Here is a 285,806-nt window from a genome sequence, read left to right as displayed (position 1 = left end):
CCATTCAAGGCCCCTGATAAATGTGAAGCAACGTTCATGAGAATGAATATAAGTACAGTATCTCATTTTCTGATATTCATATGCAAAGTATAGCGTCTAATTTAGTCCAACAGCCGATCTATGTTAGTGCGCGATTGGCTGGACTTTTTTTAATGTTACATCGATTGGATTCAGTTAGAACAAAAAATAGCACAATAAAATACATTAAACTGAACAGTAAACTTAAATAAAAGATGATCGGATAACATTCAATTACAAAATGCAATGGCATTAGCGATAAAAATTTAAAAATTATGGTTCATGAATTCCTAAAAATTTTAAAAAAATATAGTTTATCAATTCATAAAAATTTAAAAAATATATATAGTTTATCAATTCATTAAAATTATAGATTACATATTCAGTATATATGATAATAATTCAGTATATACCAGGTGGTTATAAAATAAGTTTCCCCATTCAGGAGACCCTAGTGTCAAAACGGTTAGAGATAGCGCTGCGAAAATCGGTAGGTATGTCATTTAGGGAATGGGGAAGCGAGTAGAATAAAAAAAATAATCCAATTTTCCGCCACCAGAGGAGAAATTGGCACTGTAAACATGAGATGGAATACTTCACTTAGGATTAGATTTTAATATCAGAACTTAAAAATCTACAGATATTGTTTTATGTGCTTTCCTTCACTTGAGATGACATTCTAAAAACGGAGGACTGCGTGCGACACAGTTTCGCGTAGCATCTCATTGAGGACATTGGCTACGTGCTGTTTAATGCTTGCTTTCAAATCGACAAGCGTCTGTATGGCAAACTCTGTCTTTCAGGTATCCCCATAGCCAGAAATCACAGGGACTGAGGGGTGGCCAGAACTGCGGAAAGTCTGTAGAAATGATGCAATCATTTCCGAATGTTGAAAGAGCAGTTCCTTCACTTGTCAGCCAACGTGGGGAGGGGCACCATCTTGCATGAACACTACGGTCTCCAAGCATTTCCTTTCTTGCAGAGGGGGAATAATGTGATCTCTTAGAGGAGCGAAGTACCGTGTACTAGTCACCGTATACCTTAAGGGGCCATGAGGTGTAGACTCTTCAAAGAAAAATGGTCCGATTATAAACTCTGCTGTGAATCCACACCATACTGTAACGTATGGAATTTGTAGTAGTCTTTCATGCACAGCAGATGGACGAGAAGATCCCCATATTCGGCAGTTTTGTGCATTTACAGCTCCATGAAGAGCGAAATGTACCTCATCAGACCACGAGATCATTCAAGCCCATGTATGTTCAAGTTCCATACGAGCCACAAATCGTAGAGCAAAGTCTATTCGTCGTTGCTGATCAGAAGGCTTTAGTTCTTGCACTACGTGAATCTTGTACGGGAACCAGCGTAAAATTATTCGAAGCACTTTATGTACAGTAGACCAAGGAAGGTTAAAGTCTCTTGACACACCTCTGGCAGTCACTACTGACTGGTAATGTTTCGTATTCTGACCATTGCAACCTCCAATTCATCCACTACCTCCGTTCCGATTCCTGATCGTCCCCTGCCTGGAATTACACCTAACCACCCAGTCGGTAGCTTCAAATTTCTTTATTAGTTTTCGAAGCCCCACTGACAATGTCAAAGGTCCTTTACGCAAACCTTTAAGTGTTGGATATTCATGTAGTGCTGCATTAGCGTTACTATTATTTTGGAAGAACAGTTTCTTCCTTTTACAAAAAAGGAACACGTTCCTTTTTTGTAAGAGCCACAATGGTTATTGACGGTAGCATTGGCCTTTCTGCTTTCATCTAACAGGATGTCATTTGTGTAAGCAGCGTATCTTGAAGTAAATGCCAACTTTTACATATCTGCAGCGCCATTTTTCCTCTGGTGGCGAAATTTTCAACTAATTTTTTTTCTTCTGCAAATCGCTTCTCCATACCCTAAATGACATACCGACCGATTTTCACAGCGTTAACTCTAACCGTTTTGACACTAGGATCTCCTGAATAGGGAAACTTATTTTATAACCACCCGGTATACACAAACACACACATGACATACATATTGATTTAAGCTGGAAGGGAAAAATAAATTATTTCAGGTGAAAAACAGAACGGCTATGTACCATGACACAAAAACAAATACAAATACTCTAAGGATAAAATTATTAATATATCTAAACGAAAATTGGCAAAGCTGATTGGGTTTTACCAGGTATAACTAGTCCAGAAGATAGGCTATTAGTTAACCATAATTTAAATTAACTATAATGATTGTAATGACTATAATGATTATTCTATTAAGGTAAGTTTATGCATTTTACGTAACTTTTCGTCATTTCCTAAGAGATTGGCATTTCCACAGCTTCATTCTGTTCAAGCTGTTCTCAGAAGGTGACGCTACAGTAGTGTTTTGTAGCCAAATCGCAAACTTACTCATCTATCATGGGATATGTTCCTTAGTAAAGTATTTACGCAGGAGAGTAGAGAAAACTACTCTGTATCAATCTTCCATTACGTTTTTTTTCTTTACTTGAAAACAGCAGTTCGCAGTATTTAATTACACACTGACAACTGCACCTGAGTCTCGTGACATCATTATGTAATTACTACTTGATGGAATAAGAAAGAACCCGCACGCCATCAGTTAGTGCTTCCTTTCACTATCTGGACAACATTACGTTTTTATTTGGCTGGTTTGCGATTTAATTTGGAACTGCTGAAAAAAAAATATCTAAAAAAAAGTAGGTTGAAGGCGGTATATCCGTTAGGTTTAGCATTGTACACATATCTCGGCAAGGTAATTAAAGAATGTAGGCTGTTAATTAGCTGGGATTAATTTAAACTATGAGGCATGGCTGGATTAATCGAGTTTGACTTTTGATGTAGCTTCCTCTAGTATAATGTCACATATGGCTGCTCCGTATTTTTTTTAATAAGATAGAATGTTGTAGGACGGTGCTTTAAGAATTCAGTTATCAGATTTTCATCGCTATAATAATAATTTTACAAGTTAAAAATATTTTCTAAAATTGTTTCGAGGAGATTGGTTGTTAAATTGAAAATAGCGTTTAATACATAAATAAATGTAATTGATTTCGCTGTCTTTACTGTCCACAGATGCAAAACTGGTTGAAGAATAAACCAATTCGCACAATAACATGGCCTGGGAATAGCCTAGACCTCAATACAATTGAAAATTGTTGGAACAAAATGAGTGTTTCAGTAATGCAAAAGAAACTAAAAACACTTAGGGAGCTGTTGTTGTTGGTATTAGGTTTTACGACACAAGAGCTACTAAGGCCAAATTTTCACAGTTTCATTACATGCAGTATATCGTTAGAGATGTTAAATTATATGCTCCTGTACAGGCCAATATGTTTTAAATAGATTAAAAGTTCTTCTATATTTGAGTCATTTCTTAAGAAGTGAGACAAATCATGTGAGATGTTCAATGTGCAGAATGACTGAAAAGTGCTTGACCGGATGGTCGAATGTAAAGGACAATCAAATAGGAAATGATGGACAGTGAGTTGAGTGTGACAGGATGTGCACTGGTGTGGATTTTCTCTCAATAATAAAAACAGATGTGTTAGATGAGTGTTGAATGAGAGATTAGTGGAAGTATGCATCATGAGAAGCAGGAGCATGAAACTAGAGTGGAACAGGTAGAGTGGTGTCCGTCTGAACCCCGAGAGCCACAACTTTAGATATTGTTTTATCTGGTAAAGTTTGTTGGTGGTATTAATTTTCCAGATCTGTGACTAGTTATGGCAACATGTCTTGTGAATTATAGACTTATAATCCATATAAGGAACCTGAAGTTGTTGTGAGAGTGTGGGAATAGGTTGTTTATCAGCAAGAGCGGCACTCTCATTTCCTGGAATTCCAGAATGTCCGGGATCCAACAAAATGTTACTGACTGTTTGGATTCGCTGCAGGAAAGTAACTGGTAGTGAACAGTTTTCAGTATTGGATGAAAGGAAGAGAAATTTTCCTTTATGGCAAAGACCGCACCGAAATTATAGATTATGGCACGTGAAATGAAAAATTCGACAATCCGGTCAAGCTTTACGGCATATAGTTCGGCAGTCAAGATACTGGATTCAGCTGGTAATGAAGCGGTAACAGTGAATGAAGGAAAGACTGCCGCAGCACCTATGGAATTGTCAGTTTTCGATCCATCTTTGTATATTCTACAGGCATTGGAGTTCAGAATAATGTGAACTGCGTGAAACTGTCTGATATTGGAGGAAGATAAAACATTCTTACCCAATTGGTGAAAGTAGGCATCATGAGAAGCAGGAGCATGAAACCAGGGTGGAACAGGAAGAGTGGTGTCCTGAGAAATTTTACCAAAATCAATATTCCAAGTTCGAAGAATTTCTCTTATTCTGAGTGCTGCAGGTCTGTTTTCATTTAGCTTATTATCATAAAATGATTCCCAACAGGTATTATACAAATACTCAAAAGAAGAATGTGATGGGAGACTCCAGAACTTGGCTGCATAGTGAGATAGCAATATTGTTTTTGAAGGTGTAATGGGAGATCATACGCTTCAACATAAAGGCTTTATACTGGGCGTTGTCCTTAGAGCTCCCAAGGCTGTTCTCAGGGCACCGTGCTGGATGGCATTTAGCCGTTCTAATATGCTTCTCCTAGTCGAATCGCATACCGGAGAACCATAATCTAAGCTTGAACGGATCATATAGGTGAAGTAAGGAGTATCGATCAGCACCCCATGACATGACCGAGATTGACTGAAGTATGTTCACCTTGTTCAACTATTTTAGACAGGTTGTTCGTAGGTATGTGATATGTGCTTGGAAAGTAAGCATATTATCTGTTATCAGTCCCAGAAATCTGATGCTGTTTACTAGAGTCATCGGACTATTATTTAGATGTAGTTCAGGATGCGGGTGAAGAGCATGTCGCTTACAAAAGTGAGTTGTGGTAGATTTCTCAGCTAGTCGATATCCGTTGCGTAAGATCCAGGATTCAATTCTGTTTATCGAAAGTTGGAGTTAACGTTCAATAATATTCATGCTTTGTGACTGATAGGAGATGGCTAGGTCATCCGCATACATGTAAGCCTCAACAGTTTTGGAGATGTCTCGTATCATGTTGTTGGCTCGAATTGCGAATAACGTTGCGCTGAGCATAGATCTCTGTGGTACTCTTCGAATATAGACAATATGTTTGATAGTGAATCTTAAAAGAGCGTAGGCGAAGAAAATTCTGAATTATCTGACGGAGATGACCCCTTAGCCCTAGATGATAAAGGTCCATAATAATACCATGTCACCAGATAGTATCAAATGCCTTTTCGATATCTAAGTCGACCATGACAAAATGTGTTTCATGACAAAGGCATTGCTAATATTCGATTCAGCTTTGATGTGTACGTCGAGAGTGGATCTGTTCTTACGAAAGCTGTACTGATGATCTGATAAAAGATTTCCTGATTCTAAGATCCATGTAAGTCTCGTATGTGCCATTCTCTCAAAAATTTTTCCCATGCAACTTGTAAGAGATATTGGTCTATAATTGTGAACCAAGGAGTTCTAAAATGGGCTTCTCCTTATTTAAAGGCTCATCTGCATCCATACTTTTGATGGAAGATTTCACTTTTTTTGAGATTGGGTCAGATTTTAATTGTTCTTTTTCAACTGGGACTGATGGAGTATCAATAGGGATGCTGACTGAAGTATTTGTGGCTCGCTAGTTTTTTTTTTTTTTTTGGGGGATTATCTTTTTTAGAGGTTGAAAGTATAGATTTAAGCCAGTTCACTAGAGAGGTGTTAAGCGGAACTAATACATCCGTTTGTGCTGCAGTAGAAAAAAATGCGTGTTATGAACATACTTTACAGAAGCTTCTTTATTAAAAGGACAGATCATGGTTTTCAAGTAACAGGGCGTTCATGCCCCTCTGACTGCATTACAGTTTCTGGTAAAGAACTAGTGTCTGTAGTTTCCTGTATCCTTACCTTTTGGGCAATAGCTTGGAGATTCAGTGAAAATCACAATGATAAAGCACTTTTTGTGCCTGGAGGGAAATCTCACCATGGAAATTTTCGTAACGAATATTTGACTAAATTTAAGTTAGTAGCTTTATTTCCTCGTAAGCAGTTCTAATGTCTTAAATTCATAATTAAGATATTGAACAGCAAACATCTCAGTCCATCTTTAGTAATATAAACCTTCGTAGTAATATAAATAATATAGTAGCAATATAGTAGTAATTTAGTAACGTAAATTTTAAATTCCAGTTTTTATACGTGATCTTTACGTCATATGTTAAAGGATGAATTATGCAAAATAAAGTCAATTTTTTGCAAAAGGTCAAGATCATTTTTCTTCATTTTATGACTGTAAAGTAGATTTAAAACATGACAGCAAAATGTATTTTTTTTATGGCACATAGATTTTGCAATGCACCATAAAAAGCACATGAAATCATCTTAATATCATCATCGCTCTTAATTTTGAGCACTTCTGTTTTCTTTAATTAATATTTGAAACTCAAGGTCATTTAACTGTTTGCCCTTCTGTATTTGCCCTCGTGGTAGCACAGTTGGTAGAATCGCCACAGTTGGTAGACTCAAATCTTGAGCCCTACAATATGCTCGTCATGACTTGTTTTCCATCCAGTCTGGAAAAGGTCTCGGATTCGAATCCTGGGCCTTTTCAACACCGGATGGAAAGAGCTCGGAGGAATCATGCGAGGAACTTTTATGGGCTTTTTTGTTCTTCCTCTGGTAGGGTTGTCAAAAAAACAGGCAAACCGATCAGAGAACGCACGCAATGTTAAGTACATAATACACACGGGTGGATGAGGTTGTTCTTGGGTAACTCTAATATGATAATCTGTCTTTCGCTGGCGAAAGCTGTGGCAAACAGACAGGTGTTTATGAGGGGATTGTGAAGATTGACTTCACCTGCTTTATTCATATACTGCATAGGAGGATCTCAAAAATCAACTGTTTATTGTTTCAGGAGTAATTACTTATGGGCAAGGATGTGATTTCCTTGCCAATTCTACCATTTTTCAACGATTACAAGACTTTTCAAGAGCTGTTTCTGAAAGAATAAGAAAGAATCCATCTAGTAGCGAATAATGCTGTTTAATTGCCGTGCCAACCGGTTAATTTCAGCTACATATTTGTGACTGAGGATTGGATGACTGTTTCCAGAGGCTTAAGAATTTTTCTCTGGACTTCTATGACTGCTTTAAGTTCTTACATTACTTTTTCTTGGAGTTAGACTTGTCCACGGTAGTGAAATAAATTTCATCATATGGAGTAATTTTAGTGAAGTTAAAACTTAACAAAAAATATACATCCATAAGGTCTTCAATGTAAGACCTTATGAATGTTATTTGTTTACATATTTGCTGTTGTACTTTTTTTTTTTTTTGTGCTGGTCCTTCATGGCAGGATTTGTCATAGTGTCAGGTTTGGCTCCTGATAGTATGGGAACTGCTGTCACTGCAGATCCTATATTGTCATTTCTGGCCATTTTACAGAGTTAGGTATCTACAAAGTGTACCATGACGGAATCGGACTCTTGTGTTGTATCTTATGTCTTAGGCTGATGAAACTGACGTTTTAGGAGCATCCCTACATAAGACACAAAACACATGGCCACAAGTTCGTGTAAAACTGTGGCAAAGAAAATTTAGATTAAGCAATGACCTTTGATCGTTGAAGCGGGAGTGCTATGAACATTGTTCTTTGGACGGGAGCAGTAACTATTATCGATATTCCAGTAGGAAAAGTTTCATATTTTTGTAATGTAAACTACAGAAATGATTCAAAAATAGAAAGAAACGATTCACATGAGTCAATAGCCTCCTGATGGTGCTTTATCCATATTTATTGTATCATGATTTATATATTAGATATAAATAATGATAAATCATATATACATATTTGAATTTTTAAGAGACATTTTGTATTAAACATTTTAATTATATATTTATAGTATATTCAATATACAAATTTTTTACTGTTTTTTTATTTTACATTCAATTAAAAAGGTTTTTACCATAAATTATTTAAAGATTATTTTGCCAATATTAAGCACATTGTAAATTAGCTGTGCTCGTTATGTGCATCAATACCTGATCAGAAGTTACCCCAGGGGCTCACATCTGGTGAGTATGGGCTTGGCAAATCCAGGGTCTTGAGCTGGATATCATCATTCTTCTCTTTCTTGCTTTCTTGGTGATTCCCTTCTATTTCTAATTGCTTGTTTGCCTGAATGAAAGCAGCGACCCTTAAGGACATTCAGGGGCTGATAACATTGTAGTTTCAGCCCAACAGATCTGATGTAGGTTGGGTGTGGCAACACTCCCTATTTATTCCAAAAGATTATTTCGTCTGAAGGACTTCATATTTTTGAAACTATGATTCTTATTTTAATAAACTGTTTTTGATGAAAGAGGAGAGGAGAGGAATCGAGTCTTATGCAAATATATTCATTTTTGTTATACCAAATGAATTCCATCTTATGGAGTCACTTTAGCGAAGTTAACTTCACCAAAGGAAAAACGAAAAGAAAAACATTTTAAAAAGACGAAATAATTCTTTCTCCTTTTAAACTACTACAGTGGTTGGTTTTTGTGTTGGTTAAATGTGTACAATAGTTGGCAGTTAATAGAATTTTGGACGTAACATCAGAAAACTTTTCGCTCTTTAATCTGCAAAATACATAATAGAATACAATGGGAAACAAAAGCTGCCACAGCAGCTGTTTACATTCAAGTTTGAATAGCTGGAGAACGGACAACAAACGTTTATTTGCTCTCAGCTTTGGAAAGGCAGTATTGATATTGGGTAACACTCGTAAACGTGTGTAGGATATTTGCTGACAGTATCTCGTCCCTCACGTTCTTAGGCAGAAAGTACATACTGCGCTCGAATAGCTTTACTGTCACAGAAAGATGGTAAAGGAGGGACACACTTAGTGGAAGATGTACAAGGATAGCAAAGCATAGTTTTCGCTTTGTTGGACTACAAGGAAATGGAAATTAAAGTAAAGGGACACCTTAGAGCCTGGCATTTTAAGTAAACCGAAAGAGACGCAGTATTTGCTAAAAATCTGTGTGAATTCAGATACTAGTATACACGTAATTACTTGATTACAGAAGAAAGAAATGCACTTAAGTGAATGTATTCACTTAAACATTGGAACACATTACTAAAGCGAATGTATTCACTTAGTATAACATTAGCCATATAGTGAAAGGAAGCCACAGGCTTCTGCTGCACCCGCCAGATAGATAAGAAAATGCAAATTATGCACTTCCTCCTCATGTAGATAACCACCCAGTTGACCTTTGAATTTCTTCAAACTGTCAGCCTCAACCACCTGCGTAGGCAACTTGTTCCAGTAGTCAACTCACTCGTTGAAGGAAAACTTCCTACAATCTAGTCTAAATTGATTTAATCTAGTCTTCCCCTGTAATTTGAATTTATGGCCTCTCTTTATAGCAGTGAAAATTCCACCTTGAATCATTTTACTGTCCCTCTCAGAGTCTTATAAACCTCAATCAGGTCCCCTCTGGTTGCCAAGCTCTGTAACCCACATAATCGAAGTCTTTCTTTGTATGGTCGCCCAAGTAGATGTGGTTTGATGTAGCAAGGGATGACAAGGGTCTTGAAAAGTTACCTTTGTGTCAAATTTAAGTAAAATTAAATCACATGCACTTTAACATTAGCATTAGCATTAGTAAAGGCACATGATGCAAGAAAGCAAGCTTATACAGCAGCAGCCAAAAAAAAAAAAAAAAAAATCTTCTCATTTCACTCATCCGCTCGCTCCAAATGTTTGTCTAGTTCTGCCTTGAATCTGTTTATCAACTTCTACAACGACAGTTGGAAATTTGTTCCGGCAATCAACCACCCGCTGGCTAAAGGCAAACTTCCGCACATCTATCCCACAACTGTCTTTCCTTTTTTTTTTTCGCTTCTGCACATCTTGTTTGCCCACTCATTGCTCCGATCACCTTATGGTCTGTCTTTCCTCAATTTGAATTTATGCCCTCTCAAGCGATTATTCTGAGCAAGAGGACGAATATTTAAGAATAAACCCTTATAATTTAACTTTTAAATATTATTTCAAGTTTACGAGAGCATTTCATTACATTACCTAGGAATAATATCTATGGATAATAGCCACGTATGGTATTCCAACTACACTATTCAATACAGTACTATTAAATGCCGAATAGTATTAAAATATAATATTAAATAGTATTATATATTTATGTACATTTTCAAAGTAATTCACGATACAGTGTACTTCAAATATTAAAAAAAAAAAATAGCTACACAATATACATGACGGACGGTCAGTTTATTGTGATTAAAGTCGAGAGAGGTCTCTATAAAATAGCCTCTGAGCCTTATGCTGACTAAGGCCAGAATGAGGATACAATGAGGATACGAGTCAACCCTCTCTCCCTTTCATCTTGCCTTCGAACAGATTCTATAGCGACCCAACATCACCGATTAAAGATCAGCGCGTTTCAATAGGTGTGTCTTTTACGTAGAAAAGATTTGACTTACTCCATCATACCTCTACATACTACGTAGAAAAACGTGCGCGGGGGTTTGCGAGCAAACCGAGCAGGGGGCGAAGCCCCTAGTTATTATTATTTCAATGGTCTCTGGACGTTAGCCAAATCCGTACATGTGTAATAGAGCGTAGAAGTGTGTGTTCACGGACCGATTTCCACGTGGTGTGGGCTGAAAAATCCTGAATTACTCACGGGTCTGCGCGGTAACACAGTGGTATCGTCACCGTCCTCCTCACACCGGGGGAAAAGGCCTGTGTTCGAATCCCGTTGGTGACGCGAAGAACTTTGGCGGGCTTTTTTCACTCCGTGGCTGAGTTAATCGGTCTCAGGCGTAGATAGAAAGGTCCCCATTCCCCCGACAACTCGGGTTTTTTGTCCGGCAAAACAGGCAAATCGACCAGAGAACACACGCAATTTACAGACATAATATGCAATGCACTGCAGATGAATTTAACTATTCGGGTGGCCAGAGATCGGCTAACTAATTCCACCAGTCGTTGTAGCATTCCTATGCAGACCTCTCCAAACGAGTGAGACCACTAAACTGTCACTGAGAACCCCCTTCCTCTGAAATACATATTCAGTGTAACTTACAACACGTTCTAAACAATCGATTTTATAAATCATTTCACTCTTGAAATGCTCCCAACTTTGTGTGAATCGTGACCCAGTAATTTTTTATTTCAATATGCGCAACTTTTTTTATAAGATTTTCTGTTTCCAGTTCATTCATAAATTTAAAATATTGCATAAAAAGTAGATAAAATAAAGTAGATTACTTTTTTTTTTTTTGACAAACAAGAATAAACAAATCAATTGCCTTTAGTTTGATGTTTAGCATCCAACATTTGTAACTAACTTGCGTTAGGTTGCAACTTGAACATCTTATATGTAAGCTCCTATCACCTCAAATGACTAGAGCAATCCCAGGAAAAGCTCAGAGCTGTGGCAATGCATGTCCTCCTCTTTATATTACAAGTAATTATACTTATCAGTCTTTGCTTTCGATACTTGTATTTATTGCCATAATGTCAACGTTAAATAAGATGAAAAACCGTTCTACACGTTTCCATTGTATTAATAAATTTGCCATGAATTTAATTAAGCAGTAATACAATTTTGTATAAGTTTTTTTAGTGTCAATATTCTAACATTCTATGGAAATGTCACCAACAACAACAAAAAGAAACCTAATCATATTTAGCATCTATAGCAAGAACTAAATATCGAGGGTAGCGCACATTTAATAGAATGATATTGAAGTTTCACGAGAAATAACTATTTCTAAAATAAATAATTCAGCAAACAATACGGTTCAACGGCGTACACAAATGAAATATTAATGCGTTATTGGGCCATTCGATGCTAGAATTAGGGCTCACTATTGAAGTAGTTTTATGTTTTGAAGGAAGAAAAATAACAGGACTCCACTTTCTTTGTCAGCGGAGATATCTGAAACGTGTTTTGTATTAGCTATAATACAAAATATTAAAGTTTATTTCTTTACATCAAGCTATAATTCTAAGGTTTAAATCCCAAGTTATAGTCCACGTGTTTATTTCCTAAGTTGTTATATGTTCCCAGGAAAAATTCATTTTCTTTTTGTACTCCGGGATGGCCACAATATGATAGCCTACTATACTGACGCGCCGTATAAACAACAACAGAACTAGCATAAATGTTTGGTAGATGGAGTAGTAGTAGTAGAGGAATGTGATGCAAGGAAGCAAGCTTATGTGTTTGTCTAGTTCCTCCTTGATTTTATTTAAGCTATCAACTTCCACAACGACAGATGGAAGTTTGTTCCAGCAATCAACTACCCGCTGGCTTAAGGCAAATTCCCGCACATCTAGTCTACAACTGTCTTTCCTCAATTTGAATTTATGCTCCCTCAGGTTCGTAATCTGAGCAAGAGGAAGAATTCCATCAGAATTGAGCCTGCTCAACCCATTCAAGGCCTTATACACCTCAATCAGATCACCTCGCAGGTGGCTAGACCCCATACGCTGCAATTTGCAGAACTTAAGCCTTTCTTCATAAGAGCAACCCTTTGTTCCATTCACTAATCTTGTTGCCTTTCTCTGTACTCGTTCCAGCAGCTCTACATCCTTCTTAAAATGGGGCCTCCAGACCTGTATACAGTATTCAAGGTTTGGCCTGACCATTGCCTTATACAAAGGGATAATCACCTCCTTTTCCCTACTAGCAAAATTCATGTATATCATTGACAATATCCGATGACCTGCTCTAGCAGCCTGTCTGCACTGCACAGAAAACTTCATATCTGACTGCACAATTACTCCCAAGTATTTTTCATTTTCTAACACCCTAAGTGTAATGCCACACAGTTGGTACGTTTCTCTGGGATTACTTCTACCCATATGCAGTACACTGCATTTGTCAATGTTAAATTTCAGTTGACACCCCTCGGCACACCTGCTCAACTTTTCTAGATCCTGTTGCAGTAGCACACTGCCATTACTATCATTAACAACTCTGCCAACTTTTGTATCATCTGCAAACTTGGACATTAAACCTGATATATCTTCATCAGTAGTATGCCATGTAATTTTTCATTTTTGTTAATTGCAGTGAAATTATTAAAGATGTCTCAAAAGAGTTTGCATGTGTATATATATATATACTGTGCTGCCACTTTATTAGGTACACCCCTGCTGTGCACACAAATGGTTTGTCGCACAACATTGCAAGTCACATGACCACAGTTGTGAATATAAATGCAGCAGAACAACCTTTTTAGTATCAGTTAAGCGTACAAACCGTAGCAAGAATTGGGAAAAGGAGTGATCTAACGAATCTCGAACGTGGCATGGTTGTAGGTGCATGACATACTGGACAAAGCATCTTTGAAACAGAAGTTCTCCTGAACTTTTTACGCACCACAGTTTCAAGGGTGTATCGAGAATGGTGCAACGAACAGAAAACATCCTCTCAACGGCACTCCTGTGGAAGAAAATCGCTTGTTGATGAGAGAGGTCAGAGGAGGGTGGCTAGAATTGTGCAAGCAAACAGGCGGGCCACAATGTCGCACATCACGTCAGAATACAATCTTGATGTGCAGAACAAAATATCGCAACGGACCACTAGTCGCACTTTGTCGCGAATGAGCTACAACAGCCGACGACCACATCGTATACCTTTGTTATCAATGAAGAACAAGAAAGCACGCCTCCTGTGGGCACAGCAACACCAGCACTGGACTATCGAGGATTGGAAAACAGTTACTTGGTCTGACGAGTCCAAGTTCCTGGTGCATCATATTGATGGAAGACTCAAAATTTGGCGAAAACAACATGAATCCATGGATCCGTCATGTCTGACGACTACTGTGCAAGGTGGTGGGGGCAGTGTTATGGTGTGGGGAATGTTCTTGGCACACGTTGGGTCCATTGATACCCACAGATTCATGTCTGAATGCCACATCATACCTAAACATCGTTGCTGACCAAGTGCATCCGTTCATGTTGACAGTTTATCCTCAGCCCGCTCAGTCCGTTCGGATCTCAATCCTATTGATCATCTTTGGGATGAGCTGGAAAAGGCTGTTCGCTGCAGGACTACATCTCCTTCGAATCTCAAGGAATTGCGTGACACACTCATGTCTGCATGGTACTCCATTCCTGCACAACATTTTTAGCATCTTGTTCAATCCATGCCTAGACGAATTCAGACTGTTTTGAAGGCTAAAGGAGGCTGAACACGCTACTAGGTAGGTATACCCAATAAAGTGGCAGCACAGTGTATATATTCTTCTTCAAGCGGAGCGTTTCCATTTTCTATTTACAGTGGGTTTCCTCAGCCTACAAGTTATTTTTGGTAGAATTTTTTTCCCGCCATAAAGTGCGGTTTAAGGTGCCTTTGTCAGTTAAACCTCGGGCTGTCATGCATTCCTGTACTCCATCCATCCATGTCCTCCTGGGTCGTCCTCTTCTCCTTCTTCCTGGAGGTATCATTTCAGGATAGCCTTTGGATATCTGGTTTCTTGCATCCTTTTTACATGACCATACCATGTTAAACGCTTTTCTTTAATAGTATCAATAATATTCTTTTTCACTTCCATTTTCTCTCTTATGTCTTCATTCCGTTTTCTGTCTCTTCTAGAAGTTCTTGCCGAGCGTCTCCAAAAATCCATTTATGTGGAGAGCAATATGCTTTCCTATCGCCAGGTTTCCACTCCATACAGTAAAAGACTGTACAATCGTTTGAAATATAAGTTTCTTTATTTTATTTAGAATATTTCTGCTCCATAGAAGAACTTATCATGCCGATAGCCTTTCTGCCGTCTGAAATTCTCTTATTGATCTCTGCTTGGGATGATCCGTCACTTTGTAGGATCCAAATATTTGAATTTATCGACTTGTTTGATATTAAAAACTTCAATATTTAGAATCCTCAAACAATTTACGACATGCATAGTCTGCATCTTCCAAGTCTTGTACTATCACCACCTGTTCGTGTGCAACAAGTAAATTGTGAATATAGATGTTCTAATTGATCGGCAATCCCATTTTATTGCATTTTTTTTTTTTTTTTTTTTACCAGGATCTCAGGCAGATATCGATATAAATTTTAAAAAGTGTTGGTGACATGCAACAGCCTTGTAATAAGCCTTTTGAAGTGTGGAATTCAGGTGAACAAGAGCTGGTCCCACTTTAATTCTGCATCTATTATTCCCGTAAATTGTCTTAATAATGTTAATCAATTGTCTACCAATATTTGCCTCTTTCAGTGCTTCCCATAACAGTTTTCTTGGAACATTGTCATATGCCTTTTCAAGGTCAATGAAAATCATAAAGATTCTTTTCCTTTCGATTAACATTTTTCAAGGATCTGCCGTATTGTTGAGATATGGTCTATACATGACCTCCAGGCTGAAAAACCACTTTGTTCTAGTATTAGTATTAGTATTAGTATTAGTAACGGCCGCATGGTGCAAGAAAGCCTATGGCTTATGCTGCACCAGCCAAAAAAAAAAAAAAAAAAAAAAAAAAATCCGAACAAAACAATAATAAAAACAAAAAAAAAATAAATAAATAGATAAATAAAATAAATAACTAATTAATAATAATTAATAAATAAAAAATAAAATAAAAAGGAAATTAAACCTATCATCCTATGCGCTTCCCTTACCCGAACGTACTATCCAGATGACCTTTGAATTTCCTCAAACTGTCGGCCTCTACCACCCATGAAGGCAACTTATTCCAGTAATTTATAACTCGCTGGCTAAAATAAAACTTCCTGCAGTCCAATCTAAACATTTCCCCCCGTAACTTGAATTTATGTTCCCTAGTTCTAGCATCATTTATAATCTTGAAAATTTTGTCCTCATTCATTTTACTGATGCCTCTCAGAGCCTTAAACACCTCAATCAAATCTCCTCTAAGGTGTCTAGTTTCCAAACTCTGCAACCCACATATTCGAAGTCTTTCTTCATAAGGACGCCCTTTTGCCGATCTCACCAGGCGAGTTACCCTTCTTTGCACCCTTTCAAGAAGCTCGATGTCTTTCTTTAGGTGCGGTCTCCATACTTGCACACAGTATTCCAAGTGTGGTCTAACATAAGCCTTATATAATGGGATTATCACGTCCCTATCTCTACTTGCAAAAGTTCGATAGATCATCGATAGGACACCATGGGCCTTCCTTGCAACCTGTTTACAATGATCAGAGAATTTCATGTCTGACCGTATCTTAACACCCAAGTCCCTTTCCTCCAGTACTGGGTTTAGTTGAACTCTACCAAGTGAATAAGTTATTTTGGGATTACTGTTTCCCAGGTGTAATACCTTACACTTTGTTGGATTAAAGCACAGCTGCCATTTTTCTGACCATTCCTGAAGTCTATCTAGGTCTCTCTGAAGAAGCTCAGCTTGACAGTGATCATTAACTACTCTATCAATTTTAACATCATCTGCAAATTTAGACATCACGCCCTCTATCCCTTCATCGATGTCGTTTATGAAAATTAAAAACAACAGTGGTCCTAATACTGATCCTTGGGGAACACCACTTCTTACATCAACCCAATCTGAGGAATAGCCATTTATCACAACCCTCTGCCTCCTGCCCTGAAGCCATCCTTCTATCCATCTAAGGATTTTCCCAGTGATTCCAACCTGTTCCAGCTTATAAAGCAACCGCTCATGTGGGACTGAGTCAAAAGCTTTGCTGAAATCTAAATAAACAATGTCAAAATTATTCCCTAAATCCAGCTCGTGAGTGACCCTTTCGAAATAGCGAACCAGATTTGTTAAACATGATTTTCCCTTTACAAAACCATGCTGAGTATCCTTCAGAATTTCAATTCGATCCAAATGATCCTGAATTCCACCCTTGATTATTACCTCCATGATTTTCCCTACTACTGAAGTCAGACTGACATGTCGATAATTTCCAACTTCACTTTTAGAGCCACCCTTATGTATGGGAGATACATTTGCACTTTTCCAATCCAAGGGAATCTCCCCAGAGTCTAGTGATGCTCGCATAATTAGCCTCAATGGTTCAATGCACTCGCTTGCCGCCTCTCTTAAGATTATAGGGTATATTCCATCAACTCCAGGAGCCTTACTGGTCTGTAGGCTCGAAAGTTTTTTCATTAAATAATCTTGCGAAATTTCAATATCATTAATTACATATTTTTTAACTTCGCTCCCACAATTTCCCATTTCCACAAAAGGCTTTTCATTTGTAAATATCGATGCAAAATAACTGTTGAGTTCATCTGCAACGGCAGCTGGTGTATTTATTACTGTCCCATTTCCCTTACGTAAAGGTCCGATCTGGTTTGTCCTGCTCTTCTTGGCATTTATATATGTGAAGAATTCTTTATCCCCCCTAGGGGGGGAGGGGGTTAGGGCTTCGATTAGGGCTTCTAAATGGTTCCTCATCCATTTTCCAAGAATCTTTAACAGTGGGGTTCAGGACGCATATTCCTCTGTAATTAGAACAGCTTTTCTGATCGCTCTTTTTATAAATTGATGTAATATGTTCTGTTGTCATTTCTTTCGGTATTTCTTCTCCTCTCAGTATACCATTTAACAGTTTTTGTATTAAAACAGCCTCTCCTCTTCCTCCATATTTCCGAAGTTCTATATAAACTCCTCCAGGTCCAGGTGATTTGCTATTCCTTCCCTCCTTTAGTAACAGTTCCATTTCCCTAACAGAAACTTTTAAGCCAGAGTCTTCCACACCGAAACCCTCCACCGTTTTACTCTTCCCGGTCTTCTTTTAAAAGTCCTTTATAGTACTTCATCCAATCTTTCAAAGGGATTAATTGCATACACATATATATATATATATATATATACAGTATATGCTATATGCTAAACGCATGTTTTCTTCACCATGTCAGTCTCATGTAACAGAGGGACTTCCAGTGGACTGATTTTCATGAAATTTTGTATTTGGACTTGTTAAAAATATTTGGCGAGCCAACCAAATTTCATTAAAATCGGACAAATAGAAATCCGAAAAGTATTGTTTCTTCTTGTAGATACAATTTGTATGGAAAAAAGAAATTCATAGATTAAATGTAATTAATAGATTAAATGCAAATATTTGTGAACGTGATGTCGCTTCTGTAAAGTTATCTTATTAATTAATTGATAAGGAGATGATTATATTTACTTTTCATTTGCATTAATCAGAGTAAATGAAAAAATCATTTAATTTAAGGGAAAAAAAAAAAAACGAACTATCCTGAAATGTAATGCACTGCGTACATTAACTAACTTGTTTTGTCTTTGTTGTGATACTACCAGCTGTTGGAAGACAGGAGCCATGCAGATTTGCAATTACGCTATGCAGTGTCCTGTTTACTTCTATAAAACTGTATTTTTCATATGATTTCTAGAAAAATATACATCTATATATACAGAATGAAACGAGTATTAATTAAATATCTGAACTGGCACGATGTTTCCAAGGTTAGAACAATATTTTATGGTCAAAATTTATAGCTCCAAACTACTGTTCTGTTAAGCGAATAACTTAGTTCTAATATATAGAAAAAATAATCGATATCTTGGAGATAGAATGTTAATTAAACACATTAAAAATAATTTACCCCACATCTTTTCGTATTCGTTTAAAAATCGAACTATTTAAGCATTTTGCCTTATAGGAAATCCCAATTTGTGGATATGCTTTCAGTTACGTTTGACGTCACGAAATTGGTGATATAAACTCTCCATCCCTATTACAACTGATTGTAATTCGTGTATAATTTAGTATTAGTAATGTAAGATAATGCGAGGAAGCAAGTTTTTACAGCGTCATCAAAAAAAACAAACAAACTCTCTAACCTCATCTGTTTGTCCCCTCTAATAATTTGTCTAATTCTTCCATAAATTTATTCCAACTACCTACTGCCACAACACCAAATGGAACTTTTTTCCAACAATCAATTACTCTCTGGCTGAACACAAATTTTCGCACATCTATCCTGCAGCCATTTTTTATCAACTTATGTCCTCTCACGTATGTTGTTAGAGGAGTAAGAATGCCATCTGCATTTAGTTTACCCAATCTGTTTAAACCCATAAACACTATCAAGTCTCCTCACAGGTGCCTAGTTTCCAAGGGCTGCAATTTGCCGAACTGGTAATTCGTAGTAAGAGTATACCCTTTTGTGTATTTGACTAATCTATTGTTCTCCTCTGCAGCCGTTTCAACAAACCCACATCTTTAATAAAAGGAGACTTCCAGACATGTATACATTACTCAGGATGCGCCCTAACCATTACCTCATGCAATTAGATAATCACCTCCTTATCCCTGCTGGAAAAAAATCTGTATATCATTGACAGAACCCTCATGAACTGTCGTAGCAGTCTGCTTCATGGCTCAGAGAACTTCCTGTCGAATTGTACAATTATCCCTCAGAACAGAAGACATTTCCACTGTTGTCATTAAGTGCCCTCGAGGGTTGAACAGGTGTGATTTTCACTGTCACACCATATTTTTCCACTTACTCTTCTTAATTTTAATCTCATATTGTCATTTCGTACGATAGATTTCTTTAGAAATTATTTTATTATATTCAGTTTTTCACCCCTGGAAGGGAAAAGGAATGAAAACAGCCTCTGCAATAGCCTTTGAGATAGGATTACAGATTCGATGTACATTTGATTGTAGGTGGCTAAGTGAGTTACATCTCTACAATATGCATAACTTTACTAATAAAACATAACACATGAATAAGTATAAATAAGAATATAATGACAATATACTTAATAATTTAGGATTAATATCCTAAATTATTAAGTATATTGTCCTTAAAAGCCTGTATATAAATTGCAAAATTTAAATCTTGAAGTCAGTTATATGCCTTTATACTGGCATACATTATTATTACATTAAAATAAATTGTTCAAACTGCTTTTCGTAAATTTACATCTCGGTAAATTGAGGCCGATTCTGTATATTTAAAAGACTGCCACTTATAGGGTAAAAATAAGGTTTCCAGTTAAAGGCATGCATTGAGAAAAGTCAATGATATATAGGAATTTTGCTAGCAGAGACAAGGAGGTGATTATACCTTTGTATAAGGCAATGGTCAGCCTTGAGTACTGCATACAGGTCTGGAGGCTTCATTTTAGGAAGGATGTAGAGTTGCTAGAACGAGTACAGAGAAGGGCAACAAGATTGGTTAGAGGAACACAAAGGAGTTCTCTTACCAGGAGAGGCTTAAATTCTGTAAGTTGCAGCATCTTGAGACTAGGCACCTGCGATGTGATCTGATTGAGGTGTACAAGGCCTTGAATGGTTTGAGCAGGCTCATTGCTGATGCGATACTTCCGCTTGCTCAGATTAAGAACCTGAGGGGGCATAGATTCAAATTGAGGAAAGACAGTTGTAGAATAGATATGCGGAAATTTGCCTTTAGCCAGCGGGTAGTTGTTGTGGAGTTAATAGCTTAAATAAATTTAAGGCTGAACTATACAAACATTTGGAGTGACCGGATGGGTGAAATGAGAAGGCTTTTTTTTTTTTTTTTTTTTTTTTTGGCTGATGCTGGTTTTAGCTGGCTTTCTTGCATCATATGCTCAACTAATGCTAAATGCAATGGCAAAGATAGACCAGTGGTAATGAAATTATAATACCGCCATATCTTGTTTTATTTATTTATTTCTTGTATGAAGGCAGCTGGAGCCAAACTATAGCAATTTCGCCATGTGTATGTCAAGGTATTGTACCCATGTACTGTACCCAATGTGGTATTGTTTGTGTTAAATGATCGGCCTCTTAGCTCACTGTAGCAAGAATATACACTCACTGGTTTTTGGGGACACACGGTTGAAGTGATATCGTTTTTAGAAACCACAGGGGCATCGAGATGGGCATAGCAGTTGTCACAGCATTAAAGTTATTATTAAAACCAGCTAGAAATTTTTTATGTTGCTGGAGCATGCCCATTTAGATTATGCATTATGGACTGCATGGGTCCAATATATGCAGTTAGTACAAGGCAGTAAATGATTTCTCAAAGCATCAACAGAGTCAAGATAGGCTTATCTCCCACCCTTTTTATAGCTGTACTGAAACCTTTCCTGGGGTATACTCAAACTTCCTCATATGTGCCATGAGTTGAAATTTTTGTGGTATCCGAAAAGGAGTGAACAAAGAGAAACTACTAATGAAAAGGTCGCATTACAGATGACTCTACCTGAGAACTAACTAGCAATGACAGAACCACAGCTGAAAAATTCCAAATCATCTCAACCGACCTCACCAAGAATTCTTGTTGTTGTTGTTAAGGACTTTGCGACACAAGGGCATCAAAGGCCATAGTGTGTTTTTTCTCGGAGTTTATGTAACTTGTTTTATGAAAGGAAATAGTTCCTCTACATTTGCCCTCTTGGCTGGCACAGTTAGTAGGATCGCCGTCCTCCCAGAACTGCGTGGAAAAGATCTACCTGAGAACTAACTAGCAATGACAGAACTACAGCTGAAAAACTCCAATCCATCTCAACCGACCTCACTAAGAATTCTTGTTGTTGTTGTTGTTGTTGTTAAGGAATTTGCGACACAAGGGCATCAAATGCCATAGTGTATTTTTTCTAGGAGTTAATGTAACTTGTTTTATGAAAGGAAATAGTTCCTCTACATTTGCCCTCTTGGCTGGCACAGTTAGTAGGATCGCCGTCCTCCCAGCACTGGGTGGAAAAGATCCGACTTTGAATCCTGTCGATGACGGGAGGAATTTTTATGGGTCTCTTTTACAACTTGGCTGAGTTAGTCGGTCCTGTCGATGACGGGAGGAATTTTTATGGGTCTTTTTTACAACGTGGTTGAGTTAGTCGGTCACAAGAGAGGATGGTATGGTTTTTTTCCTCCTGGAAACTCCGGTTTTTCTCCAGCAAACAGAAAATTTACCTCAGATCACGCACGATTTACATGGAACAACTTGGCCCTATTGGTCAATGCTCCTAAAATCCAGTAACAATAAAATCCTCTAGATTTTCCAAGTTTTCTTGTCTATACTGAACAGTACGTGTTCTGATTATCACATAAACTCTGGAAGCAAAGTTGTTGTTGTTGTTATTTGGTTTTTAGGAGCATTAGCAACTAAGGCCATATTGCTCCGGGACCTTTATGCATCCTTCGTATTTGGTGGTGACGGGCTCGAACCCCGGTCTAATAGATAGATAGATAAATAGAGAGAGAGAGAGAGAGAGAGAGAGAGAGAGAGAGAGAGAGAGATCACGAAACAGGTCACACCACACACGAACTTCTGGGCTGTCTCTAATGTGCTCTGTCATGACGTATGGGTTTTCTGATTCCCAGATTCATACGTTTTATTTGTTAACTAGCCCTGAAACGTGGCTTCATCTGTAAACATGATTTTTTCAAGAAATTCATTATCTCTGTCAACTCTATCAAGCATGGTGATTGCAAATTCCTTATGGGCAACGCTATTATTTTCGTACATCTCTATCTTACAACCATATTCCAAAAATGAAGGTTCTAAACGTGTATACAATATCAAGATGTGGCCTAACCATTGCATTACACAATAGAATATCTTTATCCCTGCTGACAATACCCCAGGGACACATCCTAGCAGCCAAGTTGCACTGTTCTGGCACCGTCCTTCCCACACCAGGTGGAAAAGACTTGATTCGAATCCCGTCAATAATGCGAGCAGTAGCATTGCTACCCTTTTTCGAGCCCGGAGGCAAAGAACATGTTCGGGCCCCTACTTAATTAATGAATATTCCCAAAAGAGGAGACAGCCAAAGACGCCGGGCCCGGAGGAAATTGTCTTGCCTGTCTACATGGTAGCTACCCCACTGAACGCGAATTTTTATGGGCCTTTTTCACAATGTGGCTGAATTAGTCGGTCTCAGGAGAGGAGAGGGTAGAATAGCATGATTTTTTCTCCCTGAAACTCGGGTTTTTCGTCTAGCAAACAGCAAATCGACCACTGAACATACTCAATTTAGACATATTATATACTTTGCAATATGGCCTAAGTTGATACACTTAAAAATCCTACAACAATGGTACTATTTAGAGAACTTACATCTTTTGAATCTTTATGCCTTAGCAATTTGAATCTTTGAATAAAAATTTGAATAAAATTTTATTTTTAAAACTATTTTAAAACTTTCGAATAAAAATTTGAATCGTTATGCCTTAGCAATTTGCTTGAATTTCACCAAACTTTTCTATCGAACTTGTACTGGTTGGTTGTTGGATTTTTTTTTTTTTATTCTTTGGCGCAAAAGCAACTTTGGCTATATTGTGCCTACCTATTAGTGCAGTATTACGTGCCATTGACGTTTATTAATTATGATTTTTATCTGACTGAATTGTCATTTTGTCTGGTGACAAAGTGAAAAAAGTGATAAATCCTGCGTTCGACTCAGTATGGTGGAAGGCAGCTCTTGCTCAAATTTGTCGTTGAGTGTTCTGAACAGTTATACAGTCTGTTTAGGAGTTATTTTTCTGAGAGATATGTGACTGTAAGGTCTAAACATTTTCACCTTCAAATACAGATTACGGGAAGTTGCCCTCAGGGCTCTGTACTGGGTCCTTCCATTTGGAATCTAGTGCTACAGAATTGGCTGGATAGACCACAAATAAATTGTCATGTGATAGCTTTTGCTGACGATGTTACATTAATTGTGGCAGGTATATCATGACAGAATTTGGAGAAAAATGCTAATGAATGATATAAATACCTGGGCACAACAAGGATTTAAGCTTACCATTAGCCCTCAAAAGACTAAAATGATGCCTTTTAAAACAAACTTGATTTGGGTAGACCGCCGCAAATAAAATTAAAATGGGAGACAGTTTATTATGGTTTCTGAAATTAAACACTTGGGGCTCATTACTGACCAGAAGTTGTTTTATTATGCGCATATACCACACCCACATAGCAAGATCACGAAATTTTCCGGTCGTATTATAAGAGTATCAAGAGCAGATTGGGCCAAATTTCTTGTAAGATTTCTCAGGCTAAATTAAACTGCAAAGAACTATGCTTTTCAGTATATAAAGGGTATGTAGAACTATAGCTATAACTGCACTTCAGGTGATAGACAATCCCCTTGGATTTATTCGTGGCTTATAGAGGGTGTGCTATGGGACTAAGAAAAAAATATCTACTATACTTGTTGGTGTAGAAGTTGATATACGCCAATGAGGCAAAACATTATGACCAGCGAGTCGTTATGCAAATCGAAGCAACATCAGGTGAACTACAGTGCATGCAGGGGTCGAGACATAGTATAAAAAACACCTGATACTGAGCTCCATTAATCGGTATTAGCCTTGCTCTTTAGATGGAAAAGGCAGCGGACTTAAGCGAGTTTGACAAAGGCCAAATTGTAATGGCCAGACGATTGGGTCAGAGCATATCCGAAACGGGATGGCTGGTAGGTACTAACCACTGCTCAACAGCAGTGGTTAGTACCTACCGAAAGTGGTTTGAGGGTAAACCTACAAACCGCCAGCAAGGGTTTTTTCATTTTTTTTTCATTTATTTGTACACACCGTTATTTACAAATTATATACAAAAACTTACAAAGAAGATATATATACAGTTTTATATTCATTAGCATTCTCAATATACATATATAAAATACTATATTATATATGAACACGTGTGTGTGTGTTTTACCTGTATCAAGGGTGGCTTCTAGGCCTAAGCCCATCTCCACCTTGCACGTCTGTGTTGGTGCAGAAACTCTGCAAAGCTTTTTATCGCTTGTGTACGTCCACCTTGCCACCAGGGAGCAGCCAACACCTAGGCAGCCGCTGCCCGCCCCCAGGCACAAGCAGCCAAGCCTGGTCTACTGTCACCTTTAGTGCCTTGTGCACAAATCCCGCACCCACCGGAGATAGTGCAATACCGGTGGGTGCCAGCAATCCCATCCCCAGGTTGCCCAAACCTGGAAACCAGCAACAAAAAAAAAAAGAAGGAAGAATATCCAAGCCTCAGCAGCAGCAGATACAAGTCAATTTGGAAAACTCCAATAAACTTAGCGAATAAACTTATTTACATTTGTACAAGATAATAGAATTTTAACTCCAAATCCTAGCAATACAATTAAATTTACATATCTTACAACAAGTCATTCTATTTATATATAATGGGATACAAACATATATATTAACTTCTCAGCTGTCAGATTTATATTCGATTTTGGATTTGAGTTCTTAGTTCAAGTCTTTTCTTAAAGACCGATTCTGCAAAGGTCTAGAAAGTCTCAAAGTTTGTTTCGTTCTCAACTAGTATTTTTACATTGTCCTCAGCTAGATCTGGAACCTGATTAAGTAGCAATACTCGATGGTCTGTATATTGCAGACAAAACAGTAAAACATGGATCGTCTTCCATTTGACCACAGGTGCAAAAAGGATCCGGCTCCAAACCTCTTCGAAAAGTTTGGCCCTCAAAGATCCATGGCCTGTTAATAAATACGTCGTAAACATGCTTGGTGCAAACCATGAAACAGAAGGTTGAGTAGAAGCAAACTCAACATTTTCAATATACTTCTTTGTGACTTCACCATGCACAGACTCATTCCATCTACTTTGCCAAATACTAACCACTTCACTCCATAATCTTTTCCGTTCTGTCTTCAAGTTATTAACTGGGTCTGTTGTAATTCCCATAATAGATACCTGCCGTCCTTTCTTATGTTTATAAATCATGCCACGGTATAAGATAAATAAATCTAAAGGCAGTTCTCCTCCAAGGATTTGGAGGGCATTGTTTGATACTGTACGGGGGGCATTATTTAGTGCCAGAAGCACTGTTCTTTGAACTGATAGTAGCTTATTTTTGATTTTCACCTTAACGACGTTCTGGTGACAAATACCCGCTCCGTACGAAACTATAGGCAGAAATATTGTTTTATAATATAGTTTCATGGTATTTTTATTCAAACCCCAGTCTCTTTTGGAGATTCTTATAACCGAAGTAGTAAAATTTCTAATTTTTTCCTTCAGTTTGGTGACATGAGGGAGAAAGGTTAATTTATCATCGAAGATTATGCCAAGATATTTGTTTTAAGGAACATAAGGTATCTGTGAACCATTCAGTTGAATTTTTGGTGGTCTTCCATAATTAAAGTGGTTTTTAAATGTCATGAAATTTGTTTTACTCGAGATATCTTGAGCTTGTTGATTTCAGCCCATGCCACCAAATCAGCAAGGGGTTTGACGACCACGGCTCATCGATATTCGGTGAGTGAAGGCTCTCCCGGATGATATGTGGCAACAGAAGGGTGACTGTGACATAACTCGCCAGTAATTGAAATGCTGGTGATGGGAGTAATGTAGCACAACACAGTACATCGAATGCAGCTGAAAATGGGGCTGTGTAGCCGCAGGCCCTCCGAGTGCCCATGCTAACCACGGTTTACCGGCGACAGTGCCTACAATGGGCACACAGGCATCAAAGCTGGACCTTGAGTGATTGGAAGAATGTCGTTGGTCTGATGAATCATGTTTCCTGTTGCACCATGTGGCCGGCTGGGTATGTGTGCGTCGTTTACCTGGTGAAGTGATGGCGCCTGGATGCACTGTGGGATGAAAACAAGCCGGTGGTGACGGTGTCATGCTTTGGGCGTTCTGCTGGGATACCCTGGGTCCAGCCATCCATGTGCCGGGCACTCTGACATCTACCACCTACCTAAACATCACTGCTGACCAGGTACACCCTTTCATGGCAACGGTCTTTTCCTCTGGCGGTGCCGTCTTTCAGCAGGATAATGTGACATGCCACACTGCCCGGATTGTTCGAGACTGGTTCACAGAACATGAGCAAGACTTCCAGGTATTGCCCTGACCTCTTAAATTCCACAGACATCAAACCCATCGGGCATTTGTTTGTGCTTGAACAGCAACCCCGATCTGCAGTGTCTCAACCATGAACCTTACAGGTGTTAAAAGGACCTGCTGGTTATGTGATGGTACTAGATACCACAACACATTTAGAAATCTTGTAGCATCCATGCCTCGCCAGGTATGAGCTGTTTTAGCTGCACGTAGAGAGCCAACATCATATTAGGTAGGTGGTCATGTTTTGGCTCATCAGTGTAAATTCTGATAATAAAAGGGAGAACAGATGTTTAAATGAGATTGTTAAGTTGTGGCAAACAAGACAGGACACTATCTTCTGGCAAGCCCCCCCCCCCCTAGAAACTGGGTTTTTTTTTTGTTCAGCAAGACAGGCAAATCAACCAGAGAACACACAATTTACATACATAATACATATATAAGAAATTATGGGTGCCCTAATATAATAATTTGAATTTGTATCTTCTGGCCGAGTGACCAAGAAATTTATTCCTGTGCTACCTTTTTAAGTGATAGATCGGTTCAAAGCTGGTTTACATTAAGTTTACAGATATCGTTTTTAATAACAGTTCATGGCTCAATGAAAGCAAAGTTATATTTGGGATCTTTCGGATACAGATCTGCTTTTGTGGCGAGGCTGAAAGTTGGCAGCATATATTACATGAGTGTACAATTTACGAGTGTCACGGAAATAATCAGAGAAATCATTGCTGACAATGAATTAGGTCAGTAAAGACTTTTTTTTTTTTTTTTATCTAATAGAAGTCTGTTTCAATTATTCCAGGATTTTGCAAAGGGAGCTTTTGAAATGAGGAAACTCCTATTAAACAGTTGAACCTGAATAGTGTGTTGAAAAGATTACTGTATCCAGAATGCTCTAGACTAAATGGTGGTGGTGAGTTTTTTTAATTTTTTATTTTTCACTCTGGATTGGGCCTGCAGAGTTTTTTTTCCCCCTTGTTTCATCTACTGGAACTGGTGCACCTTCCCATGGTGTGGACGAGTATTTAGAAGAAGCATTCCTGGAAATAGCTGTTTCTAGGTAGCCAAGAGGCCAGCACAACACAAGATGCATTAACTACACTACTACAGGCCTGACCTGTTTTGAAGTCTGTTCGACTTACAAAGAAACAATGCAGATTTGAATGGATGTTCTAGTGTAGTTAATGCATCTTGTGTTGTGCTCACAACACAACACTAGAAGCAGCATTCCTCACATCACCGTCCTCCTTACACCCGGTGGAAAAGGCCTGTGTTCGAATCCCGTCGATGATGTGAGGTTTTTTTCACTTCGTGGCTGTTAGTCGGTCTCGGGCGTAGTTGGCAAGATTTTTTCCCCAGAAACTGCGATTTTTCTTCCAGCAAAACAGTTACATCAAAGCACATCATCAACTAGTCTTATCATTAATTCAGCAGTGATAAATATACAGTTTATATTATTGAAATATCAATAAGCAATAAAGGACGATATTATCAAAATAATAATGCAAAGTCTTTGAAAGACTTAATAAATCTCAGGAGCAGTGAAAAGAGCAAAATGTTTTATGACTGCTGATTAACATATGAGGGATGTTTGAAGAGTTTGTGGCTGAGTATGAAAGGGTAGTGTTAAAAATTTATGTATTTAATGAATAACACTTCAATAACATTTTTTTTAAATTACAGGTGCTGAAGTCAATTAAGTTGTGCGAATGAGGAAAGATGGAGAAAATCAGTCAATGTGCAGTCATCCAATATTTGGATGAAAAGGGACTGATGTCAAAGGCAATTCGTGAGGATTTGGTAGTAACATTGCAGGAAGGATACCCCTTCTTATTTCATTGTTGAGGAGTGGTCAGCCAAATTTAAAGGAGGGAGGGAGAGCCTGGAAGATGACCCACACTGTAGAAGACCAGCAACATTTGTCACTCAAATTGTTAGCAGTGGGCATGATCTGGTGATGAGTGACAGAATGATACAATTCCAGCATTCTGGGTATCTCAATTGAATGTGTGTACCACATTATAACAGAGGTTCTTGTTTGAAAAAGGTGTCAGCACAATGGATCCCAAAGTTGTTTGACAGCAGATCAAAAATGCACAATAGTTGTCAAGTGAACATTTGCTTTGTTTTCAAGCAGTTCCAGTAATTTCCCTGGAAGGGTTCTGAGGTTTCTATAAAGAAAGTGAAGTCAAGAGGCAAAGGAGTTGTATTCCACCAGGACAATGTGCCTGCTCACAAGTCTGTCACTGCTTTGGCTGCACTGCATGAATGCAGCTTTGAAATCTTGGACCATCCCCCATATTTACCACATCTAGCACCATTGGACTTGCACCTATTTCATTTGAAAAAATACCTGGCCAGCATATATTTTCCAACCAATTGTGATGCCACTGCTGCAATGGATGCACTCCTGAAGGCTCAAGAGAAAACTTTCCTTTTCAGCTGGAATCAACACATTGCAACATTGGTAGCAAAAGTAAATTGACTCCAAAGGGGGACTATGATGAATAGTAACATATTACCAGACTCCTCAAATAAACCCTTCATACTCAAGTCATGAATTTTCAAATGCCCTTGTACATATTTGAAAAAAATATCTTAATATGTATTCAAATCTCAGGGTATTTACAGATAAAATCTAACTATACAATATCGGTGTAGATACACCAAAGTTTCTCCATAAATTAAACTACGTACGTAGTGTGAAGGCAATGAAGGCATTCACATTATATACGTAGTTTATTTATGGGGAAACTGTGGTGTATCTACACCGATATTATATAGTTAATTTAAACCCTTATCATTTTGCCTCGCGCATTGAGTCTTCAAAGGTAAAATCTAAAGAACACAACCAAATAAAACCTTCAGATATAATTTTATTTACATTTTTTCTATAACATAACACTGCAATATGCAAGTTTTGACTCATGCAAAATGTAACAATACAAGGCAACAGAAATGAAGGGTGAAAACACAATCACAACAGCAGGAAGATAAATTATCAATATATATACAAATTTAAAAATTATGCAGTAATTCAAGTGTAGGGAACATAAGTTTTAATATAGCAAAGAAAAAGTAATCAGCAATGTCACAATTTGTTCAAGACAGTGAATTTATATTTTTTATAATTTATAATCATTCACACCATATCAATACTTATCTGAACATTATTATTAAAATATATATTTTCAATATCAAAACTGACACAATTTTAAAATGTAGTGGTTAATGACTAGGTTGTATTCTGACAAACTAAAAAATTAAGCATATTTCTGGTTTAACTGGAGCACCAAATTATATTTTCTGATGTTATAGTGGGGATGATAATCCATAAATTTGTTGCTTGCTGCTTCAGGCAATTTATATGTGAATGGAATCCTTAGAGATCACTTATCCAAATTTCACTGCACCCAATTTCTGATTCAATGGTTTTCATTTTAACACTGAGTACTTAGGAGTTGGTTAGCTTGTTTGGATTAAAGCCAAGGCAACTGAGGTCACTAGGAATCATGTATAGTGTCTGTAAATTGTGTATTAGGATAGATTATCTTTTTGTGGGGTGAAAGACAAAAAAATGGAAACCCATGCCTGAGAATGGCTAAACCAAAAAAAGTGGATGCAAAAGTGTGTAGCAGTGGTGCAATGGAAAACTGGAAAGCCCTCACACAAAAGTTATAGTAGAGCTGTTGATATTCACAAAACTATTTGGGGTTTCTCATTCTAGATATCCCCCCACCAAGAGGTCCCTACAGCAATACACCGAAGGGCAGAAAAGTTTAACGAAGAAAGAATAATTCTGAAATGCTGCATAACACGAGTTGCAGATACTTTCTCCCTGCATGATGAGGCAGCATAACAACAGCAGAGTGTGAAATGCAGGCGAAACCCTGAATATTTCTATTCATGCCAAAACTAGCAAATTTGTTATAGGGAATGCAGAATATTAACAAGAGCCTTATTCAAAAATATGCAATTTTTAGTGCAATTAAATGTAAGCATGCAATTTTAAGTTTAAAGAATGTGTAGATATATTACATACCAATTTTACTAAGCCTAACTAGTGCAGTCTTCTTAAATTTAGGAACCACTTGACCCACAAAATAAATATAAAAAAATTAATTAATGCTTTAATAGGGTTATAAGTAAGGCAAGGCACTATTTTGCTTCTATGAACCTAATCACCCTATATCAAAATGAAAATAAATAAAATAAGCTGCTTTGTTGATTGTAGGAGTCAATGTCTAAAAAATTGCATTCTGTTTGCTATGTTTCCTTATTTATTCCATCGTGAATAGTGTTCACAGCATATTTTATGTTTAGTTGGTTTATTTCTTTTAATGTCCAGAGCATATTGGGACATTCGCTGATATTTGGCTGGGATAGCAATCAGTGACTGAAATATGATCCTTTTTGTAGTGCTTGTTGTCTCTGTTTCTTTTTGTGGTATTTTATTATTTTAACAACTACTGTCCTTTGGGGTTTGAGCATGTTTGCTTTGGGCGAGGAGGCATGTGTTTGCTCCTCCTCCGAGGGTGAATGTTTCTTTGGTCCTTCTCTTTTCTATTCTTATGTTTATTTTATTTATTATTTTTGTTTTGATGTAGGGGTGTTTAGGTTCATAGGAGCAGAATAGCAGCTTACCTTACCTATAACCCTACTAACAGCATTAATTAATTTTGTAGTTCAAGTGTTTCCTAAGTTTAATTTAATAACACTATAACCATGTTTTAATTCCATAAAATATACTGATACTGCAGTCTATAGCAGCATCCAAGTATCACAGAAACCCTTTCCGGATGTCATGAGAAACTTGCTTTGTATAGATGGATAAATCTTTTTTTATACATAAATCCAGAAATCTTTTCTTCTCTCCACCCACACCTCCTTGAAATTCTGCTCTAGTATAGAAAAGAAAAACTGCTACTTTAAAAGAAAAACTTTTGGTTCAGTCCAAACATTTTAAACACACCAATGAAATAACCTATGGTGAAATGTAGCATTAGAAGCAATGCGAAACAAGAATGTGATATACAACTGAAATGAGGGGGGGCGGAGGGGAACCCTGCCTACCATGCAATTTGTACAATGAACTGTCACAAAGTTACTTTCTTTTTTGTTTTTATAATGCATTTTTTTTTTTTTTTTTTTTTTAATATTCTGGTAAACAACAGTCAAACATGATATAAAACAGTTAAATTGCATCAAAATTTCCAAGATGAAGGTGCATTGCTATATACTAATGACACACATATACTTACATAATTTGGTTGATAGTGATTAATAATGCAATAACACAAAACCACGACTGAGAAACAATTAAACTCAGTCAAAATAATTTAAAAAAGCAGCAGCAGCATCATTTATTAAAATTAAAGCTCAATTTCAAATATATGTTCAAGCAGTAGATATGAACACTCCTTTTATTTCAACAAAGGAAGTTAAACCATATTAGCACCAAAAATACTAGAATAGGTAACTAAAGTGATTATCTCTAAAAAATATTTTTATATCACATTCCTAAAGGAAGTTGGTGTATCAAAATTAAACTGCAGACATAACAACCTAACACACTTCTATCACAATTTTAAATTGTAATTTATTCATATTAAAAACTTGTTAAATTCCAAAGTTACATTGGCGATTTCCAAAGATAAAAACTTTACAGCTTTGTATTAGTAAAGGCCAAAATATGCAATGAAGATAGACTTTTTCTTAACAGCCAAAAAATAAATATATAAATAAAATAACAAACATAAGGAAATAAAATGAACTTTTCTATACAACCTTTATCCCCCCCCATCATACTCTTCACAGTATCAGAAGGTATTGATCCCACTGCCCTTTAAATTTAACCACACTATCAACCTGAACTACCCAGGAAAGCAATTTATTCCAGTAGCCCACAATATGTTGACGGTCTGAATGCTGCATGACTAAATTTCCTTATATCTGATCTATTAGTCCCCCAGTTATTTATACCCTGTGGTTTTTGTGTTGCATTTCTATATGAAAATTCCCCCATAAATTTGCTAAAATCCAGATCCTCATGCAGCATAATCAGGGTTCCCTACATCCCAATATGTCCAGTTTCTAAGCTCTGCAACCTCTATGTTTGTAGCCTCCCTCACATAGATGTCCTTTTGTTATTCTCACTAGACCAGTTGCCCATCTTTTGCTCATCAAGAAGCTCAGCAGTTGTCTGATTATATCATGACACCCGAGTCTCTTTCCTCATTTGACTCTTCAGCCCTATCCCACCTAGTATACAAGTCATTCTTCAGTTATTATTTTGCAAATGCAGAATCTTACATTAGGTAGCTAGCATAAACACTTAACTGCTATTTCTATAACAATCCATGAAAGTTAGTCAAAATCATTCTGAAGAAACCCAGCTTGACTTGCACTTTAACCACCCATCACAACCTTAATATTATAATTTCAACATTGTACCCTTTATTCCCTTGTCAATGACATTCAAGATCAGAAAAAAATAGTAGGCCTAGCATGGAACCTCACTTATACTCCTGGCCCACTCTAAAGAATGGCCATATGTAACAACCCTCTTGCTCTGTGCCTTTCCACCATTACTCTCAATCTAATTCATGATCTTACCCACAATACAGCCATCCTCCCATTTGGAATCACGTCAAATGCATTGCTAAAGTCTAAGTATATAATGTATAAGATTACATACAATATAAACATATAATACAAGGGAAAATCTTGTATACTTGTACAAAATTATCTTGTACAATTACAAGACTTTGCTTCAACAAATTCGTATTGTAATCCATTGAATATATTACACTTCTTAAGATGATCTTGTAAAGCACCTTTGAGCACAGACTGGCTAATCTATAGTTAGCCATTTCCTCTTTAGTCCCTCCGTCCTCACGTGTATTGGTGAGAAACTGACACCAGTCCAATTCAAGGGAATTATTCTTTATAGCCTACTGCTCTGAATATTATCAGTAAAACTGGATAAATACCACTGGTTCCTAAGGTCTTTATTCACTTTTGAGCTTAACCATTTTTCTAGCACTCATCTGTAATATCACATAACCTACTATCTTTCATCCCAAAAGGGTCTTTCTACTTAAAGATGGATACAAAATATCCATTCAACTCACAAGTAGCATCTGATGGATTATCTATGACTGTGCTATTTCCACAGAGGAAAGATTCTGTGTGAGTTACTCTTCTTTTTCATATTTATATAAATAAATATGAAAAAAAAAAAGTCTTGGCTCTCACAGGTAATTTCAAATAGATTTCACTTGCCTATATCCTCCCCACCCCTCTACAGTCTTATTACAAATCAACTTATAATTATTATATGAATCTCAGTTACCCATTACTCTATAATTGCCCCACAATGTCTTCTTTCTGTTCTATGAAGCTTCCCAAATCTTTTTATACATCTTGGCTTTCTTCTTGTGTAGTGCCTCCTTAAACGGAATGAATGAATCATAGAAGCTACAATGATCAATGTCTTTAAAGTACTCCATAGCTTAATGGTACTTTCCCACTTATATATTTCATCCAAATTCACTGAGCTCAAGTAGCTTCTTGGTCCACGGCAATCCCCCTTATGGAAATTAAAACATTAGTCCTTACCCTTGACTATTGAAATTTCATTTGTCAATTGTCCACTTTAGGACAATATAGTCACTTGCCTAATGGTTCTTGTACCATCATAATATTTGTGATATTACTCAGATCACTAGTGATAACTAAATCAAGAATATTTGTACTCTCTGGCATGTTGGTGTAAATAGTAGTCATGAAGTTGATTTTAAAAAAATTAACCTTACAGGAAAAGTTGCCAGTCCACAATTTCCAATCAATGAGCAGTAAATTGAAATCTCTCATAAGACTACATTTAGACTTACCTGCCCATTCAAGTTACATAGACTGATAACACTCATCACTATCATGCAATATGTAGCACAGCCGCCATTCAATATGATTAAATCATAAGTCTGGAGTTACCCTCATGACATTTCAAAGAATTACACCAGAGATTACAGATAAGCACATTTAACCTTTGCTGGAGTCAATTTTTTGCTAGAGGTGGGAACTATGTGGAGCAAGTTTCTTCATGAAATTTTGAAAATTTGTAAAAATGAAAAACTTTGTACATAAAGGCTTTTAAATATTAATTTGTTCTTATTTTTACTTGGTTCCCCAACAGTAGCATGAAACTGTCAAAAATAAAGTCAGGATTTTTTAAAAAATTACCCAAAAGATCTTAAATAATTCAAAGAAAAATTTTTAAAAAATTCTCTGGATCTGAATTTAGAGAACTTTAGCTTTTTCTAAGCCAAAATGAGGGAAAGCAATGGCTGACAGGTACAATTTTCTCCTCTGCCACCAATTTTAAAATCTAATTGTGCTGCTATTTATTATAAATTGTGTCTACAATTACTTAGAAACACAGATAAGAGATGGTAGCACCTATTGGAAGATTTGTAATGCACTCTGGAGTATTAAAAGTACATATGTGTTTTTTTAATACTTCAAAGAACACCCTGAACACCCACACACAAAAAATGTGTGAGTACTCTGGAAAAAGTTAATACGTTAAAAGTTAATATAGAAGATAACTGGTATTTTTAAATTCTGTGTAGGCCCTTGATTTAATGGTCCTCGATTTAACAGACTTCAGATTTAACGGACAAAAAATTTCTGTCCTAAAGGAAAAATTTAGAACCTATTTATATTTGAGTGTCACACATCAGACAGCACATCTGTCTAATGTGTGACACTATCAGATCGATGTGCTGAAAATTCCTTCTAATGAAATAAAGGCTGTTTTACTGCTAGATAATGCACCTGCTCAACCTAATGCTGAGAGGTTAGTTAGCAGAGATGGGAGAATTAAATGTGTTTTTCTGCCTCCTAACACTACTTCACTGATACAGCCAATAGATCAGTAATCATTGCATGTAAGAGGTTGTATAAGAAAAAGTTTTTTGAAAGTGGCGATGGTTGTTTTGGAAGAAACAAGAAGAAGATATAAGAGGCACCAGGACACTGCAAAATTTACAAGCATACAACATCACATCTGCTATCTTCAACTTAGCAGCTGCATGGAAAGATATGAAAGATCTTCTACCTTGGCCAATGCTTGGAAGAAGTTGTTGTATGACATAGAACATGAAATGGACGTTGAGGAGTCTAATTTTTGGGACACTCTTCTGAGGGCTGGAAACAAAAATGCAACTGAAAACAATGTGGAACAGTGGCTCGAAAATGATGAAGGTGATCCGGGCTATCAAATTTTTTCTCAGGTAGAGATTGCGGAAAATGTTCTTCATGGAGAACAAGAGGATGATGACGATAACAAGGAATCAGTTGCACCTCATCCTAAATTGTCTGTTATAAGACAACATATGGATGACATCACACATTATATTGAATCATCATCAGACCCTGATGTGCTCCCTTATTATGAACATTTTAGAGAATTTCGTCTACAGTAATAAGGAAGCAGCACCAAGGTGTAAGGCAACTTAAGCTTGATGATTTCTTCAAGACCACTTCATCAACTGGACCTGTTTCACCAGAACTCTACCAGTAAGGAATTAACACCTCTCCCTCCATATGACAGTTGTTTCTGACTCTGAAAACTGTGATTCTTTCAATTAAGTTAATATTAATACTGAATATTATGTATTTTTTTTAAACGTTTTTTGTATGTTTTTTATTCAATGGAGTTTAAGAATTTTAAAGTATTTATTTCTCTCTAAAGTGGATTCAAATGAAAAAAACTAATGTTCACATTTAAAACAGCTTTGTGTGAGCTTTAAGAAAAAATTAAATTAAAAAAAAGTGGTGGAAACACTCCATTAGTTACATTGTATAATTTTTGACGTGCTTAATTAAAATAAAGTTTGGTTCCTGTCGTAAATTTTTTTTTATATTTTTAACAGATGTTTTAGTGGCGTGCATAAATTACTCAATGTACATTATAATAATATTTTATTCACACTGAAACATTATAATACATCCTGTACATTGTAAGTTCGTTATTAATATATGTTTTTAAAATACATTCAATTTAATGGACTTTCGGCAATAGCGGACATCCCTTCCCCCAATTAGTCTGTTAAATCGAGGGCCTACTGTATTTGGATTTGCCTTCTTCAGCCAAGAAAACTACTTTCATTGCCGGAAAAGCTTGTACTAAGCTTCTTTATTCATTATGCTTCTATATTTATTTCAGTTTGAGAGAGAAATGAGAGAAAATTTCAGGCCCCACACACACTTTACAGCCATGACACATTGAGATCTAAGACTACTGTTTGAATAATAATAATAATAATAAAAAAAAAAGAAAAAAAAAAGAATATTAGAAGAAACTTGGGAGAGCCTTGCGCTCCAAGTGATACTGACTAATTCAGTGTCATGTGCAGTTACTACTTGCTGTTAAGACTTTGAAAGCGAGATTAAAAAACAGGTTAATGACTGGCTACTAATGGGGAGGTATCAAAGGTATACATGACCAAAAGTTCACTTCAAGAGTACAAAATCAGTATATATGCAACTTGAGAAAACAGATCATTCAAAATACAGCAATATTTGAGATTACGGAGAAAGTAACAATTTTAAACATTTTTTAAACACCAGCTTAATGCAGAATAGGCTGTAACTTTACCACGTAATATGAATAAATTATAATTAAGATAGCAATTGTGCAAATTTCAGATTCTTATTTCTACAATAATAATTTATTTTTCAAAAATGAAGAGCTTAGAGAGCTTCAATCCTTCCAAAAGTGATAGTCAGTAAAAATAGTATGATCTATATCTATTTACTAAATGTGAACAGGGCACACTGCAAATAAACTTTTACAGGAAAGAATCCTTAAACAGATACTCATTCTCAAACTGCAATGCTGTCAATAAACTAACAGCTGTTTACAGTTATTTTTGTCTAAGAATAGGGTAACTTTTAGACAACTTTCAGTGGCAGCATCACAGTTTGAGAGATTAATACTTCCCCAAGCAACTTCATTTGCAAAGTGTACTATTTTTCAGAAAATAAATGAATATCTTGCTAATGAAATTAAATAATTATAATTTTCTCTAAGCTTAACATAATTGAAATATACCTCTGAATTAGTTTGCAGATTAAAATTTCATTTTTTAATATATATACATTTTGATTATTTTTCTTTGATTACTATTCTAAAGATCTGCAAGTAAAAATGCAAAGTTCTCACATATAAAAACAAAATTTATAACAGATATACATATATACACAGAATTCTTGATTACAAAAACTAACCAAGCAGAGAACAATAAAAATGAAGCATGTCATACTAATTATATTATTTCATTTAAACTGCATTGCATTTCTGTTGGTAAAAAAAATTACAATAAAATGCCAGCATTTTGCTGTAATATTTCATTTACTCTCAGACATTAGTCTGCGAGTGAATAAAATATATATTTTTAAACTTGATGTCCTTACTATTGTTTATCACACTTCCAGACTTCATTTGAGTAAAGAAAAATTTTCCAATTCTTAATACATATGCACAAAAACTGGCTGTGCTCACAAAATATACATATAAAATTACAAGAAAAATGTATAAAACAGCTTGAAATCTAATTACAAATAGTTGTTAACTCATGATGACAAAAAGTACAATAGTAAAAAGATCACAAAAGCAAAAACCATATCTAATTATTAAAACATATAAAAATTACAATTGTTTATATAAACAATATTATAAAACAATATAAAATTTTAGCAATATTTTACATATACATATATACATGACTATTTTCATATAATAAATAAATATATACCGGTAAAATGACTGCAGAGATCAATAATAATTCTATGATATGAAAAGGTAAAAGTTGATCATGCAAGGATACAAAAACAGTTCCTATCTATAAACAGATAGCTTTTATATTCTACCAATGAAAAAATGTTTAACTATTTCAAACAGTCTTCATATAAGAATCCATAACATATTTTAATTACTATGTGGCAGCCACATGTTGTGATAAAGAGTAAACACATCAAAAGTTTAAAGCTTCTTTTTTTCTTTCTTTTTCAAATGACGAGGGTACAGAGATAATAAATCTGCAGAAATTAAGACTTACTGCTTAAACTTATTTTCAGATTTAAGCAGAACTAATTTTCTTAATTTTCACCCCAGAACAATAATAGTAAAAATTGCAAATACTGTTTGGAACATATGTATGAGGGCACATATTTATTTAGCAGTGTTTCTGCAAGATCCTCATTCAAAAACAATTGTGCAGAAAGTTGTCTATAATTTAAAATGTGAAATTCTATTAACTTATCTGTAATGAAATTCATAAACTTACGTCAGCACGTCTTTCATCAATATTTCTAAAGTTTGAAATAACAGCTATGAAAGGAAGGACTTGAGGAAACTTTATGTCAGGGATTTACTAGTCTTGCATATCACAACCATGTGTTTTATATACAGTATGTTCCTCTTTCTTGCAGTCAACTTCCAACTTCCCTGAGGTCTGCCAACATTGACTGAATTGAGTTTCATCATCAGACATTTTTCCCTTATATTAAAAATCTTTCCCCTAATAACTGCCCTTAGATAATCTGTAGATATAATTGTAATCTGCAGATTACAGTTAAACAATTTCAGAATCCTTTGTGAAATGCATTAAAAGATAATGGACTGAGATCAACCAGGAAATGGAAAAAATATGCCTAGAAAAAAAAAAAAAAGAAAAAGAAAAGAAAAAAAAGAAAAGTAGTTCCAAACAGGAAACTGAACATGAAAATCCACTACTTGCTCTGTCTGTAATAAAATATACTAACCACTACTTTGATAACTTTAATCTTCAGTTTTAAATTAAGAAATTAAGACTTTGGACTGTTTCAGCAAACTATTATTAATAAAAATTGAACGAATATGTGATATTAATATTAATAGTATCTTAGAAACTAAACAATAGGTTAAAACATGATATCTCTAAATAAATTCTTTATTCTCTAAATTTAATAGATGAAATTTTCATTCTCCTCTCCCTGTTTTGAATTTACAGCTTCACAGAAAATTTGTTGGTAGTCTTAAGAGGAAAAAAAGTTTATAATTTATGTTGCTTATAATTTACATTTACTCTTATACAGCTTTTTCAATTACAGTAATAAGTTAATGAAATGAATACTAATACCAAAATGAAATAATTCAAAGTAATGTAAGGATTACTTGTCAGTTCCTAGTTCATACATCGCTATATGAACTAGGAACTGATATCTAGTTGTCAGTTCCTAGATTCCCATAACTAGCATTTTCTGGTTCATTACAAACTTGTAAAATCATCATACACTGCACATTTTAAAAGTATTAGTAGATCGTATTAAAGTTTATTTTAAGGTTTCTATTATTTAATAATTATTTTGAACACAATTTATCAAGATAAAAACAATTAATTTTCTATATTGTGCACTTAACTTAATATAATATAAAGACTTAATATAAAGACTTCAATCTACCAAAATCAGTAATCTTGAGAATTATGTTGTCATTTTAGGAATTTTTCTGGTTGCCAGACAAGTCATTCAGTCTAACCAAGTATGTAATATCATCATATGTCATGTACGATAAAAATTATGCATTCATTTAGTGGAACATTTATTCTATATTTTAATCATATATTTAGGACACTCTTTTGTGCCTATCCATTTTCAATGCTGGCTTCCACACTATTGTGCTACAGAATTTACTGACAACTCCAGTACTTAAGCCTAATCATACTTTACTTTGAGTACTTCTTAAGACTAATTTTTGTGCTCACTTATAGCTAAACATAGTTTACTAAGGCTTACTTTACCAAACATCTCACTTACAGCTTACTATAAATGGAGGCATTGCTACCAGAGATTTTCAAATACAGTAAACTCTTTAAAAATCCAGCACTCATGGGATTGATAACTTTTGGATTTTAGAGAGACAGACCTGGTGGTGAAGCAGCTTTGGAGAAGTACATTTCAATGAACGTTAACATTTACAACCGAACATATTTACATCTATAAATACTTAGACTGACTAAAAGACAGCATCAGTGGTTAGGATGTAAACAGCACTTTAATCTGCTAAATGTAAACAAATGAAATTAACACAGTCAATTCCTTGTATGTAATAACAAAGATTGCTAAGTTTTGTTTTTGCTGCCATTCTAACTATAACAGAGAGAAAGGGGAAAAAAAAACAACAACAGGTCGTCACTCATTCAGCCTTCTCTTCCATGGTGTATGGAATGGGAAGCCAAGTGAAGTAACCCTGAGTTGCTTGTTGTTTTTCTTCCTACTTGAATCATACACACCTGGTGATCTGTATAATAAGTTATAATGGTATAACAAAAAAGCCTTGGTTCTGTGAAATAAAATGTGTTCTTTATGCACTCAGTAAGTTGCTGTTTATGGAAGAAATAATGAAGAAAATAGTTTTCCAGCTGTACTGACATATGCATTTTTAATTTCTCTTTGCTCTCAGCTGTCTAAAGTATAACCAGCTATATAACTGTAATTTGTAAAGGCAGTTCAAGCTAAGTTACAAAGTTTACTGAATAAATGAGAGCATTAAAAGAGAGAAATTCAAAAGTATAACAACTAAAACTATATGGCCTCAGAAATTATATGACATTTGCAGACCTTGTTCCTTCATCTGTTTTTGTACCAACAGGATTTAAACTTCACTAAAAATGCAACAGCCCTTTTAACAAGTTGCCCTCATATTGTACTACTTTCAAACAGATGACCTTGCCAAAAAGTTAACTGGCCATTTGTTTAAAAGATGAGTCTGCCGTGACAGTCTTTTTCAGAAGTAACTGGTCCTTCATCAGATGACAGGTGGCCTCCAGTAACAACCCTCAAACAAAACAGATAGCTATATTACAACTTTGAAAACTGATTTTGTGTGTGTGTGTGGATGTTGTCACTAGAGACCACCTGCTTTCTGATGACGGACCAGTTAGCCCTGAAACAGGCTGTCAACAGCAGTTTCGTCTTTTGAATGAATGGTCAATTAACCTTTTGACAAGGTCATTTGTTTAAAAGTAGTGTAATACCAGGTCAACACATTGCAAAGGAAAGTTTGTTCTATTGGAGGATTAAGACTGGTGCATTATCTAAGCAATTTAAATCTTTGATAGCCACAAAAAAAAGGGCCAAAGTAGTCCTGATCTTATATAAGAGAGCAATATCTTTTTTTGCATGCATTCTTAAAGATAAATGTGATCATTGATACAAGTGCTGGATTGCTTTCTTAATATTTCTGAATTTTAAAGTGTTTACTGTATTGGGCCTGCAAAAGTTAATATGGGCTTGTGCATAGAAACTTGTATTACTATTAGTTTTCTCTATTTCTGCACTGGCCTTTTCCAATATATGAAATAAATAATTCACACAAATTTTTTTAACAGAATTAATCAACTGAATACTGGGTCGCATATCATGAAAGTCTGAAATTTGGTGTACTATGCCTAGTGTCAAATAGTGCAAAAGAACTATGGAAAAATTTCAGTACCAAACTGAAATGAACTGATTTTGGAATTCTACTCTTGTTTGAAATTCTTTAGTTGGATATTCTTAACTTTTTAAATTTTTTTTTAATGGAGACAGATTTTCTTAATTTCTACAGCATATCAACTTATCAACCATTGTTCAGTACATAAAAAAATGCCAAATATTTACATTTTTTTTTTAAATCGTGTTTGTACATTATACTTCTTTATTAAAATTGCAGTTACACAAATTATCCCCCCGCTGGATTTTTTCATAAGTTGGAAACACCAGTCTAGCCCCAGAGTTGCTGGATTTTAGGTGCTTACTATATTATGAAATAAAGTATTTTAGGTATAATGGCACATATAAAATTTGTGACCAATCACAAAAATGAGGTGACTCCAAATGATTCATTCATTTCTCAAAACTGAGTCTTTAAAATTACAGCTTCTTAAAAAAAGCTTTTGCATAATAATTCAACAAGAGTACAAAACAAAATAATCTTAAATATTCCTATTTAAATCATTCATATTTAAAAGTAAGCAAATTTTTAGATGCATGCTACATAACTATACCTAGTTAAGTATATGCAGCTGCACAGTTCATATGCATACACATACTTATGGATAGTACATAATTATTTTCAATTTAAGAGCTTGAAATCCATAAACAACATAATCTTCATCTATATCTAATAAAGCAAAATAAATTAGAATTAAAACATAGTCAACACAATTTCTTTCAATGGAAACCAGACAAGGTTACACCATAATTTCTTAACCTCTCATCAGTAGTTTTTCTTACATTATACTGTCAAAGGCTTGTAACCAGTGTAAATTATGAACGGCTTGAAAGTTATATGCAATTCAATTATATTTACTATCAACAGCATAGCTAAAAAGCTATATATCTGAGAATCACATTCCACTCACATCAATCACCTTTTTTTGAATCAGGTTGTAGTTTCATTACTACACCTTTTTTGTTGTGTACATTTTGTTGACAAATGTAGTCATTATGGTACACACACACATTGGATACAATGATGCATTACCCAGTAGTAACAATACACTACTGAATACAAGTAAGATTTGGATACCATTATTATTCTTCGATCAGTGATGGTTTGGATTCAGGTGACTTTCAGGTCCATGATCTGTCTTGCAATTCTTTGATCTGCTCTTTTATTTCTGTGAAGGATGGTCTCTCATGCGAGTAAAATTGCCAACATAAGCCCATTAGCCTATAAACATCTACTGGACATTGTGCTGGGCATCCAAGTCTTCTTCCTCGTTGCAGTGCTTCTGCCAAATTAGAATCCAGAACACCAGGAATTACAGGATTCTCACCATAAGAAAACATTTCCCATAATGTCACACCATAACTCCACACATCTGATTTATGAGAAAATTTACCCTGCATAATACTCTCAGGAGCATACCTGTACATGAGAGAATTTTTTTTTAGATATATATATATATATATTATCCATAAAATAAAGAGTTACTTATTGAGGAGGGGGGGAGAGAGAGAGAGAGAGAGAGAGAGAGAGAGAGAGAGAAAATGAGTGAGTGAGTATAAAAAATAAGTTAATATAATTACAGTTGATTTTTCAATTATAATGAGTACAGGTCATGGCTACAGTTAGCAAAAAAGTATTTTAAATTCATCAAAAAAAATATTTTAATGTAACCATTCATGTTTGTAATGAATATAGTAACTGTGAGACTCATGGAAATAAACAAAATGGAAGAAATAAATTATATTTGCAAGTATAATCATTTCACTTTGTTCCAAGAAAGTCAGGCTGGTGAAGAAAAGTATTCAAAGACAGGTAAAATCAGAATGTGTAAGGCTGTCAATAACTTTACAATTTTGTTTCCTGCTATCACTTATTGGATTAGTTGCCTTGGTTGCTAAAACATTTGTCCATCAAATGCTTTGCTTGTAATTTTATTACATGACAATCTTATCTAATAAATAGTGTTTCATTTTATTTTCTTCTGCTCTCAATACTAAATGTGCAAATTGCCAAAATGAACCAAATTTTATCAATCGTCAGTGGCAGGATATGTGTAGTAATTGCTGACACTGGAGTTGATAAGTGAAGTTGATGTTTGCATGATTAGTTATCACAAAATGAGAATTAGTTTGATCAACAAGAGGAAACGATCTTGTTCTTCTTGCCTGATTGCCTGGAAAATTTTGATTCAACGGTTTAATGGAATACCCTGAATACAGAAATTAAAGTTAATCACATAAATGTTGTTGTTGTTATTTGGTTTTTAGGAGCATTAGCAACTAAGGCCATATTGCTCCGGGGATATGCAGTAGCCATTCCCTGACTTTTCCGCATCCTCCGTATTTGGTGGTCGTGGGCTCGAACCCCGGTCAAATCAAGAAGCGTGTGCTACGCACTACTGCTCCTGCTCACCTGGCTACAGAGGCGCCTCAATCACATAAAGATAAGAAATTTAAAAGTCTTTAATTTTTGTTTCTAATTGCTTGGCATCTATCCTCTTTTGACTTTTGGCAAAAATTTTGCTCTAATAAATGTCAGCTTTATGAGGTAATAATGAATTACCTCATTACTAGGAGTTGCAGGGAGATATTTCAGTGCAGTAGCTGAAATCCAACAAATTCACATGCTTTACTGCATTTGATTTTCAATCATGGGGATCATTCTATTCCCACTGAAGATCAAGGTTGAGTACTCAGCATTTAAGGCTTGGGTTTATGTTCAACTTAGAGACAAATTATGTTATTTACAGTTCTGTCTAAGTAGCTAATATCTTTCCGAGTTGTTCTGCATCACCTGAAAAGGTGAATTCACTATATCTGAGACACTGCCAGGACACCTGTTCTCAAGCATACTGGCTTCTCATTAGCCAGCAGGTGGTCTCTATTAGTCTCTAAATGTATGCTGAACTGTGAATGATGTATTTTGTCAAGTACAGAAGTGAAACTTCCATTTCAACAATAACTGTTATATGTACCTTTAACCCCTAGAATTGGGCTACGTTTGCCCTACACTATAAACACAACTCAGTTCTCGGGTTTAAAGGCACACATTAACAGTTACGTTTAAATGGAAGTTTTATTTCTATACCACCTGGCTGTTATGTATTCCAAATGCAGTCTTACATTTGTCTTATACAGTGGGATTACGACCTTCCTATCTCTGCAGGATATCATTCAATAAATCATTGATAGGACACCATGGACTTTCCTGGCTGGCTGTTTACACTGTTCAGAGAACCTCATATCTGCCTATATCATGACTCACAGACCCTTTATTTCTATTGTTTTTAATTTAATCCCCCGCACGTACAATTTATTTTTGGGTTACTACAAGTGTAAAATCTTCCATTCTGCTGCACTAAAACACAGCTCCCACTTATCTGACCATGCTTGAAGCCTGTTTGAGTCATCCTGAAGGAGTGCTGCTTTGCACTGATCATTGAGTTAAGGCACAGAACTTTTTTTGAAAAATGAAATGCACTGATCATACTTTAAGCTAATAAAATTTACTTGTTTTCTCTGTGAGTGGATAGCAGAGCTAAATAGCACTGAAAAGTAAGAAAAAGAAAAAAAAAAAAAAAATGGAAGGAAAGGAAATTTGTTGTTTTTTGGTTTTTAGGAGCATTAGCAATTAAGGCCATATTGCTCCGGTGATATGCGGTGGTCAATCCCTGACCTTTCTGCATCCTCCATATTTGGTGGTCATGGGCCCGAACCCCGGTCTAATCAAGAAGCGTGTACTACGCACAGCTGCTCCTACCCACCTGGCTATGGAGGCGCCTAGGAAAGGAAAGAAAAGAAAAGAAAAGAAAAGCAAGTAGCCAAAAAGAACAATCCCCACATACATGCTTGGAAATAAAAGATAAAAAATGTCTGTTATTTGATAACAAATACTTTTGGTATCAGATACTTTTTCTTTTGGTGTGAAAAAGTATTTCACATCAAAGTTTTCACTTGAGACAGTTTCTTCATTTGTTAAAGTGGAAGGCTGCCAAGATTGTAGGTCACTTTTGACAGATTGTTTTCAAGTAAAAAATTTGTGCATGGTTCAGTGCAGAGTCCCCATATGCTATTTTAAGATCAAATGTTTCACTTGCAATTTTTATAAATTTAAAGTAAAATTAAAACACATACACAGTTCAGTGCATTTTACATTTCTTCATTATCAGTCAGCAATAACAATTGTAAACAAGTAAACAGCTTACTCATAGAGTAAGGAATGTTTGTTTGTTATTTGGCTTTTAGGAGCATTAGCAACTAAGGCCATATTGCTCCGGGAATATGCGGTGGTCATTCCCTGACCTTTCCGCATCCTACGTATTTGGTGATCATGGGCTCAAACCCCGGTCTAATCAAGAAGAGTGTGTTACGCACTGCTGCTCCTTCCCACCTGGCTACGGAGGCGCCCATAGAGTAAGGATGAAACTTGTCTAAATGCATTATGCTTGTTACAGTGCACTCTGCTAGTATTAGTGGAATCAGGTCAGTAATATTAGTAATTAGTAAAAAAAAAAAAAAAAAAACTAAATAAACAAAACACCACATCTGTACATCCCTAATAATTTGTCTAATCCTTCCTAAAATTCATTCAAACTACCCATTTCCATAACAGCAGATGAAAGTTCATTCCAAAAATCATTCTCTGGCTGAAAGCAAATTTTCACACTTTTATCCTGCAACCATCCATTTTCAATTTAAATTGATGTCCCTTCATATGTGTTTTCCATAAAGAGAGCAAGGATGGCATCAGCATAAATTTAGCTTGCTCAATCCACTTAAAGCCTTAAACTTCCAATCAGGCCTCCTTACAGGTGCCTATCTTCTAAGCCGACCGGGCTAGCCGAGTGGGTAAAGTACCTGCCCGGCAACCCAAAGGTCGCGGGTTCGATTCCCGCCTCGGGCTTGGATCAAAGTACTGCAAAAACCTTGGGAGGTGCAATATGGCCACAGAAGCCGATGCGCCAACAACTACCAAATCAATCAATCAATCAATCAACCTATCTTCTAAGTAGTACTGCAATTTGCAGAAATGAGGTCTTTCATGTACCCTTTTGTGTCCCTGACCAATGTGGATGCACTTTTCCTCACTCATTCCAACACATCCGCATCCTTCCTAAAATGAATATATGCAATACTCAAGATGTGGCCTAACATTGTCTTATACAGCAAGATAATCATATAATTGGATTCATTGGTTGGACGTTAACCAGTACACACAAAGAGCACATTGCTATACTTGATTATATATGGTGGCTATGTATTTCAGAACTTCATAGCAGGCAACTTTTTGGAATAATTTTGAGGATTTTTAAATTTTATATAATGAACTGTAGTTAATATACAGGGTGTTTCAAAAGTGATGGTCAATAATTTAAATGTGAACAGCAATACAGACTACCCTCCCAGAGTGAACTTTCTGCCAGTGGATGCAACAATAGTGTCCCGAACCCCCAATTTTTAAACAGCATTTTGTTCAGTGATGAAGCTAGGTTTACTTGTGATGGTATTTTTAATTTCCATAACTGTCATGTTTGGTCTGACAAAAATCCTAATGCAATTCATGCGTCACAACATCAGCAACGTTTCCCATTGAATGTCTGGGCAGGACTACTAGGAGACCATCTAATTGGACCACACTTTCTGCCAAACAGTTTAACAGGAGAGCTGTACCTTCAGTTCCTGCAGAATGCTCTTCCAGACCTCCTTGATGATGATAATGTTCCACTTCAGCAATGCCAGAACATGTGGTTTATGCATGATGGTGCACAGCACATTTTGCTCGAGTTGTGACTCTGTTTCTAACTAGAAGGTATGGTCAGCAGTGGACAGGTAGAGATGGGCCTGTAATGTGGCCTCCCAGATCACCAGACTTAAATCCTACGGATTTTTGTATCTGGGGTCACGTAAAAAGCTTGGTGTACACTTCTAACATTAATACAGTTGAGGAATTTTAGCGTCGGGTTGAAGGAGCCTTTCAGCAAATCAGAAATGACCCAGGAATGCCTGAGAGGATTTGCAACTCAATGCAGAGAAGACTACAAAGCTGTGTACGGATGCAAGGAGAGCATTTTGAACACCTTTTGTAACATCCTGTAACACATAACATCTGTAAAATCCTGTGGTGTTAAAACAAAAAATTAAAAATGTATTATCTTAAGTTTAATAAAACCACCCTTAGCAAAGGATTCACAGCTTTTTTAATAAACTAGTGCTCCCATATAGTCAGTGGCAGATCTTAACAGAAAATGTGCATTATCTCGAAAACAGTTCATTTGTGGCCCGATGTTCATTGGGACTTTTTTGCTTATTTTAGTTTGTACTTCACCTTTAAATTATTGACCATCATTTTTGAAACACCCATATAGTTATATAGTTTGAATCCATACAGTCATGTAGGTTAGATTATATGTGTATTTAGTTAAGTATTCGAAAAGCTACAGCTTAATATTCAGATAGCCCTTGTTATCAATATTTTGGCAGGAACTCTTAACTTTCATTCGGTAGCTTAAATTTAGCTTCTCTAGTGGTTAAAGCTTTGTCAACAGTTTCATTTCTGCAATATTTTAGTAATTTAAATTCTGTAATATACTGCAAATTTTAATTTCGTATTTAGCATTAGTAGAGGCATACGATGCAAGAACACAAGCTTATGCAGCATTAGCCGAAAAAAAAAAAAAAAAAAAAAAAGCCTCCCATTTCACCACTCCATTCATTCCAAATGCCTGTCCAGCTCAGCCTTAAATTTATTTAGGCTATCAACTTCCACAAGAGATGGAAGTCTCTTCCACTACTCACTTGTTAAAGGCAAATTTTCACACATCAGTTCCACAACTGTCTTTCCTCAATTTGAATCTATGCCCCCCTCAGATTCTTAATCTGAGCAAGAGGAAGAATCCCACAAGCATACAAGCTTGCTCAACCCATTCAAGGCCTTATTCACCTCAATCAAATCACCTCACATGTGACTACTCTCCAGGCAAACTTAAGCCTTTTTTGGTAAAAGCACCCCTTTGTTCCCCTAACCAATCTTGTTGTCCTTCTTTGTACTCGTTCTAGCAACTCTACATCCTTCCTAAAAAGAGGCCTCCAGACCTGTAATCTTTCTACAGTTCAAATATTACCTTAATAATGGTTGCTACAAGGTCCACTTACAATACAAAGCCCAAGGATATCGTGAACCAGATGAAATGCCTGCGGGCATTTCCAGTGTTAGTCACGAGTTCGTGATTTGTATAGCCTGTAGCATGTATTCTGAGGAGGGTCTAGTGGACAAACCTAGCTCAAATGATGATTCTTTAATTTGCACCCGACATAAGGATTCAAGTCACTGAAGAAACAAGTGCTTGCCCTAGAAACAAATGTAAACTGGAAGCTTGTCAGGTACTCAAGTAACTAGTGACCTTACAAAGTGATAACCCCCAATTTGGGAATTCCCAAACAAGAATAGTCAAGTGCATACTGCTCTGGTTGAAGGAGATTTAATTTTATTGGAAGATTATTGTCAGGAAAATGTGCAACATTTTTTGTAATAAAGATAGGTAGACCAGAATCAGGGTGTGTTTGCTGGGAGAAACACCTGATGACATAACCAACAGGTTGTCAGATTTTAAGGGGGGGGGAGAGAGCATTATTATCCATATGGGGACTAACAATATTAAAAAAAATGTAACCTGACCATTTGTTGGATAAATATAGGACCATGCTGAAAAAATGTTGGAAGTTAGGACAGAATGTGTATGTGTCTGCAATTCTGCCCAGACACAATAGGAGGGATTGTATGCTGAAAGCTGGATTAACTCAAGATTTGAGGGAATGTGAAAGACTCTAGGTGGGGATTTTTATCAATATGGCACACTTGTTGATAGAAGGAATTTATTTTGTAGAGATGGTATTCATTTGAACAAAGGTAGTTCTTAAATATAGCTGAAGGACTACAATATCAACAAATGGGCAATGTTGTTGGCAAATGTCTTAATGCAGACTGCATTCTTACTAATATATTAATTTTGAATCAAAAGATAACTGCAACTAATTGGACTTACCAGCGAATAGGAAGGTTTCTTTCTGTTTGTATCTTATAGTAATTATTTTCTGTAAATCGGGCCAAACCAAAGTCACTAATTTTTACATGGTCTTCTGCAGCTACAAGAATATTTCTTGCAGCTAAATCTCTATGTACAATGTGTTTTTGTTCCAGATATTCCATTCCCTGAAATGAGAAAAAAGTAAAATCATGCAATGCAATGCTTATAGAAGAAATAACAATTTCTCAACAGTGCAATATAAGGCTTTACAGCAAAGAAATTTTCACCAAAATGAACTGTAGTGTTTGCACAAAGTTGCATTTTATTTACATATGCATATAAAATATCAACAAGAAAACTAGCAATAGAGAACTAAACATATTTAACTTTCTTAGTTATAATTCTGCCTGATCTATTGATATTTTTGAATTTTATAAAATATTACATAATATTATATATTCAGTGTTACCAATGGTTATGAAATCTTAGCCATTCTATTCAGATATTCAGAGTTTGTCTGTAAATATATGTATTTGATAATGTTCGTTATGTCAGTTGTCTGAGAAAGGTAACTTTACTCTTAGGCATATGGGATTATAGTGGTAGGTGTACTGATGTGCAAACTATGTACATTGCTAAAATATGGTCTCAGGTCAACATGATGATTAGGGTGTACTGTCTAATTCTACCGAAGAGCTCTGGTTTGGGAGGACATAGTAGGCATACTGGTAACCCCCACTTAATGCTGATAATACATTCTGGAAAAACAGAGTGCTAAGTGAATCTGCACTAAGCGAGCGCCGCATTCCCATGAGATAACATATGTATTTGTGAGTTGCAGTCAGTGACATAGGATATTTCCTAATCAATAATAAATGGTAGTGAAAAGATGAACAAATGTCGGCCAAAATATTTAATATTCAAATATTTGGACATATAAAATATTCTGCATTACATACGTATATAATTATGTGGTAACTACTTATGTATCAAAATAAAACTTAAAATTCCAATTAAAATCATGAATTTAATTGATCTAAATTGATTTTAATTAATTTAATATAACTGATGAATTTAATCATGAAAAATGTGTATTTTGGGTTGTACTTTGGCCCTCTTCCTGGTAAACTAAAAGGGGTTTTAATTTTAAATCCCCTGCAGCGTTATCACCCAACAATAAAGTCAAGCGATCCTTCGCCGCTTTGAAACCTAGCATGTTTTTTTCTTCTTTCAATATGAAACTTCTTTTAGGCATTCGTTTCCAAAAAAGTCCTGCTTCATCTATATTAAAAACTTGTTGAGAAGTATAACACATAATACTCCTATTCAATAATTTTAACAAGTTCTGTTTTGAAAGTTTCGCGCTCCTTGATCTGCACTTGTGGCTTCTCCCTGGATTTTAAATCTATTCAACCAGCCCTTACTAGTTTTAAATGGTTCCACTTTTTTTTTTTTAGGCAAGTTTTCTTCAGATCATCATATAGGCTAATCTCTCTCTCTCTCTTTTTTTTATAATATTTAACTTAACTGAATTCTGCATTGGATACTATCTTCAATAAAATTAGTTAAAGTCTCTCCATTTCAATCCTAATAGCCGGCCTAGTCCTAGTTGCTTGCAGTGGAACAGCTGTCTTTCCCACTGCTAAAATTAATTCTTTATTTCTATAATTGTTCTTACAGTTAAACCTGCCAGTCCTAAATTATGGCACACATCCACTTGTTATTGACCGGAATCAATTCGCTTCAAAATGTCTAATTTAATTTTCAAATTCAGTCTTTTTCTTACATTTGTAGTCTTCACACTGCGTCCAGACATTATTGCTTTTTCATTCTTACTCGCCATTATTAACTCTTCGAAAATGTAACTGCATTGGTTGCATTAATTATGATACAATGTTTGAGTAAACTGTTTGTTTCGCAATGTCTAATACTGTACTGAGTGATGACTAGACTTTGGATAAATGCATATAACGCAAATATTGCAAGCAAATAACTTGATCATTTTTAAAAATGTTGATCTCGGAACTATGTAACAAGCCACTGTACTGCAATTAAATTAGCATGCGAGAAAATTTCACTGAGCATGGGAAAATTTCTCAAGTCGGCGTGGGAAACATTTTCAAGCTATCGACTCCATTTTGCTATTGATTTTCAAGCTATCGACTACATTAAATGAAACGATTTCGTTAATTATGCCAAAAATGCAATCTGTAAAAGAGTGTTATAGTGATTTGTAACAGCATTATAGTCAGATACAGGTTATAATATAAGAACAGAGTTATAGCAAATCCGCATAAAGTGAACCGCATTATGAGGGGGGTGCTGTATTCGTGTAGGATTCCATCAAAGAATGGAGTGGTTCAAAATGAACAATGCCACAGGTAGAAATTACAGTGATAAGTGTATCATTAATCACAAAATCAATAATAAAATGCCCTATTGGAGCCTATATGTTTCCTACTTAAACTAAGCAGCAAAGAAATTAACACAGCCCTAAATGACATACTGTTCAAGGCACAAAATTCACAGTTCTTGACTTCAATCTAACTGTTGCAAGAATAGTACTGGTTTTATTGAATCATTATTATTTTCTCAAATTCTGTTTTTTGGAGCAACCTTCATTTGAATGAACTGAAAATTATAACATGAAGATTTTCAAGTATAATGTATCAAGTTTCATCTGCATTCTCAATCTTTAACCCTTTCAGAGTACTGCAGATTAAAAAAAATAATAATAATAAATAAATCTTGCAAACCAGAATGAATGTGCAGTTGGATAAGAATACACATTGAAGTCTATATGAATAAAGGGTTTATCTTAGTGAGACTATCTTATTAATCTATGGAGTACACAAAAGTGAGTTACTACACACAAAGCATATTGTTGTATATCATTCATTTTAATGACTGAAGGGGTCAGCCACTAAAATTGAGAGGAAAGACATCAATATGAGCCCTCTGTTTCTGTAGCAAACCATATTCAAGCAGTAATTATAAAAAATATAGATTAAAATTTTGAATTTTGGTTATAACATTTAGGCTAAATGGATGCAAAATAAGCTTATCGTTATTGCAAGCATATAGTTTACCATGGACCCTAACCTTTTTGCTTGAAATGGTTTGCTACAGAAATGGTTAGTTAGTCAGTTATGTTGGTTTTTAGGAGCATTAGCAACTAAGGCCATATTGCTCCGGGAATATGCGGTGGTCATTCCCTGACCTTTCTGCATCCTCCGTATTTGGTGGTGACAGGCTCAAACGCCGGTCTAATCAAGAAGCGTATGCTACGCACTGCTGCTGCTCCTTCCTACCTGGCTATGGAGGCACCTACAGAAACAGAAACCCACATACTGATATCTTTCCTCCCAATATGAGTGCTTAACCCTTGAAAAAGTTATTAAAATTGGGCAACACAATATGCTTTGTGTATAGTTAGTTCACTTTTATTTTGGACTCTGCAGATTCACTAAGATATTCTCATTAAATATAAACCTTTTATTCACATAGCCAGTGCTTTTCTGGGATGGTACACAATGGTACGGCACACTGGCACCTTTATTAACAGTGATGTGTGATATTTGGATGCAGTACATTTCGAAATTTGTAATATTCAGTAAATTTTATTCACATGTTTACCTACTATTGAAATAAGCTTAAGTTATTTAACTAAATTTGCATTTTTCACTGTCTATTGTTAAGGTATTTTCTATATAAAACTTTATAACCATTTTTAGAATTTTAAATCAATCAGTGGGTCCTCTGTTTAATGAACTCCTTTATAATGAAGTTTTTTGAATTCCCTTTGGAAACTGCATTTAAAATATGTAGTTTCAGTTGAGCGAAGAAAATTTTCATATAACGAACGGATTAGGAGAGACTTAACACAGTACGCGCTGTTTACAGCTCTGGCCTTCAGGCAATTACTACTGCATGAATTAAGAGAGCTAAAGGGATTACCATTCTACAACTTAGTGTACTCGTAAAATCTATCTGACCACCTATCCCACATATCGAGAAGTCGCAGTGGTCAACAGTGAGCAGATCAAGGGGTATTCCCAATGCAGACAATGGACTGTGGTCAACCTTCCACTGTAAGCGCCCTATTCCAGAATTTGAGATCGATTTTCTTTTATCCTGACAAATAACCATCTGTTTCAGGGAAGTGCGTTATCCACATTTTTCCTATCTCTGTTACATCGTCACAGTACCTGAATATCCGAATGACTCAGACATTTTGGACAGTTTTAAAAAACAAAAAAACAAAAAAAAACAAAAAAAAAACAAACTTGTCCCATATTACCGAAATGCTGCCAAAACTACGATTTCAAGGAGTTTCACTTCATGGGATAGATTACAGAAATTATTCTCCAATCGATCTAGAAGCTTTCTGCAGAACTTTGAAACAATCAAGAAAGCAAACTGCTTGATAGCAAAAATGCTGATTTGGCAGTGTTGGCCCAAGTACTTGATAGGAAAAATTGGCCTGAAGATAGAAAATTGTAAATTAGGTTTCAGTGAAATGAAAGAGATACAATTCGTGGATTTCGGGAATATCTAATTGAAAAGACTGTTTCAGAAGAATTGAAGCATTTTATGAACACTCTGAGTATGATACCAATTTCATCAAGTGAATGTGAATTTTCAGAAACGAATCTGATCATCAGCCCAACCAGATTTTCTTTGATGACAAAAACAATTTCTTCACTACTAATTGCTGACCTACTTCGATCCAGCAAAATAGATTGATTCGTGGCTGCTTTGGAAACATCATTCAGCAACAGACACAAACCGTAAGAAAAGAAATCAGTATAGTGTGTTGGATGAGAACTTAATAAAATTTTGAAATATTTTACAAAAACTTTATTATGAAATTATTTTTACTTATTTTTTATACATTTTACTTGTATAATAAATTTAAGCTTAATAAAATGTGTGTTAATACACTTAATTTGTTGTTCTTATTCCAAAAACATTACTACTGAAGTAACAATATCAGGAGATAATTTTTTAGTTTACTTTTCATATCCTTTTAATTTTCAATTTTTCCTGATAGCAAAGAATGAGTACCGGCACCTATTTTTTTTACAAAAAAAAAAAAAAAAAAAAGCACTGCATATAGCTATCCAATCTATATACTTACTCAACAATATATACATACATAAAATACTTTCGTATTAAATGAATAGATCAGAAGACAAGAAAAACTAGCAATCTACTTCAGAGAGAACACTATTATCTTCATTTAAACGATTATATGATTAACAAAACTTTTTAACAATTTTAAGCATTTATAAATATCTAATTCCCTACAAAAGTAAATATATGAATAGTTTTATAAAGTGCATTTTAGGAAGGGAAAGGCTAACTGTATCTTCAAGTATATATACAATGTATAAAGAAGTAGAGCAATGCTGTCATGATCTGCTTTGGTCTTTTCTTGCTGCCCACATCAGAAATCAGTTTCCTACACCAAGTTAATTTACAATGTTAAACATTCTGCTTGGCTGAAGGAAGACCACCAGCATTGTTACTCATGACACTTCATTACACTTGAAAACAATCTGCAGAGGCCATATCAAAAACAAGTACATGTAATTCAGAAAACAAAAACAAATTAATGTAATTCAGAGTTCATATTTACTTGCCAATTAAATATGAACTCTGAATTATACGAACACTGTGGGCAACAAATTATGAAACAAAATTTCTTTTTAATGAGAAATCAGTAACTCAGTTGAATACATACATTAAGTATGATAATACGATTTAAAACATTATTTAAAATTTTATAATGTTAATTTTTTTTATAAAAAATTTATAATACAGTGAGTATGATTAATGTCCAAAATGATGGCCATTAGCGTGACCATACATAACACAAGTCTTTTTGCTATATTTTGGATAACTTCAGTACACAGGGCTGAAGTGATTTTTGAAAATTCCTCAATGTTATTGTTTTCAGAAGGCCTATGGTGCTGGGTGGAAATATATTAATCTGGTGGCTCTGGCAGCCATATGATAGGTCCATAATGACTTATCCACTTTCCAGAACAATTTCATATTTGGAGGCCTCATTTCAGCAATAGAATAATAAGGAGTGATGCTATTTTCATGTATTAAACACTCATATATATTTATATTTGTTTAACTGTTAAACATAGAGTAAATTTACTATAAACCAACTCCAAGAGAGTTAAGTTTTCCCACGATGCTTTTAACTGTTTCTCTAATCACTAATCTGGATGTACAGTGCTTGAATCCAGTGTGCTTTAAGATCCATTTTATGGAGATTCTTTACATTTTTAGTTCACATTTGATTTAACCATTCTTATTTCACACATTTTCATCTTTTGAATTTAATTTCACTATTTGTATGCATACTGGATCTTTATCACTTTTTTTTCAGAGAAAGTTTGAAGTGTCCTAAAAATTAAAAATCAGACATTATTTCTAGGAATTTGTAGAGAAATTATGATAAAGTGTCCCATGACTTGTGGCTTATTCTGTATAACAAAATTTTAACTCTCAAGTCTGAAAAACAATTTTTAACTTCAAATCACACTGATCAACAAGGTTTTGCTAATATGGGTGAAAGTAAACATTTTTTGCTTAATTTGTATGTGCTGATTACGAATATGACAGTAAACAGTTTCTATCATGTCACATTTTTCAAAAAAAATGCAAAAACAGTTTAAAAAATACATAAAATAGCTTCAAAATCAATGAAATCATCCAACATCGCACTCCGTACCTTACTTGGTCGAATTTATTGTAACAAAAGAGACATATCTGTGTTGTTTAATGGTATACTAATACCTCTCTTTAGTTTTATGGCCCTGAGGAGTGGCCGCTCTGAGTTATATTACTATAATCCTTATGCGGTAGCACGTTTGGACCCTACTATATTTTCAGCGGCCAGGTGCCTCTGTCAAAGACAACATGTTTACAAGCTGTCTTTAGTCCTTAAATGTACATTTTTGGGGTCAGTTTCGATTGGTATGATCCAGTGGTAAGTTGTGTGTGTTGTTCCATTTTGATCTTGTGAAAACTCGTGAAATGGAGCAAAAATGCTGTGCATGCATTAATGTGCCAAACAGTTTTTGCTATGTTTGTGGACAATTTACAGTGAAGTCGCAATGTCGATCAATCAAAGACAAGGTGAAACAAGCTTATTATTTTTATTTTGGTTGTCATGCGGGTGATCAGGATAAAAGGTGGGCACTGCATATGCACTGTATAATGTACTATATAAATCTGACTGAATGGATGAAGGGGAACAATTCTAAAATGCCTTTTGCTGTTCCGATGATCTGGTGAGAACCAACAAGTCACCTTGAAGGTTGTTATTTCTGTCTCATGAATACTAAGGGGTTTTCAAGGAAAAATAGAGTTAAAAAAAAAAACCCAACCTTCCGTCTGCAATAAGACCAGTACCACACACATGGAACTCCCTATTACTATTCCTCCACCTAGTTGTGGAGAAATTACTATTCTGGGAAAAAAAGAGCAAAAGTCACTAGAGCCCATACCTGCCCCCCTTAACATCTGCCGATCCTAGTTACAATCCTGAAAATGACAAAACCCCACACTTAATTGAGCAAAGTGAACTTAATGATTTGGTTAGGGATTTAAATCTTTCAAAGCAACAGGCTGAGTTATTAGGATCTAGGTTGCAACGGTAGAATTAGCAGGCAAAAACCATGAAAATTTGTGTGTTTAGAAACCGAAATAAAAAGTTTGCGAGCATATTAGCATTAGTTGAGGCATATGATGCATGAAAGCAAGCTTATACAACATCAGCCAAAAAAAAAAAACAAAAAAATCCTTCCCATTTCACCCATGCAGTCACACTGGGTTATTATCAAATGGAAGGTTCTCTTTGTGTTTGCAAAGATGTAAACGGATTGACTGATGAACTAGGGTCTAAACACAATCCTGAAGAATGGAGATTATTCATTGATTCTTCTAAACTCAGTTTAAGAGCAGTTTTGCTACACAATAGTAATATCAAATCGTCAGTTCCAGTGGCTATGAAAGAAACTTATGATAGCATGTCATTGTCATTAAATGCCTTAAACTATAAGAAATATTGTTGGAAAATCTGTGGTGATTTAAAAGTAATCACTCTGTTGCTTGGACTACAGGGTGGTTTTACTTAGTATTGTTGTTTCCTGTGTTTATGGGATAGCCAAGCAGTAGAACATCATTATACTATGAAGGAATGGCCCATAAGAGAAGAATACTTTCTCGGGATCAAATGCATGGCTTTAGTGAAACCTGAAATTGTGCTTCTCCCACCTTTGCACACTGGGTCTCATGAAAAATTTTGTAAAAGCTCTGGACAAAAATAATGAAGGTTTCAAGTACTTAAAAAGCCAGTTTCCAAAAATTAGTGATGCAAAGTTGAAGGAGGATATATTTGTAGGCCCACAAATTAGACAGCTTTTAAAGAATGAAATCTTTGAAACTAAACTTAAGGTCACTGAATTAGCTGTGCAGAAATCCTTCAGAGCTGTTTTTAGCAGGTTTTCAGGGAATAAAAAAATTAGAGGACTATAAAGAGTTGATAGAAAAATTGTCGCATAACTATCAAGTTAGGATGTCGAATGTTGTGGAAGATACACTTCCTACATTTGCACCTGGACTTCTTTTCAGACAAATTGGGATCTATCAGTGATGAGCAGGGGAAACAATTCTACCAAGATATCCACACTATGGAACAGAGGTATCAAAGATGATGGGATCCAACGATGGGTGACTATTGCTGGTTTCTGATAAAGGAGGCCCATTCTGCTCGTAGGATGAAAGAATAACTGTAAGTGGTACGATTTCCTATTTTTGCCTCCACATTTTGTGGGTTAATTGCTTACTTAAATCCAAATAGGTGTTTACAAAGTTTAAATGTTATTTTTTATCCATTTGGAATGTTTATTGGTTGTCATTTCTATTTAAAGCAATTAATTTACAAGAAAAGTAATCAAGTACATTTATAATTTATTAATAAGTAAAAATTCACAATTTTTGGAAAAAAGGAGCACGAAGCTATAACATGAAAACGTGATGTGCTACGAACTTTCTACTGTCATTTTCATTTTCAGCACATGCGATCTAGTTAAAATCAGTTGATTTCATTCATGTTATCGAAAAAAAATTTTAAATTGTCGACTAGTGTTATTTATACTAAAGTATGCTTAATTGTTACTTACAGCTGAGAATGTTAATCATTTTGAAATAATGTGTTATTGATTACTTACTGAATTAACCATGTTTAATAACACAGTACATGTTATAAATTTATTATATAAATATATTAAAAACACTTTTATGAAAGTGGAATTTGCACTTACCTCAGCAATGTCACAGGCAAATTTAAGCAGTTGAGGACAAGTTAATCTTTCATTGTGAGTCTGAAGATGTACAAGTAAACTGCCAAGCTCTATATACTCCATTACAAGCATTGCCACGGGTTCTATGAGAGAGTACACAGAACAACACTTATACAATGCTCAAAAGCTAAGAACTTAAAGCTTATTAGTATTACTTGGAATTAAACTTATTTCTTAAAATTTTATTATTTGGGATGCAACAAACAAGTCAACTAACAATGAAATAAGATTAAGGAGTTAACTGTGCAATCCAACATGAAGCTGTTTCAACAGTGGAGACAGGCATTCTGCTAGCAGAAACAAAGAGATAATTATTACATTATATACAAAGGTTTGGTTATACCGCAAATTGAGTACTGTACATGTTTGTAGCCCTTATTTCAAGAGTGTGGATTTACTGAAAGAGGTGTAATGAAGAGTAACAAGATTTGCTGCCTACATGAAAAAGGATGCTATAAAGGAAGACTTTTCGTTTCTGATTATTTATTCGAAGGTATATGCAGGATAGCATAGAAAGTCTTAATTTGTCATTACAGGAGATAAAAATCAAATGCTGGCTTCAGCTACTGTTTCGACCCAGGACGGTCTCCCTTGTGAGTATGAGAGTATGGTGGGGGCTAGCTTTCACTCAGTCTACTGTGAGCCGCTGCAGTGTGAGGTTATTGCAGGCATTTTGTTTCTAATCACTCAACGTTCAAGTTTTTGTTCATGGCTATTTCAAAGTGAAATACTGTGTCATTTTGCTTTTTATTTTTAATACTGCTGTCCCTTTGTGTTAATAATGGCAGTAAAAAAAGAAACTGCAATATGTTGTCAACAGAAGACAAGATAACAATTATTAATAGACTGGAAAAGGGCGAAACCGGTGTAACTCTTGCTAAGATTTTTAACGTTGGAAAAGCACTCATATCTGACATAGAGAGTAGAAAAAATGAAATTTTGAAGTTTACTTCAAAGTTAGACAATGAACATGGCTCTAAAAAAAGGAAAACTATGAAAAGAGCTAGTGAAGAGAAATCAAAATATGCTGTTTATTTATGATTTCTACAAAAGAGAAGTCAAGGCAAACCTATTTCTGAACCTCTGTTACGCGAAAAAGTATTACAATTGAATCAAAAGTTTAAAAGGCCATCTGAATTTAAAGACAGTACAGAATGGCTGAAAATTTTCAAATCTCACCATGGTAAAAGGAAGCTTGAAATTCAAGGAGAAGCTTCATCAGGTGATATCCCAGGAGCAGAAGCTTCTAAAGAGTCTTTCTTGAAAATGGCAGAGGAAGGTTCCCCAAGGATGACATTTACAATGCAGATGAAACTGGTCTTAATTGGAAGTCACTCTCTCATAAATCATTGCATCATGTTGCGAAATGGCTGCTCCTGGTTTCAAAGCTAACAAACAGCGTGTTACAATTATGGACTGTGCAAATACAAGTGGATAGCATGTTTTTCCACTGTTTTACTAAGTTTCAATCTTGGGGAGAGAGTCCCCAAGATTGAAACTTAATAAAGAAGGAAGCAAAAGCACGTGGAAGGAAGCAAAAGCACCACGTGCTATCAAATTGGGGAAGATGATGGAAATTTTCCAGTAAGCCATCTTAATTTTTCTGCAGATTAGTTCTGCATCTGTGTCTTTGGTGACAGAAAAAGCAAATCAGATCCACATCTTCCTTAGTTTTCTATTTGATACAACAGGCATGTGCTCTAAGTTTCTCAACTGTATGAGATTGGTAGTGTTTGAATCTTTCTGAAACTGATTCCAGGCCTTGAAGTTTTCTCCCTTTGAGGCATTACATGCAGAGTTTCACTAGTAGTTGGATGGGTTTGTGTATTTTACTTGGTTTGATTGCCTGAAAACAGTTAAGATTAGTATATAAATGCCTACCTTTTCTACTGTAAACCATATCACTTAAGTATGCTATTTTTGTGAGAGTTATACACATGTAGTACACTTGCTCTCTACGACTGCTAGAGAGTGAGTGCTTCACTGTGTTACCACTATTAGTTGCTAGTGCTGGAGTCATGACAAAGAGAAATATGACAGTAAAATCATGTCGCCATGGAACTAGTGGGTAGCAAATTTGGTAGATTCGCCATTTTCCCAACACCAGGTGAAAAGAGTTAGAGTCCTGTCAGCGACACGAGGAACAGAAATTGAAAGAATTAAGTTTATTTTTTTTTTTTGTTAAAATGAGAAAGATTTGATGTTAAAGAATATATGTAGAATAAAGAATTAATAATATAATAAAGAATATAATACTATAATAAAGAATAAAGAGAATAAAGAATTAATAATATAATAAAGAATATGATAATATAATAAAGAATAAAGAATATAAATAGAATATATGCTTAATTTAACTTTGAATATTTTGCCAGGATATTGAGGAAATTCTTTTTCTGAAACACATTGCCAATAGCCAAAGTGAAATTCATAAGTTTTATCAAATATTTTGAATGCCAATGGAAAACAGTGTGAAAGGTTCTTTGTGGATCACACTTATTAATAAAATAAGTTCCAGCAAATTCTTGAGAAAGATATTTGACAACCAGTAGAAATTAAGGTAGGAACTTCCCTTATTTAAGAACACTGCTTTATATCAAACATCAGGCCAACTGTAATGAATTTTAAAAGGCATTTACAGTCTAATGCTAACTAAAGATTTAAAGAACAAAACGATTAGGTCACCACTTAAGTTTTTAATATTAAGAGACTTCTGTATGAAGAAAAGGTTAAATGAATAACAAATACTAAGGTGGAACTTTAACATAAAATAATAGTGCATATCCACTGGAACTAATTTCGAGGTTAAAGAAAGTGTTTCCCATGCTTCTAAATATTATATTAAATATGTTATTATTTCTCAAGTCTGAACTGGCTCTGTACCAAGGTTCATCAGTGCGCAAACGGCATTTTACTGGAAAGTCGTGTTTAAGTTGGTACAGTAAAATCACGGCGTCATGGAACTTGTGGGTACCACAGTTGGTAGATTCGCTATCCTCCCAACACCAGGTGAAGAAACCGGAGTTCAAGTCCTGTTGGTAATGTGAGGAATTTTTATGGGCCTTTCACAATGTGGCTGAGTTAGTCTCAGGTGAGGGTACCATGGATTTTTTCCCTCCCAGAAACTCGGGTTTTTCATCCAGCAAAAACGAAACATCAACCACAGCACACACGTAATTTACAGACAGCATATACGGAGCAATATGGCCCTAGTTTCCAATGCTCCTAAAATCCTATTACAATAATAACAATAACAACAACACGTCATGGATTCAAGAACCAAGAAACAGTTGCAATGGTGAGTGCAGCTTATGGACATGAAACACTATCACAACATTTTTCAATGACATAGGCAGTTCTGAAAGGGAAGGAAGACGTTCAGGACGATGTGCAGAGTATTCATCCATCCCAGTATTGTACGGACTTGACTACTGGAACAGTTCAGCAGCTGCTAATGGAAGATCATTGACTGTCCCTCTGAATGATAAGCAGATCAGCTTCACATCATCGAGGGTACCGTGAATTTGACCATTGTTGAAGATTAGAAAAAAAAAAAAGAAAAGAAAAAGGAAAGTGTGCTCACACTTTGTACCACATGCACTGACAGGGGAACACAAGGAGGAACGAGTTGCTGCATGTCACTGCATGCGGTACAAAGTGTGAGCACACTTTCCTTTTTTTTTTTTTTTTTTTTCTAATCTTCAACAATGGTCAAACACACGGTACCCCTCGATGATGTGAAGCTGATCTGCTTATCATTCAGAGGGACAGTCAATGATCTTCCGTTAGCAGCTGCCGAACTGTTCCAGTAGTCAAGTCCGTACAATACTGGGATGGATGACCACTCTGCTGAGACAATCAGCTGCATGGCTTGGAGAAAATTTGCCGAGGATGAATAAACTCTGGTTCCAAAAGTCTCGAATCAGAACGATGCTGGCAATTATTTTTTTTTTCATTGGCAAGGAGTTGTGTACCAAGAATTTGTACTGAAAAGACAGACAGTTGAAAAGAATTCGGCATATTAGGCTAAATGTGGCCAAGTGAAGTGAGTGGTTCTTGCTTCACGACAATGCACCTTCCCACAACGTGATTATTGTCAAGCAGTTTCTCACACAGAAGGGTGTTATAGTGCTTCACCATCCCATGATTCACTGGATTTGGGCTACTACTGATTAATTTCTGTTCTTCAAAGTGAAATCCCAACTGAAGAAGCACCATTTTGACAGTGTTTCAGAGATCCAAATCAGCAGGATGAAGGAGTTAGAGGGTTCCATGTGATTGGTTCCACAGAGCCATCCAGAAGGCATGCGACTGTGCAAAGAGGTGTATCGAGTTATGAAGATATACTCTGAAGATTAAATGGTAATAATTTTTTTCCCTGAGATTTCAATTTTTTATGAATGTAGTCCTAAAATTTTTCAGACACACCTTGTACTCTCTATTGTAAAAGGAAGGGGGTGCAGTCCTTGAATCTGTCTTATCGATCTTTGGCAGAACTGTTCCTTAGAGAATAGTCCACACATTTTTTATTTGTTCTTTCTTTGGAATATGAGAATTTCTTTTCATGGCCTATCTACTTCATAAGATTCTGTATATTGTTTACAGTTGTAATTCCTTTGTCCAAACCAAGAGTGAGTAAAAGTCAGGACAGGTTCATAATATGGTAATAGATGTGATCTTTATTATGACCCGATTAAGTGCATGTTCATGGACTAATTTGCATATTACCGTACGACTGAAAAACTTGGAATACGTGGAGCGTAGCCCTATTCTTTCTGCCTGAGATCACTTAATGTAGTGGTTCTCGAAATATGGACCATCAAGCCATTCCATGTGAGGAGCAGTATGTAAATACATATTTTTAATTTGCATGAGAAAGTGACATGCAATCCTTCTGCAAAAACCTTAAGTTTTGGTTCTGAACACAAACATTTCAGTTGTTGCTTTTGACTTAAAAACAGGTTCAACGATATTTCATTATAAGAACACTTAAGTACTCAAATATTTTAAAATTTCAACCAATATTCAGTTTGCTATGTTGGGATGGGACTTAATGGCACAAGGGCTACTATGGCCAAATTTTGCCTGTTACTTTGCAGTGTTGATTAATATGTGAAAGGAAATAGGTCTAGGAGTGAGTGTATATATTGGACATTTTTAGGTAAGTAAAAAGTTTTGATAAATTGACATCTCCAAGTACATGGGTTAGTTGCAGACGTTTTTGTAAGTTAAGCAGTGATCTACAACATGCAATTGTAGCTGAACGGTAATGAGCACACTCAATGAGAATATGCCTTAATGATAAGTATGGAACTGCAGGGCAAGCAAAGTGGGCGAATCTTCTCCTAGCATGGCCAATTCTTGCTCTTGCAAGCACGACCTCTTCATGCCTGTTTAAACAGAAACTAAATCTCCATAGCTGTGGATTCTGTTTCATTTCAAAAAGCTTGTTACCTGTTTCGATATGCCACATTTCAGACCAAATATCAGTATATATCTGTTGTATGATAGGCTTGTAATCAGAATAAGGGACTGGGAGGGAATGAAAGCAAGCAGGGTGCTTTGCTGCTTCATCTGCACACTCATTTTCAGGAATTCCAACATAGTTGGGTATCCAGCAAAACTTGACAGTCGGCTTATTTTCAATGAGGTAACATAACAGAGATCTGATTTGTGCGAGAACTGGATAGGAATTTTGAAATTTATTCTTTAGATCTGCACTTAAAGCGTCTGTATATATCATGACCTAGGTATTTAAAAGATCATTAAGGAGATTCAAAGCAATTTTGACTGCACAGAGTTTAGCTGTAAAAACACTGCATTCAAGTGGTAAACAGAGTAGTGGATGTAGGAAGGATTACTGAAGCTCCCGTGGATATGTCAGTTTTTGAGCCATCTGTATATGGCTCAAAACCTTCTGCCAATGCAGAAGACTGAGCATTGGCCAAGGCGTGAACCGCATGTAACTGTCTAAGAGTGTGGTTCTATAGGGAATGTTCCTCCCCCCCAACTGAAGAAAGTAGTTATCGCAAAGAGGTATATACATGGACCATGGTGCTTATACTGCATCTATGGCTTGAGAGATATTTCCAAGATAAATGTTCCAATATTGTATTAGCTCTTGTAATCGGATACCAGCAGGTTTTCATTGGGTTTATTTCTATATAAATTTACCCACTGAGGTTCAAAGAGATATGTCCAGAAAGGGTGTTGTTGTTTTTGTTTGTTTGGTGGGGTTTTACGGCACAAGGGCAATATGACCATAATGCGCCAACTATGGCGAAGTTCAGTGATCTGTTTTTTTTTATCAATATGGATTTCGGTTGAAATTTAGAGTGCGTTTTAGAGTTGTACTGTTTGAGGAAGGTAAAAATTTTGTCCACATGTGCTGTATCTGCTAGGGGATGAGCTATACTCAGAGCGTTTGTTGCTCAAAATGAGGCAAAGAGAGTTTGTTGCTCACTGTTGTAAATGGAGCAATCGATGAGTATACACTGGACTGTATGATGGGTGTTGCAATTTGTGCACTGTGGTGGTTCAGTGGCTGCAAGCAGATAAAGATGTGTCAAGTGTGTGTGGCCTATCCGTAATAGGGCTAATACAACTTCTTCACGTCGGTTCTCGCATATCTCTATGGTTTGAGATCTTTTTTTATACCAAGTAGGTTGTTGTTGTTGCCTTGAGTCTGCCAGCTGTGTTGCTATTGTTCAAGACATTTCTTTATAATGCACTTGTAGTCAGATGAATGTAGTAAAGGGCTAGTCTATAGGGTCAGTAGCAGTTTTGGCAGCTAGGGTGACCTGCTTGTTTTCAGAAATTCCAGAGTGACCAGAGATCTAACAAAAGAGAACTTGTTTCTTCTGGTTTAACTTAGTCAAAGTACTCCAGATCTGTATAAGTAAGGGATTATCATTCTCTGTATTCTGTTGTATAGCTTGGATAGCACACTTATGGAGTCTTTATATATAACATTGTGCAATATGATTGTTGAGAGTGTGTAATTTAAGGCTATGTGGATAGCACGGAGTTCTGCAGTATAGCTGCTACATTCATTATTCCCAACATTATCATATCCTTCTTGGATATGATAATGTTGGGAAATGGTGCTATTTCACCAACATGATTGTCAGGTTTAGATCCATCTGTGGAGACTGGTGTGTAATGGTCATGGTGGGTTCTCAGTGTGGCATGTATTTGCAGTATGTTCTGTTGGAACAAGATCTGTTTTCTCCAGGCTGTGAATGAAAGGTCACACAGCAGTATATGATATCTCCAAAGTAGGATTGTATGAGAGGCAATAGGCTGTATCCCGTTTGGTGGATTTATAGGTTTTCCCCATTTAGGAGAGAAGAGTCCATTCCAAGTGGGGTGATTTGGATACCCTTTGAGTGTTACTGAATAGTTTAATAAAAGCATTTGTCTGCATAGCTTCAAGGAGGTTTCATGTGCTTCAGCATATAGGCTCTGAACCAGCGATGTATGGTATACTCCCAGTGCAAAATTAAGATTACTGTGGTGTACAGGATCAAGCCAACATAAACTGCTTGGTCTAGCAGAGCTATTGACAACAGAACTGTAGTTCAGACATGACTGTATTAATGCACTGTACAGATGTAGTAGTGTGTAACGGTTGTCTCTACATGTGCCTGATAGAACTTTTAAGACAAGTAATCTGGAGTGTTTTTATACGTTCAAGGAAGGTGAGTTTTTGGTCGAATATCACACCAAGAAAGCAAACACTAGGGACCACTGATATTACTTTGTTTTCTAGTGGAAGTTCTGGGACTGGATGTAGGATATTCGGGCAGACAGTGTCCCCTCAACGTACTGTTTGTGAATGTCCAAATTTTCGACACTTAAACCATCCAATTGGGTTGGGAATATAGGGACATATGCAGTAATTAAGGTATCCTGCTTTCACATATGATGGTAAGGTTAGTGTACCAAATGTTAGAATGATGTTTCTAGTGGGAACAATTTCACCATCTTTTTTAATCATTATTCATTTTGCTTGAATGACTTTTTGACCTTTTAGTTCTTTAACTAACTCATCTTCAGTAACATTGATCAGATTCCACTCTGCAATTACTCCTTTGGAACTATTTAATGTAGCATGAGGGATGACCTGTATAAGTATTCCACCAAAAGTTGGATAATTTCAGTAGAGCCTGAGAATGCTGATGCTTAGCTGTTTCAATTTTTAACCAGATTAGTCTTTTTGCCATTTTCAGTGAACTAGCCACACATTCTAAACATTCCTGAATTAGAAATGGTGAAAGGGCACTCATAGGTTTGGATGAAAGAGAATGTAATATAAGGAATGGTGGATATTCCTGCTGATTCTCATTTTTACGTAGTTTCTTAGATTGTGATGCATCATGTCCAGTTTCATTTAGATCATAAGTTGAGCATCTAGGTTCAGGTTCTGGGTAGTTGTCACAATCCCTGGTTGTTCCTTTTAGCACTGGATAACTTCACTATATATTGCATTTATATTGCATGAACAGAAGGTGAATTCTTGCAGTGTACACTGCAAGAATTCACCTTCTGTTAAAATTTACCAATTGCTTTTACTGTTTTTAGGTTAATGCATTATTAAAATGGAGAAGAAAAAGCACAGAACTTGCGTCAATCACCCAGACAACCTCTGCTATGTTTGTGGACACAACCCCAAAAACTCAGAGGAAGAAAATATACATCACAAAAGTTGCATATTCATTGTACTTCAGCTGCAAGATCGGTGACCAAGAAAATAAAATTGGGCTCCACATATCTGTTGTATTACTTGTACAACGAACTTAAGGCTGTGGTTATACGGCAAGCTGAGAGCATTACCTTTTGCCGTCTCTATGGTGTGGCGCAAGCCCAAGAATCATTTCGACGACTGCTATTTCTGCATGAGAAAAATAAAAGGTATTTCCAAAAAGAGCAAGCACTGCATCAAATATCCAAATATCTCATCAGCAATTAGGCCAGTGCCACATTGTAAAGAACTGCCAGTACCTGTGCCACCAAAATCTTGGCGTATTGGAAGTAGTGAAGGTACAGAAGAAATCGTTTAACCAGATGTCACGGAACCATGTACTTCACATGATTTGGACTACGAGCCAGAAAAAGAAAAGGCCCCACACTACATTGAACAAGAAGAATTAAGTGACTTGATCAGAGACTTGGGTTACTCAAAGAGAAGGCTGAATTACTCAGATACAGACTACAACAGTGGAACTTACTCGCCAAAGGTACAAACATTACAATATACCGTAAGTGAAATGAAGAGTTTAAGACATTTTGCAATGGAAAATAATGTGTGTCTGCAAAGACGTTGTTGGTCTTATGCACAAACTGAATATTGATCACAATACCTCTGAATGGCATTTGTTCATTGATGCATCAAAGCTAAGATTGAAAGCAATATTGCTTCATAATGGAAATACTTTACCATCAATTCCTCTTGTTCATGCTGTTGGCCTGAAAGAAACTTACGATAGCATGTCCCAGATTCTTGCTGCTATACGTTACAATGACTATGGTTGGAATATTTGTGATCTCAAAGTGACTGGACTGCTTGTTGGGTTGCAAGGTGGTTTCACTAAATACCATTGTTTCCTGTGTTTGTGGGATAGTGCAACAGCCAAACACTATGTCATACAACACTGGTTGACCCACAAAAGGTTTTTCTTCCCCCCTTTACACATCAAGCTTGGACTGATTAAAAATTTCACTAAGGCACTGGATAAAGAAAGCAGAGGATTTGCATATTTACTGAAAATGTTTTCAAATTTATCTCATGCAAAGATGAAAGAAGGAATTTTCATAGGTCCTCAAATAAGAAAGCTCCTAAAAGATGAAGAATTTCAAAGAAACCTGAATGATGTTGAACTGGCTGCATGGAGATCTTTCAAGGCTGTGGTACACGGATTCCTCAGAAAGAGAAAAGAAGAGAACTATGAGCAACTGGTGACAAACTTGCTGAAATATTACAAGGACATGGGGTGGCGAATGTCATTGAAAATGCATTTCCTTCATTCCCATCTGGATTTCTTTCCTGAAAACTTAGCAGATGTCAGTGATGAACAAGGAGAGCGCTTCCGCCAGGATGTATCTGCAATGGAAAAACGATACCAAGATTGCTGGGACTCTGCCATGATGGGAGATTACTGTTGGTTCCTTAAACTGGAAAGCAATCTGGAGTATAAAAGGAAATCATTGAGTGGGAAACATGTCCAAGTAACATATATTGTGTGTAATAATTACAACCATGTGTGCCGATATTGTATAAAAATAAGGAATTTAAAAAATGTGTATATCTTTTGATGTAGACGTGACAGAAGTAAAAGATTGATATTTTCATAATCAGGACATTAATTTTGTTCAGAATTACCAACTTTCATTCCAGAGGTATGACGAAAAAAAAAAAAAAATTTTGTTGGGATAATTGTCATCCTCTAGCATGCAATTCAGAAATGTGATTCCATAAACTTTTTCATTAGGTTGTGCAGTCTATTTCCTGAAAGAAGTCCACTTCAAAATTGCTGGTGTGAAGAGTGTTCAAATGGCAATATTTACAGAAGCACAGACAAAAGACTGTTTTGATAAGTTCACCAATAATGCATGGTTTCTCATTCTAAGTATCATGTTACTATTTTGTGCCTGCTTTCAAGATCACCTTCCTGTCTTTCTGCAGTTTGGATGTATCTGTGCCTGCAGTTAAGTGTTTTCTTGTTTACAGGACTAAAACTGACACAATTTAGTTATAACTGCTCTGTATATTTATATATGCTTATGGAATACACTTTGCTGCTCCCCCAAAGGCACTGTTTACAAGGATGGATAAAACAGGACTATTTCTCAGATGGTTACTGTTAACTCTATTTTATTCTATAATTTTATTTCTGTTATAAAAATTTACCTTCTACTAATGCTTTTATCTCAACTATATTTTCATGGCGCAAATTTGTCATCATAGTGATTTCTCTCTGAAGATCTTTAAGACCTCCTTCTGAAAGATCCATTTTTTTTATTCGCTTTACGGCTACTACTTCCTCTTTCAAACCAGCAAAAAGAGTGAGAGTGGCTTTTCTTACCTCACCATAAAATCCCTAACAATGAAAAATAAGAATTTTAGATAAAAAAAAAAAAAAAAAAACTAATGAAAAATACATCATATAGCTAACATTCAAATCATAATGTTGAATTATACAGTAATGAGGAGACTAGACAAACAAACAAAAAAAAAAAAAAAAAAAAGGGATAAATTTATGTTTATATTTGTTTAACCAGAATAGAACACAAGTAGCTGACTTACCTGTCCAAGTGTTTCACCAAAAGTGAGCTGGCTTAAATCTATAACCCAGTGAGACTGTCCTGCTGGATCACTCATAGAGGTGTTGGCATCAGGAGTAGGTTCAGTATCACTTTATGGGAAGATGTAAGAAAATAAAAACTGCAATCAGCCTAATTTTTCCAGTATATATAAAGTGTGTGAAGTAAATGAGTGTACATATAGTTTCTCAAACATATCAGAACATGTATGTGTTGCTAATTAAATTATATTGATTTTTTTAAAATTAATTTACTTTAACAATTGTGGTTGCTAACCATCTATATAAATATAGCTTAATAATTAATCAACCTATGTCTTACTGTGTGAAGCTGGTAGTAGTGTGTGACAGCAGGTACACATTAGCATTTATTATTTTTTGATTTTTTAAATTTTATTTTACTTTTTGGCTGTTTAATAACATTTGACCTATCAATATTAATCAATTAAATATTAAAATTTGTCTCTTAATTAACCATGGACCTGTTAATAGATAAAATGAGATTAACAGTAAGTAAGGAAACATATATAAGTAAACTAAAATTTAATTAAAGAAAGAACTCCATGGTTTAATTACCAACCTTTACCATTAACTGAAGAAGTACAGGAAGTACCATGATATATCTGAGAACCATCTGTATTCGTTTAAGAAATTAGATGGGTTACACGCTGCTTGAAGTGCTCAGTTTTTACTATTCTCCATAATTACTGTTACAAACATTAAATGATAATAACTAAATAAAATTAAACCCCTGACTGCAGCAGCAGTATTTAGTATATCTGTTGTGTGATGCATACTATGCTTGTTTTCTCTTTTCACAGGTTAGCATAGGGTAGAGTGACAGAAAAAAGAATAGGTGATATGCCAATAAACTAAGTGCAACAATTTCCATATAGCATTTCAAAGTGCTCAAGTAATCAGGAATTAACAACTTGTCTATCATGCAATTAAGATACAGATATTGTCTATCATGCAATTAAAAGATACAAGTGGTCATTATTCTCTGAGTATACAGGTATAGTCAGAGAACAGATGACCACTTGTCTGGTTTCTTGTGCACAGTTACAATTCCAGAGGTGATCAATGCTGTTCACAAGTGAACTCACTGACTCAAATTCTTTCTCAAAAAAATGGTGATTAACTATTAAACAGGAACATCACCTAGAAGAATGTAAATAAATCATACCCAAAAATTTACATTTTCTATAGGAGGAGGTAGTGAGGACTGGTGTTTATTCCCACCCTCAAAAGTGAGGGGAATTTTCAATAGCATCTTGAACCGTAGTTAGTAAAAGGAATTTATTTTGCAGGGATGGAAAGAACTGGTGCAAGAGTCCTTACTGATGTCATTGAGGGAGCTTTAAAAAGTTGAGAGAAATTGCTAGAGGGGTTTGGTCACAGGAGAGAAAAGACATGCAAGTAGAGAAAATGGTATTTTTCTTGAGGATTCAAATGAAAGTTCATGAAAATATGTAATGGAAGCTATGCACAACAGGATAGTGATAATGCAACATGCTTCAATAATTATTAGGTTTGTACCAGGGAAGTAAGTAACAAAAAATACAAGGCTTAACCTAGTTATATAATAATGTTAGGGGTCCTGTCAATAAAACAGATAAATATGAGCTACTAGTTAATAAATGCTGATATAACAGAAAAAAATTACACAACAATATATTAATTTGGGATTTACTAAAAGATGTAATTACCAACAAGGGTAAAGGGAGGGCTTTTTGCTTTTGCAAAGGCAACTACAGTGGTCTCAGACAGCATTTTGAATTCTACACAGTAGTATCAACTAATGATGTTACTATCAGCAAATTCTAAATGGGAAGCATTCAAGGAATTAATCATAGAAGCTACAAAACTTTTCATACCAACTAAGAAATACTCTTCAAAGAATAGGCCTAAATGGAAGTCAGATGAACTGATGAAACTTGTAGCAGAGAAGAAAACTGCATGGGATGAAAATAAATTATAGGGCAACAACACAGAAGTCTATGGTAGATATAAACTAGTCTGTAATCAAGTCACCAGATTATGAGAAATCTTTGGTAAAGGATGCAAAGAAACACAGCAAAGTATGTAAACACTAGAAAGAAGGAAATGAATCAAATTGGACCACTCAATAAGGATGGTTTAACTGTTGATGATCCTGCTCAGTTTGTCATCAGTATTTTGCACCATATTCACATGATGAATTCTTTAGGATAGGGGATGCCAGAGGTTTATCAAGCTCTAACAGGAATCTAAATAATTTGGTAATAAATGCATTTAGCATTAGCAAGGGCACATGATGCAAGAAAGCAAGCTTATATAGCATCAGACAAAAAAAAAAAAAAAAAAAAAAACCCTTATTTCACCCATCCACTTGCTCCAAATATTTGTCAAGTTCTGCCTTGAATCTATTTAAGCTATCAACTTCTACAATGACAGATGGAAGTTTGTTCCACCAATCAACCACCCGCTGGCTAAAGGCAAACTTCCACACATTTATCCTACAACGGTCTTTCCTCAATTTGAATTTATGCCCTCTCAGGTGATTTATTCTGAGCAAGAGGAAGAATCCCATCTGCATTGAGCATGTTAAAACCATTCAAGGCTTTATACACCTCAATCAGATCACCTCACAGGTGCCTAGTCTCCAGACACTGTAATTTGCAAAACTTAAGCCTTTCTTCGTAAGAGCAACCTTTTGTTCCATTCACTAATCTTGTTGCCCTTCTCTACACTCATTCCAGCAGCTCTACATCCTTCTTAAAATGAGGCTTCCAGACCTGTATACAGTACTCAAGGTGTGGCCTGACCATTGCCTTATACAAGGGGATAATCACCTCCTTATCCCTGCTGGAAAAATTCCTGTATATAATTGACAAGACACCATGAGCTACTCTTACAGCCCATCTCTACTGCTCAGAAAACTTCATATCTGCCTGCACAATTACCCCAGGTCCTTTTCATTCTCTACCACTGTCAGTGTTGTACCACAGAGTTGATACGTTACTCTGGGATTACTGTTTCTCATATGTAGTACTTTACATTTGTCAATGTTAAACTTCATTTGCCACCTCTCAGCCCATCTGCTCAACTTTTCTAGATCGTGTTGCAGCAGTGTACTGTCATTAGTGTCATTAACAACCCTGCCAACATTCGTATCGTCTGCAAACTTGGATATTAAACCTGATATACCATCATCAATATCATTTATAAATACAGAAAACAACAATGGACCCAACACTGAACCCTGAGGGACTCCACTAATACATTAGTCCATGAAGAGCAGTGTCCATTGATTACCACTCTGTCTTCTCCCACTCAACCATCCCTTTATCCATAGCAGCAATTTGCCTCCAATGCCACAGTGCTCCAATTTGTGCAGCAGTCTTCCATGTGCAACAGTATCAAAGACTTTTCTAAGATCCAAATATATGATATCAAAGTTATTCTTTCCATCCAGTTCCTTTGTCACTACATCATAGTATACAATCAAATTAGTTAGACAAGACTTCCCCTTAACAAACCCGTGCTGTGTCCGAGCTATAACTGAAGTCTTGTCTAGATGATCCTGCAATGCTTCTTTAACCAGTGCCTCAATTAATTTCCCTGGAACAGAAGTTAAACTAACTGGTCTGTAATTACCTGTGTTGCCCTTTGATCCTCCTTTGTGGAATGGGGTCACATTTGCACATATCCAGTCCATGGGTACTTCCCATGAATCCAGGGAAGCTCTCATAATTATGGCTAAGGGTTTGCTTACTTCCTTTGCTGCCTCCTTTAATATAACTGGATAGATTCCATCCACCCCAGGTGCCTTTCTTGTGTTTATCTTCAACAATTTCTCCTCCACTTTACTCTCAGTTATTACAAGATTATCTAGCTTATTGCCAGAGTTGAATACACCTCTGGCATTCCCCTCCCTGAATAACACCTCATGTGTGAATGTCGATGCAAAATATTCATTTAGTTTGTTAGCTACCTGAGCAGGATCATCAACAGTTGAACCATTGATATCAAGTGGACCAATCTGATTTATCCCCTTCCTTCTAGAGTTTACATAAGTAAAGAACTCTTTGCTGTTTGAACTGAGAGGAAAGTGGAAAAGAAATTAAACATAAGAAAGGCACCTGGAATGGATGGGATTTATCCGGTTGTTAGCATTAGTAGAGGCATACGATGCAAGAAAGCAAGCTTATGCAGCACCAGCCAAAAAAAAAAAAAAAACCCGTTCAGATTTTACCCTTCCATTCGTTCCAAATACCTGTCCAGCTCAGACTTAATACAACTGTTTTTCCTCAATTTCAATTCATGCCCTCTCAGGTGATTATTCTGAGCAAGAGGAAGAATCCCATTAGCACTGAGCATACTCAAACCATTCAAGGCTTTATACACCTCAATCAGATCACCTCACAGGTGCCTAATCTCCAAACACTGTAATCTGCAAATCTTTAGCTTTTCTTCGTAAGAGCAACCCTTTGTCCCATTCACTAATCTTGTTGCCCTTCTCTGTACTCATTCCAACAGCTCTACATCATTCTTAAAATGAGGCTTCCAGACCTGAATACAGTACTCAAGGTGTGGCCTGACCATTGCATTATAAAGGGGATAATCATCTCCTTATCCCTGCTAGAAAAATTCCTGTATATTATTGACAAGACACCATGAGCTACTCTTGCAGGCCGTCTACACTGCTCAGAAAAATTCATATCTGCCTGCACAATTATCCCCAGGTCCTTTTCATTCTCTACAACTCTACAACTAACATAGAGTTGATACATTACTCTGGGGTTACTGCTTCCCATATGTAGTACTTTACATTTGTCAATGTTAAACTTCATTTGCTACCCCTCAGCCCATCTGCTCAACTTTTCTAGATCCTGCTGCAGCAGCGTACTGTCATTAACAACCCTGCCAAACTTCGTACCATTTGCAAACTTGGACATTAAGCCTGATATATCATCATCAATATCATTGATAAATACAGAAAACAACAATGGACCCAACACTGAACCTTGACGGACTCCACTAATAACATTAGTCCACAAAGAGCAGTGTCCATTGATTACTATTCTCTGTCTTCTCCCACTCAGCCATCCCTTTATCCATAGCAGCAATTTGTCTCCAATGCTGCGCTGCTCCAATTTGTGCAGCAGTCTTCCATGTGCAACAGTATCAAAAGCCTTTCTAAGATCCAAACATGATATCAAAGTTATTCCCTGCATCCAGTTGCTTTGTGACCACATCATTGTATACAATCAAATTGGTCAGACAAGACTTTCCCTTAACAAAACCATGCTGTGTCCGAGCTATAACTGAAGTCTTGTCTAGATGATCTTGCAGTGCTTCTTTAACCAACGCCTCCATTAATTTCCCTGGAACAGAAGTTAAATTAACTGGTGTATAATTATTTGTGTCGTCCTTTGATCCTCCTTTGTAAATTGGGGTCACATTTACAGATGGGTACCTCCCCTGAGTTCAGGGAAGCTGTCATGATTATGGCTAATGGTTTGCTTACTTCTTTTACTACTTCATTTAAGATAACTGGACAGATCCCATCCACCCCAGGTACCTTTCTTATGTTCATCTTCAACAATTTCTTCTCCACTTTCCTCTCAGTTAATATACAAAATCTAGTTCACTGACAGAGTTTAGTTCACCTCTGGCATTCCCCTCCCTGAATAATTCCACTCCTCATGTGTGAACGTAGATGCAAAATACTCATTTAGTTTGTTAGCCACCTGAGCAGGATCATCAACAGTTGAACCATCGATATCCAGTGGACCAATCTGATTCATCCCCTTTCTTCTAGGTTTACATATGCAATGATTTATATGTATCCGCTGCATTTTTATTCTCTACCACGTCTCATTGGTTCATCTGGCATCCATTTAGGCCTAAAGCTTGAACAATATTTCTTAGTTGGTATGTAAAGCCTAGTAGCTTGCAAGATTAATTCTTTGAATGCTTCCCATTTTTAATTTGCTGTTGGTAACATCATCAGTTGGTCCCACCATATAGAATTTAAATAGTCTCAGACCTCAGTAGTTGCCTTTATGAAAACAGGAAGCCTTCCCTTTATCCTTGATGGTAGTTACCTCTGAGTAAATCCCACTTCAACACACTGTGATTACTGCCACCTAGTGGTTTCTTTATCTGCAGATTCTTAATGCATGAAGAATCACTACTGATAATCAGATAAAGAGTATTACTCCCTCTAGTTGCCTCCTGAACATGCTGATGTAGAAAACAATCATCGAATAAATCCTCAAAAGTCTTGCTAGTGTGCGAGTGACCAACCCACAAATTCCAGTCAATATCTGGGAAATTAAAATCCCCCATTATAAGACTCTAATTTACTGGCCCACTATTTCCCTGTACAGTCTTTTATTATACTCATCAGAGTCATTAGGCCTATAACACACTCCTCTCAATTTTGATTTCCCAGTGCTTATGTCACACCAAACTGACTTGATACTGCACTGTTCAGCAATGTCGACTGGCTGTATACCTCCTTGGATTTAGTGTTTCTTAACTAATAGCATAATACCCCTTCTCCCTTCCTATCCTGTCTATCCTTCCTGTACACATTTTACTGCCCAAATTCCAGTTCTGCATTCCTTATATTTGTGTGACACCATGTCTCTGATATCCCAACAATATCTGCCTTTGATGTTTTAACCAACACCTCAAATTTATTTACCAAACTCCTAGCATTGGTATACATGCAAGTATACATGCACCTGTTCCTATTTTTAGCTACCCTAACACAACCCATGTGTTTACTTGTACTACAATGACTCCCAGCAGTCTCCGAAATCCCCTGCATCTTGTTTTCCAGGCTGCTGCTCATTCCAATAGAAGCAGTGCAAGAATCACTTTCACCTCTGCCAGCGGCTACTATTAATCTATTAGTCCTTGTATCCCCCCAAGTTAGCAGTTTTCCGACCCACCTAACACTGCCTCGATAGCATCAGCAAATATTCTTGCACCCTTTCTATTTAAGTGTATCCCATCCCTGTCGAAGAAGTCTCTCCTGTTAACAAGCCACATACCAGGTTGAGAAAAATTCTACCCCTTGAGCCTTGCACAATCACTCCAGGGCCGAATTGGTCAATAAGGCTCTCTCATCATATACTCCTATCGTGTCTGGGCAGAATTGCAGACACTTTCAAATTCAACCCTAATTCAAGGATTTTTTTCAACAGTGACCTGTACTTGTTAAGTAATTCCACGGGTCTCCTACTCTTAATTTTATTAAGGAGGCAGCAAAGGAAGTAAGTAAAACACCCTTAGCCATAATTATGAGGGCATCCTTGGATTCAGGGGAGGTCCCAGAAGACTGGAGATGTGCAAATGTATCTTCAATTCACAAAGGGGAGGGGGGAATCAAAGGACAACCCGAGTAATTACGAATTGTTAGTTAAACTTCTGTTTCAGGGAAAATAATGGAGTCACTGATAAAAAAAGTAATGCACGACCATCCAGACAAGGCTGTAATTATATTTCAAACACATGGGTTTGTTGAGGGGAAATCTTGTTTGAACAATTTGATTAGTTACTACAATGTGGTCACAAAGAAACCGGATGCAAAAAATAATTTTGATATCACATACTTGGATTTCAGGAAAGCTTTTGATACACAAAACACTACTGTATAAATTGGAGCAGTCTGGCATTAAGGGAAAGTTGCTGTTATGAATAAAGGGATGGTTGAGTGAGAGAAGGCAGAGTGGTAATCAATGGACACTGTTATTCAAGGAAATAATGTTATTAGTGGAGTCCACCAGGGTTTGGTGTTGGCCCATTGTTGCTTTCTATATTTACAATGATATTGATGAAGGCATATCAGGTTTAATGTCAAAGTTTGCAGATGATATAAAGATTGGCAGGGTGGTTAATGAGAGTATGCTGCTGTAATGGGATCTAGAAAAGTTAGTCAGATGGGCTGAGAAATGGGCTGAATTTGAAAGTGTCTGCAATTCTGCCCAAACACGATAGGAGTGAGTATATGATGAGAGCCCTGTCGATCAATTCGGCACTGGAAAGATTGTGCAGGGCTCAAGGGGTAGAATTTTTTTCAGCCTGGTCTGTACTTGTTAACAGGAGAGACTGCTTCTACAGGGATGGGATACACTTAAATAGAAAGGGTGCAAGAATGTTTGCTGATGCTATCGAGGCAGTGTTAGGTGGGTCGGAAAACTGCTAGATTGGGGGGATACAAGGACTAATAGATTAACAGTAGCCACTGGCAGAGGAGAAAGTGATTCTTGCACTGCTTCTATTGGAATGAGCCGCAGCCTGGAAAATAAGATGCAGGATATTTCAGAGACTGCTGGGAATCATTGGGGTACAAGTAAACACATCGGTTGTGTTAGGGTGACTAAGAGGAAGAGCAGGTGCATGTATACTTGCGTGTACACCAATGCTAGGAGTCTAGTAAATAAATTTGATGAATTTGAGGTATTGCTCAAACCATCAAAGGCAGATATTGTTGGGATTTCAGAGATGTGGTGTCACACAGATATAAGGAATGCAGAACTGGAATTTGGGGAGTACAATGTCTACAGAAAGGATAGACAGGATAGGAAGGGAGGAGGGGTTATGCTATTAGTTAAGAAACACATAAAATCCAAGGAAGTGAAGCCAGTCGACATCGCTGGACAGTGTAGTGTCGAGTCAGTTTGGTGTGACATAAGCATTGGAAGATCAAAATTGAGAGTAGGAATGTGCTATAGGCCTAATGACTCTGATGAGTATAATAAGAAACTGTACAGAGAAATAGAGTGGGCCAGTAAATCAGAGAGTCTTATTATGGGGGATTTTAATTTCCCAGATATTGACTGGAATTTGGGGGCTGGTCACTCACACACTAGCAAGGCTTTTGTGGATTTATTGGATGATTGTTTTCTACATCAGCATGTTCAGGAGGCAACTAGAGGGAGTAATACTCTTGATTTGATTATCAGTAGTGATTCTTCATGCATTAAGAATCTGCTGATAAATGAACCACTAGGTGGCAGTGATCACAGTGTTCTGAAGTGGGATTTACTCAAAGAGGTAAATCTCTACCATTAGGGGTAAAGGGAAGGGGTATTGCTTTCGTAAAGGCGACTATGATGGACTGAGACAGTATTTAAATTCTATACAGTGGGATCAACTGATGATGTTACCAACAGCAAATTCAAAATGGGAAGCATTCAAAGAACTTATCTTGGAAGCTACTAGGCTACCAACTAAGAAATATTGTTCAAGGTTTAGGCCTAAATGGATGTCAGATGAACTAATGAGGCATATGGCAGAGAAGAAAAATGCATGGGATACATACAAATTAACACGTGACACAGAAGCCTATGATAGATACAAGTTGATCTGTAACCAAGTTACAAAGGAGGTTAGGCAGGCGAAGGCAGATTACGAGAAATCCTTGGCAAAGTTTGTTTTGTTTGTTTGTCATTTGGTTTTTAGGAGCATTAGCAACTAAGGCCATATTGCTCCGGGATATGCGGTGGTCATTCCCTGACCTTTCCGCATCCTCCGTATTTGGTGGTGACGGGCTCGAACCCCGGTCTAATCAAGAAGCGTGTGCTACGCACTGCTGCTCCTTCCCACCTGGCTACGGAGGCGCCCCTTGGCAAAGGATGCGAAGAAAAACAGCAAAGAGTTCTTTACTTATGTAAACTCTAGAAGGAAGGGGATGAATCAGATTGGTCCACTTGATATCGATGGGTCAACTGTTGATGATCCTGCTCAGGTAGCTAACAAGCTAAATGAATATTTTGCATCGACATTCACACATGAGGAGTTATTCAGCGAGGGGAATGCCAGAGGTGTATTCAACTCTGGCAGTAAGCTAGAGAATCTTGTAATAACTGAGAGTAAAGTGGAGGAGAAATTGTTGAAGATAAACACATGAAAGGCACCTGGGGTGGATGGAATCTATCCAGTTATATTAAAGGAGGCAGCAATGGAAGTAAGCAAACCCTTAGCCATAATTATGAGAGCTTCCTTGGACTCAGGGGAGGTACCCATGGACTGGAGATGTGCAAATGTGACCCCAATTCACAAAGGAGGATCAAAGGCTGACACAAGTAATTATAGACCTGTGAGTTTAACTTCTGTTCCCGGAAAATTAATGGAGGGACTGGTTAAAGAAGCACTGCAGGATCATCTAGACAAGACTTCAGTTATAGCTCAGACACAGCATGGTTTTGTTAAGGGGAAGTCTTGCCTGACCAATTTGATTGGATACTATGATGCAGTCACAAAAGAACTGGATGCAGGGAATAACTTTGATATTATATACTTGGATCTTAGAAAGGCTTTTGATACTGTTGCACATGGAAGACTGCTGCACAAATTGGAGCAGTGTGGCATTGGAGGCAAATTGCTGCTATGGATAAAGGGGTGGTTGAGGGGGAGAAGACAGAGAGTGGTAATCAATGGACACTGCTCATTGTGGACTAATGTTATTAGTGGAGTCCCTCAGGGTTCAGTATTGGGTCCTTTATTGTTTTCTGTATTTATAAATGATATTGATGATGGTATATCAAGCTTAATGTCCAAGTTTGCAGACGATACGAAGGTTGGCAGGGTTGTCAAGGACACTACTGACACTATGCTGCTGCAACAGGATCTGGAAAGGTTGAGCAGATGGGCTGAGAGGTGGCAAATGAAGTTTAACATTGACAAATGTAAAGTACTACATATGGGAAACAGCAACCCCAGAGCAACGTATCAACTCTGTGGTACTACACTGACAGTGGTAGAGAATGAAAGGGACCTGGGGGGTGGTTGTGCAGGCAGATACAAAGTTCTCTGAGCAGTGCAGACGGGCTGCAAGAGTAGCTCATGGTGTATTGTCAATGATATATAGGAATTTTTCTAGCAGGGATAAGGTGGTGATTATTCCCTTGTATAAGGCAATGGTCAGGCCACACCTAGAGTACTGTATACAGGCCTGGAGACCTCATTTCAAGAAGGATGTAGAGCTGCTGGAACGAGTACAGAGAAGGGCAACAAGATTAGTGAATGGAACAAAGGGGTACTCTTACGAAGAAAGGCTTAAGTTTTGCGAATTACAGTGTCTGGACTCTAGGCACCAGCGAGGTGATCTGATAGAGGTGTACAAAGAGTTGAATGGTTTGAGCATGCTCAATGCTGATGGGATTCTTCCTCTTGCTCAGAATAATCACCTGAGAGGGCATAAATTCAAATTGAGGAAAGACAGATGTAGGATAGATGTGCGGAAATTTGCGTTTAGCCAGCGGGTGGTTGGTAGGTGGAACAGACTTCCATCCCTTGTCGTGGAAGTTGATAGCGTAAATAAGTTTAAGGCTCGGCTGGACAGGTATTTCGAACGAACAGAGGGGTGAAGTGGAAGTGGTTATTTTTTATTTATTTATTTTACTTTAATTTTTTTGGCTGATGCTGCATAAGCTTGCTTTCTTGCATCAAATGCCTCTACTAATGCTAATGCTACACTCAGGGCAGTGGAAAATGAAAAACACCCCTTTGAGGGGAGTAATTGTGCAGTCAGATATGAAGTACTCTGAGCAATGCAGACAGGTTGCCAGGACAGCCCATGGGGTTTTGTCAATGCTATACCGGAATTTTGGAAGCAGGGATAAGCAGGCAATTGTCTCATTGTATAATGCAATGGTCAGGCAACCTTTTGAGTACTGCATACAGGTCTGGAGGCCTCATTTTAAGAAGGATGTGGAGCTGCTGGAATGAGTACAGAGAAAGGTAATGAGATTGGGGAGTGGTACAAAGGGGTGCTTTTACCAACAAAGGCTTCGGTTCTGCAAATTGTGGCAACTGGAGACTAGTCACCTGTAAGGTGATCTGATTGAAGTGTTTAAGGCTTTGAAAGGATTGAGCAAGCTCAATACTGACGGGATTCTTCCTCTTGCTCAGACCACATAAATGAAGGGGGCACAAATTCAAACTAAGGAAGGATGTTTGCAGAACAGATGTATGGAACTTGGCCTTTAGTCAAATGGTGGAACAGAACTTCCATCTGTTGTTGTGGAAGTTGATAATTTAAATAAATTGAAGGAAGAATTAGATAAACTATTGGATGGGAATGAATAGGTTAAATGGGAGGTATTATGGTTTTTTGGCTAATGCTGTATAAGTTTGCATCATCTGCCATTGCTAATTAACAAAGGAATTCACATATGATCTGGCATGGTGCTGCAGTATAGTACTTATGAGACTTTCACTAGATCATCGAAAGTCTTATAATGGGGGATTTTAACTTCCCAGATATTGACTGAAACTTGTAGGTTGGTCACTCACACACTAGTAAGATTTTTGTGGATTTATTGGATGATTCTTTTCTGCAGCAGCATGTTCAAGATGCACCCAGAAAATGTAATACTCTTGATCTGGTTATCAGCAGTGATCATTCATGTATTAAGAATTTGCAGATAAAGGAACCACTAGGTGGCAGTGATCACAGTGTACTGATGTGGGATTTACTTAAAGATATAATTACCATCAGGGGTAAAGGAAAGGGTTTTTGCTTCCATAAAGGTGAGTGCAGTGGTCTCAGACAGTTTTTAAATTCTGTACAGTGGGATAAACTGACGATGTTACCAACAGTAAATTCTAAGTGGGAAGCATTCAAGGAATTAATCGCGGAAGCTACTAAAAGTTTCATGCCTATTAAGAAATATTGTTCAAGGTTTAGGCCTAAATGGTTATCAAATGAACTAATGAGACTCGTGACAGAGAAGAAAAATGCATGGGATGCATATAAATTATCAACTGACCCAGAAGACTATGGCAGATATAAGTTAGTCTGTAATCAGGTCACAAAGGAGGTTAGGCAGGCAAAGGCAGATTACAAGAAATCTTTGGCAAAGGATGCTAAGAAAAACAGCAAGGATTTCTTTACTTACATAAACTCTAAAAGGAAGGGGATGAATCTGATTGGTCCACTTGATATCGATGGTTCGACTGTTGATGATCCTGCTCAGATGGCAAATAAACTGAATGAGTATTTTACATGTACATTCACACATGAGGAGTTATTAAGGTTTGAAAATGGCAGAAGGTTATCAAATTGTAGCAGGGTGCTTAATGATTTTGTAATAATTGAGAGCAAAGTGGAAGAGAAATTGTTGAAGTTAAACATAAAAAGGCACCTGGGGTGGATGGGATCTATCCAGTTATATTAAAGCAGGCGACAAAGCAACTAAGCAAGCCCTTAGCCATAATTATGAGAGCATCCGTGGACTCAGGGGAGGTCCCCATGGACTGGAGATGTGCAAATGTATCCCCAATTCACAAAGGGGAATCGAAGGGTGACACGAGTAATTACAGACCAGTTAGTTTAACTTCTGTTCTGGGTAAAATAATGGAGTCACTGGTTAAAGATGCATTGCAGGATCATCTAGACAAGACTGCAGCAATAATTCAGACACAGCATGGGTTTGTTAAGGGAAAGTCTTGTCTGACAAATTTGATAGGATATTATGATGTGGTTACAAAGGAACTGGATGCAAAAAATAATTTTGATATATATTTGGATTTCAGGAAAGCTTTTGACACTGTTGCGCATGGAAGACTATTGTACAAATTGGAGCAGAATGGTATTAAGGGTAAGTTGCTACAGTGGATAAAAGGATGGTTGAGTGGGAGAAGACAGAGGATGGTAATCAATGGGTGCTGCTCTTCGTGGACTAATGTTATTAGTGGAGACCCACAGGGTTTGGTGTTGGGTACACTGTTGTTTTGTATATTTATCAATGATATTGATGAAAGTATGCTAAGTGTCGGAAGTATGCTTCGACACTAAGCCTGATGGCTTAGTGTCGAAGTTTTCAGATGATACAAAGGTTGGCAGGGTTGTTAATGACAGTAATGGCAGTGTGCTACTGCAATAGGATCTAGAATATTTGGGCAGATGGGCTAAGAAATGGCAACTGAAGTTTAACCTTGACAAATGCAAAGTACTGCATATGGGTAGAAGTAACCCCAGAGAAACATACCAACTGTGTGGTACTACACTTAAGGTGGTAGAAAATGAAAAAGACCTGGGAGTAATTGTGCAGTCAGATATGAAGTTTTCTGAGCAATGCAGACAGGCTGCCAGGGCAGGTCATGGGGTTTTGTCAATGATATATAGGAATTTTGCTAGCAGGTAAAAGGAGGTGATTGTCCCTCTGTATAAGGCAATGGTCAGGCCAAGCCTTGAGTACAGTATACAGGTCTGGAGGCCTCATTTTAGGAAGGATGTAGATTTGCTTGAGCATGTACAGAGAACGGCAACAAAATTGGTGAGGGGAATGAAGGGTTCCTCTTACCAAGAGAGGCTTAAATTCTACAAATTGCAGTGGCTGGAGACTAGGCACCTGTGCAGTGCCTAGTCTCCAGCCACTAGGCACCTGCGCAGTGATCTGATTGAGGTGTATAAGGCCTTGAATGGGTTGAGCATGCTGAATTCTGATGGGATCCTTCCACTTGTTCAGATTACGAACCTAAGGAGGTATAAATTCAAATTAAGAAAAGACAGATGTAGAATAGATATGCGGAAATTTGCCTTTAGCCAGCAAGTGGTTAAATAAATTTAAGGAGGAACTGGACAGGCATTTGGAGGGAATGGTGTGATTTTTTTTTTTTTTGGCTGATGCTCCATAAGCTCATACACTTGCTTTCTTGCATCACATGCCACTACTACTACTATTACTAATACATGTAATAAAGGATTCTGTAATATGAATATGTAGTTGGCGAAGCATCCATGTTTTGATCACAATTATCAGGCACAGCATACCTAATAATCATGATCAAAGGGCAAAAAATATAACTTATAAAAAAAAAAAAAAAAAACTTTCTATAAGAAAGAGTTCTTGATTTATTGTTAAAAATACATAAATTTTTACATAATGAACATATATATATATATATATATACAGGGTGTTTCAGTTAAACGTTTCAGAACTTCTAAGAGGGGTAGGGTACATCCTGACAACTCGAAATCATATAGCAATGTGGGGTCGGAAATGCTTTCCTGAAGCGATGTTGTACACAGAAGCACCATAAAGAAAAGAGACCGTAAGTGAGAAATCGTTTTAATAATACATGAAAAGAAGCAAAAGGTACATGGATTAAAGTAAGTGTTCGAAGTTTCTTCCACGGGCTACAATGCACGCCTTACATCTCCGACGCATGGACATCCGAACATTCTGGAATACTCCAGGCGAATTTCGAATTTCTTCGGCAGCTACTGCGATTCTTGCAACCAGCTCCTCAGCATTGTCAACAGGGGTGTCATAAACTAGCGATTTCATATGACCCCAGAAATAAAAATCAAGACATGATAGGTCGGGTGACCGAGCAGGCCAACGCACGGGACCACCACGTCCGATCCACTGTTGACCAAACGTGACATCCAGGTAGTTACGAACATCTCCGCTATAATGGGCAGGGGCTCCATCGTGTTGGAACCACATTGTCTGTTGCGTCGATGCAGAAATCTGTTCATCTCTCAAAGGTTGTGGCAATACTTGCTGCAGAAAGATCAAGTAGATAGGTCCGGTTAGACGACACGGTAACAGGTAAGGTCCGATGAGGTGATCTCCCATAATACCGGCCCATACATTGACCGAAAATCGAATCTGTGCTGCACGATGTCGTATTGCATGCGAGTTCTCGACCGCCCAGATATGGTCGTTATGCGTGTTGAAAATTCCTTCCCTTGTGAAGGATGCCTCATCGGAAAACAACACTTTCATGTATTATTAAAACGATTTCTCACTTACGGTCTCTTTTCTTTATGGTGCTTCTGTGTACAACACCGCTTCAGGAAAGCATTTCCGACCCCACATTGCTATATGATTTCGAGTTGTCAGGATGTACCCTACCCCTCTTAGAAGTTCTGAAACGTTTAACTGAAACACCCTGTATATTATGGTTGGCACTGTAAACTGTCAATCTCTCACAGTACTTTGATTAGTTGTAGTTTGAAATATTAGCGTATTACATTAACCTTCTGAATTGCGGGCGTTTTCATTTTTGGCATTTAGTTATTGGTAATTTAAGCTAAACCCTTTTAATTTAAGCTAAACCAGTTTAGCTACCTTTATTAATATAAAGGTAGCTAAACTGGCCAAAAACAATATTTTTCTACTTCATTTCCCAAGTTAAACTCTAGATATGCTAGTCATCCTACTTAAGGTATAGAAAGGGTTTAAAAAAATATATAGAAAGACAGCTATAATCAGCTTAATATATCTTTTCATGCACTTTTTATTTATTTGTATTCAGAGAAAATGGAGATTTAAGTCTCTATTTGTTGTGGCAGATAAATTTACACCCAAAATAAGAATACTTTGCCTTGTCCATTATTTACTTTTCTACTTGCCCCCATATAGCATACCTTTCATTCAAGTTAACAAGGCTTCCAACAGTTAGACCATCACTCTGACTTGTAATTATTGTTGATATAGTTTTCTCACTTGAAGTACTGCAAGATGAAAGCGGATCATAAGAAAAATTTCCATTATTCACATTTGACATCATTCGCTCAAAAGCTTTCTTCAAGAAACTATTTTTGTAAAGCTGATTGTCCCTCGAATGTGATAATGGAGCTTTAGGTGAATGTGGAGATTTTACTGGTGATGTATCTCTAGAGCCAGATACATTTTGGGGATACACTGTTGCATACGAATGGCTTCTTCTTGAATTATATACTGTATTAAAGAAACAAAAAAAATTAATACTTCTTCAGTGTTGTTCTTATCTGATAAAAAAATATTTAGCATGATTCATATTAGATTCATATGCAATGACTGTAAGCAAAACTGTTGCTTTTTGTGATAAGAATATCCTTTTTCTTAATGAATGTAAATTTATTAGTAATTAAATAATTAATATTTATACATATTATTTCACCGATGAAATATTTTAATATTTACATGGAAAATACATACCCAGGCATCTATTATTTTGACCTGTGACAGAGGAAAATTATGGAGCTAAAGAAATAGTGCAGAATTAGCTTGACAAGAATAATACAGAAATCATAAGATGTGAAATGCTACTATAAGGTTCACAAAAAGAAATGTGCCACAAACAATAATCCTGACAAATTCACTTAAATTTATTTAAGATTTTTGGTATAGTTCATTTGCTTTTGTATAAACTGGAGTAATATGGCAGTAGAGATTAGTTATAATAGTGATAAAAGGAAAGAATGATTAAAAACAGAAGCAGTCATAAATGGACATTTATATACAGGGTTTTCAAACTTCTAATTTATTTTATTGAAAAACTCAAATTCATATAACGCTGTAAAGTGCACTTTACAAGAGGGGACTTAACAATAAAAACTGAGAGGCCAGTTCATCAGATATGACCTCATTGCCATCATCCAAAGTTTTGACTGCCCTATCAGAGACATTGTCATAGGTCTAGTAAGCTATAAAAGCCAGGCAGTCAGGTACAAAGGGATGATGAGTGCACATGCACAGGTCCTCGATTCAGCAAAATAATGCATAGCTGCCAGCTTCTAACTTTCAAAAAGCTGGAGATCAGACATTTGCAAGCAGGAGAAAATGAGGATTTTGAGCCACAAAAATACAGATTTTTTTGTAAAATGCAGTTGTGCTTCCCAAGAAAGGAGGAAAACAGATTTTTAGAAAAAGCAGGAGGTTTTTTAAAGTCCAATTGCACTAGAAATTAAATTTTCAGCAAAAAAAAAAAAAAGAATTTTATATTAAAATACAACAATAAGATTGTTTACAGCAGAGTTTCCCAAACCATTTTAGTCACAGAACACTTTTCATCTCACAATATATTTACAGAACACTTACGAAACAAACGTTTAGCAGAAGCCAAAGAACTATTTGCTAATATTTTATTACATACGACACACTGTGCACCAGGAGCATCTATATTTCCAACAAAGTGGTGGACAAAAAAACTACACCACCTTAAAAAAAGTAACATTTGTAGTGAAATATATAAGATATTGTTTGATTACAGTCATTTTGTTTGTAGCAAAGTAAAAGGTATTGTGTCATATAACACTTTATTGAATCAGACAGTAATTGCAAGGTATTGCATCAGCCGTTTCTATAAATATGGTGTTGGAAGGGTATAATAGAAAGAGTGCAAGAATATTTGCTGATGCTATCGAGGCAGTATTAGGTGGGTCGGAAAACTGCTAGCTTGGGGGGATACAAGTACTAATAGTTTAACAGTAGCCGTAGGCAGAGGTGAAGGTGATTCTTGCAAAAATTCTATTAGAATAAGTAGCGACCTGGAGCGTGGGGGGTTTCAGGGACGGATGGCAGTCATCCTGAAATAGGTGGGTATATGGGATGTGTTAGGGTAACAAAGAATAGGAGTAGGAGCATGTATGCTTGCATGTATACCAATGCTAAAAGTATAGTAAATAAATTTGATGAATTTGAAGTGTTGGTCAAGACATCAAAGGCGGATATTGTTGGGATAGCAGAGACGTGGTGTAACACAGATATAAGGAATGCGGAACTGGAATTTCGGGAGTACAATGTGTACAGAAAGGATAAACAGGATAGAAAGGGAGGAGGTGTTATGCTGTTAATTAAGAAAAACATAAAATCAAAAGAAGTGCATCCAGTTGATATAAATGAACAGTGCACTGTTGAGTCAGTTTGGTGTGACATAAGCACTGCGAAAGCAAAAATAAGAGTAGGAGTGTGTTATAGGCCTAATGACTCGAATGAGTACAATGAACAATTGTACAGAGAAATAGAGTGGGCTCTTAAATCGGAATGTCTTATAATGGGGGATTTTAACTTGCCAGATATTGACTGGAACTTGTGGGTTGGTCACTCACACACAAGTCAGACTTTTGTGGATTTATTGGATGATTCTTTTCTGCAGCAGCATGTTCGAGAGGCTACCAGAGAGAGTAATACTCTTGATCTGGTTATCAGCAGTGATCATTCGTGTATTAAAAATTTGCAGATAAAGGAATCACTAGGTGGCAGTGATCACAGTGTACTGATGTGGGATTTACTTAAAAGATTTAATTACCATCAGGGGTAAAGGAAAGGGTTTTTGCTTCCGTACAGTGGTCTCCGACAGTTTTTAAATTCTGTACAGTGGGATAAACTGACGATGTTACCAACAGTAAATTCTAAGTGGGAAGCATTCAAGGAATTAATCGTGGAAGCTACTAAAAATTTCATACCTATTAAGAAATATTGTTCAAGGTTTAGGCCTAAATGGTTATCTAATGAACTAATGAGACTCGTAATAGAGAAGAAAAATGCATGGGATGCATATAAATTATCAAGCGACTCAGAAGCCTATGGCAGATATAAGCTAGTCTGTAATCAGGTGACAAAGGAGGTTAGGCAGGCGAAGGCAGATTATGAGAAATCCTTGGCAAAAGATGCTAAGAAAAACAGCAAGGATTTCTTTACTTATATAAACTCTAAAAGGAAGGGGATGAATCTGATTGGTCCACTTGACATCGATGGTTCAACTGTTGATGATCCTGCTCAGATAGCAAACAAACTGAATGAGTATTTTGCAACTATATTCACACATGAGGAATTATTAAGGTTTGAAAATGGCAGAAGGTTATCAAATTGTAACAGGATACTTAATGATTTTGTAATAACTGAAAGCAAAGTGGAGGAGAAATTGTTGAAGTTAAACATAAGAAAGGCACCTGGGGTGGATGGGATCTATCCAGTTATATTAAAGGAGGCGGCAAAGCAACTAAGCAAACCCTTAGCCATAATTATGAGAGTATCCTTGGACTCAGGAGAGGTTCCCACGGATTGGAGATGTGCAAATGTATCCCCAATTCACAAAGGGGGATTGAAGGGTGACACGAATAATTACAGACCAGTTAGTTTAACTTCTGTTCCGGGTAAAATAATGGAGTCACTGGTTAAAGATGCATTGCAGGATCATCTAGACAAGACTGCAGCAATAATTCAGACACAGCATGGGTTTGTTAAGGGAAAGTCTTGTCTGACAAATTTGATAGGATATTATGATGTGGTTACAAAGGAACTGAATGCAAAAAATAATTTTGATATCATATATTTGGATTTCAGGAAAGCTTTTGACACTGTTGCGCATGGAAGACTATTGTACAAATTGGAGCAGAATGGTATTAAGGGTAAGTTGCTACAATGGATAAAAGGATGGTTAAGTGGGAGAAGACAGAGGGTGGTAATCAATGGGTGCTGCTCTTCTTGGACTAATGTTATTAGTGGAGTCCCACAGGGTTCGGTGTTAGGTCCACTTGTTTTGTATATTTATCAATGATATTGATGAAGATATATCAGGCTTAATGTCGAAGTTTGCAGATGATACAAAGGTTGGCAGGGTTGTTAATGACAGTAATGGCAGTGTGCTACTGCAACAGGATCTAGATAATTTGGGCAGATGGGCTAAGAAGTGGCAACTGAAGTTTAACCTTGAGAAATGCAAAGTTCTGCATATGGGTAGAAGTAACCCCAGAGAAACGTACCAACTGTGTGGTACTACACTTAAGGTGGTAGAAAATGAAAAAGACCTGGGAGTAATTGTGCAGTCATATATGAAGTTTTCTGAGCAATGTAGACAGGCTGCCAGGGCAGGTCATGGGGTTTTGTCAATGATATATAGGAATTTTGCTAGCAGGGAAAAGGAGGTGATTGTCCCTCTGTATAAGGCAATGGTCAGGCCACGTCTTGAGTACTGCATACAGGTCTGGAGGCCTCATTTTAGGAAGGATGTAGATTTGCTTGAGCGTGTACAGAGAAGGGCAACAAGATTGGTGAGGGGAATGAAGGGATCCTCTTACCAAGAGAGGCTTAAGTTCTGCAAATTGCAGTGGCTGGGGACTAGGCACCTGCACGGTGATCTGATTGAGGTATATAAGGCCTTGAATGGGTTGAGCACGCTGAATTCTGATGGGATCCTTCCACTTGTTCAGATTACGAACCTAAGGGGGGCATAAATTCAAATTAAGAAAAGACAGATGTAGATTAGATGTGTGGAAATTTGCCTTTAGCCAGCGGGTGGTTAATTGCTGGAACAAACTTCCATCTGTCGTTGTGGAAGTTGATACGTTGAATAAATTTAAGGAGGAACTGGACAGGCATTTGGAGGGAATGGTGTGATTTTTTTTTGGCTGATGCTGCATAAGCTCATACACTTGCTTTCTTGCATCAAATGCCACTGCTACTACTACTACTACACATACTCATTAGTATCTTGCTTTGCGGAAGTGTAAGCATGACTCCATATGTTCAATTGACACCAAGAAAAAAAGTGTAGCTGTTGCTCTGTTACTCTGGGGCGAATTAAGTTTATTACTGGAACGGTGAATGCAGAAACATACACTGCTATCTTGGAGGAGTGCCTGAAACCCGTTATTAGGGATCACTACACAGACGTCCAAAACTGAAATTTTCAACAGGACTCAGCACCTTGCCACATTGCAAAATTGATGAGTTTTATGCTATTTAGATTTAATGATAAGTTTGTCCTCTTGTCTCACAAGGCTTAAAACAAACTTATACCAATGTTTTCCCTTGTTTTTCTCCCTTAAGGTGCAGTCATACCTCAGAAATGATGGCATTAGTGTTGGACTGGCCCGGCAACAGTGTAGATTTGAACCCTATTGAAAATTGCTGGTATGTAATGTTGTCTAAAATTGCTCAGAAGTCAAGTAAGATTCAGCTGCAGGAGAGCATTGTAAGGGTGCGGTACCACGAAATTGGGCAACCGTATATCCAGAAGTTGATTAACTCTATGCCAGATTGTTTCAAAGCTGTAATTGCAGCTCGAGGAGGAAAAACAAAATATTGAGGACTTATTTTGCTGATATTACGTTAACTTGTCATTTCAGTTTGAACACTTAAATGCAATAAAATGTATGTTTGGTTGTCATGATTTCCATTTGCATGATTTCTCATATTTCCATTAATTATGCATTTTACCTTTGGGAAGATATTTATGGCAATTAAGTATATCAGGTGGAGTCTTTTCATTGGATTTCATTCACAGAGATATATATCCCATCTAACAAATGCATTTCGAACATTTCTGCAACCCACAATGCAGCGCAAAACACATTATTTGCAAAATTCACAAGTGATGCAGTTTTTTTGTCCACCACTATGTAAAGCTGAAATTCAAATAACTGTCATCATACTTTCGTTTTCGTCTTTTATTAGTTTGTTCCTGTTTTTTCACTTCGGATTTTTGGGGAACAAAAGGCTGCGATTGTTCATCTTCACTTTGATGTATGACAATATTGTTTCATTTTCGTTGACTACAGTTGCAATACTAGATTGCTTCTCGTTTTAAAGTTCCTTTTTTCAACCACAAATCAATGGTCATTTATTTTAATAATAATATTTCGAAATACTGATTATCAGAAAATATTGAAATTATCAAAAAAAAATTTATACAAGGAAGTGAGTTTAGTTATGATATTGGTTCACTTCCCCTTCACCTTCAACCCATGTACTCCAGGCTGAATTGTATACGAATGGCATATTAAACCACTACATCGCTACTTTTTCGTAGATGGCATTACCTCTATACATGCTTTTCTATGCAAAGCCCGCCAAAATAAAGTATTCTGCAGTCTATTTGATTATTAGTCTATGCCAGTAAATTAATAACTAAAAAAAAAAAATGTTAAAAATTATAATGATACAAAAGTGGTGTATGCTACAAATATGCAAAATTTATTTATTTTATTTCTTTAATTGTTAATTACGAATTTTTGGCGAAACACTTGTTCACATCTCACAGAAAACTAGTGTTCCACAGAACACAGTTTGAGAAATGCTGGTTTATAGTGTAGTATGCTTTTAAACAGTAACTTATCTAACATTTTTCAGTTTTTGGATTTCTGTTTAGATATTCTATTACATAGCAATTGATGCAAGAAAGAAAACTTACACAGCATCACTGAAAAAAAAGAAAAGAAAAAAAGAGCAACTTCCCACATCACCTAACCATCTCCCTCTAACAGTCTATGTAGTTTTTCCTTGAATTTATTTTCAAACTACCCACTTCTCAGCACAAAACTGTTTGTTCCCAACAATCAACACCCTGCTGACTTAAGGAAAATTTCCACACATCTGATCTGCAACCATCCTTCCTCAATTTAAATTTATGCTTCCTCATGTGACTAGTCTGAGAAAGAGGAAAGACAGAATCAGCATCATGCTTACTCAATCCATTAAAGCCACAAATACCTCAACCAAATCTCCTTGCAGGTTTTTTTTTTTTTTATGGAAACCCCAAACACGAAAGGTATCAAAACCTATAGTACTTAGTACCGTGCATGGGTTGAAAGTAAAGTATGGAGGGGAGGATGCCGGAAACTTTGCTCTAGAGAATAAACATGGGTTTCACCACTTCAAGTATCCAATAAGCAAAATGGTGGTATTGCACCGGTCGATGAGAGTCATTCTCTCACACTCAACATTATTACAAGAAATTGTTAAAACACCAAGCATGACTTAAGGATAATTTGTTATATTTCAAGATCCTTATGCACTTCTTAGTTCCCCACCTAAGTCCCACTATACATAAGTTCTTTCTTCTTTCACAATAGCATCTGGTAGGTTCTCATATTTAAAAAACAGATAGAACTGATGCTGCAAAACATCTACTGCTTCATCTTTAATGACAACAAAGTACTGGAAACTTGTCAGCAAAAATTTTTAAATTTGAAAATGATACACTACCAATTTATGAAATTTGTGCTACCTCAGCATTTATAAGAAATCTTTTTTTTTTTTTTTTCAATGGGAACTTGCCCACCACATAGTTACATGTAGCCATAATATACCTCCTCACTGAGAAAAAGAACAAAATATTCTCTTGTTTCAGACTCTCCAAAACAACCATGGCAGAAGAAATGCCTATAATACAACTAAGGCAAAATCACCCATCTGGTTCAGTCTGCTATGGAAATCACTTTCCAAAAAATGGAAGTGGAAGATTTGAAAACATTAGCAAAATAAATTTGCATGTAATATTCTTCAACATATCCACAAGAATGACCTCAGCACATGGATACAACATATTGGATTGAAGAATTATGTTTGAATTTTCAATGGTTAGCCTAACATTTAAAAGCAGAGTGCTTTATTCAAGCAAGAACACACACACACACACACACACACACACACACACACACACACACACACACACACACACACACACACACACACACACACACACACACACACACACACTATGTGTGAGGATGATAAAATTAGAACTATCAGCTTGCTTGGCCTATTTATTTCCTTTACCAGAAGTCTGAAATTCGGTTCTTTTTACTCCAGTTCTCAATTTATCTTTTCATAACTCCAATTCTGGAGTTATGAAAGGACTGCATTTCAACACGAGTCAGTACCACTTGCAGTGATTACTTGCTGTTTTTTTTTCAATTCAGTAATTCTGAATGTGCACATATTGCTTTTATCACCACTTCTAACTTCTTTAAGCAGAATTATCAAAGTTTGTCACTGTTCTAGCAGTCTAGTTACACATTTAACCAAAGGCAGCCAATGTGTGCACACATGCTTCAAAAGTTAAAGCTCTTTATAGCAATTCCCCAGGGAAATAAAACAAAAATGGTTATCATACTGAGAGGTCATTAAATTGGCAGTTCATAAAATCAATGGCGCCTCCGTAGCCAGGTGGGAAGGAGCAGCAGTGCGTAGCATACGCTTCTTGATTAGACCGGGGTTCGAGCCCGTCACCACCAAATACGGAGGATGCGGAAAGGTCAAGGAATGACCACTGCATATCCCGGAGCAATATGGCCTTAGTTGCTAATGCTCCTAAAAACCAAACAAACAACAACAACAACAACAACATAAAATCAATGAAAGAACAAAGACAAGTTTGAACATTTAACGTTAATTTTACTATATATTATAACATAATAGTATACTATATTGGCGTACTATACTATAACATAATTCAGACTATGAATAACAATATTAAACAAGAAAATGAAAATTGTATAAGGAAGTATCAAAAAGTTTTCCCCTGACCATGTTCTATGTGTCCCAGGAAGTTAAGATTTATATGTTGTTGGCACATTAGCAGCAATGGCTATTATGTGCCAAGACAAGGTAAAAATATATTCTGGTAACTTTAAAAGAGGTTATATCTTAAATATATGTTTAAAAGGAGGTATATATTCTAAAAATATATGCGTTATTTTATATACATGTGTATAAATAAATAAGTCATACAAACAGCTGACATGTTGTCATTGTCGGATAAAATCTGCTGAGCGTATAAGGCTCAGTTAGATAGTTAAATGTGGTAAAATGCCTATCATTAAAATCTGGGCACTCAATTAAAATAATGTCTTAGAGATAAAACTGTGTCACAGGACTCACACATAGGAGGGTCATCAACCCTCAGCAAATACAAATGTGTCAAATGACTGTGTCCTATGTCGATCCAAGTAAAAACAACCCCTCTTTATGATTCCTGCGCAGAATAGACTGACATGGTTCAATTACAAGCTTTATATAATGTAATTTATTTGTAGTCTGTCTATTCCATGAATCTTGGCATTGGGAGTGTATCTTTTGGTGTATTATTTGCTTTTAGTCTGTATAGGGGACTGACAGGCAGCAATTATTAGTGGAAATTGGAGATTTGGCTGCAGTATCAGCCAAATCATTTCCCCTAATCCCAATGTGGCTGGGAATCCAGCAGAAGTGGATATCATATTCATGTTCATAGGGGAGAGAGAGAGAGGATCTTCTGCTGAACTTGAGACAGAACTGGATGTGGATTATATCTCACCAATAATAAAGCCTGAAAGACCCTCAAAGAATCAGAATATAAAATGAATCATTGGTACTGGCATTTACTAATGTGACCTAAGGCTAACTCTATATCATGCAGCTCTGCAGTAAATATACTGCATTCAAGGAGAATCTGCTGATATAGTGATATCTGGAAACAGAACAGCAGACCTACATATAATCCTGACTTCAAGCCGTCTGTGTAAACTGGTGTGAAATCAGAATGTTCAGCTCGGTGTGCTGAATAGAGCTGCAGGTAGACAGATGGAGTGTCTGACTTTCCCCATTTTTTAAGGGAAAAGTCGCATGCCAGGATGGAATGGGCTGCTTCGGTGTTTGAGCAACATTGTCTACCTTGATATTAAGTTCTCTGAGTAGCTCTTGGAGATGAATACCAAAAGGAAGATGGGCATCGTACAAACTTTCCCATGATCGCTCAAAAATGGATGCCCAATCACAACTCGAGCAGCAACTGCTTCTAAAGACTTATTCCTCTGCAGGCACAAAGGAATAGGTCTAAAGAGTGTCCTGGAGTGTATTAGTAATGCTACTCCTCCATGAGATGTATTGGAGTTGTTCCCAGTGGCAGCTCATGACTCTGATGTTTGGGGTGTGTGTCTTAAAGTTACATTAAATTGCCTTGGTTATAAGACATGTAGACATATACAGTAATAATAATAAGCAAGTCAAAAATACTACAAAACATTACCTAGACATTTACCATTAACAGACTTGAAATTTTATTTAAAAACAAAATCCATTCTTCGGTTTTTATTTGTTGAAAATAGATTAATAACTTTTTCATTCAAGTTTGGTGCACTGTTGACCAAGCTTTACTCTATTGAAAGCATTGCTTGAAAATTTAGCCATTCCTGATTCACAGTGCTCCTTAAAAATGTTTTTATTCTTTTTAATGTTAAATGGCAGCATTTGGGCTCTGAAGTAGTCATCGGTGGTCAAAAGAACTTTTATGAGTTTTGTAAGTTCACCAAGAACTTCAGCTAGATTATTTTCTTAGATAAATTTCAGCAAGTCAATTAACTTTCAAGAATCGTGTAGATCATGTCCGCTATAGAAAACTTGTAATTCCATAAGACGTTTTTCTCTTTCAATCATAGGATATGCCTCAGTAGGCTCCCGTACCTCTTCCATGGGCATTTTCATACAAAAAATAACAAACTTCTTGTTAAACAATTTAGCAACAATTAATTGCTTTGTAAAAGAATATCTTTCACCTACGTCAACATTTATACAGGGTGTCTCAAAAATATTGGTAGAAACGTTTAGGGGAGGTAGGTAACATCTAAAGGAATGTGAATCGCATAGGAACCCATAACCGGAAACGTCACCGTAAGTCAGTACACGACGCTGTTCATCAGTTCGCGAGAGGGAAAATTTCTGGTTTACTCATTCAAGCAGTAGTCGCCGCATGAAGAACATGCATCGATATATGAACTATGAGCTGGCAGACATGCACCTAGTGTATGGATTAGCAGAGGGCCCACTTGGTGTGCGCCCCCATGAGGCACAACATCACTTCGTAATAAATGTGTGGGCAGGTATGGTCGGTGACTGTTTAGCTGGCCCATACATGTTACCATCCCGTATGAACTCCGCTAAATATCGGATCTTTCTTGAACAAGTTCTACCAGGGTTACTTGACGATGTTCCAGCAAATGTGAGACGCAACATTTGGTTTCAACATGACGGGGCTCCTGCTCATTATGGAAGATGTGTTTGGGACCATTTGAACAGGCGTTTTGGGCGTCGATGGATTGGCCGTGGTGAATCCATTGCCTGGCCCCCATGCTCACCTGATTTATCAAGCCTTGATTTCTTTCTGTGGGAGGCTCTCAAATCTATCGTGTATGAATTGCCTGTGGAGACGGAAATGGATCTCGTGGCGAGACTCGTCTGCACTGCTGCTGACAAAGAAACTCCAGGTGTGTTTGACCGTGTCTGCCAATCCATGCTGCGTCGGTGTCACGCATGCATCGCGTCTCATGGTGGAACCTTCGAGCATCTGTTGTAACATCATGAAATGCATCCATCTCGTACTCCATTGTTAATATTATGTCAAATAAATGTTTTCCACTAATTACTGTCTTGTGTTATTTCTGCTTCCTGTGCTTCTGCTACTACTTTCCCGTGATGTTTCCGGTTATGGGTTCCTATGCGATTCACATTCCTTTAGATGTTACCTACCTCCCCTAAACGTTTGTACCAATATTTTTGAGACACCCTGTATAGTGGCATACTTCCTTTGCTTCAATCATGAGTGTTTTTGAAGGATTTTCACAGTACATTGAATTCCTAATTTTTAGAATGGCATTCTTAGTTTCCTATATATTCATGTATTTTAATTGCTTCAATTTCTTGAGATTGCATTTGATTATAAATAACTTCCACGTGAGGCATTATCTGATGGAAAAGTTCTAACCAGAACTTGAATTTTTCATTACTCTAGATGTGCAAAATTCCAGTTGCTTCTGAAATCATCTTATCTGTGTTTGCTGTCATTTGTACTTTCTCCATGCACTTTTTTAAAGATTCTAAATTTTCATAAATGTCGTTCACAGTGCGTATATTGAAGTAGTAGTAGTGGCATGTGATGCAAGAAAGCAAGTGTATGAGCTTATGCAGCATCAGCCAAAAAAAATCAAAAAAAAAAAAAAAAAAATCACACCATTCCCTCCTAAAATTTATTTAACCTATCAACTTCCACAACGACAGATGGAAGTTTGTTCCAGCAATTAACCACCTGCTGGCTAAAGGCAAATTTCCGCACATCTATTCTACATCTGTCTTTTCTTAATTTGAATTTATGCTCCCTTAGGTTCGTAATCTGAACTAGTGGAAGGATCCCATCAGAATTCAGCATGCTCAACCCATTCGATGCCTTATACACCTCAATTAGATCACCGCACAGGTGCCTAGTCTCCAGCCACTGCAATTTGCAGAACTTAAGCCTCTCTTGGTAAGAGGATCCCTTCATTCCCCTCACCAATCTTGTTGCCCTTCTCTGTACACGCTCAAGCAAATCTACATCCTTCCTAAAATGAGGCCTCCAGACCTGTATGCAGTACTCAAGACGTGACCTGACCATTGCCTTATACAGAGGGACAATCACCTCCTTTTCCCTGCTAGCAAAATTCCTATATATCATTGACAAAACCCCATCACCTGCCCTGACAGCCTGTCTGCATTGCTCAGAAAACTTCATATCTGACTGCACAATTACTCCCAGGTCTTTTTCATTTTCTACCACCTTAAGTGTAGTACCACACAGTTGGTATGTTTCTCTGGGGTTACTTCTACCCGTATGCAGTACTTTGCATTTGTCAAGGTTAAACTTCAGTTGCCACTTCTTAGCCCATCTGCCCAAATTATCCAGATCCTGTTGCAGTAGCACACTGCCATTACTGTCATTAACAACCCTGCCAACCTTTGTATCTGCTCTACAAGTTCCATCTTGTAGAGCAGTGGTTTTCAACAGGGGTGCCGCAACAAAATTTTAGGGGTGCCACGTAATTTGGGTTTAAGTTACTTAAACTTATTTTTTTAAATTTATATGTTTATTTCATTACAAAAAGGTGTACAGTATCTTTTAATTTTGTGGTGATCTATAATTGATGTTTACTTAGTACCTCTATATAAAGAATAAAATCATTATACACTGTATATATATATATATATAATTTGCATTATGAAATGTAATTTTTATAATTATATTATTGTATTAACTACCATATAACATATTTTTTAATATTAAATATATACGAGTATATATATTATATAACACACACACGCACGCACGCACACGGAGAGAATCAGATCTAACAGGCAGAAAATTGAATAAGGGTGCTGCAAAATAAAATAAATTACTTAGGAGTGCCATTATTAAAAAAACATTGAAAACCACTGTAGTAGAGGAAGGTCAGGCAACATGGCTGCCCATATGCTTTCTAAGAACAGAGAGATGCTGTGGTGATCTCTAAAAAAATGTTGGTATCGACATGAGGTTCGAAAAGAATATTCTTGAATCTCGGGTACCACTTGCTGCATTTCTCATCATCAGATTCAGTTGGTGCGCATAGCAGTGAATAAAATGTGCATTTTTGAACACTTCTTTTATTTTAGCCTGAACTCCCCCTTTCTTGCTTTTCATCACACTTGCGCCATCAAATGTCTGAGCAACCAGTTTTTGAGTATTTCCTTCGAGGATTATATCTAACTGATCTAGAATGCACTTCAATATTCCGTCTGCCGTTCGGTTTTCCGGAGTGAAAAAACCCCAAAAATTCAAAAAATGTCTCCATTCAGTTCATATCTCAGAACAATTACCATTTGTATATGTTCTGAAACATCTGTTGTGTCATCAGCCATAACAGCTACGAATGAAGGTTCTTTAATTTCTCTTCTTATTTCATTCCAGCATATTTGCAGCAAACAGTCAAGAATATCATTCTGAATAGTTTTTGAAATGCTGCATTACTTTCTAAATGGTTCTTTAAATTGGAATCTAATGCGAAATTTATTAATCCTCTGAATCGTCTTTTTCGTCATGTCCATGTAAAAGAAATTCAAACTGTCCACAAAATTTAATGCAGACTATTATTTTAATATAATATCTCACAATTCTTAGTAACTTTTCTGCTATGTTTGCAGATCGAAAGTCTGTAGACTTCACTAAGCTGTTCTTTAATATTTACGCTTTCTAAAAGCAATAGTGAAATCACATTATGAATGTTTCTTCAAACTATCATGTTTTAGAATTTTTTTTTTCATTCTGTTTATGTTTGTAAAGCCACTTTTTGTCCACGTCAAGTCACCTCTGAACAGTAAACATGGAAAACAAAACAATGCATTTTTAACTTCACAACCACAAAGCCAACTTTTCCTTTGGTACCATTCAGTTTTAAAACTGCAAATATATTTCTTATTATTACTTATTTCCTGCTGAGAAATTTGAATCTTTGGTGTAGGGCAGCCTTCTTTTTTAATCGCATTTTTTTCTTGGAGAGATAATTGAAAAACTAAGTTGCTGAAGTTTATTCACTGTCACATGATTTACTTCATGGGGAAGCATGGAAGCTATGATCGAATCAAATTTCACAAAATCATGTGTCGTAGAAATAATGTTTTACTTACACATCAACCTCATAATCTCAACTTATCAAGTTCAAGCTCAATTCACAATTAAGCTGTAATCACATAATTACACTGTTGAATGTTGAGTATTGACTTAACACTGATATTATTTAGTTACTTAATGGGAATTCGGGCGAATAACAAAAAGACACTACATTGTGGCTACACACCCATCATGGTCAACGATGAAATTTGCACTGCACGCTTTACAGTGACTGATTCGTTTCACCTATAAAAAATATATATTGGCAAGTTTCCAATGGCAACCAACTACCAGATATTCAAAATGTAGTGAGGCTTACAGTTAATTAAACTTCAAAGTTGGAAATGATTTAGTGTTTTTATTCGTTTATTATTGAAATGGTTACTGGAAATAGAGGATGCGCATACTATATGTGGGTCCTGTTAATAAAAACATTCATTGCGTTGCATTGTTCTTCACAAAATTTCATATAACTCCATTCACTATATATATAGATTTAAATAGCTGGGGGTGCTGCAGTGCCTATGGACGAGCCGCCCCTGGTTGTTCCTATTTTTTTCTATGCAATGTTTTACACTCATATTTGAAGGATCAGATTTGTTTCCTGTAGACAAAGAGCAGAAGGCTAATATTTGCTAATTATATTATACATATCATCTAAGTTTACTTGGAGTCCAAGACAGCTCCACTGAACAAGGAAAACACATTATTGGGGATTATCAGGTGTCTTTCGACTTTCAGGATATTGATTATTTGCACCTGTCTATTCTTGTTTTTTCTCTTTTCGGGAATATATGTCTGCTGATATCCACGTCCTCCTCTACATGAATTTCAGGAGTGGTTCATCTTTGTGTGATTTTCTGTCTATGTCTATGGTGTAAGTACTGAATTTTTTAATATCTCTTTCAGAGCTTATTTGCCTTACTGGATAGTGTACAGTGTTTTTACCTGGCAGTATTGTTAGTGGTGTATTTACAGAGTGAGTTGCATGCTGTTGGATAGGCTGTTCTTTTAGTGAAGAGAGGACTGATCTTGCCCAATCAGATATTGAGATGTTTGGTTTAACTGAACAATCAGTCTGTACTGTTATGGACCATTGTTTTTTTGTACAACAGAGATCGATTTATTAGAAACTAAAAATTGTTTTTCTTTGCTTCTTGGTATGGCACCTTATTTTCGACCTTGTACTTTGAATTTTCTCTCTGCCACTGGATGCACTTCTTTGAGTATGCCAAGTGATTTCCCTGACAGTTTGGGCAGCATTGCATTTCAGTGGTATACAGTCTGCATGAACATGGTCTTTCAAACCATAGGAGGCACAGGTGGTTACACCCCTCCTGACTGCTTGAAAGTGTCCAAATTTTTGCATTTAAAACACCAGACTGAACCTGGAATGTAAAGTCAAATTTTGCACCTTAAATATCCAGCTTGAACAGATGGCAGAATTGGTGTTTTAAATGTCAGAATGACTGTCTGAGTAGGAGTAAGTGTTTCATCTTTCTTAATGACTATTCTTTTAGAATGTATTACATTTTGATCACTTAGTTCCTAAATGATCTTGGATATATTAAGGAGATCCCACTCTGCTATTACCCCTTTAGAGGAGTTAAGTGGCATGAGGGATAACCTTTGTGGAAATTCCACAAAATGTCGATATTTTTAATAGTCTTTCTAAGTGCTTATACTCACTCATCTCCACTAGGTCTCCAAATTTAATCTTTGAACCATTTTTGAAGGGCCCACCACATTTTCATGACATTTCTGAATTAAGAATGTGGAGAGCTTATTCAAAGGATAGTCAATTCAAGGAATGTAATACGAGAAAAAGAGGAGCAGGGTTTTCGGCTCCTTTTTTGTACTAAATGCCATCTCTGGTAGAGAGATTTGAATCATGAGATCCACAAGTGGTATGACTATTTATGCCCATCATTGCTCCTTTCAGCCCTGGCAGAGTGATTTTCTTCTCCCAGGTTACAGCCCCGCCATGTGGAGGAACGGTGCCACTAGTGACCAAGCAGTTGAAAGTTAGTTCGTTTCGTATGGTTTATACAGGGTGATTCACTACCAGTGCGACAAACTTGCAGGAGGTGTAGGGGGCACAAAGACGAATCGGAATCACATAGCATTGCAGGGTCCGAAATGCCTTCGTCATGCGGTAGAGGACGTTGAACGGGAGGTCGCGTGAACAGCGATCCCGCTGGAAGTCAGCATTTGCAAACCGGTTCCTGAGGCAGTAGGATGGACGAGTATTCAAATGTTGAACTGGCTGACATGCACCTCGCGTATGTAGCTGCGGACTGTAGCGGGCGCGCCGCTCTGCGCTTGTACCAGGAATGTTTCACGCACAGGCGTGCTCCTCATCATACGATTTTTGCACGTGTGCACAGAAGGTTACGTGAGACTGGTTGTTTCACGAGAGCGAATGATGAGGACGCCAGACAATGAGGAGAATGTCCTACGTCTTGCAGAAGGCAATCAGAGTATGAGTACTCGAGCGATAGGCCAACGATTGGGTATTTCCCAATCCACTGTATGGAGGATACTGTCAACAAACCAAATGAGTTCATACCATCTGCAACGCGTCCAATCATTGGAGCCTGCGGATTATCCACTCCGGAGGACTTTTGCTACTCGGTTTCTTCAACAGAAATGGTTCGCAAATGCTGACTTCCAGCGGGATCGCTGTTCACGTGACATCCTGTTCAACGTCCTCTACCGCATGACGAAGGCATTTCGGACCCTGCAATGCTGTGTGATTCCGATTCGTCTTTGTGCCCCCTACATCTCCTGCAAGTTTGTCGTACTGGTAGTAAATCACCCTGTGTATATATATATACACAGGGTGATTTATATATATACATATAAATGGCATATATATATATATATATATATATATATATATGCGAACAAGGAAAGAAAGGCGAATTTCCTTTCTAGATTCCTACTTGAAACCTTTTAAGTAAAGAATCACTTGAGAAAACACAGGAAGAAAAGGCACTGGAAACAAAATATAACTAATCTGCTGAGAAAGAGCAGTCTATGTATCACACAAAAGGATCGCTTGGACACTACTGCTTGTCACGTGGGACCTGTTCGACAGTGGTATGCAAAGAAGTATTTTAGATCACAAAATGTGTCAGACCATCATGGATGGAGTACAGAAGATGATGAAGACGAGAATCAGATTGGACCCTCGTGTACTGGGTGTGGGAAAGTCTTGGTCAAACCAGTTGACATTGCGGATGAATTGAACTGGTATTCTGCATCAGTCTTTACTGAAGAAAGACCCTTTGTGCTGAGAAGAGGCTATGCAAGTGAGGCTGAGCCATATGAAATTAGTGATGTTGTAACTACAGATGACTGTTTATTAGAAAAACTTTGAGTATAAAGGCAAATAAGGCTCCTGAAGTTGGCGACATATAACCTGTAATTTGATGAAGAGCATGAGGGAGTGTATTGAACCACTGAGGTTAATTATGAGGGCATCAATGGACTCAGGAGAGATTCCTTTGGATTGGAGAAGTGCCAATGTATTGCCAGTACATAAAAGCAGTTCTAAGAGTGAAGTTGGTAATTACAGACCGGTTAATCTGACTTCAATGGTAGGAAAAATCTTAGAGGCAGTGATTACAAGTGCAATCCAGGGACATTTAGATAGACATGATATTCTGAAGGACAAACAATGCGACCTTATTAAGAGTAAATCATGCTTAACTAACTTAGTAGACTATTTTGACACAATTACTCATGAGCTGGATTTAGGGAATAATTTGACATTTGGATATTAGCAAAGCATATGACTCGGTCCCTCATGAGAGGTTACTGTATAAGGTTGAACAGGTTTCGATTACTGGTAAGATTCTAAGATAGATTGTTGGGTGGGTGGCTGTTGCAGAGGGTTATGATTAAGGGATATGCTTCAGATTGGTGTAACATCAGGAGTGGTGTCCCTCAAGGATTGGTTCTTGGACGACTGTTGTTTCTCATTTTCATAAATGAGATCGACAAAGGGATAGAAGGTGTGGTGTCAAAATTTGCAGATAACGTAAAGATTCGCAGAGTCGATAATGATCAGCGCCAAGCAGTGCTCCTTCAGTCTATTGAACAGACTTCAAAGATGGTCAGAAGTGGCAGCAATATTTTAATGCTGCTATATGTAAGGTGATTGATTTATTCCGACTTGGGAATAGCAACCCACAAATAATTTATACACTTGAATTAAAAACAGTGGAGGAGGAAAGGGATTTGGGAGTTAAATACAGGCGGATATGAAGTTTTTCTGAACAGTGTAAACAGGCATCCAGGAAAGCCCATGGTGTCCTATCATGATTTATTGAATGTTATCCTGTAGAGATAGGGAGGTCATAATCCCATTGTATAAGGCAAATGTAAGACTACATTTGGAATACTGTGTTCGCATATGGAGACCTCATCTGAAAAAAAAAAAAAAAAGACTGAGCTTCTTGAAAGGGTCCAAAGATGGGCAACTCGAATGGTAAGATCGGCAGAAGGATGATCATATGGAGAAAGACTGATTATGTGGCCTACAGAGCTTGGCAACCAGGTATCTCAGAGGTGAACTGATTAACATTTATAAGACTCTGAGAGGGATTAGTAAAATGAATGAAGGTGGAATTCTCACTGTTCTAAACAATTCCATAACTAGGGGTCAAATTCAAATTACAGGGCTTGAGGTTTAGATTAGATTGTAGGAAGTTTTCTTTTAGCTAGCGAGTCGTCAATAGCTAGAACAAGTTGCTCTTGCAGGTAGTTGAGGCTGACAACAGTTTGAGTGTGAGTTAGTTATTTGGAGCATTAGCAACTAAGGCCATATTGTTCCGGGAATATGCAGTGGTCATTCCCTGACCTTTCCGCATCCTCCGTATTTGGTGGTGACGGGCTCGAACCCCGGTCTAATCAAGAAGCATGTGCTACGCACTGCTGCTCCTTCCCACCTGGCTACGGAGGCGCCTACAGTTTGAGCAAATTCAAAGGTCAAATGGATACTTACCTGTGTGAGAAAGGAAGCATATAATTTGTGTTTTCTTATTTACTTGTTTTTTTTTTTTTTTTTTTTTTTCCCAGTGCAGCAAAAGCTTGTGGCTTCCTTGCACTATATGGCAAATAATATTACTATCTCACTGGGGGGGGGGGGTCACTCTTGTTTGCTACTGCTCCTTTCTCACTGCACCTACAGTTGTTTGTTAAAAAAAAAATAAAAAAAAAAAAAATAAAAAAAAAAAAGAGCTATAGTTACAGTGGACACATGAACACTTATTAGGTGGTGGTAGTATTGGGGAGTGCTTTAACAGCACATAATAGGTTCGCTGATACTTGTGGATCAATGTATGAATGCCACATATACTTAAATATTGTTGTTGACCAGTTACATCTCTTCATGCTCACACTATCCATTTTTGTTACTTAATGTGACATTGCCACAAGGCATCAACTGTTCAGAAATGGCTCCAAGAGCATGATGGTGATTTTACCATACTACACTGGTCTTGGCCAGCCAATTTCAACTTAACTTATGGGACGAAGTGGAATGAGCTATAGAGTCTGAGTCTGCACCTAATAATTTTGAGTCATTTAGCCAGAGGCAGACTCTGTCAAAATTTCTTACCGGGGAAACCTGTAGCGGCCTCATACTAGCATTTATAGCCAAAATCACACTGGCTTCCAACCCACCTCTGCATTTAGCATGTCAGCTACTTTGGTCATAGTGTACAAGTTCCTATGGTATGCCTTATACAGTCTATTGTTCATTACATCTGTATAAGGTGTACATATATTCACCAGCCAATCTGCATACCATGTATTCCGAAAGACCCAGGATAACTCTTCGGGAAAACCCTCCACCTTCACTGAAATTTAAAATTCTTTTAGTCTTTGATCATCATCATCAGCCATTTTCAATCCACTGCAGGATGAAGGCCTCTCCAGCAACTTTCCAGTTCCTTCTGTTTTGAGCACTGGCCATCCATTTACTACCCACAAACTCATGAATTTCATCTATCCATCTCCGCCTTTGTCTTCCAGGTTTTCTTCTAGCTCCTCTTGGATACCATTCTGTTATTTTCTTAGTCATCATGTCTTTGAGCTATGTGTCCTGCCCAAGCCCATTTTAGTTCTTTAGTTTTGATAAGAATGTCCTTTACTTGAGTTTGCTGCCTAATCCATGTGTTTCTCTTCTAATCTAACAGTCTGATTCCCAATATATTTCGTTCCATTCTTCACTGTGTAGTTCTCGGCTTCTCTTCCATTCTTTTGGTGAGTGCCCAAGTTTCACTTCCATAAGTTATGGTGGGGAGTATACATTGGTTTATTATTTTACGTTTCAGAAAAACTGGGATATTGCTCTTCAGTATGTGACTATATTTCCTGAATGCTATCCATCCAAAATTTATTCTTCTCTTGACTTCTAGCCATTTATCATTATTACAGCTAATAACTTGTCCCAGATAAGTATATGACTCCACCTTTTCAATTACTGCTCCTTCAATCATTATTTCCCTTTCTGTGGCATACTTGTTCATCATTACTTTTGTTTTAGCCATATTCATCTTTAGTCCAAAATCCTTACTAACTGTGCATAACTGATTAAGATTTTCCTCTAATTCTTTGGGATCATGGCTTATGACCACAATGTCATCTGCAAATCGTAAATGGTTTAGGTACTCTCCGTTCACATTGACTCCTTTCTTCGACCAGTCTAATCTTCTGAAATCTTCCTCAAGGGCAGCAGTAAACAGCTTCGGAGATATTGTGTCTCCTTGTCGAACTCCTTTCTTGATTTTAAATTTCCCACTGTCATTGTCTAGTCTAATAAAGGAGGTAGCACTCTCATATATTTTCTTCAAAATCATAATATATGGGGTATCTATGCCTTGTCTTTCCAGTGCCTGAAACATTGCCTTATGCTGTATGGAGTCAAATGCCTTTTCATAATCCACAAATGCCAGGCATAATGGTGTTTTATATTCATTTGCTTTTTCCATTAGCTGTGATATTACGTGAAGGTGATCCATAGTTGAGAATCCTGTCCTAAAGCCAGCTTGCTCTTTCGGTTGATTCTCATCAAGTATTCTTTCTAATCTGTTAGTAATGACCCTTGTGAACAACTTGTAGATGTGGGATAACAAGCTAATTGGTCTATAATTTCCAATTTCTGATTTATTTCCTTTCTTATGCAGCAAAACTATGATTGCATTATTCAACTGCTTAGGCGTCACACCTTTTCTAATGCATTTTGTGAAGAGCCTTGCCAGTTTTTGTGTTATGTCTCTTCCTCCCAATTTTAACAATCAGAAAGCCCCCTGGGGCTTTCTGATTCTTCATTTTCTTCAATGCATGTTCTACCTCATCAGGAAGAATATCGGGTATGTCGCATGTGTTGCTACTTTGCAATCCATCTTCCCCACTGCTGGCATCATTCCCTTGCTCCTTGTATAATTCTCTATAGTAGTCTTCTGCTATTTGAATTATGCCTTCTCTGCTGTTTATAAGTACACCATCGCTATTCTTCAGTTTCAGTATCATTTGTCTTTCTGTATTACTGCTCATGGCTGTTGATTTAAATCCTTTGTTTTCCCTTAATGCTTGTTCTACTTTTCTTGTGTTAAATCTTCTTATGTCCTCTCTGAGTCTCTTTCTAATGGCTTTGCATAACTCAGTATACTCAATTTTCTCCCTGTCAGTGTTTTTCTTCCTCTTCATTTGTCGTCTTCGGTTCATTATGACAAGTGTTTCTTGACTAATTTTTTCTTCTTTGGATTTCTTTTTGTTGTGCTGTCATATGCTGGAGGGTTTGGTCTTTTTCTCTTCACGCTGACCAGGCATCTTGAAGAGAACCACTCTACACATTCGTTGCCACCTAAGTGACGTAACAGGGCTTACCATCGAGAAGGTGTGCATGAGTGGATTTTGGGGAGGCAGGCCAACCGGACTTCTCCTATATCTTCTGTAATAGAGAGATGTTGGATCCATCAGTGTTTTAGGCTGAGTGTCTGATAACACACAGGATACCTGTTCCCCTCTAAGCCCCCTTTGATAGGATCCATTTATTTTGAGCTGTTCAAAACTATTGAACAGCTCTTTGACTTTGATGTGATGACTTTAATGTGAACTGGATGTTCCCTGAACAATGATTTATTAGATTTTGAAGTTCCATCTACTGAAATATACATACTACATCCAAATCCTACACTACCTTACAAAAATCATTGCAGCATATCTAGGTAAGTTTCTCTATTCGCTGGGACCCCAGTTAAAAGAAAAGCTACAATATCTTTAGTGAAGATATCCTCACTTCCAGTAGCAATTTTTATAAACATATTTCATAATTAAAATCTAACATGCTGATACAAGGATTCTAAAATTAGGAAGCATTAAAAAAAAGGTTGCTTACCTTCATAAAGTGTCTGATTAATATCTCTCATTATTGCTTGAGGTCTTTTCCGTCCATCAGGATCATAAACCCAGCATTCCTGCATCAATTTATTGATATCACTATGACACCCAAGAGATAAATGCAAGTGATTTCCTTTCTGGTACCATGCTTTGGCCTGCATAACAACACAGATATGATTAGAGTCTAACTTAAAAAAAAAAAAAAAAATTCTGGAAAAAGTGTCCCAGAAGACAAAATTTTCAATAGCGAATGCAGCATATTACATATTAGCATTATCAGAGGCATATGAAACAAGAAAACAAGCTTATGTAACATCAAGCCAAAAAAACCCCTTCCCATTTCACCTATCCATTCAACTCTATATGCTTGTCTAGTTCTGCCTTGAACTTATTTAAGTTGTTGACCTCCCCTATGACAGATAGAAGTTTGTTCCAACTATCAACCCCCTGTTGGCTAAAGGCAAATTTCCACATATTTATTCTACAATTGTCTTTCCTGAATTTGAATTTGTCCCCTCAGATGAGTAATCTGAGCAAAAGGAAGAATCCCATCAGCATTGAGCTTGCTCAAACCACTCAAGGCCTTATATACTTCAAGTAGATCACCTCACATGTGCCTAGTTTCCAGACACTGCAATTTGCAGAACTTAAGCCTTTCTTGATAACAGCAACCCTTTGTTCCATTCACCAATCTAGAATTTACCAAACTGTCTGAGACCACTGTAGTTGCCTTTACGAAAGCAAAAACCCTTTATCCTTGATGACAGTTACATCTTTAAGTAAATCCCATGTCAGTACACTGTGATCACTGTCACCTAGTGGTTCCTTTATCTGCAAATTCTTAATGCATGAATAGTCACTGCTGATAATCAGATCAAGAGTATTACTCTCTCTGGTTGTCCCTCGAATAGTTGCTCTAGAAAACAATCCTTCAATAAATCCACAAAAGTCTTGCTAGCATGTGAGTGACCAACCCAGAAGTTCCAGTCAATTCTGGAAAGTTAAAATTCCCCATTATAAGACAATTTCATTTACTGGCCCACTATTTCTCTGAGAGTTGTTTGCTGTACTCAGAGTCATTAGGCCTATAACACACTCCTACTCTCAATTTTGCTTTCCCAGTGCTTATGTCACACCAAACTGACTCAACATTGCACTGTCCATCTATGTCAACTGGATGCACTTCCTTAGATTTTATGTGTTTCTTAACTAACAGCATAACCCATCCTCCCTTTCTATTCTTTCTGTATGCATTGTAGTCCCCAAATTCCAATTCCTCATTTTTTATATCTGTGTGACATCACTTCTTTTATATTCCAATAATATCGGCCTTTGATGTTGTGACCAGCATCTTAAATATGATCAACAAGTTTGGAGAATGACTTTGTATCTTGAAACTGGGATTATGGCAAGTTGTGACTTGTCACAACATGTTCAGTGACTCATCTAGACATAGTAATGCATGAATTGCCCATTTAAGTCAGTCTGAATAAGCATGCATTAAATAGAAGGTATTTTCTGAGTTTTATCACATTTTAATTTTTTTTTTTTTTTTTTTTTTTTTTTTTTATGTGAACCCCAAACACGAGAGGTATTAGGACCTATAGTACTTAGTACCGTGCTTGGGTTTGAGGTTAAGAAGACGAAAGAAGATATTTGTTGACATTGGACTTGAACTTCTGTAGATTGTAATTTTCAGGAAATACGTATGAAGGAAGGTTGTTCCAGAAAACGGCAGTTGAATGAATAAATGAGGAAGATGAAAAGTTGGTTCTGTGGGTTTGAAGTTGGACAGTAAATGGATGTTGGCTGGTGGCGGCACGTGTTCGGACTGTTTTGAAAGAGAGAGCAGGAATTATAGAAGCCAATTCAGAAGAACAGTGCCCATGGAAGTATCTGTAGAAGAGGCATGCAGCAGAAACAGTGCGTCTATGAGAAAGCGGGTGGAGAGACTCTGTTAGAGATGAATCATTAATTAACCTAATTGCCCTCTTCTGAATGGAATCAAGAAGCCGGAGAGAGGTTTTGGGGGCACCACCCCAGATATGGGAACAATATTCCATGGCAGGGCGAATTTGTGATTTATACAGAGTGAGCAGCTGTTTGGAAGAAAAGTAACGCCGAGAGCGAAAGAGAAAACCAAGTTTTTTAGATGCAGAGGAAGCAATATTTGTAATGTGCTTGTGCCAAGAGAGATTAGAAGTCAGGGTAATCCCCAAAAGAGATATATCATTTTGCCTAGAAATCGGAGTGTCACTAAAGATAAGCATAGGAGTAGAAGAATCCTTTTTGCGAGATATAAGACAAGACTGAGTTTTAGAAGGGTTGAAATCAACTAAGTTGTCTTTGCCCCACTGGAGAATTACCTGAAGATCGGCATTTAAGGAATTGGTAGCAGATTTTCGAGAAGTTGAAACTGATTGAGCAGGACAAGGTTTCTCAAAATGGAAAGTTGAATGCAATGTGCTATCATCAGCAAAACTATGGATAGGATTTCCAGTCAATGGAAGAAGGTCATTGATATACAAGAGGAAAAGAGTGGGGGAAAGAACTGAACCTTGGGGGACACCGGCATTAGTAGAGAAGTTAGAAGACAGAGAGCCATCTACCATCACCCTCAGTGAGCGATCAGAGAGAAAACTGGATAACCAATTACTAAAAACAGTTGGCAAACCATAAGATGGAAGCTTGTTTAGAAGACCTTTATGCCAAACACGATCAAAAGCCTTTGAGATGTCAAGAGCAACTACTTGTGTTTCACCGAACCTTTCCATTGAATTAGTCCATAAATGGGTAACATAAGCCAGAATATCTCCAGTGGATCGACACTGACGGAATCCATACTGGTGATTGTTGATCAGACGGAAGGTTTCTAGGTAGTTTGAGAGTTGGCGGTTAATTGATTTCTCCATTACTTTAGAAAGAGTAGAAGTAATTGCAATGGGACGATAATTGGATGGGAGGGATTTGTCACCCTTTTTAGGAACTGGCTGGATATGAGCAAATTTCCAAGCAGAAGGAAAAACGCCTTTGGAATAAGAAAGTGAAAAAAGGCGGCAAAGAATAGGAGTAAGTTCAGGAGCACAGGTTTTGAGAACAAGTGGAGAAATACCATCAGGACGCTTTCTTAGCATCAAGATTCATCAAAATCCTTCTGATATCCTTTTGACGGAAGACCACAGGAGGCATTGAATGGAGCGTGTTGGGAATGGTGGGAGGTGTTTTACCAAGATCATTAATACATGAGCTGGAAGAAAAATGGGATGCTAGAAGGTCAGCTTTATCCTTGGCTGAAGTGGCAACAGAACCATCTGGTTTGGACAGAGGTGGGAGTAAAGATGGGCAAAAGTTGCGGCCAATAGCTTTGGCAAGAGACCAGAATGCTCGGCTACCATTAGGGCAAGAAGCAAGTTTTCTACTCTTAGCCTGTTCAAACTCTAGTTTGGACTGGTTAATAACTGCTTTACAACTGTTGCGAGCTTTGGTGTAGGCAGAAAATGAAACTGAAGAATTAGAAACAAGCCAATTACGATATGCAACATTCTTCTCTTGGACAGCCTTAGCACATTTATTGGAAAACCAAGGTTTAGATAAAGGACGAGATTTTAAAGTGGAGTGTGGGATAAAGGATTCCATTCCTGCAAGAATAATTTCACTGACACGATCTGAGCAAACGTTGACATCAGAAGTTTTGAAACAGTAATCCGACCAAGGAAAAGAAGAAAAGAAGTCTCACAGGTCATCCCATTTTGCATTCTTGTAATGCCAAACAACACGTGGTTGGGAATAGCCATGAGATAAAGGTTCCATTGGAGAAGAGACAATCACCAAGTTGTGATCTGAAGTGCCTAAAGGACCTCTCACTTCGACCGTGTACTTAGAAGGGTTGTTTGTGAGAAAAAGATCAAGCGTATTGGCTGTATGATTAGGATTGTCCGGTATTCTTGTAGGTAAATGAACAATCTGTGCTAGGTCATTAGTAATTGCAAAAGCCTCAGCATCTCGACCTGCTGGGTCGGTGTGACTAGAAAACGGAAGCCAGCTGGAGTTGTGAACATTAAAATCACCAAGGAAAATTACTTCGCTGTTAGGAAAGTTGGACTGGAGAAAGTCAAGTTGCAAAGAGAGGAAGTCAAAGAGCTCCAAGTGATTAGTGGAGTTGGGAGAACGGTAGAGACAACAGATGAATTTGACACAATGAGGTAGAGAGATTTTAAGCCAGAGAAGATCAAAGAGAGGAGATTCCAAATTGCCAAGTCTCTGACAGGGAATATCAGAACGGACATATGCACAAGTACCACCTTTGAGGCGAAAGGAATCATACAGCGAATAATTTGGGCATCTGAGATGAGCAGTAGATGAATCAACCGATAACTGAGATTCTGTCAGAAAAAGTACATGGGGTTTGGCAGACTGCAAGTGGAAATGGACATCGTTGAGATTAGAATTGAGACCACGTATATTTGTGAAATGAATTAGGAAGTCCTTGGGAGGTTTAGATCTTTTCGCAGATAAGCTTGCTCTATTAGTTTGACAATTCATGGTGTATTCAATAGTAAGGAAAAGTAGGTGGGACATGCTGTATGAAGTAATGAAATTTTTGGATATGGCGTACATGTGGTAAGAATATACCCAGATCCTTGACATAACGTGGCCTCGACAATGCTCCCCGCATACACACTACTCGGACTCCCTCCAGTCACTATCTGGCAGAGTAGAGGTAGCAAGATTATACACTAGCTGATCCGGAAGCTTCCTAGAGAGTTACCAATAGGTTCAGTCCGGTGTACTAACTAGCGGCCGGCCTGCGAACACCGTTTTAGAGCTGTACCCTCGAAATGTAAGGAATATTGGATCTCGCCACGACGTTCATCATAACCTCAAAAGTCATCAATCATACTGCATGATGGAAGAGATAGGGAAAGGTTGACCGGAACTTAGCTCTAGAGACTAAACATGGGTTCCACCATTTCAAGCCTCCAATAAGCAAAGTGGTGGTATTTCACCGGTTGATGAGAGTCATCTACCACCTAGTACTGCTTGGTAACATAGAGGGGCGGCATTCCTCCATGTGGTGTGGGCGCCACACCTCGACCCCTGCTTACGTTGGTTCACACCTGGGTGGTCACCCACCATGTATTTGTGCATGGAGGTTATACCCAGGATTACTAACAGTCCCACCATCGTGAAGGTGCAAGCAGAGGATTTGGCTGTCACAGACCGTCCGGACTTCGCCGAAATTGGGTCCACTTGACTTGAGTGTCACCCGAATATCAGTTTCATCAGCGTTTTAGACTCCCAGATAGCAAGTATAGCTTGTCTGGCATATCTGAGAGAATGTCTGTGACAACCTCAAGGACTGTGAGTATAGAAGATGGGGACCATCATTTGGGAGGAATCAAATGAGACATTATAATTTTACTGAGCCGTGAATTTACATCATATTTTATTTCAAATTCAGGAAAGTTCAATGGAAACACACTAAATGTTTAAAAAGAGCATTTTGAAGAAGATGCTGCATGTTATTCAAAGACCTTTCAAATGGTCCACAGTTTACAGGGTCACTTATCTGCCATAGGTGGTCCTCACTCAGGCTACCTTTCAATTTCAAAAACCAGTTATTCAATTGCTTGTGTTCATGATCTGATCAGCATTAGAATAGCTGTTAAGCTTCACGTCTCAACTATTAGTTCAGTCCCTAAACTTTTTTTGGTGACAACATAACTGAGTAAAATACATGGGGGGGGGGAGTAATCAGGTAATGTTAAATAATATAAACAAAACAACTTTAAAATACGGTTTAGCACATTTTATAATGGCATATCTAATTTACCAGTGGTGCTGTATTTTTTAGGGAACAAAATACATCATTACCAGTATTTTATTTAAATTAACCAAAATTATTTATAATAATATTGACTGATAATATATTAAGGAGTCCTTATGTGCTGTGATGTAATGACTAGATCGTAGATATAGCTTAGCTTAATTTTCATGAGGTGAGTGCTGAAAATTAAGCTAAGCTATATCTACAATCTAGTTACAATATTATAATAAATAAAATTATTATTACTATTATTCTGAAAATGGGTAATTGTGGTGTTTTTTTTTTTTTTTTTCGAAGAATCATTACACATACAGGCAGTACAGTTTCTATAATCCTGAATGAACACACTAAATTCATTATGTGACAATTCAGAGGTACTATTTATGACACATATTACTTAATTGTCAGTAAAACATTTTGCTGACTTCCTACAGCAAATTTCTCCTGTTATAGATTTTTTTTAAGCAGCTTAAGTTAATGCAGTGTACAGTATTTCTGATAGATGTGGTAACAAACAGCAGACTCTTGATTTTCCAGGATAGATGAAAAAAAAAACAAATCCCAGATAATCGATTTCCCGGTTAATCCAAAAATACAGAAGTCCTCGACATACGTAAGAGATACGTTCCAGGACTTCTTACTTCGTCGAGTTTTACTTAATTCGGGAATGAATAGTAACATATTGCTACTATATTATTATTGACAAATCTGAATTCAGCACAATACTTGTTAATGTTTGACCATTTTCATACATTCTTATTAGTTTAATTTTCTGATCCAATTCGATTGCATTCCTTTTCTTGGTAGATTTACTAGTAGCGCTGTCACTTATTCTCTTAGTCGGCACCATGGTAATGGTCAAAATGAAATTTTCTGTAAAGAACTTCACAGGGTTAAGGCGAAAACTCACTATTATCACCCCGCACCAGCCCATATTTTACTAAAGCACATTTCTGGAGGTCAACAAAAAACAATAAAAATAATTTGCACTTTCTGTTTTATTGGGCATTTCTGTTAGCACAATCTATTATAAACGGGTAGTAAATGCGATCTTATTGCATTTGTGATAATACCGATAGCTGGAATTCTGTGGTTTTTTATGTTATTATGATGAAGTGTGTCCCCCCCCCCCTTCACTGAAATCTTCAGTCATATAAAAAACCATAAATAATTGTAAGAATTTTTTTTTCCTATTTTTTTGCTTGTTACTCCGATCCCACTTGTGCAATTTGTGCGTGCCGTGATCGTCATTATTGATTGCTTATTATTTTTTTTTTTGTTGTTTTAAATTTTACAATCCTAAAAATAAAAAAAATTGAGTGAAAACAAATTTACGTAAATCCGTAGTTGTGTAAGTTGGGGACTTATTGTATCGAAAAATGTTCAGCAACCTAAGTAAAAAATATGGCGATAGACAAAAAACTTACCATATACTACTCACGTGTCCAATATGATGCTTCCCTTTATTTTTTACAATGTCACGTCCTTCTCTTTACCGAGACTACTATTTACATAAGAATGCCCATCGAGAGTTTGAAAGAATATTTATGAGAAATGATTTCTGTTCTGTATGCTACATTTGTCATCATCTATGGTTCAAAAAATAAACAAAGAAACAAGATGCTAAAGATGTACCACTAATGCGCACTGCATTTCCTGATGTTGACGTTGATGGGATTCTTTGTGTGTAATAGTTGCAGAGGATTACTTAAGAACAACACCATTCTGGTGCTATGTAAGTCAAATGGCTTTGTCTACCCAGAAATTCCATCGCACTTACCGAAGTTGGATCTAGTGACAGAGAGACTTATTTCTCTTCGCTTAATATTCATGCAAATAAGTCATCTGAGACATGGATATGGGCAATACAGCATTCTGGGCCAAGTGATCAATGTGCCTGTTTCAGTCAACGTGATTATCCATCTCTTGCCAAAGGAGATTGACGACGATCATTGTATAAATGTGCATATAAAATGCCCAGCTATTTGACTGAGTTAGTAAGAAAGCAAGTGGTTAAAGCGTGACTTCAATATTTGGTCAACACGCCTCTCTATCAATTGTATCAAATCACAACAGCTCAGTCATTTTTCGATGACAGTCACATGGAATTGAATTTGGCTAAAGATGACATAAGTGAAGCGAACTGGTCTGACAGTCACTATTCGGCCCGTTGGTGATATATATGTACAATGGAGCACTTTTTACCCAATGGCCAAGTGATACAACAGTTATCTATATTTTTCCTAACAGTAATATACAGGATATAACTGACTTCATTCATTTTTCTTTGCTCCCATACTCAATTCGACGTGCAGCACTGTTAAAGAAAGATTTACATAAAATACCCATGATCATGAGCAAGACTTCAACGTTAACTTCAGATTGGAAGAAACTAAACTGTTAATTACTATCCTGCAAGAGATGTTCAATCCAACAACGAACACTAATCCTTCAATCTCAACTACAAGAATGAGTACATCAATCAACGCTGTTTTTAAGAGATTTTTAGATATGTTGCAGCTGCAAGTATATGTCTCTTACTTCAGTTATCATAAATCCATTGTATCTCATCTTCCAGCTGAAATTATTAAAATTTGTGAATGATCAATAAAATATTTAAAATACAAAAGCTCACTTATTTCATAATCAAGATATACTTAACGGAAAGTAACTGAGTTAATGTCAGACCCTATCCGGAAAGTAACCGATGCCATTTCCATTTCATAAAATCATGACGAATTGGTTTTACTATAGTCCGAATTTTAGTAGGTGCTGCCAATGATGTTTACACATAAATTAAAAAAAAAAAAAAAAAAAAGGATGAAAATGGAAGGTAGCAATGGGAAGACAGGAAGTAGGAGGGGGTTAAAGCGTAAGAGAAAAAGAGGAGCCCACCTGGTTGAAAGGAGGGACAGTATAGGGTCCCACAGGACTGGATGCCCATCCTTCCTGGGGGTGGGAGTTGACAGGTGGCAGTGGAGTTACCCACCAGGCAAAAAGGGTGCCACCTTTTGGGGGAATGAGAGAACGACCAACCCAAGTGGTAGGAGAGAATGTTCATAGGGAAATGGATCCTTATGTTAGAATGCCTGTTTGCTGCTCATTCCCACACTGGTCAGGGATAAGTCCTGCTGACTAGTGTGTGTCCCACACTATGCCAGCTAAATAGCTACAGTGTGGTGTCTGCTTGGGTAGGCAGAGGGCCATGCTGGTCCATCTGCTCACCAGTCAAGTCCAGGGGAGGGAGGTAACCGGCAAATTTTTCCCATTCAATAGTTTTCAATCTTTGCTCTCATTCTGGGGTTTTGGTTTTTTTTTTTTGTTTTTTTTAATTTTCTTCTGATTTTGTGCTTTTTTTTTACATTTGCTATTACATTTTTTTCCCCTCTCATTTATCCTTCTTTCTCACATCAGGGGGAATGCAATGGCGTATCTTAATGTGCTAGATAACTAATAACTAAATTTAAGTAAGTTCTATACTCGTTAAAAGGAGTACAGAACAAGAAGTAAGGTTAATAAGTACTAAAATTAGACATGTATTTTATTCTCTCACTCACAGGCATACTCTCATTCATTCTTCTGGCATTCATCTCCTTTGTTTGGCTCTTTTTTTTTTACTGGTCTGCACTCCTCTGGCACTCCAACTTACTATTATTTTTCAGCTGCAGTGCAGCCCCAGCTGCATTTCATTCAGGCCAGGGAGGAGTAGAGTGTGTGGTGTTGTCAGTATATTGATCAGGTTGTGTTAGTGTCATAAGCTAAATAAATTATTATTATATATTTTTTTAAGTGTGTATTCATGCAGCCAATTACATTCATTCCTTCACTCACTCCCATTTACCACAATACTCATTCACTCTCTCTCTCTCTCTCTCTATATATATATATAAAATCTCTCTCCACCAAAACTAACATTCATTCCCTTTGACCACAACTACTTTTTCATTCATTCATTCAGTGCCCAGCATATTTACTCAAGTCTTTCATACTCTTTCACTCATTTAATATATTCATACTTCTTTCATTCTACATTGCATCCTCTTGCTACTAGCTTACTAATATTTTTCAGCTAAGTTGCTTCCCTGGCTGCCTGTGCATCTCTCCTCCCCCTACAAGATTACATATGTGTGGGGGGGCCCAGGTCCACACAGGGTAGGATATTCCTGGGGTGGATGAACCCCCGGTCAATCCGGTTTTGTCGTCAAGAATCTGTCAGGGAGCTGGAAACAGCTGCCCTGTCAGGTTAAGATGTTGTCACATGGGCATTTTTTTTTTGGCTATTGATTATTGTTTGGCTGCTGGGGGGGGGGGGCTGAATTACCCCTCTTTGGATATTTCTTTGCATTTCCAATATTTTTTGTGGGGTGGCCAATTTCTGCTATTAATTGGGTTCTTGGTATGTCATAAATTATACATTCATAAAGAATGTGTGCCCAGACTTCACTCGCCACACATACAGTTTGGATCATCAGTCAGCCCTATGGACATTAATTTCACCTTTAGAGAACTGTGACCCATCAGTATAAAGGTAGTAAAGAGTCCAGGGGCATACCACTTTGGTGACTTTGGGCTAACCATTGCCACCTGTGGCAGAAATCTTTTGTTAACCAGACCTCTGGTTTCCTGCTCCCAATTTGCTTGACATAGCTCATGGAGCTTTGTGACTATTCTTTTCCTTTCAGTCCTGATGTTGTTGGCTGTGTCAAGGGCTATCCCCAGAAATTCTGTGGGTATGCCCTTTTTCAGTCTATACTCAAAGCCTCTTTTGGCTACTTCCAAGAATAACAAGGCACCTCCGTAGCCAGGTGGGAAGGAGCAGCAGTGCGTAGCACGCTTCTTGATTAGACCGGGGTTCGAGCCCGTCACCACCAAATACGGAGGATGCGGAAAGGTCAGGGAATGACCAACACATATCCCGGAGCAATATGGCCTTAGTTGCTAATGCTCCTAAAAACGAAATAACTAACTAACTAACCAAGTATAACAGACGAGCACCAGCCAGAACTTGCAGTGCAGGCATGCTTACAGTATAGCATGCTCTGGTAATAGTGACAAGTATTGTTCTCTGAATTGTCTCTAATTTGTTCCTGTTTCTGACTATGGCCATGAGAGTAAACTATGCACCAGCTCCATAGGTGATGACAGGCAAGAACACTGCTATATGATTGCCAGGGTCCTTCTTTTGAGCCCCCAGTCAGCCTGACTGATTCTGGAAATCATGCCCGTGTAGTTTCTCACTTTTTTTTGCCAAGTATGCCAAACAAGGATAAAAAGGTATTTTAGTTCTGATACCATTTTTACGGTTTTTTATTTAATTTTAATTTGAGGGGATCTCCTTAGGTTCCCTTTCAAAAGTATGGATTTAGTTTTTTCAGGTGATATTTCAAGCATATGCATTTGTGACCACTCCTGCTGTTGCACGAGAGTGGCATTTGATCTTTGCTCTACAACTCCTCTTGTGTTTCCTTTTTACAAGGAGGATCAAATCGTCCGCAAAGGCTAGGCTTTCCACTGGGCCCAGATCCAAGGCCAGAAATTCATCTAGAACAATTGTCCAGAAGAAAGGGCCAAGGATCGAACCCTGTGGGCAACCCTTGTTCACAGGGCATGTCAATTCCTGGAACCTTGTGCAAACTGACACATTTCTGTCTTTAAGGTAGCTGGTATTACCTTATAGAGGGTTTTGTGGGACATTTGTCTGGAGAAGTCTCCTAAGGACAATATGCCTGCCACTAGAGTGAAACCAAATGCCCCAGCAAAGTCTATAGAAACTCCCAACATATACTTTTCCTCTGTATTTTTTTACTGTTGTCAGTAGGTAAAGTATTTCAAGTAAAGTGGTGCATGGCATCCTGTGTAGAAATGCCCTGCTTAAAACCGTACTGATTATTTGAGTGAAAGCCTGCTTCTGTATAATACACCGATATCCTATTGTAAATTAGTCTTTCATATATTTTCCCTAGTACTGGGAGTAGAGCTGTATGATTTTGGGTCACTGAGAGGTTTCTCTGAGTTCTTCAGCATTAATCTTAATACTGCCCTTTTCCAGATTTTAGGAAATGCTCCCTCTGTCATGCAGTGGTTGTATAAGGCTATTAGTTTATCTGGTGTTGTTTTAGCTAATTGTTTTGATGATTTCAACTTCTAGGAGGTCAAAACCAGGGCTTTTGTTGTTTTCTATGTTGGCATTTTTATATTCAGTATTTTATTTTATAATGTCAATCTGAGTAGGAGAATAATCCCCAGCCTCAGTCTGAATAATAACATATACGATGGTGTTCACAGCCTCTGCTCAACACAAGGTTGGGATTCCATCTGGTTTAACTGTAGTTTCAATTAGATCTACTTGTGGCACCTTGTTGGTCACTATTCTGAAGGCAACTCCCCAAGAGTCACTGTTTCCAGAAGTTCCCACCAAGTGCCTTCAGGATTCGTTTTTCTCTTCTCTAATCAGGAAAGTATATTAGTTCCTGATAGTTCTGTAAGAATCTCTTAGTGAATCAACCTCATTTTGTGACCAAGATGTTCTGGCTCTTTGAAAATGTCTTCTTGACTGGTGCACCCTTCTCCTGAGTATAGTCAGTTCAGGGCACCACCAGGGAACTACCTGCTTTCTTGGTTGTTTTCTTTTGGATAGACAGGCTTGATGTTTTTATTAATACAATTCTCATAATCAGTGCATGGTCATCCGGACTACAACTGTTGTTTGATCTAGACCACTCATTTTGCTGCTTTTGCAGCTCAGCTATTGTAAGTTCTGTGAAGATATTCCAATCTGCTTTCTTTATGTTATATCTTCTGATATCCAAGAACGATCATTGGGCTGTTTGTAACTGTTTATTTAGTTTGAAAGTAATTGCACTATGATCTGATGTGGTCCAGGCTGGCTGGACACACCAGTCTGTAATTTTGTAAACTATTGAATTTGTGGCAAGAGTGACATCAATGTCACTCTCCCACATGGTGCTGCTGAAAGTTGGCAGATTATTTGGCTGATTTAATATGTGAAATGTGGAAGTGACTATGTATTCAGTAAGTATCTGGCCATTGTATGTGCCTGCTCTACCTTCTGCACAGCTGTACCATAAGGTTGACCGGCAGTTGGCATCAGCACAACGTTAGCATTAGGCAGAAAATCTGTAACTACTTGTAGACATAGTGCGATTTATATCTTCACCTGGTCTGGAATACAATGAAACAATATAAAACTGTCCCACAGCACTGGTGATATGGGCACACACTGCCACTGGGGAGCAGAGGTGACCCATCTTTGTGACTGTAAGGTCAATGTTTCTGACCACTATTGTTGTAGAAGGGACACCTGGGGTGTATTCTATGATTTTATAGCCTCTTGAGTATCCTTGAACCCTATCCATATGTGTGTAGGGTTCTTGGAGTACCAAGATATCTATATTATTTTCTTTTAATTTGAGTTTGATCTGATCTACAACAGTTGTCACTGCTTTGAGCATTCAACTGGACGAGATTTAGAGCCCTAGTTGCATTTATGTTTTCAATCTGGCCCACAATTGGTCCTAGATTGTATCAATTTAATCATATTTTTATAACAGGGGCATTTGTCATCGCTACTGTGGGCATGGTCAGTCAGCCATGCTGCCTTGCAGATAGCACATAACTGTAACAAAAATGAAACAAAGACCCTCCTACGGGCGTCAATGGCCACATGTGTTCACTAAAAGGATGATTATTTAATTCCAGATGCTAATGCACAATTTCGGAAGGAAGGAGGCAGTATATATGAGCAGCTGTTTAGCAGTAAATGCTTGAAAATCTTCAAAAATACTTTTACTAATTTTTTTAAAAATTCGTTATAGAGAGACTAACACTTCGCTACATGGGGTTAATTTTACAAGTAATTTCGTTTCAAGGTGCAATGTTTTGTGAAAAAATTCGTAATATACAGAAATTCGTTAAATAGAAGTTCGTAATAGAGAAGTTTCACTGTATTTGGATTCCTTCCTTTGGGAATGTCTAATTTTAAGCCCAGTTTTGGTATTTCAGTGTGATTTTGTACCCTGTTCAAGTCTTCTTTTGTTGCTACCTCTAGTATGACACCAGTATTTCTGGGTTTTTTTAGATTATTTACTTATGTCTTTCAAATGTGGTTTCAATTTATTTATGACTGTTTCTTTAACAGCTTCACTTGTCCTTTGGGTCTGAGTCATCTTTTGGTTTCAGAATAATAATATTAGTTTCTTTACTAGTACTTGTCTGCTTAGTTATCACTTGCTTTTATTGGCATTTTCTTTTCTTGCACTGGTCTCTGCCACTTGTGCATATGACATTGTATTTATTTGTTTGTAATTTTCTTTTTCTTCATTAGTAATTTAGAGTTTGGTTTTCGATATTTGATTTTCCAGGTTAAGTTCCACAAGTCTCTGTTCCAAAACAGTCCAACAATTAACAATCTGCAATCTTATTACAGACATTATTCTATTAGTCTGCTTGTGCATAAACTCTTCAAGAAAGCATCTTCTTCTTTAGTTTGCTTTATAGGATCAGTTATATTCATCAGTTTTTCAAATTATTTCTTCTTCACTTCGTTGTGGTTCACTTTCATTGATTTCCCTTATATCTTTGTTTTCTGCTTGTGTCTTCCCTTTTTTAGCTTTCTTGGTGCTAAACTGGGTGGGGGTCAGTTTAAGTTCATCCTTTGTTGCGTTATTTGGGGTATTCTCCCTGAGAATTCTTATTTCATGCTCATTATTTATTATTTTAAGTCTGTAGACTTTAAGAAATCCAACAATATGTTATTCATTGGATTCGCCCTATTAATGCCCAAGTAAAGCGAATTTCCGATTTTGTCTCAGGTGGAAAAATCACCTGAGACAAAACGGGAGTTTTCTTTGGCCCAAGCAGGAAAATCGCCTGAGACAAAGAAAACTTTATCAAGATTTAAGAACATGTTAATTCTGTTATTAGATCTAGATTCCCCATCCAAAACAAAAAATAACCAGTTTTAAATATAGTATACTCAAAGTCTTTGTGCTTTTGGTGTGAAAACAAGTCTGTAGTTGAGACAATAGGATCGCTATCACTGACTCTGTAGTGAACATGCCATTCGAAAACACACACAAAGGCACAAAAATATATTAAAGCAATCACAAACAACAGCTTACCTGACTCAAGTTACTTCTCCTCATCTGTATTCAGCTTCAATGTCAAGAAATCCATGATGAAATGCCTGTTTGTTTGTTTGTTTGTTATTTGGTTTTTATAGCAATATGGCCTTAGCAACTAAGGCCATATTGCTCCGGGAATATGCGGTGGTCATTCCCTGACCTTCCGCATCCTCCGTATTTGGTGGTGATGGGCTCGAACCCTGGTCTAATCAAGAAGTGTGTGCTATGCACTGCTGCTCTTTCCCACCTGGCTACGGAGGTGCCGATGAAATGCCTGAAATATTTGAAAGTTTACTGAGCTGCCTTCGACCACTGTCTGCCATTTACCTATCAAGTGGAGCTATGTGCAGACATGTCTGTTCACCTCGGCAACCGCAGCGCCCCTGCGGCTGATTGTACAGAAGTTTATTTTATGTTGTTCTGCAGATGCCATAATTTGCTGAACGGTTTGGCTGTGAGTGGATACTGCTAATATATTGGCAAATGATTCAGCTAATGCATTCACCATTTCTGTTGGTGCAGACAACTCCTGCCCTTTCCAGTTTAGGAATGAGGCTGGAGACTGCATGTATTTACCATTAAGTGCTTGGATTTTCTTCGAGATGAGTCTGTTGCTCATGTCCTCGTTAACATGGAAGTAAAACTGATCCAGGCGTCTTTCTTTGCATTTCTTCTTATTTGGCAGAACTTGGCCTTGTGTCTTTTAAAGTTAATAAGATTACCAGTTGTAGGGAATTTGGGAAACAAATTCCAGGCTCTATTTTTTGTCTTTTTAGCAGGTATGTGCATTCCTGATTTCACCAGTAATTGCTGTATTTGAATTTTTCAGGCAGTGATTTAGGTATTGCAGAAGTAGCAGCTTGTAATATTTGGTTGGTTACATGATCGGTGCCATTATCTATGGGCTGGGACTGGACTATATTATCATCAAACTGAATTAGAGAGGCATATTCATGCCAGTGTGCCCTGCCCTAAGGAATTTCCTAAGGAATAAGTAAAGTGGAGTGCTGCAATGGGAACAAGTTTACTCTTGTTTGAATCTTGCTAAGGATTGGTAGATGATCATATTTAGTGGGTTATCAAGAACTGACCACTCCGTATTGTCATATATGGAGAGAGACCACATTGAAAGGTCTACTGCAGTCATGGATACTGTAGAAAAATGAATATAGGTAGGCTCGCCAATATTTAACAGGTAAGATGATGAGCATCAAAGCAGGGATTCTATTAGTTTAACTCTCCTGATAATTGTTGGAGACCCCCACAGCAAATGATGAGAACTGAAGGGCTTGAGTAAGCAGAGCGGAGATGGCAGCTGATCTGTTAGATTTTCTGTCATCTGAAGAGAAAGAGAAAAAAAAAAAAAAAGAGCTCTTGTTTATACTCCGGCACAACCACCAGATCAGTGGAGTTTACAATAAATCATCAATACAAATGTTAATTGTATTTTGCAGTCACGGGCTTGAATCCCGGTCCACTCAAAGAGCATACCCACTTGGCTATGTTCCATATCTTTATGGAACTAATCATATTTGCAAATAAAGGAATATTATTAACTTAGAGATAAATACTGTTATTCAGAGTTCTTAAATTGCTAATATCTTTTTAAATTTTATATATCACCTGAATATGCAAACCTGCTATACATTTAAAAATTTGAGACGCTGCAAGACAATGTTTTGAAGCTAATGGTTCTCATCAGCTGGTGCATGTAGGACAAACACAGCCTAGTTCTAAAGGTTAAAGGCATACAATATTTATGTTGGAAGGCTTTCAATAAATCTACACATTACATCTACTGCCTTCCAAGCAGGAACATTACATCTACTGCCTTCCAAGCAAGAACATTACATCTTATACATCTTTTTTTTTTTTTTTTTTTTTTCGTTAGTTATTGGCGAATCGGCTTCTGTGGCTATAATGCACCTCCTAAAGTTTTTGCATTTTACTGTGATCCAAGCCCGAGGCAGGATTCGAACCCGTGACCTTTGGGTTGCCAGGCAGGCACTTTACCCACCTGGCTAGCCCGGTCGGCTTATACATCCTCATTGTCTTTTCATTCTCTTGTGTTTGCATCTGCTCATAGAAAACCCTCTGACCTGGTTAAAAACAATCCACTGATTTAAATATTGCAATATTTATTAAACCATTAGGAAGGATGAAAATTTACTCAGAGGATGGTATGATAGAGAATGCAAGATGAGGAAAGCTGGTTTTATCTCCTCTTGAGGAGTTGTTTTCAACTTGTTTGATTGAGAAAAGTCATTTTCAGTGTCAATGTCACCAGCCTGTCTGAAAATTCAAAAAACCAATATGATGTTTAATGCAAAAAATTATTATTAAGCATTCTGACAAAAAAAAAAAGAAAAATGGGGAGGAAATAATATCACTCACATTTATTTTTTATTTTCATAAGAATGAAAAAGATAAATGCCACTTTACAAATTATGCAGTAAAGTTAAGTAAATATTAATTCATCAATTTATCATATTGATAAAAGTGAAGTGAATGACAGGAAAATTCCCAACAACACTTCAATAAAAGCAAAATGTATTTAGAAACTTTACCTCTTTTAGATTCATGTCATTCAGTGGAACACTCCCAAAAGAGAATATCTGCCATAATGTTGTTCCAAATGCCCAAACATCAGCAGCAGTAGATTTACTTGCAAGCATGAAATCTGAATAGCATTCAGGCGGGATCCAATGAATACTTTAAGAATCATAATAAGAAAAGAATCTACATGCATGCACAAAAATTGTTTAAATAGTTATAATTACTTAGAATAAAGAAACTATTTATTAAATTACTGTTATTTAACTCATCATCTCAATATAATCCATTAGTGCTGTGCTCAAGTACACTTGTGGTAATGATATGACTACTGTGTGCCATGCTGATTATACTTGTTTTGACAGTAGTATGCCAAAATGAATATAATGAGTCATTTTTCTGATCAAGGGAAAGCAATACCTGTTCTAACTGCCGAGCAAAACTGATTATATCTTTCTGAAGGGGAGGAAAAATTACACACTCAAAAATAATCCTCAAAAAATCAACATGTGCTTTTTCTTAAAATTTGTAAAGAAATTTGTAAAGAAAATAGTAAGTAGACTGCAGAAGTGGTGACAGAATTATTATTTAGCTTTGATTCCATTTACAGCTGAGTAAATAATCAGAAGAGGGTCCAAACATTTTGAATAGATCAAGTAGCATAAATGTTATGCAAAACAACTTGGAATTAAACTTGAAATTCATCTCTTATTTTTCAATTTATATATTTTTAGTAAAATGCAAATCCTTTTGTACACATTTTATATTCTTACTTCTTTGACCACTTCTGATTAAGACAAATAAGAAGTACAGCAAAACTGTTAATTTGAACTGCTATATTTCATAATTTAAAAACAACTTAAAATTCAAATTGATTTTTAACTTTTTTCTCAGTATAATTTGAGAAAAAATAAATCAAAAAAACTGGTAAAAGGTGCCACCACTTTGCTTATTGGAGGCTTGAAGTGGTGGAACCCATGTTTAGTCTCCAGAGCTAATTTCCAGTAAACCCTTCCCCATCTCTTCCATCATGCAGTGTAATTGATGTCTTTTGAGGTTATGATGAACACCATGGCGAGATCCAAACTTCCTTACTTTTCGAAGGTACAGCTCTAAAATAGTGTTCGCAGGCCGGTTGCTAGTTATCACACTGGACCAAACCTATGGTAACTCTCTAGGAAACTTCCAGATCAGCTAGTGTATAATCCTGCTACCTCTACTCTGCCAGATAGTGACTGGAGGGAGTCTGAGTAGAGTGTATGAAGGAGGCATTGTCAAGGCCACGTTATGTCAAGGATCTGGGTATATTCTTACCATGTGTATGCCATATCCAAAAATCTCATTACTTCATACAGCATGTTCCCCCCCCCCCCACTTTTTCTTGCTATTGAATACACGATGAATTCTCAAACTAATAGAGCAAACTTATCTGTGAAAACTTATCCTCATTTATTCATTCAGCTGCCGTTTTCTGAAACAACCTTCCTTCATAGATATTTCCTGAAAATTACAGTCTACAGAAGTTCAAGTCTAATGTCAACAAATATGTTCTTTCATCTTCTCAACCTCCAATCCAAGCACAGTACAAAGTACTATAGGTTCTAATACCTTTTGTGTTTGGGGTTTTTATTAAAAAAAAAACAAAACTAATAAAGTTTTTGAAACAAAGGAAACCAAATGTCTGGAACATTTTGGGTGACAGGCTATACCCTGCACCCGCCTCTGTGGTTATCTTTGCTTCACATTTGTGCAAGCCTGTTGTTTTGAAAACAGGTGTCCCTGTTTCAAAGGGAAAGTTACTGCTATGAATAAAGGGATGGTTGAGTGGGAGAAGACTGAGAATGGTTATCAGTGGACACTGTTTGTTGTTTGTCATCTGGTTTTTAGGAACATTAGCAACTAAGGCCATATTTCTCCGGGGATATGCGGTAGTCATTCCCTGACCTTTCCGCATCCTCCGTATTTGGTCTAAACAAGAAGCGAGTGGACACTGCTCTTCACGGACTAATGTTATTAGTGGAGTCCCACAGGGTTCAGTGCTGGGCCCATTGTTATTGTCTGTATTTAATAATGATACTGATGAGGTTATATCAGGCTTAATGTCTAATTTTGGAGATGATACAAAGGTTGGCAGGGTGGTTAATGACAGTAATAAGGTATTCTGCTTCAACAAGTTATAGAAAATTAGGCATATGGCAGCAGTAATCTCAGAGTAATGTATCAACTGTGTGGAAAATGAAAAGGACCTGGGGGTAATTATACAGTCTGATATGAAGTTGTCTGAGCAGTACAGACAGGCTGCCAGGACAGTTCATGAGGTTTAGAGATAAGGAGGTGATTGTATAAGGCAATGGTTAGGCCACATCTTGAGTACTGCATACAGGTCTGGAGGCCTCATTTTAGGAAGGATGTTTTTTTTTTTTTTTTTTTAATGTAAACTCTAAACACGAGAGGTTGAATTGGATTGGATTGGATTGATTTTAGGTTTACTGGTGCAACAGCTACCTAGGCTATAATGCACCAACAATGATAAATGACTAGACATATTAATAAAAAGTAAAAAAAAAACAAAGTTTATTAAAATATCACACAGTGACCTGGAAATATTGGTTACTATGTCAGAAAAAGAATTTGTACAAAAAATAGTCAACAAGGTTGGTTGTTGGGTTTTATTGGCGCATTAGCAACTAAGGCTATAATGTGCCCATCAACAAGGTATAAACGATATACAAAAAAGTAATAAAAGAGTATACCCTGTCCTACCTTTAATATCCAGACACCCTTCCATGGATGGAGAAACAGGTCCTATGCATGCAACACATCAAAGAACCTGTTATAAATATGCACACTTGGCTTCGAACAGACAATTGCAAAAGTGGGCATGCAAGATGACACATTCAACAGAATTGATCGCCTCAACAAATGCTAGACTCCGATTAACATGGCATAAGGAGCACGAATCCTGGACTGTAGAGCAGTGGAAAACAGTCCTATGGATAAACGAGTCGAGGTTTGCACCAGTCTGATGGCCATTTCTGGGTGTGGCAAATGCCAGGGGAACAGTTCCTTCCTGACTGTATCCTCCCAACAATGAAGTTTGGTGGAGGTAGGTATTGTCATGGTAGTGGTTCCTTTCATGGTTTGGCTTGGGCTCATTAGTTGTTATCGACAAAACCATGAATGCTGTGCAATACCATGGACAGCCTGGACAATTATGCACTTCCAACATTATGGTAATACTTTGGGGAAGGCCCATACTTGTATCAGCAAGACAATGCGCCATGACCAGAGTCCTGATCTGAACCCTATCGAGCATCTTTGGAATGTACTGAATCATCGGGTACATGCATGTCAAGATCGCCCAAAGAACAAGGCTAAACTGGTGGCTGCATTAAAGGCCAAGTGGAGGGACATATGCCCTGACAATTATAAAAAGCTGGTCAAGAGTATGCCGCAAAGATTGAAGGCTGTCATAAAAGCAAAAGGTTTCAGCACAAAATATTAAATGACATTTTTTTTTTTTTTTTTTGTCTAAAGGCAGGTGTCTGGATATTAATTGAAGGGCAGTGCATTTTAAAAAGATGTAAATAAGTTTATCAATTTTAAATAGGTAAAGATAGGTGACATGTGGTCATTGTCAGAGAGTATTTCACTGAGTGTATAGGTCTCAGTGAGATAGTTAAAAGCAGTAAAAGATATATGTTGTCCATGGCTAAAAAGTGGACATTCAATTAAAATATATCTAATGGTTAAAATGGTTTCACAGTACTTACACATAGGAGGGTCTTCAGCCCTCAGCAGAAAAGAGTGGGTAAGACAACTATGTCCTATGAGGATGTGAGCCAGAACAACTTCCTCTCTACGACTCCTGTGCAGACTAAACTGCCATCTTTAGATTACATGTTTAATTTGATACAATTTGATTGTGGACTGTCCATGCCATGATTTAAAGTCACCAAAAATACAAATTGGAGTTGTCTAATTGGGTTGTCAAGATCTGAATGTGGAAGTGGTAGAGATCGTGGAATATAAATGGAAATAATGGTAACTGAAATACGAACTGCAATACAAGCTGCCACAGCTTCTAGAGTGGTGCTCAGTTGGATCATCCTGGATGGAATATTAGAGTTAATAAGAATAGCTACTCTGCCATGGGCAGGAGAGTCTGAACACCTATCTCAAATTCACATCACATAATTTGAGAATTTTAGCAAAACTTGGGGTGACAAGCATGTTTCCTGTAGGCATACACCTGTGGGATTGAATTGAGTTAGTAAATCCCTTAAGTCATCAGAATGACTGCTTAGTTCTCTGCAGTGCCATTGTATGATGTTATGCATTATTTAGATTTAGCAGAGGATGATTCATCTGCTTTTTGTGTGCAGTACATTTTTTTGGGGATGTGGGGTATCCAGTATTCATATTGTCATTGGCATGGAGTTTTAGGATTGGTTCCTCATAATCTGAGTGTACATCCACTTGCATACTGTTTGTGGGTGATTTAGTTTTCTTAGAGTCTTTAGTGATCTTCAATTTTTCAGTGACATTCGAGACCACTGGAGTATCATTGGAGTGTTGGTGGCTCTGCTGGTTTTACTTTTGCTATTTGCAAGGAGAATCTTTTTCCAGTGGTTGATAAAGTTGCTTTAACCTAATTAGATAGTGAGATGTTGGGCGGTATCAATACAACTGTTTGGACTGCATTTGAAACAAAGCTTCGGCTGCGAGACGCATACAATCAACTGGGCATGGTCAATATAATTTGTCTGCATGCCTCAGGATATGAGACTATGTTCAATTTTGTTCTTTTGGATTTTTTTCCTAGTTTTCCACATTTCACAAGATTTAGAGAAGGCAGGGTAGCTTCCTTTGCAGTTTGGGCAGATGGGAGTTGAGGCTGAACAATCTGCTTGTGTATGATCCTTTGATCCACAAATAGGACAGATGGTGTCACCTCTGTATGCCTGCTGTTGGTGGCTGTTTCAATCAGGAAGTCTTCGGATTGTAGTCTCTTCACCATTTTTGGTGACACAGCAATAGATTCCAGATGTTTTTGGATCATAAATGCTGATAACTTGCCCAGAGGGTGGATGGACAGAGAGTGTATAACCAGAAAGTTAGGTATGTCAGGATGCTGTACTTCTCTTCTAAGCCTTATGTTGACTCAAGTTCATTATCACGAGGGAATTCAGGTCTTGAGCTTGAAGGCTCTAAGGGTGGAAAATAATTCAGATACATAATGGCTCCTTTTGGCCCTGGGGGTTTATCTTCACCACCCAGGTTACTGGCCCTGCCACGGGGAGGCGAGAGCAGTGCCACGAGGTGACTAAGCAGCTGTTAATTGTGTTAGTGATACGAGAAAAAGAAACAAACTCTTTTGCTCTACTTCCTATAGAGCAAAAGAGCTGCTGCAATAGAAAATGAGGAAAATGGTATTCACAACAAAACAGAATCTGTAATGGCAAAAGCTCTCTGGAGAGTTTACTTTGATAAATGCACTGAGATCGCTTGGTCATGGAATGCTTGGCACCCAGGGCCATAAGTTTAATACAGTAAATATTTTGTAAGTTTAAATACAGTTTATTGGCTATTGCGATCTTGTGGTGAGATCATTTGTTACCAAAGATCATTTAAGTGTTCTATGTGTCATCATATCGCTCAAAAATTAATATTTTCTATTATTTATCTTTAATAATTGCAATAAACTGATATCTATATTTATATATGATATTTTGCTCGCTGAAACCTGTTTAATATATTTTTATTCCCAACCCTGTGTGTACAACTAAAGTCCAGTTTTATTTTGTTTGTGTGGGCATCATGACATCTGCCACAGTGCATCTTGATAGATGGGCAAAGCTTAAGTCTTTTTTGTTGTTAGTAAAAACTGAACTGGGTAGGAACTCTTTGACAGTATACTGTGTATGTGTTTAATCCTTACAATGTTTAAAAATAATCTGTTACATAAATTTGTCTATCAAAATCAGTTCATCGCTGCAGTTATATTTCATATTTATATTATATACAAGGCATCACATTAATTGCATTACTTCTAGCGTTTTGTTCTGTTTCCCTGACATGCTGGGAAGGATCGTATTCTCCTGAAGAATGTTAGAAACAATAAGATTTCGATCAATTTAAAAATTTTATAGAAACTTCTGACATTCCTGGTGAACCTTAATTAATTTGTGTGTAATCCTGACTGAAAATTCAGAAATAAAATGCTAAAAATCTGGTAATTTTAAAAAGCATTGTATAAATAATTTATATGTATACTTTTTATTAGCTGTTAAGAGGCAAAGTTAAATGCAGAGTACTTATATATCATATACTGTTTATTCATATAGATAGTAAGCTATTTTTTATACATTTTTTCAAACTTTTAATGATTTAACTGTAGCCTTTTTAACAATATATTTGTGTGTACCACATGCATTCTGATATTACATAATGCACATTGTGAGTTGAGTAACTGGAAAACAGATGTCGTATTTGGTGGCAGGAACATGCACTTAATCTTCTTATCTTGACTGACGAGTTTGTCAACGTCAGGGTGGGTTAGTGCATTATCTAGCAAAACCAAGGCCTTTAACTTCATCTTCTGGGATTTTCAAATCTTTGATTTGATGTCTTCTGATTTCCGGCACAGCTTTCTTGTGGAACCAATCCATTGTTATTTCTGTGGTAAACCATGCATTGAGGGAATTGTAGTAGTGTACCAGTAGATCGTCCATTACTACAATGTTTTTTAGGGCATGTGGTTTTTTGCTTTTCCCAACGATGACAGTTTTTAACATATGGCTTCTGTTGGCATTTGCACACAGCAATGCTGAAACACGTTCCTTGCTTATTTTTCTTCCAGGCGTGGTTTTCTCAGTCTTTGACGCTTGTGTGTTTTCAGGCAGAGCTCTCCAAAACAGTCCCATCTCATCAAAGTTGCACACCTGGTTCAATTGATAACCCTCCTTTTGAATAAAATCATTCAGTTGATTCCTGAAAGGCTGAACAGCTTCAAAATCAGCACTAAGGATTTTCCCGCACATTTTCTTGTTTGAAATGTTATGCCATCTTATAAATCTAAAAAGCCAACCTGAGCTCGCTTTAAATTATTCAATTCCAAACTGTTTAACCAGTCTCTCCGCCGCTGCTTGAATTTCTATTCCTCGCACAGCCAAACCAGTTGGGAAAACCATTTGTACACAGCATCATCTAGTAGCTTTATCAGTAGGCATCTGCATTCGTTTAACTTTACTTTTTTCTTTCTCCACGTTAAACTTGAGAACAAAATTACGAATTTCACATTTTTTCTTTTTAATGCCCGACATGGTTTGTTTTGCGATGCCGTACTCAAGACAGATGCTGACACTGAAGCTCCTTTTTCTATCACTGATAGTTTATCATGAAGAGAAAGTGTTTTATGCTTACGCTTCTGTCCTACACTAGGTTTACTTAAAGACATTGTTTAACTGCACAGCACAAACGACAAAAGATAGAAGCATGTAATTGCAGAACAAACGGCAAACAACTGTCTGAACCAGGTTGTTTGCGCAGTGTGAGTCATCAAGGCCCAATGACCTCGGACACAATACATATGACCTTTGAGCCTGATTGTCGCTTGATTTTTACAATTTTAAATTTTTTTAGAGCTGTCCGGATTAAGCAAAATACGGATTACCGGGGTCCAGATTAACGAGGGTTTACTGTAGTTTTAAACTAAAAGATATTTATTCAAAAGATATTTGTTAAGTATTTTAAAAATATCAGAACATGTAATGCTTTTTATAACTTGATATACCAACTGGATTTTTTTTGTATCATTCTGTAAAAAATTGCTTTTATTGAATGTTTTGTTGTTTTTTTCTAAAGAGACTGTTTACTTAACACACTTGAAAATTAAATTATAACTTATTAAGGTATCTATACCTGTGTTAATTGTGTTAGTGCTTCCTTGAATCATTTGCCATTACTGTTCCAGGTGTGTTTAGTAGACAAACCTGAAGCAGCTCTTGAGTACAAGGCATTGCTGTGATGGGAACCACTGACTGGCCAGTTTTGGACAAAGTATAAGTACATTTTCTAAGTTCTTTGAATGAATCAAGTTAAAAGAGGTGCAATACAGTTTTTCTTGTCTATTTATTAAAGTCATTTTGTAGACTGTATATATTATCATTGCATTTTCATATTTTATGAGGGAATTTATTTGAGAAATAAAACACATGAATGAATCTTAATACGTTTACCACCTGATCAAGAGAAACCACATGATACTCCAACATAATCCATAAATATTTCTGGTAGCTAATCAGTGAGGTTCCTCGTGTAACTCACCAAATTTATGTTATAGTCAGCGGCAGATAAAAATAAAATGGGGATCAAAGTGGGGAGCATATTTGTGAAGACAAAATTAGAAGTGTGTCAAAATTAAAAATTTGAATAACTGAGAAATGGAGCTAAGTAGTTAATATGGGAGAGTGGAAGAATAAGTAATTAATATGGAATGGAAGAATAAAACTTTCAGAAAACACTGATGGATCCATCATTCCTACTGGCTGTATCTGTACGAGTACAACAGCTATTGCTATTTTTTTTTTCTTTGTTAGTTATTGGCGCATCGGCTTCTGTGGCCATAATGCACCTCTCAAGGTTTTTGCACTACTCTGATCCAAGCCAGAGGCGGGATTCGAACCCGCAACCTTTGGGTTGCCAGGCAGGCACTTTACTCACCCAGCTAGCTATTGCTAAGACTATAATAATATATGAAAATATAATTTACAAGTAGGAAGAAAACTGAGAAATAAAGTAGTTTTTAAAGGATTATGAGAATTTACTGATAAGAAATGAGTTAGGGAACATTTATGAGTCTAGGAATGAAACTGATGTGGATGAATTCTAAGTGTTCTATATATCAGAAGGGATAGAGAGATGAAGAAAAAATAAACAATTTTATGAAAAGGATTTCAATTGAACAATTGTATTATGAAAAGTAAATGCTAAGTTGTTATAATAAATAAACTATTATATCATTTACTGTAATAATTTATAATTTTCTTTTTATCTTTAAATTATAAACTTACAATCATGAAAATTTCATAAAAGGAGTACATATTTTATTTGTTAAAAAGAACAATATACAACCAGTAAAGAACTCAACAGGTAACTCATACTTTATTAAAACAAAAAAAAATTGTTTTAAAAAAAGTTTGTAAAAAAAAAAAAAAAAAAAGGAGAAAGTTATATGATGTGCATTTTCATATCATTTCAATGAAAAATAAATTTGAAATAACATACATGTATACATTTACTTTCATGAGGAGTTTCTCCATGCATAATAATAACAGAAATATACTTACTCTTCTTCAGAATATGTCTGAATTCCTGGATCTGCCAACTTAACTTTAAAGGAATTTTCTGTGTGAGATACCACCAGAACATTATGACAACGAATCTTTCCATGGCAAAATTGATGCTCTTCCTTCAATAACAGAAATATTTGTGTTTTCTTAACTGCCGTTAAATAATATCACTGCACAAAACACACTACAAAATTAAAAATTTCAGGTTTTTTTTGCATACTCCAAAATACCAAATGGTAAAACGAAATCCACTAAATAATTATAATTATTTAGTGGTTTTCACTAAAACAGAAAATGCAAATAAAATACAAGACAAATGCAAAACATAAAAATTGCATTCAAAGCATAATAAATACACAATCTAAATTGCACTGCAAACTCCTTTCAATCAAGGTTGTTGTTGTTTTGGTTTTAGGAGCATTAGCAACTAAGGACATATTGCTCCGGGGATATGCGGTGGTCATTCCCTGACCATTTCGCATCTGGTGGTCACAGGCTTGAACACCGGTCTAATCAATAAGCGTGTGCTATGCACTGCTGCTCCTGCCCACCTGGCTATGGAGGCACCTTCAATTAAGGTCAGACCCTATATATCATATATGGTAAATACTCAGGCTCTCAACACCACCACTCCTCTCACAGGTATTCTATGTAGGAGCATTCAGGCAGCAGTTTATTCAGTCATAACAAGGATTACTGAAAATAATACTGTACTATAACTCCAATCAGAGCAATGCCTCGTACTCAAGAGCTGCTTCAGGTTTGTCTACTAAACACACCTGGAACAGTGATGGCAAATTATTCAAGGAAGCAAGGTTATAATAACATCCACCTCATCTGTTGATTCCCTCTAATAATTTTCCTAATTCTTCCATAAATTTATTCAAATTGCTCACTTCCACAACATCAGATGGCAGTTTGTTCTAATGCTCAATCACTCTCTGGTTGAAAGCAAATTTTCTCAAGCAACCAATCTGTGGTTGCCTGAGAAAGAGTAAGGAAGCCATCAGCATTTAGTTTACTTAGTCAACATATTTAAAGCCTTAAACGTTTTAATCAGATCTCCTTGCAAGTGCTTAGTTTCCAAGTGCTGCAATTTGTAGGACTAAAGCTTTTATGGTAAAGGCAACACCAGCCACAAGAATGTTAAATTCTGTCAAACGGGGCCCCACACTCAAATGATCTAAATAATAATATCATCTGCATCTTTTCCGCATTTCTATCAATGAGCCTACCTATCTTAATGTCTAGTTACCCACGTTATCGTCACTCTAAGAATACTTGCGTGAGTCAACTTGAAAACTGCTAGAAGCAGAGCGTATACTTAATTCTCATTGTGACTTTGAGCCAAAAGGGCTAAAAATATTTTGTAATTATCTAAACAATGTTTGTGTTCAATAATTGCTTTAAGAATGTGTAAATGTGTGTGATTATTGGTTCTTATTATTTATTCCTATTTTTAGGAGATGACTGCAATTGTTACACAATCTTGTTGATTAATGTATTACATATTATTTAAAATTTTTGTTCAGCATAATATAAAATTAATTATTTCTTAGTTACTGTAAAATTAGAAAAAAAATAAAAATCACTATTAAAAAACGCCCCATATAAATTTTGAAATAGTACTCCAGGGTCTGTAAGTAATTCTTGAAGAGGGCTCACAAATTTTGGGGCCAGCCATGGGTAAGGGCACCCTTTTTGTGTTCTTAACTAATCTTGATGACCTCTGTACCCATAACCAACAGAACCACATCCTTCTTAAAATGAGACTTCCACACCTTCTACTGTAGTACTCAACATGCAGCCTAACCATCGCCTTATACAATGGTATAATAATTTCCTTGTCCCTGCTAGCAAAATTCCTGTGTATCAGTGACATGAGCTGACCTAGCAGCCTGTTTGCACTAGTCAGTGGACAGAAAAATAATTACCCCTAGGTCTCTTTTCATTATATGACACCTTGAATGTGGTACTGCCCAAATGGTAAGCTATTCTGATATGTAATTACAGATGCCTATATGCTGTACCCTGCATTTATCAATTGTTAAACTTCAACTGATTAGCCCATTTGTATAATTTTTCTAGGTCTTTTTGTAGCAGTACACCTTAATTCTTGTCATTGTCACTGTCTTTTATATACAGTATTTTTCTTATTTAGACTCTAGAATATGTCCAGAATTTTTGTAACACACACACTTATATATGCAGTCTCTCCCCGACATATGTTCTAGGACTTCTTATGCAATCTGAGTTTTACGTAACTCGGGAATGACTGCAAAATATTACTACTATATCCCTGATATGCCAAAATTACAAAAACCACATAATATCCTCAGAAGAATGAAGAAAAATAGTTATATACCATAACAATTAAAAACTTTATCTGGGGACAGCAGTAAAGTAGTACTGCTTTAAGGCGCCTCCGTAGCCAGGTAGGAAGGAGCAGCGGTGCGTTAGCACACGCTTCTTGATTAGACCGGGGTTCAAGCCCGTCACCACCAAATATGGAGGATGCGGAAAGGTCAGGGAATGACCACCGCATATCCCGGAGCAATATGGCCTTAGTTGCTAATGTTCCTAAAAACCAAATAACAACAACAAGTACTGCTTTCACTTGTTCCCTGACAAAAGCCCACACAAAAATTCCACACAGAAAAAAACCCAACTGTCATAAATACTCACATGACAAATGCCCACAAGGAAAATTGCTTACACGGATAAATGCTCACACTATTTTTAGTTTACAAAAAACAAATTATTTCATACTTCAAAATGCAACAAAACGTTGAATTTATATATTTTATTTCTACTTCTATACAATGTATTTTAATATAACTTTTGATTTTAATATAAAGTAGAATATTTGGATGTAAATATTTGTAAGGGAAATTACAGGAAATAAAATGCTCTTGTTTTATTGCAACTAAAGCCTTTTATTTTATTTATAAAAATAAATTATTTTTTCTCTGTCTTACAAAGTGAACAGTCAACCACTTTGTTTTTTTTTTTATCAACAAACAACTAATTCAGACATATTTCAGTGATTTATTTATTTGTCAAGGATTTGAATAGAATTTTTTTTTACTGTAGGTTAGTCAATCTCTGCAAGTATTTCAGTTAGTCTTCTAGCTGCTCATATTCCTGCACAAAAGTGGCAACCAAGTCATGCAGCGCATCATATCTTCTCTTTTTCACCTCTAGACGGACCTGGCTGTGCATTAGCCAGTGTCAATCTGTGGCAAGCCAGGTCCCTCTTCAGTCCATCAAACAAAACCACACACTGGGATGACTGCAGTGGAATAGGGAATTAAGTGCATTGTGAAATCCCTCACAGCAGTTTGTAGTTTTAGGCAACGGTTCAAGAGCTGCATCATGATGATTCCATTCCATATTCTTATTGGAAACTGGGGATCTCTACCTGCTGCACACTCAACTGTCAGTCAGTTATGAAGACAAAAGATGGCAACACAGCATAACCACCAACCAAACACTGTAATGATTCCTGTCCTCAAAAAGTAGAAGCCAATGTTGCCAGAAGCAAAATTATGCAATACATTAGTATTAGTATTAGTAACGGCCGCATGGTGCAAGAAAGCCTATGGCTTATGCTGCACCAGCCAAAAAAAAAAAAAAAAAAAAAAATCCGAACAAAACAATGATAAAAACAAAAAAAAAATAAATAAATAAAATAAATAACTAAATAATAATAATTAATAAATAAAAAAAAAATAAATAAAATAAAATATAAATAAAAAGGAAATTAAACCTATCATCCTATGCGCTTCCCTTACCCGAAAGTACTATCCAGATGACCTTTGAATTTCCCCAAACTGTCGGCCTCTACCACCCATGAAGGCAACTTATTCCAGTAATTTATAACTCGCTGGCTAAAATAAAACTTCCTGCAGTCCAATCTAAACATTTCCCCCCGTAACTTGAATTTATGTCCCCTAGTTCTAGCATCATTTATAATCTTGAAAATTTTGAACATGAGAGTAGTTAGTTCTACTCTTCGCAGTGTGATGGGGAATGTGTTGTCAGAGTTGAGTAACAATGTACTGGCCCATATGCCCAAACAATCATCCCTTTGCCTAATCCAACAACAATAAATTTTGACATTCCTGAGAAGTACCGTCAACTGATACTTCATGATTCAGGTGTGGATGAACCAGACAGAACTCTGGTTTTAGGCGATAAAGAACCCTTGGTTGAATTGAACAAAGATACAATTTGTGGAGATGGCACTTTTGATAACGTTCCAAACATGTTTTACCAACTGTATATGTGGCATGCTAAGGTGGGTAACTCATCCACCTATATCTGCCATGTATTTATATTTTGTTACAGAAAAAGAACTTGGATACTTATAATAGAATGTTTGAAATCATGAAGCTGTTGGTTCCAGATCTGGTGCCTCAAAAGGTTTTAGTGGATTTTGAGAAGGCTTGCATGAATGCAGTGAGGATTGCCTTTCTACATGCTGAGGTCAAAGGGTGCTATTTCCATCTGTGTCAGAGTCTTATCAGGAAACTCATCAATGTTGGCTTGAAGACTGAATTTGGATCTGATATAAATATAAAACAAGCTGAAGTCTCTTGCTGCATTAATCTTTGTCCCAGTCCATGATGTGAGGAGTGTATTTGATGAGCTTGTGCCCACATTTCCAGATGGAGATAGCTATAATGAAGTGCTCACACACTTCTTTTCCACATACATTGAGGGTACAGTAGGTAAAGATGCCCAGTTTCCAATAAGAATATGGAATCATATGATGCAACTCTTGAATTGTCACCTGAAACTACAGTGAGGGATTTCACAATGCACTTAATTCCCTATTTCACTGCAGTCATCCCAGAGTGTGGTTTTTGTTTGATGGACTGAAGAGGGACCTGGCTTTCCACAGAGTGACACTGTCTAATGCACATGAAGGTCTGTCTAGAGGTGAAAAAAAGAAGATATGAAGCACTGCATGACTTTTGTGCAGGAATATGAGCAGGTAGAAGATAAACTGAAATATTTGCAAAGATTGGCTAACTTACAAAAATGAAAATTCTATTCAAATCCTTGAAAAATAAATAAATCATTGAAATATGTCTGAATTAGTTGTTTGTTGATAAAATAAAACCAAAAAGCGTTGCCTGTTCACTTTGTAAGACAGAGAAAAAATATTTTTATAAATAAATAAAAGGCTTTAGTTGACACAAAACCAGATCATTTTATTTCCTGTAATTTCCCCTACAAACATTTACATCCAAATATTCTACTTCATATTAAAATCAAAAGTTTTATATCAAAAGTTATATTAAAATACATCGTATAGAAGTAGAAATAAAATATATAAATGCAACACTTTGTTGCATTTTGAAATAATTTGTTTTTTGCAAACTAAAAATAATGTGAGCATTCTTCCGTGTGGGCATTTTTCTATGTGAGCAATTTTCCGTGTGGGTATTTTTCATGTGAGCATTTATGACAGTGGGGGTTTTTTCTGTGCAGAATTTTCATGTGGGCTTTTTTCATGTGTGCATTTATCTGGTCACCGCCTTCACTTAATCTCTTAGGTGGCATCATGATAATGGTCAAAATGAAATTTTCTTTAAAAAACTTCAGTCTTAAGTTACAAGAGATGCTGTCCCACCTCATGACATGCGAATGAAGTATACACTACACAAGTGGTGTCCAATCTTTTCCGGTACAAGAGCCATATTGAAAGTTAGATTTGTTTTGTGGGCCACGCCAAGTGATTCGAGAAAAATTAGTGTGTTTACATTTTCCATATTTTGTTACATGTAAAAGAAAAGTTTCTTTTCATGTTACCATTTTTTATTTTCAGGCTATATATAAAAAATGCAAATTTCTAACACTTTTATGTGCAACAAATCTATGTCAGTGATTTATTTTTTAGATTTTATTAAAATTATAAAAATATGACTTACTTTTTTTTTTTTTTTATATACTTTACTTTTGTTTTTTTGAAAAAATACTTTACTTTTAAATGCTCATTTTAGAAAATTTACAACCTGAAAAGGATCACTGCTTTTCAATATTTAGGTGAATAAATAAATATAATTATACACCTAAAATTGAAAATATTGGAAAATTTTATTAAGTACAATAATAAACAACATTTATTGAACAAAACTTAACATTTAGCAAGATGACTGAGGCTAAATGATTTTAGGTAACTTTTCAAAATTTGTTTGAAAATTTGTCACACCAGTTCTCAATACGGAATGAAGATGCTCATCTGTTATTCTGTTTCTTTTCATGGCATTTCCTTTTATTAGCAGAAAATCTTCAGATGGGAGAGCCTTGTACAATTCAACTAGTTTATTTTCGCAGTCCATATACTTATTTTTGATGTTTTGGCTTGAAGATCAATAAGTTCAAGTTGCAAGCTGGGATTGTAATTTTCAGCCATAGAAGTAAATGGATTCTCAAACAAGCTTATGCCTTTTTCAGATCTTATATCAGCAAATCAACTTTCAAGCTTGTCAAAAAGCAATTGTAATAATGAGAGGCAGTGATTCTTTGGAAATATATCTTTCTCTTTTAGCTCGATAGAACATTCAAAGTGAACTAAAGTATCTTGCTCAATTTGGGATTTAAATAATAAGAACTTATTCTGAAATGATTTGATTTCACCATACAAATCAGAGACCAATTTTTCATTCCCTTGTAGTTTTAAATTAAGAGCATTTAAATAACTAGAAATGTCTGTAAAACTGCAAGGTCAAACAGCCACTGCGTATTTGATTGTTTTATTGGTTTCCGTTTTATAATAACAATTTCATGACGCAGTTTAAAGGAACGATATAACACTTTGCCATCACTAAGCCATCTCACTGCACTATGTAATATTACAACTTCGTATTCAGCTTCTGTTTCTAACCATAGAAACATATGGTGATTAAGGTCATGTGATCTTATAAAATTGCAGTTGAAATAACCACATTCATAATGTGTTGGAGATCCAATACATTCCCACACAGAGCTTCTTGATGCACAATGCTGTGAATTCCAATCGGAGTTTCAGCTCCAATTTCTATCATTTTCTTGGTTATTCTACCCATAAGCCCAATGTTTCCGCCAATAATATTTTTTTGCACCGCCAGTTGTGACTCCTACCAGGTTTTCGATATTTAATTTAACTTTTCAACAGATTGGCAAAAATGTTTAAAAAGATTTTCACCTGTAGGTGTTCCGTGAATACTCTGTAGCTTAGCTACATCTTCAACTGGTACAAAATTATCATTAATTCCACATATGAAGATAAGGAGTTGGTCTGTGTCATTTACATCAGTACTGTCATCCAGTGCCACACTAAAATATTTCATTTGTTTTATGTTTTCAAAAGTTGTTCGAATAAATTCTTTCAGATATCTTCTACTCTTCGCATAATTGTTTGTGCCGACAAACTAATGTCTGTATCATTATTCGTTTCTCTGGACAAATTTCTTCCATGACTTTTAACAAATTTATCATCACCGAACGGTTTACTTTCAAAAGATCAAATGTGCAACTTGACAACTGGCACTTTACAGCAGATAAATTTCTTGACTGATACAAAAAAAATAAAAAGTTTTTGTTGTTTTCTTAATCCATTTTGTAACTTTGAACAACTTTCTTTTAGCAACACTCTTTATATTGATCATAAAATTTATGCTTGATATCATAGTATCATTTTAAATTGTATTCTTTAAAAACTGACAGTCTCCTTGCACACCAAACACTACTTTTTCTTTGTACTCAATGAAGAAATATACTTCAGTCCACCTTTGATTAAAAACACGACACTCCAAATTGACTTTCATCTTTTGGAACATTTTTAAGGATGATTTTTTAATTCAATACAAATTAGTAACAATTCAATACAATGAACAAGTTATATCAAAATAGGAGAATTTCACAATATTAAAATACTGATATGTACATAACTGTATTTAGCATACATATGACTGCACTGGACTACATGTACATGTTTGATATAGTCGAGCTCGACGTTTGCACACCTGTACACGCAGTAGTGCAACTCTCTGAAATGCTGTTTTAGTTTGCATTCCGCACAGGCCATATAAAAATTATTCATGGGCCGGATCCAGCCTGTGGGCCATAGGTTGGACACCACTGTACTACACCATGATAATTTTACATGAAGTCATTGAAAATGGTTGGACAATGTGAATTAACTTCACGACAATAACCCGATGTGCATATATTACATACAAAATCCAAACAAAATCTCCCACTTCGCTCTCAAACAAAACTGAACTGGCTCTACAATCCAGAAAAAAAGAAAGGAAGGAAGAAAACGACGTAGAGACGAAGGGCTAGAGTGTAATTCTCCTAAGAAATAGCCGATGGGACACAGTCCATGTGGCTTGAACGTTGTGGGGGTTTCTCTGAAGTGCTTTGGTGTAGTTTTATACTTATTGTTTCTTCATTCGACTTCACTCTTAAAATTATATTGAAAGTATCTTTTCCATTTTACAAAAGAAATTTATGTAAGTCCGAATTTACGTAACTCAGGCTTAGGTAAGTTGGGGACTAACTGTACATATACATATGACAGATATGAAGTTACTGTAGAGTTGTTAAATTAGGAGGAAGAGACATGACACAGGACTCTTCACAAAATACATTAGGAAAGGTGTGACCCCTAAGGAGTGGAATAATGCAATCATAATTTTGTTGCATAAGAAATGAGATAAATCAAAAATTGGTTGATGAGAAACAACCAATTTCTTGATGAGAATCAACTGAAGGGGCAAGCTGGCTTTAGGACAGGATTCTCAATTATGGGATCACCTTCATGTACAGTATTAATATCACAGCTAATAGAGAAAGCAAATGAATATAAAACACCATTATGCCTGGCATTTGTGGATTATGAAATGCATTTGACTCCATAAAGCATAAGGTAATGTTTCATGCACTGGAAAGACAAGGCATAGACATCCCATACATAATGATTTTGAAGAAAATATGAGAACACTACCTCCTTTATTAGACTAGACAAAGACAGTAGCAAATTCAAAATTGAGAAAGGAATTCAACAAGGAGGAACAAAATCTCCAAAGTTGTTTACTGCTGCCAGTGCTGTTTTTGTAAAAAAATAGGCACCAGTACTCATTCTTTGCTTTCAGGAACAATTGAAAATTAAAAGGACATGAAAAGTACAGTACCCTAAAAAATTATTTCCTGATATTGTTACTTCAGTAGTAATGTTTTTGGAATAAGAACAACAAATTAAATATATTAACACAGTTTATTAAGCATAAATTTATTATTAAAGTATATAAAAAATAAGTAAATGTTTAAAAAATGAGTAATAAGTAAAAAATAACTAAAAATTAGTAAAAAAATAAGTAATAAGTAAAAAATAAGTAAAAATTTGTAAAAAAATAAGAAAAAATAATTTCATAATAAAGTTTTTATAGAATATTCCCAAATTTTTATTGATTTCTCATCCAACACACAATGCCGACTTCTTACTGTTTGTGTCTATTGCTGAATGCATTTCCGAAGCAGCCATGAATCGACATATTTGCTGCATCGAAGCGTGTCAGCGGTGGGCCTACAATTTTAATTAAGAAATAGTAGCGAAGAAATTGTTTTTGTCATGTCTGGTTGGGCTGACGATCAGATTCATTTGTAAAAATCCTCATTCACATTCACTCGATGAAATTGGTATCGTACTCAGAGCGTTCATCAAATGCTCTTCAATTTTTCCGAAAACCGTCTTTTCGATTAGGTATTCCTGAAATGGACGAATTATCTCTCTTTCCTTTGACTGAAAATTCACAATTATCTAACTTCATTCTCACTAAATGCCAACATTTCATGGAAAATGCAATGCACTAATTTTTCTCGAATCACTCAGTGCGGCCGACAAAAGAATTCTAACTTTGAATATGTCCTTTGTACGAGAAAAGGTTGGACATCACTGCAGTAGAAGGCTTTAACCAGAGCCCATTGGGACTACCCCTTGATCTGCTCACTGTTGACCAGCACGATTTCTCCGTATGTGGGGAGGCGCCTCCGTAGCCAGGTGGGAAGGAGCAGCAGTGCGTAGCACACGCTTCTTGATTAGACCGGGGTTCGAGCGCGTCACCACCAAATACGGAGGATGTGGAAAGGTCAGGGAATGACCACCGCATATCCCGGAGCAATGTGGCCTTAGTTGCTAATGCTCCTAAAAACCAAATAACTAACTAGCTAACTAATCCGTATGTGGGACAGGTGGTCGGATAGGCTTTACCAGGTATCACTAAGTTTTAGAATGGTAATCCCTTTAGCTCTATCAATTCTTGCTTAGCAGCAGCACTAATTTCCTAAATTGGCTGAAGGCCAGAAGTGCGAACAGTGTGTACGCAGTTAAGTCTCTCCTAAGCCGTTCGTTATATGAAATTTTCTTCGCTCAACTGAAACTATTTAAATGTAATTTCCAAGGGGATTCAAAAAAAAAAAAAATGCTCTAAAAGGAGTTTGTTAAACAGAGGTCCGACTGAGTCATTTAGAATTCTAAAAATGGTTATAAAGTTTTATATAGAAGATATCTTAACAATAGACAGTGAGATGCAAATTTAGTTAAATAACTTTAAGCTTATTTGAAAAGTAGGTAAGCATGCAAAACAATTTACACAATATTACAAATTTCGAAGTGTACAGCATCCAAATATCACACGTCACTTTTAATAAAGGTGCCGGTATGCCATACCATTGCGTACCATCTCAATTTATATTTTTGTGCAGTAGCATTCATCACAATGACATAGTATGCATTGTGCATAGTATTTGGGTCAGATGGCACCAGTGGTTTCCTACATCTGAGCTGTAAGTACTCTTGTGAAGAAATAAAATACAGTACCACTGTAGAAGCCAGAAAAGTGTTTTGTGTTATGTGTGTAATGTTGTGTTCTGGCCATAGGGCCGCAGAATAGTGGGACCCCACATTGCCCACACATGCTGCTAGTAGATAGCCAGGCTGCTATTATTCTCTGGCTGGTCTCTGCTAGGGTCACCTGAGCTTCCTGGATGGACATAAAAAAAAAAAAAAAAAAAAAAAAAAGAAAGAAAGAAAGAAAGAGTAGAGTGTGGGGGGAAGTACAGGGTGTACACAAGAAAGATGGGGATGAAGATGAAGGCATTCCCCTGATTATCATAGTGCATAGTGTTAGGGTCGGGCGCCACCTGTGGTTTCCCACATCTGCACCATATGTACACTGTGAAGAAATACAGAACACTGTAAATGCCAGAAAAAGTGTAGTGTGTTGAATGTGTACTATTGTATTGTGTTGGGTTCTGTTCTGTGTCCTGGCATTTGGCCGCGGGATCCCTGATGGGACCCCACGTTGCCCGCACACACCACTAGGAAGTAGAAAGGCTGCCCATTATTCTCTGGCAGGTCCTCATCAGGGTTGCCTGAGCTTCCTGAACGGAGACTAATTAAAAAAAATAATAATAATAAAATATATATATATATATATATATATATATATATATATAATGAAATAAATAAAAATAAAAAAAATTAAAAATTAAAAATTAAAATAAAAAAAATAATAAAAAATATATATATAATGAAATAAATAAAAATAAAAAAAATTAAAAATTAAAAATTAAAATAAAAAAAATAATAAAAAATATATATATAATGAAATAAATAAAAAAAAATTAAAAATTTAAATAAAAAAAATAATAAAAAAAATATAATGAAATAAATAAAAATAAAAAAATTTAAATTAAAATAAAAAAATAATAAAAATAAAAAAAAAATAATAAAAAAATAAAATAAAGGTAGAGTGCGGCAGTACAGGGTGTACGAAAGAAGATGGGGGATGAAAGTAAGAGTAAGGAGATGTAGGTGAGGGCATACCCTATGTGGAGCATATGCCCCACCAGGAGAAAGGGGGGGAGGGGATAACTCCAGAAGGGTAGAAAAGCCACTCAGCGAGAGTGCTGAGTGTGACTTATATTTTGCAGTGGAGTGGTCAAGACCACTGGAGCCTACCCAACCATGTGGAAAGTTAGCAGGTAATCCTACCCTGGATGTTCCAGGGTTAGCAAGTCAATGCTGGTAAAACGGTCAAGTACAGATTTTTTATTTGAAGTTTGAGCAAATCTCTTACAGGTTTGTATCCCTAGCTTGAGTTGGTTGTAGAGTCCTGTGCCTAGAAAAGAGGTTCTGTGCGTACTCCATTAATAATTTGTAGTATTGTTTGTCAGAAATTAACAGGTGCTCCTGTCCTTGAGGTATGTGTTGGAGTCTGGTGTACAGTGTTCCTCAAAGATCGTCATAAATTGGGCAGTTATAAAGCAGATGGTCCCAATCTTCAATTTCTCCACCCAAGGTAGTCAACTTATGATTTATAGAGCCGTGTCCAGTTATAATATATGTACAGTAGAGGCCAGGAGAGAACCAAGGCGGCGACTTTGGATAAACTAGTTTGACATCCGGGATGAATTTCCTAGTTATTAGGCCCTTGTCCGTCTCCTCCCTTGATTATCAGTGGAACATAAGTTCCACCAGGTGAAAAGGGCAAGGGAACCCAGGGAAGAGGAAAAGACATCCAATGAAGATGCTGGGTGAAGTTGCCAATCGGCATTAGAGTGGTTTTAGGACACTGAATCCTACCCAGTCCGAGGACTGGGTTAGCAAAATCATCCTATCCAGCATACAGGATTGGCAGTTCCTACCCTGAGAGTCCCCAGGGTTAGCTTGTTCAGGTGATAATCCTAACCCAACCATGGGTTAGGTTAGGTTGAGTTAGGTTAGTGTGATCCTACCCTCATGGAGAGTTAGCAGAGCATGTGAGTGTTTCTGGTCAGGCCAGTTTGAGTTAGCTTTAGGTTGAGAGTGGGCTAGTCAGGGTTGTCTGTTGTTGGACGAGCCCAGGAAAGTCCTGCACCTGACTTTCTAGTATGGATAGTCTGCTCTAGCTTAGGACAGGTACAAGTAGTAGAAGTCTACATTGGGGCATCAATGAGTATGCCCAGGAAGGTCAGTGGAGGGATCCTTTGAACTAGGAGTCATTGGCTTCTAGTGACCCAGGGGACATATGATTAGTGATCTTCTTCACACGAACAGGTCCTGAGCAAATCATGAGAATGCTTTGTAGTAGTTCTCATCATTTAAGAGGTGTTCCTTCCCATGGGGAATGTCCTGAATGTGGTATAAAGGATGGATCTTAGGACTTTATGTGAGGGACATTCATAGACGATATGGTCCAAATCCTCGATGCTGCCGCAGTGACAGTGTGGATCCTCTGAGATACCCAGGGAGAACAGTTTAATGTTGATGGAGCCATGCTCCATCAGAAGAAAGGTAGTGTGAAGGCCAGGAGAAAAGCAAGCAGGAGGCTTAGGAAAGACTTGAGCAAATGTTAGGAATAAACTATTTCATAATAGGACCTTTAGGTGAGTCAATCCATCTAGTTTTACAAGTCTGAATCAGAAATGCAGCAAGGGACTTTTTCTCAAGCTTGTGATAAATGGTGAGATCTACAGTGAAGCCTAAAGAGGTGGCAGGGAAGTCCCTGGAGATACAGAAGTGAAGACTATGATGAATAACCTCCAAGTGTAAGAGGAGGATGCCCGTGAGAACCTGAAGGGCCGGGGTGTCACTGTACAGCAAGCACAGGTGATTGTCAGAAGAATGCTTCCTCGGATGGTATCCAGTTTTCTTTGGTTTCGATTGATGACTGCCAGGGGAAATTAGGCCTATGCACAGCAGCAGCAATTCAGTTGCTTCAATGCATAAACTCTGGACAGGCGACGTTTGAAATGCTGCAGTAGGCATGATGGTAAACTGAGTCGAGCAATCAAAGTATGCTGTTTCTAGTGGATGTGTACACTTGGGACCCATAATCTAATTTAGATCGGACAAGTGCACAACACAGTCGCAGTAAAGTGCAGTGGTCCGCTCTGAAAGTATTGGATGAGATCGCTCGTAACAGGTTCAGTTCTGCTTCTGCACTATGTCTGCAGTTGATGGTTATGAGGTGAAAATGTCAACTTCTTATTGATTATGAACCCCAAGAATTTTTTTTCGGGTGCTACAGGAATGATATTTTTTTCTGAGCTTGAGTTCTGGTTCAGGGTGAAGGTTTTGTTTGCAACAAAAGTATGTGCAGAAGGTCTTCCGAGATGAGAATCTGAAACCATTAACCATTGCCCAAAAATTGATGTTACAGAATGCTGCAACTGTCTTTCAATAACCCTCATGTTACATGACTGTGGAAAGATGTTAAAGTCCTTAGGGGGGGGGTTAAAGAACTATTTTTTAGACCCACCTCCCATATTTTGCTAAAGAACTCTTCTTTAACCCACCTCCCCATATTTTTCTGTTTTTGTTATTTTATTTGGTTCAGTTCATTTCACTCTACTGGTTTTCCATGCTACTGGCAATATATTCTATTTTAATTTAGCTTATTATATGCAACATGTAGTGGATTGTGCTTTTCTGCTGACACTGAGATTAGCTTTTCCTATTATTTTTCTTATTTATTTTAATATATAATTTTTATTTCTCTATTTAATTTTAGATTAATTTGATCATATATATACATACATATATATATATATATATATATATGTACATATATATAAATAAAAGCAGTAAAAGTTTAAAAATAAATTATCTAATTTATATGTGTGTATATATTAATGGCTTGTAAAAACCTTAAAACTGCTGACAAATGGTCGTTGTCTGATAAAATCTGACTGAGTGTACAAGGCCCAGTCAGATGAGTAAAAGCGTTAAAATATATATTGTGAATATGGGTAAAATTAACGTAATCGATTAAAATATACTTTATAGATAAAATTGTGTTGCATAATGGAATATGAGACTCGCATATAGGAGGGTCATCTGCCCTCAGAAGAAACAAATGTGTTAGATGACTGCATCCTATGTGGAGTTGAGCAAGAACTTCCTCGCTACGATACCTGCACAGATTAGACTGCCATGTTTCGATTACAGGCTTTATCTGGTATAATTTTTTATTTGTTCTCTCTCCATGCCATAGTTCTTGCCATTGGGGGTATATCTTGGTATGTATTATTAGCCTGTAGTCTGTATAGGACACTGACAGGCAAATATTATTAGTGGGAGTTGCTGATTTGGCTGCAGTGTTGGTCAATTCATTTTCCCTAATCCCGATGTGGCTAGGATTCCAGCAGAAGCGAATATCAAACTTGTGTTCATAAAGAGAATTTATCTTCTGCTGAACACGACAAAGAACTGGATGGGAGTTGTATCTTAAGGATAATAAAGCCTGTAATACACTCAAAGAATTGGAATATATTACTGACCTTTGGTATTGACTAGTTCTAATATGATCCAAGGCTAACTCTATAGTATGCAGCTCTGCAGTGCATATGCTAGGCTCAGGAAGAATCTACTGAGATATAATAGGGTCTGGAAAAACAGCTGCAGATCCTACACATGATTTCGACTTCAAGCCATCTATGTAAACTGGCAGGAAGTCTGAGTATTCGGCTCGGTGTGTTGAATAGAGCTGCAGGTAGACAGATGGAGTCTCAGACTTTACCCAGTTCTTAAGGGAAAAGTCGCATGATGGAATATGACCATGCTAGGGTGGAAGAGTTTGCTTTGGTGTTGGTGCAGGCAGATATGATGTTTTCTGAGCAGTGCAGATGGTCTGCAAGAGTAGCTCATGGTGTCTTGTCAATGATATACAGGAATTTTTCTAGCAGGGATAAGAAGTGATTATCCCCTTGTATAAGGCAATGGTCAGGCCACACCTTGTATACAGGTCTGGAGGCCTCATTTTAAGAAGGATGTAGAGCTGCTGGAATGAGTGCAGAGAAGGGCAACAAGATTAGTGAATGGAACAAAAGGTTGCTCTTACGAAGAAAGGCTTAAGTTTTGCAAATTACAGCGTCTGGAGACTAGACACCTGCGAGGTGATCTGATTGAAGTGTATAAAGCCTTGAATGGTTTGAGCATGCTCAATGCTGATGAGATTCTTCCTCTTTCTCAGAATAATCCCCTAAGAGGGCATAAATTCAAATTGAGGAAAGTGAGTTGTAGGATAGATGTGTGGAAGTTTGCCTTTAGCCAGTGGGTGGTTGATTGCTGGAACAAATTTCCATCTGTCGTTGTAGAAGTTGATAGCTTAAATAGATTCAAGGCAAAGCTAGACAAACATCTGGAGTGAGTGGATGGGTAAAATGAGGGTTTTTTTTTTTTTGGCTGATGCTATATAAGCTTGCTTTCTTGCATCAGGTGCCTTTACTAATGCTAACCTTGTCTACCGTGATGTGAAACTCTCTGAGTAGCTCTTGGACATGAATAACAAAAGGTCGGTTGTCAGTCTGATGGGCATTGTACAAATTTTCCCAACATGGTTCAAAAATGGATTTCAGGCAAGGATTTCAGTTTTAAAGCATACTTTAAAGACAACTGCTTACGTCGAAGCAAGAGTGGTGGCTCATTTGCTTCAATGTATAGGCTCTGAACAGATGTTCAAAATGCTCCAGTAGCGATACGATAGTCTGATGGTGGACAGGGTCTAGCCATCGAAGGACACGGTCTATGACTGAAGTGTATACCTGGGAGCCGCAATCTAGTTTGGATCATACAAGTGCATGATAGATAAGTAGTAAGGTGTACTGGTCTGCTCCCCAATGAGTAGAGGAGAGAGAACAAAGAATATTTATTCTTCTCGCGCACTTTGTACGAAGTTGACGAATATGTTCTAGAAAGGTCAACTTCTTATCAAACAAGAGTCCGTAGAATTTTGTGTCTGACATTAGTGAAACAGCATTCTCTCCGAGCCTTAATTCAGGTTCAGGATGAATATTACGCTTCCAACAAAAGTGTATGCAAATGATCTTCAAGAGAGAGAGAGAGAGAGAGAGAACAGACCCAACAAGAACTTGGAACGAGCAGTTCATTAAAAAAGTTTTTAATAAAAAGGGCTAGATGGTCCCTAAGACCCATAACATAGATATCCTTTAAAATTCCAAATCTCCAAACCAGGTCATATGTCATATGCTTTTTCCATATCAAAGAAAACTGACACCAGGTGCTCGTTTGAGGAAAGAATCTTGAATAGGTGTTTCCAGTCTTATAAGCCTGATGTAGCCGAGTGGTCAGGAGCGAGAGTGCATAGCACGCGTTCCTTGAGTAGACCGGTGTTCAAACCCGTGACTACTAAATACAATAAATATTTGTATTGATGATTTATTGTAAACTCTATTGACTTGGTTATCGTGCCAGAGTATAAACAGAAGATTTAATTTTATTAAATGATCAAGTGTTGACCTGTTCCCTTCAGAAGCCACATTGTATTTTGGAAAGGAAGTCATTTGTTTCTAAATACCACAATGGGCATTGACCATCCTTTCTAGGATTTTGCACATGCAACTTGTTAGAGCGATGGGATGGTAGTTGTTCAGAATTTTGGGAACCTTTCCTAGCTTAGGGAAGGTAAGAATGATTGCCTTATGCCAGGAGTCCAGAAGCTGACCTTCAAGATATATTCTGTTGCACAGACAGAGCAACCGATCTATAGATTCAGATGAAAGAATCATCTCATAATGCATGGCATCTGGCCCAATGGTGCTTGCCTTGGATAGAGACAGAGCAGCTTTCATTTCCCATTCTGTGAAAGGCTGGTTGTATGCTTCACAGTCATTTTAAGATAATTTTAAAGGTTGTCTTTTAGCTTTTTTTGAGAGCCAAAAACTCAGGGGGGATAGGATGTTTCACTTAGGCAAATGTCTATCCAGGAGTGTTCACAATTGCAGTTGACTCTGCAATTGTAAATCCATTATGCTCTAGGATTAATGTAGTGTACGATGTGTATCTGCCTGTCATTTTCCAGACTTTATCCCAGATGAGCTTAGGAGGCACTCTCTGGGGTGATGAAAGATGTGAAGCAGATCCAAGATTCCTTCCGACTCTGACATCTGATGTAACATGGTTTGGAGCATCACATTTGAAGGCTATTAGATTATCTGTGGTGGGATAATGATGAAATATCCTCCACACCTTGTTTTGGGCCTTCCTTGCTAATGTAACTATCACAACAGCATCCACGGCAAAAAAATAACTAACTGGAAGGTGCAGGAAGCCTGGACTGCGTCCAATCACATTCCAATTCAGTATATGACATAACCAGATATAATATTAGCTAGTCAAACTGCACAAAATTTACTGTAACTCTAAATTCTACCTTCCAGGGAATTTCTCCATATAACAATGAACAATTACACCCCAAAGAACAGGTATCTAAATGCACTAAATTAGTCATAAAAGCCAGTGATGCCTCTTTCTGAAAAAAACCAAGAAAAATGAAGTCCCCTGGTGATGTCCCAAAATAGAGACTCCCTGGCAAAGGGTGCACTGGTCAAGAAAGCGTTTTCAGAGGTCTAGATCTAGCTCACCTCCAGTAGAGGTGTAAGCCTGGAGGGAGGCATACTGCTCCCTTAGGAACACGTACACACAATTAATGAGACAAAAATAAAAAAATCATGGAGAGCAGATCCTTGGGGTGTTGTGTGCTGCATAGTTACCAACAAGCTGTCAAAATGCGATGTTACCCACACCACTGATACCATGACAGGACAAAGCAACATACACTTGTGACAGAACAGTCAATAATATACTTGACTCTGTTCCTTAAGGATGACCAAGCTTGAACAAGCCAGCATTTGCAATGAAAATGAGGCCTATGCAATTCCAGATATGGAACCCCCTCTTCACAATAGAGCAACTAAATAACGCAATAAGCAAGACAAAAGAAAAATGTACCGGCTATAATCTTTTAGAACCTGAAATGATAAAAACTTGACTAAAAGTCACCACCACCTTCAGCTATATAATAACTGTCTAAACAAAGAAGTATTTCCTAGCCCATGGAAACTAACCAATTTCAGATTACTCTTCAAGAATATGGAAAAACCTCCCAATGAACCAAAGTCATACAGACCAATAGCCTTGTTGTACTGGGCAAGAGACTGGAAAGAATGATATTCTGGCACTTAAAAACACATTACCTAAGTGTAAAACTCCATCGGATGGACAGTTTGGTACCAAACCGGGATATTCGAATAAGGATGAAATGAATAAATTAATGACAGCAGCACTAACTGCACAAGAAAATTAGATGCTGGCTATTTTGATCAACTTTGCAGGTGCCTTTGATACCTTATGGTGGCCCAGCATTCTCAGGAGCCTACACCATGCAAAAGTACCACAGAATCTATACAACTGTATCAAGGATCATCTAAATAATAGAAAAATTGCAGTGACAACAAGATTTTAACGTGTATAAAGAAATGGAGCACTTTAGGACTATAAGCCTCAGGTTGTGAAATAGTTAACTGATGTGTCAGTTAACTATTTCTTTATACTGGCACGTCAGTATAAAGAAATATTAGCGGTGGATGCCCATAGGGTTTAGTGCTGATCCCTATTTCTGGAACCTAGTGCTGGATGAGTTCTTTGGGGCACATATAGGCCAGGTGGACAAGGTCGCTTTTGCAGATGACCTTGTTCTCCTTGTGAAGGTTAACACCAGAAGCACCCTTGAAGATAATGTAGAAGGTTGGAAGACGATTCCAACCTTCTGCAGGAATGGGCAAAAACCCACTAGTTGCTTATCCCAAGCACAAAACCAAATCCATTCTATTAAAAAGAAAGTTATAAGAAGACCACCTCAGATAAAGATTGCAGACAAAAGAATAGCCTTGATAACAGAGTTCAAATACATGGAAGTAATTTTTGACTCTGAACTAACCTTCTTCCCTTATCTTGCATATGTTGGTAACAAAGTGAGAAGCTATGCTGATGTGATTGCCAAAATTAGCAGAACTGACTGGGGTTTAAAAAGGAAGATCCTCCCACTTATCTACAAGGCTGTCTTTCTCCCAGTAATAACCTATGGGGCTGGAGCCTGGTTTCCTAGGATGGTGTTAGCCAACAACAGAACTAAGCTAGGATCAATCCAGCATGTCATTTTTATCAAATTAACTAGGGCATGCTGCACGGTCAGTACCCTTGCCTTGCAGGTTCTGGCTGGTGTGCTGCCACTAGATTTGGAAGTAATAAGAAGAGGCTTGAACTACAGGCCTAGAAGACAAATCTCTACCAACATATTAGGGATTAACCTTGACTTTTTGATTCCAAACAGGAGAGAAAGCAAATACTTTCAATCCTTCTATACCACCAAATGAGGATTGAATGAGACTGTCCTACAAATGTTTAGCTGTTGTACCCGGGATACGTATGAAAAAAAAAAAAAAAATCTACATACTATCTCCAAGTTAAGTAGTACAAATGAGGGTGTAAGACCCAGTCACTTGTGTAAACTATGCGGTGCCTGTGTGAATGTAATGAGTCTGTGTACGTGCACACGCACACGCAGGTGTTCAAAGAAAGTGCATCACCTAGGAATTGCACATTTCTAGCCCTTTTTTGCGATAGTATGTTACATTAATAATTAGCATCACAAATAGATATACAGTGGATTCCGGTTATTTGGGCCACCGGTTATTCGGGGCAGCCATTTATTTGGGGCAAATCTTAAAAAACAGAACCCAATCGAGAAATTATAGGGTTTACTTCGCCTAATTGGGACAACATGCCGTTTAATCGGGGCAGGAGATTGCAGTACTGGAGATTACCCTACGATTGTCTCCGATTGTACATGGTTCGGTTGGATTTCTGGAGGTCACAACCATAAAACAAAAACAATTAGCAGTCACCTGTTTAGTGGGCTTTTCTGTTAGTGCAATCTATCATAAATGGATAATAAACTTGATATTTAAGAAGCTGTTCCGCTTGCTTTTCATTTTTGGTTTCTACCAAAATATCTCTGGATCATAGCAGTTTCACTGATTTCAGTGACCCTTCCAAACCCTTTTTGAATAAAGAAGGGCGACATCTTCCCAATGAGTTTTTCAGTAGTGGAATGAATTATCAGGAAGCGTGGTGTAGGTCCTGGTGTTTCTTCTGCTCTGGGCCATTTAGCTACACTGTTAATATTGTTTTCAAAGGAACTATCATCTGGCACAGACTGTGTTTGGGTCCCAGAAGAAAAATTTTGATTATCAGCATTCACGAATGCTTGTTTTTTGGTTCAGTGCCCAGGTTCCCCATCCACCATGTAACCCAAATGAGATATTCACTACCCATCAAGCGATAAGTGTGCTTGACAGTGGGATGCCAAGGCTACCCAGACACTATACCCGCACAACCGCTGCCCTGAATCCTGTCCCTCAGACCATGAGGGTAGGGGGCATGGCAGGTTTTGCCTGCAAGGGTCAACAATGTTGACCCTTGCAGGCGAAACCACTAGCTGAGTGATTCTGGCTGAGCCATCCAGGACCATCTGTCTTGTTGAAGCAGGGGCCAAAGTGATGTGATGAAGCTGGGCCCCTCATTCACCAGGACCCCCCCCCCTTCTGCATTTCACTGGGTTGCAGTGCATGCCAAACATACCAGATTCCTGTGGTGGTAGCCTGGAACCTAGGCTGTGGGTGTTAGAATCCAGTGATGCTAATCTAGAGAACCAGAAGCATCACTAAGAGATCCCCTCACTACATACAGGTGCTGCCGTTGAAGAGTCCTTTGGAGTCAATAAGCTTTTGCTACCAATGCTGTAATGCATTCATTCTAGTTGCAAAGAAAGTTTTCTCTTTGGCCTCCAGGAATGCATCCATTATAGCAATGATTTCAAATTAGGAAATAGGTGAAAGTCTGATGGTGTTAGATCTGGTGAATATCGGGTATGGTCCAAGATTTATTTCAGAGCCATACTTATGCAGTGGAGCCATGGCAATGACAGACATGTGAAAAGGCATGTTGTCCAGGTGGAACAAGACCCCTTTGCTGAATTTTCTTTGGCATTCATCTTTGATGTTTTCTCAAAAATGCTTCATAGAATCTACATAATGTGCTCCTGTGACTGTCTAGCATTTCTGAAGGTAAGATGCTGCTAGCATTACTCTAGCAGCATCTGAAAAAATTGTTGCCATCACTTTGTCGGCAGAAGGAATAGACTTGGCTCTATTTAGAGAAAGAAAAGAACTGTTTACACTATGTGGACTGCTCCTTTGTCTCTGGCTGAATGTGATGGATCCATGTTTCATCCATGACAAACCCAGAAAGAAAATTTGCTTTATCTGCTTGAAAAAATGCAAATGTTCACTTGACTTGACAACTCTTGTGCTTTTTTGATCCTCTGTCAACAACTTTGGGGCCACATGATAACAGAGGTTCAGATGAGATGCTCATAACACTGACAATGAACTGAACTGTCGCTCGTTGATCACTCATTACCAGATCATGCACATTGTCAATGAATGGAGTGATAGAGGTTGAAGGTCTTCCACAGTGTAGGTCATCTTCGAAGTTCTCCTCTCCTTGTTTAAATACTGGTTTCCTTTTTAACCATGGAGTAGGAAGGAGCACTCTCACCCAATGTTGTTACTTCAGAAAAGGCATTAGTACCTTTTCTCCCAAATATTGGACAAGTGCATGGTGACAGATTTTTTCCACCTTTCTTTATTTGCACAATAAAGTTGTATGAATAAGAAAAGATTACTTAAGGATCAGTAATTAAAAGAAGGCATCATTGAATTTCAGGACCTGTAATTAAAAGGTGTTATTGAATTTCAGGACCTATGTCGATTTTAGGACCTGTAATTAAAAAAAAAAAAAAAAAGCCATTATTGAAACTGCATGAAACTTGATGGGTTAATATTTGAAGTATTACATATTAATCGTGCATAAATTTTTTCACACTGTACTACTAACCTTTCAAACTCAGACTATGAACTTTTTAAACTGACCTCTTAAGCCAAATACTAAACTCTAAAGATATGAACTGCTCAAAATATTTACATTCAGATGCATACTCTAAGACTTTATACAAAAAAGTTTGAATAAAATGAACAAGCAACAATTATTAAAAACTGAAATGGTTTTACTAAATTGGGCACTGATTTGAAAATCTCATTACAGCTGTTTTATAGTATATTGTGGAAAATGAAATGTAAAGTGGCTAGCAAAATCATAAATAGAGACTTGAACAGGAACTGTCAGAAAATTTATGAAATTACATTTTTTGAAAGTGAAATGCCATCTAAAGCATGCAATGATATTTATGACAAAGAATATATATACCAATCATTACATATTTTAAATTGCACAAAAAATTCAGTTGTAGTTGAAAAATAAAAATTCAGTAAACAAGCAGGCTTTATTTAATCTAGCAAACTTACCAAATACCATAATGCTCTTGCTAAGTAATTTGTAGCTTCTACTAAATCTACTTGTTGAATTTCTTGCTTATGTGTTTGCAAATACTGATCCAATGTTCCCATTGGATGATACTCCATGACAAGAGCTAAAGGATCAGATAGTATGACTCCAACAGTTGATACAATTGCATCACACTGCCAAAAGAGCACTCTATCACACTGCGACAAGAAATCCTATACAAATAAAAATTAATTTTATCACAACTAAGGATGGTAAACAAAGTAATAAATACATAATTATTTTTCAAAATAAATTTAAATACTTGAAAATATTGTCAAATATATCTTATTTTTCATTATATAAATTTTTTTATTACTATTTTTCTTATTTCCAATGCCCAAATTTCAATTGTCATAATTTGTGATTATTCTTATGACAAAACTGATGTGACATAAAATACATAAAATAAATTTACACAAAAAAGTTAACATTTTGAGCAGAACATGAGCAAAATATGACATACTTAAAGATTCAACCAGAGAATAACAAAAAAAGAACAAAAAAAGTGAAAAAAAAAAAAAAAAAAAAAAAAAGCTCTTTACTACAGCCAGTTAAATTCCTTTCTCAAAAAGATAAAATATGCAGTAATGATCTGTAACCACTCTGTCCAACTATTGATCCATATTTGTCAAGAATTGGTTTGTAGAATGCAAAAATTTATCATTACAGGTGAGGTGATATGAGCTTCAAATGGGCTCTTCTTTATATTATCACCTTGCATATAGACTTCTTGCTTGAACAACTGATTCTTTTGAAGCAGACTGTTTACTGTCTTCCTGAAAAGTGGTAACATTAAATTCTAAACCCAGCTGATATGCTGTAGTCTTTATGGCATTTTGCAGTTATATAATATATTACTTGGTCTAGGGCAGCTTGGCCAACCAGCAGGTCACATGCAGCCCGCCAGATTTTTATACTACTGACTATATCAGTGGGAAATCATCGACCCCTTCGGTTCTCCCTTGAGCCACAGCAGTCTGGCTACTTTGTGCTCGTTGCTTTGCTGCTCTAGTCTTGGTCATGATTCCATTTAAGTACAATTTAATTAACAATGAAATTTAATAAGATTAATATATTTTACTAATTAAATGATAATACAGTAAACCCCCGCTATTCGCGGGGGTTACGTTCCTGAGAAATGCAGCGAATACCGAAAACGCGAATAATGAGTTATGGCTCCCATAGTAATAAAGGGGTTCCGTTCCAAAGTATGAAATACATAAGAAAAATTAGTCTAAAATTTTGTCTATGTATGTATTATGTACCTTCATAATATGACTATGTACATAGACAGTACGTAGTGAAATGCAAGCATATGGCATCGAAATTAAAATAAGAAACAATTTAATATTAAATGTAATATTTATTAGAAATTTCAAACAAATCTTTCAAACCAGCGCCTTTGCTAGCTAAAAAAACTTATCCCGCCAGTGCTATCACCAGTTTCGCTAAAGTGTTGATAAAGGAGTTTTGCCTTTTCACGAATGATGAGTGAACTTAACGTAATTTTATTTTGAGTTCAGTCTTCTATCCACAGATTTAAAGCCTTTTCCATTTTTTTCTAATTTAACATCACGAGTTATAGAGCAAATTTTTGAAGCAATTAGCGCGTTTTCATGGACACTACGGCAGATTTTTTCTTCAGATTTTTTGATGGATCGTACCGTTGACTCATTGATTTTATGTTTTGCCACTTTCACCATTAGAAATTTTGTCTAATAAATTTTATTTGCCAATGTCATCACCTTCTTTGATATTTTCACATTTCCCTTGTTATTCGTAGCCATATTTTTGTATGGGTTAGAAAGAACTTGTCCACAATAAAGTCACTTCCTTCCGTTAACACACTCGAAAAAGTCTGTTTTACACTGCAAAAAACGGTAGATTTATCACTTTTGTAAGCATATCAATTTATAAATTAATAAATTTATTCAATTTATAAGCATATAAATTAGAAGCAAAGGACGAAACCTTCCATGACAAGTGCATAACACGTACTGATTAGCGAGAAACATCCACGCCGCGATTTTGTCACCCCTCTCCCCCCACTCACTGAGCGCTGTTTTGAGTGGGAAAGATAATTTTAGCCACGCCCATGTTTTTTTATGGCGGAAAATGTTCGCGGCGCTTTAAAATTCACATTTTTTTAGGTTTCATATTTATTAAATCAGCGACCGCGAATACGTGAAACCGCGAATACAGATACCGCGAATAGCGGGGGTTTATTGTACTATACTAAGCTAACAGATTTCTAATACAGTGCTACATATTACACTATCTAGTTCGGGATATATATTATGCTATTCCATATCGATCTAATATACTATAACAATGGCGGCAAGTTACAAATGGTAAAATCTACGGACACTTAAGTATTACCTTTCAAAATTGCTATATAAAGTCAAAATAAACCAACGGGCATGACTAGAACTATTGTTGTTGTTATTTGGTTTTTAGGAGCATTAGCAACTAAGGCCATTTTGCTCCGGGGATATGCAGTGGTCATTCCCTGACCTTTCTGCGTCCTCCATATTTGGTGGCTCACGGGCTCGAACCCCGGTCTAATCAAGAAGCGTTGATTGTGGTGGGCAGGAGTAGCAATACGCATTGTTGTTCCTGCCCGCTACAGAGGTGCCACTAGAACTATAAAGCTACTTCTAGAAAATAATTTAATATGACAATTAGGTCAATAAAATGGCTAATTATTTATAAACAACTTAGTGTTTGCTGGAGCTGCAAAATCTTGTCAAACATGTGGATAACCTCATACCCAATGATATAGGAGGGTTGTCTGCCTTCAGTAGGAACGAATGTTTAGATGACCGTGTCCTATGCGGAGACGAGCAAGAACAACTTCCTCATTATAATTACTGCGCAGACTAGACTGCCATGTTTCAATTACAGACTATCTGGTATAATTTATTTGTTGTCTCTCTATGTCATAATTGCCTCTAGTTTGTATAGGGAACTGACCAGCAATGGTTATTAGTAGAAGTTGCTGATTTGGCAGTGTCGGCCAAATCATTTCCCCTAATTCCAATGTGGCTAGGAATCTAGCAAATATCAAACTTGTGTTCATAAAGAGAATGTATCTTCTGCTGAAGGGGTTAGTAAAATGAATGAAGACGAAATTCATTGTCAAAGAATTCTCACAATGTGAAGAGACAACGTGATATTATGGGAGACTGAAATGTGATGGTTGGAGGGAAAAGGGAAGAAAAGACTGTGGGGAACTTTGGTCTAGGTGTGCGAAACACAAGAGATCAATGCTTAGTGGAGTTTTGTACAGAAGAGAGACCAATGGTAGCAAATACATGGTTTAAGACACCACTACACAGAAGATATACATAGAAGAATCCTGGTGACTCACAAAGGTACCGAATTAATTACATTTTAAACAGAGATACCATAACCAAGTGAAGAAAGCAATGTTCTATCTGGGAGCGGATGGAGATTCAAACCACTCACTCGTGAAAATTAATGTGGAACTAAAATTGAAGCACCTGAACAAAGGGAAATCATTCATGAGATGGAACATTGAGAAATTTAGAGAGGAGAGTGCAAAAAATGTGTTTCAAGATCTGACCAATGTTATTGCTACAGAAGAGACTAAGAACGTTCTAGAGCAAAATTGGTCTTTAATCAAGGAGATGGCTTGTAAAGCTGCATTGGAGGCACTGGAGAAGAGCAAAGAAATTAGGAGGAAGCCTTGGTCACAGATATTTTACTGCAGAAAATGGATGAGAGAAGGAGACTGAAAGGCCAAAAAAATGATGATGATCAAAGAAACTATCATACGTTGAAGAATGAAACTGATAGGAATGTAGGAACAAAAGAACAGTGGTGGGCAGTGAACTGTCAAGAGATTGAAACGCTCGAACAACAAGGTCAGATGGACTTGGCACATAGAAAAATCAGAGTTAATGATAAAGAGTAGCAGAATTCAAACGAGAGCAATGCAGGTTGAAAAGGGAATGACAGTACTGTATTTCAAAGACCAAAAGGAAAGATGGAGAAGATATGTTGAAGAAGTTTATGAAGATTCAAGCACGTACACATGGAGGAATATGGCACTAGAAGAACAAGAAAACAAGGAGAAGGAAATATCTAAAGCTGAATTCAATACAGCCTTAAAGTCTCTTAGCAATAAAGTACCAGGAATTGACAACATACCTGCAGAGAACTTAAAATACAGTCGAGAAAATCTGAAGAAAGCCTTATTTGAACTGATAAAGAAGATATACAGGGATGAACATTGGCTGAGGAATTCTACACATCAATCATTATCTCCATTTCAAGATGACACCAACAGTATGCCAAGACTACAGAACCATAAGTCTTATTACCTATGCATCCAAGATTCTGCTGAAAGTTATCAAAGTCCATATGGAGAGTCACATTGAACAATTTCTGGATAACTCACGGTGTGGCTTTCGAAGAGAGACAGATATAAAGGTATATCAGGCTTAATGTCGAAGTTTGCAGATGATACAAAGGTTGGCAGGGTTGTTAATGACAGTAATGGCAGTCTGCTACTGCAACAGGATCTAGATAATTTGGGCAGATGGGCTAAGAAGTGGCAACTGAAGTTTAACCTTGACAAATGCAAAGTAATGCATATGGGTAGAAATAACCCCAGAGAAACGTACCAACTGTGTGGTACTACACTTAAGGTGGTAGAAAATGAAAAAGACCTGGGAGTAATTGTGCAGTCAGATATGAAGTTCTCTGAGCAATGCAGACAGGCTGCCAGGGCAGGTCATGGGGTTTTGTCAATGATACATAGGAATTTTGCTAGCAGGGAAAAGGAGGTGATTATCCCTCTGTATAAGGCAATGGTCAGGCCACGCCTTGAGTACTGCGTACAGGTCTGGAGACCTCATTTTAGGAAGGATGTAGATTTACTTGAGCGGGTACAGAGAAGGGCAACAAGATTGGTGAGGGGAATGAAGGGATCCTCTTACCAAGAGAGGCTTAAGTTCTGCAAATTGCAGTGGCTGGAAACTAGGCACCTGCGCGGTGATCTGATTGAGGTATATAAGGCCTTGAATGGGTTGAGCACGCTGAATTCTGATGGGATCCTTCCACTTGTTCAGATTACGAACCTAAGGGGGCATAAATTCAAATTAAGAAAAGACAGATGTAGAATAGATGTGCAGAAATTTGCCTTTAGCCAGCGGGTGGTTAATTGCTGGAACAAACTTCCATCTGTCGTTGTGGAAGTTGATAGGTTGAATAAATTTAAGGAGGAACTGGACAGGCATTTGGAGGGAATGGTGTGATTTTTTTTTTTTTTTTTTTGGCTGATGCTGCATAAGCTCATACATTTGCTTTCTTGCATCACATGCCACTACTACTACTACTACTACTAGATTGATGAGAGATGCTATTGGAACATTAAGAGCATTGGGAGAAAAAATTATTAACATCGGAAGAAACCCTTGTGTTTTGTGGATTATGAGAAGGCTTTTGATTGAGTAATCTGGAGAGCACTGTTCCCACTGTATGAGAAAATTGGATGCAAGATGATTATTGGACTGATCTACAACTCACATAGAAGGCAAAATGAGAAGATAAGAGGGGAGAACTGACAGAAAAAGCTGAAGTTAAAAAGGAAGTAAGACAGGGATGCTTACTTTCACCCGGATTGTTCAATGCTTTTGCTGAAGTGATAATAAAGGAGGCACTTGGGAATAAGAAGTGGGAGGTTAAAATAGGTGGAAGTACGTACAGGCTATTAAGTTTGCAGACGATCAGGCCATACTAGCAAGTTGCACTGCTACGCTGCAAAAATGATCAGAAGAGTAAATAAGAAAGCTGTGAAGTATGGAATGAAGATAGACATGATGAAAACAGAAGCAATGATGATTGGTAAAGGTCAATTCCCTTCCGAATTAGGATTGATGGAGTAAGAATAGAACAGGTAGATAACTTAGTTATCTGGGGGCAGTTATTTGCACAGGACATTTCATGTCAAACTGAGATTCGAAACAGATTTGCATGGCAAAACAATTTTTCAAGAATAAACTATTGTTGATTACACAGAAGAACATGTCACAGGAAATTAGGAAGAAGATAATAATGACAAATATCTGGTCAGTGGCATTATACACAGAAAAGATATGGATTCTTACAAGGAGAGACTTGAGGCCTTCAAGATTTGGTGCTGGTGCAGGATAGAAAAAATTAAATGGACTGAAAAAAAGTGTCAAATGCGTAAGTATTAAGATGTGTCCAAGAAGAAAGAAAAATTCTAGGTAGAATAAGACTAACTAGACTCAAATGGTTGGGCCATGTGATTTGACATGGTGGTTTGCCTTTGGATGCCTTGGAGGGAAAACGCCCTGGGGGAAGACCAAAAAATACCTTCATCGGGACGCTGCTGGATAAAACAGGACTTTGAAATTTTGAGGAACTAAAACAAACAGCATAGGAGAGACAACTCATTGGAGAAAGCCCAACAGAGGAACTGACCAGTCACAAGACTGAATTACTGATGATGATAAATAATTCCAGAACTAGGGGCCATAAATTCAAATTACAAGGAAAGAGGTTTAGACTAGATTGTAGGGAGTTTTCATTTAGCCAGCGAGTTGTTGATTACTGGATCAAGTTAACTCAACAGATAATCGAAACTCACAGTTTGAAGCAATTCATAAGTGAACTGGATAGTTATTTATGTGAGGAGGGAGGGAGGTGCATAATTTCTCTACTTTATCTACTTTTCACATTTTTCCTTGATCTATATGGCTAATACTTGCATTGTTTCCTTATCACTTTTAAAGAACCAATTAGTGATGGATATCATGGACCCACTGTTTCTGGAGTCGTAAGGTAGATTTTACTGCAATATATATGCAAAAATATCTAAAATTAACTAAAATTTTATTTTGTTTTATTTAGCTACCTGCATGTGAGTTATTTTAGCTTCTTGTTTCAAGGTCTTCACTGCAACATCACGAAGTTCTCCCCCACTACGCTGCAACCCAGCATAATGAACCATGGTTAATTTTCCTTGCATAATATGCTCTGGTTTGTTGCTAAACACAACTGAATCATGTGGGATACACTGTGCAGAGCAACTGCATTCACCTCTTGCATTTGGTGACTGATAATCTTGGTTAGTTGGGCGACAGAGAAGTAAATGTGTTTTATCTGTATATGAAAATAAAATTATTAAATCAATAAGTAAACAAGGATGTTTTTTAGGACAAGCAATTATATATGCACATAAAAAAGTGAAAAAGAGAAAATTATAATTCTTTTTAATTGTTAAAAAATTATTTCCACGACATTAAAAAAAAGCTGACAACTTCCACATGACATTAAAAGAAACTTTAAAAAGAAAATTAAAAGAAACTGACATTATTTATGACTTCTATAAAATACAGAACAGGTTCATTATCAATTGCAAAAAAAAAACTGAATAAGCCTAAGAAAATAAATACTACTAAATCAACCAGAATTTTAATGATATGTATAATATGCCCATACAATAAATAAATAGCTTAAAATAAAATTTTTACAAGGGAAAGTTAATAAAATAAAAGTTCGGTATATCAATTTGAAAAAGAAATTAACCAAAAATACAGGATAAACAAATTATTTTTACAGCTTCAATGTCAAGTTATAAAATTTGAATTAGAAAAGTGGGGGTTATCTATTCTGGGACCATCAAAAAGGTTTATTGGCATGTAGTATAAATGTGTGTCTATGTGCTAGCATTAGCATTAGTAGAAGCATATGATGCAAGAAAGCAATTTTGGAGCATCAGCCAAAAAAAAAAAAAAAAAAAAAAACATTTCCCGTTTACCCATCCTTTTGATCCACGTGATGTTACATGTACATGGATGGCCACATACCTGAAAGCCTCAACAGTTTTGGGATTGTCCCATGTCATGTTGTTAACTTTAATTTCAAATAAGGCTGCACTGAGTATGGATCCTTGTGGAACTCCCTCTTTCTGAATGTGAGCTGTGGACAATGTGTTTTGATAGCAGACCTGAAAAGAGTGCAGACAAAGAGAATTCAGGATTATCTCAGGGAGATGACCCCTTAGCTCCAGGTGGAAAAGGTCCATAATAATACCATGTCGCCATATAGTCTTAAATGCCTTTTCGATATCTAATTTAACCATCACTAGATGTTATTTCATGAAAAAGGCATTGTGAATCCTGGATTTAGCTTTAATGAGTATGTTGAGAGTGGATCTGTTCTTATGGAAGCCATACTGATGGTCTGATAAAAGATTCTCTGAATCTAAGATCCATGTAAGCCTCATATGAACCATCCTCTCAAGAGTTTTTCTCATGCAGCTTGTAAGAGATATTAGTCTATAATTTTTATGGTAATTATGGTAATTATGAAGGAATGGTGCCAGGAAAGAGGGTAAGTATTTTCTTAGATCTGATTATTTTATTTTTATTTTATTTTTTTTGTTAGTCGTTGGCACATCGGCTTCTGTGGCCATAATGCACCTCCCAAAGTTTTTTTTTTTTTTTTTTTGCATTTCACACTGATCCAAGCCCGAGGCGGGATTCAAACCCGTGACCTTTGGGTTGTCAGGCAGGCACTTTACCCACCTGGTTAGCCTGGTCGGCAGAAGATCTGATTATAAAAAATGAGTAGAGTCTGCAAGTACTCTTCAAATAGTTGTTTAAGCATAAAGTAATGAATATTGTCTGGCCTGGCAGCACTATTTGAAGATTTATTTAAAGATTCCTTGAGTTCTGTTAAAGTAAATGGTTAATTGTATGGAAGCAAAATATGTGTGGAGAAGTTAATTTTGTGGCATTCTGCATCTGCTTTGATGTGCTGAAAGGAGTCAGTGTAAGAGGCAAGAGCAGATACTATTGAGAATGAATCTGCTAATGCATCGGCTATTTCTTTAGGATCAGAGTGATCTTTGCCATTCCAGTGGAATATTGGAGAAAGAACTTTCAATTTAGAACTTGTATTCTTTTCCAGATATGCCGTGAGTCAGTGTTTTTGTTGATAGTTGAGGCAAATGTGATCCAGGAGTCTCGTTTAGCTTTCCTCCTATTTTTTCTTGCTTTTACTTTAATTATTTTATACTCAATGAGATTACTGGTGGTGGGAGACTTTCTCATGATTGGCATCAGAGCAATCTGTATTCCACCAGTTGTTTTGGTGGGAGCACTTGTGAGGTCGTGATTTTGGAATGGAGTCTTTAGCAGCAGTTAGGATTTGATTAGTAATGTAGGTGTCAATAGGTTGTTGTTGTACATAAAAAAAAAAAAAAAGTGCAGCCATTATCAACTCACTGCAGGATGGAAGCCTCCTCAACAATTCATGCTGAAAAAAATGGACCACAATTTGCCACGCTGGTCCAGTGCGGGTTGGCAGATCGACCGTATTCAGCAGTCAGGGGCTTGACCCCCGGTCTACTCAAAGAGCGCGTGCTACTGCACTCCCACTCCTGACCACTCGGCTACGGATAACTCCTGTCTAACTGGACCTGGGTGGAGTAGCTGTCCCAGTTTGCCTTGTTAAACTTCCAGGCAGAACGTTGATCGAGAGTTGGAGTTACCCATATTTGTAACGAGCAAATGATTAGAAAGTGATCGCTGTTTAAAGGATTGTTTATCACTGACCATTTTATATTTGGAAAGATTGATGGTGAGCAGATTGATAAAACTATCACAGATGTAGATCCAGAGTTTAGCATAGTTAGGTTGACATTATTTAAGAATGTTTCAATCAGTTTGCCTCTTTTGTCTACTGCAGGCAAACCCCATAATGGAGGGTGGCCATTGAAGTCACCAAACAGACCAATTGGGGATGGATGTTGCATAAGATTATCAAGTTCTGTGTTGGAAAATGGTTAAGGTGGAATGTATATAGAAGCTAGGGTTATTAATTGAAATACGTGCTGGTGCAGCTTCTAGGCTAGTTTGGAACTGAATGTGCCTGGATGGTATGTTTTATTTCACAAGCACTACTCCTCCATGGGCAGGAGACTCCAAGACCTTGTCTTTTCTAAACATTGTGTAATTTGTAAATTTTGGTAAAGCTTGTAATGATAAGAAAGTTTCCTGAAGACATACTCCTACTGGATTGTATTTAATTAGTAAATCTCTTAAGTCATCAGATTTGCTGCTTAGTCCTCTGCAGCTCCACTGTATGATATTAGACATTATTTAGGTTTAGTTATGGCAGATTGGTCTGATTGTTTGAAAGTGGAGCATTTCTATCTGTCTTGTTTTATTTTTTCAGGAAAAAGGGGGCATCCAGAATCCATGGTGTCATTTGCATGCAGTTCTAAAATGGGTTATTTATTATCTAAATGCTCATCTACATCGATACTGTTGGTGAGGGATTCCATTTTTTTGAGTCTGAGTCAGATTTCAATTTTTCTTTGTCAACTGGGAATGGAGTATCAACAGGGATGTTGATTGGGATATTTGTTGCTTTGCTAGTTTTCTTTGGAGGAATATAGTTTTTAGCGGTTGTAAGCGTAGATTTCAACCAGTTTTCTAGAGAGGTGTTAGGTGGGACCGATACGTCGTTTGAGCTGCAATAGAACAAAGTTTCAAGTCTGAGCTCCATAGGAATGACTACTAGGGCATGCTCAACATAACTTGCCTATGTGCCTCATGAAATGTAACTTTATTTTCAATTTTTTTTTTAAATTTTCTTTCCTGTTATCCATAGTTCACAAGTTTTGAAAAAGGCTGGATGGCTTCCTTTGTAGTTTGGACAAACAGGGGTTGTGAGTGAGCAATCTGCTTGGGTATGTTCTTTAGAGCTGCAGACTGGACATATGGCTTCACATCTACATGATTGCTACGAATTACCATGTTTCTGACATTTAAAGCAGTGAATGAGATTTGGAATATATGGGCGAATCCGACAGTTTAGATAGTCGGCTTTAATCGAGGATGGTAAATCTGGAGCGCTGAATGTCAGAATGATGGATCTAGTTGGAATGAGATTTCCATCTTTTTGGTCATGATTAAATGGTCATGATTCCATCTTTTTGGTCATGGTTAGTTGTCTTACCCCTGGTGCCGTAAGACAACTAAAACACTTTACCAACTAAGAAATATTGTTCAAGATTTAGGCCTAAATGGATGTCAGATGAACTAATTAGACATGTGGCAGAGAACAAAAATCCATGGGATACATATAAATTAACAGGTGACACAGAAGCCTATGATAGATATAAGCTGGTCTGTAACCAAGTCACAACAGAGGTTAGGCAGGCAAAGGCAAATTACGAGAAATCTTTGGCAAAGGATGGAAAGAGTTCTTTTCTTATAAAAACCCTAAAAGGAAGGAGATGAATCAGATTGGTCCCCTTGATATCGATGGGTAAACCGTTGATGATCCTGCTCAGGTAGCTAACAAACTAAATGACTATTTTACATCTACATTTCACACATGAGAAGGGAGGGGAATGCCAGAGGTGTATTAAACTCTGGCAGTAAGCTAGATAATCTTGTAATAACTGAGAGTAAAGTGGAGGAGAACCTGTTGAAGATAAACATAACAAAAGTATCTGGGGTGTATGGAATCTATCCAGTTATATTAGAGGCAGCAAAGGAAGTAAGCAAACCCTTAGCCATAATGACAGATTCTTTGGACTCAGGGGAGGTACCCATGGACTGGAAATGTGTAAATGTGACCCCAATTCACAAAGGGGGTTCATCAAAAGGTGACAAGTAACTACAGACCAAAGGGGGAGACAGGTAATTACAGACTCATTAGTTTAACTTCTGTTCCAGGGAATTTAATGAAGGCAATGGTTAAAGAAGCATTGCAGGATCATCTGGACAAAACTTCTGTTATAGCTCAGACACAGCATGGGTTTGTTAAGGGAAAGTCTTGTCTGACCAATTTGACTGGATACTATGATGTAGTCACAAAGGAACTGGATGCAAAGAATAATTTTGATATCATATATTTGGATTTTAGAAAGGCTTTTGATACTGTTGCACATGGAAGACTGCTGCACAAATTGAAGCAGTGTGGCATTGGAGGCAAATTGCTGCTATGGATAAAGGTTCAGTGGGAGAAGACAGAGTGGTAATCAATGGACACTGCTCTTCATGGAGTCCCCCAGGGTTCAGTGTTGGGTCCATTGTTGTTTTCTGTATTCATTAATGATGGTATATCAGGCTTAATGTCCAAGTTTGCAGACGATACAAAGGTCGGCAGGGTTGTTAATGACACTAATGACAGTACGCTGCTGCAAAAGGATCTAGAAAAGTTGAGTAGCAACTGAAGTTTAACATTGCCAAATGTAAAGTACTGTATATGGGAAGCAGTAACCCCAGAGTAATGCAGCAACTGTGTGGTACTACACTGGCAGAGGTAGAGAGTGAAAAGGATCTGGGAGTAATTGTGCAGGCAGATATGAAGTTTTCTGAGCAGTGCAGACGGTTTGCAAGAGTAGCCCATGGCATCTTGTCAATGATATACAGGAACTTTTCTTGCAGGGATAAGGAGGTGAGGCGCCTCTGTAGCCAGGTGGCAGGAGCAGCAGTGTGTAGCACACGCTTCTTGATTAGACCGGGGTTCGAGCCCATGACCACCAAATTCGAAGGATGCGGAGAGGTCAGGGAATGACCACCGCATATCCCTGGAGCAATATGGCCTTAGTTGCTAATGCTCCTAAAAACCAAATAACAAACAAACAAACATAAGAAGGTGATTATCCCCTTGTATAAGGCAATGGTCGGGCCACACCTTGAGTACTGTATACAGATCTGCAGGCCTCATTTTAAGAAGGATGTAGAGCTGATGGAACGAGTACAGAAAAGGGCAACAAGATTAGTGAATGGAACAAAGGGTTGCTCTTACGAAGAAAGGGCTTAAGTTTTGCAAATTAGTGTCTGGAGACTAGACACCTGCGAGGTGATCTGTATAAAGCCTTGAACATGCTCAATGCGGATGGGATTCTTCCTCTTGCTAGAATAAATCGTCTGAGAGGGCATAAATTCAAATTGAGAAAAGACAGTTGTAGGATATATGTGCTGAAGTTTGCCTTTAGCCAGTGGGTGGTTGATTGTTGGAACAAACTTCCAACTGTCGTTTTAGAAGTTGATTGCTTAAACAGATTCAAGGTAGAACTAGACAAACATTTTGAGTGGGCGGATGAGTGAAATGAGAAGGGGGGGTTTGGCTGATGCTATATAAGCTTACTTTCTTGCATCACGTGTCCCTTGCTAATGCTAATCTCTATCTAATAATTTTCATGTAAAAATGTAATTATGTATTCATTGTACATAAAAATTTAATGCAAATGATTTGTCTTATTTATGCCAATAAAGTATGCTTATACAGTTATTTAGAAATTAGTGTCTTTAAATAAACTGTAGAATCACCATTATTATAATAAATTAAAGTAATTAATTTAATATTTTTATATATTAAAGCATTACCATATTCAGATGGTGGTATACATCTTTTAAGCTCCAGGTCTCCATGGCATTTACTATAATGTGCTATAAGCTTGGGAATAGAAGAAAAGCTCTCCTCAGGTTTACTTGCTCCAATTAGAAGATATTCCTCATTTTCCCCTTGACAGATACGGAAAGTTTGAGGTCTGCCTGTACTACCGTCAGGTAAGGCTGGTCCACAAACATCAAGGCGGTATTCATCATAACTGGATGTACTTTCTCTTAAAAGAAAACTCCCGGGTTCATTTTGGCACTTTTCTTTCAGCTTCTGGTATGCAAACTGGCAACTACAAAAAGAAGAAAGCTGATATTTATGTGGTAAAAATAATACAAAAATGTCATTTTAAATTCATATTTTTGTGAAGACCAGGTTTAATGTCTGTTATTTGGCAAGTATCTAGAAGTACTACAAAAAATAAATAAATACTGGGAGTAAAGCATTGTTTAAATATTTCAAAACTAAGATGAATCATTAATCTATTCACTATAATAAGAATAGCAATATTAATTATCCATATCATTACTGTTTGCTTTTATGATATTAAATTTTATTATTTATTTATTTAAATTTATATTATACTATTTATGTAAAATTACATATTTACAAAACACAACACATTTCATTAAGAACCAAAGTCAGAACAAGTAGCCTGTTCTGATTTTCTGCCTCATAATTTCATGGTGATAGGTACTGCACCATACCATATTATACCTTATTGTTTATACTTGCTCATCTATCTAGTTCATCTATCTATTCAAGGATGTTCATCTATTGAAGATTTTCAACTGCAGATAGAACAAATGTTACGGATTTTGATTAATGCTGTATAGCAAATCACTACAACTGCAAATATACAGACTCTGCCAACAACACATGAAATAAAAGTATTTAAAATATAAAAATGTTTTAAATAGTTTAATAATAAATGATATTTTTAATTTAAAGTAATTTTAAATAACAATATTTTTAAAAAATGATAAATAAAAATAGAAAAAAATTACACTGAAATCCTCAATTCAACAAATGATGAGGATGAAGAATGTAAATTGTCCTGGCATTAACATCCAGACACCTGCATATCTACAAATAACCTTTATTTAGAGAAAAACTAATGTGTGCTGAAACCTTTAGCCTTTAGGGAACACAGTCTATTTTTTGTAAAAATACTCCAATAATCTGCCAGTCTTGGTTTTTTGGTTTTTTTTAAGGCACAAAAATGACTATGGTTATAATGCACCAAGTCACAATTAAAATTTAAAAAGGTTGAGATTTTGGTAACCTTTAAAAAGGTTACCTTGTTGAAAAAGATATATCTACATCAATCAATAAAAATCAGTATTGCAGTAAAAAAGAGTTATTTATATTATATGAGTATTCTTGCTAATGGCTTGTAAAAAATTAAAATACGGATAAAATCAGACTGAGTGTATAATGCTCAGTCAATATGACTAAAAGCATTAAAATATGCTTAATGGATAAAATGGTGTCATACTGCTCACACACAGGAGGGTCCCTCAGTAGAAAAGTATGTGTCAGATGACTATGTCCTATGCGGAGCCGAGAGAGAACAAGTTTCTCTTTATGAACCCGATGAAGGCTAGACTACTGTGGTTTTCTTTGTACAGTAAGACCCCCCCCCCTGTAGATACGGGGAATGCGTTCCAAGATCTACTGTGGATGGCTGAAACCACAGATATAAGCAAACACCTGCTGACCCCATATATAACGTGATTTTCTTGTACATACATACATATAGTAAAGTTTAATTGATAAATTAAACACACAGTAAGACACTATCAACATTATTTTACGGTAATAATAAAGTATAGCAGACTCTCGGTTTACCGGGAAGCGGATTAACCAGGACACTTCAAGACTCCAAGTTAAAAAAAAAAAAAAAAAAAAAATCAACCAGAAATCATAAAATTCAAGTAATAGCTAGAATAGGTATAAACAGATATTTTGTGAGTCGCAAATGAGCGACAAGAACCGGTGTTATAAGTTGTCATTGGGAGATTAGTGTACTTATTATCTTGCAACTCCCACTGTCTTCATACCTACCGCTCAAAAAAAAAAAAAAAAACCCCAAATGTTGTTTGATTTAGTCCGTCGTGTCGGTTGTGTTAAATCTCTAAAGAACCATTATAATGGTGGTGACCAAACCATCGCGACATTGTAAAAATAAAGGGAAGCTATTCGATTTAAAATCGACATCGTAAAAAATAAAGGGAAGCATCGTATTGGACATGCAAGGCGAGTAGTACATGTTAAGTTTTAACCATGGGTAACTGAATCAGTGGATACGAGGGCACAACTGTAGTCTCTATAGGGGGACTGACAGGATCCAAGATTCTTTGTCAGAGCTGCTGATTTTGCTGCATTATCAGCCAAATTGTTTCAGATAAGGCCGATGTGGCTGGGGATTCAACAGAAGTGAATAATGAATCTACCTTCACAGAGAGAGAACATATCATCTGCTGAATGTGAGACAGGGTGGGATGAGTGGTGAATCTCACCACTGATAGAGCCTGAAATGCACTCAAAGAATCGGTATATATAATAAATCGATGGTGTTTTCGTGTTATGTGATCCAAGGCTAACTCTATAGTGTGCAGCTCTGCAATGTATATGCTACATTTAGGGGGAATCTGCTCAGATATACTATAGTCAGAACAGACAGCTGCAGATCCCACACGATTCTGACTTCAAGCCGTCAAGTACAGTACCATCAGTGACTCGGCTGACGTAATACTCAACTTATGGAAATTTGACTTTACGTAAGTTTTTGTCGGCTGGTGCAAACTTAAAACCGTGGAAACATATTTTGCATCCCGTAGGAATAAATGGAGGAATCGTAAAAGTATCGTAATGTGAACCCAATAACACATTTTTTTTTTGGTAATTCATTCCAAGACCTTGGAAGTTTCGCTATATAACTAAGTTATTTATCTCTCTAAAAAGGTCATTTTTATAATGGAAATGGACACTACACTTTCATCATTATCATAATTATGTTCTGTTATAAGAATCAATTTTGAACACCTTTGTGATATTTTTCTAAAACACATTTCTGGAGATCACTACCATAAAACAAAAACAATTTGCACTTTCCGGTTTATTGGGCTTTTCTGTTGGTGAAAACTAAATTCTGTGGTTTTTTACATTACAGTATGGTGAAATGAGTTCCCCTTCATTGAAATCTTCAATCATATAAAAAAACATAAATAAATTTTCAGAATCTTCTCTTCATTCCCATTTACTTATTACACCGGTGAAGATTCAGGGACCAATGGAAAGTGCAATTGCTGGCAGTGCTAGGAAACAAAATAAAATTGATTTAGAAATGAAGATGATTAATTAAGAAATACGAAGCAGGACAAAGTTTGTCATCTATTGCACAGAATTAGGTCTTGCTGCTTCAACAGTGAATACTATTTTAAGGGACAGTGTGCGTATAAAAGAACATGTTAAAGAATCAATGCATTTAAGATCAACAGTGATCACAAAACAGCATTCAGGTGTTTCAATCGAAGATGGAAAAGCTATTAATAATATGGATGGAAAATCAGATTCAGAAGCAAGTGCCCCTGAGTCCAATGGCCATTCAAGCAAAAGCAAGAAGTATTTATGAAGATATTAAGGGTAAGTACAGTGAACCCCAAGCCAAGTTCGTGGCAAGCAACAGGTGGTTTAGTAGGTTCACGCATCGCACTGGTTTGCAAAACATTGAAGTATGCGGTGAAGTCACCAGTTCCGATTCTGCAGCTGCAGAGAAATTTTGTGATGTGTTGGAAAAAACCCCTTCTAAATCTCCACAGCCCTCAACTTCCGCAGCGGCGTGCTGATCAACTGGAGAGTTAATTCTAACCCGATGCTCGAAAGGAAAAATTTGCTGATGTTATGCCTGTCTCCTCTCTCTTTTTGTAATTTTTCCTGCACATGAGATAAAAAATTTGAATAAATAATTCTATTTACATGTTCGTCGAACATTTCTTTTTTGTTTCAATCAAATTCGCGAGTGCTGCATAAGCATTTAGGGAGATTCCAACTTACATAGAGTTCTGCGGAATGCAACCCTTAAGTAAGTCGGGGAGTCCCTGTATACACAGGCAAGAAGTCAAAATGTTCAGCTCGGTGTTGTGAGTAGAGCTGAAGGTAGACAGACAGCAGGCAATGTATCTGGCAATTCAGTTTTTAAAGGAGAAGTCACATGCTGGAGTTAGAGCATGCAACGGTGGAAGGGGCTGCTTGGGTGATAGTGCAACCTTATCTAGCGTGAGGTTCAGCTCTCTGATTAGCTCTTGGACGTGCATACCGAATGGATGGTTGACCGGCTGATGCATGTTATAAAGATTTTCCCATCGTAGCTCAAAAACAGATGTCTACATTGGGTGGTTTGGCAGGGTGTTCAGCTTAAAGGCATACTGTTTTCGTCGAAGCAACAAGGATGGTTCATTTGCTTCAACAGATAGACGGACAGGAAATGTTCTAAATGCACCAGTAGCAATGCAGACAGCATGATGGTGGATGGGACCAAGCCACTGAAGGATGCTATTCCTAGCAGACCCTTACATCTGACAAACAATCTAATTTTGACTGCATAAGTGTACAATACAAATGGAGTAACATGCACCAGTCTGCACCACAACAGATAGAAGCGAGTGCGGAAAGGTTCAGTCCTCTCGTGCATTTGGTGTGTAGCTGATGAATATGGTGGAGAAATTTTAGCTTTTTGTCAAATATGAGTCCCAAGAATTTCGTTTCCACTACTTCTGGAATAGTACATTGTCTAATGTCTTAATTCAGGTTTGGGATGAAGGTTATCATCATCATCATGAACTTGGTCTGGCTTAGGTCTTTTAAGACCTGTTCCGTTGTAGCTCTTGGAGGTGGTCTTGATCTTGTCATCGTTGTGGTTGACCAACATCTCACTTGCCTGTAGGTTTGTAGTTAAAGGATAATTTTGGGATCCGGTCTGGGTTCATTCTTTCTATGTGGCTGATCCATTTTTCCCGATACCGTTTTATGTCATTTACTATGTTATCTACTTTTAATTTCTCACGGATATCTAAATTTCTTTGGTGGTCTAGTCTTCTAAAGCCTAATAATGGTCTTAAAAATCTCATTTATGCTGCTTCTAGTTTGTGTGCATATTTCTTATTTATGACCCAAGTCTCACAGCTGTAGAAGAGGGCTGGTTTTGAAGTGATGTTGTGCAGTCGTAATTTTGTTTCAGTTGTCATTTGTTTTCCGAAGTGGCGTTTAATCGTTCCATTCATTTTATTATATTTTTGTAGTTTAGTGTGGATGTCTTTCCCTTCATTTGATATTAAATTTCCCAAATAGCTGAAGTCAGATATTTGTTCTATTATTTTATCATCGATAACAATTTTGACTCTTTGTATGTTTTTTCCCCATAATCCTATTGATTTTGAGGTGGAGATTTTCATCTCGTACTTTTTACCTATTTTATTAAGTTCATTTGCTGCTATCTGTAGTTCATCTTCGGATTTTGCAATTATAACTTGATCATCAGCATATAATATAGTTTGGATTTTATTCCTGTTGTTCAACTGTATTCTGTTGTTAATTGTTTGTTTCCATTCTTTAAGAATTTTATTGATGTAGATATTAAATAAATTTGGTGATAGTCCACATCCTTGTTTCACTCCTTTATTGGTGTTAATTAGGTCTGATATTTGGCCATTAGAATATTTTATACAGACTTTTGAGTTTTTATATAGGCTTTGGATCGCTTTCCGGAGTTGGGTTGGGATATTTTCTTCACGTAGAATCTGCCAGTTTTTCTCGGTTTACATTGTCATATGCTTTGTGGAAATAATACATGCAAACGGTTTTCTCTGATGAGAACCTGAAACCATTGGCCACCGCCCAAGAGTTAAGACGATCAACAGCTTGTTGGAGTTGCCCCTCTATAATTTTCATGTTGCATGACTGGAAAAAAATGCTGCAATCATCAACATATGGTGCACTCTTTACGGTTAGGGAAAGTTGTTTGAGAGTTAATTTTAACGGCAAAAAGCATAACACTTAAAACAGATCCTTGCAGTACTCCCTCCTCTTAGCAAAATGACAGAGAGGGTGGATCCTACTCAAACTCGGAAAAAATGAAAAGATAAAAAGTTAAGCTCTTAAGACCGCTAAGACCAATGTTGTAAATATATCTTTTAAAATGCCAAAGTCCTCCCTCCCCTACCACCCCATATATTTCGCCTGGTGAGGCATGGGCATACCTTACTGACCCCATACTTCTGTCTTTCCCCCAGTCTTCAGTCTCTTCCCCCCACTCTGACTAATACGCCAGCGTAAACCCCACACAACTAATCAAAATTAACGATTTCTAAACTGAAAACTGAACCATATTAACCTCTCCTGGCTTTTCTAAACTTAAGTGCCCCCGTTTTTTTTTTTTAGGTCCTAGCCACCGAAATCTCAGGAAATTAGGTGGCAGGACCAGCCAGAGTACATATAAGCTACTGGGTTCCTGGTCTGCCTCCACGGGGCGTAAGTGGGGCAACGTTGGGGGCCCCAGTTAGGGTTTAGTGGCTAAACGACCAGAAGAACAACAGTACACGACATTAAACGATCCAAGACCCACACATTTAAATCTCTGGCATTCACAGCGTACTGTAACACACCACAATGTAAACTACGTGGAGATGGGGGAAACCCCTGGTGCCGCTTGACCCTAAACACACTTACACTTACCACCTTAGAGCTGGTTGCCTGGTTAACAGAATATGTAAAACAGATCCAGGATTCCTTTTTGCCCTAACTTCAGATATAACGTGTTTTAGCGTGTGCACGTTTAAAAGCTATGAGATTGGCTGTGGCAGGATATCGGCAAAATATATCTCCCATACTTTGTTTTGCACCTTTTTTGCTGCTGTACATTCTGAATTCCACCCTGGTCTGGGAAATGGTGGAAATTGGGTAGATGTTTTTGGAATTGCAATTGTAGCTGCATGGACAATACTTTCTGTGATGTATGTGACTGTGTCATTGATAGGCTCCTGACTGGCTGTAGCGATGTCAAAATTTGCCAGGTGTTGAAAGGCATTCCAGTCAACCTGATCAATCTTCCACCGCAGTAACCTAAAAGGAAGACTGTTTCCCCACTATGTAAGCAGGTTATCACGGGGAAGTAATCACTTCCATATGGGTTTTCCTCCACTTCCCAGGTAAGAGAAGGGAGGAGAGAAGAGGAGCAGATGGAAAGATCAATGGCAGAAAACGTACGGGTAGGCATGTGTAAAGAGGTATTTATTCCCACATTTAGAAGGGAGAGTTTGTTGTCAGTGAGCATATTTTTTTTTTTTTTTTAGGAGCATTAGCAACTAAGGCCATATTTCTCCAGGATATGCGGCGGTCATTCCCTGACCTTTCCGCATACTCCGTATTTGGTGGTGACGGGCTTGAACCCCGGTCTAATCAAGAAGCGTGTGCTATGCATTGCTGCTCCTTCCCACCTGGCTACGGAGGCGCCTCAGTGAGCATATACTCTATGATTTGTCCCCATCCATTGATATCAGTACTACCCCACAGGTAGACTTAGATCATCAATTTGATGATCTGAGGATTACCAGAAGACAAATTGGTTTGGCTCTAGAATATGTTAATAATATATCTCCTGTACATCGATCATTGGTAGTGAAATTAGTCTTGGAGAAAACAACTAAGGTTTCAGATGTGTATAAACAGAGGCAAATCAGCAAATTTAATAGATTATTAGAGGAGACAGTGATTACACATGACCATGTTAATACTAATTTTATTTGTAATCTCGGTAGAAAGCGGCTAACTAAGGAACAGGAGGGGGTTTTAAGCTTGGGTACCAAATTTGCTCTGATGCCCAACAAACCTCCCATTGTGGAAATAGCCATGGGCATCAAGAGAGCCGTTTATAAGTTACCAGCGATCCAGGCTGATGAAGTACGCATTAGAAGTTTTGTTTTGTGGAGTTTTGTTTATCCAGTACCACCATGGTTTTCCAAGATGTCATGTATAAGCAGGTCCATGGCACAGCCATGGGTTCCTCCATTAGTGCCATAGTGGCTAATTTAGCTATGGAAGAGTTGGAAGTTAGAATTTTTGAGGGTTTAGAATTTCCTATGCATAAATGGAAAAGATTTGTTGATGACACATTCACCATTATACAAAAGGGAAGGGAGGATCAGATACTTGATGTACTTAATAGCTTCTCCCCTTTTATTAAATTTACTTTGGAGGTGGAAGCAGAGGGAACCCTACCATTCCTTGACATGTTGGTTATTAGGGATGGTTGTAGGCTCAAGACCAAGGTGTTTAGAAAGCCCATGTGCCGAGGTCAATATACTCATTATACCTCGGCACAAGCCAACCAACACAAGGGTAGTGTTTTCAAGGCTTTAGTAGATAGGGTGTGGTCCCACTGTAGCACCTCCGAGGACAGAGATAACTAAATTATTTGTGTCACGGCAGACCTCAAAAAATGCGGCTATCCCCAGAGGGTGTTGGACAGAATTATTAGAGGAGCGGAGTCCACCCGTACTGAGCCGTTCGCCCCCGTGAGCACTGCATATAGTCCCTACTATCCGGGCCTTTCAGACCACATTGCACGAATAATTCGGGGTGCCAGATATGCTGTGTGCGTATCTGGAACCCCGGGACGGAGGTTGTACACAGTGATATCTTGAGTCAAAGACCCCATAACGAAAGAAGCGAACAGTGGGGTGGTATACGAAATTAAATGCCCGGATTGTGGGGTGTGTTATGTAGGTGAGACGGGACGATGACTGAAAGACCGTCTGGGGGAGCATATGAATGCAATAAAGTCCGCAAACTATGGGAAGTCTGCTGTGGTAGAACACTTCTGGGAGAAGCAACATCAAATCTCCCCGGAGGATGCTGTCTTCACGGATCATGCACAGGGGTTCTGGGACCGTAAATGGCTTGAGAGTTTATGTATTGGGGCAGCTAGCAATTCCATTAATAGAGACAAGGGTGTACGCTTACATCCCCTCTTTGAAACCGTTGTTCTTGGGGTGAGATGAACGGTTTCAGCTAGCGCGCTCCCGAGCCATTTCCGGTGCATAAATGGGAAATTCCAGCCATATTCCCGAGGAACCATGTGATGAGTGCTGTGGATCTGCTATTTAAGGATGTGCCACACAGCAGAAATATGCTGTTGAGAAAGGAGACCGCTGTCTCCGAAAGCTACAGTTGTTACGGTATTTTATTAACTGTTTTTATCGCTTTTATCATCATATTTTATTTTTATTTTATTGTAAATTAAATCACATCAGTTTTAGACTACTATATATTTTATTTTATTTCATTTCATTTTATACGCTTATATTTTATTTTATTGTAAATAGTGTTTTAGTTGCAGGATTGAAATTTGTTTATTTGAATACCGGCTGGCATAAAGTCTAATTGTTCAATATGAATTGTCCCAGCCTTGTAGACCTATTTGGAGATATGACATGGAGTGTTATCTTTTGATACAAGCATGGGCTTTACTTGATGTGCTTTCACAACATAGGTAACATATTATTCATATTAATATTAGTCATGTAGTGCAAGGAAGCCACAGGCTTCTGCTGCACCAGCAAAAAAAAAAAAAAAAAAAAAAAAAAAAAAAACAGATGAGAAAATATAAATTATGTGCTTACCTTCTCACACAGGTAACTATACAGTTGATCTTTGAATTTTTTCAAACTATCAGCCTCAACTACCTGCAGAGGTAACTTGTTCCACTAATCAACAATTCACTAATTAAAAAAAAAAACTTCCTACAATCTAGTCTAAATTGTTTCCCCTGTAATTTCAATTTATGGCCCCTAATTCATTCTGGAATTCTTTATCACAGTGAAAATTTTACCTTTGTTCATTTTAGTAACCCCTCTTAGAGACTTACAAACTGCAATCAGGTCCACTCTAAGGTGCCTTGATTCAAGCCCTGGAGTCTTTCCTCTTATGATCACCCTTTTATTGATCTCACCATGTCCCAGTTGCCTGTTTTTGGACACCAGCTGCACCAGCAAAAAAAAAAAAAAAAAACCACATTTTCAACAAGATCAACATCTGTTTCTAGATGAGATCTCCATACCTGGACACAGTATTCCAAGTGGCCTTACATCATGGGATTATGATGTAAGGCCAATTGGAATCCTATCATCCTACCTCCTTAGTTTCAACATCCAATTTTTCTTGTACTGCCTTTGCCAGTTGGATTTCCTGTCCTTTTACATTAATACTTGATCTACCAGGCTATCATTCACTTAATCATTGATAGGACACTATGGGCTTTCCAGGCCCCTTGTTTTGCACTGCTCAGAGAATTCTTATCCACCTGTACCATACTCCCAGATGTCTTTCTTCTTCTCCCATTTTTAATTCAACCCTACCAAGTGTATAAGTTATTTTAGGATTGATATTTAAGACTTTGCATTTTGCTGTATTAAAAACATAAATGTCACTTTCTGCCCTTTCCTGAAGCCTGTTGAAGTCACTTGGCAATGATCATTAATGACTCACCCAATCATTATATGATCTCAAATTTTTGACATCATGTGAGCTCTATCCCTTCTTCAATCATGTTTATGAAAATCAGAAACAACAGTAGTCTAAGAACCAATTTTCGGGGAATCCTACTTCTGAAGGATTCCCCGAAAATTGCAATCTTAAGAATATCCATTAATCGTGACTCTCTCTCTCTCTCTCTCTGCCCTCCACTCTGCAGCCATCTACAATCCATCTTAGAATCTTGCCAGTAATCTCAACATGCTCCACCTTATATAGTAATCCTTCACAAGGGACCAAGTCAAATGCCCTGCTGAAATCCAAGTAAACTATATCAAAATTGTTCCCTACATCCAGCTCATGAGTAACTGTGTCAAAATAGCTTAGCAGGTCAGTTAAACATGATTTTCCCTTAAGAAAACTATGTTTTGTATGCCACTACTATCTAAATATCCTTGTTTAGAATGCCATTTCTATCTAAATATCCTTGGATTGCACTCTTAATCATTTCCTCCAAGATTTTACACATATGTTACCCTCGATTTAATGGATTTCTGATTTAACGGACTGGACAAATAATAATACAGTAATGTACATATTAATCTTAACCATATTATTTTTTTTAAGCTATACAAAATTTCAGTGTTATTATTAATTAAAAATTAATAATAAGTACCTATTTCCATTATTGTTTTGATAATTACCTACTTTTATTTTTATAATCAAATTCAGGAAATTGTTTTTTATTCTTTCTGAAAAACAGCTGTTTTCCCAGATTGCAGATTATAGATAAGAGCAAGCGGTGACTTGCGAGCTGAATGTGACTCGGGACACTAAACTGCAAGTCTGCTGACTCGCTTTGTTTCGATCTCAGTCTGCCTCAAGCTATCGGGCTATCAGGTTGTATTCAGAGTGTTTCTGTGATTTCTGAATTGTGACTTTATTTATTAAATAATTTTGCAATCCTTACAATTTAAAATTGCATTACGTGATACAGGAGTTAAAAGAAAGCGTGTGAACTTAAATGTGGCACAGAAATTAGAGCTAATTGAGAAATTATACACAGACTAAAAGGTTAACAGTGGCCACAGGCAGAAGCAAAAGTGATTTTTGCACTGCTTCTATTAGAATGAGCAGCAGCCTGGAAAGCAAGGTAATGGAGATTTCCAGGAATACATGGGCTGTGTTAATACATGATCTGTGTTAGGGTAACTAAGAGTAGGAACAGGTGCATGTTGTTGTTGTTATTTGGTTTTTAGGAGCATTAGCAATTAAGGCCATATTGCTCAGGGGATATGCAGGATCATTCCCTGACCTTTCCGCATCCTCCGTATTTGGTGGTCACGGGCTCGAACCCCAGTCTAATAAAGAAGCGTGTGCACTGCTGCTCCTGCCCACCTGGCTACGGAGGCGCCTGTAATACTCTTGATCTGATTATCAGAAGTGATTATTCATGCATTAAGAATTTGCAGATAAAGGAACCACTGGGTGACAGTGATCACAATGTACTGATGTGGGAATTACTTAATTTCTGTACAGTGGGATCAACTGATGATGTTACCAATGTTGAATTCTAAATGGGAAGCCTTCAGGGACTTAATTTTGGAGGCTACTAGGCTTTTCATTCCAACTAAGAAATACTGTTCTAGGTTTAAGCCTAAATGGATGTCAGATGAATTAATGAGGCTCGTGGCAGAGAAGAAGAAAAATGTATGGGATGCATATAAAGTATCAGGTGACACAGAAGCCTATAACAGGTATAAACTAGTCTGTAATCAAGTCAAAAAGGAGGTTAGGCAGGCGAAGGCAGATTACAAGAAATCTTTGGCAAAGGATGCAAAGAAAAACAGCAACGAGTTCTTTACTTATGTAAACTCTAGAAGGAAAGAGATAAATCAGGGTGGACCACTTAACACAGATGGGTTGACTATTGATGATCATGCTCAGATAGCTGATAAACTGAATGAATATTTTGCATCTACATTCACGCATGAGAAGTTATTCAATGAGGGGAGTGCCATAAGTTTATCAAACCATAAGAGGGAGCTAAGTGATTTTGTAATAACTGAGAACAAAGTGGAGGAGAATTTGTTGAAGTTAAACATAAAAAAGGCACCTGGGGTGGAGAGGATCTATCCCGTTATATTAAAGGAGGCAGCAAAGGAAGTAAGCAAACCCTTAGCCATAATTATGAGAGCTTCCTTGGACTCAGGGGAGGTCCCCATGGACTGGAGGTGTGCAAATGTATCACCAATTCACAAAGGGGGGGGGTCATCAAAAGGTGACAAGTAACTATACAGACCTGTTAGTTTAACTTGTGTTCCAGGGAAAATAATGGAATCACTGGTTAAAGAAGCATTGCAGGATCATCAAGACAAGACCGCAGTAATAGTTAGAACACAGCATGGGTTTGTTAAAGGGAGGTCTTGTATGATCAATTTGATTGGATACTATGATGTGGTCACAAAGGAACTCAATGCCAAAAATAATTCTGATATCATATACTTGGATTTCAGGAAAGCTTTTGATACCGTTCCACATGAAAGACTGCTGTACAAATTGGAGAGGTATGGCATTCAGGGTAAGTTGCTACAATGTATAAAGGGATGGTTGAGTGGGAGACGACAGAGAGCGGTAATCAATGGACACTGCTCTTCATGGACAAATGTTGTTGGTGGAGTTCCCCAGGGTTTGGTGTTGGACCCATTGTTGTTTTGTATATTTATCAATGATATTGATGATGGTAGATCAGGTTTAATGTCCAAGTTTGTAGATGATACAAAGGTTGGCAGGGTTGTTAACGACAGTAAAGACAGCATGCTACTCCAACTGTATCTAGATAAGTTGGGAAAATGGGCTGAGAAGTGGCAACTGAAGTTTAACATTGACAAATGCAAAGTACCGCATATGGGTAGTGATAAAACCGAAGAGAAATGCACCAATTCTGTGGTACTACTCTCAGGGAAGTGGAAAGTGAAAAAGACACGGGTAATTGTGCAATCAAATATGAAGTTCGCTGAGCAGTGCAGATGGGCTGCCAGGGCAGGTCATGGAGTCTTGTCAATGACATACAAAAATTTGTATAGGAATTTTGCTAGCAGGGACAGGGAGGTGTTTATCCCGTTATACAAGGCAATGGTCAGGCCACACCTAGAGTACTGTGTATAGGTCTGGAGGCCTTATTTTAGGAAGGATGTAGAGTTGCTAGAACAAGTACAAAGAAGGGTAACAAGATTGGTGAGGGGAACAAAGAGGTTCTCTTACCAAGAAAGACTTAAGTTCTACAAATGCAACGCCTGCAGAGTAGGCACCTGCGAGGTGATCTGATTGAGGTGTATAAGGTCTCGAATGGGATGAGCAAGCTGAATGCTGATGGGATTCTTCCTCTAGCTTACACTAAGAACCCGAGGGGCACAGTTTCAAATTGAGGAAAGATAATTGTAAAATAGATGTGCAGAAATTTGCCTTTAGCCAGCGGGTGGTTGATTGGTGGAACAGGCTTCCATCTTTTGTTGTGGAAGCTAATAGCCTAAATAAATTTAAGGCTGAGCTGGACAGGCATTCGGAATAAATGGAAAGGAGGGTTGAAATGGGAGCTTTTTTTTTTTTTTTTTTTTTCTGGTTGATGCTGCATAAGCTTGCTTTCTTGCATTGTATGCCTCTGTTAATGCTAATTAGAACAAGGCATCTCAGTAGCACATGTTTGTGAAATTTACGGCGTAAAAAAAAAAACTGTTTCCGATATCTGTAAATCAAAGGCCAAATTGCAACATAATGTTATATTGTACAGTACTGTATATTGTATTAAAGCTTTTTTTTTACATTAAGAACAATAAAAAATGCTCCTCCCCCCAGGTTACATTCGATATAACAGACACTCCTTCTCCCCTATTAGTCCGTTAAATCGAGAGTTTACTGTATATGTATATAATAAAATTAGTAAAAATAAATTTTATAAATACAGTTCCAGAAAATAAAATTACAAAACTAGTTAAGTATATAAAACTTGTACTGATAATAAATTACTCACCCTACTGGACCATGGCACTTTAAAACTCTTAGTCGAAGTAGTGAAGGTGTAGGAAGATCTTTACAAACATTAAATGTCCACTTCTCCATGAGACGGTAAAAACCATCCAGAAGAGATACAAATGAATGCATCTGATCTATTCCCGAAAATTTCAAATACTAAAAAGAAAAAAGAAATTTTTTTTAAAGGTTATTAAATATAAACTAACTGGAATACAGAAGAATTAAGTATTTGTTTATACAGAGAAAAGAAAAATGTCACAGAGTAGACAATGTTACAGAGTTGTATTCTATCTCATTCTAAAAAAGTTTATTCTAAATCTATTTTATAGAGCTATAATCTAAATATATAAGGTGCAATCAAAAGGTTTAAGGAAGGGAATAATATTTGGAAGATTATGAAGCTATGCTATTTGAATGGATCTTCTTTGAGGCAACCTCTGACATTTTATTCATATACACCACTTTCAATGCTCCAGCAACTGCTGGAAGCATTCTTGATACGCTTCTTTTGGAACTGCTAACAGTTCCTGTGTTGCTTTGGATATTTCCTTAGTTGTTGTAAAGCCTGGTTAAAAAAAAAAAAAATTCACAAGGATTAATGTGATGAAATACATTGCAAGAAATTCTTGAAGAGAAAGCGATGAGTGCATATTGATGTTACGATGGAGCACACTTTTCAGACTAATTTTTCAAGCCCACTTCTTTGGCTGTTTCTTCTGAACAGATCACACAATCACCACAATTGTTGTTGATGAGGTTTTCAATGCAAGGCTACTTAGGCCATATTGCACTTATCAAAGTGGTTCATACTACCTTCATTGGCTACTGTAGAATCAATTAAAAGTGATCATATCATCCTATTCATTTTAGGAAAGAGAAAAATGCTGTGAGATTTGAGTTTTTGCCTAAGTGACAAAGATTCCTGTAAGTTTGTGAGAGAGCTGAATGACAACAGATGGGCATTATTATACAAAGCACATTCTAGAGTGTATATGTTTGACTGTGAGGCAGAGTCACTGTGGAGAGTCATTTCCTGATAAAAGGAACAGATGGGTTAAACCATAGGTTCCCAAAGTGGGCGCTGAAGCCTTCTAGGGGTCAGTGGCTCCTTATCCGTATTTTTATCTCCTCAGGGTCCAGTGGACCCAGCTCAAAGGTCAGCTAATAAATTCTATAATTTTTACTCTATGGACACAGCTGAAATTCGCCATAGGTGAAGCCAGAACTGTTTTCTTCGATTTTCCCACTTCAATTTTCAAAACCTTCTATTGAATTTCACGCAAATGACAAAAATGTGACATCAAGTGTGTATTTTTTTAGGCCTTTTTCTGTTATTTTTCTAAACCCACCCTAATTAGCCTAGGGCCTTTGAAACGCGACCTACTGTGAGTTAACATAAGAAACAATAAAGCGAAACAGTAGCAACAACTGTTTTTGAAAGGCATACATTTTTGCTGTTTAGGAATAAGTTTCGTTACAATCATCAGCCGAAAGTGTGATAGATAAGTGGAGTCATACAAAGTGTAAATTGAATCTTTTATTTTGTGAATATTGTTGCAAATTTTATTACTTCATTATGTCTGAATCTAAGAAGAAATGTCGACAGTACAGTATTGAGTATTTGAAATACGGCTTTATTCAGTCTCCTACGAACCAATTATAACCTATGTGCTTGATTTGCCAAAAAGTATTTTCAAATGAAGCAATGAAGAGCATTTGAATAAAATGCATGCTGATGAAAAGGATAAAGATTTGTCCTATTTTCAAGTACTAGAAGAAAAATATTTTAAACGTCCAACTATATCAAAACCTTTTGCGTCGTCCACTAAACATGACGGATTACAAGCTTCTTATAATATTTCATTATTAATCGCAAAAGCGGGAAAACCACACACAATTGGTGAGGAATTAATCTTGCCGGCAGTAAAAGAAGTAATAAACACCGTGCTTCATAAGCCAGCGTCAGATATCATCAGGAAAATTCCTTTGAGCAATAATTCAGTGCAAAGAAGAATCGATGAAATGGCTGAAGACAATGAAAAATCATTGTGCGATTATTTGAAGACATGCCAATTTTCCATTCAACTCGATGAATCAACTCCTCCAAATAATGAAGCACTACTCTTATCATGCATACGATTCATAAAAGAAGAAAAAGTTTGTCAAGAATTATTATTTGCTAAATAATTTGGAAGCAGATACAAAAGGAGAATCTATATTTAATACCATGAATAAGTTTTTTTCAAAAGAAAGACATTCCTATTCGTAATATTTTGTCTGCTGCTACTGATGGTGCTCCAGCAATGACAGGGCACCACAAGGGTTTCATAGTGCATTTGAAACAAGCAGTACCAAATGTACTTACTATACATTGTGTTCTTCATCGTCAACATTTGGTTGAGAAGAATTTAGGTAAACGCCTGCATACGTCGCTCCATTACATTATTAGAGCAGTCAACAAGATTAGAAGCAATTCATTGAGTGACAGATTGTTCAGCCAACTTTGAAGTGAAAACGATGAAGATTTCAATTGTTTGCTGCTTTACACAGAAGTTCGTTGGCTATCAAAAGGTATTTGTCTGAATCGATTTTACAATTTGTTTGATTCAGTACTAGAGTTCCTAGAAAACAGACCCGACAGATTGCGGGCCAACCTGATTACATACAAAAATGACATCGCTTATTTGAGAGACCTCTATAAAATATTTAATGAAGTCAATTTTACAATTTGTTTGATTCAGTACTAGAGTTCCTAGAAAACAGACCCGACAGATTGTGGGCCAACCTGATTACATCCAAAAATGACATCGCTTATTTGAGAGACCTCTATAAAATATTTAATGAAGTCAATCTACAATTACAAGGTGATGAATGGAATTTAATTAAAACAAAAAATGTTACTGCCACTTTTGTGGGGAAACTTCTTCTGTTCAAGTGGAATCTAGGCCGAGGAGAATATAGCCACTTTTCAAATTTATCAGCAGTGTCTCTCAAAAAGGAAGATTTACTTACATACTGCCAACATTTGGAGGTTCTCCATGCTGATTTTAATGAGCAATTCAAGGATATTCTAAACATGAATATACCAAATTGGGTTCTAGATCCTTTCTCACATGCAAACACAGCAGGATCATCAAATTTAGAAGAGGAACTCATAGAACTCACAACAAATGAAGAACTAAAAATAAAATTCAAAAGTGGATACCAAGAGTTCTGGCTTCAGAAATCAATACCGACACTGTACCCTGGATTATGGGAAATAGTGCAGAAATTTTTAATTGCATTTCCATCTTCTTATTTGGCTGAGCATGGGTTTAGTGCTGTAGCGAATTTACTATCTAAGAAAAGGAACCGATTGCATATAACTGAGCGTGACGATTTACGACTGTTTTTAACGAAAGTTGAACCCGATATCAACAAACTTTTAAAAATGCATCAGGCTTATCCTTCACATTAATTTGTTATTTTTTCTTTGTATTTTTACTTTGTAAGTTCGAAATAAACAATTTTCTAATACATTTGATGGTGTTTTAATTATTACAATAAGATTCTTACTAATGTAATACAATCTCCTAATATGTATTCCGAATTTTCATATTTAAACCATTGTATGAAACTGTGCATAATGTTATTCGAGCATACACTTTACAATCTTTACATATGGGCTATGTTTCATCAAAATCGGAATAGCAATAACTGTGTTCAAGATGAAGCACATATTGGCCACTACTTTTTCAATAATTTAACGGCATAATGTATCGTTAGTTGCTATTTACGTTGAAAATATCAAATGGCTTGAACGCAGAAAACTGTTATAATGGGGGGGCGTTACAAAATTTATGTCTTGCAAAGTGGGCGTGGCCCGAAAAAGTTTGGGAACCTATGGGTTAAACGAATATGGCCTATTCAAGTTCTGGCTAGGATTACTTCCTCTTTTCTGTTTTTAATAAAGCTGGAAGGCCATAATTTTGGTACAGGTTAAATTTGAAGGAGTTTATTATGAATTTGCACTTGCTATTGAAGTGTCCATTGTTCTTTACATATACTTCGTATATTCATTTTGTAATCAGTGAATGGTACTAAGAAATTCATTAGGGCTGTGCTGGATAGATGTTTGGCAGCAGCATCTGTGATCTTATTTCCTGGTACTCCAGTATGGCCAGGGATCCCACATAGAGAACCTTTTGCCAATGCACTCTGAGTCAAACCAGCTCTGTTCTGAAGTAAGGGATGAGTAGATGGGGAAGTGTTTTGTAAGGCTGATAGAGAGCTTTGTGAATCTGTGTATATTATGCTCCTTTGGATTGTGAGGTTGAAATTATTTTCTAGAGCAAATTTGATGGCATATAATTCAGTTGTGTAACTACAACATTTTGTGGGAAGTGATATAGAAATGGTAGTGTCAGATAATACCACTGCTGCACCTGCTCCACTCTCAGACATTGATTAATCAGTATAAATTTTAACGAAGTCTGGATAATATTGTGTATGAGCAATGTATAGCTGTTGGATGTCAAAATCTACTAGAGAGAGTTTTCCCCCATTGTTGGAAGTAATTGTCACAAGACAGCATTGATGGTAGACCATGGAGAGACAGGATCTATAATACTCTAACCCTGCATGGGTTAGAGTATTATAGATCCACAGGATATTACAGATCCAATATAAGTATATATTCCAATTTTCTTTAGTTCCACTGTTTTTGGAATGATTTCAATTATGATGGATTCTAATGGTAAATAAGGTGGCACTGAGAAGAGAACCCTGTGGGATTCCTTCTTCTTCTTCTTTGAAGTGTTGAAGGAAATGTTGGATGAACTATGGTAAATGGCCTCTCAAGCCAAGAGAAGGTAGATCCTTTAAAATCTTGAAATGCCATGTGTTATCAAAGGTTTCTCAGGGTCAAAACAGATCATGACGAGATATTCATTTTTGAGGAATGCATTCCTGATGTTTGCTTCTTTAGCTTTAATCGTGTGATCCAATTATGATCAATTTTTTCAGAGTCCAAACTGATTCTTGTTTATCAGGTTCTGGGATTCAAGGTACCAAGTGAGACTGTGATGTATCATTTTCTCAAGAATTTCAGAGAAAATTCGATTGAAAAAGATCAATCGAATCTTCAATCAAAGCAGTGAAGACAGCGATTTTTGATCTAAATTTTGGAGCATTATGTAGTACATCCGATCGGGGCTAGCAGCACCATTCCTTCAGTTGGTAAGTGATTGCTGCAGTTCAAACATGGTAAGGAGTGGTGCCAATCAGTGATCAATTAGTGGGATTAGCAGTGACGTTGCTAGCATGGGAAAGGCAGTAACATTGTGGGCTTGTTGTTTTTGCTGTTTGTTAGTTGTTGATCAGCTTGTGTGGCCATAATGTACCTCTCATAGTTTTGCTTTTTCTAGTCTGGTCACTTGCAATTGTAGTTCAAACTAATGCCTGATAAAATAATTGAGTGGAAATATTCACAACGTACTTGAAGAGGAGATGGAGTTCAATTGTATTCATCAATTCGTAATGTCTTTTTTTTTTTTTTTTTTTTAAATCTGATTATAAAAGCCTATTGATTTTAGGTAGTGAAAGACTTCTTGTATATTATTTTCTTCACTTAATGTTTTTCAAAGTAGGAGCATCTTGAATTTTAGTTACAGACTTAAACGCTATTTTTCTTTCATTTATAAAGGTTGGGCAATCTAGTAGTAAATGTTTAAATGTTTGTTGTACATGACACTGATTACACTGAGGAAGTTCTACGGCTCTAAGCAGATAGTTTATAAATAATACATACACTAATTTATAAATAAAGAAAATTGTAATTGAAACAAAATATAATCTAGTCACTTAAAGGATCTTTGGAGATAATGCTTTGAGGAATGCAGAGAAATTGCTTGGCACCCAGGGCTAGCTTTTGAGCAAGAAAGTTCCTATAATCTGAAAACTTATATTTTTATATATTTTAACACTATTTATCTCTCTTATTTTTAGCAAATTATCATTTTTTAATTTGCTAAAATTCAAGATAATGGTCATTTCCAATTTCAATTCCTCTATAAATATATATGCATATCTTCAGCTAGCTGCTTAAGCTTTTCTAAAATGATATAATCAATTATGTTTATTATGCTCCCTCCATGTAAACCTATTGCTATCTTTATAGTAGTAGTGGCAAATGATGCAAGAAAATAAACTTATATAGCATCACTCTCTCTCTCTCTCTCTCGCTCCAAGAATGTCTAGTTCTTCCTTGAATTTATTCAAACCATCCGCTTCCACAACAACAGATGGATGCCTAATCGAATAATCAACTACTCACTGGCTGAAAGAAAACTTTAAAAAATCTATTCTGCAACCATCCTTCAACTTAAATTTATGCCCCCTCACGTGTGTAGTCTCTTTAAGAGGAATAATGCCATTCTCATTCCATTTACTCAATCCATTCAAGGTCTTAAACACCTCAATAAAATCTCTCCACAGGTGTGTAGTCGCCAGATGCTGCAATTTGCAAAACTGAAGCCATTCATGATAAGAGCACCCTTTTGTTCCCTTCATCAATCTGGTTGCCCTTCTCTGAACCTGTTCCAGCAGATCTACATCCTTCCTAAAGTGAGGCCTCCAGATCTGTATACAATACTCTAGATGTGGCCTAACTATGGCCTAGTACAAAGGGATAATCATCTCCTTATTCCTACTAACAAAGTAGTAGTAGCGGCATTTGATGCAAGAAAGCAAGTGTATGAGCTTATGCAGAATCAGCCAAAAAAAAAAAAAAAAAAAAAAAATCACACCATTCCCTCCAAATTCCTGTCCAGTTCCTCCTTAAATTTATTTAACCTATCAACTTCCACGACAGATGGAAGTTTGTTTCAGAAATTAACCACCCACTGGCAAATTTCCGCACATCTATTCTACATTTGTCTTTTCTTAATTTGAATTTATGCCCCCTTAGGTTCGTAATCTGAACAAATGGAAGGATCCCATCAGAATTCAGCGTGCTAAACCCATTCAAGGCCTTATACACCTCAATCAGATCACTGTGTAGGTGCCTAGTCTCCAGCCACTGCAATTTACAGAACTTAATCCTCTCTTGGGAAGAGGATTCCTTCATTCCCCTCACCAATCTTGTTGCCCTTCTCTGTACATGCTCAAGCAAATGTACATCCTTCCTAAAATAAAGTTTTTGTATATCATTGATAAAACCCTATGAGCTGTCCTGGCAGATGTCTGTACTGCTCAGAGAATTTCATATTTGATTGCACAATTACCCCTAGTCTTTTTCATTTTCTACTACACTGAGTGCAGCTCCACATGGTTGATAAGTTACTCAGATTACTGTTACCCATATGCAGTACCTTAACATTTGTCAATTTTAAACTTTAACTGCCATTTCTCAGCCCATCAACCTAATTTTTCTAAATCGTGTTGCAGTAGAATACCATCATTACTGAACCACTCTGCCAACCCTTGTATCATTTGCAAACTTTGACATTAAGCCTGATATACCTTCATCAACATCATTAATATATACTGAAAACAATAATGGACACAGCACTGAACCCCCGGGGAACTCTACTGATAAGATTAGTCCACGAGAGAAGTACCCATTGACAACCACTCTCTGTATTCTTCCACTGAACTATCCCTTTATCCATAGTAGTAACTTGCCTTTAATGCCACATTTCTCCAGTTTATGCAGCAGTCTCTTTTTATATACAACAGTATCAAAAGCCTTCATGAAATCCAAGTACAGTGGACCTCACTTTACGATATTAATCTGTTCCAGAGACACCATCATATCATGAAAATAAAGCATTTTGAACCCAACAACACACTATTTTTCGGTAATTTGTTCCAAGCCCTCGAAAAATTTTCACTATATAAATATCCCTCTAAAAGGCAATTTTTACAAGGGAAATTGTATTAGTTTTATATAGAATACTAAATATTGTATTTTCAAATAAGCACAACACAAAAAAAAAAATCACTTCAACTAAAGGATGCAAAAACAAAACATGCAGCCAACACATTTACAAATGCTGCTATTGACTGAGAGGAAGGACCACGTGGTCTGGTCAGAGACAATTTTAAGCCCATTGTAAAGTGAAATTAGCATTAGCATTAGTAGAGGCATATGATGCAAGAAAGCAAGCTTATGCAGCATCAGCCAAAAAAAAAAAAAAAAAAGCTTCCACTTCATCCCTCTGTTCGTTCGAAATACCTGTCCAGCTGAGCCTTAAATTTATTTAGGCTATCAACTTCCACAACAAGGGATGGAAGTCTGTTCCACCAACCAACTACCCGCTGGCTAAAGGCAAATTTCCGCATCATCTATCCTACATCTGTCTTTCCTCAATTTGAATTTATGCCCTCTTAGGTGATTATTCTGAGCAAGAGGAAGAATCCCATCAGCATTGAGCATGCTCAAAACATTCAACGCTTTATACACCTCTATTAGATCACCTCGCCAGTGCCTAGTCTCCGGACACTGTAATTTGCAAAACTTAAGCCTTTCTTCGTAAGAGCAACCCTTTGTTCCATTCACTAATCTTGTTGCCCTTCTCTCTACTCGTTCCAGCAGCTCTACATCCTTCTTGAAATGAGGCCTCCATATCTGTATACAATACTCAAGGTGTGGCCTGACCATTGCTTTATACAAGGGAATAACCACCACCTTATCGCTGCTAAAAAAATTCCTATATATCATTGACAAGACACCATGAGCTACTCTTGCAGCCCGTCTGCACTGCTCAGAGAACTTCATATCTGCCTGCACAATTACCCCCAGATCCTTTTCATTCTCTACCACTGTCAGTGTAGTACCACAGAATTGATACGTTGCTCTGGAGTTGCTGTTTCCCATATGTAGTACTTTACATTTGTCAATGTTAAACTTCATTTGCTACCTCTCAGCCCATCTGCTCAACCTTTCCAGATCCTGTTGCAGCAGCACAAATCAAATAAGTAGGTTCCGGATCATTATCATATGTTCGGTTGTAGTTAATGATCATCATGTTCCTTTGTAAACAGGATAATATTATTAGACAATTTATGTAGTTACTTGTTTGTTTTTTGGTTTTTAGGAGCATTAGCAACTAAGGCCATATTGCTCTGGGAATATGCGGTGGTCATTCCCTGACCTTTACGCATCCTCCGTATTTGGTGGTGACGGGCTCGAACCCCGGTCTAATCAAGAAGCGTGTGCTACGAACTGCTGCTCCTTCCCACCTGGCTATGGAGGCGCCTTGTAGTTACTTGTGATCATACTGCTATTTGTCTTCATATCATCTTGTCTTCACAAGATCAGTGCCTCCTTGTGTCACATTTGGTCATATTCATGTCATATGGCCCATTGTGCCATGTGCTTGTTTTGTGGTTCCTTGTGCCACAAATTATATTTCTGACTAGTTCTAATATGTGATGTAATTTATTGTCTGGACATGTTATATGTTCATTTCACTTTATGACATTGTAATTCACATGACTTTGAATCTGTATATGAATGTATATAGCAGATTTGCCAGTTTCTGGCTAGGGCCACTTGTTAATAAAAAAAAATGTAAAAATCTAAATGTTCAGTTATAAGAATAATTTTTGAAAGCCTTTGTGATATTTTTCTAAAGCACATTACTTGAGGTCACAACCATAAAACAATAAAAACAATTTGCAGTCCAGTTTATTGGGCTTTTCTGTTAGCCCAATCTATTATAAATGTATAGTAAACTCGATCTTATTGAATTTGCAATAATACCGATATCTGGAATTCAGTGGGTTTTAACGTTATTATGGTGAAATGGATTTCCCCTTCCATGATATCTTCAATAATGTAAAAAACAAATTTTCAGAATCTTTTCTTCATTCCTATTTTTTAAGCGTTGTAAACTTGTTACTCCATATCTCACTTGAACATATTGTGTTAGTTGCAATTTGTGCACCCCATGTTCTTTGCTTATCTTTTTTACTGCTTTAAATCGTACAACCCAAAAACAAAAAAGAAGTCAGTGAACAGAAATATCAATTAGTTAATATGTGCATATTACAGTATTAATTAAGCTATTTATGTATCTATAAATTCATTTTTATTTTGCTTACCTGTGGAAAATATTCTTCCAATTTTCCTGTATTATTTAATTTTGTTAATTGGTAAGATAATAAAGTGTAAATTTGTGCTTTATATCTTTACTTTAAAGCCTGTGGACAATATTCCTCCTATTTTCGCTTATTAGAATCGCTGTTTAATAGAATTAAAATAATTCAATTTGCAAATGTGATCACAATGATTACTGCTTACTACATATCTTATAATGAATGGTATTTTATTATGGAGAGTCCATCGTAAAGTGATCTGATCATACTGTGAACCAATCATAAAGTGGGTTGGCCCACTGTATATGATATCAAAATTATTTTCTGCATCGAGTTCCTTGGTCACTGCTTCATAGTAACCTATCAGATTGGTTAGACAAGATCACCATTTAACAAATCCATGCTATGACTGTAGCATAATTGCATTCCTGTCCAGATAGTCCTGCATTACTTATTTAACCAGTGACTCCATTATTTTCCTTGGAACGGATGGTAAGCTGAGGTCTGTCATTACTCATGTCACTTTTTGATTGATTCACTTTATGAATTGGGGATACACTTGCACATCTCTAGTCCATAGGAACCTCCACTGAATTCAAGGATGCTCTCATAATTATGGCTGAAGGGTTTGCTCACCTCCTTTGCTGCCTTGCTTAATATGATTGGATATATCCCATACACTCCAAGGTGCCTTTTTTATGTTCAGCTTTAACAATTCTCTTCCACTTTACTCTCAGTTATCACTAAGTCAATTAGCTCCCCATTGTAGTTTGATAAACTTCTGACATCTCCTCCTAGAAAGAATTCCTCATGTATGAATGTAGATAAAAAATATCTATTCAATTTGTCAGCAAACTGAGCAGGGTCATCAACAGTTAACCGATTGACATCAAGTGGCCCAATGTGATCCAAGCCCTTCTTTCTACTGTTAATATAAACATAGAAGTCTTTGCTGCTTTTCTTGAGATTCTTTGCCAGAGACTTCTCATAATCTGTCTTAGCTTGCCTAACCTCCTTTGTGACTTGATTACAGACTAATTTACATCTACCATAGTCGTGTGTATCACTTGATAATTTATATGCATCCCATGCACCTTTCTTCTCTGCCATGTGTCTCAGTAGTTCATCTGACATCCATTTAGGTCTAAGCCTTGAACAGTATTTCTTTGTTGGTATGAAAAGCCTAGTAGATTCTTTGATCACTTCCCTGGATGCATCCCATTTAGAATTTGCTGTTGTTAACATCATTAGTTGGTTCCACTGCATAGAATTTAAAACTGTCTGAGATTCCTGTAGTCACCCTTATGAAAACAAAAGCCTTTCCTTTCACCCTTGACAACAGTTATGTCTTTAATTAAATTCCACATTAGTACACTGTGCTTGCTGCTACCCAGTGGATCTTTTACCTGTAGATTCTTAATGCAGTAGAATCACTGCTGATAACCAAATCAAGAGTATTGCTTCCTCTTGCCTCTCTAACATGCTGCTGTAGTAATCCAAGAAATCTACAAAAGCCTTGCTAGTGTATGAAATCAACCCACATATTCCAGTCAATATCTGGAAAGTTAAAATCCCCCATTATAAGACATTCTGATTTACTGGCCCACGATTTATCTGTATAGCTGTTTGGTATACTCATCACAGTGATCAGGCCTATAACACACTCCTACTCTCAATTTTATTTTCAAAGTGCACACACAGTATCACACTAGACCGACTCAACATTGTACTGGTCACTCATGTTGACTGGATGCACTGCCTTAGATTTAATATGCTTCTTGACTAAGAGCATAACCTGCCACCTCTCCTGTCCTTCTTGTATAACATTGTACTCTCCACATTCAAATTCAGCATCACTTATGCCTGAGTCACACCATGTTTCTGCTAACCCTACAATGTCTGTATTTGATGACTTAATCAGTACTTCAAATACATCAAATTTATTTACAATGTTCCTAGCACTGGTGTACATTCACATGTTCTTACTCTTAGTTATCCTTACACAGCCCATGTATTCACTAGTTCCATGACGACTCACAGCAGGGCCTGAAATCCCCATTATCCTGCTTTCCAGGCTGCTGCATTTTCCAATAGAAGCAATGCAAGGTTCATCTACACCTCTCCTGCAGCTCTGGTTAATCTATTAGTCTTATTGCTCTGGTTAATCTAGTAGTCTTAAAATTACGTGGCTTTTTCAAAATTACTGTAGCCTTTTATCATTTTCATCAGGTCATCTTTCTATCCAAATTTTGCAAAAATATCTCTGCAGAACTGTCATTTTTGCTATTCTTCATGTAAAATTATGTTAGCATCAGGAATGCAATTTAACTTTTGTGCAAAGGAGTAACTTTATTACAGATAAATTTATACTTCTCATAGCATATAGTGTCACCTGACAATTTAAATTCATCTCTTACATCAATTTACAATCATCTTGTATAAATTTTCACATAAATTAAAGAATTTCTGCACAGTTTACTTACCCTTGGAACACCATTTCGCCTACTGATTTCTACTGTGCCATCATTGCGCATACTCACATAACAAAGATCTTCAATAGCACAGATGTGTGTCCAGTCCTATAAAAGCAACCGAAATATCTTCAGAGTCTTATTCAGAGTCTTAAAAATCTTATTAAAAATGAATAATAAATTCAAATAATTTATTAATTTACACACAAAAAAAATTAAAATCTAATTTACAAAGTTTAGGAGTGTAAGCAGCAGTAGCCTCAAACTGGCTACATAACACTAATAATTAATTTTATTATTAATTACATAAGCCTACAATGGTTTTGGAATCTGGTTAATCAATGTGTCCTTTAATAAATTGTACACACTAAATTCAAAACTATATTCATTTTTCTACATCAGATATAGATTTTGATTTTTATTTTTATTTTACAAAACATCACATGCTTTATGTTTTTGACTAAAACTGTAAGTGATTGCAAAAATGATAAAAATGGTTAGATTTTTCTAGTATGATCATGAACAGAGCACTTCCAGAAATGTTGTGAATGCACAGTGCCAGATGGCATTTAGTATACAAGTGAATACTTGTATACAAAATCAGACCACTAGGAAGCATTGCTTCTTGTAGTTTTAGTAGTTATACAAGTCGGAATCATGCTCACTCAAAGCAATGTTCCTTCACACTTGACCAATCAACTAATGGTCTGGGGATGCATAACAAGAAAAGGGGTGCGGTAAATTAAGTTTATTAACGGAACGATGAATTCAGAAACCTTCACCACTATCTTGGAGGTGTGCCCGAAACCCGTTATTAGGGATCACCACACAAACGTCCAAAACTGCATTTTTGAACAGAACTCAGCACCTTGCCACACAGCAAAATTAGTAAGTTTTATGCTATTTAGATTTAATGATGAGTTTGTCATCTTGTCTAACAAGGTTTAAAACAAACTTATACCAATGTTTTCCCTCATTTTTCTCCCTTAAGGTGCAGTCATACCTCAGAAATGCTGGCATTACAGTGTTGGACTGGCCTGGAAACAGTCCAGATTTGAACCCTATTGAAAATTGCTGGTACATAATGTTGTCTAAAATTTCTCAGAAGAAGCCAACAAGTAAGATTCAGCTGCAGGAGAGCATTGTAAGGGTGTGGTACCATAAAATTGGGCAACCATATATCCAGAAGTTGATTAACTATGCCAAATCATTGCAATGCTGTAATTGCAGCTTGAGGAGGAACAACGGAATAGTGAGGACTTATTTTACTGATTTACAGTACATAATACTATTACGTTAACTTGTCATTTCAGTTTGTACACTTAAATGCAATAAAATGTATGTTTGGTTGTCATGATTGCCATTTGCAAGATTTCTCATATTTTCATTAATTATGCATTTTACCCTTTGGGAAGATATTTATGGCAATCAGGTGGAGTCTTTTTAATGGATTTCATTCACAGAGATATATATACAGCAGACTCTCAATTAACCGGGACACTTCAAGACTCTAAATTAAAAAAAAAAAAAAATCAACCAGAAATCAAAAAAATTCAAGTAATAACTAGAATAGGTATAAACAGATATTTTGCAAGTCGTAAATAAGCGACAAGCGGTATTATAAGTCGTCATTGGGAGATTAGTGTAGCTATTATCTTGCAATCCCCACTGTCTTCACATCCGCCGCTCAAAAAAGAGAGGAAAAAAAAAAAAAAAAAAAAAGGGAGACCAAATGTTTAGTTTGTTTTAGTGCATTGTGTCGATTTTGTTGTGTTCCATTACAGCGCAAAAGGAAATTGTTTTGTTATTTATGTCAGGGATGTCAGAATTTTTTCATAGAAAATTTTTTTTTTTGTTTAGAAATCGCAAAAATGATGGGTAAACGCAAAAGAGTCGCGTTTTCAGTTAAACAAAAACTTGAAATTATTCAAAAGTTTGAAAACAGTGCATCTGTTAAATCTCTAAGGAATCATTATAATGTTGGTGACCAAACCATACGCAGCATCGTAAAAAATAAGCTATTAGACTTAAAATCGACATCGCAAAAAATAAAGGGAAGCATCGTATTGGAAACGCAAGTAGTGTGTGGTAAGTTTTTTTCATTTTTTATCTATTGCCATATTTTTTACGTAGGTTGCTGAACATTTTTCAACTATGGATTTACGTAAATTTTTTTCACTCAATTTTTTTTTTTTTTTTTAAGATTGTAAAATTTAAAACAAACAAACATAAACAATCATTAACAACGATCACGGCACGCACAAATTTCACAAGTGAGATACGGAGTAATGAGCAAAAAAATAGGAAAGAAGAGAAGAGAAGATTCTTACAATTTATGGGGTTTTTTTTGTTTTTTTTTTTTTATATGACTGAAGATTTCAGTGAAGGGGAACACATTTCACCATAATAATGTAAAAGCCCACACAATTCTAGCTATCGGTATTATCGCAAATGCAATAAGATAGATTTTACTACCCCTTTATAATTAGACGCACGAACAGAAAAGCCCAGTAACCCGGAAGATGCAAATTGTTTAACTCTGAAGTTCTTTTCAGAAAATTTCATTTTGACCATTATCATGGTGCCGACTAAGAGAATAAGTGACAGCGGTACTAGTAAATCTACCAACAAAAGGAAAGCCATCGATTTGGATCAGAAAATTAAACTAAAAAGGATGTATGAAAATGAGCCAAACATTAACAAGTATCGTGCGGAATTCAGATTTGTCAATAATAATATAGTAGCAATACAGGGTGTCTCAAAAATATTGGTGCAAACGTTTAGGAGGGGAGGTAGGTAACATCTAAAGGAATGTGAATCGCATAGGAACCCATAACCGGAAACGTCACCATAAGTCGGTAGATGGCGCTGCTCATCAGTTCACGAGAGGAAAAATTTCTGGTTTACTCATTCAAGCAGTAGTCGCCACACGAAGAGCATGCATATATACGAACTGTGAGCTGGCAGATATGCACCTAGTGTATGGATTAGCCGCTCAATGAATTTATGGAGAACGCTTCCCAGACAGATATGTACTGGACCACCATTTGTTTGCACATGTGCATCAAAATTTGTGCGATTATGGGTCATTTAGAGGTAACAGGAGAAGTGCGGGCAGACCACGTTCGACGCGAACTCCCGCCATGGAAGAAAGTGTGTTGAATGCCGTCCAGAATAATCCTACTACCAGCACACGTGCCTTTGCCTCTGCCTTAGGAGTGTCTCATTGCAGTGTACAGTGTGTCTGGCACGACAATTCCTTACATCCCTTTCATCTCCAAAGGGTTCAGTTACTGCTCACCCGAGATCATCCTGCACGTGTGGCTTTTGCGCAGTGGTTTCTCCAAGAAAGTGTTCAAGACTTGAATATTCCAGCCTATGTTTTGTTCACGGATGAGGCTTATTCAATCAGCACAATACTCATGTGTGGGCTCACGACAACCCACACGGTGTGTGCCCCCATGTGGCACAACATCGCTTTGCAATAAATGTGTGGACAGGTATAGTCGGTGACTGCTTAGTCGGCCCATACCTGTTACCATCCTGCATGAACTCCGCTAAATGTTGGATCTTTCTTGAACAAGTTCTACCAGGGTTACTTGACGATGTTCCAGCAAATGTGAGACGCAACATTTGTTTTCAACATGACGGGGCGCCTGCCCATTATGGAAGGTGTGTTCGTGACCATTTGAACAGGCATTTTGGGCGTCGATGGATTGGCCGTGGTGGACCCATTGCCTGGGCCCCACGCTCACCTGATTTATCTGAGCCTTGATTTCTTTCTGTGGGGGCCCTCAAATCTATCGTGTATGAATCGCCTGTGGAGACAGAAATGGATCTCGTGGAAAGACTCGTCTGCACTGCTGCTACTTTCAAAGAAAGTCCAGGTGTGTTTGACCATGTCCGCCAATCCATGCTGCGTCAGTGTCACACATGCATCGCGTCTCATGGTGGAACCTTCGAGCATCTGTTGTAACATCATGAAATGCATCCATCTCGTACTCCATTGTTAATATCATGTCAAATAAATGTTTGTCACTAATTACTGTCTTGTGTCATTTCTGCTTCTTGTGCCTCTGCTACTACTTTCCCGTGACGTTTCCGGTTATGGGTTCCTATGCGATTCACATTCCTTTAGATGTTACCTACCTCCCCTAAACATTTGTACCAATATTTTTGAGACACCCTGTATATTATTAGTCATTCTCGAGTTATGTAAAACTCGAGGAAGTAAGAAGTCCTGGAACGTATTTCTTACGTATGTCGGGGACTTCTGTATTTTTGGATTAACCGGGAAATCAATTATCCGGGATTTGTTTTTTTACGATCTATTCTGGAAAATTGAGAGTCTACTGTGTATATATATCCCATCTAACAAATGCATTTCAAACATTTCTGCAACCCACAATGCAGTGCAAAACATTATTTGTAAAATTCACAAGTGATGCAGTTTTTTTTGTCTGCCACTGTAAAGAAATCACTTACAATACATCCAATTTGGATTTTGAATGAATGTATTTATAGAAAATTGTCTACAGTAGAAGGAAGCATGGAAGCTACCCAAAGAACAATAAAAGCAGTTCACATAATATAGCCTTAAAAACCACAAAAAAAAAAAAAAAAAAAAAACAACCAGAGAATAGAACCAGCTCAAACTAGAATTCAGCAGATTGCAAGCTAATTAGAGTGAGAAGAAACTTGAATATGAAAAGGTTTCTGTTTCAAGATGTGAGGATATCACATACAGTAAGGATATGAATAGGTTGATTACACTGGTACACAGGAACAGGGCTGCTATCAATGATTTTACGGTTATACTTTTTATTTGTAGGGAATTAGTATGGGTCTTTAATTTACTATATAAATTTCAGCATTTGCCAAAGAAGATATATGTCAACCAGGTGCAGATTCATTTAGTGGCCAGCAAAGGTGTTCAAACTAAAAAGTGGGATTTTACAGTAAACACTTAACATTAACAGAAGCATATGATGTAAGAAAGCAAGCTTATACAATATATACAATATCAGCCAAAAAAAAAAAAAAAAAAAAAAAAAACCAACCTTCCCATTTCACCCATCCATTCACTGCAAATGTTTGTCTAGTTCTGCCTTGAATCTATTTAAGCTGTCAACTTCTACAATGACAGATGGACGTTTGTTCCAGCAATCGACCACCTACGGCTAAAGGCAAATTTCCACACATCTATTCTATAACTCCTCAATTTGAATTTATGTCCCCTCAGGCAATTAATCTGGGCAAGAAGAATCGCATCAGCATTCAGCTTGCTCAAATCATTAAAGACCATATACACTTCAATCAGATCGCCTCACAGGTGCCTAGTCTCCAGACACTGCAATTTGAAGAATTTAAGCCTTTCTTTGAAAGAGCAACCCTTTGTTCCATTCACCAATCTCATTGTCCTTCTCTGTTCTCATTCTAGTAGCTCTACATCCTTCCTAAAACGAGTCCTCCAGATGTATACAGTACCCAATGTGTGGCCTAACCATTGCCTTATATAAGGGGATAATCACCTCCTTATCCCTGCTAGAAAACTTCCTGTATATCATTGACAAGACACCATGAGCTACTCTTGCAGTCTACACTGCTCAGACACCTTCATATCTGACTGAACAATTACCCCCAGGTATTTTTCATTCTCCACTACCCTGAATGTAGTACCACACAGTTGGTACATTTCTCTGGGGTTACTGCTATCCAAAAGCGGTACTTTGCATTTGTCAATGTTAAACATCAGTTGCCACTCCTCAGCCAATCTTCCCAACTTTTCTAGATCCTGTTGCAGTAGCATACTGTTTACTGTCATCGATAACCCTGCCAACCTTTGTATCATCTTCAAACTTCAACATTAAGCCTGATACATCTTCATCAATATTATTGACGAATACACAAACAACAATGGGCCCAACACTGAACCCTGGGGGACTCCACTAATAATATTAGTCCACAAAGAGCAGTGTCCGTTGATTACTGTGCTGTCTTCTCCCACTGAACCATTCTTTTATCCATTGTAGCAACTTGCCCTTAATGCATACTGCTCCAATCTGTACAGTAGTCTTCCATGTGCATCAGTATCTAAAGCTTTCCTAAAATTGAAGTATATGATATCAAAATTATTTTTTGCATCCAGCTGATTTGTAACTACATCATAGTATCCAATCAAATTCGTCCGACAAGACTTTCCATTAACAAACCCATGCTGTGTATGAACTTTAACTGCAGTCTTGTCTAGAAGGTCCTGCATTACTTCTTTAACCAGACTACATTAATTTCCCTGAAACAGAAGTTAAACTAACAGGTCTGTAATTACTTCTGTCACCCTTTGATTCCACCTTTGTGAATGGACACATTTGCACATCTGCAGTTGATTGGGACATCCCCTGAGTCCAAGGAAGCACTCATAATTATGACTAAGGGTCTGTTTACTTTCTTTGCTGCCTTCTTTAATATAAGTGAATAGATCTCATCCACCTCAGGTGGTTTTCTTATGTTTAACTTTAACAAATTCTCCTCCACTTTGCTCTCAGTTATTACAAAATCATTTAGCTCCCTGGCATTCCCCTTCCTGAATATTTCCTCGCGAATGTAGATGCAAAATACTCATTCAGTTTATCAGCTACCTGAGCAGGATCATCAACAGTCGAACCATTGATATCAAGTGGACCAATCTGGTTCATCCCCTTCCTTCTAGAGTTTACACACATAAAGAACTCTGCTGTTTTTCTTTGCATCTCTTGCAAGGATTTCTCATAATCTGCTTTTGCCTGTCTAACCTCCTTTGTGACTTGATTACTTTTTTTTTTTTTTTGTTAGTTCTTGGCGCATCGGCTTCTGTGGCCATAATGCACCTCCCAAGGTTTTTGCATTTTACTCTGATCCAAGCCCGAGGCGGGATTTGAACCCACGACCTTTGGGTTGCCAGGCAGGCACTTTACCCACCTGGCTAGCCCGGTCGGGTGACTTTATTACAGATCAGCTTATATCTACTATAAGCTTCTATGACACCTGATAATTTACATGAATCCCACATATTTTTCTTCTCTGCTACGCGTCTAATTAGTTCATTTCACATTCATTTAGGCATAAACCTTGAACAATATTTCTTAGTTAGAACAAAAAGCCTAGTAGCTTTCAAGATTAATTCCTTGAATGTTTCCCACTTAGAATTTGCTGTTGGTAACATCATCAGTTGGTCCCACTGTAGTCACCTTCATGAAAGCAAAAATCTTTCCCTTTACCCCTGATGGTAGTTACACCAGCACACTGTGATCACTGCTACCTAGTGGTTCCTTTATCTGCAGATTCTTAATGCATGAAGAATCACTGCTGATAATCAAATCAAGAGAATTACTCCTCTGGTTGCCTCTCGAACATGCTGCTGTAGAAAACAATCATTCAATAAATCCACAAAAGCCTTGCTAGTATGTGAGTGACCAACCCACAAGTTCCAGTTAATATCTGGGAAGTTAAAATCCACCAATATAAGACAATCTGATTTACTGGCCCATATTTCTTGGCACAGTTGTTCGTTGTATTCATCAGAGTCATTTGGCCTATAACACACTTCTACTCTCAATTTTTCTTTCCCAGTGCTTAAGTCACAGTAAACTGATTCAACATTGCACTGTCCATCCATATCGACTGGATGCACTTCCTTAGATTTTGTGTTTCTTAACTAACAGCATAACCTCTCCGCCCTTCCTATCCTTTCTGTACACACTGTACTTACCAAATTCCAATTCTACATTCCTTATACTGTATAACATCACATCTCTGATATCCCAATAATTTCTGCCTTTGATGATTTGACCAGCACCTCAAATTAATTTTTCTAAACTCCTAGCATTGGTGTACATCTAAGTATAAATGCACCTGTTCTTACTTTTAAGTACTCTAAGGGCCCATGTATTTACTTGTTCCGCAATGACTCCCAGCAGAATTTGTAATCTCCAGCACCTTGTTTTCTGGACTGCTGCTCATTCTAATAGAAGCAGTGCAAGAATCACTTTCACCTCTGCCAGTGGTTATGGTTAATCCATTAGTCGGTATATTCCAGTTTTCACGACTCACCGAACACTTCCTTGATAACGTCAGCAAATATTTTTGCACCCTTTTAATTTATATATATAATCTTTATCGTATACAAAAGTGGTATATACAATACACCCTTCACAGCAGTAATGCCAGGGGTGGTTTTTTGTGTTTCTTAACTAACAGCATAATCTCTCCTCCCTTCCTATCCTTTCTGTACACATTGTACTTCCCAAATTCCAATTCTGCATTCCTTATATCTGTATAACACCACGTCTCTGATATCCCAACAATATCTTCCTTTGCTGTTTTGACCAGTGTATCCCATCCCCATAGAAGCAATCTCTTCTGTTAACAAGCATAGACCACACAGAGAAATTTTATCCCATGAGCCTTGCACAATCTCTCCAGGACCAAACTGATTGATAAGGCTCTCATCTTGTACTCCCTCCTATCGTGTCTGGACAGAACTGCAGACACTTTCAAATTCAACTCTAACTCGTGACATGAGCATTCAGTGCTACCAGCAGTATGATGGTGGCAGCGAGTGTGCTCATCAGTATCTGAGTGCAACAGCAGTATGATGGTCATACTCAGATACTGATCCATACCATTAGTAACTGTTAGGATTCTGCTATGGTGGGCTGGAATACTGCTGACAGAAACCAAGCTATGTTTGTGGGACAAACATAGCTTGGTTTCTGTATACAGTTGTTTGAGGGTGGTGGAAGAGAGGGATTAGAGGCCACACAAAGCTGCTGTGCAGGTAACAGTTTTAATGTATCAGTATTAAAATGGCAGATGACAATGAAATAAATTTACCTAGCATCTAACAAAAAATACTTTTTTTTTGTTATTTAGAATTGGTAAGGCTATTCCCACAAGATAATCATTTAATTCTGCTTTAAACTTAGCCAGATTCACTGCTGCCATCATGTTGGGAGGCAATTTGTTCCAATGTTCGAAAACCTGATACTTTTTTTTTTTTTTTTAATTTTGGCTGGTTCTGCATAAGCTTCTTCCTTGTATATGTTTTTTTTTTTTTTATTATTATTTTAAAATTTTTTTTTTTTAAAACCCCATGGTTGAGGTGTTAGAACTTTTAGTACTTAGTACCATGCATGGGTTTAATGCTGAGAAGGCAGAAAATACTTGTTGACATTAGACTTGAATTTCTGTAGGTAATTTTTTGGAAACACATGTGAAGGAAGGCTGTTCAAAAAATGAGGTAGAAGGGATAAATGAAGAAAAAGAGTTGATTCTGTGAATTTGAAGTTAGACAGTGAATGCATATTGACTGTTTGTAGCAAATGTGTGGGCAGGTTTAAAAGAGAGTGGAGGAATTACAGATGCCATTTCAGAAGAACAGTTCCATGGAAGTAACATATAAAAAATACAGGAAGCAGAAACAATGTCTGAGACAGAGTGCAGAGATTGTAAGAGGTGGGTTATACTGGAGTGCCCTCTACTGAATGGAGTCAAGAAGCTTGAGAGAGGTTTGGTGACCTCCTCTCTAATCCAAATATGGGAACAATATTCCATGGTAGGGCAGATTTGAGACTGCTACACGAGTGATTAGTTGTTCAGAAAAATTTTAATGCCAAGAGCAAAAAAGAAAATCCAGTTTTTGAAACACAGGAAGCAATATTTGTGATGTGCTTTAGGCCAAGAGAGATTAGAAGTCAGGATAATCCCCAAGTCACAATAAGGGTAATCTCTAATAGAGATAATATAATCCTGCTAAAAATCTGAATGTCAATGAAAATGAGTACAGTAGCAGTAGATTCGTTTTTGTGAGAAATAAGACAGCACTGAAGCTAACCAAGTTTTCTTTATGCCACTGGAGAATTATCTGGAGCTTTTCTGCATTTATGGAATTTTCAGTGGATATTTCAGATGCTGTTTTTGTTTGTTATTTGGTTTTTTAGGAGCATTAGCAACTAAGACCATATTGCTGCGGGGATATGCGGTGGTCATTCCCTGACCTTTCCGCATCCTCCGTATTTAGTGGTCATGGGCTCGAACCCCGGTCTAATCAAGAAGCGTGTGCTACGCACTGCTGCTCCTGCCCACCTGGCTATGGAGGTGCCTCATGATGATGCTGTTGTTGATATTAAATTTAATGACACAAGGTCTACTGAAGCCAAATTGTGTCAGTTCAAGTTTATTTCGTATAACTTATTAGTAACTGAATTATATACATGTGTATAGATCAGTACACTTTAAGTATGTTATAAGTTCTTCTGTGTTGGCATGATTTCCAAGGAAATGGGATAAAATCTGGGCTTCGTTCAATTTGCTGAATGACTGAAAGGTGCTAGAACAGCATCTTAAATAAGCTGGATAAGTAAAGAGGACAGTCTACAAGAAAGTGGAGGGCTGTAAGTTGGGTGTGACATGAGGTGCACTGGGGTGGACCTTCTCCCAATAAAAAAAAAACAGGCATGTAACATGAGCATGTCCAATTCTCATCAGTCTTGCCAATACTATTTCTTTTCATCTGTATCCAGAAAGCCACAACTCTGAACCTTGTTTTATCTGATAAAGTGTGTTGTTGGTACTGATTTTCCAGATATGTGACCAGTTTTCATAACAGGCCTTGCAAATTACAGGCTTGTAATCCAAATAAAGCAGAGGTGTATTGCTAAAAAAATAGTACTGGAATGCTTGTCGATTAATTACAAATAGTTACCTACGTTTTTTTCTTTTGCAAAAATAAATAAGTCAAAGATTAGAATATTTGTTCAGTATTTATTTATAACTATTAAATAAAACTTTCAAAGGTAAAAAAAAAGACAAAAAAATTTTAAAAAATCAGAAAACAAAAAAAAAAAAAAAACTCCAAAATAATATAAAAATACTGTTCAGAAGAATCATAGAAATTCTCACACAGGATCGATTATGTATTCTTGTGTGACTGCCCTTTTTGTTTGTTGGTCATCAGCAGAACGATGAAACCACAACCAAGTTCGGACATAAAAATTTGGATTCCATGATTCTAATTATGGAATCCAAATAACGGCAAGAAACTTGCCTTTGTTGGATCTCTTTATTTAACACATTGTACTTTAGTAAGAAATGTTCAAGTTTCATTGCGAAATTTATATTTTTGTTTTTAAATAAATTATTAATTTTAAAGATTACTATTAATATATATTTTTAGTAGCAATGGATAAAATAGATATTATTTCTCCCTCCCCTTTGATTATGCCATTGTTTCATAATATTAGGTGTATAAATTTAATGATTTTCTATTATGACATTTAGAAAAAAGTACCAGAACGTTGTTTCTGTGCGTTCTGGCCTGAATACACCACTGCATATAAGGAACTTGAAAGTGATGCCAGAGAATGTGGTACAAGGTTGTTTAGTGGCAAGATCAGCAGTCTCATTTCCCAGAATTCCAGAATGTTACAATGGTCGTTACAAGATCTGCCTTGAACACTTCATCAGAGGGCATCATGACTCATACGGAATTAGCTTATGGCGATTTCCGGATGAGTCGTAATTTTATCCTTTGCAGAACCTGTGCCATATATTCCAAGGCCAAGCTAGTGGATAATCATATCTCACCTGCTGATTCCTTTCTTTGTCACCGTTGTAAGGAGGGTACTGATCTTAAGTAAAAATTTGGTGCATTGCTCAAACAATTTGAGTCGGTGAAAAAAAAAGGATGCTTGACCTCGAGAATAATGTAACTGGAAGCTCATCAGGGACTCAAGACTTTAGTAACCTAAAGTGATGCATTACCCATTCAGGCCCCAGAACAGAATTATCAAGTGCAAACTACTCTGGTCCAAAAGGACTTAGTTCTATAAGGAGACACCATTGTCAGGGAAACGGGAAAATATTTTCTGTAATAAGGATAGGTAAACTAGAACCAGGGTATGTCTGCCTGGAGAAATAATTAATGATGTCACCAACAGATCTGTCACATTTTAAGGGGTTAAAAGAGAATATTATTATTCATGTGGGGACTAATGATAATAAGCACAGATCTGACAATTTGTTAGACAAATATAGGACCATGCTGAAGAAATGCAGAGAGTTAGATGTCTATTTTTCTGCAATTCTGCCCAGACACAATAGGAGGGATTATATACAAGAACTCTTGAGGTGTGTTACCACAACAGAACATATTAGCAAGATGTTCTGAGGGCAGAAACGTTTCAAATAAGTGGGTAGCTAATGCCAGGGAAGCAAACTTAAATAATTTCAAGGGGTGTATCAGTGTAGTTAACTATATAAAACACTCTGTCTTAATTGTTTATACAGTAATGTCAGAAGTATCGTCAATAAAATGAGTGAATTCGCACTGCTGGTTAGGACAAGTAATGCTGACATAATAGGTCTTATGGAATCATGGTGCCACTCGGAGACAGGAAATGATCAGTTTCAGTATGGTATGTGTATTTAGGAAGGATAGAGCAGAGGAGTGGGTAAAATAGATATTATTTCTCCCTCCCCTTTGATTATGCTATTGTTTCATAATATTAGGTGTATAAATTTAATGATTTTCTATTATGACATTTAGAAAAAAGGTGGTGGGGTCATGCTTCTTATCAAAAGCAGCCTGAGCGCAATGAAAGCTTTCCCAGATTCAGACGTTTTACATGCTAGTACAAAATCTGTATGGTGTGAGACAGTTGGAAGCAAAGATATGAGAGTGGGAGTAATGGTGATTGTGAAGATTATGATGAGAGCCTCTATATGCAAATGGAATTGGCAAGCAAGTGTGAATGTCTTATTATGGGTAATTTTAATTTACCTCTAATTGACTGGAGCAAATGGGAAGGAAATTCCATATGGGGCACAAAATTTTTAAATCAACTAGATAATTTTTATTTGTACCAACATGTCAGAGAAAGTACAGGGAAAAAGATATTCTAGACCTCATAATCACCCATGAACCAGATGACATAATAGGGCTGACAATACAGGAACCAGTAGCAGGAAGTAAGCATGGAATTCTATGGTGGACGATGAAGAGAGAGAGGTAGCAATAGTTAAAGGCAAAGGAATGGGTTATAATTTCAGAAAAGGACATTGCAATGTGTGCTACATGGCCCTCTATTAACTGAGTAGATATCGCACAGAGAGAAAATACAATTGAATCATGGTATATCTTAAAAACATTAATCACAGAAGCCTTTAATGCATATATACCATTAAAAAATACCCCACAAGGTGGATTCCAAGTTGGATGAATAATGAAGTTGCCAGATTACTTGAGCAGAAAAAGATGGCTTGGAAAAGTACAGAACAATAAAAAGTACTTAAGCCTATAACAGCTATAAAGTGATCTATAATAGTGCCACAGAAAAGGTTAGGCTAGCAAAAGGCAGATTATGAGAAATCACTGGCAAAGAGTGGAGATAAGAAATTATTCACATACATAAATGCAAAGAAGAGAACGACAAACCAGATTGGACCCTTACGAAATGGATGTGGGATAGTATCAGATACCCAAGCTGATGTTGCAGACCTCACGAGGTCTGCAACATCACATTGATGAACTCTTTTTTTCTCTAAACTGATAAAAAAAGGGTGTTGAGTGTCATTACATGTGCAAGCTGTGAATTACAAGCTCCAAGAAATCATAAGATTTTTTTGCCATTTAATTTACTTAATTGTCATATTATGTCGTACTTTATAAGTAGCTTTATAGTCCTAGTTATGCTCATTTTTAATTTAGATAGAGATTTTGCAGATTATTACTTAATATACATAAAACCGTTGTTTCTTTTGAATCTTGCTGCCATTGTTATATAAGAGTGAGTGGTAGGGAATTTAAATTTTTAATTGTGATAAACAGGTAGCTCTAACATAAAAACTAGATAGTGTAATACATGTCAATGCATTTAGGAATCTATTAGATAGATTGATAATTAATTAATTAAATTTATTAATCTTATTAATTTTCCTTGTTAATCAATAGTATTCAATCGGATATCATGCCACAGACTAGAGCAGCAAAGCAATGGGGGAGAAAGTAACAGGAGTACTGTAACTCAGGGGAGAACCGAAGGGGGCAATTCTCCAATGCATCACAGCATAAAAAAAATGTGAAACTTGTGAAATGTTTGTGGACCTTTCTGTAATAGGACATGATCTAGCCTAGGAGGATTTCTTTGTGTGTGCTAGGTGCAGAGTGTGTTCTAGAAATTATGTGCCAACCCAGCATTGTGATGGGCACTTATGACAGTTTGAAGAGTCAGGTAGATGCCCTTGAAGATATTAAAGTGGGAGACCCATCAAGCTCTCAGCTGCCCAACTCAATGCCAGAGCTCACTCTTGTGCATCTGCCACTGTGTTGTCTGATGCACTCTTGTGCATCAGACAACACAGTGGCAATCTCCAAGGCAGAATGCGCTGGTCCCACAGGAGCTAGTTATTGCCGGTGACTCTATTATCAGGGAGACAGGTAATATATTGTGTAAAAGGGATAGATGGAATAGGACCATGGTATGTCTGCCAGGTGCAAAAGTTGATGATGTTGTAGAGAAGATATCTTTTAAGGGCACAAAGTTGTTTGTTATTTGGTTTTTAGGAGCATTAGCAACTAAGGCCATATTGCTCCGGGGATATGCAGTGGTCATTCCCTGACCTTTCCATATTTGGTGGTCACGGGCTCGAACCCCGGTATAATCAAGAAGCGTGTGCTATGCACTGCTGCTCCTGCCCACATGGCTACGGAGGCACCAGGGCACAAAGGGTGATATTGTTGTACATATTGGAACTAATGACATTAAGAGTAAATATGCAGATTTACTTAACAAGTGGGCGCCTCCGTAGCCGGGTGGGAAGGAGCAGCAGTGCGTAGCACATGCTTCTTAATTAGACCGGGGTTCGAGCCCGTCACCACCAAATACGGAGGATGCGGAAAGGTCAGGGAATGACCACCGCATTTCCCAGAGCAATATGGCCTTAGCTGCTAATGCTCCTAAAAACCAAAATAACCAAAAATATAACTTAACAAGTACAGGTCAATGTTGAAAAAAAGTCACGAGTTAAGGTTAAATTTGAATGTTCTGCAATTCTGCCCATACACGATAGGAGGGAGTACATGATAAGAGCCTTGTCAATCAATTCGGCCCTGGAGAGATTTTGAAAGGCTCATGGGGTAGAATATAAGCAGTGCAGAATTGGAATTTGGGGAGTACAATGTGTACAGAAAGGATAGACAGGATAAGAAGAAAGGATGGGTAATGCTGTTAATTAAAAAACACAAAATCTAAGGAAGTGCATCCAGTTCACACAGTTGGACAGTGCAATGTTGAGTCAGTTTGGTGTGACATAAGCACTGGGAAAGCAAAAACGACAGTAGGAGTGTGTTAGCCTTAATGACTCTAATGAGTACGACGGACAATTATACAGAGAAATAGAGTGGGCCAGTAAATCAGAATGTCTTATAATGGGAGATTTTAACTTCCCAGATATTGGCTGGAACGTGTGGATTGGTCACTTGCACACTAGCAAGACTTTTGTGGATTTATTGAATGATTGTTTTCTGCAGCAGCATGTTCAAGAGGCATAATACTCTTGATATGGTTGTCAGCAGTGATTATTCGAGCATTAAGAATCTGCAGATAAAGGAACCACTAGGTAGTAGCGATAACGGGTACTGATGTCTGCCAGGGGCAAAAGTTGATGATGTTGCAGAGAAGATATCTTTTAAGGGCACAAAGTTGTTTGTTATTTGGTTTTTAGGAGCATTAGCAACTAAGGCCATATGAAAAGACCCTTCCCATTAAGGGAAGGGTCTTTTCTTTTGTAAAGGTGACTATAGTGGTCTCAGGCAGTTTTTAAATTGTATACAGTGGGACCAACTGATAATGTCACCAACAGCAAATTCTAAATGGGAAGAAGCATTCAAGGAATTAATTGTGGAAGCTACTAGGCTTTTCATATTGATTAAGAAATACTGTTTGAGGTTTGGGCCTAAATGGATGTCAGATGCACTAATAAAACTTGTGGCAGAGAAGAAAACTGCATGGGATGCATATATATTATGAGGCAACACAGAAGCCTAAGGTAGATATAAGCTAGTCTGTAATCAAGTCACGAAGGAGGTTAGGCAAGCGAAGGTAGATTACAAGAAATCTTTGGCAAAGGATGCTAAGAAAAACAGCAAAAACATCTTTACTTATATAAACTCTAGACGGAAAGAGAAGCAGATTGGTCCACTTGATATCAGTGGTTCTACAGTTGATATGCTCAAGTAGCTGACAAACTGAAGGAGTATTTTATTTTGCATCTACGTTCACACATGAGGAAATCTTTAGGGAAGTGGAGGACAGAAGCTTATTAAACACTAACAGGGAGCTTAATGATTTTGTAATAACTGAGAGCAAAGTGGAGAAGAAATTGTTGAAGTTAAACATAAGAAAAGCACCTGGGGTGGATGACATCTATCCAGTTATATTAAACGAGAGTAGTTGCAGTAATAGTAGAGGCATGTGATTTGCATCACGTCTTGACTACTATATCTCATTACCCTGAACAACAAACAATCTGATTCAACAATGACTGTGATGTTTATAAAAAAAAATGAAGGAACTATGCAGCCAAACATTACATTTCATCTAAACAGATGAAAATTATATGAATGCATATGTTTTAAGCAAAAATAAAATTCTTAAGGTGGTATATGTATATATATATTTTTTATGATTGCCCCATTTTAACTGAATTTTTCATTAACTGGCCAACTAATGATCCCAATCACACTGGATTAGAGAGCTCATACTGTATTAGGAAAAAAGCTATGTTGGGATTTTGTACATTGAAATGGGAATGAAAACTATTAAAATTAACTCTGCTGACTCCATACGATGAGGATATCACCAAAAAACTGGAGCCAAAGTGAGTTGTATACGAGAATAAGTCAGCTGATACAACATCCACAATGCATAAGTAGGGAGAAAATTAGGGTGGAGAATCCCATGCTAAAGTCCTTCTTTTAAGGTAAAACTGCCCTTACAGGTCAGTTTACCTTAAAAAAACTAATCCAATAAGACTGTTTTAAAGGGTTTTTTCCAAAAAGTTCACCAAAGCTTTATGAAAAAAATAAAAAATAAATAATAAAATCACAAAACAGTGTTTTCTTTTTCTTTTTTTTATATGATTTGATTTCCCCATTATTATCTTGGCATGAGATATTATTGACGTCAACCAACTCTCAGCCACAGAAGATGTGACCCTGTATAATTATTGAACCAATAATTACATCGGGTCATAATAAAAGTCCCTTCATGGTGGGAAATCTCAGGAACCTGTGTTCCTACGGGCATACAGTACAAAGGCCAATGAAATGTTTGATGAAGCTAGACATAGTGCCTATGGCGGATTATCTGAGAAAACAAGCAGCACTAAATTTGTAACTCTGGTAAGTTGGAAAGCATCAATAGTTTAGCAGAAATCTGTAACACAATATCTGTAATGGGGTCATTCACATCATAAATGAACTCTGAACAACAGACTTTTTTCTTTGGGACACAAAATACACTTTTCTATACAAAATACAGAGGGTATGATACACCCCATCCCTCCACAGCATGAGAAATACTTAGAAAAAAAAAAAAAAAAAAAAAAAAGGATACCTTCTATGGCAGCACTTATGCCACTATACCACATTCTGTTTGGCATGATACCACTATATACAAATCCATGCCTGAATTGGGCCAGCATATTCATTTTGAGCTTATAAAACCTTAGCAGTACGTATGCCATTTATTTGCTTGTTTGCTATAAAAGTTCTTATTTGGTGTGTTTTTATTGCTGCAATAAATAATACTCTATACTGCTGGCAGGGGTAATATATATTTTTTCTGCTACTATGTCACAAAACAACATTAGCATTAGGCATGTCACAAGGAATGCAAGTCTACACTACAAACATGATGCAATTACCTTTCTTCCCAATCTTTGGATCTGGTGTATCCTGGATTATGATTTGTTCATGTGTGCTACCATGAATGTTCCTACTGCACGAGTAGCACTTGTGGATTTCTACAAAACTGCTAATGATATTTAACTTTGCATTTGATCTTTCTGCCTTATCAATTACAGAGTTACTGCTGCTAACCTCCAAGATATGTTGTCAGAAACACTGTAGTAGCTTATTAATAATGGACAGATCTCTCCTTACTTATCATTGCTACACCTGTAATACCACAGATTCTGAGATTTCTCATCAGCTAGGAATGTTGCTTACTACTCTGTATAAATATGCCATAGTTACTATTATAAATGCTTACTGATTCACATCCTTTGACCTGCATTCTCAAACCAGCTTGTTTAAGATGGTGAGGATCAACCTGTAATACAACTTGCCATATTTTGCCATCATCATCTACCTGAACATTGTACTTCTCACATCCATAGTCAGGAACTAATTCACTGAGTTGTTGCATGTATTCCTCCTATTCATATATATAAAATACATAAAAATTTGAAATGTAATAGTAAAGGCAAAACACCAATTATATTAACTATTTAGGAAAATAAAATTTTTATAACTTAATAAATAAATCAGCCTTATCTTGCACAACATGCCATATAAGAGATTAAAAAAATAATATAAATTTAAAAATATATTTAAAATAAATAGTACACAAGCATAAGTTAAAAAAATCTGTTTATATACTGGGACAGTCATACAGAGAAAGAGGGGATTACAGTTATAGTTAATGTGATTGTAGCAATGCTGATGAGATTAGTGACAGAGAAGAAAATTACATGAAATTATCAGGGTGTAGAATCCTACATAACTATAGTCTGCAATCAAGTTACTAAGCGGGTAGGCATGCTAAAACACATTACAAGAAGTCTTTGGCCAAGAAAACAAAGAATGGTAGCAAAGAATTCTTTGCTTATGTTAATAAAAAAATGAAGTAAATCAGATTGGTCCATTGGATATTTATGACATAACTACTGATGATCCTATACAGTTTACTGAAAAACTGATTATTTATTTTGCATCCACATTCACATGTAAAAAACTTTTTAGGGATGAGGATATCAAAAGCATATCTAATTCTAAGAAGTCACTGTTTCTTGTCATCAGGCCAGTTTGATGCATGATGACGATAAATAGTGATTTCTCAAAAACGTTGACAAATTGCTTAAGTGTTTCTACTGAGGTGTTTCCAATGCAATTGTCATTAAATTTTCAATTAAAATCATTTTCAATAAAACAACTTAGTCTTTAACGTGATATATTAGTGGAGCTAAATTATTATTTATTTTTATTTTTTATTTTTTTGGCTGATGCTGTATAAGCTTGCTTTCTTGCATCATTGCCACTATTAAATCTAATACCCTGAAATGACAGAATTCATGGGATGCCTGGTTCCTGGGTATCCCATGAACATTACACTGTCACTCCTCTTTGCTAGTGGATAAACCCACAGCTTGGCAGGTATATACGTACATTACATCACTGCATTCTCATAAACAGTAATTCAATGTCAATATGGATGAACATTGTGAGTTATTGTTATTAGCCATATGGTGCAAGGAAGCTGGAGGCTTATGCTGCATCAGCCAAAAAAAAAAAAAAAAAATTCTGCACTACCCTGAGAGAGAGAGAGAGAGAGAGAGAAGTAGAAGGGAATCACCAAGAAAGAGAAGAATGATGATATCCAGCTCAGGATCCTGGGTTTGCCAAGCCCATACTCACCAGATGTGAGCCCCTGAGTTAACTGACTTTGAAAGAGGGATGATAGTGGGTGCCCATGGGTCACTCTTATCGTGGAGGTGGTACAGAAATTGCACTATCCCCGTTCGATAGTATCAAGAGTGTATTGGGAATACACCATTTCCGGAATAACATCTCATTGTGAACAGCACTGTGGGCAGAAAAAGGTGGTGGATGAACATGCTTGTCAATGTCTGTCTCGCATTGTTTCAGCCAACCAGAGAGCAACAGTGGCACAAATCACCACAAACTCTAACGAGGGAGGTGCCAGAAACGTCGCCACCAAGACTGTCAGCTGATCATCAGCAGCAATAGGTTATGGGAGCTGACGACCCACCAGAGTCCCAATTGCTTACACCACGATACAGGACTGTGCCTCAACTGGGCGAAAGAACATTGGCACTGGACCTTGGAGACTGGTGTCTTGGTCCGATGAGTCCCATTTCCAGTTATTTCGAGCAGATGGGAAGGTGCACATCTGACAGAAACTGCATGAAGCTATGCATCCATGTCAACAAGGGACTGTTCAGGCAGGTTGATGGTCGGTAATTGTCTGGGGCACGTTCGACTGGCACACGTTGGGATCTCTTGTATGTCTAGATGCACCTCTGAATGGTCCAGGTTATGTGTCTATCCATGCAGACCATCTGCATCCCTTCATGGTCATTGTGCACTCACAGGGCAATGGACTTTTCCAGCAGGACAATGCACCTCCCCACAGAGCTGTAGTGACTAGGACATGGTTCGAAGAGCATTTCACAGATTTTACCACCATGGAATGGCCTCCCCATTCACCAGACATGAACCCTGTGGAGCATCTTTGGGATGCTGTGCAAAGGTCTGTTTGTCCTTTATGATCTAAGACAGCCATACAAAGCAATCAGCTAATAACAGGTAATTTTTGTAGTGCAGTGTATGCAGATTTGTGCACGCAAAATGAAAAGCACTGTGCCTACGTGCTCACTACTCAGAACTTCCCAAAAATTTAAAAAAATAGAAATAATTTTAAAAAATATATTTTTTTCTGTTAATACTGCAGAACAACCACACAAGACAGAGAATATAAGAAACAGCACTATATTTAGTAGTCATCGAGCCTGAACCGTGGTCACTCAAATTAGGTGCACTTATCCATTCTTGTACCTGATCAGTTGGCTATGGCGGCTGCATGCAAGTGTCGAACTACCCACCTCCATAACAACACTAGTTTGAAGCCTGTTCCAGCAATCCACACTGTGGCTGAAAGCAAATTTCTGGACACCTATCTAGCAACTATAGTTTTCAAATTTAAATTACTGATGCCACTCACATTTATTTAGTTTACTTAATCCAGCTGAAGATTAACCACTTCAATCAGTTCTCACACATCATGAATTCTGTAGGAAGACAAACTCCACAATAACAAACCATATAAGATAAAAGAGTGCATAAATTTCTGGTACAGAGTACAAATTAATTAATCAATGCTATAACAACCAGGCATTCCGTTTTTAAGGACTCTAAAAATTATCAATAATGAACAATATTAATTAAAAATGAACTAACAATTTGGTGGATAAGTACAGGAGCATGATGAAAAAAAAAAAAAATTTGTGAATTAGGTCAGAACATATTGGTGTCTGCAGTTCTGCCTAGGCATAATAGAAGGAATTATATACTGAATCTCTTCAAGACTTCTCTTATTCAGCAAGAGTTTTGGGAGTAAAATTTTACTAGTCTGCATGGTCTGCCCTAACATGTAAACAAAATCACTTTTGTGGGGATGGAACACATTTGAATAGAGGTGATGGTCTTTGGTAATGTTTGTGAAGAGGTCTTAAGGGCCCTGGGAGGACTACCACTTTGGGATGAGGGGGGGGTGACAATGCATTCTACCAGAAGCAAAATAAGTCTTTATAGAGATATACAACCTTGATCTGCATAATTTGTCTCAGAGTTGCACTTTTGAAATGACTAATTGCTGCTCAGTAATTATTACTCAGTTCTTCTAACCACTCAGACCATTCTAAATTCACATGTGGATTCATTTATGTGTTAAAATGATCTTGGTAAGCTGCTATGTTCTCTGGCACAAGAACCCTGAGGATTTCCTCAAACAGTTATCTGTAAGAAAAATATGAATTATTAAAATCAATGTATAGGTCTCTCAGAGTGACAGGATTTTATTAGAAAGAGAATCCTTGGAGTTGCCACACCTGTATTCACAAGCAGTAAGCTTTGGAGGGAAGTGGATTATTGTCTAAAAAATATAAAAGACCAATACTAACTTTTTTGGTAATAATTTAAAAAAGAGAATAGTGTCTTTTCCCAATATTTTAAAATGTGATCACAGCCCGAGAAGACTTTCTATGAAATAGAATACTTTCTATGACTTTCTAATTAGAACAGCAATAACTGATATTAGATACATAATTAAGATTTTTCCCTGGGATTTTCCTGAAAACTTTAAAAATTTTCAAATTCCTTATCAGTTACCACTCACCTGAGTATTCCAGGTGAGTGGTAACTCCTACTTTATGTGCATATAATACCATGTATCACCATCTGAATTATATTGATATTAATTAACTAATCAATCAATGATGCAAAGGTACCTTAATATAAAGACAGATTATATCTTTCTGACTTTTATTACCCATACAAGTGAAAAAGCATTTGTTAAAAAATTTAATAGAAAGCTACTTAAAAATCATAAAATGTGTAAATCAATACTACTAGCCTTAACAAAATCCACATTTTGTTTGCTATTTTTCCATCCTCTAGATATAGCAGTTTGTAAATTCTTCTTGATTAAAAGGAGTATATGAGTTTTATTTAACTCATATGGAAGAAAATCACGATAATTTACTGCATCATCTGGATTCCGTCTTAATTCTATCTTGCTGCGAATAATATCTGTAGCAACCAGTCCCAATGCTTTATTTTTGTGATGGTGTACTTCAGGTATCTTTCCAGCAAGGAAGTCATTTCTCATCTGATGAAAATAATAATTGAAAGCTTTTGTATCTTTCAGTTCCTGAAAAAAAAAAATAAATAAATAAATAAATAAAATATTGCAGTAATAATCAATCAATGTATAAATACGCTGTGGCCAATTTATTAGATATACTCCCCCTTATCCAAGAAATCAACTGCTCCATGAGAAACATTGTCATGTGTCCATACTAGGCTGTAGAAAGCACACAGGCAGATAACAAGGAATTTTGTGTTTGTATATGTGCATGGTTAATTCATGGCCAATGACCAAAGTGACTGAGTGCAGTATGAGAGCTGATCCAGATAAGTTGGAAAAAGCTATTGTGGACAACAGCACTGTACTCAGTTCACAAACAACAGTGCTTAAAATATACCAAGAAAGATCCACAGCCAGAAAACATCTAGCTGATGGTAAGCCCTATGATCTGAGAAAATCTTGTTGATGTGAGAAGCTGAAAGAATTGTGCAGTACAACAGATACACCATGATCAGTCAAACAATTTACACAGAGGGTATGTCAGAATGCAAAATGCATTGTACCCTCTTATGGATGGAGTGTAGTAGCCAATGACCACTGGGTTTCGCTCATGTCATTTAAAAACAAGCACTATAGGTATAGGGAGCACAAAGAACACTGACACTATACATTTGAAGACTAGAAAAAGGTTGCCTGATTCAATGTATCCCACATCAACATGCTCTGGCACTGAAACAGCACATTTTGACAATTTAAAGTCTGAAACAAATTCCCTTGTTTATGGTTAGCCCCACACACACACACACTGAACAATAGTTAAAAGCAGAATCATTAATGAAGAAAACTAAAAATAAAATAAAAATGATAAAGCATACATTACAGGCAGCAAAATGCATATTCCTCTACATGATGCTTCAAATAACTATTATAAGATAAAACTAAAAAATAAAATGAAAATAAAACTCATGCCTGTAGCTTTATTTTCATTTCAGTAGCATGGCAAAACAGTACAGTGAAGATAATCAAAATTAAATAGAAAAATCAAACAGAGAGGGAAGAGAAAAAGGCAACAAGATTTTTATATTTAATTTTGATTATTTTATGGCAAAACAGAGTTTTCTCACAAAACGCTACTGTTTTGCCATGCTACTGGCATGAGTTTTATTCTAATTTTATTTTTATCTTATAATCATATATATGAAATAAGCAATAATGAAAAGTAGAAAAAGTAGGAAGGGTTCCCAGATCAGATTAATGCCATCAAAGTATTGATTAAACATAATATCATTCTATAATATAATTATATGAATAGGTGAGGTAAGTATATAGAATAATAGCATATAAAGTATTATACAGATATTCTAAAGAGGTATTCAAAGTACTGTATAGTACTTTGAATACTATTATTCTATATACTCATCTTACATGCCATTCAATGTATCCTATCATCAATAATTCACCATCATTATTATTGTACTTTTTTTTTTTAATTTAAATTTTTAATTATTATTTTAATTATAGGGTATAACATAAAAAAAAAACCAACTCAGGCTATCTTAGCCTTTATAGGTCCTTTTGGTCTAATGGCTCACCCTGAATGCTTTTCTTTTACTTTATGTACACATTCAATTCTCTTGACCTAACGGCTCACACTGAATACTTTTATCACCTTTACTGTACTTTATACGCTATTATTCTATATATTTATCTTACATACTGATGTAATGTTTAATCAATAATTTGATGGCTTTAATCTGATCTGGGACTGTAGTACTGTGTTGTCATACTCTGATTGAACATCAATTTCCATATTGCTATTGCGTGGTTTCACTTTCTTCTGATTTTGAACCATAGCTGATTCTGTTGCTTCAGGCAAGGTTGGATAGTATCAGTTGGAATACTGATTTTTGCCGTATAGCTGGTCTCATTGACTGTAGGTTTCTATGGAGACATCTGTTTGAGCTGCAGCTGAGCAGCTGTTTATGGTGACTGATACATATGATCGGGTAGACATGGTTAACAGTACTTGCTTTGCTTTCTTGCTTCATGATATGTGACTTTATGCTCCACTTTATATTTATGGATTTTTTTGCCTGTTTTCCAAAGGTCGCATGCTTTAGAAAATGAGGTATGGCTTCTTTTACAGTTTGAGCAAATAGGAGTGGGAGCTGTACAGTCTTCTTGAGAATGCTCCTTAGAACCACAAAGAGAAAACACAGCATCACCTCGGCATGCCAGCTGAGAATGGCCATACTACTGGCATTTAAATCAGCGAATGGGATTTGGGATGCAAGGACAAATCTTACTGTTTAAGTAACCTGCTTTAATGGAAGGTTCCAAGTACTGAATGTCAAAATGATGGACTTGGTGGGTAGTAGGTTGCCATCTTTTTTGGTCATTATTCTCTGTTCATGAGTCACATTTTGTTCACTGAGCTCTTGCACTATTTCTACCTCAGTAACAGTTAGTAAGTCCCATTTGCTGATAATGCCTTTAGAGGTGTTCAGAGTGTTACAGGGCGTAACTGACACTGGAATACTTTAAATGTTGTTAATTTTAACAGTTTTTCTAAATGACTTGGAAGCTTAAATTAGAAGGTCTCCAGATTGGAGACATTTAACCATTTTAGGAGATCCAAGGAAGATTGGAAGCTTAAATTAGAAGGCCTCCAGATTGGAAACATTTAACGATTTTAGGAGATCCAACAACCGATTCTAAACATTTCTGTATTAGAAAAGGTGATAGCTTACTGACAGGTTGTGTGGATAGTGAGTGCATTATGAGAAATGCTGGCATATCTATTTTTTGTTTTTTCAGTCTATAGTCTCTTCAGAATATTCAAGTCATGGTCTGAGACAGTGTTATCAAGTCTGCAGACTCTGGGCTCTAGTGGTGAATATGAATTGCAATTCCATTGTTACTCCTTTTAGCCCTGGAAGAGGGAATTCCTTCTCCCAAGTTACTGGCTGCACCACGTGGAGGCAGTTGCAGTGCCAACCAAAGACCAAGCAATTAGGAGAAGAGGATAGCAGTAAGTTGCTGGGGGGGGGTAGTATTGATGTTACTGTGGGTGAAGCAGTACGTTGCTCAGCGAGAGAAGCAGTAATGTTGTGAGCAGAGGAGGGTTTATAAAAGCACTAGTACTTGCCCTAGGAAAAACACTAGAAAGATTGCTTGGGAACTATCGTTTGGCACTAAGGTGTCCTTTTATATATGCATTCTTAACTATAATACAGACATTAAATGCAATCGTTACTGCAGGCCAACACAATCTCTGTTATGTTCAACACATTTTGGGCATCTTTTTCAGAAAGCAGGGTCTGTGCTTCTTCATTTTCATTACTGGTAACAAAAACTATATTATTTTGCTTGGTACTCAACAGCTCTTCTGGTGCTAGTGTTGCTGTGGTAGCAACTTTATCATCCACCTTAGCACCCTCCTAAATTCACCAGTAAAATCGACAGATTCCTTCAGTCCCCCAATCCTCACTATTGCTATCACATTTATTTTTGAACTATGTTTTTTGGTGATATTCTCTATAAAGCAACGCTTTCTGTAACAGTTGATTACACTTCCAATATTGTTATTGTCCTCAAAGAAATAACAATATTTCAAACATTCCAATTTGGCTGAAAATTGTACCCTCCTATACTGCAGATCAAGTAATTTATCAAGCAGGCTCTACATGTTCTTGAGTTAATAAATAATGCCTTGATCCAGTGGCTGCATAAAACTGGTGGTACCTGGGAGGTAAACACAATGAATGTATATTTGTAAACTTAAATGCCTTGGCAGGATGTGCTGTGCAATGATCTAGAATCATCAAAATGTTCCCTTTTTCTGAAGCCATTCTTCTGTCTACTGTGAATATCAAGACTAAAAAATTTTTACTATAAGTCAAACACTTTAATACTGACAAATGCAAGGTACTGCATATGGTAGCAGCAATCCAGGATTAACATACCAACTGTGTGGTACTACATTCAGGATAGCAGAAAATGAAAAAGACCTGGGGATAACTGGGCAGTCAGTTATGAAGTTCTCTGACAGTACAGGCAGGCTGAAAGGGCAGCTCATGGGGTATTTTTCAATAATATACAGAAATTTTACCAGCAGGAATAAGGAGATGATTATCACATTACATAAGGCAATGGTTATGCTGCATCTTGAGTACTGCATACAGGTCTGGAGGCCTGATTTTAGGGAAGGATGTAAAGCTGCTGGAATGGGTGCAGCGAAGAGCAACAAGAATAGTGAGGGGGGGAAAAGGCTCAATGCTTTTTCTTCCTCAGACTCTGCACATGAGAATGCAAAAATTCAAACTGAGGAAGGATAGTTGCAAAATACACGTGCATTAGTTTGCCTTCCGACAGCAGGTGGTTGATTGATACAACAAACTTCAATCTGTTGTTGTAGATGTGGATAGTTTAAATAAATTCAAGGAAACACTAGACAAACTATTAGAAGGGTTGGAGAGGTGATGTGGTAAATGTTTTTTTTTAATCTGCAGATGAAGAATGTTGAACTCTTGGAAACAAGTTTTTTGGAAATTTTCGCTTTTTTGACTTAATATATTAAATTGTGTTTGATTAATAGTTTAAGTCTTATTCACGTTCATTAGCTTATTTTTAAATTTAGATAGAGATTTTGTAAGTTACAACATAATATTCATAGACCTTTTTTATCGGTGAAATTTACCCCCCGGGGCTCACATCTGTGAGCATGGGCTTGGCACACCCAGGATCCTCAGCTGGATATCATCATTCTTCTCTTCTTGGCAATTCCCTTCTACTCTCTCTCTCGGCACACCCAGGGTCCTGAGCTGGATATCATCATTCTTCTCTTCTTGGCAATTCCCTTCTTGACTCTCTCTCTCTCAGAGTAACTCGGGAATTTTTTTTTGGCTGGTGCAGCATAAGTTTCAGGCTTCCTTGCACCATGTAGCTAATAATAATAACTGGAGTGAATATCATATAACTAGTAATGTAGTTTTTTTTTGTTTTTTTTGTTAGTTGTTGGCACATCAGCTTCTGTGGCCATAATGCACCTCCCAAAGTTTTGGCATTTTATTCTGATCCAAGCCCAAGGCGGGATTCGAACCCGCGACCTTTGGGGTGCTAGGTAGGCACTTTTTACCCACCTAGCAAGCCCGGTCGGCAGTAATGTAGTGAATGTTAGTGGAATTGTAGATCTGAATTATGGTAAATAAGTAAATTGAAAGTTCTAATCACCTAGTTTAGCTTTTTTTTTTTTTTAGCTAAGAAATTTTATTTCTAGTAAGGCTGTTACTAATTTAAAACTGTAAGAAACAGCATGATACATATAATGTAAACTTGATAGCATAAGACATATTACTGCACTTAGGTATCTATTAGTTCAGCATAGCATTCTCAAATTAAATTGAATTTAAATAGAAATGCCTCATGCCTCAACATAGCAGCTCAAAGTAGCAAGAGTGCTACAGCACTGGGGAGAACTGAAAGGTGTGGTTCTCCTGCAATCGCAGCCTTAAAAAATGTACTACTTGTGCAATTTTGTGGCTCTATCTGGAATAGGACATAATACAACCAAAGAGGAAAATGTCTTTGTGTGTTGTTGATATGTTTAATGACACAAGAGCTACTTGAGGCCAAATTGTGTGTCTCTCATAATATATTTAATATAATATATATATTTAATATATTACAGCTGTTCAATTATATTGATGGGTATAGGGCAATACACTTCAAATATATTAAGAGTTTTTCTAAGTTTGCATGATTTCCAAGGAAACTGGATAGAATATGAGCTTCATTCAATCTGCCAAATGACTGAAAGATGCTAAAGCAGATGGATGAGTAAAGTGGAAAATATACCAGAAAGCAATGGACCATGTGTCGAGTGTGATACATGTTCCATCACTTTCTGTGCACTGGGGTGGTTGTTCTCCCAATAATAAAAACAGGTGTGTAAGATGAGTATGCCCAATTCTCAGTCTTGCCAGTATCACTTCTCATCTGTTCCATCTGAACCCGGAGAGCCACAACTTTGAACCTTGTTTTATCTGGTAAAGTTTGTTGGTGGTATTACTTTGCCAGATCTGTGACCAGTTGTGGTAACCACATTGTGACTTATTTATTTTTTTTTTTATGTAAACCCCAAACACGAGAGGTATTGAAACCTATAGTACTTAGTACCATGCTTGGTTGGAGGTTGAGAAGATGAAAGAAGATATTTGTTGACATTAGACTTGAACTTCTGTAGACTGTAATTTTCAGGAAATACGTACGAAGGAAGGTTGTTCCAGAAAATGGCAGTTGAATGAATAAACAAGGAAGATGAAAAATTGGTTCTGTGAGTTTGAAGTTAGACAGTAAATGGATGTTCGCTGGTGGCGGGTTTTCAAACTTTTTTGAAAGAGAGAGCGGGAATTATAGAAGCCAATTCAGAAGAACAGTGCCCATGGAAGTATCTGTAGAAGAAGCATGCAGCAGAAACAGTACGTCTATGAGACAGCGAGTGGAGCGACTGTTAGAGATGAATCATTAATTAACCTAACTGCCCTCTTCTGAACGGAATCCAGAAGCCTGAGAGAGGTTTTGGGGGCACCACCCTAGATGTGGGAACAATATTCCATGGTAGGGCTGATTTGCGATTTGTAGTGAACAGCTGTTTGGAAGAAAAGTAATGCCGAGAGCGAAAGAGAAAACCAAGTTTTTTAGATGCAGAGGAAGCAATATTTGTAATGTGCTTGTGCCAAGAGAGATTAGAAGTCAGGGTAATCCCCAAAAGAGATAACCATTCATCCCTTTTGGGTTTACAAATCGTTTTGCCTAGAAATCGGAGTGTCACCAAAGATAAGCATAGGAGCAGAAGAATCCTTTTTGCGAGATATAAGACAAGACTGAGTTTTAGAAGGATTGAAATCAACTAAGTTGTCTTTGCTCCACTCGAGATCGGCATTTAAGGAATTGGTAGCAGATTTTCGAAAAGTTGAAGCTGATTGAGCAGGATAAGGTTTCTCAAAATGGAAAGCAGAATGCAATGCACTATCATTGGCAAAACTATGGATAGGATTTCCAGTCAATGGAAGAAGGTCATTAATATACAAGAGGAAAAGAGTGGGGGGGAAGAACTGAAGCTTCGGGGACACCGGCATTAGTGGGGAAGTGAGAAGACAGAGAGCCATCTACCATCACCCTCAGTGAGCGATCAGAGAGAAAACTGGATAACCAATTACAACAAAAAACAGTTGACAAACCATAAGATGGAAGCTTGTTAAGAAGACCTTTATGCCAATCATAATCGAAAGCCTTTGATATGTCAAGAGCAACTGCTTATGTTTCACCAAACATTTCCATTGAATTTGTCCATAAATGGGTAACATAAGCCAGAATATCACTAGTGGATCGACACTGACAGAATCCATACTGGCGATCGTTGATCAGATGGAAGGTTTCTAAGTAGTTTAAGAGTTGACGGTTAATTGATTTCTCCATTAATTTAGAAAGAGTAGAAGTAATTGCCATGGGACGATAATTGGATGGGAGGGATTTGTCACCCTTTTTTGGAACTAGCTGGATATGAGAAAATTTCCAAGCAGAAGGAAAAACACCTTTGGAATAAGAAAGTGAAAAAAGGTGGCAAAGAACAGGAGTAAGTTCAGGAGCACAGGTTTTGAGAACAAGTGGAGAAATACCATCAGGACCTAGAGCTTTCTTAGCATCAGGATTTGTCAAAATCCTTCTGACATCCTTTTGATGAAAGACCACAGGAGGCATTGAATGGAGTGTATTGGGAATGGTGGGAGATGTTTTACCAAGATCATTAATATATGAGTTGGAAGAAAAATGGGATGCTAGCAGGTCAGCTTTATCCTTGGCCAAATTGACAACAGAACTATCTGGTTTGGACAGAGGTGGGAGCAGAGATGGGCAAATAGTTGCGGCCAATAGCTTTGGCAAAGAGACCAGAATGCTCGGCTACCATCAGGATAAGAAGCAAGTTTTCTACTCTTAGCTCGTTAAAACTCTAGTTTGGACTGATTAATAACTGCTTTACAATTGTTGTGAGCTTTGGTGTAGGCAGAAAATGAAACTGAAGAATTAGAAACAAGCCAATTATGGTATGCAATGTTCTTCTCTTGAACAGCCTCAGCACATTTATTTATTGGAAAAAAAACAAGGTTTAGATAAAGGACGAGATTTTAAAGTGGAGTGTGGGATAAAGGATTCCATTCCTGCAAGAATAATTTCACTGACACGATCTGAGCAAACGTTGACATCAGAAGTTTTGAAACAGTAAGCTGACCAAGGAAAAGAAGAAAAGAAATCTCGCAGGTCATCCCATTTTGCATTCTTGTAATGCCAAACAATATTATAGGCTTGTAACCCATATAAGGAACCTGATGCTATTGTGAGAGTATGGGAATAGGTTGTTTAGCAGAAAGATCAGCACTCTCATTTCCTGGAATTCCGGAATATCCTGGGATCCAACAAAATTATCATAGACGGGAATCACCAAGAAAGAGAAGAATGATGATATCCAGCTCAGGACCCTGGGTGTACCAAGCCCATACTCACCAGATGTAAGCCCCTGGGGGTATATTATTGATTGATTGGATTTGCTGCAAGAGAGTAACTGATAATGAATGGCTTTCAGTGAAGAATGAGAGGAAGAGAAATTCTCCTTTATGGCCATGTCTTTGTGTGTGTTCAGGGCAAAAAGTGTAAAGAAATTAGACATGAACTCATCATTCTGACTGGTGTATAGGAGAGCTTGAAGTACAGTGCAGATGTCCTCGAAGGAATTAAAATAGAGGACTAATTAATCTTTCAGCTGTTCAACTCAACAGCAGAGCATACACTTGTGCATCAGGCAACACAGTGGGAATCCTCAAGGCAGAATGTGCTGGTCTCACAAGTGGTAGTTATTATCAGTGAAGCTATTTTCAGGGAAACAGGAAATATATTGTTCAAAAAGGATAGGTGGAATAGGATCAGGGTATGACTGCCAGGGGGCAAAAATAAATATCTTTTAAGGGCATAAAATTGTTGTTGTTGTTATTTGGTTTTTAGGAGCATTAGCAACTAAGGCCATATTGCTCCGGGGATATGTGGTGGTCATTCCCTGACCTTTCCGCATTCTCCATATTTAGTGGTCGTGGGCTTGAACCCCCGTCTAATCAAGAAGCGTGTACTACGCACTGCTGCTCCTGCTAAGGGCATAAAATGTGATATTGTTGTACACAATTGGCACTAATGATATTAAAGGAAGAAGATCTGAGGACTTACTTATTAAAAGACAATGCTGAGAAAAGTCACAATTTAAGATTGTTTGAAACTCAGAAATTCTGCCAGACATGATAGGAGAGAATACGTGTTGAGTGCTTTGTCAATCAATTCGGCCCTGGAGAGCCTTCACATAGCTCATGTGGTAATATATTTCTCAGAGTGGTCTGTGATGGTTAACTGGAGAGACTGTATTTATAGGAATGGGATACACTTAAATAGAAGGGGTGCAAGAATATTTGCTGATGCTATTGATGCAGTGTTAGGCATGCTAAAAAACTACTCGAGTGGGGGGGGGTGATATAGAGAAAAATAAATTAACTAGAGATTCAGGCAGAGGTGAAAGTAATTCTTGCACTTCTTCTATCGGAGCATGCAGCAGCCTGGAAAGAAACATGTCTAGATTTCAAGCCCTGCTGTGGATCATCATGTAAATAGTAAATACATGGGCTGTGTTAGAGTAACTAAGAGTAAGAAGGTGCATATACACTAATGCTAGGTGCATAGTAAATAAATTTAAGGAATTTGAATAATTCATAGTAAATAATTTTAAGGTATTTTAAGATTAAGTCATCAAATGCAAACACTGTAGGGATATTGAGAACCTGGCATCATTCAGACACAAGGGATGCATAATTTTAATATGGCGAGTACAATGTGCACAGAAAGGGTAGACAGGATAGGAGGGCAGGAGTGTTTACGCTCTTAGTTAAGAAGCATATTAAAACTAAGGCAATGCATTCTGTCAAAATGGTTGGCCAGTGCAATGCTGTGTCAGATTGGTGTGACATAAAGCACAAGGAAAATGAGAGTAGGAATATGTTACCATTGCCATTAGTAGAGGCATATGATACAAGATAGCAAGCTTACAGAGCATCAGCCAAAAAAAACCCAACCCTTCCAAATTTCACCAATCCATTTAATCCAAAAGTTTGTCCAGTTCTTCAGTGAATTTATTCAAGAATACATCTTCCTCAAATCAGAGTATATGATATCAAAATTACTTTCTGCATCCAGTTCCTTTGTAACCACATTGTAATATCCAATCAAATTGGTCAGGCAAGACTTCACCTTAACAAGCCCATGCTATGTCTGAACTATAGCTGCAGTCTCGTCTAGATGATCCTGCAGTACTTCTTTAACCAATGACTCCAGTATTTTCCCTGGAAAAGAAGTTAAACTAACAGGTCTGTAATTACTCATGTCACCCTTTGATCCTCCTTTGTGAATTGGGGATATATTTGCACATCTCCAGTCCATGGGGAACTCCCCTGAATCCAAGGATGCTCTCATAATTATAGCTAAGGGTTTGCTTACTTCCTTTGCTGTCTCCTTTAATGACTGGATAGATCCTATCCACCCCAGGTGCCTTTCTCATGTTTAACTTCAACAATTTCTCCTTCACTTTGCTCTCAGTTATTACAAAATCATTTAACTCACTGTTAGAATTTGATAAACTTCTGTTCTCCAATTCCCCACAGTATTCCTTATGTGAGAAAGTAGATGCAAAATACAGGCAGTTCTCGACTTTATGAGTTAATTCGTTCCTAGGCGTGCGCTCGTAAAGCGGGAATTTATTTCCCATAGACATAAGGTTAAAAATAGGGGTTACGTTCTCAACAATGAAATTAGTTAGCTAATTAGCTTATGTTTAAACAATGACTGATTTATCGAAAGAAATGAAAATGTAGCCTGTAAAATCAAGCAAATTATAATAGAGAAATTATTTATGACTTACAAATGTTAAAGAATGTTTATTCTTCATCATCATCGACTAAATGCACACTCTTTGATCACTCATTATTGGCTCGGCACTCGGTTTGTTGCACAAGGAGTCATCTTCTTCAGAAATGTTTCAAGAGGCATTTGTTTCCAAGATAATCTTCTCTTTTAATTATAAATTTCACAATTGCATGCATAAGCTTTTTCTAATGGCACACACAAATTGCAACTAACACGATTCGTGTGGAGTAACAAGTTTATGAAGCTTAAAAAAAAAAGGAATGAAGAGAAGATTCTGAAAATTTATGTTTTTTATACGATTGAAGATTTCAGTAAGAGGAAACACATTTCACCCTAATAACGCAAAAAAAAAAAAAAAAAAAAATTCCAGCTATTAGTATTTTCGCATATGCAAGAAGATTGAGTTTACTACCCATTTATAATTGCTTTCAGTAATAGAAAAGCCCAATAAACCGGAAAGTGCAAATTGTTTTTATTATTTTATGGTCGTGACCTCGAGAAATGTGCTTTAGAAAAATATCGCAAAGGTGTTTAAAATTGATTCTTATAATGGAACATATGATGACGATGAAAGTGTAGTGCATTTTATGACTTGAATTGGTATCTACAGTTATACAGCGAAAATTTAAACTTCTGAAGTCATGGAATGAATTACCAAAAAACAATGTGTTATTGGGTTCACATTACGATATTTTCACGATACGATGGTGTCTCTGGAACTGATTAATATCGTAAAGCGGTATTAATCAGTAGGGGTACACTGTATTGCATAGCTATGCACGTGGTTTGGAATGTGGTATTTCTGAATGTTTAACATTCATTTTTTGCTATTAATGTTCATATTTCAGATTTTGTTGATACTTGGGAAAAAAAAAAACTCGTAAAGCGAAAACTGCCTGTACTCATTCAATTTGTCAGCTCCATTAGCAGGATCATCAATAGTCAAACCATTGATATCAAGAGGACCAATTTGATTAGCACATGCATATGATGCAAGAAAGCATGCTTATGCAGCATCAGCCAAAAAAAAAAAAAAAAAACTCCCATTTCACTCATCTATTGACTTCAATTCAATGATTCTTTGACTTCCTTCTACAGTTTACTTAAGTAGAGTCTTCGCTGTTTTTCTTTGCATCCTTTACCAAAGATTTCTTGTAATCTGCTTTCGCTTGCCTAACCTCCTTTGTGACTTGATTACAGACTAGCTTATATCTACCATAGGCTTGTGTTGCCTGATAATTTCTATTCATCCCATGCACTTTTCTTCTTTGCCACAAGTCTCATTAATTCATCTGACATACATTTAGGCTTAAACCTTAAACAGTATTTCTTAGTTGCTATGAAAAGCCTAGCAGCTTCCAACATTAATTTCTTGAATTCTTCCCATTTAGAATTTGCTATTAGTAACATCATCGGTTGGTCCCACTGTATAGAATTTAAAAACTAGATGATCACTGAGACCACTGTAGTCACCTGTACGAAAGCAAAAACCTTTCCCTTTAACCCTGATGATAGTTATATCTTTTAGTAAATACCACATCAGTACTCTGTGATCATTGCCACCAAACGGTTTCTTTATTTGCAGATTTTTAATGCATGAATAATCACTGCTGATAATCATATCAAGATAATTACTCCCTCTGGTTGCCTCTATAACAGGGGTGGGGAACCTTTTTAGTACCAGGGGCAAATTGCAAATGAACAAAAACACATAGGAGTCCATCTTTGCTGAGAAAAATAATGAATCTTAAATTTTACAAATTCATAGGTATGCATGCAATCACACTAAGCAATATTAATTAAAATGTTATAATGCATTAATTAACCACACAGTTATAATGCTTTAAATACCGAAACACCAAAGACATCACAGTTATAATGTTCTAATTTTAATGAAATTTTTTACCTCGCACCTTAATGAGAAGGTTGGCATGCTTTGATTAGCACATGCATCATCTGTAAGTCTAGCATGCAAGTGGTTCTTGGCTAAATTTAATGTTGAGAAAAACTGTTCACATCGGTAAGTGGTAGAAAACAGAGATGCAATTTTCAATGCACGATTCCTCAAAAGTGGATATTTTTCAGTATCTGCATAGGATTTATAAAATTCCAAAATAGATGCACTATTAAATTTGGATTTCAAAGTATTATCCGATCATAAATGAATTAAGTCTAGTTGCAAGGAATCAGGAACGTCATCTGCATCACGTCAAAATGAGTTTTGCACATTGTTAGTTTGAGTTCATGATTTTGTAAATCTTGAAACCTTTTGAAATTAATTCAAAAGATTGGAACATACTGCAGCATACTCCATATTGATTGTGGTTTCAGTTCTTTCAGTGTTGGAAAATGTACCACGCAGTGTTTTTTCAGTTGAGCTACGAAAGATTGTAGCATTGATTCAAAGCTCCTGATATTGACAAGAAGAGAGGTAATAAGCTGATTTGGCCCTTGTAATTTCAAATTTGGATCATTTAAGTGGCTAGTGATATCGACCAAAAACGCCAAATCACATAACCACAGCTGTAGCCGATTGGTCAGGTGTGTGGGTGCATAAGTACACGTGCCTTGAGTGACCACCAGGGTTTAAGCCGTGACTGCTAAATACGGTGCTGTTTCTTGTATTCTATCTATCTTGTGAACTCCTCTGACCGTTTGGTCATCCCAGAGTATAAACAGAAAATTTATTTATTTAATATAATGGGGAAGCCTTTAAAATCCATGAAGAGTTTCACTTCATCTTTCAGCTCATAGAAGTGCTTGAGCATGAGCCTTATGCTTAACCAGCGAACCTCACAAGGGGTCCCTTTAACATTTCTTTAAATTCTCTGTCTTCAATAACTTATTTTTTATGAAGTTAATACATTTTGTTACCACTTTCATCATATTGGTCAGTCATAGAGAATGTGCACATAAATGTTGGTAAATAAGATAGTGATATGTATTAACATATTAGATTCCAGTTGCCGGCTCTCCAATTCTTTTTCAATTACAGCAACAAGTCCTTTATGAGATCCTACCATAGATAGTGAACTGTCTGTAACTACACCGCTCAGTTTTTCATAGGGTAAATCAAAATCACTTATTGCTGATTTGACTTCAGGCCTGACATAGCTGAATGGTCATGAGCAAGCGTGCATAGCACGTGTTCCTTGAGTGGACCGTGGTTCAAGCCCGTGACTACTAAATACGATAAATATTTGTATTGACGATTTATTGTAAGCTCTACTGACTTGGTTGTCATACTGGAGTATAAACAGAAAAAAAAAATAAATAAAAAATAATAATAATAGAAAAGAGATCTACACCTGTAGTGGTTCCGTGGATCAATTTTAAAGCAAGTAAATCTTCTCGTATCGTAAAGTTATGCCACATACAAATATAGCCAAATGTGCCGCAATTATATATCTGTTGTTTCATCTATGGCTATGGAATAAAACAAATTCTGATGCTGCTTGTTTCAAGGATACGTGTTTGTTTTTATGGTCAGAAACAGTGCTCCTTGATAAACTAATATTCTCAAATAATGACTTTTTTCTGGAGTTAAAATTTGTGCAACAGCAACAATACACTCTTTAACAAACTCTACTTCGACATGTGGTTTCAGTTTCTTTGCAATCAGCTCACACACTTCTTAACATGCTTGCATTATTCATGAATAATATGTCTTTTGAAAATAGACTGCTATTTGCATAAAGATTCTTTTAAAAATGTTACTTTATCTAAACGCAGTGTCTTTTTCAGTTTTTCGTATTCCTTATGCTTGGTCAAATAGTGGTGTTCAAGATTGTACTTTTTATAAATTGTAACAGTTTAAAGTTAGGGTAGAGTTAAATTGAGATGCAAAGTTAAGTTTAATTTAGATTAAGAGCAAGCATGATGGTTGGGTAAGTTAGAGTAGGGAAGAAGACTGAAGGCTTGGGGGGAAGAGATAGCAGTATGTGAACGATAGGGAAGGCAATCCCAGAAATATCAGTGGGCATAAGCCCTACCAGGGGAAAGAGGAAGGGAGACAGGAACCCGTCTCCTCCCCACCAGGGGAAGGGGAATAAAGGTACCATACAAGGGAGCATGATACAGATCGCCAGATGCTGCATGTTATTGGGTGGGGGATAGGAGAGACACACAAAGCGGGGTATTAGACTTCGTTGCATTCTTGAGAGAAAAGTCACATGCTGGTATTTGAGCATGCCAGGGCATAAGGGACCATTTTGGTGATCGAGCAACGTTGTCTACATGATGTTAAGCTGAGTGAGTAACTCTTGAACATGAATACCGAATGGACGATTGGCATCAGGACATGTGGTATAAAGATTTTCCCTTCATGGCTCAAAGATGGATTTCTGGTGGATGCATATACCCGAGATCCATAATCTAATTTTCAGCGTACAAGTGCACGGTACAGATAGAGTAAAGTGCATCTGTCTGTGCACCAAGAAGTAGAAGAGAGACAGCAGAGAATGTTAAGCACTCTCGTGTACTTTGTGTGTAGCTGATGAATGTGTTGGAGGAATGTCAGTTTTTTGTCAATATGAGTCCCAAGAATTTCAACTCTGCTACTACTGGAATGGCATTTTGTCCAAGTCTTAATTCAGGCTACTGGATGGTGGTTATGTTTGTGACAAAAATGGACATGAATGGTCTTCTCCTCTGAGAACCTGAAACCATTGGCCATGGCCCAGGAGTTTAGATGGCCAATGGCTTGTTACAGTTGTCTCTCAATAACTCTCATATTGCATGATTGAGAAAATATGCTGAAAAGTCATCGACATAGAGTGCACTGTTTATAGTTGGAGAAAGTTGCTCGGTAATGGAATTTACTTTAATGGCAAAAAAGCATGACAATTAACACAGATCCTTGTGGTATCCCCTCCTCTTGGCAAAAGGGTCCAGAAAAGTTGGATTCTACTCGACCTTGGAAATAATGATGGGGGGGGGGGTTAATAAAAACAGGAAAGTGACCTCTTAGACCAAAGTTAAAAAGGTCTTTTAAAGAAGTGCTTCTCAAACTATCTGTGGTGAAGGACCAGTTTCGTTTATTTCCAATCTGTCGCAGACCAGTACTTTTGTAAAATACAAATCTCATGGACTGGTAATGGACTAATCTTTGGGGATTGGTAATGTCTGTGACCAATTTCCAATTTGTTGCAGACCAGTACTGGTCTGTGGGCCACACTGAGCAACAGTTTTAAAGTACCAAATCTCCAAGTTGTGCATACCCTTTTTCCATGTCAAAGATGGACACCAAGTGTTTCCTTTTTAGGAAAGCATCTCGGGTAGATGTTTCCAGTCTAATTAGTGCTAAAAAGTGGACTTGTTCCTTCAGAAGAAGCACTGAAAGCGAGAGAAGGTCATTCAATTCTAAGTACCATAAAAGATGAGCGTTGACCAGCCTCTCCAATACTTTGTGCAGACTGATAATAAGAGCAATAGGATTATGATAGTTTTTTTGGAGATTTATGATCCTTTCCTGGCTTGTCAAAAGCAAGAATAGTTGCCTTGCACCAGGTGTCCAGTAATTGTTCTTCAAGGAAGATTCTGTTGTACAGGAAGAGCATAAGGTCTATGGATTTTGGTGAAAGGCATTTGATCATTTCATAATGGATGTCGTCTGGTCAAACAGTGGTAGCCTTTGTAAAGGCAAGTGGCATTTCAGCTCATTGATGGTAAATGGCTCATTATATGGGTGGAACTCTTTGATGTAAATTAAGGGCCTGTTTTTCAGTATTGTGTTTGTGGACCAGAAACTCTGGGGAGTAAGATGATCTTGATGAGATGTTATAAAAGGTTTCCCCAAGGGCAAAGATGGCATTCGCTATTGCAGTAGGGTCTGCAGTAGTACATCCATTATATTCCAGGACCGATGAGAGATGTGGTGTATTTTCCCTTAATTTTCCTGGTTTTTTTCCCAGACCACCTTAGTGCAGGCCGTCTGGGTAATAGAGGATGTGAAATGGATCCGTGATTCCTTTTGACTCTGATGGCAGATGTAGTATGCTTTGGCTCATGCACATTTAAAGGCTAGAAGGTTGCCTGTGGTAGGATATCTTCGGAATATCCACCAAGATTTGTTTTGAGCTTTTTTTGCTGCTATGCATTCAGCATTCCACCATGGTTTGGGAAAAGGTGGAAACTGGGTGGACATTTTTGGAATTGCAGTTGCAGCCACATTGACAATACTTTCTGTGATGTACATAACTGAATCATTGATAGGCTCCAGACTAACAACAGTGATGTCAAAATTTGCTAGATGTTGAAAGGCATTCCAGTCATCCTGATCGATCTTCCATCGTGGTAACCTAACAGGAAGACATGGATTCCCATTAATGAAGGTGGTGATCACAGGGAAGTGATTGCTTCCATATGGATGCTCCTCCACCTCCCAAGTAAGTTAAGGGAGAAGAGAAGGGGGAGCATACAGAAAGATCAGTTGCAGAAAATGTACAAGTAGGTGTGTGTAAAAAAGGCGCTTGTTCCCACATTTAGAAGAGAGAGAGGTCATTGTCTGTGAGCATATGCTCTATGACTCATCCCCCTTACATTGATGTAAGCACTAACCTACAGGACGTCATGTCGATTAAAATCCTCAAAAAGTAAGAAAGGGGAGGCAACTGCATTCCAAGTTCATGAAGGTCTTTCTGGGAGATTTTGGTCCCAGGTGGCAAATATATAGGGTAGACAGTAAAAACCCCACTGTAACTCTAATTGCTACAGATTCTATACTAGTTGCAAGTTGAAGGGAGTGAAATGGGGTATGGCTGCCCAAGAGTATTGCAATTCCTCCATTAGCAGGGCCATCCCCAATTCTATTCTTGCGAATAATAGTAATGTTACTCATCCTGGGGTTATCATTTGCACTTGGATAAGTCTCCTGTAAGCAAAAGCAAGATGGTTCATGCTTTTACAGGAGTGCCTTGATGTCTTCTGCATTTTGCCAGAATCCATGACAATTCACTGTAGGAATTCAGCCATTAAGTGGGCTTGGCAGATCCGTCAGTCAGTTTCCGAAGTGCCGAGGGCTTACTTTTATCAGTCTTCAGTTTATCTCTTTTGGGAAAAGTATCGATGCTGTCCCATATCCATTTCCTCATCCGCAAAGAGTTCCAAGACTGAGTCATCAGATACCTCCATTTCTATATCCGTTTTTTCTTGTATTGCCTTTGGCGGTTGGGTTTTCTGTACTGTTACTTTTGTTTGATTTTGGTAATGCTGGAGCAGGAGGAGGAACTGATATTGGAGTGACAGCTGACTGAGATTTCTGTGCTGGTTTTTCTGCACTCAGTAAATAGTGAGCAATGGGCATAAATGACTCTTTCAATGGTATGGTCATTTCCGTTTGAGTTCCAATTGAACATTTTTTGGCAACCTTTTCAGCATATGTTGCCTTATTGCTATTTACCAGTTTAACTGCTTTTCTGGCCTCCTGGTACGAGATGTTTAGCTCTGCCTTTAGTCTTTGTATTCCCTTTTCTTCCTTCCACCTCAGGCTTTCTCTAGAAGATGCAGGGAGCTTGCCCTGGCAGTTAATGCAGGTGGGTTTTGAAGCCTTACATGTTCATTTTGTGGTCCTTTGAATCACAGCGAGCGCAAGCAAGAGTGCCACAGCAGGCTGTTTGTGAATGTCCGTATTTCTGGCACTTGAAGCACCTTAATGGGTTAGGAACATATGGATGTATTGTGCAGTTGAGATAACCAGCTTTAACTTCATTAGGAACGTTGGTGTATTAAAAGTAAGGATGATGTTTCTAGTCTGAACTAGATTCCCATTCCTACATATGAACATTCTCTTTGCAGCTGTCACTCCTTGCGATTTCAGTTCTGAACAGATCTCTTCAGACACTTCAAGAAGATCCCATCAGAGATCACACCTCAGGATAAGTTCATGAGTTCAGTGTCTTTGGAGTGTTATTGGCATTCCTTCCCCCAATAAAGTTGGCACAGAGGAGCTGTTCGGAGTGTTTATCACACTTTGTTTCGATGAGGATACCTCCAGAATGCAGCCATTTTACAGATTTAGGGGAGCCTCCCAGACTTTCATTTCTAAATAAAGAAGGGTGAATTTTTCCTATAGGCTTCTCTCCTGTGGAATGAATTATCAGGTTTCTAGGTGTTGGACCTGATATCGTTTCTGTTCTGGGTCTCTTTGCTGAAGTCGTGGTTCCTGCACTCATGTCGATGACTTCTGGTAGGGACCGTGTTGGGGGCCCCAGAAGAAAAATTTAGATTATCAGGATTCATAATGGTTTTGTTTTTGGTTCAGTGCCCGGGCTCCCCACCCACCACAGAGCCCAAAAGGATGCCCACTACTCGGCAAGCAATAAATGCACTCAGGAGTGGGATGTCAAGGCTACCCTGACACCATACCCGTACCGCTGCCAGCCTGAATCCTGTCCCTTAGACCATAAGGTTAGGGGTATGGCATTAACACAGTTGACTCTTGTAGGTCAACTATGCCAAAGGCAGATCAACTTTTCAAACCAAGGCAGATCCACTTTTTTTCCTTGGTTTCCAGCCCTGCTATGGAGAGGCAGGAGCAGTGCCCGATGTGACCAAGTGGAGAATAGTAAGGATTAGTACTTAAGAAAGAAAAATATAAAGAAAGTTGATTTCCTTTCTCACTCTCTACAAGAACTTTTTAGTAGAAAAAGCTTCTATCAAGAACTTTTTAGTAGAAGAAGCTTCTATTAAGAAGCTTTTTGGTAGAAGAGCTTCTATCAAATAAACAGTTTTTGAAAATGCTTTAACTTAAAAAGAACTACTAGTTGCTCTAGAAAGATTGCTTAGTGAAAAGATCAAAGTCATCTGTTCACAATTCGCTTGGCATCCAGGACCAAACAATGAATTCTTTGCTACTCTTCTCTGTATTCTTATTCATTCAACTTCTCGTCAGCTTTAGCATGCTTAACTCTATCAGTAACCAGAATGCAGACTAGTTTATTGTCTGAAATTCACTAACTAAGCTGTTTAGGTGATGCAGAACCTTCCAGTAAGCCTAACTTAGTGGAGGTTTTGATAATTCACAAAGGTATTTGTTAACATTAGTTGAAAATAATTTAAAAAAAGCTAAGACATTGTAACGTGCTAGTGAAAGAATTTTCAGCTCCAAGAAACGGATAAATTTTTGAAGAATTTTGCCGTTGTATTGACTTAATTGTTATATTAAATCTTACTCTATAAGTAGCTTTATAGTCCTAGTCACGCTTGTAATTTTACAAATCTCCTGCTAAACTAAAATTTTAGTTTAGCAGGAGATTTGTAGCTTACTACTTTTATTTTTATTTGTAGCTTAATATATGTAGAACCTTTCTATCGTTCAAATCTTTTCACCACTGTTATAATTATAGAGTGAGTGGTAGGAGAATTCAAATGAATTCTTTTACCATTCAACTGTGGTAAATAGGTAGCTCTAAAGTTTAAATCACTTAGGTTGGCATTAGTTGGATAATTTTGCTATATATTATAATTAACTTAACTTCTAATCATTGTTGGGCATATATCTTTTTTGTATTTAGCTAAAGATATAACTAATTTCACATTGTAATTATTAGAATATAGCATAATGAAGATCTTGAACTTGACAGGGTAAAGTATAACGTAAAACTAGATAACATAATATATCACTGCTTGATTTTTTTTTTTTGATTTGGTAGTTGTTGGCGCATCGGCTTCTGTGGCCATATTGCACCTCCCAAGGTTTTTGCAGTACTTTGATCCAAGCCCGAGGCGGGAATCGAACCCGCGACCTTTGGGTTGCCGGGCAGGTACTTTACCCACTCGGCTAGCCCGGTCGGCCATATCACTGCATTTAGGAATCTATTAGCTTAGTGTAGTATTGCCAATTAATCAATTAAATTTATTAATTTTCATTGTTTATCAATTAAATTGTATTTAAACAGAAATCGTGCCCCAGACAAGAGCAGCAGGTGTGCTGTGGCTCAAGGAGAACCGAAAGGGATGATTCTCCAATGCATCAGAGCAGAAACACAATGTGGAACTTGTTAAATTTTTCTGGACCTTTCTGGAACAAGACATGATCTAGATAAGGAGGATATCTTTCTGTGTAGCAAAGGTGCAGAGAGTATGAAGAAATTAGGCACTAACACAGAGCTTAGATGGGCATCAATAAGAGTTTGAAGGGTAGGCTAGATGCCTTCAAAGGAATTAAAATAGGGGTCCCATCAAGCTCTCAGCTCCCCAAATCAATGCCAGGCTCACTTGTGCATCAGACAACACAGCGGCAATCTTCAAGGCAGAATGCACTGGTCCCACAAGAGCTACTTATTGTTGGTAACTCTGTCAGGGAAATGGGAAATATACAATGATCACCAGTATGGATTCCATCAGTGTCGATCCACTGGGGATATTCTGGCTTATGTTACCCATTTGTGGGTAACATAAGCCGAACATTTGACTGCCATTAAGACTGCGAACTATGCTAGGTTTTCTGTGACGGAACATTTTTGGGAGAAGCAGCATCGGATCTCCCCTGAGGATCTCCACTTGCATTCTCAGAACCCATGCGCACGGTGATTACTGACCGTGTGCATGGGTTCTGGGAACACAAGTGGCTCGAGAGTTTGCGAATCGGTTCATCCTGTCATACTATTAACAGGGACAGGGGTGTGCGATTACACCCCCTCTTTGAGGCAATTGTCCTCAGACGCGATGATAGATTCCACATGGCATGCTCCCGGGTCACTTCTGTTTCCGGTGCGCAAATAGAGAATACTGACGATGTTCCTGGTGAGTCACATGAGTACCATGGGCCTGTTACTTAAGGATGTGTCATTGTAGCAACAGTACACTGTTGAGAAAGGAGACAGATGTCTCTGAAAGCTTCGGATTTCCGGTATTTTAACTTATTTTAACGATTTTAGCATTGTTAGTTTTTAACTGTTTTAACCGATTTTATTTCTTTTAGTACTTATTGTAATAGTCCAGTTTACTGTATCATCTTACTTTATTTTATTTTATTAAATATTTAATTACTTGGCTGGTGTTTGAGTATTAACTTTCTTGAATATGGAATTTCCCAGCCCCCTAGGCCTGTTTGAGGATATAGCTTGGAAGTTTAGCTGCTGTGTAATATCAGTCCAAGTAATCTAACAGTATGAACAAATGGGATGGAGTTTTGTTTTTATTTCTAATTCAGGGTACGGATTTAGAGCCTGTAACTTGCCGAAGTGAATGGCAGTGCATTTGTTTTCTGACAGTAAATAGCCATTCTGTAAAGTCCAGGATTCTATTTTGGTTATGGCTAGTTGGAGCTGCTGTTCGATGTTATTCATACTTCTAGACAAACAGGAAATGGTAAGGTTGACGCATACGTAAGTTTCAACTGTTTTTGGGATATCCTGTGTCACATTGCTAACCTGAATTGCGAATTGTGTGTTAGACTAAGTATCAAACCCTGTGGCACGCCTTCCTCCTGAATGCGAGATGTAGAGAGTATGTTTTATATAGGACCTGAAAAGAAAGCAGGCGCAAGAAATTTTGAATTATTTCAGGCAACTGTCCCCTTAGTCTTAGTTGGTAAAAATCGATTATAATACCATGATGCCAAGTAGTATCAAATTCCTTTTCAAGATCTAAGTTGACCATGACTAGATGTTGCTTCAAAAACATTGCAGATATAAGAATCGGCTTTGGTGAGCACATCTAGGGTTGATCTGTTTCTCTGAAAGCCATATTGATGGTCTGGTACAAGATTCTGTGACTTGAGGAACTTGGTTGCTCAAGTCACAGAATTCCATAAGACAGTAGTATGGCAAAAAGTTTTTACCATACTACTGGCTTATGTTTTATTGTTTTATTTAATTTTAAATTATTGGATATATCTTGGCTTCATATGGAGGATTTGTGTGTCGCTGCCTCTAATGAAAGCTCAATATTTATTTATTTATTTTAACTTTTGTCATTATTCAAATATAATTCAATGGTAGTAATGGGTTGATATGCTAATTAAGCAGCGCCTGTGCCGCCATCTATTTTCCTTTCTCTTTTATATAAGCTGGTTCAGCTTATATTATGTCAGTGGTGTGGCTCTGCTTTAGAGTGCTGTCTGTCCTATAATTTATTTTTTGCTGCATAAGGACCACTGCCGTGCAAATCCTCTGCACTGGTGGATCGATCGGAGGGGAAAGGGTGGATTGGTACTTCGATCTTTTTGCCTTTGCGACGATTTGTATAGCGATTGAAATGCAGCGATTCCATGACCATTATTGACCATTAATATTGTGGTCCTCTGTCGATATGGGGCATAATGGTCAGTCAATTTTATTTTGATTTTGTTATCGTTTAGTAGTTCCTTTAACCCTTTCTGGTGATATTTCACGTCTTTTGGAACTGGTACCTCTCGGGTGGTACCGCTAAATTATTATGTAATTGGCATTATTTTATATTTATATCGGTCTTATTAATTGGATTTGAAGTGCGAAATTATATAAGGGTTTCTCGGCTACTGTTTATATCTTACCTTTACTCTCCTTTTTTCGTTTGTTTGTTTTATTTTGGCTTATTTTTATGTTAATTTTCGCTCTACAGTTTTTGTCATACTACTGGCTTATGTTTTATTTTTTTATTTAATTTTAAAATATTGGATATATATATATATATGGTGTTTAAAAAGTGATGGTCAATAATTTAAAGGTGTACTGTACAGACTACAATATGCAAAAAAAAGCCTAGTAAACATGGGTCCATAAGTGAATCGTTTTCGAGATATTGCACATTTCCAGTTGGGATCCACCGATGACAAGGTGAACGGTACAGAGTTGGGATCTACCACTGACTTGTTTATTTAGGTTAGGTTATACTCATTCTCTCCGTTTCCCCTCTCTCAATGCTCTGAGACGTAGCAGGCATATTAGTACTCGTCAAAAGGTAGTCAACATGGAAAGAAGTTATAGCAACGAAGATTACGCAGACATGCACTTCACGTATGGTAAAGCCAAAGGCAGTGCACTCAAGGCTGCAAGTTTATATCAAGAAGCATTTCCCTGCTGAAGGCAGCCCAACAGGTGCACATTCATCAGGGTACATCAATGCTTTAGAGAACATGGGCACTTCACACATGGAGTACGGGCAGGTAGGCCCAGAAGCATAACACCTTACGTTGAGGAAGGGGTGTTAGAAAGAACATCCTGTAACATCTGTAAAATCCTGTGGTGTTGAAACCAAAAATTAAAAATGTATTATCTTATGTTTAATAAAACCACCTTTAGCAAAGGATTCACAGATATTTGCAAAACTAGTGCTCCCATAGTCAGTGGCGGATTTTAACAGAAAATGTGCATTATCTCGAAAACAGTTTAAAACATCTGCAGCCCAATGTTCACTGGGACTTTTTTGCTTATTTTGGTTTGTACTTTTCACCTTTAAATTATTGACCATAATTTTTGAAATACCCTGTGTATATATATATATATATTTTTTTTTTTTTAAAATTCAGAATGGAAGCTGAGTGGGAATGTAGATTATGAGTGAAGTAAATTCCGTCGATCCCATCCCCACCCCCAATAGGATGATTGGCAGATGGCTCATTATGGCCCCCCTGCCCATCCAAGCAGACACCATGCCGCTGCTACTCAGCCAGCGTGCTTTGGGATGTGACACTAATCAGCACTAAACCCTAACCAGTGTAGGACAGAGCACCACACAGACACTCCAACACAGGAATCTCTTTCCCTGTGATCTGCCATTCCTACCACCTGGTTGGTTGTTTTTATTCCCCCCAATCTGGGTGGAAATCCCTCCACTTCCCTTGTGAGTAACCCCACTACAATCTATCAACTCCTGCCCCCAAGGCAAGATGGACATTCTGTCCAAGTGCCCCCTACTGTCCCCCGCCTTCCACCAGGTGGGCACCTTTACTACTGCTCCTGATTTCTTTCTACCACTTTAACCTCCCCCCACTTCTACCTTCAATCTTTCACTTTTTTCTTTACTTGGCTCTCCCTATTTGTAACCTTGGCTACCACAGAGTTCACCCCACCAGTGCTTTAAACTCCCTACTGCCTGACAAACCTCCTCGTGGCAATGGATGGTAAACTAGAGGTTTTTGTGTGGAAACACAGACCCCTAGGCTAAGAAGCTGGATGAACAACACAACCCCACACTAATACTACACAAACACACAAATCTATGTAAATCTATCCTTTACAGAGTTTTGTATTCATCACATTGCCTGATGCAGAGTTGGGGGAACCACCATAGCCACATTACAATTAATACTATACACTAGGTCCATTGATTACCACTCTTTGTCTTCTCCCACTCAACCATTCCTTTATCCATAGCAGCAAAGATATCCCCAATTCACAAAGGGAGATCAAATGGTGATACGAGTAATTACAGGACCTGTTGGTTCAAATTCTGTTACAGGGAAACTAATGGAGTCACTAGTTAAAGAAGCATTGCAGGATCATCTAAACAAGACTGCAGTTATAATTCAGTCACAGCATGGGTTTGTTATGGGAAAGTCCTGTGTGACCAATTTGACTGGATACTATGATGTGGTCACAAAGGAACTGGATGCAAAAAATAATTTTGATATCATATACTTGGATTTCAGGAATACTTCTGATACTGTTCCACATGGAAGATTACTGTACAACTTGGAGCAGTATAGCATTAAGGACAAGTTGCTGTTATGGAAAAAGGAATGGTTGCGTAGAAGAAGAGAGAGTGGTAATCAATGGACACTTCTCTTCGTGGACTAATGTTAGTAGTGAAGTCCCCAGGGTTCAGTGCTGGACCCATTGTTGTTTTCTATATATTTATATAGAAATTCTATATTTATCAATGATATTGGTGAAGGTATATCAGGCTTAATGTCGAAGTTTGTAGATGATACGAAGGTTGGCAAGGTAATGGCAGAAGTAATGGCTGGCATTATTGTCACTGTTAATGATAATAATGCGAGAGTACACTGCTTCAACAGGATCTAGAAAAGTTGGGCAGATGAGCTGAGGGGTAGCAACTGAAGTTTAACATTGACAAATACAAAGTACTGCATATGGGTAGCAGTAACCCCAGAGTAATGTACCAACTGTGAGGTACTACACTCAGGGTAGAGGAGAATGAAAAAGACCTGGGATAATTGTGCAATCAGATATGAAGTTCTCTGAACAGTGCAGAGGCTGCCAGAGCAGCTCATGGGATGTTGTCAATGATATGCATGAATTCTGATAGCAGGGATAAGGAGGTAATTGTCCTTGTATAAGGCATGGTCAGGCCACACCTTGAATACTGCATACAGGTCTAGAGGCCTTGAATAGTTTGAGCAAGCTCAATGCTGATGGGATTCTTCCTCTTGCTCAGATTATGCATCTGAGGGAGCATAAATTCAAACTGAGGAAAGACAGTTGTAGAACAGGTGTGAGGAAATATTTCTTTGGCTAGTGGGTTGATTGCTGGAACAAACATCCAGCTGTTAGCATTAGCATTAGTAGAGGCATATGATGCAAGAAAGCAAGCTTATACAGCATCAGCCAAAAAAAAAATTCCACTTCACTCCTCCGTTCGTTCAAAATACCTGTCCAGCTGAGCCTTAAATTTATTTAGGCTATCAACCTCCACAACAAGGGATGGAAGTCTGTTCCACCAACCAACTACTCACTGGGTAAAGGCAAATCTCCGCACATTTATCCTACATCTGTCTTTCCTCAATTTGAATTTATGTCCTCTCAGGTGATTATTCTGAGCAAGAGGAAGAATCCCATCAGCATTGAGCATGCTCAAACCATTCAAGGCTTTATACACCTCTATCAGATCACATCGCCAGTGTCTAGTCTCCAGACACTGTAATTTGCAAAACTTAAGCCTTTCTTCGTAAGAGCAACCCTTTGTTCCATTCACTAATCTTGTTGCCCTTCTCTGTACTTGTTGCAGCAGCTTACATCCTTCTTGAAATGAGGTCTCCAGACCTGTATACAGGTCTGGAGGCCTCATTTCAAGAAGGATGATTATTCCCTTATACAAGGAAATAATCACCTCCTTATCCCTGTTAGAAAAATTCTTGTATATCATTGACAAGACACCATGAGATACTCTTGCAGCCCGTCTGCACTGCTCAGAGAACTTCATATCTGCCTGCACAATTACCCCCGGGTCCTTTTCATTCTCTACCACTGTCAGTGTAGTACCACAGAGTTGATACGTTGCTCTGCGGTTGCTGTTTCCCATATGTAGTACTTTACATTTGTCAATATTAAACTTTATTTGCCACCTCTCAGCCCATCTGCCCAACCTTTCCAGATCCTGTTGCAGCAGCATAGCTTCAGTAATGTCCTTACAAACCCTGCCAACCTTTGTATCGTCTGCAAACTTGGATATTACGCTTGATATACCATCATCAATATTATTTATAAATACAGAAAATAATAATGGACCCAACACTGAACACTGAACCCAGAGGGACTCCACTAATAACATTAGTCCACGATGAGAAGTGTCGATTGATTACCACTCTCTGTCTTCTCCCCCTCAACCACCCCTTTATCCATAGCAGCAATTTGCCTCCAGTGCCACACTGCTCCAATTTGTGCAGCAGTCTTCCATGTGCAACAGTATCAAAAGCCTTTCTAAGATCCAAGTATATAATATCAAAGTTATTCCCTGCATCCAGTTCTTTTGTGACTGCGTCATAGTATCCAATCAAATTGGTCAAGCAAGACTTTCCCTTAACAAAACCATGCTGTGTCCGAATTATAACTGAAGTCTTGTCTAGATGATCCTGCAGTGCTTCTTTAACCAGTGCCTCCATTAATTTTCCTGGAACAGAAGTTAAACTCACAGGTCTATAATTACTTGTGTCGGCCTTTGATCCTCCTTTGTGAATTGGGGTCACATTTGCACATCTCCAGTCTATGGGTACCTCCTCTGAGTCCAAGGAAGCTCTCATAATTATGGCTAAGGGTTTGCTTACTTCCTTTGCTGCCTCCTTTAATATAACTGGATAGATCCCATCTACCCCAAGTGCCTTTCTTGTGTTTATCTTCAACAATTTCTCCTCCACTTTACTCTCAGTTATTGCAAAATTATCTAGCTTACTGCCAGAGTTGAATACACCTCTGGCATTCCCCTTGCTGAATAACTCCTCATGTGTGAATGTCAATGCAAAATATTCATTTAGTTTGTTAGCTACCTGAGCAGGATCATCAACAGTTGAACCACTGATATCAAGTGGACCAATCTGATTCATCCCCTTCCTTCTAGAGTTTACATAAGTAAAGAACTCTTTGCTGTTTTTCTTTGCATCCTTTGCCAAAGATTTCTCATAATCTGCCTTTGCCTGCCTAACCTCCTTTGTGACTTGGTTACAGACCAGCTTATATCTATCATAGGCTTCTGTGTCACGTATTAATTTATATGTATCCCATGCATTTTTTTTTTCTCTGCCATGTGTTTCATTAGTTCATCTGACATCCATTTAGGCCTATACCTTGAACAATATTTCTTAGTTGTTATGTAAAGCCTAGTAGCTTCCAAGGTAAGTTCTTTGAATGCTTCCCATTTTGAATATGCTGTTGGTAACATCATCAGTTGGTCCCACTGTATAGAATTTAAATACTGTCTCAGACCATCGTAGTCGCCTTTATGAAAGCAATAACCCTTCCCTTTACCCCTGATGGTAATTACCTCTTTGAGTAAATCCCACTTCAGCACACTGTGATCACTGCCACCTAGTGGTTCCTTTATCTGCAGATTCTTAATGCATGAAGAATCACTACTGATAATCAAATCAAGTATATTACTCCCTCTAGTTGCCTCCCGAACATGCTGATGTAGAAAACAATCATCCAATAAATCCACAAAAGCCTTGCCAGTGTGTGAGTGACCAACCCACAAATTCCAGGTTAATATATGGGAAATTAAAATCCCCCATTATAAGACTCTCTGATTTACTGGCCCACTCTATTTCCCTGTACATTTTCTTATTATACTCATCAGAGTTATTAGGCCTATAGCACACTCCTACTCTCAATTTTATCTCCCAATGCTTATGTCACACCAAACTGACTCGACACTGCACTGTCCAGCGATGTCGACTGGCTTCACTTCCTTGGATTTTGTGTTTCTTAACTAATAGCATAACCCCTCCTCCCTTCCTATCCTGTCTATTCTTTCTGTTGTTGTGGACGTTCATAGCTTAAATAAATTCAAGGAAGAACTGGACAAACTTTTGGAGTGAATGGCAATTTTTTTTTTTTTTTTTTGACTGATCCTATATAAGCTTGCTTCCTTGTATCATGTGTCAACTAATGAATTGAATAATGACCAAGCTAATGCTATATCTTTAAATAAATTCCACGTAAATAGTCTATGGTCAGTGCCACCTAGTAGCTCCTTTACCTAAAGATTCTTAATACATAAAAAGCCACATTAATAATCAGAGTATTGCTTTCTCTTGTTGCATCTCTAATATGTTGGTGTAGGTACATGCTGCACCTTCACAATGAGTTTCTTCAGTATTGTCTTTCTTCAGATAAGCAAAGCCAACATTTGGACAAGTTTCACCTCCACAACAAATTCTTGGATATTGCTCCAGTTTACCATTAAAAAAAATTTTAAAGCAGTATATACACAGTTTATTTTAAAATATAATTTTCTTTTAAATAAAGTTTATATAAAATTTTAAAGTAGTATTTAAATGAATAGACAATGCATTCAGGCATTGATAAAATAAATAAAATATTTTATGTATTTAACACCAAAAGAGAATAAATTTTGCATTTATCATAGCTTCAACCACAGAAATTACAAAATAAACAAAGTTAAGGAGTTGTTTATTTTAAAGCAAGTAATCAATAATATGCATATGCAGGAAGGACACTTGAAAAGTTTCTCGCCTACTATATATTTTATTATTTGAAATTCAAATAAATAATAGTATTAAATAAACATTTATATGCATGTAATAAAATTTTAGAGTAATATCTTAAATGCTATTATTTGTTTAGGATTAAAAAGGTCACCACAAAAATCAATAATTTCACAAAAGAAGAGAGCAATGTGGTAATGAAGTACCTTTATGCAAAACAGCTGTCTGAGAAGCAAAACTACAAGGACATTAGACAATGACTGCTTATTATTATGATACTATCAAAGGCTTGGTTGCTCAACTGAAAATGGGATCACAGAGTCTAAAAATGAACTTAGATCTAGGTGGTGAGTGACTGTCACATCTCAAAAAATATCAACTGGTGGAATAATAAAGAATTTTGTTAGTAGGGATAAGGAGGTGATTATTCCACTGTATAAGGCAATGGTCAGGCTGCATCTTGAATTCTGCATTCAGGTCTGGAGGCCTCATTTTAGAAAAGATATAGAGCTACTGGAGAGGGAACCAAAAAGAAAAGACTGGAGAAAGGAACAGAAGGATGATCTTACCAAAAATGGCTTCAGTTCTACAAATTGCAGCATCTGAAGAATAGGCACCTGAACGGTGATCTGACTGAGGTGTTTAAGGCTTTGAATGGAGTGAGCAAGCTCAATACCAATGGGATTCTTCCCCTTGCTCAGACTATGCACATGAGGGAGGCATATCAAATTGAGGAAGGATGGTTGCAGAATAGATGTACGGAAGTTGGCCTTTAATCAATGAGTGGTCGATTGTAGGAACAAATTTCCATCTGATGTTCTGGAAGTGGATAGCTTGAATAAATTCAAGGAAGAATTAGACAAACTATTGGAGGGGATAGATAGGTGAAATGGGAAGGGTTTATTTTTTTTTGCCGATGCTGTATAAGTTTGTCTTCTTGCATCATTTGCAACTACTAATACTACTGATGACATCATTTCAAAAATCTTTCATGTTCAGTTCTTCCCTGGTATCATAAGTTTCGAATGCATAACAGCAGAGGGTAAATTATATAATGATAATTTTTGAGAAATCTGATCAGGATTCATATAAGTCAGTCAGCCAATGGTCACCATGGATGACACTTAGATTCCTTGCTATAATCTAGAGACAAAGCAACAGTCTATGTGATGGCATACAAAGGATTTCCTTCCTGCAAGAAATTGAGAGGTACCATCAGCTACCATGGCAATTCCACAATTTTTCTGAGACAAAGTAAAGATAATATCCAGGGATGTGCTGGAGAGGACTCAAGCAAGACCCTTGATAAAAAAAAAAAAAATTTCTTTGATAAAATTTAAGACTGTATTAACTGGGGATGACCCTTAGCTGAAATTCTTCAAGTGAGTCCCTTGTTAACAAATTCACAGCACACCCCTGGTAATATTGAGAATGACAAATTCATTACGAATGGATATTATTCTAAATATAAAAATAGCGAAATGCTTAAAGTACGGTACTCACCTTGAATATAATCTGCAATAGTTTTATGAAAAGACTGATGGCTAAATTTAAGGTGGAATGATTAAGTTAATGCATTAAGGTGGGTTGAAATTTAATTCAATGGAATTTTAAAATAAGTGCAAGGAAGCAGAAGTGCACTACTCCGTCCCTGGTTGTCATAAAGTAGAAAATAGTTAATCTGCAACATAAAAGAATTGATAATGCCAATAGTTGTGATGACAGACTTTCGTTAAGTTATAACGTCTTCAGTTGGTGGTGTTAAGTGAGAAGTAGCACGTGCTGTATTTTTAAAGAATTTTCTATACTCTCGTGATGCTCTTTGGAACACGTGGGAATCTCAGATGTGAGAGATTCCAAGCCGAAAAAAGATGAAAGGGAAGTTTTGCGTTTAGGATGTTGAGATAGTATTGTGTCGAAACCATTCGATAATGAGGGCTTCATATTGAAGAATTTTGTGGCTGGTTTTTAGTCTTATAATAGTGATAGCGGAGTCAATTAAAGACGTGTGATTGTGGGTTTGAGCTTGTATTGTGAGTTCTGTACTAGCTTGTCCTGATCTAAGACTATTATAGTGGTAGTATGCGCGAGTGTTGGAGGTTTTGATAGAACCAAACTTGGTAGTAGTATTACCAATATAACGGGCATCACAGTTTGGTTGACATTTAATCAAGTAAATTATATTGTTCAAATTGTTGGTTGGGTATTTGTGTGCATCTTTGTAAGTGTTGAATAAGGATCCGAGTTTATTATAAGATGAAAAAATGAGGGAGATAACTGTACCTGTAAACACACGGCGGAACTGTCCGGCAAGTTCGTTATGGTATGGGAGGATGATGCGTATATTTGCATTGGTGGTGGGTTTTGGTGGATTGTTAATTTTACTTTTGGCGACGGAAATAGTGTTGAATGAGTTGGGTAGTTCCTAGCTGTAAATTTTTCTGTGAGGTATTGAAGTTCATTGGTTAAGTCATTTTGTGAGGTGCTATATTTGAGGGCATTATGTATTTGGTTGTATTAAACCGCTTTTTTTGTGCAGAGGGGGTGGTGTGAAGCAAAATGTAAATACAGTAAACCCTCGCTATTTGCGGTTTCGCGATCGCTGCTTTAATATAAAATGAAACCTAAAAAAAAAAAAAAATGTGAATTTTAAAGTGCCGTGAATATTTTCTGCCATAAAAAAACATGGGCGTGGCTAAAATTATCTTTCCCGGTCAAAACAGCGCTCAGTGGGTGGGGGGAGAAGGGTGACAAAATCGCGAGAGTGGATGTTTCTCGCTAATCCTTGTTCAGTATGTGTTATGCGCTTGTCATGGAAGGTTTTGTCGTTTGCTTTTAATTTACATGCTTATAAATTGAATAAATTTATCAATTTATAAATTGATATGCTTACAAAAGTGATAAATCTACCGTTTTGCAGTGTAAAACAGACTTTTTCGAGTGTGTTAACGGAAGAAAGTGACTTTATTGTGGACAAGTTCTTTCTAACCCGTACAAAAATATGGCTATGAATAACAAGGAAAATGTGAAAAGATCAAAGAAGGTGATGACATAAGCAAATAAAATTGAGTTATTAGACAAAAAATTTCTAATGGTGAAAGTGTCTCCTCAGTGGCAAAACATTATAAAATCAATGAGTCAACGGTACGATCAATCAAAAAATCGGAAGAAAAAATCTGCTGTAGTGTCCGTGAAAATACGCTAATCACTTAAAAAAATCTGTAACTCGTGATGTTAAATTAGAAAAATGGAAAAAGCTTTAAATCTGTGGATAGAAGACCTAACTCAAAATAAAATTCCGTTAAGTTCACTCATCATTTGTGAAAAAGCAAAACTCCTTTATCAACACTTTAGCGAAACTGGTGATAGCACTGGCGGGATAAGTTTTTTTGCTAGCAAAGGCACTGGTTTGAAAGATTTGTTTGAAATTTCTAATAAATAATACATTTAATATTAAATTGTTTCTTATTTTAATTTTGATGCCATATGCTTACATTTCACTACGTACTGTCTATGTACATAGTCATATTATGAAGGTACATATAATACATACATAGACAAAATTTTAGACTAGTTTTTCTTATATATTTCATACTTTGGAACGGAACCCCTTTATTACTATGGGAGTCATAACTCAGTATTCGCGACATTTCTCAGGAACGTAACCCCCGGGAATAGCGGGGGTTTACTGTATTTACCTGTATGTGTATTATAGGTACCTAGTTTGGTACCTATTTTGTAAACGGTGAAGTTGAGAAAATTAATTTGGTTGTTGGTTTCAATTTCAAGAGTGAGTTTTAATCTATCGTGTATTGAATTAAATTTTAAAAAGAGATTGTCTATAGTGGACCTATTGCCTATTATGAGTATGTCATCAGCGTAACATGTGTATTCTTATTTCTGGAGGGAAGGGTTTCCGTCCCTATTTCCGCCGCCAAAAGTAAAATTAACAATCCACCAAAACCCACCACCAATGCAAATATACGCATCATCCTCCCATACCATAATGAACTTGTCAGACAGTTCCGCCGACTGTTTACAGGTACAGTTATCTCCCTCATTTTTTCAGCTTATAATAAACTCGGATCCTTATTCAACACTTACAAAGACACACACAAATACCCAACCAACGATTTGAACAATATAATTTACTTGATTAAACGTCAACCAAACTGTGATGCCTGTTATATTGGTAGTACTACTACCAAGTTTGGTTCTACCAAAACCTCTAACACTCGCGCATACTACCACTATAATAGTCTTAGATCGGGACAAGCTAGTACAGAACTCACAATACATGCTCAAACCCACAATCACACGCCTTTAATTGACTCCGCTATCACTATTATAAGACTAAAAACCAGCCACAAAATTCTTCAATACGAAGCCCTCATTATCGAATGGGTTCGACACAATACTAATCTCAACATCCTAAACGCAAAACTTCCCTTTTGGCTTGGAATCTCTCACATCTAAGATTCCCACGTGTTCCAAAGAGCATCATGAGAGTATAGAAAATTCTTTAAAAATACAGCACGTGCTACTTCTCACTTAACACCACCAACTGAAGACGTTATAACTTAACGAAAGTCTGTCATCACAACTATTGGCATTATCAATTCTTTTATGTTGCAGATTAACTATTTTCTACTTTATGACAACCAGGGACAGAGTAGTGCACTTCTACTTCCTTGTGCTTATTTTAAAATTCCATTAAATTAAATTTCATCCCACCTTAATGCATTAACTTAATCATTCCACCTTAAATTTAGCCATCAGTCTTTTCATAAAACTACTGCAGATTATATTCAAGGTGAGTACTGTACTTTAAGCATTTCGCTATTTTTATACTTAGTCTATTATCACGGTATTATAAGAATTCTATAACTTTATACTTGTGAATATTATTCTTCCTTGCGATTGAAATTTCATGATAATTTCTTGCATACAACTTTTTCAGTCACAAGACTTAGGTAACCTTGAAGACAAGCAGCAAATAAGGTCATGAATGGTTGTCACATCTATCCTATTCTCCTAATATGGCAGCTTTGATTACTACATGTTTCCTGCACTGAAAAATATTTGGAAAAAAATGTAACACTAGGAGAAAATTAATATTGTTATTCATGCAACTGAAGAGTGGTTATAGGACCAAGACAATGGATTCCACATAAGGAAATCTAGAAAAGATAAGGGAACAATACATCATAGCCTACCCCTATTGGTAGGCTATGATGTATAAAAGTTGATTCATTTTCTTTCTGTGATAGGCTAGAAAATTTTTCAAATATCCCCCTCACATAACTGGTCAGTTTCAAAAAATAACCTCCAAGATTTACATAATGAGTAAAGCTTTTACCTTTAGTCTTGTGATACTTGGAGGCTTAAACCGCAACCTAAAATGCAACACCCATTTTTTACCATTTGAATCCAGTTTTCGAAACTGACTAAGCCAAACTTGTGATTCTGGCAACCATAAAGAAAAAAGATGACGTGTAACAGGGCCTATTCCACAATGTTTAGCAGCATATATGCACAATTCTTCTGCAACATAAATTGTTCCTCCTGGTAACTCTAAAGGTACTTCTTGTGTACAGAGTTGAATAATCACACCACTTTCCATTGTTAACATTGTTCAGGTAATCTGTATTTCTACCTGAAAGAAATATGAAGTAGAATGAGCACATAAATTTTATATTTAAATATATATCAAAACAATATAAATTAGAGAAATAGATTGCCTATCAACTTTATGAGGACCATGGAAGTTTGAGTTATATGCCACCATCTATGCAAAAATATGTAAATTGAAGGTGTCACAGTGTAATATATGCAAGAAAGTGCTACATGTGGCCCAAAAAATCAGTTTTCTGGAAATTGTGAATGGTAGAATTGCATGGACTTCAAATACAGTAAAGAGTAAGGCTGGACTTGTGACATATTCAAAGACTAGTATCATTTAAGTCTAATGAATAGAAAAATACCTGACTTTTTTTTTTCCATTCTCATGTCATCTTGGAACTGACATGAGACTGAACATGTAAGGCAATAGAGTGAGGCGATAATATGTTCCAGGCATCAAGCGATGCCTGGAACATATTATTGAAGTGTAACTATGGTCAAACAACGAAACAATTAACCTCTGCATTTAATGTGGGAATATTTATTATACACTGCCTGACCACTTTATAGGACTACTATTGGCCCAAATTATTGCTCTAACACACTGTGGCATGGAATCAGTAAGGTCTTGAAAATTAACTTGAGGAATATTGTTGAACCACTGTCCTCAACGCCTGAAGTGATATCTTGACAAATGTGCCTTTCTAGTTCATCCTACAGATTTTCAGTGGAATCAAAACCCAGTGATTGCACTGGCCACATATGATTGACATTTCTTCATGTTCCTCAAATTTTTCTTTCCCACATTTGGTGTAACTTATGGTTGCATCGATATCTTGAAAGTGTCTGCTGTCCATAGGGGCAAATATACAACAATGCTGAATGTGCCTAACCAGAATGATGTCCAGTTATATGCTTGCATTTAAAGTGCCCAGCATTGACCCTACAGGAGTAAGAGACTTTTGTGGAAGCCACTACTCTCAGGCAACAACCAGAAAATACCAGTGCATACAGGAGTGGAGGCAAGTCACGTGATCCAATGAGTGCTAATTTATGCTCTTTAGCACTGATAAAAGAGTGTGTATATAGAGGAAACCATACATACATACAAGGCATCAGAACAATCTTGTTGTCTATTGAAAATATGGATTGCTGGAGGTGGCATAACAATGTGAACATGTTTTCATGGTATACAGTCTGCTGAACCCAATGCTGGGCACTTTAAATGCAAGCATATAACTGGACATCATTCTGGTCAAGCACATTCGGCATTGTTGTATATTTGCCCCTATGGACAGCAGATACTTTCAAGATATCGATGCAACCATAAGTTACACCAAATGTGGGAAAGAAAAATTCGAGGAATATGAAGAAATGTCAATCATATGTGGCCAGTGCAATCTCTGGGTTTTGATTCCACTGAAAATCTGTAGGCTGAACTAGAAAGGCACATTTGTTAGCAGCCACATTTGTCAGAATATCACTTCAGGAGTTGAGGACAGTGGTTCAACAATATTCCTCAAGTTAATTTTCAACACCTTACTGATTCCATGCCACAATGTGTTAGAGCAATAATTTGGGCCAATAGTAGTCCTAATAAAGTTGTCAAGCAGTGTATAATAAATATTTGGGAACCACTGGTCTGAAAGATATATAGGCCAGTTGTTCATAAACTTTAGACCCCTGTATGAAATAAAACAGGCTTCTAAAGTTAGGTCATTCAATCATCTTATCTTGATTATACACCAACTGTAAGTTGTAAGTATGCTAAAATTACTAGACAACATAAAATCTAAAATATTCTGGTAAAAGCTGCATTTCGATCAACCATCAACAGTCGATGGTTTGACTGTTGATGATCCTGCTCAGATAGAAAACAAACAATGAGTATTTTGCATCTACATTCACACATGAGGAGTTATTAAAGATTGAAAATGCCAGAAGGTTATCAAATTGTAGCAGGGTGCTTAATGACTTTGTAATAACTGAGAGCAAAGTGGAGGAGAAATTGTTGAAGTTAAACATAAGAAAGGCACCTGGGGTGGATGGGATCTATCCAGTTATATTAAAGAAGGCAGCAAAGGAACTGAGCAAACCCTTAGCCATAATTATGAGAGCATTCTTGGACTCAGTGGAGGTCCCATGGACTGGAGATGTGCAAATGTATCCCCAATTCACAAAGGGGGATCGAAGGGTGACACGAGTAATTACAGACTAGTAGTTTAACTTCTGTTCCGGTAAAATAATCAAGTCACTGGTTAAAGACGCATTGTAGAATCATCTAGACAAGACTGCAGCAATAATTCAGACACAGCATGAGTTTGTTAAGGGAAAGCCTTGTCTGACAAATTTGATTGGATATTATGATGTGGTTACAAAGGAACTGGATGCAAAAAATAATTTTGATATCATATACTGGGATTTTAGGAAAGCTTTTGACACTGTTTCACATGGAAGACTACTGTATAAATTGGAGCAGAATGGCATTAAGGGTAAGTTGCTACAATGGATAAAAGGATGGTTGAGTGGGAGAAGACAGAGGGTGGTAATCAATGGGCACTGCTCTTATTGGACTAATGTGATTAGTGGAGTCTCACAGGGTTCGGTATTGGGTCCACTGTGGTTTTGTATATTTATCAATGATATTGATGAAGGTATATCAGGCTTAGTGTCGAACTTTGCAGATGATACAAAGGTTGGTAGAGTTGTTAATGACAGTAATGGCAGTGTGCTACTGCAACAGGATCTAGAAAATTTGGGAAGATGGGCTGAGAAGTGGCAACTGAAGTTCAACATTGACAAATGCAAAGTACTGCATATGGGTAGAAGTAACCCCAGAGGAACATACCAACTGTGTGGTACTACACTTAAGGTGGTATAAAATGAAAAAGATCTGGGATTATTTGTGCAGTCAGATATGAAGTTTTCTGAGCAATGTAGACAGGCTGCCAGGGCAGGTCACGGGGTTTTGTCAATGATATACAGAAATTTTGCTAGCAGGGAAAAGGTGGTGATTGTCCCTCTATATAAGGCAATGGTCAGGCCACGTCTCGAATACTGCATACAGGTCTGGAAGCCCCCATTTTAGGAAGGATGTAGATTTGCTTGAGTGTGTACAGAGAAGGGCAACAAGATTGGTGAGGGGAATGAAGGGATCCTCTTACCAAGAGAGGCTTAAGTTCTGCAAATTGCAGTGGCTGGAGACTAGTCGCCTGCGAGGTGATATGATTGAGATGTATAAGGCCTTGAATAGGTTAAGCACGCTGAATTCTAATGGGATTCTTCCACTTGTTCAGATTACAAACCTAAGAGGTCATAAATTCAAATTGAGTAAAGACAGATGTAGAATTGATGTGTGGAAATTTGCCTTTAGCCAGCGGGTGGTTAATTGCTGGAACAAGCTTCCATCTGTTATTGTGGAAGTTTATATATTAAATAAATTTAAGGAGGAACTGGACAAACATTTAGAGGGAATGATTGCGTAAAAAAAAATTTTTTTTTTTTTGGCTGATGCTGCATAAGCTCATACCCATGCTTCCTTGCATCACATGCCACTATTACTATTTTCATTTAACTAATTAAAAAATCTATTTCTTAATTTAGCTGATTATGTGCTCTCAGCCTGTCTGTAGCTACAACATTTTTCTATAATATAATTTAGAAAAAATAGTTCAATCTTGAAAAATTAAGTTTTGTCTTATGCTGCACAACTAATAAGTAATACTTCACTGCTCAGTAAAGTATTACTTGTTAGTTGCACAACATTAATGCTTCTGCCAAGAATACTAAATGGCATCTCAGCTATGAAAGGCGACTCCGCAGCCAGGTGGGAAGGAGCAGCAGTGCATAGCACACGCTTCTTGATTAGACCGGGGTTCGAGCCCGTCACCACCAAATATGGAGGACGTGGAAAGGTCAGGGAATGACCACCGCATATCCCAGAGCAATATGGCCTTAGTTGCTAATGCTCCTAAAAACCAAAACAACACAACACAACACAGCTATGAAAGCATAGTCACCTCATCAATACAGCTTCTGACAGACTGGTGATTATTTAACACAATAGTTTTCATACCTTTTGGAAACATTCATCCTGTGAGATAAATCACTGGATTGTAAGAAAATGCTGTACTCATGAGGTGTCTAGTCTCCCACTGATGACATGCCATGAAACACTGAAATGGCTAGCTGTAGAATGGCATCACATTACTAATAAGGGAGATTATATCTCTGTCCAGAAAAATTTACTTAATAGTGCAGCATATCAATGCCTATCATTACACTTTGTACCTTTTTCTGTCTATTCTATAAAAAATGGGCACAGGTCCTATTTTAAGTAAATTACATAAACAAAACTGAAATCATAATTGCCTTTTACCAAGATAATATGTATGTGTACCCTGTCTATGGTGGCTCTCAGTTCCACCTTACCAAGATAATAAAAAAAAAAGAAAAATAAAAGAATTTTGTTGTTATTTGTTTTTTTTTTTTTTTAGGAGCATTAGCAATGTTTGTTTGTTTGTTTTTTGGTTTTTAGGAGCATCAGCAACTAAGGCCATATTGCTTCCGGGATATGCGGTGGTCATTCCCTGACCTTCCTGCATCCTCCGTATTTGGTGGTGACGGGCTCGAACCCTGGTCTAATCAAGAAGCGTGTGCTACGCACTGCTGCTCCTTCCCACCTGGCTACGGAGGCATCTATGAGAGAGAATTTTGTTGTGTGTGTGTTTCAGTTGTTGTTGTAGGGGTTTTTTTTGGTGCAAAAGCCAAATTGCACCCTGTTCCTGTGTTGTATTGTTTGGCTGCCTGATCTAATCATTAGGAATTTTCCATTATGCAATGGATTTTCCTAATGATGAGATAAGGTGGCCAAACAGTTCTTTGTTGCCATAGTTCTATTTTCTGTATCTTCCTCTCTGTCCTCATCTTTTCATTACCTTCTGAACTCCATCCAACCACACCTCCCTTGGTCTTCCTCTCTTACTTCTTCCACCCAAGTCATAACCACTTTTGTCTATCCTTCTCAATTCTTCTGGTATGTTTATACCACCTCAGCTTTTTTGCTTCAATTACCTGGATTATGTCACTTTTCACTTCCATCATTCATCAGATCTGTTCATTTCTTATTTTCTCCAGTCTCTATTTTATTGTTGCTCTTCTCCAGTAATCCATTTCTGTTGCAAGCAATTTCTCCTGTTGTCTTTTATTAACCATCCATGTTTCTGCCACATAGACCATTATGCTCTGCACTATTGTTTGGTAGATAAGTCTCTCTCTGTCTTACTGAGTATATTCGTACTCCAAAGAAGTGTATTCATCATATCTATTGCTTTTCTTCCATCGCTAATTCTCTTCTCAACCTCCAGTTTTGACAATCAGTCAGCCTGTATTATCGATCCAAGTATTAAAAGTTAGCATAAGCATACAATGCAAAAAAGCAAACTTTACAGAAGCAGCCAAAAAAAAAAAAAAAAAATTCCCATTTCACCCATCCAATCCATTCCCTCCAAACGTTTGTCCACTTCTCCTTGAATTTATTTAAACTACCAATTTCCACAATGACAGATGGAAGTTTGTTCAGGAAATCAACTACCCGCTGCCTAAAGGCAAATTTCCCCACATCTATTCTACAACTGTCTTTCCTCAATTTGAGTTTATGTCCCCTCAGGTTTGTAATCTGAGCAAGAGGAAGAATCCCATCAACACTGAACTAGCTTAAACCATTCAGGCCTTATACACCTCAATCAAATTACGTCACAGGCGCCTAGTTTTACAGAACTTAAGGCTTTCTTCGTAACAGCACTCCTTTGCTTCCCTCCGCAGTCTTTTTGCCCTTCTCTGTACTCGTTCTAACAACTCTACATCCTTCCTAAAATGAGGCCTCCAGACCTGTATGCAGTACTCAAGCTGTAGCATGACCATTGCCTCATACAAGAGGATAATCACCACCTTATCCCTCCTAGAAAAATTCCTGTATATCATTGACAAACCCCATGACTTCCTCTGGCAGCCTGTCTGCACTGTTCAGAAAAGTGCACAATTACCCCCACGTCGTTTTCATTCTCCACTATCCTCAGTGTAGTACCATGCAGCTGGTACATTACTTGGGGGTAACTGCTACCCATATGCAGTACTTTGCATTTGTCAATCTTAAACTTCAGTTGCCACTTCTCAGCCCATCTGAATAATTTTTCTAGATCCTGTTGCAGTAGCATACTGCCATTAACAATTCTGCCAACCTTTGTATCACCTGCAAACTTCGATATTCAGCTTGATATATACCTTCATCAATATCACTGATAAATATACAAAACAACAATAGCCTGAACACCAAACCCTGAGGGACTCCACTAATAACGAAGAGCAGTGTCCATTGATTATGACTGTCTTCTCCCACTTCACCAACCCTTCATCCATTGTAGCAACTTGCCCTTAATGCCATACTGCTCCAATTTGTACAGTAGTCTTCCATGTGCAACAGTATCAAAATATTTCCTGAAATCCAAGTATATGATATCAAAATTATTTTCTGCATCCAGTTCCTTTGTGACCACATTGTAGTATCCAATCAAATTGATCAGACAAGACTTTCCCTTAACAAACCCACACTGTGTCTGAATTATTGCTGCAGTCTTGTCTAGATGATTCTGCAATGCATCTTTAACCAGTGATTTCATTATTTTAACTGGAACAGAAGTTAAACTAACTGGTTTATAATTACTCGTGTCATCCTTCGATCCCCCTTTGTGAATTGGGGATACATTTGCACATCTCCAGTCCGTGGGGACCTCCCTGAGTCCAAGGATGCTCTCATAATTATGGCTAAGGGTTTGCTTACTTCCTTTGAAGCCTCCTTTAATATAACTGGATAGATCCCATCCACCCCAGGTGTGTTTCTTATGTTTAAATTCAAAAATCTCCACCACTTTGCTCTCATTTATTATAAAATCATTTAGCTCCCTGTTAGGGTTTAATAAGCTTCTGGCCTCCACTTCACTATAGAATTCCACATGTATGAATGTAGATGCAAAATACTCATTCAGTTTGTCAGCTATCTGAGCAGGATGATCAACAGGAAAACAATCGATATCAATTTTACCAATCTGATTCATCCCCTTCCTTCTAGAATTTATATAAGTAAGAAGTCTTTGCTGCTTTTCTTTGCATCCTTTCTCAAAGGCAGATTGGAGAAATCTCCAAAGATTTCTCACAATCTGCCTTTGCTTGCCTAACCTCCTTTGTGACTCGATTACACACTAGCTTATATCTACCATAGGCTTCTGTGTCGCCTGATAATTTTTATGTATCCCATGCATTTTTCTCTTTGCCATAAGTCTCATTAGTTCATCTGACATCAATTTAGGCTTAAACCAAGAACAGTATTGCTTAGTTGGTATGAAAAGTCAAGTAGCTTCCAAGATTAATTCTTTGAATGCTTCCCATTGAATTTGCTGTTGGTAATATCATGAGCTGGTCCCATTGTATACAATTTAAAAAATCTGAGACCACTGTAGTCACCTTTACAAAAGCAAAAACCCTTCACTTTACCCCTGGTGGTAGTTATATCTTTAAGTAAATCCCACATCAGTACACTCTGATCACTGCCACCTAGTGGTTCCTTATCTGTAAATTCTTAATGCATGAATAATCACTGCTGATTATTAAATCCCCAAAATGTCTTGCTAGTGTGGGAGTGACCAGCCCACAAGTTCCAATCAATGTCTAGGAAGTTAAAATTCCCCATTATAAGACATTCTGATTTACTGGTCCATTCTATTTCTCTGTATAGCTGTTCATTGTACTCATCAGAGTCATTTTTCCTATAACACACTCCTACCCTCATTTCTAATTTCCCAGTGCTTATTTCACACCAAACTGACTCAACATTGCACTGTCCATCTATGTCAACTGGATAAACTGCCTTAGATTTTGTTTCTTAACTAACAGCAGACAAGAACCCCTCCTATCTTGTCTATCCTTTCTGTACACATTGTACTCTCCAAATTCCAATTCTGCATTTCTCATATCTGTGTGACACCACATCTCTGATATTCCAACAATATCTGCCTTTGATGTCTTGAATAGCACTTAAAATTCATCAAATTTATTTACAATACTCTTAGCATTGGTGTATATGCAAGTATACATCACCTGTTCTTACTCTTAGTTACACTAACACAGCCCATGTATTTCCTTGTTTAATGATGACTCCCAGCAATTCCTGAAATCCCCAGCAACTTGCTTTCTAGGCTGCTGCTCACTGCAATAGATGCAGTGCAAGAATTGCTTTCACCTCTGCCTGCAGCTACTGTTAATCGATTAGTCTATGAATTCCGACCCACCTAACATTGACTTGATAGGAACAGCAAATATTCTTGCACCCTTTCTATTTAAGTGTATCCCATCCCTGTAGAAACAATCTCTCCTATTAACAAGAACAGACCACGCTGAGAAAAATTCTACCCCATGAGCCTTGCGTAATCTCTCCAAGGCTGAAGTGATTGACAAGGCTCTCATCATATACCCCCTCCTATCGTGGCTAGGTAGAATTGCAGACACTTTCAAATTTAACCCTAACTCGCAATTTTTTGATGGGAAAACATCTATGACGGTACCAGAGTAAAATTGAATGGTAATGAAATTTTTTTTACGGAAACCGTGCAATTGATTGGTGTTGAAATTTTTTTTACGGAAACCGTGCAATTGATTGGTGTTGAAATTTTTTTACGGAAATGAAGCAAATGACGTCACTTCCTAAATGGTGCTAACGATGCTAACTCAGTCACTAATGTTGATTCGGTAGAGCAAGTAGTTGATTCAGAAGAGTAACTTCATACTAAGATATGGAAATGACGTCACTTCCTAAATGACGCCAACTCAGTCAACATTGATTTGGTAGAGTAAGCAGTGGGGAGTAATATTATTTAAGAATAAAATGCAGACTTTAATAAAATTTGCTTCTCAAGACTTAGATCAACATCAACCTTCTAAGTAGAATAAGTAAGTAAGTTTCGATCAAACCGTTCACAAAATTTGAACGGCTTTACTCTAGTGCCACCACAGAAGTTTCCACATAAAACAAAACCTCTTTCGTGCAAACAGGGTACGCATGCTGCTTTTCTTACATTGACCTGTACTTGTTAAGTAAATCTGCAGATGATCTACACTTAATGTCATTGGTGTGCCAATGTGTACAACAATATCACCTTTTGTGCCCTTAAAAGATGATATCTGCTCAACCACATCAACTTTTGCTCTGGTAGACATACACTGCTCCACCTATCCTTTTTGCACAATATATTTCCCATTTCCCTGACAATTGAATCACTGACAATAACTAGCTCCTGTGGGACCAGCACATTCTGCCCTGAAGATTGCTGTTGTATAGCCTGGTGCACAAGAGTGAGTGCTGGTGTTGAGTTGGGCAGCTAAAAGACTGATGGACCCCATTTTAATGCCTTTGTGGGCACCTACCCTACACCTCAAACTCTCATAGACACCAATCAGAATGCTGAGTTGGCACCTAATTTCTTGACACACTCTGCACCTAGCACACACAAAGACCTCCTTGGCTAGATCATGTCCTGATCCAAAAAGGGCCGCAAACATTTCACATTTTGGACATTTTTTAGACTGATGTGTTGAAGAATCACCCCTTCAGTTCTCTCACAAGCCACAGCATTCCCGCTACTTTGTGCACATTGTTTCGCTGATCTAGTCTGGAGCAGGATTTCTTTTTAAATACAATTTAATTAACAATGAAAACAATGAAAAATAAGATTTATAAATTTAATTGATCAGTTGACAATACTATACTAAGCTAACAGATTCTTAATACAGTGCTACATATTATGCTATCTAGTCTTACATTATCAAGTTCAAATTATATGTTACGTTATCCCATATCGGTCTAATACACTACAACAATGGCGGCAAGTTTCAAATGGGGAAGGTTCAACGGATACCAAGTAGAAACCTACAAAATATCTACCTAAATTCAAATTAAATTAAGTAGCGTGGCTAGGACTATAAAGTTACTTCTAGAAAATAAAGAATTTTTATATTCAAAAAATGCATTAAGTGGGAAAACATCATTATAATAATATACTGTGTATTCTTTATCATGTACTTTTTATGCAGGAAAGTGTTTAACCTGTGAAACTTCTTACGCGAGAAAATAATATATTACAAAGAGTTGAAATTGGGAATTAAGAAACCAAACCTAGCATAGGGGGAAACTTCTTATGCGGGAATTTCTTATTCAGGTTCTATTCTATTTCATGATGATAATGATGGCTAAAATGTAATACCTTTTGATTAGTAGTAGTAGTAGTGGCATGTGATGCAAGAAAGCAAGTGTATGAGCTTATGCAGCATCAGCCAAAAAAAAAAAAAAAAAATCACTCCATTCCCTCCAAATGCCTGTCCAGTTCCTCCTTAAATTTATTCAACATATCAACTTCCACAACGACAGATGGAAGTTTGTTCCAGCAATTAACCACCCGCTGGCTAAAGGCAAATTTCCGCACATCTATTCTACATCTGTCCTTTCTTAATTTGAATTTATGCCCCCTTAGGTTCGTAATCTGAATAAGTGGAAGGATCCCATCAGAATTCAGCGTGCTCAACCCAGTCAAGGCCTTATACACCTCAATCAGATCACCGTGCAGGTGCCTAGTCTCCAGCCACTGCAATTTGCAGAACTTAAGCCTCTCTTGGTAAGAGGATCCCTTCAATCCTCTCACCAATCTTGTTGCCCTTCTCTGTACATGCTCAAGCAAATCTACATCCTTCCTAAAATGAGGCCTCCAGACCTGTACACAGTACTCAAGGCATGGCCTGACAATTGCCTTATACAGAGGGACAATCACCTCCTTTTCCCTGCTAGCAAAATTCCTATATATCATTGACAAAACCCCATGACCTGCCCTGGCAGCCTGTCTGCATTGCTCAGAAAACTTCATATCTGACTGCACAATTACTCCCAGGTCTTTTTCATTTTCTACCACCTTAAGTGTAGTACCACACAGTTGGTATGTTTCTCTGGGGTTACTTCTACCCATATGCAGTACTTTGCATTTGTCAAGGTTAAACTTCAGTTGCCACTTCTTAGCCCATCTGCCCAAATTATCTAGGTCCTGTTGCAGTAGCACAATGCCATTACTGTCATTAACAACCCTGCCAACCTTTGTATCATCTGCAAACTTCGACATTAAGCCTGATATACCTTCATCAATATCATAGATAAATATACAAAATAACAGTGGACCCAACACCGAACCCTGTGGGACTCCACTAATAACATTAGTCCACGAAGAGCAGCACTCATTGATTACCACCCTCTGTCTTCTCCCACTTAACCATCCTTTTATCCATTGTAGCAACTTACCCTTAATACCATTCTGCTCCAATTTGTATTCAATATCTGTAAATTAAATAGTTTTAACTGCAGTGGTTCAGGTCTTCATCCCATCAAAATGTCATCATATAGACAATTTTCTAACCTTCCCAATTAAATCACATATGCATTCTTCATGTTTCAGGACCCAAAACATTGTATGTTCTGAGATATTAGGCAATGTTAGGTGGGTCGGAAAACTGCTAGATTGGGGGGATACAAGGACTAATAGATTAACAGTAGCCACTGGCAGAGGTGAAAGTGATTCTTGCACTGCTTCTATTGGAATGAGCCGCAGCCTGGAAAATAAGATGCAGGATATTTCAGAGACTGCTGGGAATCATTGGGGTACAAGTAAACACATGGGTTGTGTTAGGGTAGCTAAGAAAAAGAACAGGTGCATGTATACTTGTGTGTACACCAATGCTAGGAGTTTAGTAAATAAATTTGATGAATTTGAGGTATTGCTCAAAACATCAAAGGCAGATATTGTGGGGATTTCAGAGACGTGGTGTCACACAGATATAAGAAATGCAGAACTGGAATTTGGGGAGTACAATGTGTACAGAAAGGATAGACAGGATAGGAAGGGAGGAGGGGTTATGCTATTAATTAAGAAACACATAAAATCCAAGGAAGTGAAGCCAGTCGACATCGCTGGACAGTGCAGTGTCGAGTCAGTTTGGTGTGACATAAGCATTGGGAGATCAAAATTGAGAGTAGGAGTGTGCTATAGGCCTAATGACTCTGATGAGTATAATAAGAAACTGTTCGGAGAAATAGAGTGGGCCAGTAAATCAGAGAGTCTTATAATGGGGGATTTTAATTTCCCAGATATTGACTGGAATTTGGGGGCTGGTCACTCACACAGTAGCAAGGCTTTTGTGGATTTATTGGATGATTGTTTTCTACATCAGCATGTTCGGGAGGCAACTAGAGGGAGTAATACTCTTGATTTGATTATCAGTAGTGATTCTTCATGCATTAAGAATCTGCAGATAAATGAACCACTTGGTGGCAGTGATCACAGTGTGCTGAAGTGGGAGTTACTCAAAGAGGTAACTACCATTAGGGGTAAAGGGAAGGGGTATTGCTTTCGTAAAGGCGACTACAATGGACTGAGACAGTATTTAAATTCTATACAGTGGGATCAACTGATGATATTGCCAACAGCAAATTCAAAATGGGAAGCATTCAAAGAACTTATCGTGGAAGCTACTAGGCTTTACATACCAACTAAGAAATATTGTTCAAGGTTTAGGCCTAAATGGTTGTCAGATGAACTAATGAGGCATATGGCAGAGAAGAAAAATGCATGGGATACATACAAATTAACACGTAACACGGATGCCTATGATAGATACAAGTTGATCTGTAACCAAGTTACAAAGGAGGTTAGGCAGGCGAAGGCAGATTACGAGAGATCCTTGGCAAGGGATGCGAAGAAAAACAGCAAAGAGTTCTTTACTTATGTAAACTCTAGAAGGAAGGGGATGAATCAGATTGGTCCACTTGAGATCGATGGGTCAACTGTTGATGACCCTGCTCGGGTAGCTAACAAACTAAATGAATATTTTGCATCGACATTCACACATGAGGAGTTATTCAGCGAGGGGAATGCCAGAGGTGTATTCAACTCTAGCAGTAAGCTAGAGAATCTTGTAATAACTGAGAGCAAAGTGGAGGAGAAATTGTTGAAGATAAACACAAGAAAGGCACCTGGGGTGGATGGGATCTATCCAGTTATATTAAAGGAGGCAGCAAAGGAGGTAAGCAAACCCTTAGCCATAATTATGAGAGCTTCCTTGGACTCAGGGGAGGTACCCATTGACTGGAGATGTGCAAATGTGACCCCAATTCACAAAGGGGGATCAAAGGCTGACACAAGTAATTATAGACCTGTGAGTTTAACTTCTGTTCCCGGAAAATTAATGGAGGCACTGGTGAAAGAAGCACTGCAGGATCATCTAGACAAGACTTCAGTTATAGCTAGGACACAGCATGGTTTTGTTAAGGGGAAGTCTTGCCTGACCAATTTGATTGGATACTATGATGCAGTCACAAAAGAACTGGATGCAGGGAATAACTTTGATATTATATACTTGGATCTTAGAAAGGCTTTTGATACTGTTGCACATGAAAGACTGCTGCACAAATTGGAGCAGTGTGGCATTGGAGGCAAGTTGCTGCTATGGATAAAGGGGTGGTTGAGGGGGAGAAGACAGAGAGTGGTAATCAATGGACACTGCTCATCGTGGACTAATGTTATTAGTGGAGTCCCTCAGGGTTCAGTATTGGGGCCTTTATTGTTTTCTGTATTTATAAATGATATTGATGATGGTATATCAGGCTTAATGTCCAAGTTTGCAGACGATACGAAGGTTGGCAGGGTTGTCAAGGACACTACTGACACTATGCTGCTGCAACAGGATTTGGAAAGGTTGAGCAGATGGGCTTCGAGGTGGCAAATGAAGTTTAACATTGACAAATGTAAAGTACTACATATGGGAAACAGCAACCCCAGAGCAACGTATCAACTCTGTGGTACTACACTGACAGTGGTAGAGAATGAAAGGGACCTGGGGGTGGTGGTGCAGGCAGATATGAAGTTCTCTGAGCAGTGCAGACGAGCTGCAAGAGTAGCTCATGGTGTATTGTCAATGATATATAGGAATTTTTCTAGCAGGGATAAGGAGGTGATTATTCCCTTGTATAAGGCAATGGTCAGGCCACACCTAGAGTACTGTATACAGGCCTGGAGGCCTCATTTCAGGAAGGATGTAGAGCTGCTGGAACGAGTACAGAGAAGGGCAACTAGATTGGTGAATGGGACAAAGGGGTTCTCTTACGAAGAAAGGCTTAAGTTTTGCAAATTACAGTGTCTGGAAACTAGGCACCAGCGGGGTGATCTGATAGAGGTGTACAAAGCCTTGAATGGTTTGAGCATGCTCAATGCTGATGGGATTCTTCCTCTAGCTCAGAAAAATCACCTGAGAGGGCATAAATTCAAATTGAGGAAAGACAGATGTAGGATAGATGTGCGGAAATTTGCCTTTAGCCAGTGGGTGGTTGGTGGGTGGAACAGACTTCCATCCCTCGTCGTGGAAGTTGATAGCCTAAATAAGTTTAAGGCTCAGCTGGACAGGTATTTCGAACGAACAGAGGGGTGAAGTGGAAGTGGTTATTTTTATTTATTTATGTTACTTTTTTTTTTTTTTTTTTTTTTTTTTTGGCTGATGCTGCATAAGCTTGCTTTCTTGCATCAAATGCCTCTACTAATGCTAAAATGCTAATGCTAATATTTCAAGAATACAATGCAATAAATAAATAATCTTGCTGTTTGCTACTGGGAATGGTTATTGCTATATTTTTCACTTCATAATATTTTATAAGATACAGGTCTATCATTATTACTCTAAAGATATAAAACTATCAGTTATTTATTTTTCTTTTTTTTTTAATTTGTTAAGGCTTTTGCAGATGTGTTGAGCTTTGTTAGAAAAAAAAAAAAAAAAAAGCCTTATTGGGATGCCTTTCTCCTCCAATTCCTCTTTCCTATAAGTTCTGGCAGTGGTTCAGAACCCATAGCAGCCAGTCCTAGACCATTATTTCTGGGCCTAACCAGCCTGTTGCTTTCTCTCCCTACCACCAATATCTCAGATTCTTTGCATCTTGTTAACACTAATGCCAGTTGAATTAATCAATGCATTTGTTGGCTTAACTATTATTACAAATTCATGAAATTTGTTTACTATATTCCTACCCTATTATAAAGCTACAATATGAAAGTATCACATAATTTTACACTTGTCTCATCCATATGATGGCAAGAAAAAAAGTCAATGACTAACAAACATTGACCATGCTACTGAGCTGCTAACATTTTTGGAACACAACTGAACTGTATGGCTCTGATTACCCTATATGCATGGACTCCTGTAAGCACATGGAAATACCATTGAATAAGTGCCTCAACTTTCAGTTGCAGACTGACTGCAATGACCTACATCAGCAATGTTAAATTTAAAATTATAGTCATATAAGTTAGTGCATTAGTATCATTTCTATATACAGTAAACTAACCAAAGTTGAGTAGTGGCATCATTACATAACATCTCATATTGTGAATTCTTTCACAATGAGTTGCCTATTTCATTATACTTTGAATAAGTAACACTACCCTAGTAGAGAAGACCACTGTTATTCACAGTGGGCACCACCATCCAGATGGCCGATTCAGGATTATTTGGACATGAAGTACTTCTCTACTGGGGAAGCATTATTTATTTGAGGTATAATGCGATAGACAACATGTTGTGAAAGGAGTAATAATACAAGATGTTATGTAATTATGCCACTGTACAACTTCAATTGGTTTACTGTGTACAGAAATGATACTAATGCACTAACTTATATTATAGTAAACTCTTTCCATTTAGTGTGGCTTTTTGGGCCTAAATCCTATATGTACTGTTGTTGTTGTTGTTGTTTGTTATTTTGGTTTCTAGGAGCATTAGCAACTAAGGCCATATTGCTCCGGGATATGTGGTGGTCATTCCCTGACCTTTCCGTATCCTCCGTATTTGGTGGTGATGGGCTCGAACCCCGGTCTAATCAAGAAGCGTGTGCTACGCACTGCTTCTCCTTCCCACCTGGCTATGGAGGTGCCCCTATATGTACTGAAAATTACATGATTGCATGTAGAAGTATATAATATTGCTCTATAGACAATTATTACAGATTATCAGTTTGTTTATTTTTTGATGAATCAGTAACTTAGGGCATACTGCACAACTCTATTTTATGCAAGGATGTGTTTGTACATTTTAATACATATCTATATATTTTAACATTTTTCATCAAATCATCCCATAATAAAATGACCATGCCTTCCTTCCCCAGAATTTTTTTTTCCAAGAACGCTTATCAAAAGATTAACATTAATATATGCATTTACTTAACTAAATATTCATAACCTCAACTTTATAATTCAAATATATACTTCAGTTGCAAAATAAAAAGTAAAAAGAAAAAAGGGTGCACATCATCATATAATATATATAGTTTTGGGGATAAACTAGAATGCTAGCATTGTCTCATACGTAAAGCTGGGGAAGGGTGGGGGGATTGCCAGCAAATCCAGAACTAAGAAGTTATGGCAAGCAATGGCAGTTGATAATTTTTGTTTTGCATTGTTTCGTGCAAAAACTATGAAGCACACTCTAATAAACCACACATTTTAATTTCTGGATGTGGCTGTCAGGACTGAATATTTCGAAATGTTTTATAATCTGATTTGTGGCTAATAATCGCGTTTAAGATCAGATCACAAACATAATCGACTACAGCTAAGGCGTTTTTTTTTTTTTTTTGGAAATTAATGTGTACTTTATTTCTAAAGCGATATGTTTTACAAAGTATTTCAGTGGAAAGCGGAAACAAATATTGTACGTCGTCAGAGTAACTTTCATATACTTTAAAATGTGATAGGTTTAATTTCGATAAATACGGTTAGCTTGGATTAGTAATTCATATCACTTCAGCCAATTATAATAATAATAACTGTATTCAAGCAACATGGATTATAACTGGCGACTCACCCTTTAGGCGCTGAAAGTATATTCTAGGATTTCAGCTGTGCATACTGTCAGTTTCGATTAGAATGGAGCGAACACGTAATTTCAAAGAAAATATATTTTCATTGTAATTATCGACCTATTTAGCAGCATTATTTAAAACTGATATATGTAGTTATTTTAATTTTTTCAAATAATATAAATATTTAAAAAATTGGCGAACTGTTGAACACTGCAATTTCCTTTCCTTTATAACTCTCTCACTTACATCGAATGCACGCGACAATTCTGTATGATATATTACTAGATGGCGGCCATGTGTTTTCAGTAAGTAATGGAGAAATAAATTTGCCATAGAATATCTAGCATCTAAATAAATTGCTTTCTCTAGCTTAGTAACATACTGTTAACCCTCCACTTCAGTATGTTCCCCCATGATAAATGTCAGTTATGTCCACAAGGGATACCCTTGAAAAGCGTCTGAGTTCCACTCAAGAGGTCCCATATTCTTTTCTTGGAAGGGTTGTCAGTTTGACACTGTTGCGCATGGAAGGCTACTGGATAAATTGAAGCAGAATGGTATTAAGGGTAAGTTGCTACAATGGTTAAAAGGGTGGTTCAGTGGGAGAAGACAGAGGGTGGTAATCAATGGGCGTTGCTCTTCGTGGACTAATGTTATTAGTGGAGTCCCACAGGGTTCGGTGTTGGGTCCACTGTTGTTTTGTATATTTATCAGTGATATTGATGAAGGTATACCAGGCTTAGTGTCGAAGTTTGCAGATGATACAAAGGTTGGCAGGGTTGTTAATGACAGTAATGGCAGTGTGTTACTGCAACAGGATCTAGAAAATTTGGGAAGATGGGCTGAGAAGTGGCAACTGACGTTTAACATTGACAAATGCAAAGTACTGCATATAGGTAGAAGTAACCCCAGAGGAACGTACCAACTGTGTGGTACTACACTTAAGGTGGTAGAAAATGAAAAAAGACCTGGGATTATTTGTGCAGTCAGAGATGAAGTTTTCTGAGCAATGTAGACAGGTTACTAGGGCAGGTCATGGGGTTTTGTCAATGATATACAAGAATTTTGCTAGCAGGGAAAAGGAGGTGATTGTTCCTCTGTAAAAGGCAATGGTCAGGCCACACCTTCAACACTGCGTACAGGTCTGGAGGCCTCATTTTAGGAAGGACGTAGATTTGCTTGAGCGTGTACAGAGAAGGGCAACAAGATTGGTGAGGGGAATGAAGAGATCCTCTTACCAAGAGAGGCTTAAGTTCTGCAAATTGCAGTGGCTGGAGACTAGGCACCTGCCCGGTGATCTGACTGAGGTGTATAAGGCCTTGAATGGGTTGAGCACGCTGAATTCTGATGGGATTCTTCCACTTCTTCAGATTACGAACCTAAGGGGGCATAAATTCAAATTGAGGAAAATCAGATGTAGAATAGATGTGCAGAAATTTGACTTTAGCCAGCGGGTGGTTAATTGCTGGAACAAACTTCCATCGGTCGTTGTGGAAGTTGATAGGTTAAATAAATTTAAGGAGGAACTGGACAAATATTTAGAGGGAACTGTTGCGTAATTTTTTTTTTTTTTTTTTATGGCTGATGCTGCATAAGTTCATACGCTTGCTTTCTTGCATCACATGTCACTATTACTACTATTCAGCTTACCCCAGGCCACAGAGTAGTAATATTTCTTACTTCTCTGTGCCCCAGGCAACACTGGTCATCATTTTTGCTCAATATGAGCAATAAAATAAAATAAAAATAATAATAAATAAAAAATTGGAGGCGAATTTTGTTTGAGGATATTTTATCCCATACCCAAAATACGAATTGCATTTAAGTTTTATCTTCTATCATTATGTAACACCACCCCATCAACCCCACTACCATATTCACCATTCTTCCCTTTCTTGGTGATTCCCTTCTACTTCTCTCTCTCTCTCTCTCTCTCTCTCTCACTTAGGGTAATTCAGAATTTTTTTTTTTTGTGTGCCTGGTGCAGCATAAGCTTCAGGCTTCCTTGCACCATAAGGCTAATAATAATAATAATAATAATATTGCTACCTGGGGTGAAAGAATAAGAACCGATGGTGGTTTGATTTTTAACTTTCCAGGAGTAGGAGGGAGGGAAGGTCGTGTCCCTAACTCTTACTATATTGGTTTGCACTATTGCTAATACTGTTACTATTTAATGTGAGCGGCTCTTTGGCCACATTTAATATTCAAATTATTATATTAGGATCACCCGTAAATGATTACATATACCAGTTTACGTATTTTGTCTGTAAATTATGTGTGTTCTCTGGTCGATGTGCCTGTTTTGCTGGACGAAAAACCGCAGTTTCTGGGGTAAAAAACTTTGCTATCTACGCCTGAGACCGAATAACTCAGCCACGGAGTGAAAAAAAAGCCATTAAAGTTCCTCCCGTCATCGACGGGATTCGAAGCTGGGTCTTTTCCACCCGGTGTGGGGTGACGATAATACTGTGCCACCAGCGCAGACTCATTTTAGTATTTAAAGATGAGATATTTACTTTAATGGTTGAACCTTCAGTACCGAATAATTAAAACTAATGAATGGCCTGAACGGTGACGCCGCAGTGGCCACCAATTTCGCTCATTCACTAACAGTCATCAGAAACTAAATGATTAAGATTGAGCTAAAACGGGAAGCAGCCCAAATTTGGGCGCCGCCGGGGCCAAAACCTGCAAGTCTAACCATGGATACTATTTGGGTGATAGAAAACTCAAGGAAATGAATTAAGAAAAAGATTAAGGGATAATTGTACAGTACAGCATGAAATTTTTAAAGTAGTGCATACAAGCTGTTAGAGTAGCACATGGTGTTCTGTCAATATTATACAGAAAACTTGCCAGCAGAGACAAGATTGTTGTTGTAAGGTTTTGAGTATATCAACGACTTAGTATTAGCAATGGCCAATGGCGCAATATTAGCCATATACGAGGGGGTATCAAAAAGTACTTAGAAATAAAAGCCTTAGAAATAATAGAAATATTAGAAAAAATAGAAATAATAGCCATAGAAAGGTGAAAGTTCACAGGAACTTTAATCCTTTTCGTATAGTAAAACATTTCTCCCATCTATGGATCAGTTGTTTATGTCTTGATCATAGAATCCGCACTTTTTGCCTGAAACCACGATTCCACTTCATTGATGACTTCCTGAGACGAATCAAAGCGGCATATCCGCGATGGTTTCTTCATTTCTCGAAACAAGAAGTCTGACGGTGCTAGCTCAGGAGAATAGGGTGGGTATTACCGTAGTTCGAAGCCGCACACAAATCCACAGTTGGCGAGAACATTGCATTTAACATTGCTTCTGCAATGGCATCAGCAATCTTGGAACCCATCGTGCGAAGACCTTAGACATATGCAGATGGTCATGTAAAATCACTGCGTGGGTAGCACAGTGGTATAGTCACTGTCCTCCCCACACCGGGTGGAAAAGGCCTGGGTTCGAATCCCATCGATGACGCGAGGAAATGTAATGGCTTTTTTCACTCCGTGGCTGAGTTAGTCGGTCTCAAGCGTAGATAGCAAGGTTTTCCCCCAGAAACTAGGGTTTTTCATCCAGCAAACACATAATCGACCATAGAACACAGCAATTAACAGACATAAGAACCCAGCACGGCAGATGAATTCGGGTGGCCTAAATATAATAGTTTGGGTTTTTTTAGTCTCTAGGAACCCAATCTCCAGAGTCTTCCATCTTTAACTAAATTCATAGCTACATGAAGTTCCGCAAGAGAGAAGGGCGCCTCATTTTCTTCAGAGTGACACTCATTGTTCTCTTAAAATTTGAGTTTTTAGACTATTGTGTATAGTGATATCATCCTTTAGAAATAAATCTGATATAACCTGTCAACCAGATTGAGCCCATGTAATAGTGTCCTGTCCACTTATTTAGAAGCCTGTAAGTAATCTCATCAAAGTGAGTTCTATCAGTAATAATTCTATAAATGGAACTTAAATATCAGCGATTGCAGCATTCTGAGCGAATGACTGCTATGCCCGACGTTTAAATACAATCGGACTTCTCTTTAGCGAACCTCCATATAGCGAATTTTTCTATGTGGCGAAGTTTTTTGATTTCCCTTTGTAAATAGTTTGCGTATAACGAAGAAAATTTCCATATAGCGAACTATTTTCGAGGGACCTGGGTATGTATTGTTCGCACATCGCCTTTAGGCAATGAAGCAAGAGCTAAAGAGATTAATACTTAATGCTTTTATTAAAAATTAGTCTCTTTAGGTTTTAAGAGCTAAAGGGATTAATTCCGCGAATAAAGAGCTAAAACATTTTAAAATTTAGTGGTGCCCATAAAATCCTGCGTGATAGAAAAAGATGGAAGGTTTTGGGAGAGGCCTTTGCCCAGCAGTGGATCAGCAATGGCTAAAAAGAAGAAGTAAAACCTCTGCGATTTACACAAATTATGGAACCCAGAAGTCGCGCTGATCAACTGCTATCTATGTGTCCACAGCTATTGGCAAAGATTGAGGCATATTTCCGATGCGGACATTGGCTGTGGTCAATTTGTTTTCTACTGTAAGCATCATATTAGAGAATTAATGGAGAGTGTTTTTTCTTCATCCCTAAAATTCATCTGTTGTTTCGAAGAAATGAGTCATCCACACTTTTGCTAAATTTCACCTGTCTCTGTTTACATGGTAGGTACAAGTGGTCCCTAAATCATTTTTGATTTCACTGCTCTGCAGGTAACCTACTGTGTCTAAGAGGAAATTCTTGATTTTAGGGTGAAAAAGTGAAAGTGCTCAATAGTGTAAATCGGAATGTTCAAAAAAAAGAAATTGCTTTAAAATTTGGTATTCATACTAATAGTGTGTTAACCATTGTGAGAAACTGTGTTTCGATTTTCAGACTGTTTGAGGAAACGGGACCCTGTCGGCAGTGTACGAAATTATGACTGTGTGAATATGTATGTGAAGCAGGTTTCAAGTGAATGAAGTTGATTCGAGACCAAAAGAGCCAATATTAGAGCCATTAATAAAAGAAAAGGTCTATGGAGTACGCTTCTTTTCTGGGGCATAAAATATTAAAAGCCAGGTCTGGTTGACTGGAAAAAAAAAATATAAACTGCACCTGGGATTACTCGAAAAATTATTTCTGGTGAAAGTGGAATTGTTGGAATCTGGGAAAAGTGGAATTGTTATCGAAGAAGACTGTACCCATTGGAAAGAAACAGTTTTGAAAAAAATTATGGAGTACTGCGAGCCCAAAGACATTCAACGTTGATGAAACAGGTCTGTATTTTAAATATTTGCCAAACAAGACACTGGCTTTTAAAGGTGATAAACATAGTAAGGAGGAAATTACAGTCTTAGTTTGTGCAAATATGTCTGGTAATAAACAACTGAAGCTTTTGGTAATAGGCAAAATGTGTAAACAACCCCGATGTTTCATAGGAGTAAAGTCGCTAGAGTTGGACTACAAACTACAACAAAAAATCTTGGATGACAAGTGAAATTTTTGAGCAGTAGATTTTAAATTTCGATAGAAAGATGTAGGAAAACAGAAAAATCGCTTATATTGTCGACACTGCACTGCTTACCTTCACTAGGTAATTTCGAAACTTACAAGTGTGAAGCTTGTTTTCCTCACTCCGAATACTTCGTCTAAATTGCAGCCAGCGGGCTAAGGATTTGAAAATGCACTACCGAATGCGCATACTGAAAAAAATTATACTACGAATAGAAACCAAGCTATAGATTCTGTTATAGATTTGTGGATATGCATATCAGAGTTGGAGAAAGTGTGGAGTCAAGATGTGACGGAAACAACGATTAAGAATTGTTTCGCTAAAGCAGGTTTTGCTAAAACGCTAATTAACAGCGATGAGAGGGACGAATTACTGCAAGACATTGAACAATCTTGGGAAAAATTTCAAGCGAGGTTTGATCGGCGGAGAAATTGTTCTTTGACGAATTTTTACGAGTTGATAATGATATCATAGTAGCTGAATATCTGAGTAACTCCAACATTTTGGAGTGTATTTAAAGAACTAGTGACAATATCGACGATAATTTGGATGAAAATGAGGGCAATAGCTTATATTAAATCTTCGAAACAAGAAATGTTGGCAGTATTTGAAACTTTGCGTCGAGGTCTTCAGAAAATGTAACAGAAAATATATTTGAGTTTTTAAAGAAGTGCGAACATTTGAATGATGTACAGCAGAATCCAGTGTACAACAAAAAATAATGAAATATTTTACGACATAATTCTTAAAAGTGTACTAGTACATTGTGCGCATCATGTAAGTAGTCATTTCTTAATATGTATGTATTAATAAATTAATTGTTTTAAAATGTTAGAAAGTTTATTCATTCCCACTTATTTCTTAATTATTTCTCATCTTTTACTATATTTCTGAATTTACAGTATTTTTCATCGTTGAAAAGGTCGTATTTCTTTATAACGAAATTTCTGTTTAACGAATTTTTTTAAGGGAACGATCGATTTCGTTATATAGAGGTCTGGCTGTACCATTATTTTTGCAGAGTATTCCTTTCTCAAGTCAATGTACTTCCTTTTCAGCTGAGCAATAACTTCATAATTTCTTACCCTTCGAGAGCGTTGAAACTCTTCCTTGATGACCGAACCTTTTCTTAAGACCAGTTAAGACGGATTCCCACCATGGAACAGTTCTGAGAAGTTTCCTCTTCTTCCTCATTGAGGTTCTATTAGTCTCTTGAAGTATTTCTGTTATTGTATTAACTTTCTGCGAAACAGAAATAAATTCCAAATCAGCAATTTCATTAATACGATCCTCACCAAAGTGTTAAAAATTTTCCCAATTAACAGTCTTAGTGGCAAACCACTCGTATCCAACCAGATCCTGAGAGTGCTATTCACACAGTAATTATATGAGATGCCTCTATGATCAATGGTCACAACAGCATGATTGGATTTCCCATTTATAATCTCTGTTTAAAGCTGCTTCAGAGCAGAAGATAACGTCAATGTTTTACTCACCAGGTACAAAGGAGTAAATCGCAAACTGCTGGGGATCATTCACAACTCCTCACCCCGAGGAAGAAAGGAACTCCCCTAAATCATGATCATTGGAGGCCTCAGCTTTCAGAGTGTGGAGCGGGAATTAGTGTTTGGAGCTACTGTCATTGGTTTTCCTCTCAGAAGTATCTCGACTCTCTCTAAATATTGAACACATGGTTCGATAATATTACTACATTTGAAGTAAAGGGACACCAGGTTCACAGGACCACTCGGTATCGTCGCCTCGCGGCACACTCAATATTTGTTACATAATGAAAGTAATCATCAGTTGACAACTACAACTGCCGCCATACGAGTGTCCCTGCAATGAACGAATGTCCCTCCTGACACACAATTATGTCAAAAACCACTCCTTTGCCACCTTACCTAGTTGCAAAGCAATGTATTTTGACAATTGAATCTGCAGCATCTTTAATAAAAACCCATTATTGTTATGATTCATAATTGATAAAAAAAATTCAAATTATTATATTAGGCTATCCGTAATTTCTTACATATACCCATGTATGTATCATGTCTGTGAATTGCATATGTTCAATGGTCAATTTTCCTGTTTTTCTGGACGAAAAAAAGAAGCCCTTGCTATCTATGGCTGAGACCGACTAACTCAGGCATCGAGTGAAAAAAAAAAGTCTATTAAAGTTTCTCGCATCATCGACGGGATTCGATTCAGGGGGTTTTTCACCCAGTGTGGGGAGGTTGGTGACGATACCACCATGCTACCGTGCAGACTGTAATTGATCATAGTGGAATAGTATTTAGGGTTAGGCGACACCTGTAGTTCCCCACATCTGCGCCGTATATACTCTGCGATGGAATGCAGAATTACTGCATAAGCCAGAAAAAAGTGTAGTGTCTGGTTTATGCAGACGCTGGCTACTTGGACGCAGGGCCCCTAGTGACACCCTATGTTGCCCACCACCACCACTGAGAGGTGAGCCAGATGGCTCTCATACTCTGGTTGATCTCCGCCAGGTTCGCCTGAGCTTTCTGGATGGAGACTAAATAAAAAAAAAAAAAAAAAAAGGGAAGAGGGTGGGGAAGATAGTACAAGTGGTGGAGTCAAAGTAGGCAAAAGGAGGAGGATGAGGAAAGAAGGCATCCTCCAGCGGAAAGAAGAGGTGGGAAGGGAGAAGTAGGAATCACCCCTGGTCTGGGAGCCCACCGAAAGCCAGGGAAAGGAAGACAGCTTGCAGAACAAGGGAGGTCTTCAAAGCTGGTTAAGTGCAATGGGAAGTGTCGGAGTTTGATTGCTATCAGTTCAGTGCCGTCATTCCTAAGAGGAAGATGTTCAGTTGGGTGTACATTCTGTTCTGATAGTGGCTGGTGATGAGAGAAGAGCAGGTACCAGGAGAGATCAAAGCGGTTTCAGGAACGTCTGATCTGGATGTCTATGTTGTGGGGTAAAGCGTGGAGAGATGATACCAACGCCTTTTGAAGACTGCTGAGGCATATCTGCTAAAAGCTAAAAACGCTTCTTTTGATTTTAACAGGTTGCTTTCCGGACTAAGTGTGGTTAAATTTATATCCAGTAACAGTTGATTACGTAGATCCAGGTAGCTGTTACACGAGTGCATTACGTTGTGCCAGTGCTCCAGTTCTCCACATACACAATGGGCATCGTCTACAAGCCCGAAGTCCTGAAGTTGCTTTTTGAATGACCCATGTCCTGTCAGAAGAAAGGTAGTATGTAAATTAGGGAAGAACCAGCCAAGTCTTTGTTTGTTGAGGTAGGAGACACTAGGTAGAAATAGTTTGGTAGTACTGCCTTTGGTGGAATCATCCTAACGGATTTGCCGGAGGGAAACAAGTTCGTGCCAAGTACACCGGAGTTCTTGTTTCGGATCTGCATCGACAATAGTTTTTATCCCCAGGAATTCAGTTTCTTCGTTATTTTTGATGGCATGGGAAAGCCCTGTGAAGGCCGCTTGGAGGTCAAGGGGGATACAACCTGTTAATACTTGTAGTGCTGCTATTGATGTCGTTTTACAAGCCCGGGTCATTGATCAGTTTTTTTTTTTATTATTATTTATGCCTCTATATAACAATAACTTGAAGATGACCGAAAAGTCCTATGGCCATTTTAACTGTTAACACAATAATATTTTCTGAAACTTGTTCCTTGTTAAGGCCATACTCCTGCAATTTTTTTTTGCCACAATTGTTCAATATATACTGTATATCCCTTTAACTACATGTTGACCCACATCATAAACTATAAGTTCAGGGTTCGACCTCTTAGGTTGTTCAAGTTTCAAACCTAGTTCCTTAAACTGTACACAATATTAATTTTTTGATAAATCCTGCTCAGAATCAGTTCAATAATTAATATTTTGTCCTTCATAACTTTAACGCTTCTTATGTTAACATCAGATAACATTGGCCGTGCCGA

The 285,806-nt window shown here is 37.2% G+C and overlaps 1 protein-coding gene across 1 annotated transcript; it reads right to left on the bottom strand.

Moving 5' to 3' along the window:
- Positions 1 to 43,547: 43,547 nt before the first annotated feature.
- Positions 43,548 to 259,378, bottom strand: hop (tyrosine-protein kinase hopscotch). Its single transcript, XM_090380791.1, has 18 exons — positions 259,115 to 259,378; positions 223,686 to 223,982; positions 219,533 to 219,689; positions 209,557 to 209,570; positions 201,229 to 201,324; positions 188,664 to 188,821; positions 174,091 to 174,395; positions 167,592 to 167,839; positions 160,645 to 160,857; positions 137,380 to 137,501; positions 128,044 to 128,188; positions 110,505 to 110,661; positions 87,543 to 87,855; positions 71,143 to 71,251; positions 70,747 to 70,936; positions 59,799 to 59,920; positions 50,470 to 50,636; positions 43,548 to 43,847 (listed from the first exon to the last, which is right to left on the bottom strand). Exons 1-18 carry the CDS (start codon positions 259,376 to 259,378, stop codon positions 43,550 to 43,552), a joined length of 3,375 nt encoding a protein of 1,124 aa, XP_090236917.1. The 3' UTR covers positions 43,548 to 43,549.
- Positions 259,379 to 285,806: the final 26,428 nt, after the last annotated feature.

Source organism: Mastigoproctus giganteus, chromosome 9 (genome assembly GCF_048544385.1).
Source record: "Mastigoproctus giganteus isolate SK-2022 chromosome 9, ASM4854438v1, whole genome shotgun sequence".
NCBI classification, from domain to species: domain Eukaryota; kingdom Metazoa; phylum Arthropoda; class Arachnida; order Uropygi; family Thelyphonidae; genus Mastigoproctus; species Mastigoproctus giganteus.
Note: the sequence above shows the minus strand (reverse complement) of the source record. Positions and strands in the feature narration are given on the sequence as shown.

What these genes read in the sequence shown, in the direction of transcription:
- hop (XM_090380791.1), bottom strand. Translation starts at nt 259,378, where the DNA reads ATGGAAAGTGGTGTGATTATTCAACTCTGTACACAAGAAGTACCTTTA. An exon ending in CAAGAGCATTATGGTATTTG is followed by an intron (nt 137,502 to 160,644) that starts GTAAGTTTGCTA and finishes CTGTTATTGAAG; the next exon opens with GAAGAGCATCAATTTTGCCA. An exon ending in CAGACATATTCTGAAGAAGA is followed by an intron (nt 128,189 to 137,379) that starts GTAAGTATATTT and finishes TGATTCTTAAAG; the next exon opens with TATTCATTGGATCCCGCCTG.